This window comes from Ranitomeya variabilis, chromosome 3, assembly GCF_051348905.1.
Source record: "Ranitomeya variabilis isolate aRanVar5 chromosome 3, aRanVar5.hap1, whole genome shotgun sequence".
NCBI lineage: Eukaryota > Metazoa > Chordata > Amphibia > Anura > Dendrobatidae > Ranitomeya > Ranitomeya variabilis.
This window is the reverse complement of record NC_135234.1, coordinates 444,191,724-444,480,081: the sequence shown is the minus strand read 5'-3', so window position 1 is coordinate 444,480,081 and position 288,358 is coordinate 444,191,724. Positions and strand designations below refer to the sequence as shown.

The following is a 288,358-nucleotide window of genomic DNA, read 5'->3' as shown; positions in this document are numbered from 1 at the left end:
GTTCTCACAACACATCTAGATAAGTTCCTTGGGGGGTCTAGTTTCCAATTTGGCATCACTTGTGGGGGGTTTCTACTGTTTAGGTACATTAGGGGCTCTGGAAACGCAATGTGACCTCTGCAGACCAATCCATCTAAGTCTGCATTCCAAATGACGCTCCTTCCGTTCCCAGCTCTGCCATGCGCTCAAACCGTGGTTTCCCCCACATATGGGGTATCAGCGTACTCAGGACAAATTGGACAACAACTTTTGGGGCCTAATTTCAACTGTTACCCTTGAAAAAATACAAAACTGGGGGCTAAAAAAGAATTTTTGTGGAAAAAAAAATAATTTTTATTTTTACGGCTCTGCATTATAAACTTCTGTGAATCATTTAATGGGTCAAAGTGCTCACCACACATCTAGATAAGTTCCTTAGGGGGTCTTGTTTCCAAAATTGTGTCACTCGTAGGGGGTTTCAATGTTTAGGCACATCAGTGGCTCTCCAAGCGCAACATGGTGTCCCATCTCAATTCCTGTCAATTTTGCATTGAAAAGTCAAATGGCGCTCCTTCGCTTCCGAGCTCTGCCATGCGCCCAAACAGTGGTTTACCCCCACATATGGGGTATCGGCGTACTCAGGACAAATTGTACAACAACTATTAGGGTCCATTTTCTCCTGTTACCCTTGGTAAAATAAAACAAATTGGAGCTGAAGTAAATTTTTTGTGAAAAAAAGTTAAATGTTCATTTTTATTTAAACAATCCAAAAATTCCTGTGAAACACCTGAAGGGTTAATAAACTTTTTGAATGTGGTTTTGAGCACCTTGAGGGGGGCAGTTTTTAGAATGGTGTCACACTTGGTTATTTTCTATCATATAGACCCCTCAAAATGACTTCAAATGAGATGTGGTCCATAAAAAAAAATGGTGTTGTAAAAATGAGAAATTGCTGGTCAACTTTTAACCCTTATAACTCCCTAACAAAAAAAATTTTGGTTTCAAAATTGTGCTGATGTAAATTAGACATGTGGTAAATGTTACTTATTAAGTATTTTGTTTGAAATATCTCTGTGATTTAATTGCATAAAAATTCAAAGTTGGAAAATTGCAAAATTTTCAAAATTTTCGCCAAATTTCTGTTTTTTCACAAATAAACGCAGGTAATATCAAAGAAATTTTACCACTATCATGAAGTACAATATGTCACAAGAAAACAGTGTCAGAGTCACTGGGATCCGTTGAAGCGTTCCAGAGTTATAACCTCATAAAGGGACAGTGGTCAGAATTGTAAAAATTGGCCTGGTCATTAACGTGCAAACCACCCTTGGGGGTAAAGGGGTTAAGAAATAAAGTTTTTCATGTTTACCTCACATACGATTCCCTGTAGGCGCAGCTTCACTTTTGGTGTCATGGAGAGTGGTGTGTATATGCCGGCACTTATGTGAGGCGGAGTGACTCCTTTGGAGCTACATTGCTGTTCCGTGCAGCCCAGGAAGCTTACTCGCGCTGAGGTGTGCGGAGCACGCGCACACATTACTTTATTATACCAGGGACATAGGGAGCGAAGGCACTGGGTTTGCCCCCCTCCTCTATATATATATATATATATATATATATATATATATATATATATATATATATATATATATATATATATATACTGTGTATATATATATGTATATATATATATATATATATATATATATATATATATATGTATACATTTATCAAAAAGTAGGGAAGTAGACAGACTTCCCATAGGTGTGTGAAAAAAGTGGAGTCAACACTACAAATATTGACTCTGTCTATAGTGAAATTCTCTAATTTGGAGAAAGATGTCTGTTTTTTCTTTGTTTGGTTGTGATGTTTGTAATTTTCACACCCTATGATTGTTATATTAACTTGACTACGGTAATATAAAGTTAATTACTTGGAATGTCAAAGGCTACAGTCACCCTATAAGAGAATGATGGTGGGAAGACTGTCATGGTTCTCAATGGCAAGAGACCGTAGTAAAGCATACAAAGGACTAGCTCTTGGAAGATGGGAACTCGAGCTGACTGTGAGCTAAACCTACCGCACAACTAACAGTGGCCGGGTAGCGTGCCTACGTTTTATCCCTAGACGCCCAGCGCCAGCCGGAGAACTGACTGACCCTAGCAGAGGAAAATACAGACCTGGCTTACCTCTAGAGAAATTTTCCCCAAAAGGCAGACAGTAGCCCCCACATATAATGTCGATGATTTTAGAGGAAATTGACATACGAAGTATGAAGATAGGTTTAGCAAATTGAGGTCCGCTTACTAGATAGTAGGAAGACAGAAAAGGGAACTACACAGTCAGCTGAAAACCCTTTCAAAACACCATCCTGAAATTACTTTAAGACTCTAATATCAACTCATGACACCAGAGTGGCAATTTCAGCTCACAAGAGCTTCCAGCCTCAGAAATATTCAAACACAGAGAACTGGAACAAAAATGCAAAACAAACTTAGGACTCAAAGTCCAACTTAGCTGATAGTAGTCTAGGAGCAGGAACATGCAACAGAAAGGCTTCTGGTAACATTGTTGGCCGGCATAGAAATGACTGAGGAGCAAGGCTAAATAGACAACTCCCACATCCTGATGGAAACAGGTGAACAGAGGAGATGAAGCACATAAGTGCAGTACCACCAGAAACCACCGGGGGAGCTCAGAAACCAAATTCACAACAGTACCCCCCCCTCAAGGAGGGGGCACCGAACCCTCACCAGAACCACCAGGGCGATCAGGATGAGCCCTATGAAAGGCACGGACCAAATCGGAGGCATGAACATCAGAGGCTGTCACCCAAGAGTTATCCTCCTGACCGTAGCCCTTCCACTTGACCAGATACTGAAGTCTCCGTCTGGAAACACGGGAGTCCAAGATCTTCTCGACAACGTACTCCAACTCACCCTCAACCAACACCGGAGCAGGAGGCTCAACGGAAGGCACAACCGGTACCTCATACCTGCGCAACAATGACCGATGGAAGACATTATGAATAGAAAAAGATGCAGGGAGGTCCAAACGAAAGGACACAGGGTTAAGAATCTCCAATATCTTGTACGGGCCGATGAACCGAGGCTTAAACTTAGGAGAAGAAACCTTCATAGGGACAAAACGAGAAGATAACCACACCAAGTCCCCAACACAAAGACGAGGACCAACACGACGACGGCGGTTGGCAAAATGCTGAGTCTTCTCCTGGGACAACTTCAAATTGTCCACCACATGCCCCCAAATCTGATGCAACCTCTCCACCACAGCATCCACTCCAGGACAATCCGAAGACTCCACCTGACCGGAAGAGAAACGAGGATGAAACCCCGAATTACAGAAGAAAGGAGAAACCAAGGTGGCAGAACTAGCCCGATTATTGAGGGCAAACTCCGCCAAGGGCAAAAAGGCAACCCAATCATCCTGATCCGCAGACACAAAACACCTCAAATAAGTCTCCAAGGTCTGATTAGTTCGCTCGGTCTGGCCATTAGTCTGAGGGTGGAAAGCAGACGAAAAAGACAAATCAATGCCCATCCTAGCACAGAACGCTCGCCAAAATCTAGACACGAATTGGGTTCCCCTGTCAGAAACGATATTCTCCGGAATACCATGCAAGCGCACCACATTTTGAAAAAAACAGAGGAACCAGCTCGGATGAGGAAGGCAATTTAGGCAAGGGAACCAAATGGACCATCTTAGAAAAACGGTCACACACCACCCAGATGACAGACATCTTCTGAGAAACAGGGAGATCAGAAATAAAATCCATGGAGATGTGAGTCCAAGGCCTCTTCGGAATAGGCAAGGATAACAACAATCCACTAGCCCGAGAACAACAAGGCTTGGCCCGAGCACAAACATCACAAGACTGCACAAAACCTCGCACATCTCACGACAGGGAAGGCCACCAGAAGGACCTAGCCACCAAATCCCTGGTACCAAAGATTCCAGGATGACCTGCTAACGCAGAAGAATGGACCTCCGAGATGACTCTACTGGTCCAATCATCAGGAACAAACAATCTACCAGGCGGGCAACGATCAGGTCTATCCGCCTGAAACTCCTGCAAGACCCGTCGCAAATCCGGGGAAACAGCAGATAATATCACTCCATCCTTAAGGATACCTGTAGGTTCAGAATTACCAGGGGAATCAGGCTCAAAACTCCTAGAAAGGGCATCCGCCTTCACATTTTTAGAACCCGGTAGGTAAGAAACCACAAAATTAAACCGAGAGAAAAATAACGACCAGCGCGCCTGTCTAGGATTCAGGCGCCTGGCGGACTCAAGATAAATCAAATTCTTGTGGTCGGTCAATACCACCACCTGATGTCTAGCCCCCTCAAGCCAATGACGCCACTCGCCAAAAGCCCACTTCATAGCCAAGAGCTCCCGATTACCAATATCATAATTTCGCTCAGCGGGCGAAAACTTACGAGAAAAGAACGCACAAGGCCTCATCACGGAGCAGTCGGAACTTTTCTGCGACAAAACCGCCCCAGCTCCGATTTCTGAAGTGTCGACCTCAACCTGAAAAGGAAGAGTAACATCAGGCTGACGCAATACAGGGGCGGAAGAAAAGCGGCGCTTAAGCTCCCGAAAGGCCTCCACAGCCGCAGGGGACCATTCAGCAACATCAGCACCCTTCTTAGTCAAATCAGTCAACGGTTTAGCGACATCAGAAAAACCAGTTATAAATCGACGATAAAAATTAGCAAAGCCCAAAAACTTCTGAAGGCTCTTAAGAGAAGAGGGTTGCGTCCAATCACAAATAGCCTGAACCTTGACAGGGTCCATCTCAATGGAAGAGGGGGAAAAAATGTACCCCAAAAACGAAATCTTTTGAACCCCAAAAACGCACTTAGAACCCTTTACACACAAGGAATTAGAGCGCAAAACCTGAAAAACCCTCCTGACCTGTTGGACATGAGAGTCCCAGTCATCCGAAAAAATCAAAATATCATCCAGATACACAATCAAAAATGTATCCAAATATTCACGGAAAATGTCATGCATAAAGGACTGAAAGACTGAAGGGGCATTTGAAAGACCAAAAGGCATTACTAAATACTCAAAATGGCCCTCAGGCGTATTAAATGCGGTTTTCCACTCATCCCCCTGCTTAATTCGCACTAAATTATACGCCCCACGAAGATCAATCTTAGAGAACCACTTGGCCCCCTTTATTCGAGCAAACAAATCAGTAAGCAGTGGCAAAGGATACTGATATTTAACCGTGATTTAATTCAAAAGCCGATAATCAATACACGGCCTCAAAGAGCCATCTTTTTTAGATACAAAGAAAAAACCGGCTCCTAAGGGAGATGACGAAGGACGAATATGTCCCTTTTCCAAGGACTCCTTAATATATTCCCGCATAGCAGCATGTTCAGGCACAGATAGATTAAATAAACGACCCTTTGGAAACTTACTGCCCGGAATCAGATCTATAGTACAATCGCACTCTCTGTGCGGAGGTAGTGAACCAATTTTAGGCTCCTCAAAAACGTCACGATAATCAGATAAAAATTCCGGAATCTCAGAGGGAATAGATGACGAAATGGAAACCAAAGGTACGTCCCCATGAGTCCCCTGACATCCCCAGCTTAACACAGACATTGCTTTCCAGTCGAGGACTGGGTTATGAGATTGCAGCCATGGCAATCCAAGCACCAACACATCATGTAGATTATACAACACAAGGAAGCGAATAATCTCCTGGTGATCCGGATTAATACGCATAGTTACTTGTGTCCAGTATTGTGGTTTATTACTAGCCAATGGCGTGGAGTCAATACCCTTCAGAGGTATAGAAACCTCCAGAGGCTCTAAATCAAACCCACAGCGTTTGGCAAAGGACCAATCCATAAGACTCAAAGCGGCGCCAGAGTCGACATAGGCGTCCGCGGTAATAGACGATAAAGAGCAAATCAGGGTCACAGATAGAATAAACTTAGACTGTAAAGTGCCAATTGAAACAGACTTATCAACCTTCTTAGTACGTTTAGAGCATGCTGATATAACATGAGTTGAATCACAATAGAAGCATAACCCATTTTTTCGCCTAAAATTCTGTCGTTCGCTTCTGGACAGAATTCTATCACATTGCATAATCTCTGGCGCCTTCTCAGTAGACACCGCCAAATGGTGCACAGGTTTGCGCTCCCGCAAACGCCGATCAATCTGAATAGCCATTGTCATGGACTCATTCAGACCTGTAGGCACAGGGAACCCCACCATAACATCCTTAATGGCATCAGAGAGACCCTCTCTGAAATTCGCCGCCAGGGCGCACTCATTCCACTGAGTAAGCACAGACCACTTACGAAATTTTTGGCAGTATATTTCAGCCTCATCTTGCCCTTGAGACAGGGCCATTAAGGCTTTTTCAGCCTGAATCTCTAAATGAGGTTCCTCATAAAGCAGCCCCAAAGCCAGGAAAAACGCATCCACATTGAGCAACGCAGGATCCCCTGGTGTCAAAGCAAATGCCCAGTCCTGAGGGTCGCCCCGGAGCAAGGAAATTACAATCCTGACCTGCTGTGCAGGATCTCCAGCGGAGCGAGATCTCAGAGACAAAAATAATTTACAATTATGTTTGAAATTCTGGAAGCGAGATCTATCCCCGGAGAAAAATTCAGGTAAAGGAATTCTAGGTTCAGATATAGGAGCATGAATAACAAAATCCTGTAAACTTTGAACCTTCCCAGCGAGATTATCCAAACCTGTAGCTAAACTCTGAGGATCCATATTAATCAGGTGAAATCAGAACCATTCAAGGATTAGAAGGAGAGAGAGACGAAGGCTGCAGTAAGCAGAGATGCTAGTGAATCAACTAATGAGCAAACTCAGGAAAAAAAAAAAAATTCTATGCAGACTTCTTTTCTCTCCTTTCTTCTGCCAATTATTTTAACCCTTGGCCGGCCAAACTGTCATGGTTCTCAATGGCAAGAGACCGTAGTAAAGCATACAAAGGACTAGCTCTTGGAAGATGGGAACTCGAGCTGACTGTGAGCTAAACCTACCGCACAACTAACAGTGGCCGGGTAGCGTGCCTACGTTTTATCCCTAGACGCCCAGCGCCAGCCGGAGAACTGACTGACCCTAGCAGAGGAAAATACACACCTGGCTTACCTCTAGAGAAATTTTCCCCAAAAGGCAGACAGTAGCCCCCACATATAATGTCGGTGATTTTAGAGGAAATTGACATACGAAGTATGAAGATAGGTTTAGCAAATTGAGGTCCGCTTACTAGATAGTAGGAAGACAGAAAAGGGAACTACACAGTCAGCTGAAAACCCTTTCAAAACACCATCCTGAAATTACTTTAAGACTCTAATATCAACTCATGACACCAGAGTGGCAATTTCAGCTCACAAGAGCTTCCAGCCTCAGAAATATTCAAACACAGAGAACTGGAACAAAAATGCAAAACAAACTTAGGACTCAAAGTCCAACTTAGCTGATAGTAGTCTAGGAGCAGGAACATGCAACAGAAAGGCTTCTGGTAACATTGTTGGCCGGCATAGAAATGACTGAGGAGCAAGGCTAAATAGACAACTCCCACATCCTGATGGAAACAGGTGAACAGAGGAGATGAAGCACATAAGTGCAGTACCACCAGAAACCACCGGGGGAGCCCAGAAACCAAATTCACAACAGAAGACATTTGAAAACACTCAAAGTAGATATAGCATTCCTACAGAAAACACAAGTCTTAAAGATGCCTGGTCCATCATTTACCACCTGGGCAGGGAATATACACATTTTTCCCATGTACATAATAATTGGTCTAGTATTGATTATTTTTTGAAAACACAAAAAAGCACAGTAAAACCAAAAACACTCTGTTGCAAAAAGATCACAGTGAACAGCAAGTGCTAGTAAAAAAGATGGAAAAAACAGGGTATTTGGTTGATACGCTTTTTGCAAAAAATGTATACTAAGCCGCTCTACCAAACGTCAAGGTATACCCGTATCAGAGCAGTCCTAACTGATGTATGTAATACCTATCTGATGTATTTAAAAACCTGGTCATCTGTACAATACCTGTATGAGCAGGGTTCAGAGAGGAAATGTCCAATGTGGACACGCTGGATAGAACAGCTCTTGTGCGCACGGCTCAAAAAAAGAGGGGTGGAGGCCTCCCCAGTCTTGTGGACACAAGAAAACAATTATGTAAAACAGGAACACATGAGCCATACGCAGAGTGAACAAGCCTGTAGAGACATGTTCCCACCACCAAGAAACTTGAAAACACAAAAAAGCACAATAAAACCAAAAACACTCTGTTGATTATTTTTTGGTTGCAGAAGATATTTTAAACAAAATCAGCCATGTTGCTATTAAAGATCTAGTTACAGTGCCTTGTGAAAGTATTCTACTCCCTGGAACTTTTCAAACTTTTCTCACATATCATACTTCAAACATAAAGATACTAAATGTAATTATTTGGTAAAGAATCAACAACAAGTGGAACACAATTGTGAAATTTATTGGTTATTTTACATTTTTGTGGAAATTCAAAAACTGAAAAGTGGGGCGTGCAATATTATTCAGCCCCTTTAACTTACTTTGTTGCTCCACCTTTTGCTGCGATTACAGCTGCAAGTCGCTTGTGGTATGTCTCTAACAGTTTTGTTCATCAAGAGACTGAAATTCTTGCCCATTCTTCCTTGGCAAACAGCTCGAGCTCAGTGTGGTCTGATGGAGATCGTTTGTGAACAGCAGTTTTCAGCTCTTTCCACAGATTCTCTATTGCATTGAGGTCTGGACTTTGACTTGGCCATTCTAACATCTGGATACGTTTATTTGTGAACCATTCCACTGTAGATTTTGCTTTATGTTTGGGATCATTGTCTTGTTTCAAGACAAATCTCCGTCCCAGTCTCAGGTCTTTTGCAGACTCCAACAGGTTTTCTTCAAGAATGGTCCTGTATTTGGCTCCATCCATCTTCCCATCAATTTTAACCATCTTCCCTGTCCCTGCTGAAGAAAACCAGGCCCAAACCATGATGCTGCCACCACCATGTTTGACAGTGGGGATGGTGTGTTCAGGGTGATGAACTGTGTTGCCTTTACGCCAAACATATCGTTTGACATTGTTTCCAAAAAGTTAAATTTTGGTTTCATCTGACCAGAGCACCTTCTTCCACATGTTTGGTGTGTCTCCCAGGTGGCTTGTTGCAAACTTTAAGCAACACTTTTTTTTGGATATCTTTGAGAAATGGCTTTCTTCTTGCCAGTCTTCCATAAAGCCCAGATTTGTGCAGAGTACGACTCATTGATGTCCTATGGACAGACTGTCCCACCTCAGCTGTAGATCTCTGCAGTTCATCCAGAGTGATCATGGGCCTCTTGGCTGCATCTCTGATCAGTCTTCTCCTTATTTGAGATGAAAGTTTGGAGGGACGGCCGGGTCTCCTGTGCTCCTTGAGATGTTTAAAGTTTTGGAAATCATTTTGTATCCAAATCCGGCTTTAAACTTTGCCACAACAGTATCACGGACCTGCCTATTGTGTTCCTTGGTCTTCATGATGCGCTCTGTGCTTCAAAAAGAACCCTGAGACTTTCACAGACCAGGTGCATTTATACGGAGACTTGATTACACATAGGTGGATTATATTTATCATCATTAGGCATTTAGGACAATATTGGATCATTCAGAGATCCACAATGAACTTCTGCACTGAGTTTGCTGCACTGAAAGTAAAGGGGCCGAATAATATTGCACGCCCCACTTTTCAGGTTTTTAATTTCCACAAAAATTTTAAATAACCAATAAATTTAATTCAACTTCACAGTTGTGTTCCACTTGTTGTTGATTCTTCACCAAAAATTTACATTTGGTATCTTTATGTTTGAAGCATGATATGTGGGAAAAGGTTGAAAAGTTCCAAGGAGCCGAATACTTTCGCAAGGCACTGTATCTCAGAACATGCTCTGGAGAAGATAACTTAAACTGATGTTTTTCCAAAAGAATCAGATATTATTTTGAAATTCCCCAGTTTTCTGACCCAAGATGAAAACATTCAAACACTACTGAAGGAATGGTGGTAAAGGGCAAAGAGCTTTACTCCGACTCAGACGCCAGCAAGGTGGAGGTGGGGTACTGTTATGGGCTGGTATCATCAAAGATGAACTTGTGGGACCTTTTCGGGTTGAGGATGGAGTGAAGCTCAACTCCCAGACCTACTGCCAGTTTCTAGAAGACAACTTCTTCAAGCAGTGGTACAGGAAGAAGTCAGTATTGTTCAAGAAAAACATGATTTTCATGCAGGACAATGCTCCATCACATGCCTCCAGCTACTCCACAGCGTGGCTGGCCAGTAAAGGTCACCTGATCTGAACCCCATAGAGGACCTGTGGTCCCTCATAAAATGTGAGATCTACAGGGAGGGAAAACAGTACAGCTCTCGGAACAGTGTCTGGGAGGCTGTGGTTGCTGCTTGTTACCTCGGCTCCCATTGCTCCGCCTCCTGCCGCCGGGTCACTTGCTCTCCCCGCTGCGTCCTCTTCCCTCCGGGGCTCGGTGCTCGCATCCCGGCGTGCGTCCTCTCGTCCCTCGGGCGCGCACTCCTGTGGGTTGCGCAGGCGCAGTAGGTTCTGACCGCGCGTACTCTCTTCCTCTCTTCTCTCCCGGCGTGACCTGACCCAGCAGTTCTTCCTGGCCTATCGGTGTCCGGCATCAGGTATTTCAGGCCCTCCTTCCTTAGTGGAGGTGCCTGATTATCGAGTTTCTTTGCCATAGTTAGGTCGCAGTGTTTTCCTGTGCTTCTCCAGTCTTTTGCCGTTTAACCCCTTGTTCTTCCTTTGTCTTTCCTCAGTGCCTGCTCCCGTGTTCCACTGTTCCAGTGTCCTTCGTTCCTCAGTCCAGTTTTCATCTACCCTTCTGTTTCCTTCCTCAGTTCCTGTTCCCGTGTTCCTCCATTCCTCAAGTCCGGTTTTCATTTCCTCTTGTCATTTCCCCTCGGTTCTCCCTTTTCCTGTTCTTTGAGCCGATCCCTGGTCCTGGCCTCCATGGTTCTTGAGGTCCCTGTGCTTGCCTCCTAACAATCCCTGTATAGGGGTTGGTCCCACTCTGGAGTGCTCGCTCGGGGGCAGTTCGGTTCCACGGTCCAGTGGGTCCACTCCTTGTACCCATTTCCTACGGCATAACAGCATAATCAGGCCATGGACCCCACCGGGGCCTCCACCCAAAAAGAGTTGGTTTTCTTACGAGAAAACCAGACTCGAATCATGTCTTTCATGAAGACGATGGATTCCCGGCTGTCTGCTTTACAAACCGCGGATCCCGGGAATGCTGCTCAGTTGGCCAGTCTCCAGCAAGAGCTGGTTCAGCAGCGTGATACCCAGGCACACATCTTGTCTTATATGGCTTCCATAGATGGTCACTTGCTTTCCTTGCAGTCGGTTTCTTCGCAAGGTTCTTCCCGGTCTCCAGATTCTTCCTCAGCGCCATCTCCTCGTTTGGGTAAACCGCCTCGCTATAGCGGCGATCCTAAACTATGTCGGGGTTTCCTCAACCAGTGTCATTTACACTTTGGGTTGCTGCCCCAGCAGTACCCTACCGACCGGGCTAAAGTTGCTTTTATTGTATCTCATTTAGAGGGAGAGGCTCTTTCTCTGGGAACGGGACGACCCTATAGTGACCAGTATTGCCACCTTTTTGGACACTTTCAGGAGGGTTTTTGATGAGCCCGGAAGGCTCACTTCCACGACTGAGGCTCTTTTTAACTTTCATCAGGGTTCCCTCTCTGTGGGGCAATATGCCATACGCTTTCGTACCGTGTCGTCTGAACTTGGGTGGAATAACGAGGCGTTGGTAGGTACTTTTTGGCGTGGTTTGTCGAGTAAGATTAAAGATGAACTCACAGGTAGGGATCCTCCTACTACCTTGGAGGAGCTTATTTCACTTGCTACATGCATCGATTTGCGCTTTCAAGAGCGTTCTAGAGAGGCTGCTAGGGAGAGGAGGCCTATGCGTCCTTCCTCTTCTTCTGTTCAGTGTCCTCTTACTCTTCGGTCTTCGGTTTCCGGTACTGCAGCACCTGAACCCATGCAGGTGGATCGGGTCAAGATGGCGGACCAACGCAGAAGAGAGAGGCTGGCACAAGGTCTCTGCTTGTACTGTGGAAGCTCATCTCATTTCCTGCGCTCATGTCCAGAGAGGCCGGGAAACGCCTCCACTTAGGACTGGTAAGAGAGGCCTTCCTAAGTGTGTGTGACCCCTCTCCACCTCTTACTCTTTCTGTTCTTATAGTTCAGGGTCAGAAACGTGGCTCGGAACTAGCATATTTGGATTCGGGTGCGGCAGGTAACTTTATTCGGCTTAAGGAGGTGAAGAAATACCAGATTCCAGTGGTCGCCCTGAAATGTCAACGAATGATTGCTTCTGTAGATGGCAAGCTTCTTCAGGAGTCCGTCTCTATGGTCACCGAGGAGGTGACTCTTCAAGTGGGAGCTCTGCACCAAGAGAAGATTGTTCTCTATGTTTTGCCCAACTTGTCTCATACTCTTCTGCTCGGCCTTCCTTGGGTTTGTACTCACGAACCTGTCCTGGATTGGCATTCTGGAGAGATTCTTCGGTGGGGACATCCATGCCAAGAGAGGTGCTTAGCTTCAGTCTGCCCGGTTTCGGTTTCTCTACCCTCCTCCGAGCCTGAGGGCTTGCCTTCTGCCTATTGGTCTTACTCTGACGTTTTCGACAAGAAAGAAGCTGAGACTCTTCCTCCTCATCGGCCCTATGTCTGCCCTGTCGAATTACGTCCTGGGACCACGCCACCAGAGGTCGGATCTATCCCTTATCTCCCGCTGAGACGTCTGCCATGTCCGAGTACATCCAAGAAAACCTCGCTAAGGGTTTTATTAGAAAATCCTCCTCGCCTGCTGGTGCCAGTTTTTTCTTTGTAAAAAAGAAAGACGGCTCTTTACGTCCTTGCATCGACTACCGGGGCCTGAATGACATTACGGTAAAAAATAAATACCCGTTGCCTTTAATCCCGGAGCTCTTTGATCGCTTGAGAGGGGCGTGGGTTTTCTCGAAGTTGGGTCTACGTGGAGCCTACAATCTTGTGCGTATTTGCTCAGGGGATGAGTGGAAGACTGCTTTTAACACCCGGGATGGACATTACGAGTATCTCGTCATGCCCTTTGGGCTGTGTAACGCTCCCGCAGTTTTTCAAGAGTTTGTCAAAGACATCTTTCGGGATATGCTTTACTCCTGTGTGGTGGTCTACCTTGGCGATATCCTCGTTTTCTCACCGGATCTGTCTTCTCACAGAAGGAGCATCCGTCTCGTCTTGCAGCGACTTTGGGAGAATCACATTTATGCGAAGATGGAGAAGTGTCTCTTTGAGCAATCATCTTTGCCTTTTTTAGGATATATTGTCTCTGAGAATGGGCTGGAGATGGATCCAGAGAAGTTATCTGCTATTCTCCAATGGCCTCGTCCGGCAGGGGTGAAAGCTATCCAACGCTTCCTTGGTTTTGCTAATTACTACCGACAGTTTATTTCGCATTTTTCGTCCATCATCAAACCTATATCCAATCTCAGTCGGAAGGGATCCAGTCCTATTGTATGGTCTCCTGAGGCCGAAGAGGCTTTTTCAAGTCTAAAACAGGGTTTTTCTTCCGCACCTGTATTGCATCGGCCTGAGGCTAACAAGCCGTTCATCCTGGAAGTGGACGCTTCTTCCACCGGAGCTGGCGCAGTGTTATCTCAAAGGTCCTCTTCAGGTCATTTGGTTTCCTGCGGGTTCTTTTCTAAAGCCTTCTCTCCTGTGGAGTGCAACTATTCTATTGGGGATAGAGAGTTGCTAGCCATCAAGATGGCCTTAGAGGAATGGCGCCATTTGCTGGAGGGAGCTGTTCATCCATTTATTATTTTCACTGACCACAAGAATCTGGCCTACATCCAGTCAGCCCAGAGGCTCAATCCTTGACAGGCCAGGTGGTCTCTATTCTTCGCTCACTTTGATTTCGAGTTACATTTTCGTCCTGGTCTGAAGAACGTCAAGGCGGACGCCTTATCTCGATCACTTCAACCTCAAAATTCTGAGGAGGATCTCTCTCACATCATTGATCCAGTCAAGGTCATTTCTGTGGCTCCCGTGAGGTTGATTTCTCCACCGCCAGGCAAGACCTTTGTTCCTGAGACCAAAAGGACTCTAGTGTTGCGCTGGGGTCATTCCTCCAAAATCTCTGGTCATGTCGGGGTTAAGAAGACTTTTGAACTCATTTCTCGGTTTTACTGGTGGCCCTCTCTCCGCCAAGATGTGGCTGACTTCTCGGCTTCCTGTCCCTCTTGCGCCAAGGTCAAGATTCCCAGATGATTGCCTTCTGGACTTCTGCTTCCTTTACCTGTTCCTTCTGCTCCTTGGCAACACATCGCCTTGGATTTCATCACGGATTTGCCTTGTTCTTCCGGATTCACTACCATCCTGGTAGTGGTAGACTGCTTCTCCAAGATGGCACACTTTGTTCCGTTACAACAACTACCTTCTGCTCAAGAATTGGCTAAAGTCTTTGTCCAGCATGTTTTCCGACTTCATGGATTCCCCTCTCACATGGTGTCGGATCGAGGAGTTCAGTTTACTTCTCGCTTCTGGAGGGCTCTGTGTGGTCTTCTGGAGGTCAAATTGGATTTTTCCTCCGCATATCACCCTCAAACCAACGGTCAAGTGGAACGTGTCAATCAGGGGTTGGCATCCTATCTTTGCCATTTCTCTAATGCACATCACGATAATTGGTCAAGTCTCCTTCCGGTATTCCTGTAGCAGACTCAGAGACTACGGAATTCTCCAAGATCTGGCTAGAGACCAAGGAGTCCTTGGTGAGGACGGGTGAACGCATGAAGAGACATGCTGACAAGAAGCGCTTGGATGCTCCATCTTTTCTTCCTGGCGAAAAGGTTTGGCTGCCTTCTAAATACATTAGATTGAAGATTCCTTCTTACAAGCTTGGACCTCGTTATATCGGTCCTTTTGAAGTCCTCCGGCGCATCAACAATGCTGCCTACAAGCTCAGGTTGCCTGTCTCGCTCCGTATTCCTAATGCCTTCCACGTCTCTCTCCTGAAGCCGGTCATTCTTAATCGTTTTCATTCTGTTCCTTGCTCTTCTCCTCCTCCAGTTTCTGCAGATAACGTTTTTGAAGTGGAGGATATTTTAGCATCCAAAAGAGTCAGGGGCAAGACTTTCTTTTTGGTTGATTGGAGGGGCTTCAGTCCTGAGGAGAGGTCTTGGGAACCCAGAGAGAACATTAATGCTCCTCGCATTCTTAAGAAGTTTTTATCTAAAAACAGAGGGAGGGGGTGTAAGAGAGGGGGTACTGTTACCTCGGCTCCCGTTGCTCTGCCTCCTGCCGCCAGGTCGCTTGCTCTACCCGCTGTGTCCTCTTCCCTCCGGGGCTCGGTGCTGGCATCCCGGCGTGCGTCCTCTCGTCCCTCGGGTGCGCGCTCCTGTGGGTTGCGCAGGCGCAGTAGGGTCTGACCACGCGCACTCTCTTCCTCTCTTCTCTCCCGGCGTGACCTGACCCGGCAGTTCTTCCTGGCCTATCGGTGTCCGGCATCAGGTATTTCAGGCCCTCCTTCCTTAGTGGAGGTGCCTGATTATCGAGTTTCTTTGCCATAGTTAGGTCGCAGTGTTTTCCTGTGCTTCTCCAGTCTTTTGCCATTTAATCCCTTGTTCTTCCTTTGTCTTTCCTCAGTGCCTGCTCCCGTGTTCCGCTGTTCCAGTGTCCTTCGTTCCTCAGTCAAGTTTTCATCTCCTCTTCTGTTTCCTTCCTCAGTTCCTGTTCCCGTGTTCCTCCATTCCTCAAGTCCGGTTTTCATTTCCTCTTGTCATTTCCCCTCGGTTCCCCCTTTTCCTGTTCTTTGAGCCGATCCCTGGTCCTGGCGTCCGTGGTTCTTGAGGTCCCTGTGCTTGCCTCCTAACAATCCCTGTATAGGGGTTGGTCCCACTCTGGAGTGCTTACTCGGGGGCAGTTCGGTTCCACGGTCCAGTGGGTCCACTCCTTGTACCCATTTCCTACGGCGTAACACTGCTGCACGCAATGTTGATCGAAAACAGATCAAGCAACTGACAGAATCTATTGATGGAAGGCTGTCGAGTGTCTAATTTTTTGGGGTTTTGTTTTTGCATGTCAGAAATGTTTATTACTAAATTTTGTGCAGTTATAATGATTTACCTGGTGAAAATAAACAAGTGAGATGGGAATTTATTTTGTGTTTATTAAGTTGCCTAATAATTCTGCACAGTAATAGTTACCTGCACAAACAGATATCCTCCTAAGATAGCCAAATCTAAAAAAAAAACCACTCCAACTTCCAAAAATATTAAGCTTTGATATTTATGAGTCTTTTGGGTTTGATTGAGAACATAGTTGTTGATCAATAATAAAAATAATCCTCTAAAATACAACTTGCCTAATAATTCTGCACACAGTGTAGATGATTCTCATCGCTTTTGGGATATAGCAAAAGCAGTGATTAGAGGACATATCATTGGATACATACAATTTCTCAAATCTAAGACTAACACTAGCATATAATGAGGCAAATAAAAATCTAAGCGTTATAAGAGTCTATATACAAAATACTTGAAGGCCTCAAACCCGATTAACCGGAAAAAACAAATTAAAGCTAAAGCAAAATTTGACTTATTGTTAGAAAGATTAGAAAGATTGAAAGGAAATCAAAATAATTAGAATTTTTTAAATATGGCAATAAGGCCGGATCATTGCTAGCACGACTGGAAAAAGGTCAGACACCTACAACATTTATCGGCAGCTTACAAAGAGATCCAAAAATGATAAACAATATTCTACTCCAATACCACAATGCATTGTATAGACAAGAACCTATGGCAGAGAAGAAAGCCTGGATACATTATCCCTTCCATCAATTTCAGATAGTGAGAAAGTTTGAATGCCCTAATAAGTAATGAAGAAAAAAAAAATAAAAAAAAATAATAAGTAATGAAATCCTTGAAAATAAACATGGCCCTGGGCCCAGACGGGCTGCCGGGAGAGTTCTACAAAATTTTGGTTGGGGAAATGACAACCCCATTAAGAGAAGTTTTTAATCGTATATTAAGAGAGAAGGTATATTCGCAGTTGGGTAACACAGCATACATTAAAGTTCTGTATAAACAAGTTAGGGACCCAACTAATCCTGGATGATATATATTTTTAATTAACCAAGATGTTAAAATTAATGTCTAAGATTATAGATGACCACTTATCATTCCTTTTACCTAATTTAGTAGGACCTTACTAGGTGGATTTGAAAAATAGTGCTGAACGTCCATACAGTTCTGGCAGTAAAGATGGAGTAAAACTAGAAGAAAAAACTCAGGGAACCCGGCCTTACTTGCTTTAGATGCTGAAAAGGCTTTTTATAATGTTACCGTATATACTTGAGTATAAGCTGAGATTTTCAGCCCATTGTTTTAGGCTGAAAGTGCCCCTGTCGGCTTATACTCGAGTCATTGTCCCAGGGGAGTCGGCAGGGGAGGGGGAGTGGCGCCTGTGACATAGTCACCTGCTCCTGGCGAGGTCTGTTGTGAATTCTGCTCTTGGGTTCCCTCCGGTGGTTGTTGGTAGTAATGCAGTTGTCCCTGGGTTGCAATCCTGGGCAGGTGTCCCTGCTGATTGCAGCTCTGACTGGGATATTTAGGTGTGCAGGATTCATTAGCCCTTGCCAGTTGTCCATTGTTTGGAGGTTTTGCATCTCTGTCTGATTCCTCCTGCCCTGCTGCCAAACCAGCAAAGATAAGTGTCTGGTTTTGTTTCTGCAGCACACATGCTGTGTGCTTTACAATTCAGTACTATTCAATGTTTTTTCTTGTCCAGCTTAGACTGTGTTTGGATATTTCAGTCAAGTTGGATTCTCAGGAGATGCAGATATACATTCCATGTCTTTAGTTAGATAGTGGAATTTTTGTATGATCTGCTGTGGATATTTTTAGGGTTTTAATACTGACTGCTTAGTATTCTGTCCTATCCTTTCCTATTTAGCTAGCGTGGCCTCTTTTGCTAAATCCTGATTTCTGCCTGCGTGTGTCTTTCCTCTAATACTCACAGTCAATATTTGTGGGGGGCTGCCTATCCTTTGGGGTTCAGCTCTGAGGCAAGATAGAATTCCCATTTCCATCTATAGGGGTATTTAGTCCTCTGGCTGTGTCGAGGTGTCTAGGATGTGTTAGGTACACCCCACGGCTACTTCTAGTTGCGGTGACAGTTTAGGGTTTGCGGTCAGTACAGGTTCCACCTACTCCTGAGAAAGTCTCATGCGGCTCCAAGGTCACCGGATCATAACAGTACAACTGGCCAACAATGAGTTAAATGCATCTCAGAAGAAGGGAAGAAAGAGACATTTTTTTTCTGTAGCCTGCTTTGTCTTTTCTTCCCTCTTTTTCTCTGGGTGGCTGAGGAGTCTTGTGCTAGCATGGATGTTCAGGGATTAGCTTCTCGTGTAGACCAGCTTGCTGCTAGGGTACAGGGTATTTCTGATTATATTGTTCAGATTCCAGTTTTAGAGCCTAAGATTCCTACTCCTGATTTGTTTTTTGGGGACAGGTTGAAATTTTTGAGTTTTAAAAACAACTGTAAACTGTTTTTTGCTCTGAAACCTCGATCCTCTGGTGATTCCATTCAGTAGGTTAAAATTGTCATCTCCCTGCTGCGTGGTGATCCTCAGGATTGGGCATTTTCCCTGGAATCTGGGAATCCGGCCTTGCTTAATGTAGACGCCTTTTTTCAGGCTTCAGGATTATTATATGATGAACCAAATTCTGTGGATCAAGCGGAGAAGACCTTGTTGGTCCTGTCTCAGGGTCAAGAAGCGGCAGAATTGTATTGTCAGAAATTTAGAAAATGGTCTGTGTTGACTAAATGGAATGATGATGCTTTGGCGGCAACTTTCAGAAAGGGTCTTTCTGAATCCGTTAAAGATGTTATGGTGGGTTTTCCCACGCCTTTCGGTCTGAGTGATTCTATGTCTCTGGCCATTCAGATTGATCGACGTTTGCGGGAGCGCAGAACTGTGCGCGCTGTGGCGTTGTCCTCAGAGCAGATGCCTGAGTCAATGCAGTGTGATAGGATTCTGTCTAGAACGGAACAACAGGGATTCAGACATCAGAATAGGTTGTGTTTTTATTGTGGCGATGCTTCTCATTTCATTTCAGTCTGCCCTAAGCGTACAAAGAGGATCGCTAGTTCATTTACCATCAGTACTGTACAACCTAAATTTTTATTATCTGTGTCCTTGATCTGCTCATTGTCATCATTTTCTGTCATGGCGTTTGTGGATTCAGGCGCCGCCTTGAACTTAATGGACTTTGAGTTTGCCAGGCGTTGTGGTTTTCCCTTGCAGTCTTTGCAGAACCCTATTCCTTTAAGGGGCATTGATGCTACACCTTTGGCTAAAAATAAGCCCCAGTTCTGGACACAGGTGACCATGTGCATGGCGCCAGCCCATCAGGAAGATTGTCGATTTCTGGTGTTGCATAATTTACATGATGCTATCGTGCTGGGTTTTCCGTGGTTGCAGGCACATAATCCTGTGTTGGATTGGAAGTCTATGTCTGTGACTAGTTGGGGATGTCAGGGGGTTCATAATGACGTTCCTTTGATGTCAATCTCCTCTTCTTCCACTTCTGAAATTCCAGAGTTTTTGTCTGATTTTCAGGATGTATTCGATGAGCCCAAGTCCAGTTCCCTTCCACCGCATAGGGACTGTGATTGTGCGATTGACTTGATTCCAGGCTGTAAGTTTCCTAAGGGCCGACTTTTCAACCTGTCTGTGCCTGAACATACCGCCATGCGGAGTTATGTTAAGGAGTCTTTGGAGAAAGGACATATTCGGCCATCTTCTTCACCATTGGGAGAGGGATTTTTTTTTGTTGCTAAGAAGGATGGCTCCTTGAGACCCTGTATTGATTATCGCCTCTTGAATAAGATCACGGTCAAGTTTCAATACCCTTTACCTCTGCTTTCCGATTTGTTTGCTAGGATTAAGGGGGCTAGTTGGTTTACGAAGATTGACCATCGGGGGGCATATAATCTTGTTCGTATTAAGCAGGGTGATGAATGGAAAACTGCGTTTAATACGCCCGAAGGCCATTTTGAATACCTTGTGATGCCATTCGGGCTCTCTAATGCTCTATCTGTTTTTCAGTCCTTCATGCACGATATCTTCCGGACTTATCTTGATAAATTCATGATTGTATATTTGGATGACATTTAAATTTTTTCCGATGATTGGGAGTCTCATGTGAAACAGGTCAGGATGGTATTTCAGATCCTTCGTGATAATGCTTTGTTTGTGAAGGGGTCTAAGTGTCTCTTTGGAGTGCAGAAGGTTTCTTTTTTGGGCTTCATTTTTTCTCCCTCATCTATAGAGATGGATCCGGTTAAGGTTCAGGCCATTCATGATTGGATTCAACCCACATCTGTGAAGAGCCTACAGAAATTTTTGGGCATTGCTAATTTTTATCGCCGTTTCATTGCTAACTTCTCCAGTGTGGTTAAACCCCCTGACCGATTTGACGAAGAAAGGCGCTGATGTGACGAATTGGTCCTCTGCGGCTGTCTCTGCCTTTCAGGAGCTTAAACGCTGATTTACTTCTGCCCCGGTGTTGCATCAACCGGATGTTTCTCTTCCGTTTCAGGTTGAGGTTGACGCTTCTGAGATTGGGGCAGGGGCCGTTTTGCCTCAGAGGGATCCTGTTGGTTCCTTGATGAAACCGTGTGCCTTCTTTTCCCGTAAGTTTTCGCCCGCTGAACGCAATTATGATGTCGGCTATCGGGAGTTGTTGGCTATGAAGTGGGCGTTTGAGGAGTGGCGACATTGGCTCGAGGGAGCTAAGCACCGTATTGTGGTCTTGACCGATCATAAAAATCTTATTTACCTCGAGTCTGCCAGGCGGCTGAATCCTAGACAGGCTCGATGGTCCTTGTTTTTTTCCCGTTTTGATTTCGTGGTCTCGTATCTTCCGGGTTCTAAGAATATTAAGGCTGATGCCCTCTCTAGGAGTTTTTTGCCTGATTCTCCTGAGGTCCTTGAACCGGTCGGCATTCTGAAAGAAGGGGTGGTCCTTTCTGCCATCTCCCCTGATTTACGACGGGTTCTTCAGGAATTTCAGGCTGACAAACCTGACCGCTGTCCAGTGGGGAAACTGTTTGTTCCTGATAGATGGACTAGTAGAGTGATTTCTGAGGTTCATTGTTCTGTGTTGGCTGGCCATCCTGGTATTTTTGGTACCAGAGATTTGGTTGGCAGGTCCTTTTGGTGGCCTTCTTTGTCACGTGATGTGCGTTCTTTTGTGCAGTCCTGTGGGACTTGTGCGCGGGCCAAGCCTTGTTGTTCCCGTGCTAGTGGGTTGCTTTTGCCTTTGCCGGTCCCTGAGAGGCCCTGGACGCATATTTCTATGGATTTTATTTCTGATCTTCCGGTTTCCCAGAAGATGTCTGTCATCTGGGTTGTTTGTGACCGGTTCTCTAAGATGGTCCATTTGGTGCCTTTGCCTAAATTGCCTTCCTCTTCTGATTTGGTTCCGTTGTTTTTTCAGCATGTGGTTTGTTTGCATGGTATTCCGGAGAATATTGTGTCCGACAGAGGTTCCCAGTTTGTTTCTCGGTTTTGGCGGGCCTTTTGTGCTAAGCTGGGCATTGATTTGTCTTTTTCTTCCGCATTTCATCCTCAGACAAATGGCCAGACCGAGCGAACTAATCAGACTTTAGAAACTTATCTGAGATGCTTTGTGTCTGCTGATCAGGATGATTGGGTGGCTTTCTTGCCATTGGCCGAGTTTGCCCTTAATAATTGGGCTAGTTCGGCTACCTTGGTTTCGCCCTTCTTTTGTAATTTTGGTTTTCACCCTCGTTTTTCTTCGGGGCAGGTTGAGCCTTCTGACTGTCCTGGTGTGGATTCTGTGGTTGACAGGTAGCAGCAGATTTGGGCTCATGTGGTGGACAATTTGGTGTTGTCTCAGGAGGAGGCTCAACGTTTTGCTAACCGTCGTCGGTGTGTTGGTTCCCGGCTTCGTGTTGGGGATCTGGTCTGGTTGTCTTCCCGTCATGTTCCTATGAAGGTTTCTTCCCCTAAGTTTAGGCCTCGCTTTATTGGTCCCTATAGGATTTCTGAGATTATTAATCTGGTGTCTTTTCGATTGGCCCTTCCGGCTTCTTTTGATATCCATAATGTCTTCCATAGATCTTTATTGCGGAAATATGTGGTGCCCGTTGTTCCCTCTGTTGATCCTCCGGCCCCTGTGTTGGTTGATGGGGAGTTGGAGTATGTGGTTGAGAAGATTTTGTATTCTCGCTTTTCGAGGCGGAGGCTTCAGTACCTTGTCAAATGGAAGGGTTATGGCCAGGAGGATAATTCCTGGGTTTTTGCCTCTGATGTCCATGCTGCTGATTTGGTCCGTGCCTTTCATCTGGCTCATCCTGATCGGCCTGGGGGCTCTGGTGAGGGTTCGGTGACCCCTCCTCAAGGGGGGAGGTACTGTTGTGAATTCTGCTCTTGGGTTCCCTCCGGTGGTTGTTGGTAGTAATGCAGTTGTCCCTGGGTTGCAATCCTGGGCAGGTGTCCCTGCTGATTGCAGCTCTGACTGGGATATTTAGGTGTGCAGGATTCATTAGCCCTTGCCAGCTGTCCATTGTTCTTGGAGGTTTTGCATCTCTGTCTGGTTCCTCCTGCCCTGCTGCCAAACCAGCAAAGATAAGTGTCTGGTTTTGTTTCTGCAGCACACATGCTGTGTGCTTTACAATTCAGTACTATTCAATGTTTTTTTCTTGTCCAGCTTAGACTGTGTTTGGATATTTCAGTCAAGTTGGATTCTCAGGAGATGCAGATATACATTCCATGTCTTTAGTTAGATGGTGGAATTTTTGTATTATCTGCTGTGGATATTTTTAGGGTTTTAATACTGACCGCTTAGTATTCTGTCCTATCCTTTCCTATTTAGCTAGCGTGGCCTCTTTTGCTAAATCCTGATTTCTGCCTGCGTGTCTTTCCTCTAATACTCACAGTCAATATTTGTGGGGGGCTGCCTATCCTTTGAGGTTCTGTTCTGAGGCAAGATATAATTCCCATTTCCATCTATAGGGGTATTTAGTCCTCCGGCTGTGTCGAGGTGTCTAGGATGTGTTAGGTACACCCCACGGCTACTTCTAGTTGCGGTGACAGTTTAGGATTTGCGGTCAGTACAGGTTCCACCTACTCCTGAGAAAGTCTCATGCGGCTCCAAGGTCACCGGATCATAACAGAGGTCCCTGCATCTCCGGTCGCTGACAGCTTCTTCCAGCGTTGAGCGGTCACATGGTACCTCCCATTACAGTAATGAATATTGACCCGACTCCACTCCCATAGGGGTGGAGCCACACATTCATTACTGTAATGAGCGGTAACGGTGACCACTCAACGCTGGAAGAAGCTGTCAGCGCCTGGAGACCGTAGATGCAGAGACCACGCCAGGAGCAAGTGAGTATAATGGGGAGGGGGAGCACTGTGCGATATTCACCTTTCCTCGGTCCGGGCGCCGCTCCGTCTTCCGCATCCTCTGCAGTGATGCTCAGGTCAGAGGGCATGATGACGTGGTTAGTCCGCGCCCTCTGCCTGAACATTAACGCAGAGGACGCGGAAGACACAGCGGGACCGGAATGAGGACCGGAGAGAATTGCCGGGGGCCTGTGCGACGAGAGGTGAGTATGTCACTTTTTTTTTTTATCGCAGCAACAGCATATGGGGCAAATATCTCTATGGAGCATCTTATGGGGCCATATTCAACATTTGTGCACCAATATATGGGGCAAATATCTCTATGGAGCATCTTATGGGGCCATATTCAATGTTTGTGCAGTGCTATATTGTGCAAATATCTTTATGGCGCATCTTATGGTGCCGTATTCAACGTTTGTGCAGCACTATATGGGGCAAATATCTCTATGGAGCATCTTATGGGGCCATTATTAACATTTGTGCAGCATTAAAGTGGGCAAATATCTATATGGAGCATCTTATGGGGCCATATTCAACGTTTGTGCAGCACTATATGGGGCAAATATCTATATGGAGCATCTTATGGGGCCATAATCAACATTTGTGCAGCACTATATGGGGCAAATATCTATATGGAGCATCTTTTGGGGCCATAATCAACGTTTGTGCAGCACTATATGGGGCAAATATCTCTATGGAGCATCTTTTGGGTCCGTAATCAACGATTGTGCAGCACTATATGGGGCAAATATCTCTATGGAGCATCTTATGGGGCCATAATCAACGTTTGTGCAGCACTATATGGGGCAAATATCTCTATGGAGCATCTTTTGTGGCCATAATCAACATTTGTACAGCATTATATGGGGCAAATGTCTCTATAGAGCATCTTATGGGGCCCTTATTAACATTTATGCAGTACTGTATGGGGCAAATGTGTCTATGGAGCATTTTATGGGGCCATTATTAACCTTTGTGCAGCATTATATGGGGCATATTTTAATATGGAGTATCTTATGGGGCCCATCATGAACTGTATGGAGCATCTTATGGGCCCATCGTGAACAGTATGGAGCATTATATGGGGCTCCTGATTCAATATGGATATTAACCCCTTCCCGACCCATGACGCCACGTAGGCGTCATGAAAACCCGTGCCAATCCGACCCATGACGCCTATGTGGCGTCATGGAATGATCGCGTCGCTGCAGAGCGGGTGAAAGGGTTAACTCCGATTTCACCCGTTCTGCAGGGACAGGGGGAGTGGTACTTCACCCCCCCCCCCGTGGCTACGATCGCTCTGATTGGCTGTTGAAAGTGAAACTGCCAATCAGAGCGATTTGTAATATTTCACCTAAAAAACTGGTGAAATATTACAATCCAGCCATGGCCGATGCTGCAATATCATCGGCCATGGCTGGAAAACCTGAAGTGACCCCCCCCACCCCACCGATCGCCCCCCCAGTGCTCCGTTATGGGGTCCGGTCCCCTCCGTCCTGTGCTCCGCTCCCCCGTCCTCCTGCCCGCTCCCCCCCTGCTCCTATGTCACCCCCCCCGTGCTCCGACGCCCCCCCCGTGCCCCGATCTCCCCCCCCTTATACTTACCAAGGCTCCCGGTGCCCATCCGCCTCCATCATGGGCGCCGCCATCTTCCAAAATGGCGGGCGCATGCTCAGTGTGCCCGCCGAATCTGCCGGCCGGCAGATTCATTACAAAGTACATTTTGATCGCTGTGGTAGGTTCTATCACAGCGATCAAAATAAAAAAAATAATAAATAAACCCCCCCTTTATCACCCCCATAGGTAGGGACAATAATAAAATAAAGAAAATATTTTTTTTTCTTTTTCCACTAGGGTTAGGGTTACAACAAGGGTTAGAACTAGAACTAGGGGTAGGGTTAGGGTTAGGGGTAGGGTTAGGGTTACGGGTAGGGTTAGGGTTAGGGGTAGAGTTAGGGTTATGGCATGTGCACACAGTGCGGATTTGGCTGCGGATCCGCAGCGGATTGGCCGCGGATCCGCAGCGGATTGGCCGCGGATCTACAGCGGATTGGCCGCGGATCCGCAGCGGATTGGCCGCGGATCCGCAGCGGATTGGCCGCTGCGAATTCGTAGCAGTTTTCCATCAGGTTTACAGTACCATGTACACCTATGGAAAACCAAATCCGCTGTGCCCATGGTGCGGAAAATTCCGTGCAGAAACGCTGCGTTGTATTTTCCGCAGCATGTCAATTCTTTGTGCGGATTCCGCAGCGTTTTACACCTGTTCCTCAATAGGAATCCGCAGGTGAAATCCGCACAAAAAAACACTGGAAATCTGCTGTAAATCCGCAGGTAAAACGCAGTGCCTTTTACCTGCAGATTTTTCAAAAATCGTGCGGAAAAATCTCACACGAATCCGCAACGTGGGCACATAGCCTTAGGGTTAGGGTTGGAATTAGAGTTAGGGTTGGAATTAGGGCTAGGGTTGGAAATAGGGTTAAGATTAGGCTTGTGGTTAGGGTTACGGATAGGGTTAGGGGTGCGTTGGGGTTACAGTTGTGGTTAGGGTTGGGATTAGGGTTAGGGTTGGGATTAGGGTTAGGATTAGGGTTGGAATTAGGGTTACGGGTGTGTTGCAGTTAGGGTTGTGGTTAGGGGTGTGTTGGGGTTAGGGTTGTGATTAGGGTTATGGCTACAGTTGGGATTAGGATTAGGGGTTTGTTGGGGTTAGTGTTGAAGTTAGAATTGAGGGGTTTCCACTGTTTAGGCACATCAGGGGTCTCCAAACGCAACATAGCGCCACCATTGATTCCAGCCAATCTTGCGTTCAAAAAGTCAAATGGTGCTCCCTCCCTTCCAAGCCCCGACGTGCGCCCAAACAGTGGTTTACCCCCACATTTGGGGTACCAGCGTACTCAGGACAAACTGGGCAACAACTCTTGGGGTCCAATTTCTCCTGTTACCCTTGCAAAAATAAAAAATTACTTGCTAAAACATAATTTTTGAGGAAAGAACAATTATTTTTTATTTTCACGGCTCTGCGTTATAAACTTCTGTGAAGCACTTGGGGGTTGAAAGTGGTCACCACACATCTAGATAAGTTCCTTCGGGGGTCTAGTTTCCAAAATGGGGTTACTTGTGGGGTGTTTCTACTGTTTAGGCACATCAGGGGCTCTGCAAATGCAACGTGATGCCCGCAGACCATTTCATCAAAGTCTGCATTTCAAATGTCACTACTTCCAAACGCGACATGGTGTCCGCTAATGATTGGAGCTAATTTTCCATTCAAAAAGCCAAATGGCGTGCCTTCCCTTCCGAGCCCTGCCGTGCGCCCAAACAGTGGTTTACCCCCGCATATGGGGTATCATCGTACTCAGGACAAACTGGACAACAACATTTGGGGTCCAATTTCTCCTATTACCCTTGGGAAAATAAAAAATTCTGGGCTAAAAATCATTTTTGAGGAAAAGAAAAATTATTTTTTATTTTCACGGCTCTGCGTTATAAACTTCTGTGAAGCACCTGGGGGTTATAAGTGCTCACTATGCATCTAGATAAGTTCCTTGGGGGGTCTAGTTTCCAAAATGGGGTCACTTGTAGGGGATCTCCAATGTTTAGGCACACAGGGGCTCTCCAAACGCGACATGGTGTCCGCTAACGATTGGAGCTAATTTTCCATTCAAAAAGTCAAATGGCACGCCTCCCCTTCCGAGCCTTGCCGTGCACCCAAACAGTGGTTTACCCCCACATATGAGGTATCGGCGTACTCAAGAGAAATTGCCCAACAAATTTTAGGATCCATTTTATCCTGTTGCCCATGTGAAAATGAAAGAATTGAGGCTAAAAGAAATTTTGTGTGAAGAAAAAGTACTTTTTCATTTTTGCGGATCAATTTGTGAAGCACCTGGGGGTTTAAAGTGCTCACTATGCCTCTAGATAAGTTCCTTGTGGGGTCTAGTTTCCAAAATGGGGTCACTTGTGGAGGAGCTCCAATGTTTAGGCACACAGGGGCATTCCAAAAGCGACATGGTGTCCGCTAACGATGGAGATAATTTTTTCATTCAAAAAGTCAAATGGCGCTCCTTCCCTTCCGAGCCTTACCATGTGCCCAAACAGTGGTTTACCCCCACATGTGAGGTATCGGTGTACTCAGGAGAAATTGCCCAACAAAATTTAGGATCCATTTTATCCTGTTGCCCATGTGAAAATGAAAACATTGAGGCTAAAATCATTTTTTGGGGAAAAAAAAGTACTTTTTCATTTTTACGGATCAATTTGTGAAGCATCTGGGGGTTTAAAGTGCTCACTATGCTTCCAGATAAGTTCCTTGGGGGGTCTAGTTTCCAAAATGGGGTCACTTGTGGGGGAGCTCCAATGTTTAGGCACACGGGGGCTCTCCAAACGCGACATGGTGTCCGCTAAAGATTGGAGCCAATTTTTCATTCAAAAAGTCAAATGGCGCTCCTTCCCTTCCGAGCCCTGCCGTGCGCCCAAACAGTGGTTTACCCCCACATATGAGGTATCAGCGTACTCAGGACAAATTGGACAACAACGTCCGTGGTCCAGTTTCTCCTTTTACCCTTGGGAAAATAAAAAAATTGTTGCTAAAAATCATTTTTGTGACTAAAAAGTTAAATGTTCATTTTTTACTTCCATGTTGCTTCTGCTGCTGTGAAACACCTGAAGGGTTAATAAACTTCTTGAATGTGGTTTTGAGCACCTTGAGGGGTGCAGTTTTTAGAATGGTGTCACTTTTGGGTATTTTCAGCCATATAGAACCCTCAAAATGACTTCAAATGTGAGGTGGTCCCTAAAGAAAATGGTTTTGTAAATTTTGTTGTAAAAATGAGAAATCACTGGTCGAATTTTAACCCTTATAACTTCCTAGCAAAAAAAAAATTTGTTTCCAAAATTGTGCTGATGTAAAGTAGACATGTGGGAAACGTTATTTATTAACTATTTTGTGTCACATAACTCTCTGGTTTAACAGAATAAAAATTAAAAATGTGAAAATTGCGAAATTTTCAAAATTTTCGCCAAATTTCCGTTTTTTTTCACAAATAAACTCAGAAATTATCGACCTAAATTTACCACTAACATGAAGCCCAATATGTCACGAAAAAACAATCTCAGAATCGCTAGGATCCGTTGAAGCGTTCCTGAGTTATTACCTCATAAAGGGACACTGGTCAGAATTGCAAAAAACGGCAAGGTCATTAAGGCCAAAATAGGCTGGGTCATGAAGGGGTTAAAAAACACTTAACCTATTGATATCTCAATTAATTTTACTTTTATTAGTGCCTATTTTTATATTTGAATTTTACTGGTAGCTGCTGCATTTCCCACCCTAGGCTTATACTCGAGTCATTAAGTTTTCCCAGTTTTTTGTGGCAAAATTAGGGAAGTCGGCTTATACTCGAGTATATACCGTAATCAGAAATGGATGGATGTGGTTCTGGATAAATTTGGTATCACAGGTATATTTAGGAAAAATCAAATAGCTCTATATAAAAATCCTCAAGCCACAATGTATACTCCAGGATTTATACCTCAACCATTCTCTTTAGAGAAGGGTACCAGACAAGGTTGCCCCCTCTCACCCTTGTTATTTGACCCTCCGGTAGAACCTTTGTCTCGACATCTTATTGCCTCTAACGTGTTCAAAGGTATCAAAATTGTAGATGAAGAGGTTAAGTTAACATCCTTTGCGGATAACATGCTGCTCTTTCTTTCCGAATCAGAAAAGCAACTAGATACTGCAATACTTTGGCTCCTTTTCGGGATACAGGGTAAATATAGACAAATGTCAGCTATTGTTCTTGAGGCAGTCGGCTGTTAAAGTCATCTTGAGTATCAGAGTCAATGTGGCTGCCAAGATGGTGACCTATTTGGGCAGTGGCGTAACTACAAAGTTATGGGCCCCGATGCGAACTTTCAAATGGGGCCCCCCCACCATGCCAAAATATTTTCCAAACAAATTCACATTTTTCCTATTCATTTCGCACACTATAGCTTTATTGCAAATTGTATAGTGTGGCGTAACTATCCGGTGCCCCATCCTGGTATATATTTGTCCCCCGTACTGCCAATTGTTAAGTAATGTATACAAGAAAATAAATCATTATACTCATCAGGGGCTTACATGGAAGTCATGGGGATCCATATAAGAAGTATAATGCACCCCGATAGTCCTCTATATAATATACTGCACAATTCATAGTCATCCATATAGTATAATACACTGCCAATAGTTCTCCATATAGTATAATACACTCCCCATAGTTCTTCATATATGGAGCTGCCTTATAAGGCTCCCTGATAGCTGCATTGCTGTTTGCACGCTGCTGTGCAAACCAACTGCTTTTTTAAAAGCAAAAATCCTGTTGCTCCTTTCTGCACAGTTATCTTGTTTATTTGTCCACACTTTTGTGTGCAGCAGTCCTTTGTATTGCTGCCATACTTGTCCTGAGATCATTGTAGGGAGATTGAAATTGTACTACAGTCCTTGTATTTTTTCATATATCTTCCAGCCACGTTCTGCCACTTACATTGTGTTGTGTTATACACTGGGCCTGAGTTTTGGTGCATTCTCCCCCCCAAAAAAGGGAGATTCAAATTGTCACAAATTGGATATACGTCAGTTCTGTTAGTTTGTCGTATATCAGCCAGCCACGTTCTGCCACTTACATTGTGTTGTGTTATACACTGGGCCTGAGTTTTGGTGCAGTCTCCCCCCCAAGAAAGGGAGATTCAAATTGTCACAAAGTGGATATACGTCAGTTCTGTTAGTTTGTCGTATATCAGCTAGCCACGTTCTGCCACTTACATTGTGTTGTGTTATACACTGACCTGAGTTTTGGTGCAGTCTCCCCCCAAAAAAGGGAGATTCAAATTGTCACAAAGTGGATATACGTCAGTTCTGTTAGTTTGTCATATATCAGCCAGCCACGTTCTGCCACTTACATTGTGTTGTGTTATACACTGGGCCTGAGTTTTGGTGCAGTCTCCCCCCAAAAAAAGGGAGATTCAAATTGTCACAAAGTGGATATACGTCAGTTCTGTTAGTTTGTCGTATATCAGCCAGCCACGTTCTGCCACTTACTTTGTGTTGTGTTATACACTGGGCCTGAGTTTTGATGCAGTCTCCCCCCCAAAAAAGGGAGATTCAAATTGTCACAAAGTGGATATACGTCAGTTCTGTTAGTTTGTCGTATATCAGCCAGCCACGTTCTGCCACTTACATTGTGTTGTGTTATACACTGGGCCTGAGTTTTGGTGCAGTCTCCCCCCTAAAAAAGGGAGATTCAAATTGTCACAAAGTGGATATACGTCAGTTCTGTTAGTTTGTCGTATATCAGCTAGCCACGTTCTGCCACTTACATTGTGTTGTGTTATACACTGGGCCTGAGTTTTGGTGCAGTCTCCCCCCCAAAAAAGGGAGATTCAAATTGTCACAAAGTGGATATACGTCAGTTCTGTTAGTTTGTCGTATATCAGCCAGCCACGTTCTGCCACTTACATTGTATTGTGTTATACACTGGGCCTGAGTTTTGGTGCAGTCTCCCCCCAAAAAAAGGGAGATTCAAATTGTCACAAAGTGGATATACGTCAGTTCTGTTAGTTTGTCGTATATCAGCTAGCCACGTTCTGCCACTTACATTGTGTTGTGTTATACACTGGGCCTGAGTTTTGGTGCAGTCTCCCCCCAAAAAAAGGGAGATTCAAATTGTCACAAAGTGGATATACGTCAGTTCTGCTAGTTTGTCGTATATCAGCCAGCCACGTTCTGCCACTTACATTGTATTGTGTTATACACTGGGCCTGAGTTTTGGTGCAGTCTCCCCCCCAAAAAAGGGAGATTCAAATTGTCACAAAGTGGATATACGTCAGTTCTGTTAGTTTGTCGCATATCAGCCAGCCACGTTCTGCCACTTACATTGTGTTGTGTTATACACTGGGCCTGAGATTTGGTGCAGTCTCCCCCCCAAGAAAGGGAGATTCAAATTGTCACAAAGTGGATATACGTCAGTTCTGTTAGTTTGTCGTATATCAGCTAGCCACGTTCTGCCACTTACATTGTGTTGTGTTATACACTGGGCCTGAGTTTTGGTGCAGTCTCCCCCCAAAAAAAGGGAGATTCAAATTGTCACAAAGTGGATATACATCAGTTCTGTTAGTTTGTCGCATATCAGCCAGCCACGTTCTGCCACTTACATTGTGTTGTGTTATACACTGGGCCTGAGTTTTGGTGCAGTCTCCCCCCAAAAAAGGGAGATTCAAATTGTCACAAAGTGGATATACGTCAGTTCTGTTAGTTTGTCATATATCAGCCAGCCACGTTCTGCCACTTACATTGTGTTGTGTTATACACTGGGCCTGAGTTTTGGTGCAGTCTCCCCCCAAAAAAAGGAAGATTCAAATTGTCACAAAGTGGATATACGTCAGTTCTGTTAGTTTGTCGTATATCAGCCAGCCACGTTCTGCCACTTACTTTGTGTTGTGTTATACACTGGGCCTGAGTTTTGATGCAGTCTCCCCCCCAAAAAAGGGAGATTCAAATTGTCACAAAGTGGATATACGTCAGTTCTGTTAGTTTGTCGTATATCAGCCAGCCACGTTCTGCCACTTACATTGTGTTGTGTTATACACTGGGCCTGAGTTTTGGTGCAGTCTCCCCCCTAAAAAAGGGAGATTCAAATTGTCACAAAGTGGATATACGTCAGTTCTGTTTGTTTGTCGTATATCAGCTAGCCACGTTCTGCCACTTACATTGTGTTGTGTTATACACTGGGCCTGAGTTTTGGTGCAGTCTCCCCCCAAAAAAAGGGAGATTCAAATTGTCACAAAGTGGATATACGTCAGTACTGTTAGTTTGTCGTATATCAGCCAGCCACGTTCTGCCACTTACATTGTATTGTGTTATACACTGGGCCTGAGTTTTGGTGCAGTCTCCCCCCAAAAAAGGGAGATTCAAATTGTCACAAAGTGGATATATATCAGTTCTGTTAGTTTGTCGTATATCAACCAGCCACGTTCTGCCACTTACATTGTGTTGTGTTATAAACTGGGCCTGAGTTTTGGTGCAGTCTCCCCCTCAAGAAAGGGAGATTCAAATTGTCACAAAGTGGATATACGTCAGTTCTGCTAGTTTGTCGTATATCAGCCAGCCACGTTCTGCCACTTACATTGTGTTGTGTTATACACTGGGCCTGAGTATTGGTGCAGTCTCCCCCCAAAAAAAGGGAGATTCAAATTGTCACAAAGTGGATATACGTCAGTTCTGTTAGTTTGTCGTATATCAGCCAGCCACGTTCTGCCACTTACTTTGTGTTGTGTTATACACTGGGCCTGAGATTTGGTGCAGTCTCCCCCCCAAGAAAGGGAGATTCAAATTGTCACAAAGTGGATATACGTCAGTTCTGTTAGTTTGTCGTATATCAGCCAGCCACGTTCTGCCACTTACATTGTGTTGTGTTATACACTGGGCCTGAGTTTTGGTGCAGTCTCCCCCCAAAAAAAGGGAGATTCAAATTGTCACAAAGTGGATATACGTCAGTTCTGTTAGTTTGGTGTATATCAGCTAGCCACGTTCTGCCACTTACATTGTGCTGTGTTATACACTGGGCCTGAGTTTTGGTGCAGTCTCCCCCCCAAAAAAGGGAGATTCAAATTGTCACAAAGTGGATATACGTCAGTTCTGTTAGTTTGTCGCATATCAGCCAGCCACGTTCTGCCACTTACATTGTGTTGTGTTATACACTGGGCCTGAGTTTTTGTGCAGTCTCCCCCCAAAAAAGGGAGATTCAAATTGTCACAAAGTGGATATACGTCAGTTCTGTTAGTTTGTCGTATATCAGCCAGCCACGTTCTGCCACTTATATTGTGTTGTGTTATACACAGGGCCTGAGTTTTGGGGCAGTCTCCCCCCAAAAAAAGGGAGATTGAAATTGTCAACAAGTTTATATACACCTTCTACCTTGTTTTACAGTACCTTATAACGGTTGTTATTTTGGTTAGATTTTCCCAAATATGAGGAAGTCTGGTGGAAGCGGCCGTGGGCAGTAGTTGAAAGCTGGTACTGTTGGTGGTGGTGGTGGTGGAGCATCTGGTGGTAGTGGGAAAAGCAAAATAGCACCTAAGGCTGGAGGTGTTGAGCCAGCGTCATCGTCTGGCTACACAAGGCCTCGAAGGCTCCCTTATCTTGGAGTAGGAAAACCGCTTTTAAAGCCGGAGCAGCAGGAAAAAGTTTTGGCTTTCCTTGCTGACTCAGCCTCTAGCTCTTTCGCCTCCTCTTCAGAAAGTTCAAAATATAAAAGCAGCGAGTCGTCAGTGGATGCTCCCGGTCAGGAACAAGACGTTTCCTTGTGTCCTTCACCCAAACCAAAAGTGAAGGATGTGTCAGGCGACACTACATGTTACTCCATGGAGCTCTTTACACATACCGTGCCTGGGTTAGAAAGGGAAATTGTTAACTGCCCATTACAAGATGAATCGGACATGGAGTGCACTGATGCACAGCCACAGCTAGATTATTATGCTGTTCCATAGACTCAGATCACTACATTGCCCTCACAGTGTACTCAGCCAGAATCTGACCCTGATGAGACTATGGTGCCCTGTCCCGTACGCTATAGCACCTTACATGGTGACACAGAGGAAGATGCGCATGACATTGAAGAGGAGGTGATAGATGACCCAGTTGTTGACCCAGATTGGCAGCCATTGGGGGAAGAGGGTGCCGCTGCCAGTAGCTCAGAAGCGGAGGAGGATGATCCGCAGCAGCCATCTTCATCGCAACAGCTGTCATCTGGCAGGCCCGTATCAATCCAAAAACGTGTGTCAAAAACAAAAACAGTTTTAGGACAGCGTGGCCATCCGGTGAAAGTAGCACAGCGTGCAATGCCTGAAAAGGTATTCGATAGTAAGAAGAGTGCAGTGTGGCAATTTTTTAACCAAGATCCGAATGATCAGTCAAAAGTTATCTGTAAGAAACGCTCAAAGACCTTTAGCAGAGGGAAGAATCTTCAAAATTTAAATACAACGTGCATGCGTAGACATTTAACCAGCATGCACTTGCAAGCCTGGACTAACTACCAAATGTCCCGTAACGTTGGTGCACCTGCTCAGAATGAAGGTAGTCAGCAACGCTACATTGCTTCCCTCACTGTAAGCCCACCGGTTAGGACACCACCAGCAGCAAATGTGGAGGTATCGTCGCAAGGCCAAAGCAGTCAGGGAATCACAAGGTTTTTGGTAGGAAACACTGTATGTAGGCCAACATCAAGAATGCCATCACCAACCCTCTCTCAATCCGCCATGTCCACCACCACCACCCCCGCTAGTTCCACCATATGCAGCTCTCCAGTCCAGCTCACCCTACAAGAGACTCTCGATAGGAAAAGAAAGTACTCATCCTCTCATCCGCGTACACAGGGTTTGAACGCCCACATTGCTATACTAATCTCGTTAGAGATGATGCCCTACCGGTTGGTTGAAAGCGAAGCTTTCAAAGACCTGATGGCCTATGCAGTACCACGCTATGACCTACCCAGTCAGCACTTCTTTGCGAGAAAAGCCATCCCAGCCCTCCACCAGCATGTCAAAGACCGCATTGTCCATGCACTGAGGCAATCAGTCAGTGGAAAGTTGCACCTCACAACAGATGCATGGACCAGTAAGCATGGCCAGGGACGTTACGTGTCCATCACGGCGCACTGGGTTAATGCGGTGGATGCAGGATCCACAGGGGACAGCCACAGTGGGGCAGTTCTGCCTAGCCCACGGTCTAGGAAACAGTTGGCTGTAGGCGTTCGCCACCCCTCCTCCTCCTCCAGAAGCGAAAGCTCGTCCACAGAGCGCAGTCGCACGACCACTCCATCCGCAGCTGCCAGTGTTGCACACGAAGTGTCCCATTATCGAACAGCTAGTGGTAAGCGTCAGCAGGCTGTGTTACAAATGAAGTGTTTGGGCGACAACAGACACACCGCGGAAGTACTGGCCGAGTACTTGCAGCAAGAAACTTAGTCATGGCTGGGGAGTGTACATCTTGAGGCAGGCAAGGTAGTCAGTGATAACGGGAGGAATTTTATGGCTGCCATAGCCCTTTCAGAACTGAAACACATACCTTGCCTGGCTCACACCTTGAACCTGGTGGTGCAGTGCTTCCTGAAAAATTATTCGGGGTTACCAGCCCTGCTCCTGAAGGTGCGAAGACTTTGCTCGCCCGTACACTCCAGCCGTATGCTCAACTATCAGCGATCGCTGAATCTTCCCAAGCACCGCCTAATAATCGACGTTGCAACAAGGTGGAACTCCACACTGCACATGGTTCAGAGGCTGTGCGAACAGAGGCGTGCTGTAATTAATTTGTGGGAGGATACACATACACGGGCAGGCACTTGGATGGCAGACATGGAGCTGTCTGGTGTGCAGTGGTCGAAGCTACAAGACCTCTGTCAAGTCCTTCAGTGTTTTGAGGAATACACATGGATGGTAAGTGCAGACGACGCCACCATAAGCATGAGCATCCCACTAATGCATCTGCTGGTGCAAAGTTTGATGCACATTAAGGAGCAGGTGTCTGCAGCCGAGGAGGAGTGAAGCCTTGATGACAGTCAGCCATTGTCTGCTCAGGGAACTCTCCTGGACGAGGTGGCGGACGAAGAGGAGGAGGAGGAGGATGATGGGGATGAATATTTATGGGAGGAGGATGCTTCTCAGGGGGCAATAGAAACTGGTGGCGTTGCAACGTCAGGTACAGGGTTTTTGCGGGACACAAGTGATGTTGATTTGCAAGAAAGTGCTCCTCAACCCAGCACAAGCAGTGAATTGAAACCTGGAACATTGGCCCACATGGCTGAGTATGCCTTGCGTATCCTAAAAAGGGACCCCCGCATTATCAAAATGATGACCGATGATGATTACTGGTAGGCCTGCCTCCTGGATCCATGATATAAAGGAAAATTACAAAATATCATGTCACTTGAGAACCTTGAGCAAATATTGGCTACCAAACAAGCAACTTTTGTAGACCATTTGGTTCAGGCATTCCCAGCACACAGCGGCGGTGATGGTTCTCACACGAGCCGTAGGGGGCAACATGGCAGAGGTGTTAGAGGTGCACAAATCCAAAGTGGCGTTGGACAGAGGGGTTTTATGACCAGGTTGTGGAGTGATTTCGCAATGAACGCTGACACTACAGGTACTGCTGCATCGATTCAAAGTGACAGGAGACGGCATTTGTCCAGTATGGTTACAAACTACTTTTCCTCCCTTAACGATGTTCTCCCTCACAGGTCATTCCCCTTTGATTACTGGGCATCTAAAATAGACACCTGGCCTGAATTGGCAGAATATGCATTACAGGAGCTCGCTTGCCCTGCTGCTAGTGTGCTATCTGAAAGAGTCTTCAGTGCTGCTGGTTCAATACTGACCGAAAAAAGGACACGTCTGGCTACCCGAAATGTCGATGATCTAACCTTCATTAAAATGAACCAATCATGGATTTCAAATTATTTGGCCCCACCTTCCACTGCTGACACGTAGCTTGCCTGAAAAATGTCTTGCTTTTGGCCTCCTCTTATTGACCTCTCCAATTCCTCCATTTGCAGCTGCTGAATGTCTACCATAGGCCATTTTTATACCTCCCAAAATGGGCTGACTCCCCCCACAGGGCCGTGGTCACCACCTGGCGCAAGAACCCGTGCGAGTGCCGTTTGCCTGGACAGGTGGGTGTGCACACTCTTGAGCGAAGGCACTGGCACAGGGTCCCTCATAGTACAATGAAGTGTCTCTGACAGTGGTGGTGCACAACCAATGTCAGACACACCGTCGTAATATGAGAGGCTCTGTGCCAGTACCGCCACCCACGAGAGAGTGGTCCCCCCAGCTCGAACAGTGCTCTACCACTTGCAATACTTACCTCTCCCTGCTCCACCACTGTTTAGTCTGTGCTGTTAAATCCTTCAATGGCACTGCCAATACAAATTTGTTGAAATGATAGATGATAGTTAAAATATACAAGGGCCCTGGCCTCCATTTAGACCAGTTAATACTTTGCGCCTACTACCACTGTCTGCTACTCAGCAGAGGAGCCCACCCCTGTACCTAGCTATGCCACCTGTTTATTTATGATCAATTTTTTGGCAGACATTTAGCCTGTTTAGTCCTGTTACCACTTTTGAACTGCATTTAGCCCACTTTAGTATTTGGGCCTACTAACTGTGTCTGCTGCTCATTACAGTTGTCCTCCACTGAACAAAGCAATGCCGCCTGTTTAGTCCTGTTACCAATTTTCAACTGCATTTAGCCCACTTTATTATTTGGGCCTACTAACTGTGTCTGCCCCTCATTACAGTTGTCCTCCACTGAGAAAAGCAATGCCGCCTGTTTAGTCCTGTTACCAATTTTGAACTGCATTTAGGCTACATTATTATTTGAGCCTACTAACTGTGTCTGCCGCTCATTACAGTTGTCCTCCACTGAACAAAGCAATGCCGCCTGTTTAGTCCTGTTACCAATTTTGAACTGCATTTAGGCTACATTATTACTTGGGCCTACTAACTGTGTCTGCCGCTCATTACAGTTGTCCTCCACTGAACAAAGCAATGGCGCCTGTTTAGTCCTGTTACCACTTTTGAACTGCATTTAGCCCACTTTATTATTTGGGCCTACTAACTGTGTCTGCCACTCATTACAGTTGTCCTCCACTGAACAAAGCAATGCCGCCTGTTTAGTCCTGTTACCAATTTTGAACTGCATTTAGGCTACATAATTACTTGGGCCTACTAACTGTGTCTGCCGCTCATTACAGTTGTCCTCCACTGAACAAAGCAATGCCGCCTGTTTAGTCCTGTTACCACTTTTGAACTGCATTTAGCCCACTTTATTATTTGGGCCTACTAACTGTGTCTGCCCCTCATTACAGTTGTCCTCCACTGAACAAAGCAATGCTGCCTGTTTAGTCCTGTTATCAATTTTGAACTGCATTTAGCCTACTTTATTATTTGGGCCTACTAACTGTGTCTGCCCCTCATTACAGTTGTCCTCCACTGAACAAAGCAATGCCGCCTGTTTAGTCCTGTTACCAATTTTAAACTGCATTTAGCCTACTTTATTATTTGTGCCTGCTAACTGTGTCTGCCACTCATTACAGTTGTCCTCCACTGAACAAAGCAATGCCGCCTGTTTAGTCCTGTTACTAGTGTTGAGCGATACCTTTCGATATGCAAAGGTATCGGTATTGGATTGGATCGGCCGATATCCAAAAAATATCGGATATCGCCGATACCGATACCCGATACCAATGCATATCAATGGGACACAAAATATCGGAACGGTTCCCAGGGTCTTAAGGAGAGGAAACTCTCCTTCAGGCCCTGGGATCCATATTCATGTATAAAATAAAGAATAAAAATAAAAAATATTGATATACTCAGCCCTCCGACGGCCCCGGTTCTCACCGGTCCAAGCGTCTGCCTCCGTTCCTAAGAATGCAGAGTGAAGAACCTTCGATGATGTCGCGGCTTGTGATTGGTCGCGTGACCGCTCATGTGACCGCTCACGCGACCAATCACAAGCCGCGACGTCATCGAAGGTCCTTCACTCCCTGCATTCTTAGGAACGTAGGCACCGCTAAGAGGCAGGGTCCGCCGGAGGGGTGAGTATATCAATATTTTTTATTTTTATTATTTATTTTTTACATGAATATGGATCCCAGGGCCTGAAGGAGAGTCTCCTCTCCTCCAGACCCTGGGAACCATACGCACTGCACACTTCTGATTCCGATTTCCGATATCGCAAAAATATCGGAACTCGGTATCAGAATTCTGATACAGCAAATATCGGCCGATACCTGATATTTGCAGTATCGGAATGCTCAACACTACCTGTTACCAATTTTGAACTGCATTTAGCCCACTTTATTATTTGGGCCTACTAACTGTGTCTGCCCCTCCCTCATTACAGCTGTCCTCCACTGAACAAAGCAATGCTGCCTGTTTAGTCCTGTTACCAATTTTGAACTGCATTTGGGCTACATTATTATTTGGGCCTACTAACTGTGTCTGCCGCTCATTACAGTTGTCCTCCACTGAACAAAGCAATGCCGCCTGTTTAGTCCTGTTACCAATTTTGAACTGCATTGAGGCTACATTATTATTTGGGCCTACTAACTGTGTCTGCCACTCATTACAGTTGTCCTCCACTGAACAAAGCAATGCCGCCTGTTTAGTCCTGTTACCAATTTTTAACTGCATTTAGCCCACTTTATTATTTGGGCCTACTAACTGTGTCTGCCCCTCATTACAGTTGTCCTCCACTGAACAAAGCAATGCCGCCTGTTTAGTCCTGTTACCAATTTTGAACTGCATTTAGGCTACATTATTATTTGGGCCTACTAACTGTGTCTGCCGCTCATTACAGTTGTCCTCCACTGAACAAAGCAATGCCGCCTGTTTAGTCCTGTTACCACTTTTGAACTGCATTTAGCACACTTTATTATTTGGGCATACTAACTGTGTCTGCCCCTCATTACAGTTGTCCTCCACTGAACAAAGCAATGCCGCCTGTTTAGTCCTGTTACCAATTTTGAACTGCATTTAGCCCACTTTATTATTTGGGCCTACTAACTGTGTTTGCCACTCCTTACAGTTGTCCTCCACTAAACAAAGCAATGCCGCCTGTTTAGTCCTGTTACCAATTTTGAACTGCATTTAGCCTACTTTATCATTTGGGCCTATATCTGTGTTTCCTCCTCATCCTGCCCATTGCCCAGCCACTGCTAGATGAGTCTGCTGGTACATTGACCCAGACCACTACATTCCCCTTGCACTCTACACAGCCAGAATCTGACCCTGCTGAAAGTCAGGTTCCCCTTCCCGCATACTATATCACCTTACACGGGGACAAAGAGGAAGGTGCAGATGAAAGTGCAGGTTCCTTCATCAGGTGGGGGGGGCATACTCATTGGCGACGTCACTGGCACAGGGCCCCTCATAGAATGCAAAAGTGTCTCTGCCGGTGGGAGGCGCCACCCACCGTCAAACACACCGCCGTATTATGAGGGGTCCTGTGCCAATGCCAACGAGTGGGCCCCCCCTGCTTGCTCAGGATCACAGCACTTGCAAAGTTGAAATACTTACCTCTCCCTGCTCCACCGCTGTGACGTATTCCGCGTTTTCTGTTCCCACGAAAATCTTGAGCCAGCCCTACCCCCCCACAACTTTAGCCAAATGACCCCCAGTTTTCAATGCCTAACTATTACTATAAAGTAAATTAAGATTGACAAGCTTCAGTAATAAGAATTTATGTTTTTGGCATTAAAATGGGCACTGTAGGTGTTTTCCTGTCCTCCACTCACTGCCGACTTTGATTCCTCATTGACTTGCATTGGGTTTCGTGTTTCAGTCGGCCCCCGACTTTACGCAATAATCGGCCGATTTCACCCGACCCGACTTTTGACAAAGTCAGGTTTCGCGAAACCCGACTCGATCCGAAAAAAGTAAAAGTCGCTCAACTCTAGTCTACAGTAACGTTTTTTGTCTCCGGCGAAAAAGCCGGAAGTGCCGGATCCGACGCTTCCGGCTTTTTGCTGCAATGCAAGTCTATGGGCGGAAAAAGACGGATTCCGTTTTTTTAATCTGAGCATGCTCAGAACCAATTGGCCGGCCTCCAGGACACATATATAAACAATGCCAGTGAAGTTCTCCCTCACCCATTTACCAGCCAGCAAGACAGCCAGCAACAAAGCCTGCCAGCCACAGAGCCTGCCAGCCACAGACTCTGCCAGCCACAGACTCTGCCAGCCACAGAGCCTGCCAGCCACAAAGCCTAATAGCCATCAGCCATGTCTTCTTCTGGGAGCCCTCCCCCATGTCGGCAGCGCATTGAGGTAAATAACTGTTTTTTGTAATGATTTTTTTTGCCATTCTATCTATCTATCTATCTATCTATCTATCTATCTATCTATCTATCTATCTATCTATCTATCTATCTATCTATCTATCTATCTATCTATCTACCATTAGAAAAAATAGGCAGCACTCCTCCATTCAGTGAAATTTTGTGTTTTTTTATTTAGACCCACATGGCAGGCGACGTTTCGGCTCCTACGGAGCCTTTCTCAAGCAGTGAATCATTGACAATGGTGTGTTTAAATACAGGTGCAAATTACGTTTTTTTGACAATAATTTATCTAGAATTAATATCTCACTTTTTATATACTAGATGTTTCCAGCCAGCTAACGCTCGGCACGCTCATTGCTATCTAATTAAGGCCGGCGTCACACTGGGCGTAAGACAATACGCCACGTATTATACGTCCGTACTACGGCCGTAATACGGAGAAATGTTCCCAAAATATTGATCCGTAGGCAGGGTGTGTCAGCGTATTTTGCGCATGGCATCCTCCGTATGTAATCCGTATGGCATCCGTACTGCGAGATTTTCGCGCAGGCTTGCAAAACCGACATCTAATGGATTTATGTGCTCAAATGTTCGGGAAAACATATATACAGTATATATATATATATATATATATATATATATATATATATGTCATTGAGACACATATATATATATTCTGTATTTAGATTTCATTCAGCGCGATATCTGTGAAAAGCCGGTAATTCAATTGCCGGCTTTTCATTTCTCCTGCACAAACCTGACATGATATGAGACATGGTTTACATACAGTAAACCATCTCATATCCCCTTTTTTTATGCATATTCCACACTACTAATGTTAGTAGTGTGTATGTGCAAAATTTCAGCGCTGTAGCTGCTAAAATAAAGGGTTAAATGGTGGAAAAAATTGGCGTGGGCTCCCGCGCAATTTTCTCCGCCAGAATGGTAAAGCCAGTGACTGAGGGCAGATATTAATAGCCAGGAGAGGGTCCATGGTTATTGGCCCCCCCGTGGCTAAAAACATCTGCCCCCAGCCACCCCAGAAAAGGCACATCTGGAAGATGCGCCTATTCTGGCACTTGGCCACTCTCTTCCCACTCCCTGTAGCGGTGGGATATGGGGTAATGAAGGGTTAATGCCACCTTGCTATTGTAAGGTGACATTAAGCCAGATTAATAATGGAGAGGCGTCAATTATGACACCTATCCATTATTAATCCAATTGTTTGAAAGGGTTAAAAAACACACACACACACACACACACACACACACACATGATTTAAAAGTATTTTAATGAAATAAACACAGCGGTTGTTTTAATATTTTATTGCTCTCTCAATCCACCTAAGACCCTCGCTTGGCAAAATAATAAACGCACAAGATACATACCCTCAGCTGAACCGTCACGTCCCACGAGGTAATCCATCTGAAGGGGTTAATTATTTTACAGGCAGGAGCCCTGCTAATGCAGCTGTGTGCTCGTGCTTGTAATTCCCCGGCGAATGAAGGAAATGTAGGTCATTGACCTACATTTCCTTCAGTCGCGGTGATGCGCCCCCTGGTGGATGTCCTCATATGACCTGGAGCGTGGGAAAAAGTTCCCAGGCTGCAGTTCATGAGAACATCCAGCAGGGGCGCATCACCCCGACTCAATGTAAGTACAGATCCAGCCTTCCTTTCAGCACCCGGGGGATTACAGGCACGAGCGAGTGGTTTATCGCAGCTCGTGCCTGTAATATTAGTTAACCCCTTCAGATGGATTACCTCGTGGGACGTGATAGGTCATCTGAAGGTATGTATCTTGTGCGTTTATTATTTTGCCAAGCGAGGGCCTGCAAATGGATTGAGAGAGCAATAAATTATTAAAACAACCGCTGTGTTTATTTCATTAAAATACTTTTAAATCATGTGTGTGTGTGTTTTTTAACCCTTTCAAACAATTGGATTAATAATGGATAGGTGTCATAATTGACGCCTCTCCATTATTAATCTGGCTTAATGTCACCTTACAATAGCAAGGTGGCATTAACCCTTCATTACCCCATATCCCACCGCTACAGGGAGTGGGAAGAGAGTGGCCAAGTGCCAGAATAGGCGCATCTTCCAGATGTGCCTTTTCTGGGGTGGCTGGGGGCAGATGTTTTTAGCCACGGGGGGGGGGGCCAATAACCATGGACCCTCTCCTGGCTATTAATATCTGCCCTCAGTCACTGGCTTTACCATTCTGGCGGAGAAAATTGCGCGGGAGCCCACGCCAATTTTTTCCGCCATTTAACCCTTTATTTTAGCAGCTACAGCGCTGAAATTTTGCACATACACACTACTAACATTAGTAGTGTGGAATATGCAAAAAAATGGGGATATGAGATGGTTTACTGTATGTAAACCATGTCTCATATCCTGTCGGGTTTGTGCAGGAGAAATGAAAAGCCGGCAATTGAATTACCGACTTTTCACTAACACCGCTGCGTATTTCTCGCAAGTCACACTGCTGGTCCGTGTGGAATCCGTATTTTTCTCGCCCCCATAGACTTTCATTGGCGATTTTTTTGCACAATACGCTGACAAACGCAGCATGCTGCGATTTTGTACGGCCGTAGAAAGCCGTATATTACGGATCCGTAATATACGGCTGATACGAGCAGCCCCATTGAGAATAATTGTGCCGTATGTTATGCGAGTTTTACGGACGTAGTTTCTGCGCTCTTACGTCTGTAAAACTCGCATGTGTGACGGCGGCCTAACGCTGCTGGTGTTTAAACTAAAGTAAATAATGACAACATTCAATAGCGCTTACGCAGGTGGTAAATTAACTTAAAATGGAGTTAATAACAATAGTGTGGTGATGTGTTGGGGGCGGGATTATGTGTGGTGATGTGGTGGGGGCGAGATTATGTGTGGTAATGGGGTGGGGGGGCGGGATTATGTGTGGTAATGGGGTGGGGGGGCGGGATTATGTGTGGTAATGGGGTGGGGGGGCGGGATTATGTGTGGTAATGGGGTGGGGGGGCCGGATTATGTGTGGTGATGGAGTGGTGGCGGGATTATGTGTGGTGATGGGGTGGGGGGCGGGATTATGTGTGGTGGTAATGTGGGGGGGCGGGATTATGTGTGGTAATGTGGTGGGGGGTGGGATTATGTCTGGTAATATGGTGGGGGCGGGATTATGTGTGGTGATGTGGTGGGGGCGGGATTGTGTGTGGTGATGTGGTGGGTGCAGGATATTGTGTGGTAATGGGGTGGGGTGGCGGGATTATGTGTGGTGATGTGTTGGGGAGGCGGGATTGTGTGGTGATGTGTTGGGGGGCGGGATTATGTGTGTTGAAGGGGCGGGATTATGTGTGGTGATGTGGTGGGGGCGGGATTATGTGTCGTGATGTGGTGGAGGACGGGATTTTGTGTGGTAATGGGGTGCGGTGGCGGGATTATGTGTGGTGATGTGTTGGGGAGGCGGGATTGTGTGGTGATGTGTTGGGGGGCGGGATTATGTGTGTTGAAGGGGCGGGATTATGTGTGGTGATGTGGTGGGGAGGCGGGATAGTGTGGCGATGTGGTGGGGGCAGGATTATGTGTGGTGATGTGGTGGGGGGACGGGATTTTGTGTGGTGATGGGGTGGGGGGGCGGGATTATGTGTGGTGATGTGTTGGGGAGGCGGGATTGTATGGTGATGTGGTGGGGGCGGGATTATGTGTGGTGATGTGGTGGGGGGCGGGATTTGTGGGGGGGTGGGATTGTGTGTGGTGATGTGGTGCGGATTGTGTGTGGTAATGTGGTGGGGGCGGGATTGTGTGTGGTAATGGGGTGGGGGGCAGGATTATGTGTCGTGATGTGGTGGGGGGTGGAGCTACTGTGCAGGGGGCGGGATTAGCGAGTAATCACGATGCCTCTTATATATATAGATAATACTCCAGTGCAGTGTCTCATGTCATTCTTAGGGTTGTGACGTTCCATATAAAGTGCTTTTTTATATATAAAGTGCATCATAACGTGCCTTATGTTGTACAGACCAATATAATTCATTAAAGTGCAGCTGTGTTCTTGTAACATATTTAAATATGATTAAAAACAGACTCACCCTGACGGGATCACAAAAGACACATGGAGGGTGCTATTTCCCTTAGTTCGGCGTACCTTAATCCCTACTGCGCATGCGATAATGTTTCATTACGTCTATGGACGTTTCTAACCAATGTTGTTAGATGTGTGTCAAAAAGCTTTTCGCGCATGCGCATTAAGTCCTTTCCGACGTTTAGGTGCCGTCTTAAGAGAGGAATGGTATGAAATCTTACTTTCGTTAATATTGTAATCCTTTTTTTTAGAAAAAACTATCAGTAACCTTTCAATCATGCATTCCGATTTCCTGCTATATTAAACCAGCTATTTTTAAGAGTTAAAAGTGAGTTAGCTTACGGACTTTATTGTATATACAGAACACCCTGGTATACCCGACGGTGCCCTCTTCAGGTCACCTCCTGCAGCCAATGGTGTACTTGGAAGATACTTGACCCCATTATGGCCAAGATATCCCTACCAAGGTCCATAAAGGTGTATTTTTTAGATATATGTCCAGCTCACATAACTGTATTTCAAGAAATCTCCTTTGAAGGTATATATATATTTTATATTATATAGATCGATCTATCTATCTATCTATCTATCTATCTATCTATCTATCTATCTATCTATCTATCTATCTATCTATCTATCTAGTCCAAAAAGTCAGAGGCAGCACACCATTGCAAATGAGTTCAAAAAGTGTTCAAGTTTAATAGCCCATCATGGCGACGTTTCAGCTTATGGAGAGCCTTTCTCTTGAAGTGCCTTAAAAGGCACATTGACACAGTACTCATACAGAGGAGGGGGGGAAATAAGGAAAAGCTCCTGAAACAAAAAGAATTTTCGTGATCTATTTATTACAATGTCCATGTAATTTATGGTACATCGGGGAAACGACATGCGATTTTAAAACACGCATAAATCATCATCGGTATACAATTAGAAAAGGATGGACCTCCCAGTTCCAAAACACTTTGTTGAACTTGGACATACAGAAAAGGACTAAAGATTCAGACTGATTGACACAGTACCCATACAGAGGAGGGGAGGAGATAGGGAAAAAGCTCCTGAAACAAAAAGAATTAAAATGGATCTCGGAACTAAACACTTTAAAACCAACGGGGTTAAATGTGGACTTTAAATTACATACTGTGTTTTAGAAAAATGTTTAGAATTGAGAGTCTCAATTCTAAACATTTTTCTAAACATTTTTCTACTACTGGCTAACACGGTACCAAGATATATATCTTTCCTGTATCATACTGTGTTTTCATTTCCTTCAATGTATTGTGGGTAGCAGTAATTCTTTGGCTCCACAATATAGCAAGATATAAGTGCCTTAAAAGGGTAATTTAATTATTATTTGTTTTTAAATAATATCTATATAATGACACTAAAAATTAGTTTATATTTTTCTCTTTCAGAAAAATAATTCACTTTGCACAGGAAGTCACCAATATAAACTAAGGCTAGGTTCACAATTGCGTTAATGGGTTAACGCTAACGGACTGCGTTGCACGGCGAAATTGTCGCAATTAACGCCGTGCAACGGGTCCGTAGCGCACCCATTGACAGCAATGTGATTTTTCCCTGTAGCGCATCGCTAGCGCATGCCATTTTCGGCACGCGCTAGCGATGTGCCGTTCTTTTGTGACGGACCTCGGACGCTGCTTGCAGGTGCGCCCAAGGTCCGTTCCTCACTAGCGCAGATCAGGGATCTGCGCTAGCAGGGACGGCGAACGCTGACCCTAGAGAAACATTGCGTTAGCGCAATCCGCTCGTGCTAGGCGCTTAACGGATTGCCCTAACGCAATGTGAACCTAGCCTAACCCAGGGGGACACACCAGCATGTGGAGGATACGTTTTTTGGATTTATGCCTTTAATATAAACTTTTTTTTTTTTAATTCTTTTTCTTTAGGGGTCAATTCCCATTATTACGAAAGGGGGATAAAAAAAGGAATGAAATACATGAAAAATAAGGGTCAGTGGTAAACAGAGCTGGACATAACAATAACACCTATATGGACTTTGGTGGAGACACTGTGACCCTAACTGGTTAAATGTCTCCCGAGGATACCATTGGTTGCAGGAGGTGGCCTGTATAAGGCACCGTCAGGTATACCAGGGTGCTTTACATAGTCCGTATGCTCATATGTTTATAGCAAACCAACAACCGAAACAACAAACCTACCCCTTAAAAACATCAATCTTTATTAATACTCTAGTATAATACACATAGACATAAAAAATCTAGATAAAAAACATCCCTGTTAGGGGACCAAATTCCTGGGATTAGGGAAACCGCTTATATATATCTCATTTATGTACCAAGAAATAACACAATAGAAAAAATCAACAAAATGTGAAAAATAACACTAAAAAACCAAACAACATGAAAAAAACATAAAAAATGAAAATGTTGAATATAATATGCCTATGCTGACCCTAATAGGCCCTAAGGTCTGATAACCTTCCTTGCAGCGGAGGTTGGCACCCTAAATTTTCGATATGGCGCCCCCGCTCACCGGCGGCTGTACCTTATATCCCTAGGTGACCCCTACAAATCTAATACCCACAGACAAAAACCACACATATATGGATAAAATTAGATCCATAGCACCATACCAAGCACTAATATATACGCTATGTGCTGCACCTGATGCTATTGACTAAGAACTAATTATAAAGTGCATATAAAATTATCACAAATCTATGATCATGATCAATAGAGACCTAGAACTGCACCTCAGTTGTTTTATGTATATTATCAACAAGTATATCTAACCAGCATGCCTACAATATGCAAGCTAGTCCTAAATCAAGACATAAACTTTAATGAATACTCAAATGAGTTTAGAAAAAAGGGAAAATATTCATGTATCCATGGCTTAACATAAAGGGGATATACCCACACAACTATTGTTGCTTGTAGCTAGTGCCTTAGTCAAAAACACAGTGCTGAATAGACTACTCATAAACCATATATTGTCTTGTTTATAGGCAGTTCAGATACACACTCCCAGTTCCCTAATTTACAGATACCGGGGATATAAAAATGTTATATGTATCGCTAATTTGAATAAATCAAGTGTTTAATATGCCATAAATTGCACCATAACACTGCAACCAATGCAAGTTATCCACTTAGCTCCTTGCTCCTCAGATGTTCCCTCATAGCCGCCATGTGAATCCATCAGCTCATGTACACGCTGTCCCAACAGTTTAGACAGTTGTACTGTTCATATGTTTATACCCTATACCCATATAATATTTCCACATTATAAGTGGCGCTAACATGCTTTAAGTGATAGAATATACAAGTGCTGTAAGATAACAGAGATTTATTGCGGAATAGTCATTAGGCCAGCGTCACACTCGGCGTAAGACAATACGGTCCGTTTTTTACGTCCGTACTACGGCCGTAATACGGAGAAATGTTCCCAAAATAGTGATCCGTAGTCAGGGTGTGTCAGCGTATTTTGCGCATGGCATCCTCCATATGTAATCCGTATGGCATCCGTACTGCGAGATTTTCGCGCAGGCTTGCAAAACCGACATCTAATGGATTTATGTGCTCAAATGTTCGGGAAAACATATATACAGTATATATATATATATTTATATATATATATATGTCATTGAGACACATATATATATATTCTGTATTTAGATTTCATTCAGCGCGATATCTGTGAAAAGTCGGTAATTCAATTGCCGGCTTTTCATTTCTCCTGCACAAACCCGACAGGATATGAGACATGGTTTAGGCTAGGTTCACATTGCGTCAAGTACATGGCGTTAAACGGATGCGTTAAACGCATGTACAGAAAAGGAGCAAAAAATATGTGAAATTCGTCGTCACAGTAACGCTAGCGTTAACGCATGTGATTGCGTTTTTCATTTTGATGTCCGTATCCGTTTGTCTGCGTTTGCCACTGTCAATAAAGTTGTTCTTTTTTTTTTTTTTTTTTTTTTTCCCTTTTGTCATTGTCGGGTGTGGGCACAGACTCATTCTCCATTTTGAAAGCATTGAGTGAACTTCTGCTAGCAAGATGTTTGTGTCTGAGCTCGTCAGATTTCGCTTGATGCGGTTGCGACTTCGTCAGAGAAAGCGCAGTTCGCAAAGGAGATATTGGATCCACGAAGTGAATTTCTTGCGGAGTACATATGGTGCCTTTCACACCCTGTATGTGCAGCTTCGGGATCACCCCTCCAAATTCCAACGCTATCTACGGATGTCCATTGAGACCTTTGATGTTCTGCTCTCGCATGTGACGGATGAGATACATCATCATCGCAGCACTTTTCGTGAAAGCATCAGTGCGGAGCAACGTCTAGTAGTGACTGTGAGGTAATTATACATTTTTTTTAGCATTCTATTGACAAACACTAGATGTAGGTATCGTGGGGCATAATGTTCATTTTGCAATTGTATATTCTATTGTAACTAGGCTTTAGATGATCACTAACAATCCTAATTTTTTTTTTTTTATTTAAATGTCGACAGATATCTGGCTACCGGAGAAACTTTTGCATCACTGCATTATCAGTTTAGACTTGGGAAGTCAACAATTTGCCAACTGGTTCGGGAAACTTGTGATGCCATTTGGAATAACTTGCAACCACTTGTGCTACCAACCCCGACATCAGAAATGTGGCTAGCGATTTCCCAACAGTTTGAGGATGTGGCTAATTTCCCCAATTGTATTGGTGCCGTGGACGGCAAGCACATACGGATTCAGAAACCTGCGCATAGTGGTTCCCTGTACTATAACTATAAGAAATACTTTTCTATAGTATTGATGGCTATTGCGGATGCCAGGTACCGTTTTGTTGCTGTGGATATTGGTGCTTATGGCCGGACTAACGATTCCAGAGTATTCAGAGACTCCAACATGGGCCGATGTTTGTACAGCCAAAGTTTCAACATACCCTCATCAAGACCTCTTCCGGGGACCGAAGGCCCAAGTTTGCCCTATGTTTTAGTTGGTGACGAGGCCTTCCAACTAGGACAAAATCTCCTCAAGCCCTACTCAAGCCGTAGTCTAGACTCCAGCAGGCGCATTTTTAATTATCGCTTGAGCCGGGCTAGACGTTATGTGGAGTGTGCCTTTGGGATTTTGACATTGAAATGGCGGATTTTACTAACCTGCATGCAACTGCAACCAGAAAATGTGGACCGTGTTGTGAAGGCGTGCATCTGTCTGCATAATTTTGTGGCGAGACATGAAACCCAGGTGGTAGACCCTGATGATTGTGAGTCGAACCTCATGAGCATTGAATCTACTGCTGTTCGGTCAACAGCACAAATAATGAGGATTCGTGATCAGTTTGCACACTACTTCACACATGAAGGCCATGTTCCATGGCAAGACAGATACGTGTGAAAATATTGTAAAGTCTTCCTGATGTTGTGTAAAAAGTTACCTTATGGCGTGTAAAAAGTTTTTTAACCAGATGTCGTGTTAAAAATTACCTTATGTCGTGTATAAAGTTGTGTTGTGTTAAAAGTTAAAGTCATCCAAGATTATTAAATTTGAAACAGTTTACAACATGTTTATGGGTTTTTCCAACAAACTTTTGGTACACAGGTTTAACATATGATATCCCATAGGGAAGAAAAAAAAGGAAAATAGAAATTCACAACAAAAAACATAACAAAAAAAAAAAAATAGAAAACTTGCAACGTGGTTATTGCACCTGGCTGGGGACATTGAACTGTACTAAAGACTTTGGTACTGCACGGGCGTATTGTCTGCCCAACTATATGATGGACTGCTACTATGTCTATGAGGTTCCACGCTCGTTTCACCCCGGCCTCTATATTGAGGGTTGTAGGCCGGCAAGTCCATTCTTCTAGTTCCCGATGGAGCGGGTTCTTGTGGTCCCACAAATTCCTCTACAAGCTCGTTCAGTCTTTGTCTAAACATAAAGTTTCTATGTGCCGGGATATTTTGGGCAACAGGCACATAGGATAAGAAAAGTAGCTTCCACTCATTAGCAGAGTAGACAGACTCGCGTGCTTGCAGCTCGGTAATTTTGCGCCTCACGTCTTTCAGCTCACTGCGACACATGTCCTCTACCCGTTGGAGTCCATCCACGATAATTGCATCAGCTTCATCTTTTTGGGTTGCTCGCTTGCGTCCACGCTGTGATTGCAACCGGGCACTCACACCTGCAGCAACAGTGCTTCTGTCCGCAGATCGTGGCTCGCTGATGCCAGACACATCTTCAGGTTGTGTTGGTTCCACTGGAGAAGGTTCCAGTTCCTCTGTCGGTCTCGGAGCAGCGGTACTGCATATCGTGCTGTAACTCCCCAAAAAAATTAATATAAATAAAGTAAATTAGTTACCTTTATTAAACAATTTTGTCTCGCACACAGACGTTTTTGTACTTACGAGCGCTGAGACAATGTTTTTTGAAGAAAGAGCAGTTGGTCGTAATGCACATACGGGGTCACCCGTTTACCACTGGATCCACTTGCTGCATTTTGATTGTTCCGGTAGTCACGGACAAAGCGATCGCGGATGGACTTCCAACGGGTATGGACAGCATCGGCTTTAAATTTAAAAAAAAAAAAAAAAATAGTAGACAGATAGTTTGAAGATATAGGAAACATTTTTCATAGTTTGCTAGGATAGTTGAGATATAAATAGTAGATAGATAGTTAAGAAATAGTTTTTAGAAATAGTGTATAGATAGATAGTGTACAGATAGTTCATAATTGAGAGATAGACAACAAGTGGATAGGTTGATAGGATAGAAATTTTTTTTGGGTTTACATTTTCCGATGTTACGTCACCAATATTTACCAATTTTTTTCTTTGAAGTTGTAGACTTCTCCATGTATCGGGGATCAAAGTGACAGATTATTTGATCCCACAACTTCCGGTTTTTCACGATGTCATGGTGGGAGCTGTCGCTCTGGTCCCATATGGAGGGGTTGGCTTCAACAAGGTTGATCAGTGTCTCGTTGTGGATAGTCAATGGCTCTTCGTCAACGACAATCGTTTTTTTTTTGGCCGCTGACTTGGACTAGGTAAACCCAAAAAATTTAGGTTGATAGTTTCAATTTCACTGGATGGCCATATTCATATATACAGAGATAGATAGATACATAGATATAGCAATAGATAGATACATATATATAGATAGATATAGATAGATATAGATAGATATATAGATACATAGATATAGATAGATAGATACATAGATATAGCAATAGATACATAGATATAGATAGATATAGATAGATATATAGATACATAGATATAGATAGATAGATAGATACATAGATATAGATAGATAGATACATAGATAGATACATATTTATAGATAGATACATAGATATTGATAGATAGATAAATAGATAGATACATGGATATAGATATATACATAGATATAGATTGACAAAAATAGATGGAGCGATAGATAGTTGATATTTTACAGGTATAGTAGATAGAAATTGAATAGATAGATTGTTGATAAATATTGGATAGAATATTTCTAATTTGATATTTACCACTGGCAGTTGTGGCGACGACAGACGGCTAGGGACCTTCTTTCTTTTTTGTCCTCCGTGTTGCACCACCTATTGTGTATGTAAAATGTAAAAAAAAAACATTTTAACATTAAATTATGTTAACATTCATTGGATCAATAAATTTATGCCTGAAAAATTCAACATGTGTGCTATGTACCTTTGTTTTTTTAGCATGTTTTTTGGGGGGTGGTCTAGCAGCCTCGGGCTCAGAAGACTCCTATTCACAATAAAACAATAAACAGGATTGTTATGCCTAGCTCAATACAATGGAGTTTCACACAACATTATAGTGTTTTTTTAAAGTGCAAGCCTACCGACTGTGACGAAAAAATCGCAGACACACTGCTGCTGCTGCTGCTGCTGACATCTGTGTCCGACATCTGTGTGCAACAAAGCAACATGTTTAGTACACACACATCCGACGGACATTTTACAGACTCCCATGATGTATACTGAGATATATATATAGAAATGTACTTACATTTCAGGAGAGGTATTGCAACACTCTGTCACGTGCAGTAGTCCTATTGTGGGTGGTATATTCCTCTTAATGGCCGAAATCACATTTCCTGTCACATGACACATGTGACCACCCTCAAACGCTATTAAAACGTGTGGTCCTATTTGGAAATTTTTCATGATTTGCGTCTGACTGCGTTTGCCATAGCCTTCTATGGCAGAATGAACGCTTCCGTTAGTAGTGCGTTAGCTTGACCGGACCCGAGAACGCTGCAAGCCGCGTTGAAGGTCCGTCAGAAAAAAAACGTTATGTGACAAACGCATACCAATTTAGGGATGCGTCACGATGCGTTTTACAATGCAAGTCTATGGGCGCGTTAGTAAGTGCGTTACATTGCGTTTTTACTACTTAAAAACGAGTCCGTTAGACGGACACACCTAGCGCAATGTGAACCCAGCCTAACATACAGTAAACCATCTCATATCCCCCTTTTTTTTGCATATTCCACACTACTAATGTTAGTAGTGTGTATGTGCAAAATTTCAGCGCTGTAGCTGCTGAAATAAAGGGTTAAATTGCGGAAAAAATTGGCGTGGGCTCCCGCGCAATTTTCTCCGCCAGAATGGTAAAGCCAGTGACTGAGGGCAGATATTAATAGCCAGGAGAGGGTCCATGGTTATTGGCCCCCCCGTGGCTAAAAACATCTGCCCCCAGCCACCCCAGAAAAGGCACATCTGGAAGATGCGCCTATTCTGGCACTTGGCCACTCTCTTCCCACTCCCTGTAGCGGTGGGATATGGGGTAATGAAGGGTTAATGCCACCTTGCTATTGTAAGGTGACATTAAGCCAGATTAATAATGGAGAGGCGTCAATGATGACACCTATCCATTATTAATCCAATTGTTGGAAAGGGTTAAAAAACACACACACACATGATTTAAAAGTAGTTTAATGCAATAAACACAGCGGTTGTTGTAATAATTTATTGTTCTCTCAATCCATCAGGAACACCATCGCTTGGAAAAATAATAAACGCACAAGATACATACCCTCCGGTGAACCGTCTCGTCCCACGAAGTAATCCATCTGAAGGGGTTAACTAATATTACAGGCACGAGCTGCGATAAACCACTCGCTCGTGCCTGTAATCCCCGGGTGCTGAAAGGAAAGCAGTGATCTGTACTTACATTCAGTCGCGGTGATGCGCCCTCTGGTGGATGTTCTCATGAACTGCAGCCTGGGAACTTTTTCCCACGCTCCAGGTCATATGAGGACATCCACCAGGGGGCGCATCACCGCGACTGAAGGAAATGTAGGTCAATGACCTACATTTCATTCATTCGCCGGGGATTACAGGCACGGAGCACCGCTGCATTTAGCAGGGCTCGTGCCTGTAATATTAGTTAACCCCTTCAGATGGATTACTTCGTGGGACGAGACGGTTCACCAGAAGGTATGTATCTTGTGCGTTTATTATTTTTCCAAGCGATGGTGTTCCTGATGGATTGCGAGAACAATAAATTATTACAACAACCGCTGTGTTTATTTCATTAAACTACTTTTAAATCATGTGTGTGTGTTTTTTAACCCTTTCCAACAATTGGATTAATAATGGATAGGTGTCATCATTGACGCCTCTCCATTATTAATCTGGCTTAATGTCACCTTACAATAGCAAGGTGGCATTAACCCTTCATTACCCCATATCCCACCGCTACAGGGAGTGGGAAGAGAGTGGCCAAGTGCCAGAATAGGTGCATCTTCCAGATGTGCCTTTTCTGGGGTGGATGGGGGCAGATGTTTTTAGCCACGGGGGGGGGGGCAATAACCATGGACCCTCTCTAGGCTATTAATATCTGCCCTCAGTCACTGGCTTTACCATTCTGGCGGAGAAAATTGCGCGGGAGCCCACGCCAATTTTTTCCGCAATTTAACCCTTTATTTCAGCAGCTACAGCGCTGAAATTTTGCTCATACACACTACTAACATTAGTAGTGTGGAATATGCAAAAAAAAGGGGGATATGAGATGGTTTACTGTATGTAAACCACGTCTCATATCCTGTCGGGTTTGTGCAGGAGAAATGAAAAGCCGGCAATTGAATTACCGACTTTTCACTAACAGCGCTGTGTATTTCTCGCAAGTCACACTGCAGGTCTGTGTGGAATCCGTATTTTTCTCGCCCCCATAGACTTTCATTAGCGATTTTTTTGCGCAATACGCTGACAAACGCAGCATGCTGTGATTTTGTACGGCCGTAGAAAGCCGTATAATACTGAACCGTAATATACGGCTAATAGGAGCAGCCCCATTGAGAATAATTGTGCCGTATGTAATGCGAGTTTTACGGACGTAGTTTCTGCGCTCTTACGTCCGTAAAACTCGCCAGTGTGACGCCGGCCTTAGAATGCATTCCTTCCCCATCTAAGATGGCACCTAGACGTCTGGAATGACGCAGTGTGCAAGCGCCAAATGGGAATGTGACACACATAGAATTACATTGGTTGAAAGCGTCTAGTGACGTAATGAAACACAACCGCATGCGCAATAGAGATTTGAGCACGCCGATCTTAGGAAAGAGGAGTCCTCCATGAGTTTTGTTTTAAACACATCTAAGCACAGCTGCACTTTATTAATAACATTTATTGGATGATAGTCCTGTTTACATTGTGTAATGCATTTTTGCACAAATGGCACTTTATGAAATCGTCACGGTTTAGGAACAGTCACACAATGTTACACATCGCTTCTATGAATATAACACGATATTGTATATTTGTTAAAAATCATTTTTATGTACTTTTTGTAAAGATTATGAGCAATTACTGCATGTATTTAAACTCACTGCTACATATGATTCACTGCTTGAGAAAGGCTCGACAGGAGCCGAAACATCGCCTGCTTGTGGGTCTGAATTAAACCACAAATATTCACTATAAGCAAGGAGTGCTGCCTTTTTTTCTGAATATTATCTACTCTATCTATCTATCTATCTATCTATCTATCTATCTATCTATCTATCTATCTATCTATCTATCTATCTATCATCTATCTCATATCTATCTATTGTAGCATGGCTAAAGGGTGTCTAATCGATGGGAGATGTGTGTCGCATAGATGGCTTGCCGCTGTGATGTAGCCATAGCTACCTATATGTCTGTCAGGACCTGTGGTGATGTCACAACCACATGCCTGATCATGTGATGGGTTCTGGGTGTGGATAGACCTATTAAAGAAAGCCTAATGCTTAACACAGTGGATATGTGGAGGTGCTAGCCTCCAGAGTGAGTGTGGGAATCTGTCATGGTGGACAGAGATCCCTGTGTCCAGGCGGGACACTACAGACAGGAGTCTCTGTGTGTGGAGGAGAAAGCCTCCACAGGACTGAGCCTGAAGGACTGGACATTTGCATTTTCCTTTCCTGAGCTAAAGGCTATTTCTTTTCTGTTTTGCTGTATGGTTTATGGTGCAAATAAACCTGTGAACTTTTAAAGAGAACGTGCCTCCTGTTTCCTCCAACGCACCTGAGCGAGTGAATCCTTACAATTGGTGTTTCAGATGCGGGCAAAGATCCAGGAGCACGTCTTGCAGCACTGGCTGGGCTGAGCCAAGAAGAGTGAACGGTCTTGACAACCGTGAGTAATACAGTACTGATCGGGGTCAGTGAGAACTGCAGTCTGTGGATTAGTGTTGAGCGATACCGTCCGATACTTGAAAGTATCGGTATCGGAAAGTATCGGCCGATACCGGCAAAGTATCGGATCCAATCCGATACCGATACCCGATACCAATACAAGTCAATGGGACTCATGTATCGGACGGTATCCCTGATGGTTCCCAGAGTCTGAAGGAGAGGAAACTCTCCTTCAGGCCCTGGGAACCATATAAATGTGTAAAAGAAAGAATTAAAATAAAAAATATCGCTATACTCACCTGTCCGACGCAGCCGGGACTTCAGCGAGGGAACCGGCAGCGTTGTTTGTTTAAAATTCGCGCTATTACTTGGTTACGTGAATTCCCGGCTTGTGATTGGTCAGGTCGGCCATGTTGCCGGGACGCGGACCAATCACAGCAAGCCGTGACGAAATTACGTCACGGCTTGCTGTGATTGGTCCGCGTCCCGGCAATATGGCCGCCCTGACCAATCACAAGCCGTGACGTCACGGGAGGCTGGACACGCGCTCATTTTAAAATGGGCGCGTGTCCAGCCTCCCGTGACGTCACGGCTTGTGATTGGTTGCGCCGCGGTCAACCAATCACAAGCCGGGAGGCTGGACGCGCTCATTTTAAAATGGGCGCGTGTCCAGCCTCCCGTGACGTCACGGCTTGTGATTGGTTGCGCCGCGGTCAACCAATCACAAGCCGGGAGGCTGGACGCGCTCATTTTAAAATGGGCGCGTGTCCAGCCTCCCGTGACGTCACGGCTTGTGATTGGTCAGGGCGGCCATATTGCCGGGACGCGGACCAATCACAGCAAGCCGTGACGTAATTTCGTCACGGCTTGCTGTGATTGGTCCGCGTCCCGGCAACGTGGCCGACCTGACCAATCACAAGCCGGGAATTCACGTAACCAAGTAATAGCGCGAATTTTAAACAAACAACGCTGCCGGTTCCCTCGCTGAAGTCCCGGCTGCGTCGGACAGGTGAGTATAGCAATATTTTTTATTTTAATTCTCTCTTTTACACATTTTAACATTAATGTTGTTGCGATACCCGATACCCGATACCACAAGAGTATCGGAATCCCGGTATCGGAATTCCGATACAGCAAGTATCGGCCGATACCCGATACTTGCAGCATCGGAATGCTCAACACTACTGTGGATGCCTCTGAGGAGAAGAGGGATCTGGGAACCTGTGTGGCCGCCACCAACAGGTAACGGTCTGGAAGCCGTGTGATACTGACCAGCGTCAGTGGAAAAACTGTTTTTGGGCATTGGTAAAGCCGGGTGTGAAACAGACCGAAGTCTGTGTGCTGTACTGACTGGGGTCAGTGAAAGACTGTTTTTTTTTTTTCTATAAAGCACGTGTGCAGGTGCTTGCTGTGGACCGGCGAGTCCAGGTATTTCTCTTTTTTTTCCCTTCTGTGGTCAGCTTGCTGTGGCTCGGTGGGGTCACGAAATTTGCTGTGGCTCGGTGGGGTCACGAAATTTGCTGTGGCTCGGTGGGGTCATGAAATTTGCTGTGGCTCGGTGGGGTCACGAAGGTGACAAGCGGCTTGCTGTGGATCGGCGGGTCCACGAAGGGGACAAGCGGCTTGCTGTGGATCGGCGGGTCCACGAAGTCTGCGGTAGAGCCTTGTGGAGTGTGGCCGCGGTTGCAGTGGGAGGTTCCGCAGCGGCTGGAGCTGCAGTGGCAGCAGCGGCGGCTTGTGGTCGGCAGCCAGAGGTGCCAGTTGTGTGTGACTGCAGCGGGAGCTGTGGCGGTACCAGCAGGAGCTGGTGAAGTGACATTAAAAAAAAAAAAAAAAGGCATTGCTGGTTTAACCCCTTCCCGACATCGGACGTAATATACCGTCCGATGTCGGGTTCCCTGCTTTGATGTGCGCTCCGGCGGTGAGCGCACATCAAAGTCGCGACATGTCAGCTGTTTTTTACAGCTGACATGTGCGCGCAGTAGCGGCGGGTGAAATCGCGATCACCCGCCGCTATTAACTAGTTAAATGCCGCTGTCAAACGCAGACAGCGGCATTTAACTACCGCATCCGGCCGGGCGGCTGGAAATGAGCGCATCGCCGACCCCCGTCACATGATCGGGGGTCGGCGATGAGTCAGGAAGGTAACCATAGAGGTCCTTGAGACCTCTATGGTTACTGATCGCCGGTGGCTGTGAGCGCCCCCCTGTGGTCGGCGCTCACAGCACACCTGCAATTCTGCTATATAGCAGCGATCTGATGATCGCTGTTATGTAGCAGAGCCGATCGGGCTGTGCCTGCTTCTAGCCTCCCATGGAGGCTATAGAAGCATGGCAAAAGTAAAAAAAAAAAAAAGTAAAAAAAAATGTGAAAAAAATTAAAAAAATATAAAAGTTTAAATCACCCCCCTTTCGCCCCAATCAAAATAAATCAATAAAAAAATATCAAATCTACACATATTTGGTATCGCCGCGTTCAGAATCGCCCGATCTATCAATAAAAAAAAGCATTAACCTGATCGCAAAACGGCGTAACGAGAAAAAAAATCGAAACGCCAGAATTACGTTTTTTTGGTCGCCGCGACATTGCATTAAAATGCAATAACGGGCGATCAAAAGAACGTATCTGCACCGAAATGCTATTATTAAAAACGCCAGCTCGGCACGCAAAAAATAAGCCCTCACCCGACCCCAGATCACGAAAAATGGAGACGCTACGGGTATCGGAAAATGGCGCAATTTTATTTATTTTTTTTTTTTTGCAAAGTTTGGAATTTTTTTTCACCACTTAGGTAAAACATAACCTAGACATGTGAGGTGTCTATGAACTCGTACTGACCTGGAGAATCATAATGGCAGGTCAGTTTTATCATTTAGTGAACCTAGCAAAAAAAACAAACAAAAAACAAGTGTGGGATTGCACTTTTTTTGCAATTTCACCGCACTTGGAATTTTTTTCCCGTTTTCTAGTACACGCCATGTTAAAACCAATGGTGTCATTCAAAAGTACAACTCGTCCCGCAAAAAATAAGCCCTCATATGGCCAAATTGACGGAAAAATAAAAAAGTTATGGCTCTGGGAAGGAGGGGAGTGAAAAACGAAAATGGAAAAACGAAAAATCCCACGGTCATGAAGGGGTTAATGTGTGCAGACTCTTAAAGGGCCAGAGACACATTGGTGTGCTGGGCGAACTGGGGCCTGAGAGTACTGTGGGAAGTCCACGGGGTGTACCCCAGAGTGGGGTGGTGTCACTAAAAGTGGGGTGGAGTCCCAAAACGGAGCGGTGACCCCAAATAATTATGGTTGGCCAAAAAGGGGCTGCATCTCAAAAGGGGGTAGTTGCCCTAAAGGGGGTGGAGGTCCTAAAGGAGAAAATAGCCCACAAGGGGGTGGTGGCCCTAAAAGGGGCAGAGTCCGAAAAGGGGAAAGTGACCCAAAAAGGGGTGGAGCTTTCAAAAGGGGCGGCATTGGTTACCTCAGTAGACATGTCTGGGGAACAGCAATGTTTGTGTTTTGCATATTCTGAGTGCGGCATAGACTTCCCATTTGATGACAGCCCACAGGTGTGTACTGTTGTTACACTGTGAAGGAGTATCTGGACTGCTGGACTCAAAGAGTCAGGTGACTCTGACAGGAACTCCTCTCGTTCTCTGTCTAACCGAGAAAAAGGTCAATGTTCGCTGCATTCATGGGGTCACTGTTAACTATACTGTGGACAGAGTGTTCATTGATATGTCCAAAAATGTAAAGTGCCAAGATGGCGGTATAACACCAGACTTGTTCTACCCTTTTGAGAGGAACCGGGACTTTGTGATCTTTGAAGACATATGGGAAGTTGACGCAGTGTGGGGTTGTTCAGAGGAGAGACGCAATGGTCATATTGAAGCCCCACTACAGCAGCAGGCTGTGGGGATTCCTGGTAATGGGATGTGTAAAGAGGAAGTAGCGCCACCTAATGTCAATAGTCCAGAGTTACGGGTGACTGGAAGAAAGTGTGGGTCTGACACCTGTTTAAATGGGATATTGCTGTTCCAGGATGACAGAGTGAGAGGGGGTGACTCCTGTTCAGACTGTGACTCAAGCGCAAAGGGAAAAGAGTGCAGTAAGGAGGAGCCGAGTAAAAATCACAAATCTTCATCTCGTCGTCGGGGCCGCAGAAAGGCGGGACTGGTTACACCCTCTGAGAAGAGAGGTGATGAGGAAGAGACAGGGTCAGGTACAGATCAGGTTACTGTCCTTGATGAGGAGGTCAATTTATCTCTGACAAACCCTAGCACTGAGATAGTTAGTGACGGGCTGGGGTTAGAACAGACCTGTAGTAGACCCACATCTGCAATGCCTGGTAAAAGTGAAGTGGCTCAGTATGATGAAGTACCTGATGCGGAAGAAATGGAGAACTCGGAGGTTGCCAAGAGTCCAGAGGTACCAAAGAGTAAACAGACAGAGAGCCCTGGAGAGACCATAGAGCTGGATGCAGAAACAGCTGGAACTCTGAAGAGGCAGAGTCTGGGTGGACAAGAGAGCCCTTCTGAAAATCTACATGTGCTGGCCAAAAAAGAGCAGGACCATAACATAGAGCTGCTTAGAGAAACAGTCGAACGAGAAAGGGTCCTGAGTAGTGTTGAGCATTCCGATACCGCAAGTATCGGGTATCGGCCGATACTTGCGGTATCGGAATTCCGATACCGAGATCCGATACTTTTGTGGTATCGGGAATCGGTATCGGGATTAATATCAATGTGTAAAATAAAGAATTAAAATAAAAAATAGGGATATACTCACCTCTCCGGCGGCCCCTGGACTTTACCGCCGTAACCGGGAGCCGCTTGAAGGGCCTTAGATGACGTCACTGCGCTCTGATTGGTCCGTAGCGGTCGCGTGACCGCTATGCGACCAATCACAAAGCCGTGACGTCACCTAAGGTATTTCAAGCGCTTGAAATACCTTAGAAGACGTCCGCAGCTTCTGATTGGTCGCGTAGCGGTCGCGTGACCGCTACGCGACCAATCACAAAGCCGTGACGTCACCTAAGGTATTTCAAGCGCTTGAAAGACCTTAGGTGACGTCACGGCTTTGTGATTGGTCGCGCAGCGGTCACGCGACCGCTACGGACCAATCAGAGCGCAGTGACGTCATCTAAGGCCCTTCAACCGCACATTCTTAGGTACAACGGCTCCCGGTTACGGCGGTAAAGTCCAGGGGCCGCCGGAGAGGTGAGTATATCCCTATTTTTTTATTTTAATTCTTTATTTTACACATTGATATGGATCCCAGGGCCTGAAGGAGAGTTTCCTCTCCTTCAGACCCTGGGAACCATACAGGATACCGTCCGATACTTGAGTCCCATTGACTTGTATTGGTATCGGGTATCGGTATCGGATTAGATCCGATACTTTGCCGGTATCGGCCGATACTTTCCGATACCGATACTTTCAAGTATCGGACGGTATCGCTCAACACTAGTCCTGAGGCAAGCAAGTGATCACAAAGTGGGTAACCTAGAGAAGGAGGTCGTTGAACTCAGAGGTCACCTATCAGCGTGTCAGGCCATGAATAGGGCCATATTGAAAGATATGGATGTGCTCAGAATGGCTCAAGAAAAGCATCAGCAGGAGCTTCTCCAGAGAGAGGAGGAACGTCGCTGCCTGGCAGAGGAGTTGCCAATGCCCATCTTGGCGAAGGCTCAAGCGGAAGAAAAGACTGAGGAAGAGTTCGTGCTAAAACCGGAACAAGAGTCACCCGGTCGTGACAGACGTTTTGGTGGAAAGATCAGAGGCAAAAAGGGAGCCATCTGTCTATGAAGAGAGTGAGACCCCGCTCTTCAAGACCATGATTGATGTACCTGAAGAGGTGCAAGAAGCCTGTACCGGAGAAGGTGTGCATGAGGCCTTCAGAAAAGCAGTGGAAGCATGTAGTGTGCACTGGGCACCAGAGACTAAACAGTTGGTGATACTGTCGACTATGGAAGTCACAGTGAAGCGGGTGGCTATCCTGAGGGATATGCACCTACACTGCCTCCGTACAAAGCAGAAGATCATTTTGAAGAATGATGAAGCCATTCGACGTTTGGAGCGTGAAAGGAAAGCTCTTAGTCGGCTGGGCTTATTGGAAGACACAGTCCAAGTACCCAAAGTTCTTGTGGAGAAAGTCATTGGGGAAACTTGGGAGAGTGATGCAGGAGATGGTGGATAAATCCGGTCTGAAGAGACTAAGGATACCGGCTGATGAAGAGGTCCAGGTCATGGATGAAGATGGGATGGTTCCGTTCCTGGTTGTCGGATCCAGAGAGAGTATTAGGAATATCCGCATGCTCCTGGAATATCGCATGGCATACCTAAGGGAGGTAGAGCAGCTGAGACTTGAGAGACTGCAAGTTAATAAACAGCTGCCAGAGAGGCGAAGAACTTTGCGTAAGACCGGAAGTCCTCAAGCTGAAGCTAACAGAGGACATAGAGAAAAGTGGATGGATTCCTCTCCAGGCAATAAAGACCATTGGAGAAGGTGGCCTGATGAAACAGGTAGAAGCAGTGGTGCCTCAGTCAGCTCAGGGTTAAGTGACCTAAGCAGGAGATTCTGTAGCAGACGAGAGGACAAGGGTTCAATAACAGGCTCTGACTTAGACAGACGGTTTGACTGTCAGGGACGACTGAGAGGGGTCTCTAGTCGGTTAAGGACAAGTGCCAAGCCCCACGGCTTTAGGCAGAGGGGGGAGGTATGTAGCATGGCTAAAGGGTGTCTAATCGACGGGAGATATGTGTCACATAGATGGCTTGCCGCTGTGATGTAACCATAGCTACCTATATGTGTCAGGACCTGTGGTGAGGTCACAACCACATGTCTGATCATGTGATGGGTTCTGGGTGTGGTTAGACCTATTAAAGAAAGCCTAATGCTTAACACAGTGGATATGTGTGGAGGTGCTAGCCTCCAGAGTGAGTGTGGGAATCTGTCATGGTGGACAGAGATCCCTGTGTCCAGGCGGGACACTACAGACAGGAGTCTGTGTGTGGAGGAGAAAGCCTCCACAGGACTGAGCCTGAAGGACTGGACATTTGCATTTTCCTTTCCTGAGCTAAAGGCTATTTCTTTTCTGTTTTGCTTTATGGTGCAAATAAACCTGTGAACTTTTAAAGAGAACGTGCCTCCTGTTTCCTCCAACGCACCTGAGCGAGTGAATCCTTACACTATCTATCTCATATCTATCTATCTCATATCTATCTATCTATCTATCTATCTATCTATCTATCTATCCCATATCTATCTATCTATGTATCCCATATCTATCTATCCCATGTCTATCTCTATCTATCTATCTATCTATCTATCTATCTATCTATCTATCTATCTATCTATCCCACATCTATCTATTTATAAATATATATATTATGAATTTATGTATTTATCAGACATCACACTACACACACCACATACAAACTGATCATTATAGACATCACACAACATACAACACATACAAACTGATCATTATAGACATCACACAACATACAACACATACAAACTGATCATTACAGACATCACACAACATACAACACATACAAACTGATCATTATAGACATCACAGTGCACGCAACACATAAGCCAACATAAAAGCACATAATTTTTTTTTTTCTTATAGTCTTCTGATTCTGATGCTCGATCCAGAGGTCCTCAGAGCGGCTCCCAGGGTCGTTGGCGTGCGAGTCAGGCTGGCGGTCATCGGGTAGGCATTTTTTTTTTTTTTTTTTTTTTTTTTAATAAAACTTTATGTTGTTTTGAGTCTAATGTCTTTGTTTTTTGTCTTTTTTAACAGGCTTCACAGCATGCTCCTGACTCGGACGGTGAGGAGGCCAGGCTATCGACCTCCTCATCAATCTGATCCGAGAGAGGGAGCCGCTGTGGAACATGGGTGACAGCCGCCACGCTGATGTAATTGTGACCCTGTCGGCTCTGGGAGCAAGTCTGCCAACAGCTTGTAGACAACTGGGAGGACCTCGATGTTCGGGCCCAGAATCAAACACGTAAGTATACACAGTTCAGTTATGTTGCTGGATGTAAAGTGTTGTATAGTGACCAATTTGTGCTTTCACTTTTCAGGCGAGAGAATTGTCAAGCGGTGGCGGTCAGTCAGGGATCGCTTCAAGAAGGAGTTCAACAAAGAGATGCGGGCCCCGAGTAGATCTGGTGGACGCAGGAGCAAGTATAAATATGCAAGGGCCCTGTCGTTCCTCAGGTCAACGATGGTGAGCCGAAGGTAAATATTACCCACCCCATTTAATAACAAATGTTTACATGTCTAACCCTTTTTTTTTGTTTCAGCCAGGGCCATGCAATATCAATATATTAATTATATATTTTTTTTCTCTTTGTTCCACAGCACCGTTGGCAGCACTCGGGAGCCTGCAGAGTTGAACTCTTCTGGGGCGATCCCTCAGGAGTCCGCCACCGAGGGACACTTCGACAGTCCTGGCCCCTCACATCCTTCCCTCACATCTGATCTAGTACACCTGTGGGTTCTGGGCGGCAGCGCCAGAGGGGTCAGGTACAGAGCTATGCTATGCGCCCGAGTTCTTGCATCTGAATGCATCCTTCCAGAACTGTCTGAAACTTTTGTCGGAGCAAATGGCCCCAGGTTTTAATTTGATAAACAAAAGTCTTCTTGAGTTGCAGTCACGTCTGGAAGGATGCATTCAGATGCAAGTCAATCACTGAACCACACATTTTTCCAGTCGGTACTCGAGCGTATGGATAACCTATCTCCTGATCAGCAGATGCAAGTAATACGATCGTGCCAGTCTGCTCTAGCGCTTGCTACCTCCCAAGCCACCACATCTGCCCCCCCTCCCGCACCTGCCCCCCCTGCAGCCACTGTCTCCCCCTCCAGCCAGTACCAGCATCCTGCCCTATACCAACATCCCGCCCCATACCAGTTCCCACCAACATCATCCATGCCTCCTCTCCCTTCCCACTACCACCAGTCTCCTTCACCCATCATGCCACTACAACCCTCTTCTCCACCCATCACCTCTTCTGCCTCCCAATCCACCCACTCCACCCCTCCAACCTTCCAAATTCCCAATACTACTCCCGGTTTCATGTCCACCCATTCTATTTCTTTCTCCACCCCCAAACCTGTTTTACCTACTGATCCTTCACCATCACATTCCTCTCTCCACACTCTCACTGTCGAAGTGTCCCAATCTGACAGCTCCTCCAGCAATATCACCACCCCAAACTTTTTAAATTTATAATTTTTTATTTTTTTAAAAATGTGGTTAATAAAACAGTTTATTGTTTAAAAATGTTGTCATTTATTTATAAGGTTTATAAGGTTAAATACGTTGGGTAAAACAAGGTTTAATAATGTGGTTAAAGGTTAAATACTTTGGGTACAACCCAAACAGGGACACAACTTGGGTAAAAGAAGGTGAAATACTTTGGGTACAACCCAAACAGGTACACAACTTGGGTAAAAGAAGGTGAAATACTTTGGGTACAACCCAAACAGGTACACAACTTGGGTAAAAGAAGGTTAAAAACTTTGGGTACAACCAAAACAGGTACACAACTTGGGTAAAAGAAGGTTAAATACTTTGGGTACAACCCAAACGGGTACACAACTTTGGGTAAAATAAGGTAAAATAATTTTGGTTGCAAGGTCCAAGACACATTGTTCAAACTCTCTCATCTTGCCAGTCTACTCTTCCTTCAGGTGAAATAAAGTATTCTGCAAATTTGTCCCTCATTTGGGAAACTGACACAGAAGTTCGAAACGTAATGTTGTGATAATCAGCCAAGGTGGTTTCTTCAGAGTGGTCTTCAATGGAAATATGTTCCTTGTATATCACAAAATTGTGCAGGACAACACACGCTTTCACCACCTCATCAACAGTGTCAGTCTTCAAGTTTATAGCTGTCAATAGAACTCGCCATTTGGCGGTCAGAATCCCAAAAGCACACTCCACCATTCTCTGTGCTCGTGTGAGGCTGTAATTAATAATTCTTTTAGTTTGCGTTAATCTGCTACTAGAGTAGGGTTTCAGGGGTGTTCCTGCAGTTGAAAGGCTTCATCCCAAACACAAACAAATGGCATTGGTGGCCCAGAAGTTTGAGGCAGTGGTATTGGGGGGGGGGGGTGGAATTGGAAGGTGTTTCCATAGAGATGACGGCCCATATCAGACAATTTGAAAACTTGGGAATCATTGGAGCCGCCATACGCCCCAATATCCACCACTATAAATTTGTATTTCGCGTCTGCGATGGCCATCAGCACAATGGAGAAGTATTTTTTATAGTTAAAATATTCCTAGTCAGATCCAGCCGGTTTCACGATGCGGATATGTTTCCCGTCCACAGCACGAAAGCAATTGGGAAACTGATAAAGTTGCTGGAATTTATCAGCTATGTCCAACCAACTGTCCATTGTTGGATGTGGTATAAATTCGCCGTGCAAAGAGTTCCACAATGCACGGCAGGTGTGCTTGACAATTCCCGATATGGTGGAAATTCCCATCCGAAATTGAAAATGTAGTGACGAAAAGGATTTTCCAGTTACAAGGAATCTGAATAAAAGCAAGACAAAAATTATTACAAAATACCAGCAATAACATTACGGCTATAATGCAACTTTAACTGTATGAAATACACTAAAAATTATTCTAAAAAATACCAGCAACAACATTAAAGTTAAGTGTGCTTTACAGGGGGAGATACAATAAAAATGGCTTACCGAAGTCATCTATACAGTATAATACACCCCATAGTCCTCTGTATAGTATAATGCATCCCATAGTCTATACAGCATATTGCACTCCATAGTCATCTATACAGTATAATGCACTCCATAGTCCATACAACATAATAATATATTGTGCATACAGCATAATGCACCCCATAGTTTATACAGTACAATGCACCCATAGTCCTCTGTATAGTATAATGCACCCCATAGTCTATACAGCATAATACACCCAATATGTTATACAGTATAATGCACCCCATAGTCATCCACATAGTATAAAGCATCCCATAGTCCATACAGTATAGTGCACCCCATAGTCCATACAATATAATTCAACCTATAGTCCTAAAAGCAATGTCAGAATTCCTTTTTTTTATTTTTACAATTTCTCCTCACTTGGAATTGTTTTAAGTTTTCCTGTACACTATGTGGTGAAATGAATGGTGTCATTCAAAAGTGCAACTTGTCCTCCACAACACAAGCCCTCATATGGCTATGTGGACAGAAAAATAAAAAAGTCCTGAGTTTGGGAAAAATGGAGAAAGAACAAAGAGGCAAAAATGAAAATTGACCTTGCCGCTAAGGGGGTTCAATAATGACTTTACAGGGAGCAAGAAAGCAGATGACAATTATTCTCTTACTCCATACACAATGGACGATCTAGTGAACATGTTACACATCACACTTCTCTCATCACGACTTTAGTGTCATCATTATTACATGCGGCTTTCACTGCTGCCATTTCCCAATCATCAGTTAATAAATGGAATAACATGACAACTTCCTCAAATAACACTAATTGGAATAAAGAGGAAAACTGCAAATATAGATATAAAAGTAATACACTGTATCTCCTTATTCATTATTAGAATGCGCTTTCCCTTTAAATTTTGCGCCGCGTGCCTCAACCGTCAACCAATAGCATCGCAGGATTTGAACTCAAAGAAAGAAAAAAACCGTCAGTTGGTGCCAGTCTGCGATAGCTCTATTAGAGATAAGACAGGCTCCTTATTGATTCCCAGAAGCGACACTTTTTGGATTTATACCCGGATCATTACCTGCTGATTGGGAGACAACCGCCACCGGCCGCTCTACAGAGGTGAGAATCATTGTGTGATGAATAAACTGCCGCTTTATGTCATTCCAGATACTAACAGTTGGGATCTATACTGAAAGCAATCACATATACAAAAGCAAATGATTTCACCATAAATCCCAGATATAGATAACGGGGTGATTATGGATAAATGGGATAACATTTGGTGACTTTGAATAAATATTTAAAATGTGGATAATGATGTGTAAATATTAATCTGAAAAACACGGGGCCACATATTTCTCCTATGACAGATTATATATTTTTGCTTTTTTAAAGCACCACTACAGCGGGTTTTTACTGCACCGCGGGAGTGGTGCTTTTTATGTAATTCTCCTGGCCCTTGTCTCATACTCACCTGTCGCCCCTTCATCCTTTTCCAGTGTTGCTCCTATCAGTCTCCGGTGAATTGTGACCGGCCATCAGCTCCAGTGATTCATGGAGCGGCGCAGACGTCACTTTTCAATACCTCTCTATAAGAGCCTCGTTCTAGCTCTCATAGATTTGCATTAAACTCTTGTTACGTAACTTCTCACTTGCGGCTAGTCAGAAGTTACGGGCACAAGATGGCACCAAGTATAAGAATGTGGGCAGGGGGCTTACATTAAAAGTGCCACTCCAGCAGTACAAACAAAACAAAATGCTGGAGTGGTGCTTTAAGTAGAAAATAGGGTTTGTTTTCTTAGCTACAGCGCCACTTCTGTCAATGGGTCATGTTGGGTATTACAACTCAGCACCAATCAAGTCAATAAAGCTGCAATACTGCAACCCATGTAATGCAGGCTGTGGTAGCTTGGTTTTGGGTTACACATTCGGTTGGTAGTATTACTCTACTAGAGATCCTATAGACAGAGCCATGCTCTGCATATTCAGGTTTTTCCTTTTTCTGTATGTTTCCAGGAAGAAGAGTAGAGATGGCCATGAGGAAGCGGAAGAGAGAACTGATCGCCCAGTATGAAGAGGAGTGGTAAGTAGATGAGGTTACATCACTGCAGTCATCACAATCCATACACTTACAGCGGCAAATCCATAGTGACCATTACACATCACCACTACACATATTTATACCATTTACAGCACAAAACTAATGTCAGATCCCCATGAGGAGAACACCCATCAGGATGTAAGTGAATTATGTGTAGCCATAGTGCGACCATGTGCATGAGGCCTAATACTATATTATCTACCTCTTCTACCATAGTGCACTGTCTGCCACCCAGGAAGAAGCCAAGAGGAGGAAGACAGAAGATGACATCCCCCAGCCAGAAGAGCGGGCAGCTTTCGCCGCACTCCTTGGTAAGACTCATTGCACATTACAAGGTTTCCAGATATAAAGTATTAGATTATATGGCATGTATTTTTATATTAATCTATTTTATGTGTATAATGGTAGAGAAACATGTAGGGAAGTGTTCTCCCTCAGCCTCCTATAATTATACCTAGTATGATGCAGCAGACAGGAGCGGTCACTATGTGGTGAGCAGTGTTGTGGTTTTGGTTTCACCTCAATAGTGATGGCATATCTTTAGGACAATTCTTCAGTATCTGATCAGTGGGTGTCGGGCGCCAAATCTCCACCAATCTGATATTCATGAGTTATTGTAAGGATAATCCATCATTAATGAAGAGCTCTACAACCCCAATAATTTAACATTAATAGCAATAAAAAGGTTTTCATTACAAAGTTCATAGTGAAATATTTCTATTTTCTCATTTTTGTAGAAGAAGAATACATCAGACGTTTTCTAGCCAGGGACAGCTGTCTTAAGATTTCGGACAAGGTATTATTGTAGTGAAGGATAAGAAATCACCCAGATTTGAGAAGATCCATCATAGGGAAATAAAGGGCTTATTCTTATGTAATAGTGGCCAGATATTACCAAACATAGGAATATACAGCTATATATGTTCTGTATTATATATACCCTCTACCTCTGCTTCTCATCCCTCTAGTATCTCCTCGCTATGGTCGTCACTTACTTCAGGAGAGCAGGACTACGATCTTCAGAATATGGAATCTTCTTCTTTCCAGCTCTGTGAGTCTCTTTTATTATTACACATTTATGTCTATAAATAACTTTATTTTATTGTAAAACCAAAATATCTTTTCTACCACTCATATAAATACACGATAATTGTATTTGTTGCTATATTTCTGTATTTTCTTCTGAAGTGGATTCTAATTTATTTGGATTCATTTTTCGTCCATCCAGGTTTTTAGCCAACCAGTTTGAAGAGGATGTGCCATATCAACGGAAGATCTACCGCTGGGCCCTCGGATGGACATGGAGCATGAAGAAGGACCGACTTCTACAGTTCCGCAATGTTCTTCTCACCAGGATGGAATTTCGGGCTTGGGTGGATCGGGCCACCTGTGATCTGGTTAGCAATATAAACAATAATAATATAAAGCTGATCTGTAAATAGATATCACAATATAAACAGTATACATAAATAAATCCCTTAGACCTGATGGGGTGGTTGTACTTACTTTGAAAAGCCATGTCAAAATGGTCTTGTAATCCTTATGTTAGGTAGAGCATTTTATGAATGCAGCCATAGCTGGACTCATGAAATGCTTGTTTTAATGTCAAGGAAGAAAACTTTAATAAGTAATTATGCAGTCATTCTGCCATGGCTTTTCAGTCATCACATCAATATCATCAGGTCTAAAATATATGTAAATTGAATTATGATTAATGGTGATATATTCCCTTTAAACTCTGATTCTAATCATGTATTTCATTCTAGATCATGGCACAAGACCCTGACCACTGGGCATGGAAGAGAGACAGGAATATCCATCACAGCTGGGCAATTCGTTGGTTCAGGAGGAATAATGCCCTACCCTGCTCTCTCTGTAACATCGTTCCATGCAAGAAGGAGGAAGATGCGAATATCTAATGCCTGGAAGAGGAGCTGCTGGACCCACAAGGAGATGAACATGGCTGGAAGAGGAACATAGCTGCTGGACCTGGAAGGAGAAGAACATAGCTGGAAGAGGAACATAGCTGCTGGACCTGGAAGGAGAAGAACATAGCTGGAAGGGAATCTTAGCTGCTGGTCCTATAAGAAGAACAGCTAGAAGACGTGACAGATGAAGAAGTGGAGACAGGAGAGAAGTATTCTTAAAGGGAAGTTGTCACCCCCAAGGCATTTTTAACTAAAAGAGCCACCTTGTGCAGCACTAATGCTGCATTCTGTCAAGGTGGCTCTTTTAGTTGGGGTTCCTTTCAATGCTGTAATATCCGTTTTTATAATTTGTCCCTCATACCTGTAGTTCGTCCGGGGGAATGTCTTTTTCCCCCTGGACACAAACGCCTCCCAGCCATCACTCAATAATCCGTGCGCCGGGGCCGCCTCCACTTCCTTCATTAACGTCCCTGGCGCCTGCGCTGTAAGTTCCCATCGTGTGATGGGAGTCGAAGGGCAGCGCAAACTGCGCATGCCCGAAAAAAGTCTTACAGCTCAGGTGCCAGGGACATTAATGGAGGAACTATATGTATGAGGGACAAATTATAAAAACAGATATTGAAGCCTTGAAAGGGACCCCAATTAAAAGAGCCACCTTGACAGAATGCAGCATTAGTGCTGCACAAGTTGGCTGTTTTAGTCAACGCCTGGAGGGGTGACAGGCTCCCTTTAATAGTCACACAGAACATGCACATCCCACTGTACACAGACAACATACATACATACACACACAGACACCCTTCTTGCAAAGTATAATGTTACAGGTTATATATATTAGATTCCTTGATAGGGCGTTGATCCAGGGAACTAGTCTGATTGCTGTATGTGGAGTCGGGAAGGAATTTTTTTCCCCATGATGGAGCTTACTCTTACCACATGGGTTTTTTTTTGCCTTCCTCTGGATCAACATGTTAGGGCATGTTAGGTTAGGCTATGGGTTGAACTAGATGGACTTAAAGTCTTCCTTCAACCTTAATAACTGTTACTATGTATTCTTAATAGTCACACACAGAACATGCACATCCCACTATACACAGACAACATACACCCCATATGCTGTACACATAGACACACTGTATACTTTAGACATAATTGTTATTTTTTCACAGTTGTTATATTTTATAGTGGTAACCTCCCTTAGTATGCCCGGAGGAAGGGCAGTACAGCAGCCATGGTTTCCCTACAGGTTTCCACCTCTGGGGTTTTTTCCTGTCCTGAGCGTTGCTGTACGCTCTTTGTGAGTGATGGGAGGTAACCAGCGCATATAATAAACTTCACACTATTTAAACTTTCAATGATGTGTCTGAGTCTTTATTTTATACTTTCATGTGTGGAAAGGACCACCATCAGATCATTACTGCTCCTACTGTTTTATGGGACCTGGTGTTTTCTGTTTTTTTTCTTTGCGAAGATCTTTTATGTCTTTAAGAAAGTCTGATGCTTATTCTGGTGCTGAAAATGTTTGTATTCTTCCTCCAGGTGAAAACACTTTAAGATTCGCTGGGAATTGTAATGAGAAGCGGATTTTTTTTCTTTACTAGATCAGTGCATATTCCACTAAAGGCGCGTCTTTTCTTTGTTACTTCCACCGAGTAGTCACTGAAAATTAACACTCTATGTCCATTTGGCACTGGGGTGGAGAGGATTTTCTGTACTTTTGTAAGATGTCTGCTTTGTCTGCATAGTTCAGGTATTTCACAATACCAGGCCTGGGCTTATTAGCAGAAGAGGTGGTGGTGGTGAGCTACTCTGTCAGCGTGTTTCACTTTCAATGGTGTATTAATGCCCAGAGCTTTTGGTAGGTCTAGTGTGCATATAATTGTAAGCTGGCTACGGGTAATAGATTCTGGTAAACCAATAATCCTAAGATTGATTCTCCGGGATCTATTCTCCAGATCATCAAATGCAGTAAGATCACATCTTTAATATGCATTTAATTACTTTATTTGCTGATATAAAATTTATTCAGATAAAAATACAATTCTCTCTCAAAATTGCATCAGCCCGCCTGTGCAGTAGCATCTATTGAATCGCTGGTAGATGCTACTGCGCTGGCGCCATCTTGGTGGAGACAAAAAAAATTTTTTCTAGGAAACCGCCGGCGCCTGCCTGATGAATGTGAATTTTTTTTTTCAAAGCATATTATAGTCGTTGTGTAAAATAGGGGGTGACCTGACATAAGCCATCAGTATGAATAGCTAAGAAGAGCACCACATAAAGACCTCCACCACAGACCACCCTGGAGCATGAGAATCTCATTAACTGAAAATAAAGATTAAACAACAACCACAAGACGGATTTCATCAACCTAGTTATCATTCGGATCAATAGTATGATGCCAACCTGACACTGTCTGTAGGCTCCTCAGCACAATCCTGCTGACAGGTTCCCTTTAAACATTTATTGAAATATCCAAGACTCTTTCTAAATATATTTTCATTTATTTTTCTTGAAGGGAATGTGTGACATACATTATTTTAAATGACCAATAATACCACATAGAAGGGACAAATACCATCAAGCCATGGCAGGACCACATATTACCACCGCATAGTGACCAAATAATACCATATACAGGGACAAATACCATCACATCATGAACATACCAAATATTACCACCACATAATAACCGAATACTACAATACTAATCATTAATAATAAAAAAAATTACTGATATTACTGTAAGTGTCATTATACACAGGAGCTGTGCATATAGTGTCAGTGGGCAGGTAATACAGTGATCACTAGTGACATTATGCACAGTAGCTCTATATATAGTGTCATTGTACAGGTTATACGATGATCACCGATGACATTATATACAGGTGCTCTTTACATAGTATACAGTGTATAGTGTAAGTGTACAGGTATTACACTGACTCAACGGTGATGTCTCTAGTTGTCTCTAGTTGAAGTCCTTCATCTTCGCTTTTCTACTTCATTCTGCATAGACCGTCATCACTTCTTCCAGCCAGGACTTATCTTTGCAGAAAGTAACACACAGTTATCTAGAGCACCGCTTCCAGAGCACACTCCCCATCTTCAATACCTCACAGTTGAATACAGATGTGCACACACCATTAATATAAAATTAGTTATTATGCAACCCACCATCCAAATATAAATTGTAATCCACCAATGTACCTCCACTATCTATAAATAGCCACTTTCCCATCCAATAAATATATAAATTAATTAGCAACTGATCTCTTTCCCCAATTCAATGCCAGTCACATGCCTGCATCATCAATTCATCATTATTTGCGTTCCCTCATCTAAATATATCATGATTCATGGTTCCCCTTTCCCCACCCTCAATTCATCATCATTTGCTCCCCTTCAAGCCCATTTACTTAATTTTATTTTAAAAAATAAAGTTTTTCATGCTTACCTCATATACGATTCCCTGTAGGCGCAGCTTCACTTTTGGTGACATGGAGAGTGGCGTGTACATGCCGGTGTAACAGGCCAGATTAACCCCCCGCCCAGAATATACCCGGGGTTAAAGTGGCCTAGGCCAGATTATATCCCGGGTATATTCTGGCCTAGCCCAAACTATACCCCGGGGTATAAATTGGACTAGGTTATACCCCTCCAGGTCAAAATATACCCCAGCTACTGTAGATCAGATTTTTCAGGCTTTTGAGAACCATTGAGTGGCATTCTTAACGGAACCCCAGGCAGCACCCAGGGGCCCCAGGCAGCGCACAGGGGCCCCAGGCAGCGCACAGGGGCCCCAGGCAGCGCACAGGGTCCCAGGCAGCACACAGGGACCCATGCAGCACACAGGGGCCCCAGGCAGCACACAGGGGCCCCAGGCAGCACACAGGGGCCCCAGGCATAGCACATGGGCTCCAGGCATCACACGGGGCAGAGACAGCGAATGGGCCCCAGGCAGCACATAGGGCACCAGGCAGCACACGGGGCCCCAGGCAGCGCACAGGGGCCCAGGCAGCACACGGGACCCCAGGCAGAGCACAGGGCCCTAGGCAGCACATGGGCTTCAGGGAGCGCACAGGGGCCCCAGGCAGCATATGGGCTCCAGGGAGCGCACAGGGGCCCCAGGCAGCACAGGAGTGGCAGAGACAGTGCACAAGGGAGGGGGAAGAGACAGCATGCAAGGGGAGGAAGAGAGTGAACGGGAACCCAGGCAGCACACAGGGCCCCAGGCAGCGCACGGGGGCAGAGACAGTGCACAAAGCAGGGGGAAGTGACAGTGTGCAAGGGGGGGAAGAGACAGCGTGCAGAGCCCCTGTGCGCTGTCTGGGATCCCATGTGCGCTGTTTGGGACCCAGTGTGATGTCTGTGGCCCCATTCTTGAGTATATTAAAGATTAAAGCATATTAACCCCTTAGTGACAGAGCCAATTTGGTACTTAATGACCAAGCCAATTTTTACAATTCTGACCACTGTCACTTTATGAGGTTATAACTCTTTAACCGATCCTGCTGATTCTGAGATTATTTTTTCATGATATATTGTACTTCATATTAGTGGCAACATTTCTTTGATATTACTTGCGATTATTTATGAAAAAAACGTAAATATGGCGAAAGTTTTTAAAATTTTGCAATTTTCAAACTTTGTATTTTTATGCCCTTAAATCATAGAGATATGTCACAAAAAATAGTTAATAAATAACATTTCCCACATATCTACTTTACATCAGCACAATTTTGGAAACAAAATTTTATTTTGTTAGGGAGTTAAGGGTTAAAAGTTGACCAGCAATTTCTCATTTTTACAACACCATTTTTTTTTTTTTAGGGACCACATCACATTTGAAGTCATTTTGAGGGGTCTATATGATAAAAAATAACCAAGTGTGACACCATTCTAAAAACTGCACCCCTCAAGGTGCTCAAAACCATATTCAAGAAGTTTATTAACCCTTTACGTGCTTCACAGGAACTGAAATAATGTGGAAGGAAAAAATGAACATTTAACTTTGTTTTTGCAAACATTTTAATTCAGAACCATTTTTTTTTATTTTCACAAGTGTAAAAACAGAAATTTAACCATAAATTTTGTTGTGCAATTTTTCCTGAATATGCCGATACCCCATATGTGGGGGTAAACCACTGTTTGGGCGCACCGCAGAGCTTGGAAGAGAAGCAGCACCGTTTTACTTTTTCAATGCAGAATTGGCTGGAATTGAGATCGGACGCCATGTCACGTTTAGAGAGCCCCTGATGTGCCTAAACAGTGGAAACACTCCACAAGTGACACCATTTTGGAAACTAGACCCCTTAAGGAACTTAACTAGATATGTGGTGAGCACTTTGAGCCCCCAAGTGCTTCACAGAAGTTTATAAAGTAGAGCCGTGAAAATAAAAATCTCATTTGTTTACACAAAAATTATCTTTTCGCCCACAAATTCTTATTTTCACAAGGGTAACAGGATAAATTAGACCACAAAAGTTGTTGTGCAATTTCTCCTGAGTACGTCGATACCCCATATGTGGGGGTAAACCACTGTTAGTACGCACTGCAGAGCTTGGAAGAGAAGGAGTGCCGTTTTACTTTTTCAATGTAGAATTGGCTGGAATTGAGGTCGGACACCATGTCGCGTTTGGAGAGCCCCTGATGTGCCTAAACAGTGGAAACCCCCACAAGTGACACCATTTTGGAAACTAGACCCCTTAAGGAACTTATCTAGATGTGTGGTGAGCACTTTAAACCCCCAGGTGCTTCACGGAAGTTTATAACGTAGAGCAGTAAAAATAAAAAAATCGCATTTTTTCTACAAAAATGATCTTTTTGCCCCCCCAATTTTTTATTTTTTTTTATTCATTTATTAGCAACAAAATAAGTGATGTTACATACATTTTGCATCCAGGATTGTTAAACATAATATGTGATACACATAAATCATGCATTGGTAAGCAGACAATAAAACACAACTTTCACCTATATCCAGCATTATCTTGTGATTATTAGAATTATTGAGTCAATTGTAACATATGAATTATGTAAATAGGAAAACTCATAAAACCAGAACTCCTGAAATAAAACTGTACCCTACTAACTCGCCGCAATGCCTCGTGCCTGCCCCTCCACGTGAAATCCCCAACCCACAATAAATCTACAGGGTAAGATGGGAAGAATTCCACCTACCTCAGATCTTTTCAAATTTTCCCGGACATCCTCTATTTTGAAATAACGTGCGTTCATATGGAATGATCGAATTAACCAGATCAATCCAAGCTCTTGTAGATGGATTTGAGCTCCCCATCCACCGCAAAGCCAATACCTTCCGTGCCATAAAGAGCGTCTCGCGTAGGAAAATATCAATGTAATGATCCCAAGTCTCCTCCTCCCATACCCCAAATATACAAACTAGTGGGTCAAGGGGAACTGGAATTGATAGCAATGATGCAAGTAGTGATGTCACCTCCCTTCAATATTGAAGAACAACAGGACACCTCCATATCATGTGGATGAAGTCTGCATCTAAAGCACGGCATCGCACACACTCAGATGTTTGAAACCGACCCATCTTAAAGAGCCTTATCGGAGTTAAGTACGATTGGTGTAGTATGTATAACTGGGTCATCCTATTGTTAACTGATGGGGATACTTTAATTGGAGATTCAAGAATGTCGTCCCATTCCTCCTCTTGCATACTAGAAAGAAGTCCCCCCCACTTCCCTTTAATAAAATTGACAGTAGACATAGCTCCCGAAGATAGCAAATAGGTATATAAGGAGGAGATAAGACCTTGGGGGCCCTGCGATTTAAGAATTCCTATCAAGGGTAAAGAGGATATAGCATGACCTACACCTGCCTGTCTCATGTATGATTGTACGGCTGACCGTAGCTGTAGATATCGGAAAAATTGGGATCTCGGTATATCATACTTGGTTTGCAATTGCTCAAAAGACACAAACACCCCACCATCATACAAATCACCTATTGAAGAGACACCGTGCCCAATCCAAAAGTTGGTTGACGGGTGATTCAATAAAGTTGAGAAATAACCATTCTTCCACAGGGGCATCTCTGCCACAATATCTATGAATCCTACAGTTTTTTTTATTTGCCTCCAAACTGACCGCGCCAAGCGAAGCAAGGGTAGCATACGAGGGATATTAATTTTCTCCAACTCTTTTTCTTTTTCAAATAATCTTTATTGGAAATTTTAACTTTTAACAAGGAAGGATAAGTTAGGAAGGGATGGAAAGGAAGGGTGGGATATGAGGGTAGGGAAAAAATAAACCCCTATAGCAGTAGGGGAGACAGGCAATCAATCAAGTAGTCGATTAGTGTAGCATATTAGGTTAAAATGAAGTAGCATAGCATAGTGATCTATGAAAATAGAATGAAGTTGCGTGGCGGACGATGAGATAAGGACACCTGCCCTGTATGGGGTCATTTCATATGACCCAAAACATTAAACAACTTAAAACATAAAACTATGTACATTAAAAGGAATATATATCCGTAGTACCTTAACATGATAGACAAGAAAGTGGTAAATTTTTGAGTGGGGCCGGATTTTTAAGGGAAGAGCTCATTCCAGCGCGACCATTTCATATCGTATCTCCTCAGATTGCCGTCAACATTTGCGAACTTGGCTTCGTAAGTCTTGTGGAGCATGAGAGAGTCAATGATGTCTTGTAAAGACGGAACTTCCTCTGACTTCCACTTGGAAGCTATCAGATTTTTAGTAGTGAGGAAAAGATGAATGACTATCGGTCTGAGATTGGCTTGGATTTTGGTGATCTATAATGAAAGAAGGGCTAGTTGGGGAGTGAGTTTGAGTTCTTTTCCAATTTTCTCCAACTCTAGAAAGTTCAGTGGTCAGTTAGTTTGAGCCGCATGAAGTAGATGACTTTCAGAGTTAGGAAGACAATTATTGGGCATCCATTTATTGAGCGCTTTAACCTGACCAGCCAAGTAATATAAATAAAAATCTGGCAACGCAGCCCCACCCCCCTGCTTTGGTCTCTGCAGCATAGACAGTTTAAGTTTGGGCCTGGATTTCCCCCATATGAAAGATGTGATTTGAGAATTCAGACTTGTAAAGAAGAATTTAGGGATTAGCACCGCGATGTGTTGAAGACAGTAACAGAGCTTAGGGAGCAGTATCATTTTGATTAAGTTGACACAGCCGGCTACAGACAGCGGAAGTTTGCTCCAAGCTGCAAATTTAGATTTAACTAATTCTAACAACGGGAATATATTAAGTTGTAGATCATATCTACTACATTGAGAGATATGTATACCCACGTATTTAAAGCTAGGTACAATAGGGAGGGAGGAAAGGGTCCCAAGGCCGGGTGTCGGAATATGGGAGAGAGACATCAATGCTGATTTGTCCCAATTTATGTATAGGCCTGAGTGTCTACTGAATTTGTCTACAGTAGCGATTACCTGCGGTAGTGTTACCTCCGCCTTATCCATAAATATCACCATGTCGTCAGCGTATAGACCAATGGTGTCCACACGACCAGCTATATTTATGCCTTTAATGTCGGCAGAGGACCTTACACGTATCGCCAGGGCCTCTATTGCGAGGGCAAAGAGGGCCGGGGAGAGGAGACACCCCTGGTGGGTCCCTCTTTACAATGAAAAAGATTTAGAGATGGAGCCGTTAACAATTATACGGGCCTTGGGTTTCATATACAATAAACCTACCCACTTCAAGAATTTATCCCCAAAACCGTATTTTTTTAAACATGCTGATAGGAAGGGCCAATCAAGAGAGTCAAAGGCTTTGGCCGCATCCAATGATGCCAGTGCCCAGGAGTTATCTGGTTCCAATGAGCTATATTGGACTACTGATTGGACCCATCTGATGTTAATCGAAGTATTTTTGCCCGGCATAAAACCCGTTTGGTCTGGATGTATAAGGTCTAATATTATCGAATTTAGTCTTGTAGCTAGGATTTTAGTAAAGATTTTATAGTCTACATTTACTAGTGAGATAGGCCTATAAGATCCACACTCCAATGGGTCCTTCCCTTCCTTTTTAAGTACAATGTTTGCTTCGTAGAACGTCCCGGAACACCCTCAACAAAAGTGGTGCCAGTATATCATGATATTTCCTGTATAATTCAATGGGAAACCCGTCTGGGCCAGGGGCCTTCCCAGAGGCCATATCCATCAAAGCATGTTCAACCTCCTCCAGGGTAAACTCCGCGTCCATAAAGGCTCGCTCAGCTGGGGTCAGTAGGGGAAATGTTACATCTGATAAATAATCCAGGTTTCCCTGAATATCAAAGTCACACTTAGATGTATATAGCGACTTATAATAATCGTGAAAGCAGTGAAGTATCTCCTCAGTCGAGGATACCAATGATCCGTCTGGTGTTCGAATCTGTAGTATAGTATTGGAGACATTATGTTGGCGTACCAGAAAAGCCAAAAATTTGCTAGCTTGGTTTCCCAATTCAAAAACGGATTGACGGGTAAAAAATAATTTACGCTTAGATTTAGTGTCTGTATGCGGAAAATATAACCTCTGGGAAGTTAACCACTCAAGTCTATTACCATTAGTTGGATCAGATATATATGCAGACTCCGAATCTTTTAGTCATTGTTCCATCTCGTCATCCTCCCTCGAAGTCACCCTTTTTATGTAAGATATCGTAGAAGATAGACACCCCCTTAGATATGCCTTAAGGGTATCCCAGAATTGATTAGTGTTTTGGGGTTCCGGGTGGGATAAAATAAAGCCATTCAACTGGTCCACAGTTCTATCATCTATTAACTTAAGCCAAAACGGATTCAATTTCCACACTATGCCGCTATTTGAGTGCCCAAATTTAAGTTTAAGAATAACCGGGCTGTGGTCAGAAATTCCCCTATTGCCATGTTCAACACTATCCACCCATGTTGCCAACCCTTCGGATCCAAATATATAATCCAGGCGAGAGAGGGAACGTCTGGTAGATGAGTGACAGGTATAACCTTTTACTCCCGGATGGCGCGTTCTCCACAAATACAACCAACCACTACCCTCCATAAATAAAGCCAATGGGGATGGAGTCTGAGAGGAGAGTTCCCCCGCTATATCGTCACCCAGTCTCAGCCTATCCAAGTGGGCGTCCATGACCAGATTGAAATCTCCCATGCATATGACATTTGCATCCGGATAGCTTAGGGCGAAGCTCATTGCCATCCGGAGTATTGATAGATTAGCTGGAGGAGGGTTGTAAACACATAATATGACGTATTCACGAGAGTTAATTAATGCGTGTACAAAGACGAATCGACCTTCAGAATCCCTCTTAGCCTCCCTCATCTCCCATCTAACATCCCTGTGAATTAACAGAGAAACCCCTCTTGAATAACTAGTGTGGAACGCGTGTATGGACCATTGCACCCACGGTTTTTGTACACACCGGGCCGTGTCCCTAGTCAAATGTATCTCAACCAACGCTACGATGTGTGGGTGATAGCGCTTGATCTGTGAAAATACCTTAATCTTTTTCCGGGAGTTTTAATACCCCGCACGTTCCAGGTCATGTATATTATTTCAGACCCCATGCTCACTCATCAAAATATAATAAACAATGTTGTCCGGGAAGGACCTAAGGATAACAAATAGAGGTCGAGAGATCCATTGGCGGCGATTTCTACCTACATAACAGATAAAACAAACATAGAAAGAAAAACAAACCAAAAACCAAACGATGTAGGATTGTCATCCCATGCTCCTATTATCAAGTGAAAACGGGGATACCCTCGCTATATTAAGCGTCAAAATTTTTATTTTGACAAGGGTAACAGGAGAAATTAGACCACAAAAGTTGTTGTGCAATTTCTCCTGAGTACGTCGATACCCTATATGTGGGGGTAAACCACTGTTTGGCTGTACCGCAGAGCTTGGAAGAGAAGGAGTGCCGTTTTACTTTTTCAATATAGAATTGGCTGGAATTGAGATCGGACACCATGTCGCGTTTGGAGAGCCCCTGATGTGCCTAAACAGTAGAAGTAGCCGTGAAAATAAAAAATCTTTTTTTTTTCCTCAAAAATGATTTTTTAGTCTCAAGGGTAACAGGAGACATTGGACCCCAAAATCTGTTGACCAGTTTGTCCTGAGTATGCTGATACCCCATATACGGGGGAGGGGGGGGGTCACTGTTTGGGCACCCATCAGGGCTCAGAAGGGAAGGAGCGCCGCTTGGAATTCAGACTCTGATGGGATGGTCTGCGGGCGTCATGTTGCATTTGCAGAGCTCCTGATGTACCTAAACAGTTGAAACCCCCCACAAGTGACTCCATTTTGGAAACAAGACCCCCCAAAGAGCTTATCTAGATGTGTGGTGAACGCTATGAACCCCAAACTGCTTCACAGAAGGAACTTATCTAGATATGTGGTGAGAACTTTGAATGCCCAAGTGCTTCACAGAAGTTTATAATGCAGAGTCGTGAAAATAAAAAAATTTTTTTTTTTCCACAAAAAAGATTTTTTTAGCCCCCCATGTTTTTATTTTCACAAGGGTAACAGGAGAAATTGGACCCTAAAAGTTGTTGTCCAATTTATCCCGAGTACCCTGATGCCCCATATGTGGGGGTAAACCACTGTTTGGGCGCACGGCAGAGCTCAGATGGGAGGGAGCACCATTTGACTTTTTGAGCGCAAAATTGGCTGTGGCGTTTAGAGGCCCCATGATGTACCTAAACAGTGGAAACCCCCCAATTCTAACTCCAACCCTAACCCCAACACACCCCTAACCCTAATCCCAATCCATAATCCTAATCACAACCCTAACGATAATCACAACCCTAACCCCAAAACAACTAAAACCCTAATCAGAACCCTAAATCCAACACACCCCTAATCCTAATCTCAACCCTAACCTCTAACCTAACCCTAATCCCAATCCCAATACACCCCTAACCCTAATCCCAACCCTAAACTTAACCCTAATCCCAAACGTAACCCTAATCCAAACCTTAACCCTAATCCCAACTCTAACCCTAACGTTAGCCCCAACCCTAGCCCTAACTTTAGCCCCAGCCCTAACCCTAACTTTAGCCCCAGCCCTAACCCTAACTTTAGCCCCAACCCTAACCCTAAATTTAGCCCCAACCCTAACCCTAAATTTAGCCCCAACTCCCCTAGCTGCCGGCTGGCAGATCATGGCGGGTGCACTGCGCATGCGCCCGCCATTTTCTTACCGGACGAAGAAGCCGGCGGCCAAGAGGGGACACAGGAGGACCCAGGGACACCGGTAAGTATAACAGGGTCCCCGAATCCCCCTATTTCTCGGTCCTCTGGTCCTCTAATGTGCGATCACATCAGAGGACAGAGAATTACACATCGCTTTTATTTTTGCGGTCGCCGGTTAACAGTTATCATGTTCTTTGGGGTCTCGGCTACCCCCCGCAGCCGAGACCTCAAAGATCTTCCGGGTGCTGGCCGGCGGGCGCACTGCGCATGTGCCCGCCATTTTTTGGCCAGAACAAGATGGCGGAGCGCATCGGGAGCCACGAGGAGCACCTGGGGAGACAGGTGAGTATCGGGGGGCTATCGGGGACCCCATTTCTCTGTCCTCTGATGTGCGATCACATCGGTGGACAGAGAAATTAAATGGGAAATAGCGGGGTTTTTTTGCGACCGCCGGTAAATGGTTAACCCGGGGGTCAGTAAAAAAAAACCCGAATCATGTTCTCTGGGGTCTCGGCTACCCCCGGTAACCAAGACCCCAGAGAAAATCCGACTCTGGGGGGCGCTGTTCACTTTTTCCACAGCGACATTAATTAACGGCGCTGTGGTTTAAGTACCTTTAACTGCCGCCGTTAAAAGGCGTATCGGCGGTCGTTAAGGGGTTAAAGATCAAATTTTTCCCATTTAGGAGCACCATTGGGTGATACACTCAAGAATTACATAATTTTTAAACATTTTAGTGTTTAAAACTCTAAACAGACTTTTTTTTTTTTTACTTCAACCTGAAAACCTTGACTGTTCATAAAAAAACTGTTCAGGATATAATAAAAGTTATAACATTCTGAAACTTCAACTTATAAAGGTACTTTTACATGGGGCGATTATTGGTTCCAGAGAGGCTTTCGGCTGATAATCGCACACATGGCTGGTGACAGGACCCTACAAGATAAATGTTCAAAGGTAATCACTGATAACATTAAAATGATTAGTAAACACTAATAACAACATTAAAATGATCATGATTGTTTTCAAGATAAAGTGCATGTTCTGTTGACTGCAGATTGAAGCTTGCGGGATAGGTCAACCATACCTCCCAACCATCCGAGATCCAGCGGGACTGTCCCGATTTTGACAGTCAGCCTCGCGATCCAAGGGCGGGACATTAGTTGTCCCGCAGTGGTTGGGAGGTGTGCGTGCAATATCAGCCGGTCAGCCTCATCCCTGCACCCGCAGAGCTGCCTGAGCACAGCACACAACATATTGGCTGCTCCCTGCTCACAGGAGAGGAGGACCTGTGATGAGGTCACAGAGGGGAGGAGTCAGGGGGTCACATGATCGGGACCTCCGTGGATTGCAGGACGGCTGTGCTGGTTGCCAACTTGCGATGGTGCTGCTGGATGAGGTAAGCTGCCGTGTGTGGGGTCAGGAGGTGTACAGTGTGGATGTAGCTGAGCCGTGTGTATGAGGTGTATGGAGTGAAGCCGTGTGTGTACGAGGTGTACGGAGCGGAGCCGTGTGTATACGAGGTGTATGGAGCGAAGCCGTGTGTGTACGAGGTGTACGGAGCGAAGCCGTGTGTGTACGAGGTGTACGGAGCGAAGCCGTGTGTACGAGGTGTACAGAGCGGAGCCGTGTGTGTACGAGGTGTATGGAGGGGAGCCGTGTGTGTACGAGTTGTACGAAGCGGAGCCGTGTGTGTACGAGGTGGAGCCGTGTGTGTACGAGGTGTACGGAGTGGAGCCGTGTGTGTACGAGGTGTACGGAGCGGAGCCGTGTGTTTATGAGGTGTATGAAGCGGAGCTGTGTGTGTACGAGGTGTACGGAGCGGAGCTGTGTGTGTACAAGGTGTATGGAGCGGAGCCGTGTGTGTACAAGGTGTACGGAGCGGAGCCGCGTGTACGAGGTGTATGGAGCCGAGCGCGTGTGTACGGACCGCAGCCGCGTGTGTAGGAGTAGCTATGTGTGGCCATTATGCGGTACGAAGTATCATGTGCGGCCAATATACAGTATGGAGCATCACGTGTGGTCATTATACAGTATGGAGCATCATGTTGGGTCATTATACAGTATGGAGCATCATGTGGGGTCATTATATAGTATGGAGCATCATGTGCGGTCATTATACAGTATGGAGCATCATGTGGGGCCAATATACAGTATGGAGCATCATGTGTGGTCACTATACAGTATGGAGCATCATGTTGGGTCATTATACAGTATGGAGCATCATGTGGGGTCATTATATAGTATGGAGCATCATGTGCGGTCATTATACAGTATGGAGCATCATGTGGGGCCATTATACAGTATGGAGCATCATGTGCGGTCATTATACAGTATGGAGCATCATGTGGGGTCATTATACAGTATGGAGCATCATGTTCAGCCAATATACAGTATGGAGCATCATGTGCAGCCATTATACAATATGGAGCATCATGTGCAGCCATTATACAGTATGGAGCATCATGTGCAGTCATTATACAGTATGGAGCATCATGTGTGGTCATTATACAGTATGGAGCATCATGTGTGGCCATTATACAGTATGGAGCATCATGTGCGGTCATTATACAGTATGGAGCATCATGTGGGATCATTATACAGTATGGAGCACTGTGTGGCCATTATACAGTATGGAGCATCATGTGTGGTCATTATACAGTATGGAGCATCATGTGGGGCCATTATACAGTATGGAGCATCATGTGCGGTCATTATACAGTATGGAGCACTGTGTGACCATATTTTTTTGTTTATAATTATTGCATATGAAACAGTGTGATCAGCAGGCTAAATGCGTGTGGTTGGAACGTGGATATGGGTGTGACTAATTATGAATGGGTGTGGCCTAAGATTTGCCATGGCGCGCATTGCGCGCCGCTAACTTTGTCCCTCTTTCCCATCTTCAAAAGTTGGGAGGTATGGGTCAACCAATCCATGGTGTCACCAACCTTGGTGTGGATGACGATGTCACAACTCAACAGATTTGCTGTGGCCATGATTTCAGCATTAGTTGCCCAGACTCCATCATGAGATATGCCAGAGGTGTTCACATATTCATTCACATCTTGATTACAGTAGCCCTGCAGTTTTTTGGACAAGTCAGTTTTCATGTGGTGGATGACTTTAGCTCTGAGAAGGGAGTAGTTGTCCTGTGTTCCTGTCAGGAAATACCTGATGGCCCAAAAATAGCAGTTCCCATCACCTTTAGTTTTATATGTATGCCGTGGTTGTCCAAGATCTCTTGTGCCTCCTAAGTACACAACCCTATTAAACGTAAGGTCAAGTGGTGGTAAGATACTTCCTTCCTGAACTTGGTAGTGGGTTGAAAGTCTTTGTTTGCTGGTGTTTCTGTGTGGCAGAGTCACTGGGACAGTCATCAGGGGACTGGGGTGGTTCATCCTGGTAAATCTTAAGGTTGTTGGCATGGTAGGTGTTGCTTAGTATCTTGCCAGTCTTATTGTTCTTAAGTTTTACTCGTCCCTTGGTTAAGGATTCCAAAACTAAGTAGGGTCCAACCCAGTGTGGTGCCATCTTTGAACCCATGCGATGAATACTACATGGATTCTTGATATAAACAATGGTGCCAGCAGTGATTTCTTTGCTGCTCGTGTCGGCGATCAAAGGCACACTTTTGGTGTTCCCGAGCAGAATGGATGTTGGTACTTACAGTTTAGAGGATCCTGTTATGAATGGCTGTGAGTGTATTTAGCACATCAGGGTTGGCATCATCTGAAAGAGACATGACATCCACAGTGTCATTTGCTGGTGGATTGAGGTCAATAGGAAGCTTAGCCTTTCGTCCATACATGACCTCAAATGGAGTGCACTTGGTTGAGGCATGCACAGATATGTGATAGGCAAACCGATATGTGATAGGCAAACATATGTGATAGGCAAACAAAACACCAGGGATGAACTGGTCCCAGTTGGTTCCTTGGTCATTGACAAGCTTGCAAAGAGATTCTTTGAGTGTTCGATTGTCACGTTCCCGCCGGCCATTTGTGGGTGGTAGGCAGATGAAATGCGGTGACCTGTTTTAAAATGATCCATCAGGCTGTCGATGATCAAGTTCACAAACTCTCTTCCCTGGTCGCTAATCAGTGTCCATACAGCCTAAGCGGCAAATAATGTTGTACAAAAATTTTGCTACTGACATGGCACTCTTGTCTGAAACAGCTGTTGCTTCAGTCCACTTCGAGAAATGATCAGTGACAGCAACTATATATTTGTTGCTGTTTAATGTTTCCTGAAGAGGACCGATCATATCAATCCCAACTAAGCTCCATACTTTTGCAGGCACTGGTATACTGTTGAGTGGTGGAGCTTCTTTGCTGATTTTGGGACATGTGACAAAACATTTTTGACAGGCTTTGACATGTTGGTAAACCTCATTCTTCATTCCCTTCCAGTAATATCGGTCAGAAATTTTGGCAAATGTTTTATCTCTGCCAAAATGGGCACCAGAAGTTGGGTTGTCGTGACAGGCCTACAGGATATTTGGCAAGTCGGCTTTTAGTGAGAACCTCCTTTTTTCCCATAGTAAATTATCCCTTTCTCTGCTCGATATGGCTTAGATGTTTGTCTAAACTGGGACTTGACATTTGAATGTTTCTCTGGAGGTAGATCGTAGAACCACTGGGAGTACTTTTGTTCTGTTGCAGTGTAGAATCTCAAAAGTTGATCATATAGTTGGTCTTCCATTGTTGTCAAAATTGGAAAACTTTTTTTTTTTGTTGGAGGTGTTCCAAGTTCACTTTATATACCTTATCAGTATAGAATAGGAACTCACACTGGAGAACTTAAGGTGCATATCATAGAGAGCAGGGAGAAACATACGTAAGTTACAACACATAACATTAACTATGCACTGATGGAACTACACTATCTATTGTCAGTTCAATGTAATGCCTCCAACACATGCTATAAGTCTAGTCCACCCGTTCCCTTGCACTAGATTTGCTGCTGATTTTCAACAGGGAAAAAAATCAGCAGTCAATCTGCATCAAAATCGGCATCCCAACGATGTGGATTTTTTTGTGCAGAAGCACAGCAGATTTCTCCGTGTCACGTGGAAGAGGGAAATCTGCTGCAGACTGCATGAAAATCTGACAAAAGCCGCATGAAATGGTATATGGTTTGTGTATGTGCATCTATATATACTGTAGCACTACAGCAGCAAAAACATACTAATATTCTGCCCTAGAGGAGCATAGACCATGGGTATATTATACCTAGGCCAGATTATACTCCTCCAGGCCAGAATATACCCCTGCTGCTGTAGATGAGATTTTTCACGCTTATGAGAACCATTGAGTGACGTACTCAAGAACAGGGCCCCAGACATCGCACAGGGGCCCTAGACATCTTAGGCTAGTTTAAAATTTGCGCATGGCTGTGTACACTCTTAGTGAAGCCCCGCCCACTGCAGAGCCTGCCAGTTAAGCTCCGCCTAGGTACGCATGCGGCCTGCGTACCCTATCTTTATCATTGGGTACGCATACATTGTTTCGACAATTCGGTGAACGCAAGAAAATCCAACTTGTTGCCTTCGCCGCGAGTTGCAGCACCGTCAAAAGAACATGGGTGGAGCTTAACTGGCGGGGCGCAGCAGTGGTCAAGGCTTCACTGAGAGCGTACGCATGCGCACGGCTGTACGCAAATGTGAAACTAGCCTTACAGGATTGAGTGATATACTCAAGAGCAGGGCCCCAGACATCGCAAAGGGGGTCCCAGACAGCATACAGTGGGTCCCAGATAGACAGCGCATGTCCCCTGTGCGCTATTCCCCCCTTGCTGTCTCTGCCCCCCCTGTGCGCTATCTGGGATCCCGTGGGCTGCCTGGGGTCCCTGTGGGCTGCCTGGGGCCCCTGTGCACTGCCTGGAGCTCGTGTGCTACCTGAGGCCCTGTGCACTGCCTGGGGTCATGTGGGCTGCCTGGGGCTCTGTACGCTGTTTGGGGCCCCGCGCACTTCCTGTGGCCCCTTTGCTCTTCCTGGGGCCCCCTCTGTGCTGCCTGGGGCCCCGTGCACTTCCTGGGGCCCCTCTGTGCTGCCTGGGGCACCGTGTGCTGCCTGAGGCCCCGTGCACTTCCTGTGGCCCCTGTGCTGCCTGTTGCCCTGTGCGCTGCCTGGGGACCCGTGCACTTCCTGTGGCCCCTGTGCTCTTCCTGGGGCCCCCCCTCTGTGCTGCCTGTTGCCCCTCTGTGCTTCCTGTTGCCCTGTGCGCTGCCTGGGACCCCTGTGCTCTTCCTGGGGCCCCTCTGCTGCCTGGGGCTGCTGTGGGCCGCCCTTTAGCCGTGAGCTGCCTGGGGCACCGTGTGCTGTTTGGGGCTCCGTGCGCTGCCTGGGGCCCCGTCGGCTGCCTAAGGCCCCTGAGCGCTGCCTGGGGCCCCGTGGGCTGCCTAGGGCCCTGTGCACTGCCTGTGGCCCTATGCGCTGCCTGTGGCCCTATGCGCTCCCTGGGGCCCCTGTGTGCTGCCTGGGGCCCCTGTGTGCTGCCTGGGGCTCCGTTATTGATTAGATCACTCAAAAGGCTGAAAAATCTGATCTACAGCAGCTGGGGTATATTCTGACCTGGAGGGGTATAATCTGGACTGGTCCAATTTGTACCCCGGGGTATAGTTCGGGCTAGGCCAGAATATACCCAAGGTATAATCTGGCCTAGGCCACTTTAACCCCGGGTATACAGGGCGGGGGGTTAATGTGGCCTGTTACACCAGGACCCACAGCATACCCAGGAAGCAACAGGAGTCATACGTCACAGGGGAGTGAACTTTTTTTTTCACCTATTGTCAGTGGCAGAGCGTGTACCCGTAGTTCTGTGCCCCCTAATGATATTAATGAGAAAAGTGAATGCGAATAAAGCAATCGTTAAGCTACTATGAACAACAAGATGCAAAACATTCATACCTGCTGGATTTCTTTAGTTTTCCATATCACATTAACTTAAGAGGCTACACTTTCCTTATGTAGCAGCACCATTCGGCTGTTGTCGGTTAAGTAATGTAGCCCTGGCCCTACGGCAATGGTCTAGTGGCCATGTTTATACCCTAAACACAAGCTTTCATGGATCTGTAATGTCAGCTATGCTATCCCATTTGTACCTGCTATCAATGCTTAGAAAGAGAGCCAGTGAACCTTTAAAGGGAATCTGTCACCCCGAGACGTATATGACCTATTAATATGGGCATACAGGTAATAGAAATGTTACACTAGTCCTACCTGTATGCCTTATTTTAGCGGCAGTCTTGCTGTTGAGAAATGTTATATTCTTTCTGTATGCTAATGTCCCCCCTGTCCTCATTACAATACTACACCCCTCCCACGCAAATCAGTTAAGGCCCCAGAATCCTCCGCCCTGCAGTACCTCAAAAATACATACCTCTCTTCTGCGCAGACGAGTCACTGTAACCTCCAAAGTGCACGCCGATAATATGCTCTCCCCACTTCCTCCCTGCACAGTCACCACTAGGAACCCTGTGTACATAGCAATGACTATGGAGGGAGGAAGTGGGGAGAGCATCTTATCGTCAAGCACACCGTAGGTCACTGGAGTGGAAGTCACTGGCGCCTGCACAAAAGACCCCTGAATGCAGTGCCCAGAGAAGGGACGAAGAGGTATGGATATTTGAGGGCGTGCAGGCACAGGTTTCCAGGGTTGCAACTGATGTGCATGGGAGGTGGGGTGGGTAGTATTACAATGAAGATGCCCATATTAATAGGTCACATACGTCAGGGGAAGAGGGGCAACAGATTCCCTTTAATGCTCATGTAAATGTATAAAGTTATTTTCTGAATGTTAGGTCCAGTAAATTGGTAAATGGGAACAGAAGGTGTTGAAGCAGATTGGATCATGCTTTGTGGTTGAGCATGTGCACCTTCCTTATATCATTTCCCACCTTACCAGTAGCTTTATATAATTGTACCCAAAGGCTCAGTCTCCTTAGTTTGTGGATCAAGCAGTTTAAAAACATCACATTTGCAGTTGTGCAAAAATGTTGGTGTTTTCACACCAGGTCTGACAGCCTTTTTAAAAGTGGGCAGAAATTATTGGGAGAGGACACAGCCAGACTGCCTACAGTTGCCACTAGAAAGGAAATGTATTCAGGTGCCATTAAATATAATAATAGATCTCCAATTAGTGCCCCTACACATGATACAGAAGCAGGTTCCTTAAAAAAATAAATTAATAAAACCATTACGCAGAAACACTTGACAAAAAATCTTTTGTACCATAATCAGCTTTGGAAGCATAGACTTGAGTCTACATCTGCTCCCCCAGGTTGTGGGCTGTAACTGAGCATGATGTTAAAACTTTTTCCCCTTATGGAACAGTACAGAGCATGTACAGTCTGTACAGCCCTGCCATGATCGGCTTGGAGCTCCTGCACATGCATAGTGGGTTTAGTTGCTATACAAAACTGACAGCTGTGGTTCAAGTGTTTGTAATAGGAAGAAGTAGAACTGGTTTCTGAGCATGTGCAGAACTGCACATTCCTGTTGATAGCATATTTTGGATTAGACAAAGTGACAGCCTACTGACAGTTCAAAATGGGACTGACATCTCGAACCAGGATCATAAGTGTACAAGACATCAAGGCTCCTGCACCTTATGGCCATGGTCTTTTACTATATAAAAAAAACAAACAAAACAAAACTAGAAATGGAACAATTATAAAGCTACTTGAACATCTAGTAGAAAATCTAGTTCAGACAAAAAATGGAGCCATAGATAACCATTTCCTTATTTTTGCTACACAAAGACCATGTTACGTCACAAATATTTTTTAGTGTTTCTACATATGAGAAAAATACAGTCCTAATTCCTAAGCTCTATGACCATGTGGGTATTTATAACCGATGAAAAGACAGAAAAAAAATCACATGATATGAAGCTGAAGAACGGCAAAAGACCAAATTGTGAATGAGATTAATGACAACTCCCAAGGCTTTCTGGCATGCCCAAGGAGACACAGTTAATACTTATTCTCCCCGGATATCCCCTTTAACCACTCCATGACCGGAGGTATTTTTGGTTTTGTGTTTTCGTTTTTTGCTCCCCTTCTTCCCAGAGCCATAACTTTTTTTATTTTTCCATCAATATGGCCATGTGAGAGCTTGCTTTTAGTGGGACGAGTTGTACTTTTGAACGACACCATTGGTTTCAGCATATCGTGTCCTGAAAAACGGGAAAAAAATTCCAAGTGTGGTGAATTTGCAAAAAAAAGTGCAATTCCAGAGATTTTGTTTTGCTTTTTTACTAGGTTCACTAAATACGAAAACTGACCTGCCACTATGATTCTCCTGGTCACTACGAGTTCATATACACCAAACACGTCTTTTTTATCCAAGTGGTGAAAAAAATTTCAAAACTGTTTAAAAAAAAAAACAAAAAAACACAAATTGCGCCATATTCTGATACCTGTAGCGTCTCCATTTTTTGTGATCACGGGTCGACTGAGGGCTTATTTTTGTGCGCCAAGCTGACGTTTTTAATGATACCATTTTGGCGCAGATACGTTCTTTTGATCGCCCACGGCGACCAATAAAACTTAATTCTGCCGTTCTGACTTTTTTTCTCGCTATGCCGTTTAGCGATCAGGTTAATCCTTTTTTTATTGATCGATCGGGCGATTCTGAACCCGGCGATACCAAATGTGCATATTTGATTTTTTATTATTGTTTTATTTTGAATGGGACAAAAGGGGGGTGATTTTAACTTTTATATTTTTTATGTTTTTAAAAACTTTTTTTTTTCCACTTTTAGCGTGCTTTAGTAGTCTCCATGGGAGACTAAAAGCTGCCATACCCCAAATGGCTCTGCTACATGCAGGCGATGATCAGATTGCCTGTGTGTAGCAGAATACCTCACTTGCTATGATCGCCGACCATCGGGTGGCAATCATAGCAATCAATCAGGACAACCGTAGAAGTCTCCAGGAGATCTCTGGTTGCCATGATGACGCATCGGTGACGTGACGGAGGGCACCGATGGGCGAATTTCCGGCGCGATTGTCGGATATGCATGTTAAATGCCGCTGTCAGGGTTAACAGCCGTGGGTAGATCAAAACAGCTGACGTGCCGGGAAAGATGTGGGCTCACCGCCGGAGCCCACATCAAAGGGAGGGAGTCAGACGTGGGCGTACTGTTGCACCCAACGTTGGAAAGGGGTTACCTAGTGTATATATCGTACTGTAGAAAATTGGAGGCACAATCTCTACTTAACACTGACACTAAACAAAAGACAAAAATTGGACACATCTATAGTTAAGAAACCTTTATGGTGAAATGTCTGAATTTAAACATAACATATAAAAGTAATAACATTCATTCAATGTAAAAATACAGTTTGAATCTTGTATGGTATGTTACTTCTGATGAGGCTCAGATTATTAACATACTGGAAGCCGGCTCACAGCCTTCAGCGTCACCCATTCCCAGAATTTTTGGTAACTATGGGCATCTTTTGGATGCACAGCTGCCAAATACTGGACAAACTCTCTCCTTGTTCAATCTTTGTTTTTTATAAGTCAGTGTTTTAAAAACAAACACATAATATTGTACAAGATCTGCATAAACGTCTGCTCATCGAGTGCACGCAATGCAGGGTGATGGACCTTAGCTTTGTACTACGCCCTTTCCCTTCTTTTTCTTCTTGATTTTCTCTTGTCTTGTAGGTTTATTAGTCTCATTCTTGCCTTCTGCATTAGGTTTGTTTTTCTTATTTGTTGGTGCCCCTGCTAAGGTCTCCTGAGCTTTACCTCCCTGTTGTCCGAGCTTCTTTTTCTTCTTAGCTTTTGCCAGTGTTGCAGGTTCCTCATTCTTGCCTTTGCCTTCTGAATTAAGCTTGGCTTTTTTACCTGTTGGAGCCTCTTTAGAGTTCTCCTGGACTACACCTTTCTTTTGTTTTAATTTTTTCTTCTTCTTAGTCTTCTCTAGTGCTGCAGGTTCCCCGCTTTTGCCCTTGCATTCAGAGCCAAGTTTGGCCTTCTTACTTGTTGGAGCCTCTGCAGAGTTCTCTCGAGTTCCACCTTCCTGTTCTAATTTCCGTTTCTTCTTGTTCTTCTTTTTCTTAGATTTACTACTTCCTTGCTGTGCCGAGACCTCCATTTTGTCTTCTCCACAACTCACCTTCTGCTCTTCAGCAGGTGTGGCCTTCTTTCTATTCTTCCGTTTTTTGGTTTCTGGTAAGAATCCTTTTTTTTTCGAAGTATTATTTTGCATTTCTGGAGCAACTTCAGGGACAACTTTTGTTTTTTCTTTTTTTGGACGTCTAGAATCAAGTAAAAAAATACAAACAAAACACATATTAATTTTTAACTACCAAACCGGATTCAACTGTCTTCACATTATCTTTTTCTTTTCATTTACTAATATGTTTAGAAAAGGTAATATTTTTTACCCTGTGGTGGGCAGTCCACTACCAGTAAAAAAAAAAAAAAGTAATAACTAACTGCAAGGTCACGCTATACTGGGCTTATTTGTAATTATAGGACTTTAGGGGAGCGGTTTACAAAAAACCCACTAGGATATTTTAATTTACCAAGACAAGTTTGCTTCATTTTTTTGAATATTAGATGAAGAACAATTAAAAATGTAGGTGGTGTTTAACAGAGCTCCTTACAACACAAGCCATACTTGGAAACACAAAAATTTTTTTTTTAAAGAGAATCAGTCAGCAGTTTTATTTGCTATATAAATTGAAAACAGCACAGCATAATATAGAACAACAAAGCCTGAATCCAGCGATGTGTAAATACAGCATTTTTCAGACTATAAAAGATGCAGTTTTTCCTCCAAAAATGTGGAGGAAAATGGGGGGTGCGTGTTATAATCCGGATGTACCTGCTGTGGATGGGGAGCGGCAGCGGTGGAGCAGCGGGTCACAGGAGCTCTCTGTGGCTAACTTCTGTGCCCGCTGCTAAAGAGAAATTAATATTCATTGCTCTCCATGCCCATGGGCATGGAGAGCAGCGGATATTCATTTCTCTTTAATAGCAGACACGCTGTTAGCCGCAGCTGACTGCTTTATTCAGCTGCTGGGCATTCAAGTGTGCCCATTACTTAAGGGAATGAATATTCACTGCTCTCCACTCTCATAGGTGTGGAGAGCAGTGAATATTAATTGATCTTTAATTGGCGTGCACAGAAGTAACAGCCTCTGGCTTCCAGCAGCTGCTGGGCGATCACGTGTGCCTGCTACTAAAGGGAATGAATATTCACTGCTCTCCACTCCCATGCGCATGGAGAGCAGTGAATATTCATTCCCTTTAGTAGCGGGCACACATGAACGCCCGACAGCTGCTGTAAGCCGGTGGCTGCGGCTAACACTGTGCCAGCTATTAACCCCTTCACGACATGTGCCGTACTAGTACTGCGCATGTCATGTCCCTACCCCTTCGATGTGGGCTCTGGCGCTGAGCCCACATCTTTCACGCCACAAGTCAGCTGTTATGTACAGCTGACATGTGCACGGAACAGCCGCGAGTGGAATCGCGATCCACCTGCGGCTATTAACCCATTAAATGCCACTGTCAACCGCTGACAGCAGCATTTAACGCACGCTTCCCATAGTCCCAATGTGGGGAGAAGCGAGTATTCTGACAGCTGTCCTCAGCTTTTAAGCAGTACATGATTTTACTGCCATGCGCTGCTTACAAACATAAATCAGATGCTGGTATCGAAACAGGATGCTGCGAGAGAGCACAGGGACGGTAAGTATAATGGCTTATGCTTTTTTTCTAATGTTTTTTTGTGATGGGGCCATGCATATCAGGATACTAAGATGGAGATGGGGGCCATCGATAACAGGAAAGGGGACGAGGGGGGACCATGTATGCCTGGATTGGGGAGATACATATACCAGGATACGGGATATTAGTACAGAATTGACCACATTTTTTGCCACACCTTTTTTTTTTTTTTTTTCCAATTTCCTCCTCTAAAACCTAGGTGTGTCTTACAGTCCGAAAAATACGGTACATGTGTGGTCAATACAAGGGACTGGCACATGACTTAATTCTTCCAAAGACCTTACAAAGAACCACAGGGATGGAAGAAAGGTGATTCCAGCAGGTAAATCGGAAAGGATTCTTTACAGTTAGACCTGTCAGACTGTGGAATGCCGTACCACAAAAAGCAGTAATGGCAGACACTATAACAGCTTTAAATAATGGTCACTGTGGAATATAGATAATTTAGTGACACAAAATGTATAACTAGTGGAGAAATGTTGAGCTTGATGGACCAAAGACTTTTTTCAACCTATGTAACTATAACTTACTGGGCTGCTTGGTGCAGTTTTGATAACATGCCTGTTTTTGTCTGAAGATGTAGGAGAGCTAAATCATCTGCTGTGTATAATCTGCTCCAACACCCCTGATTACCAGCTTCATGAGTTCACTGTGCATTGTAAGTAAGATGATAATCAGTGGTGGGGGTGGGGTTACCCCGATCTGCCTGGTACAAGAGATGTAGTCATGTAGTGTTAATCTCCTGATGATAATATACTGATTGTATTGAAACTACAGCAAGCTGCTGAGCAATTGACACATCCTTGTAATCAGATGCTCAGTGACTACATTATGTTGTTCTCAGACAAAACAGCAAAAGCTTGCTAACAGATTCCCTTTAATACAGATAAGGAAAAAAAACCCCAAAAACTACATACGTAAATCCTAGTAACTTCATGATATTCCAGTACATATCCTCTAGACGCACAGATTTCCCAAATCCCTCTTTCTGGCTTAATGTCTGGAGGACTGTGGGGAGCTCTTTGAGACCGATATCCATTTTCTGCAATGAGATTGTAGTGTGTGTCAGATACAAGAGAAAAGATTTATCACATATAATAAATACTACATCCATTTGACTACATTTTTCAATACATCAAACGATTTACTCCAAGCTGCACTTCATTAGTCTTCCCAGAAACTCTGCTCAAACCTTGTGGATAATGTGAATGACCTCATTACTTATATGCACACAAAAAGTATCAATATATTGCAGACTTTAATGTAGCCCATATAGTAGAAAAGAAACACAAATTTAGATAACTTAAAGGGGTATTCCCATCTCAAAGATCCTATCCCAATATGTAGTAGGTGTAATAATAATAGTAGCAAATACGTCCAATTAGAAATGTAGCATAGTATTTCTGATTCGCTAGGTCACTTTCCTCGCGTGCAGGCACTGCAGGACCTTCGGTATCCATGGTTACGACCACTAGTAACTAGCTAACTGTCCCTATGTCAGTGGTTGTACCTGGTTGATCGAATAGCTTAGGATAAGTGCTTATCCCAATAGCTATTACGCTTACCGAATAGCTGGCAACAAACAGGCTCTCCACACATGTGTTGTGCCCATCACACAGCTGCGACACATGCGCCAATTATCGGGAGCCCTCCAGGTCCTCATGCAGCTATTTGGATAAGCACTTATCCGAAGCTATTCGATCAACCCTAGTCGTAACCATGGATAACTAAGGTCTTGCAATACCTGCACATGAGGAAAGAGACATAGTGAATCAGAAGAACTATACTACATTTCTAATTTGAGGTATTTGCTAATATTATTACATCCATTACACATTGGGATATGATCTTGGCGATGGGAATACCCCTTTCATGATCTGTATGGGTTGTCTATATAGAGAAAATGTTTTTTACCTTTTTGACCAATTCAACATTTTAGAATCTGACATGTGTCACATGTGGTAATAACCGTAGAATGCTTCTACGTGTCACAGCGATATTGAGATGATTGTTCTTTAATGTAGCATAGTACTTTGTTAGTGGTACATTTAGGATATGATTTTTGCATTTATTTATATCTAACATTTCACAACGTATTAGAAAAAAAGTTTTGAAATAACTAATATTTACCACATCTACTTTACTTTTTCACACAACTTTTCTTTTGTAAGACGTTTTAAAAGTAAAACAAGTTCTTTTTATTTTTCAATGAAAATTTCCAAATCTGCTTTTTAGGGACCACTTCACTTTTGAAGTGACTTTAAGGGAGGCTATATTATCTAAAATGTTGATTTGGCCCCTAATTTTTAATTTTCACAGGGGTAAAAGGCAAAATGGACCACGCAATTTTTGTGCAATTTCTCCTGAGCACGCCAATACCCAACATATGGTTGGAAACGGTTTGGCGTACTGTAGAGCTTGAAAAGGAAGGAAAGCCATTTGATTTTTGGAGTGTAAATTTGGCTGGAATAGATTGCAGGCACGATGTCACATTCGCAGAGTTCATGAAGTGACCAAACAGCAGAAATCCCTATAACCCCTTACTGACAGAGCCAAATTATAATTATAATTGGGAATTATAGTGCTTCAAGAATGCATGCGGACTGGACGACCTCGCAAGCTTGCAGGCGTGCTGTGCCAATGCCTGGTGCCTAGAATCCAAGAAACCTCGATAGACAGGGAGATAAGCTGACATCTAACACGGAAGGACTCCTGGATGGTGTAACAAGCTAACATGGCCGATGAAACGGTTAAACCCTTCCTGTAACCGTCAGGAAGCCATCCTCTTACAGTGAGGTAGCCCAAATCAAATGTCCAACATTCGGAAGGACGCCATCCTCGAGACGTACTTACTCAGAGCACTCCCCACGTTCAGAATATGGAGAACCCATTCAGTTATGTGGACTGGTGCCGAAAGAGATGAGGGAAGAACGATGCCCTCATAACTGTGGGAATACAATACCACCTTGGTAACAAGGGACAGGGATGGCCTGAGGGCAACCTTGCCTTGATGGTAATAAGGGAAAAAGGGCTGAAATAACAGAGCGGCTAGCTCCGAAGACACGTCAGGATGAGGAGATCACAGAGAAAAAAGGGGCGACCTTCCCTGATAGTAAAGTCTGTTCTGATCAAAATGAGTGTACTGTAAGACTCCCAGGATCATTAAGGTCCCAAAGATCTAACGGTATGTGATAGGGAAGAACCACATGTGAAGACTCCCTGCGAGGAAGTCCATATTTGCAGTTTTGTTGCTATAAGACGGAAAAATACTAGTTCCGAAAGCGAGAAAAACCTGACATGGTCAGTGCGGATCTACCAGGATCACTGGGGCCCTTCCTGCTTCCGAAAAGATCTCGGAAGTGGTGGAAGAGGGGTGAAGGAAACTGGTACCATGGAAGGACAAGAGCATGCACTGCGATGGCTTTTGGACTTGGAGGCCAAACCATGAACTTAGAGTACATTGGCGTTCAGTCTGGATGCCATCCGACCTACATCTGGAGTGCTCCAGAGAAGACAGATCTGAAGGAAGGCTTCCGGGTGAATTACCACACACATGAGGCGTACGCCGCCCAGAGTTCTACTCCTGAGATGTGTAGTGCCGAGATCACCAAATGATAGATCGTAGCCCAACAGAGAATGTGAGGTACCTCGGCCATGACGCCTGACTGTGGGTACCTGCTAGATGACTGACGTATGGGACAGACGTGGGGTTGTCCGATTGAAACGGATGAGGTGACCGGCCAGAAGGCAGTGGACCTGCCGTAGAACTAGCCGTACCGTTCGGATCCCCAGAACAATGATCAGGAGAAGAGGACTGGCATCGGTAGTCACTAATAACCATTGAACGGGGAGAAAGGATCTCCCCTGGATGAGGAAGGAGTTCAGAGACTACCCTCTGAAAGCCTGATTGACCTTCAGAAAACGAGAGGAGCGAAGGAAAACGCTTCCATTGTCATCACCATTTTTCCTCAGAACCCTCCTAGCAAATCGAATGGAATGAGGGGATGAGTGAACAAGTGCGCAAGCTCCCTGTTGAAGGGCCACGGCCTTGTCTCAAGGGAGTATCAATAACCTTCTGGAAGATTCCAGAAGGATCATCCTCAAAAAAGGATATCTGCTGGGCTGGAAATGAGGAAAAAAACTTGTCTAAGTTTAGCTGCCAGCCCAGGAGAGAGGGTATAGCAAGAGATATAGACGACTAAGCCCAGGGTTGGAAGAGCGGCTAGAAAGTCGACCAGATAGGGCAGGACGACCACGCCTCTAGGGTGCAAGAGGAACGTGACAGCTGCCATAACCCCTGCGAACACTGGGTGCGGTAGCAAGGCCGAAGGACAAGGTCATGATTTGAAAATGTTGTTCGCGAAAGGGAAAGCGAAGGAATTTTTGAAGAGGGGGAAGGTAAGCATCCCGAATGTCGGTGGATGACAGAAACTCCACCTTTTTCCGTTGAAGTAATGGCTGAGCAGAGGAACTCCATCCGAAGAAGGGGGACCTTGTCAAGCTTGGTAGAAGTTTGAGGTTCAGAGTCGGTCTTACTTTTCTGTCTCCTTTTTGGAACCTAGATCTAGACAGTCCTGGACAACTGATCCACTGCTGGTTGAGTCTATAGGAAATCAAAATAGTTAAGGTTTCTGACCAAGAGACCATTGCTCTAGCAACACATGCGGCGGCTAAGGAAGGGTAGAGTGCTGAACTGGAGGCCGCAAGATGGAACGAACTAGATTTGCTATCTGTCAGTCCGTTGTATTTTTTAATCGATGACCCATCGGGTAGTGATACTGGTAGGTGATACTGGTAGGTATACCACAGGAGATTCTACCCGGTTAATATGCCAAGTGGCAGAATGGGCGGCTGCATGTAGAAGGTTAGGAAAAACCGTCTCTTACTATCGCCGCTCTCTTTTGACGGTAGGAAGATAAAATGATGAACCCTCGATCCACCATCCTCTTAACAGGTTAGTGGAGAGGGATCGTCCGCCTTCTTGCATCATCTGCTAAATAGTGGAGATGCAGAGGGTGTGTTTGGATGCCAAAAAGGGAGCCTCTGCATATCCACAGAGTTAAGGTCCCTGGGTGAACAGGGCTGGTTGTCCGGCGTTAGGCCTGGCTGTAGAAGAGGATACATGGAGCCGACACTCCATGTGCTCGTCTATTGGTGGTGTGGGGAGATCGGTGTCCTTTAAAAGGACCCGTCGCCCTTAAGAATCAGACCAAGCATGGCATCTCATGTCTTAGGTGGGTATACGTGGAGTGGACACCCCGCGTTTGCATATTGGCTGAAAAAAGAATACCGCGCTTGCAGAGGTTTCTGTCCAGTGGATCAATTATCCAGACGTTCCCTGTCCGGGTGAATGGCAAATGCTCTGCTGGGAGTTTAGTCCTCTCATGAGGGACGCTGCGTGACCTAGAGAAGAACCGAAGTCCTCGTCAATCTACAGAGATTGGTTGATGATATAAATAGGCGAATCCATCCTTTTCTGAAGTTCTGGTGAGTCCAGAACCAAGGCAATATCTGATCCATATTCAGAGACTTGTTCTCAGCAAATCATTGGTGAGGGATCACGAAATGAAACTTCCGTTTTCTAGGCGTGTGTATGTTTCTAGACGCCTGTACATTTCTAGAAAACGTGCGGCTCCTGCCAGCAGACACAGCACGGCTATGCAGACACAGCACGCCATTTGGCCGAGCACGTTAGGAGAAGGCACGGAGCAGGTAATATGTGTGGGGGACGGGGCGCATCGCTTTTAATACTATCGTATGTTGCGTAGATTGAAAGCACATGATGTACGGCGGTGAATTGCAGCCGATCCCTTAGGAGCCCCTGGTGTAGTGTGTCAGGATTGCTGACAAGTCACAAAGCCCCATATTGATTTAATCCAATTGGGAATTCACGTAATACTATGGAATAGTTGCATTTATGATTTCATATGCATGACTTAATATAGGTGGTATCTGCCATGCTTCCAGTATGCTCTTTATGCTCTAATTAAAAAAGTGTTTTATTCATGCTGACCGCAATTTTGGTTGTTTGATGAGGCACCTTCGTGTTTATATATGTATGTTTGTATTTTAAAATTTGTAAATAAAAAGTAGTTTGTTTTAATATACCTCAGTGGCACTTCTTGGATCACAGCTTTAATTATCTGGGGTCTTGATATGTTATAATGGTTATATGAAGTGTTGCCCACTCCCCTTTGGGGTTATGGGTTTGGGCGTTGTGCTTACAACCTGAAATACATATGTATAGGAGGCCTATTAGACTCTTCTTATAGCAGGACCTAAAAGGCCACCATACCTTATCATTGCCATGTAAACCACAGCACCCCACGATCATGTTGGGTGGGGGTTGGGTGAAGGGCGATAGGATGAGAAATGCCCAATGCTGTGAAGTGGTTTTAAATGGTTAAGAGGTTGTCTGGTGAAAGCAAGTTATCACCTATCAACAGGACACGTGTTAACTTGTTGATTGGTCAGGGTCCGACTGCCAAGACCCGCAATGATTAGCAAAGCGGAGAACTTTCATCCCAGTTAGAATGATGCGTCGTTGTGCATGTTTGACTGCTGGTCCATTTGTTCCCTATAGATTGCTTAGCGCTGCGTTTGGATAATTCCAGCAACCCCATAAAGAACAAGTAGAGCAGCAGTCAGGTCTCTCACTTACAGCTCCATTTTGTAATAATAATTTAAAAAAATTCCGAAGGGGATGCAAATTCCCCATTCTGCCCATCAGTGCGGATTCCAGCCGTTGGACACTAATCGATCGGCAATTTATTTCCTATCCTGCAGATTGGTCACAACTTAAAACATTACCCCATAAAACAGAAAATAAACCCAACAAAGAAACGGAAGTAAAGAGTGAACACATGCAATAAAAAATATATATATTTTATTGAAAGAATTACAAAAAAATTGTTGAAAAATGAGAACAGTCATGAAGTGTAACATGACCAGGAACACACAGGGTCTTACAGGTATAATACATATTAAACAAGTGTCCAAGAAGGGAAACTGATGCACTCAAGAAAAAACGGAGGATAATGTATTGCAAGCGATATGGTATAGTACAAGAGTAAAATAGTCAAGCAGTTAGGAGACAAGTAAGGGTTTGCTGCACCTCGTTTCCAGCAATGATGCACTTTGCCTTTATATGCTTATGGCTCTTCTAACAGTGTACATTACAACTGAAATCTGGTGGGCAGGTTAGGTTTCTACTACAGTGCCTTTACTCTGTTTAGGATTGTCTCCTGTGTCCTGTGATGTTTAGCATTCTCCATGTAGCCCTTTATGGATACCACCATTATTGGTCTCCTAACTGCTTGATTATTTTCCTCTTGCACTATACCATATCGCTTGCAATACATTGTTATCCTCTGTTTTTTCATGAATGCCAACAGTTTTCCCTTCTTGGACACTTGTTTAATATGTATTATGCCTGTAGACACTGTGTTCCTGGTCATGTGACACTCCATAACTCCTCATTTTTAAACTATTTTTGTAATTTATTCTTTCTATAGAATATATATTTTTTATTGCATGTGTTAGTTCGCTCTTTACTTCCGTTTCTTTGTTGGGTTTATTGTCTGATACGAAGTGCAATTTATTTATGAGACTTTTTCTTTGGTTAACCATAAAACAGAAGTAGAGATTCCAAAAATCAAATTCTATTCATACAATCCAGTTAGAAAATTCAGTACCAGCCACAGACTTCTCAAAGGCCTGCCAAGGATAAGCAGAAGGAACTACCCAAGCAGAGCGCAGGCAGAGCTCATCAAACCAGGACAGCCACACTCCTGGGAAACCCATTTCTGCTTAGAGATGCCTAAAATTTTAGCATTGACAACAAAAAGGAAAAGATAGAGAGAGAAACCGCACAAAATACTCATGATAAGTGTTTTTAGTATCTCGGCTACATACGGGCGGGGAGGTTCACTACCACCAGGAAACAGTTTCTTTTAACTTATAGCGGACAGTTCTCATGGGAATCAAGACTTCTAAACAGCACAGTGCAACTTTAACCACTTGAAGACACAGCTAGCCTTGTGTTAGTATTCAGAAAGTTTGTGTTTCTAATTTACATTCATAAATAAGAGGTGTGTGTGTTATTTGTGCAAGAAATAGAGGGAAAGCAGTTGTCTTCCATTCATACATACCTGTTGGGTTATGATTTTAATAAGAAAATTCAGCAACTCAAAGCATTTTATGAGCTTCTCTTGGTCAACTTTCACTTTAATCTCCTCAATGGTCTGTAGTGTCTGCAGAAAAAGGACATCATTATAATAAAATGTGAAGATCATAGCATCCAATAACATTAAATATTTAACGTCATAAAAAGAATTTGTCTGCTATGGTGGAATTTACAAACTGTCCCCTATGGTGGTACTATATGCAACCAGCTATAATCTGTGGGGAAACCTTGTAGTCTGTATTCAATTTTAATTCAGTGCCACCATAGGTGAAATTAGGCATCACACTGTCCCCACTTATATACAGAGGCATGTAAAAATCTCATACCTACTTAAAAATGGTACCAATAAAAACGTCAACATGCCAAAAAAACAGGTGCATAAAAGAAAACATTGTGGGTCTCGGACAAAAGAATTACATTTTTTTTGTTTTGTTTTCTTACACGTTTTTCAAATTTGGTATTGCCGTAGTCTCACTGACCTACAAACGCACGATGCCAGGTAATTTTTGTCGGCAAACAAACAACAAAAACAAAACCCAAAAGGCAGAAATGCATTTTTGTCACCGTTTCAGAGCACTGATCACTAGACGCACAAAAATCAAGCACTCATATGGCTCTTAGTAGAGGAAAAGGGAAAAAGTGCAAAATCGCCCAGTCACAAAGGAGTTAAAACTGAATAAATCGACAGATCTAAGAAAACGATGAAAGATTCAAGTTATGGCCCACAAGTGATTCTATACAGGTTTCCCTATAAGCAGGACTGTTGAGTCGGTAAGCCAAAATGAACGACTGACTCTTCAATGTCCCTGACTCCGGCTCCCCAGCACTGGTCACTACTGAGCATGTACATAAAGTGCAGCACAGATTCATCTCAGCTAAACCTCCGACCCCACAGCACTGTCTCACTACTGAGTATGTACATAAAGTGCAGCACAGATTCATCTCACCTAAACCTCTGACTCCCCAGCACTGGTCACTACTGAGCATGTACATAAAGTGCAGCACAGATTCATCTCAGCTAAACCTCCGACCCCACAGCACTGTCTCACTACTGAGTATGTACATAAAGTGCAGCACAGATTCATCTCACCTAAACCTCCGACTCCCCAGCACTGTCACTACTGAGCATGTACATAAAGTGCAGCACAGACTCATCTCACCTAAACCTCCGACTCCCCAGCACTGGTCACTACTGAGCATGTACATAAAGTGCAGCACAGATTCATGTCACCTAAACCTCCGACTCCCCAGCACTGTCACTACTGAGCATGTACATAAAGTGCAGCACAGACTCATCTCACCTAAACCTCCGACTCCCCAGCACTGGTCACTACTGAGCATGTACATAAAGTGCAGCACAGATTCATGTCACCTAAACCTCCGACTCCCCAGCACTGGTCACTACTGAGCATGTACATAAAGTGCAGCACAGATTCATCTCACCTAAACCTCCGACTCCCCAGCACTGTCTCACTACTGAGAATGTACATAAAGTGCAGCACAGATTCATCTCAGCTAAACCTCCGACCCCACAACACTGTCTCACTACTGGGCATGTACATAAAGGGCAGCACACATTCATCTCCCCTAAAAGCCGAGATACATTTATGGGATATTTCATAACTTCCCAAAATTCTTATGAAAACATTTACAGCACATCTTAGACTACATTACTGTACCCAATGTATTATATACGGTATTTTAGGAGTGGGCGTCGGTCCATTTTATATCGACGCCACCAAAATGGACCAGACTCCACAGCCCTGCCAATAAGGGCATGTGCATACCGAGTCTTTCGAATGGAATCTCAAAGTCTTTAAGGAGTTGTTTTTTAGGAGCAGGATTGGTAGTTTCCGCTAGGTTGCTGCTCCCCATTAAAAAAAAAAAAAAAAATCAGTGTGAACACACTCTTATGCAGATGTGTACAAATTTCATGCTGATTTTCGTCTGCAGGAGTTTCGCAATAAAATCTACAAGTACTATATTGGATTTTATTGAGAACTTTAGAGTATGCATTGCAAAGAGTCTACAATGAATTCCACAATTTTTTTTTTAACTGGTTTATGATTCTGATTTTGTCGACACAAAAATTGTGAAAATGTGGAATGAGAGCTATTGTGCAAAGTGGTTGTAGGATAGGGCAAACTACACATCCATGTTCAGCCTATGGAGCCTGTCATTATTACAAGGGGCCAGGAAAAGTGTTCTCAGCGTTCTCGTTATCCACTTTCAATTAGTGTTCAGCTCACTTTAGTATGTCACCACCACCCAGCGAAGATTGCGTTCTGAATCAGTGAAGGAAATCCTCTGCATTCCAGCCAGACACTTGTGAGCTGAGCAGACAACACTTCTTGCAGTGGGCACATAAGCAGCACAATGAAAGGGAAGAGCTTGCCTTAGAAATTAAAAGAATACTATGCTGGGCAGGAATCTCAAATCTGATGTTATCAGAGCTGACACAAAGAAAGGCTAGGCAACTTACAAACACACGTATGTGCAGATAGGCGAGCAAAAAATAAATGCACAACTTGAAGAAAAATATGGCACCATTTAACTTTCCTTAAAAGGGGTATTTTCCCAGCTTCAAGATCATATTGCAATATTTAAAATTTGAGAGGATAGCGGCACACCACTGATGAAAAAATGGAAAAAAGCCTAGGCTTTTCATGTTTTTAATATGGCTTGCTATGCCTGAATAAAGTTTTTTCCATTTTTTCATCAGTGGTGTGCCGCTATCCTTTCAATTTTTCCTGTTTGGCTGTGCTCACTAGACTTGCGAGCACCCACCTGCCTTCTGACTTGGCTCTACCCATTTGGTAGAGCAAAACAATTAAAACATTCCCATCCTGAGGTATAATGCACAGCAATTTATAGGGATTGAAGGTGACGTGTTTTTTTTTTTTCTACATCAATTGAGTGCCAAGGTCTTTATAGATATTACACTACAGATTGGGCTCTTACTTGTGCACCTCCTGCCAGGTGTACCGTGCTCTACTGCTACACATTCACCTTCTGACTTGACTGATCCATCTGAATCAGAAAGCAACATTCTGGTTTTCTTCTTCCTTTTTCTTTATGGATTATGATCTTAGGGAAGTCTTTAACTTCAGCCCTAATAGCCAATTTTAAATCCATGGTGAAATTCGGAGATTGCTCACAAATAGTTTTCTAGATACATTCTGAGCAGAGTTTCTACTGCCATGAGAGGAGTAACGTTTCCCTGGTAAGTGAACATTATTTACTTTTAAGCTTTGTGCTACATATCTTACGCCTTTCCTAGTTAAAAAAAAAAAAAAAAAGGAAAAAAAAGTAACCAATTACCATGGTGAACTTTGATGATGACTCACCACTCAGTCGTTAAGTATGAGTTTCGGATTTTGAGGCTGGATCAAATTACACGACTGTTCTCCACTTGAGGCAGTGGATCTATGATCCACTCTGCTCCTCTGGCTGGCCTTACTGTCACTTCTTCTGTTACTCGTACAACTGCCACTGCTGCACTTACTACGGCACTGCCGCTATGGCGGCTACTCCACAACCCCAGGGAAATGTAGAGCTGGAGCAAACTCTTTGATGTTCAAATCCCACTTTCCAATGAGGGACTGGACAACAGCATCTCCACTCATGTGGATGCTTCCTCCGGACCCTGCGGAAGTGAGGTTACCACTTTCTGGTCAGAAGTCACCGGCGCGCAGGTGCTACGTACGGAAAGTCTATGCTGCTCGATTCAGCATGGACCTGCGGCGGCGCTTCCAAGACTTGACATCAGCACTACAAGCGAGGAGCTGTTTTTCCTGGCGGCTGGGCCAGGACTAGATAAGTGTTCTTCCGTTCCTTTCCACAACTGATTCTTCAGATATAGGTTCCCTCAGGGACAGGAAACCAACCGATACCAGGGAGATGCTCTGCCCTTTAATAAAGAAGGTTCATGTCCTTGATGGGCAGATCCCCTCTTTTGTGTGGTGCAGACATGGGGAAAAAAATAATAATTCCATGACTATGTTAGAACAGATGTGTATACAGCAAAGAGTACCTTAAAACATAACCTTTAATTAAATCAAATAAAACCCCCAATTAGGTATTAGATCAGTTAAAAGCAGGCAATACATATAACATAAAAAATTTATATAAATTCGCGCACAACGATATCAAAGATAAAGTGGATGTAAGTTTAATAGACCAATAAATACATAAACCTGTACACAGACAATGTACAGATATAAGCTTGCACTATTCTCAGAATAAATTCCAACTATAGTAAAGACTTCTAAGCAAAAAATCAAGTTTGTATGGTAATTATACAACACCGTAAGTTAAACCAAATTGATGTTAATGTCATCAGCAGCCCCTTATTTGTATATAAAAGGACTATAGTAACGCTGTATCTGTCTGTAGCAGTGTGTAACAGCTAGAAATAGGACAAAGATACTGAATGCCACGCACTTATTTAAAAATAATAGCACAAAAGGAGTATTTCTATGAACTTTGTTTAGCTGAAAACAAATCCCCCACTGTGGGAATGCAACAATAAGGAGTTAAAAAAAAACAACAACAATGTCCTTTAAAACTTTTGCATGCAAAAAAAAAAAAAAAAATTTTAAAAAGGAAAAACTGGTGATAACAGTCATGATGCAAGAAGCGGCCCCGGCCGGTGGCAAAGCTTCACTAAAAAGGAGGGTAATGAGGCGTACTGCAATCGGATTAAACCGGGTCGGAAATCCGATGCATGTACGCCACTGGTTACCTTAAGCAGAACGCTGATAGTGGATAGACGAGAGGTGCTCCTTCCACGTTGTTCTTGCTGATGTAGATGTCCAGTGTCCTGTGTTGTCTGGAGAGTCCCGGCTGCCCGTAGTAGTGGCTGCACGCAGTGATATCTGCACGTTCACTCTATTGGAACTTCTTTCACTGCATCACGTGACTGGTGATGTCACGGCAGGTCCTGCTCTGTGATCACACACTGTGAGGAGATTGCTATCACTGCGTGCAGCCATTACTACGGGCAGCTGGGACTCTCCAGACAACACAGGACGCTGGACATCTACATCAGCAAGAGCAACGTGGAAGGAGCACCTCTCGTCTATCCACTATCAGCGTTCTGCTTAAGGTAACCAGTGGCGTACATGCATCGGATTTCCAACCCGGTTTAATCCGATTGCAGTACGCCTCATTACCCTCCTTTATAGTGAAGCTTTGCCACCGGCCGGGGCCGCTTCTTGCATCATGACTGTTATCACCAGTTTTTCCTTTTTATAATATATATATTTTTTTGCATGCAAAAGTTTTAAAGGACATTGTTGTTGTTTTTTGTTTTTTTTATTCCTTATTGTTGCATTCCCACAGTGGGGGATTAGTTTTCAGCTAAACAAAGTTCATAGAAATACTCCTTTTGTGCTATTATTTTTAAATAAGTGCGTGGCATTCAGTATCTTTGACCTCTTTCTAGCTGTTACACATTGCTACAGACAGATACAGCGTTACTATAGTCCTTTTATATACAAATAAGGGGCTGCTGGTGACATTAACATCAATTCGGTTTAACTTACGGTGTTGTATAATTACCATACAAACTGTTGATTTTTTGCTTAGGAGTCTTTACTATAGTTGGAATTTATTCTGGGAATAGTGCAAGCTTATATCTGTAGATTGTGTACAGGTTTATGTATTTATTGTTCTATTAAACTTACGTCCACTTTATCTTTGATATCGTTGTGCGCGAATTTATATAAAATTTATATATTACATTTTTTGACAAATGTGGTTGTTGTCTAAATTCGCAGCAATACGAGACCTGTATACTCAGCGCCGCAGTAATTTTTTATAATACATATAACATACATGGTTTCAGATACGACGTAACCAGTGCAAGTAAAAAATGGAGGGAGCTCTTGTCCTGTGTTTGACTGAGGAGATATATATATATATATATATTTATTTAGCATAGTGTCACTGCATGGCCACTTATGTATCTTGCTACCAGTCTTATACTTACCCCAAACGATTGGTATTCCCGAAGAAGCCACTGAAATAGGGCCAAAACGTGTAGGGGAAATGGCTCCGGGTGGGTGACAAAATTAGGCACCACTTAGATACTGCCCTTGTTAAAGCATGAGCTTTCATATGGGGCATGACACGGGAGTTACACATCTCCCCTGTTTTTTTTCTAGTGCAGTGCCTCCATGAACGGGACTCAAGGGCGAGATCGTTTCATTTTTTACTTGCATTGGTTGCGTCTTGGGCACTTTACATGTTACATCTGTGTGAAACCATGTAGGTTAAATGTACTGTCTGCTTTTACCTAATCTAATACCCGATTGGAGTTTTATTTGGTTTAATTAAAGGTCATGTTTTAAGATCATCTTCGCTGTATACACATTAACCCCTTCCAGACCTGTGACGCCACATAGGCGTCATGAAAGTCGGTGCCAATCCGACTTGTGACGCCATGGCAGGATCCCGTTCCTGCCGATCGGGTGAAAGGGTTAACTAAAATTTCACCAGACCTGCAAGGATTGGAGGAGTGGTACTTCAGCCCGGGGGGGGGGGGGGGTGGCATTGCCCCCACGTGGCTACGATTGCTGATTGGCTGATGAAAGTGAAACAGCCAATCAGAGCAATTTGCAATATTTCACCTATGAAACTTGGTGAAATATTATAATCCAGCCATGGCCGATGATGCAATATCATCGGCCATGGCTTGAGACCGTGATATTCCCCTGCCACCGACTGACAAGCGGTTATTGCCGCCGCTGTCAGTCTTTCCTCCCTTCCGTCCTATCCTCCGCTGCTCTCCTACCCCCTCCGCCTGCCCCAGGCCTCCACTCCGCCCCCAACCCCCCATACTTACCGAGTCCCGGTGTCTGTGTCTTCAGCGATGGGCTCCGCCATCTCCCAAAATGGTGGGCACATGCGCAGTGCGCCCACCGAATCTGCCGGCCGGCAGATTCATTCCAGCCACATTTTGATCATTGTGATAGAACCTATCACAGTGATCAAAATAAAAAAAATGGTAAATAAAGCACCCCCCCCCCCCCTTATCACCCCCATAGGTAGGGAAGATAATGAAATAAAGAAAATATATTTATTTTTATTTTTCCACTAGGGTTAGAATTAGGGTTGCAATTAGGCTTAGAATTAGGCTTAGAATTAGGCTTAGAATTAGGCTTAGAATTAGGCTTAGAATTAGGCTTAGAATTAGGCTTAGAATTAGGCTTAGAATTAGGCTTAGAATTAGGCTTAGAATTAGGCTTAGAATTAGGCTTAGAATTAGGCTTAGAATTAGGCTTAGAATTAGGCTTAGAATTAGGCTTAGAATTAGGCTTAGAATTAGGCTTAGAATTAGGCTTAGAATTAGGCTTAGAATTAGGCTTAGAATTAGGCTTAGAATTAGGCTTAGAATTAGGCTTAGAATTAGGCTTAGAATTAGGCTTAGAATTAGGCTTAGAATTAGGCTTAGAATTAGGCTTAGAATTAGGCTTAGAATTAGGCTTAGAATTAGGCTTAGAATTAGGCTTAGAATTAGGCTTAGAATTAGGCTTAGAATTAGGCTTAGAATTAGGCTTAGAATTAGGCTTAGAATTAGGCTTAGAATTAGGCTTAGAATTAGGCTTAGAATTAGGCTTAGAATTAGGCTTAGAATTAGGCTTAGAATTAGGCTTAGAATTAGGCTTAGAATTAGGCTTAGAATTAGGCTTAGAATTAGGCTTAGAATTAGGCTTAGAATTAGGCTTAGAATTAGGCTTAGAATTAGGCTTAGAATTAGGCTTAGAATTAGGCTTAGAATTAGGCTTAGAATTAGGCTATGTGCACACGGTGCGGGGATTGGCCGCTGCGGATTTGTGGCAGTTTTCCATCACGTTTACAGTACCATGTAAACCTATGGAAAATCAAATCCGATGTGCCCATGGTGCGGAAAATACAGTGCAGAAACGCTGCATTGTATTTTCCGCAGCATGTCAATTTTTTGTGCGGATTCTGCAGCGTTTTACACCTGTTCCTCAATAGGAATCCGCAGGTGAAATCCGCACAAAAAACACTGGAAATCCGTGGTAAATCTGCAAGTAAAACACAGTTTTACCTGAGGATTTTTCAAAAATGGCGCGGAAAAATCCACACATGAATCCGCAACGTGGGCACATAGCCTTAGGGTTGGAACTAGGGTTAAGATTAGGGTTAGGGGTGTGTTGAGGTTAGGGTTAGGCTTGTGGTTAGGGTTATGGTTAGGGTTGTGTTTAGGGGTTGTTCGGGTTAGGGTTGTGATTACAGTTATGGTTAGATTAGGATTAGGGTTAGGTGTGTGTTAGGGTTAGTGTTGGAGTTAGAATTGAGGGGTTTCCACTGTTTAGGCACATCAGGAGGTCTCAAATCTCGACATGGCGCCACCATTGATTCCAGCCAATCTTGCATTCAAAAAGTCAAATGGTGCTTCCTCCCTTCCGAGCCCCAACGTGTGCCCAAACAGTGGTTTACCCAAACATATGGGGCATAAGCGTACTCAGGAAAAAGTGCACAACAACTTTGGGGGTCTAATTTCTTCTATTACCCTTGGAAAAATACAAAAATTGGGCTAAAAAATTATTTTTGTGGGATAAAAAAATGATTTTTTATTTTCACGGCTCTGCGTTATAAAATTCTGTGAAGCACTTAGGGCTTCAAAGTGCTCACCACACATCTAATTACGTTCCTTGGAGTCTCGAGTTTCCAAAATGGGGTCACTTGTGGTGGGTTTCTACTGTTTAGGTATATCAGGGGCTCTGCAAACACAACGTGATGTCGGCAGACCATTCCATCAAAGTCTGCATTTCAAAACGTCACTACTTCCCTTCCGAGCCCCGACGTGTGCCCAAACAGTGGTTTACCCCCACATATGAGGTATCAGCGTACTCAGGACAAACTGGACAACAACTTTTGGGGTCCAATTATTCCTGTTACCCTTGTGAAAATAAAAAATTGCGGGCTAAAAAATCATTTTGAGATAAAAAATGACGCCCGCAGACCATTCCATCAAAGTCTGCATTCCAAAACATCACTACTTTCCAAGCGTTGCCATGCGCCCAAACGGTGGTTTACTCCCACATATGGGGTATCAGCATACTCAGGACAAAATGGACAACAACTTTTGGGGACCAATTTCTCCTGTTACCTTTGTGAAAATAAAAAATTGCGGGCTAAAAAATAATTTTTGAGGGAAGAAAAATGATTTTTTTAATTTCATGGCTCTGCGTTATAAACTTCTGTGAAGCACTTGTGGGTTCAAAGTGCTCACTATGCATCTAGATAAGCTCCTTGGGGGGAAGTCTAGTTTCCAAAATAGGGAGCTCCAATGTTTAGGCACACAGGGGCTCTCCAAACGCGACATGGTGTCCGCTAACGATTGAAGCTAATTTTTCATTCAAAAAAGTCAAATGGCGCTCCTTCCCTTCCGAGCCTTGCCGTGTGCCCAAACAGTGGTTTACCCCAACATGTGAGGTATCGGTGTACTCAGGAGAAATTGCCCAACAAACTTTAAGATCCATTTTATCCTGTTACCCATGTGAAAACAAAAAAAATTGAGGCTAAAAAATTGTGTGTGTAAAAAAAAAAAAAAAGTACTTTTTAATTTTTACGGATCAATTTGTGAAGCACCTGGGGGTTGACAGTGCTCACTATGCATCTAGTAGATAAGTTCCTTGGGGGTATGAACCTATAAAACAACACGTGGCTATGGAGTAGTAGCAAATATCCAAAGGATGAATTATGACCAAAAAACAGAGGTATCAAGAAAAAATCAGTACAATTTATTAGAATATTAAATACATATCAAAAATACTACATATACAAAATGTATAGACGCATAATGGTGAGTGGGGAAAAAACAACCGAAAGACATCCAGCATATACAGGTGGTGAAAATAATACTGGAGCAGGACACAAACAAATCCGAAAAAGAACCCTGCTGAAACAGCACGCCGGCAGATGCTATATGGCCACAATGAGATTGATCATAGAAATCACATAAATAGAAAGTGCATGGCAGGGTACATAATCAATCCATACGAGTTTGGTCAGTAAATGGGAAATAATCTCTAAGTCTTAGCCAAAAAGACCAAAAGCACATAGTAAACCCAGGTGGTTATAGTATGTATGTACGCCAATCATAATGGTCCAGGATTACCTTGGGACATGTTGTCAAGAAATGACGGCGTGCTGGCAGCAGGGAAAGGCCTCAACGCGCGTTTCACCGTCGTGGCTTCGTCAGGAGGCGTGACTGGTAAGAAGGGGGCTGGGATATATGTAGGAAAGAGTAAGCACTCACAGACGAATCAGCGCACATACCCGTCATGATGTAAAAGTCCGAAGCGGCAGAGGCAGCCGCGCGTCATGGAGTATGGGCGGGAGGACGTACGTCATCACCGCCCATCCCCACGGCAACGCAGCCGACTCACAAAGCCGCCAGGGGCAGTACAGCGCATGTGCGGGTTGCGCACATATCTGGAGGCTCAAAGGAGGAGACGATCATTGCGCTTATAAAGACGTGAACAGGTGAGATCATATACCTGTAATTTATATGCAGGGCATAGGCTCTAAATAAGAGATAGGTCTATCCGGCTATGTTAATGCAGCTTTAAATTCGGTGATATAGCACATATGTCCCACAACAATCCTGACTTGTAACATACAAAGTTTCTAAGATAATAAGGGTTATTCACAATGGTGTATAATATGAACACCATTCATACATATTATTCATATTATACACCATTGTGAATAACCCTTATTATCTTAGAAACTTTGTATGTTACAAGTCAGGATTGTTGTGGGACATATGTGCTATATCACCGAATTTAAAGCTGCATTAACATAGCCGGATAGACCTATCTCTTATTTAGAGCCTATGCCCTGCATATAAATTACAGGTATATGATCTCACCTGTTCACGTCTTAATAAGCGCAATGATCGTCTCCTCCTTTGAGCCTCCAGTTATGTGCGCACCCCGCACATGCGCTGTACTGCCCCTGGCAGCTTTGTGAGTCGGCCGCGTTGCCGTGGGGATGGGCGGTGATGACGTACGTCCTCCCGATCATACTCCATGACGCGCCGCTGCCTCTGCCGCTTCGGACTTTTACATCATGACGGGTATGTGCGCTGATTCGTCTGTGAGTGCTTACTCTTTCCTACATATATCCCAGCCCACTTCTTACCAGTCACGCCTCCTGACGAAGCCACGACGGTGAAACGCACGTCGAGGCCTTTCCCTGATGCCAGCACGCCGTCATTTCCTGCCAACATGTCCCAAGGTAATCCTGGACCATTATGATTGGCGTACATACATACTATAACCACCTGGGTTTACTATGTGCTTTTGGTCTTTTTGGCTAAGACTTAGAGATTATTTCCCATTTACTGACCAAACTCGTATGGATTGATTATGTACCCTGCCATGCACTTTCTATTTATGTGATTTCTAAGATCAATCCCATTGTGGCCATATAGCATCTGCCGGCGTGCTGTTTCAGCAGGGTTCTTTTTCGGATTTGTTTGTGTCCTGCTTCAGTATTACTTTCACCACCTGTATATGCTGGATGTCTTTCGGTTGTTTTTTCCCCACTCACCATTATGCGTCTATACATTTTGTATATGTAGTATTTTTGATATGTATTTGATATTCTAATAAATTGTACTGATTTTTTCTTGATACCTCTATTTGTTGGCGTTGGTTTTTTGGTCATAATTCATCCTTTGGATATTCGCTACTACTCCATAGCCACGAGTTGTTTTATAGGTTCATATGCTTAGGCCTAGAGGTATGCCCTCTGGTGGCCAAGAGGGTACTTTTTGCATAGGTGTTGTAGCTTGACACCCCCCTACACGTTACATGGACTATAAGAAACGAGACAAAACCTGGGTAACACAACTCGGGACGGTGTTTGGTGAGAAACAATTGAGTGATAAGGATACACATGATATAAAAGACTTGAAGCTGAAAATCAGGGATCTTCTCAAAAAAAGAACAAAAATCTGGTGGAACAAGGCTGCCTTAGAGAATTATCTACAAAAATACATTATTCCTAGAGGCTTACGTGTTCAACTTTTTCCCACGTTGGATGTGGAGGATTCTTCCTTCACGTCCAAGTGGGAGGAAACCCTGACTAAATGTTCAAGGACCCAGTTGGAACTACTTGTGGGAGTTGATAAAAGATCTCTTGAGACCCTTGAAAGGGAGATTGAGACCATACGCGAACAGATTCAAAGTGCCGTCTCTGGTGACGAGTGTAAAAAATTTTATTTATCTTTGGAAGAAGAACTCTCTAAATGGGAGTTGGATATACAAAGTAATAAAACCAAAAAATATCTACATGACAGAGGATAATCAACTCAACCGAGTGTATCGGTGGCATCAGAAACAGCCTAGAAAACATTTCAGGTCACAGTCAATTTCTAGTCTTTCCACCACCTCAGAGGGAATTATGTGGAGATCATTTTTTAGACAAAGGACCAGCCTCCACCAGTGGCGGTCTGGTAAAGGGTCCTCATCTTCAACATTCTCTCACACCAGCAATCAAAAAGAAAAAACATTCATACAATATGAGAGACAAGAAAGCCAAGAGATTTTAAAGGTAATCAATTTATCAAAACACTCATTGAGTAAAGGTACCTTCACACTAAGCGACTTTGCAGCGAGAACGACGACAATCCGTGACGTTGCAGCGTCCTGGTTAGCGATCTCGTTGTGTTTGACACGCAGCAGCGATCTGGATCCCGCTGTGATATCGCTGGTCGGAGCTAGAAGTCCAGAACTTTATTTCGTCGCTGATCACCCTCTGTCCATCGCTGGATCGGTGTGTGTGACGCCGACCCAGCGATGTGTTCACTTGTAACCAGGGTAAACATCGGGTTACTAAGTGCAGGGCCGCGCTTAGTAACCCGATATTTTCCCTGGTTACCATTGTAAAAGTTAAAAAAAAAAAAAACCAGTACATACTCACCTTCTGATGTCTGTCACGTCCCCCGGCGTCCACAGGGTTACGCGATGCTGAGAGCTTCCTGCACTGAATGTGTCAGTGCCGGCAGTAACAGCGGTGACGTCACCGCTGTGCTCTACTTTACTGACAGCACTGACACATTCAGTGCAGGAAGCTCTGAGCAGCAGCGTGTAACCCTGTGGACGCCGGGGGATGTGACAGACATCAGAAGGTGAGTATGTAGTGGTTTTTTTTTACTTTTACAATGGTAACCAGGGTAAATATCAGGTTACTAAGCGCGGCCCTGCACTTAGTAACCCAATGTTTACCCTGGTTACCCGGGTGCTGAAGACAGTTTCAACGATGCCGAAGTCGTTCCCCTGATCGTTGGTCGCTGGAGAGAGCTGTCTGTGTGACAGCTCCCCAGCGACCTAAACAGTGACGCTGCAGAGATCGGCTCGTTGTCTATATCGCTGCAGCGTCGCTGAGTGTGACGGTACCTTAAGTCACAACTGGAGGTACTTTCTAAAGGCCTCTCTTTCACCGGTGGAGGGTTCAGATAGTTTTACTCTGATTAAGGATTTGGAATTGTTTCCTAGAAAATTAATTTTTAAAAGAACATTTTGCTCCGAAATCTGACCCCTCCATGTCGCCGACTGAATTACAGGTTCTAAATGATTTGGAATCGTTGGAAGCAGAAAATGTGCAGGCCGAGGCCTCTTCGGCCCCAGTACACCTACATCGGCGATCCGTATCTTTCCACCCTTGCGGGCTGTTTAATTGTTTCTTAACATGACCAACTTGGAATCTGAACTCATTAAATTCATCATGGATTTATTGCAATTCATACTCACCCAAAATTTCTTTGTGTTCAAGGATCGCCCCTTCCTACAGCTCCAGGGCACTGCAATGGGGGCGTCTTGTGCGCCCTCATATGCTAATTTGTTCCTGGGGCTGTGGGAGAGGGATGTGGTCCTTGACACACCCGGTCACAGTTCCATCATCTCGTGGTTATGCTATATCGATGATATTTTCTTCATATGGCAGAGCTCCACGTCGCATTTGGATACTTTTTTTTAACCACCTTAATACCAAAATGCTGAATATTAAACTTACTTGGAAATATAGCCAAAGGTCCATCGATTTCCTGGACTTGGCTATCTCTAAATCGTCAGACGGTATTATTAATACCGATATTTTTCGCAAGAGTACGGCCACCAATGCACTCTTACATTTCACGTCGTCCAACCCTCCTCCAAAGCTTAAAAGCTCTATCCCGGTGGGACAGTTCTTGCGGGCATGTCGTATTTGTTCTGACGATGGTAGCTTTCACAAACAGGCGAAAGATCTTACACGCAGTTTTAGAGATAGGGGCTATAAATATGCAGATATCTATAAGGGTTATTCACGGGCACTGCATTCAGACAGGCCATCTTTGCTGGCGGGACCACCTAAAAGGTCCTTTAAAAAAATGGATCAAGCACCACGATTCATTACTCAGTTTAACTCTAACTGGTCTGAGATTAATAAAATCTTCAGGAAGCACTAGTCGATTCTGCTGACCGATAAAGATCTGTGTGGTCAACTAACCCCCTATCCTCTCATCACCTGGCGTAAATCCCGCACATTAGGTGATATGCTGTGTAGCAGTCACTATGTCCCCTGTTATGACCCCAATGGCGAGGGTCTCAGAGATATCAGCAAGTCTGCGAAGTACACAAATCCAGCTCATAGGGCAGTGGTAACTGGGTTGACCATATATCTACTCCTAACGCCAACACTAGAAGTAGTCGGGGAACATGCCTACGTTGGTCGCTAGATGTCTCGCGCCAGCTGGAGGACTAACTACCCCTAGAAGAGGAAAACAAAGACCTCTCTTGCCTCCAGAGAATAGACCCCAAAAGTTGGATACAAGCCCCCCACAAATAATAACGGTGAGGTAAGAGGAAATGACAAACACAGAGATGAACTAGGTTTAGCAAAGAGAGGCCCACTCACTAATAGCAGAATGTAGTAAGATAACTTATATGGTCAACAAAAACCCTACAAAAATCCACACTGGAGATTCAAGAACCCCCGAACCGTCTAACGGCCCGGGGGGAGAACTCCAGCCTCCCTAGAGCTTCCAGCAAGGATAGGATACAGATTATGTACAAGCTGGACAAAAATGCAAACAAAAACAATAGCAAAAAGCAAGAAAGCAGACTTAGCTTAATCAAGCAGGAACCAGGATCAGTAGACAAGAGCACTACAGATTAGCTCTGATATCAACGTTGCCAGGCATTGAACTGAAGGTCCAGGGAGCTAATATAGCAACACCCCTGACCTAACGACCCAGGTGAGCATACAAGGGATGATAGACATACCCAGAGTAAAAATGTCAAGGTGAAAATGTATTTTCTTATATACCTTTTATACTTTTATAAATCTTTATACACTTTTTGTACTGTTATACTTTTATACTGTGAAACAATAAGTTTTTCCTATCTGCTAGCTAATGCAAATGTAATTGTATCTAAAGATGGCTGCCAGTGTTCATTGTTTATTTCAGTTTAGAATGTGAAGAGTTAAGTTTATTTCTCTTGAAAAAGATAACTCAGGAATGTGAAGAAAAGGAGGATCCACCAGAAGATGTCAGAACAAATCAGAAAGACTGGATGCTAGTTTAAACCCCGCCTAATGCACGCCTTCCCCTAACACTCAATATAGTGTTTTGTATTTTAGAATAAAGCCAGTTGGTGCCATCGCTGCAGACATGTGTGAATGCACGGGGCATTAACTAAGTTTGAACCAGCTACCTGTCTGATTTATTCTTATCCGGTACCAGATGCCCTGCACACATATTAATTTGGAATGACTGGTGAATGAGGATTAATTGTCGTTATTACGGCCCCGACAATTTTGGCGCGACCAACGGGGGGCGTGGCCAGCGATCCGAGGCCCCCTGGACCCATGCCTGGATGTCTGTGGATGATACCCGTAGTGGCTGACCTCGAGGACTGATCACCCTCTGCACGCGGTAAGTGGCGATCATATACACTGTATATGTCACACTTGCTAGTGTCTCAGCCGTTATTGGTTTGTCTGTAGTCTCCTTGGGTCCGGGAGGTGAATGATCGAGTGGTGAGATCAAACGTGATCCTGTGCCACGCTCTGAACCAACTGAGAGACGTCGCATCCTGTGCGACCTCTGTACACCACACCTCCCTCACCGGTCATTGTACTCCGTTCAACCATCCTACCCGTGACTATTGTCCAGTAGTGAAGTGGAGTGAAAGATTGAGCCACTTGTAGAGTGTGGGGCAGCTTAGAGAAAGGGATAGGAGACGCAGCCTCTGTGATATTGTGCTGACAGGTAAATAAGGCGTTCCGTGAGGGGACCACCTGTTTATTAGGTAACTTAAGACGTTCCGTGAGGGGACCACCTATATTTTTGTGGAGGGGTCTCATTAGGAGGCTGCCTCCCGACTGTTTGGGATATCGTGGCAGGATAGTCTGTAATCACTGTGTTCAGGTTAGGGACAGGAAATATTGAGCGCGAGGCTCTTTTCCTAGTACGTCGAACGTGAGGCTCCGTACTGTGGAACTCAGCGTTGACGATCGCTGCCAGTGGTTTACTGCAGAAAACCATAGTATCCTGGGAGCCAAGCTGCGTATCTTAAAGTAGAAGTCTGTGCCCCACAAGTTAGATGAGGATGTCGTGGAAGTCAAGACAATGGTCACGGGAGGGCAAGAGACAGTCAAGAAGCTTATCTGCGAGTTGCGCGAAGCTTAAAGAACAAAGGATGAAAATAGGTTGAGAGGGAGGATCAGATAATGTAGAGCCCGTGTTTGGTTATAAAATGCCTGTGAACTGTGATTTTACAGATTGTAAAATGGCCGCCGTGCCACTGATGATGAAAATGTAGTTTCAGCCACCGCCCTGTAATGGCGGCGGAAAGAGATCTCCAGAAGCGTAGGTGTGTCCTGTTTGTGTTGTGCAGAATCCAACCTGGGTGGAGACCTGCCTTGTGTGTGTGTACGGACCGTCCTTGGGGCTCCGCCCAGACCACGGAGGATTATAGGAAAGTTTTGTTGAAATTAAGTCTGAAAACTGCTGCCGTTTGTGACTGTAGAAGATACGGAGCTGTGTGTCAGTGTTGTGTAGTATGGGGGAGGGGCAGCAGCAGACCGCTGCGAGATTTCTTTGTCAGTTTTCCTCTCTTTTCTACTTATCTACGCTACAAGCCGGAGAGAGGGGGGCAAGGTGCTGGGTTTCGTTTCTCCCTCTTGCGCTGTGGATTGCAGTGAAGGTTCTTATCTCCCTGTGTACTAGATGGGAGGGGCTGAGTGAATCCCTGCGCAACTTGCTTGCAATTTTTCCCCTCGGCGCTGCGGGCTACAGAAAGGGGGGCTATGTATTGCATTCCAAAGTTTTCTCTGTCCTTGGTTTAGTAAAGACAAGGGGTTAAATCACTAGCCCCCACCTTTGCAGCTGCGAGATCAGTGTTTCTTGTCTCCATGGGCAAACACCACTGCCCCCTCCTATTGTACATGCAAGTCCAGCTTCACATTCCAATACGCCTTTAACCCCGTATGGGAATTTCATTATCTCCCCAGCCCCGACATGCCAATTCTCAGATCAAGAGCTTGTTTTAATTAGAGTAGATGACAGACCCAATGAATATACTCTTATAAAACCTATCCCTGTGGGACCTTTCCCTGAAGTTACTGCTCAGTTCGTAATCTCTTCTATATGTTCGGTAAATTTACTGGGGGCAGATTTATTATCACAGTTCCGCTCCAGGATATAATTCCAAGATGATGGTCAGATGGTCCTTGCGTTATATAACTCCTATGCAGATGAATATAATGAGATGTGTATCCTACTTGCCCTTCCTACGGTTATGATGGTCCTGATAGACCCAGATTCTCCCCCAATAATGCCTGTAGAACCAGTAAAAGTGTTTCTCAAACCTGGTGCCCCTTTTTCTAAAGTCCATCAATATCCTTGGAAATATGATCAGGAGCAGTGTCTCAAGGGGCAAATACAAATGTTATTCGATAATGGTGCCCTGATACCCTGTGTTTCCCCATGTAACACACCCGTGTTTCCCATTAAGAAACGAAAGGGGGGGCCAGTTATAGCCCAAGAGTGCCAGGCCTGCCTTGCCGCTCATGGCCCCTTGCATCCAGGAGATGCTAAGACTACCCAGGGAGGGAATCTGCCCTGTGATATAGTGTTACACATTGCAGGCCCCGTATATGATTACAAGACACCCGAGCACTGCCGTACAGTATTGCAGACTGCCTTGCAGACAGAGCTCACCTATGCAGGACATGTTACAGGTTTGCTGATTCAGCTTCATGGAGACAAATAGAGATCTGTTGCTTATTACAGCGGCCGCCTGGATAGGGTGGCAAGAGGAAGTCCCTCCTGTATTTGGACCGTGTTGTCTGTCCAGCTGTTGCTACACAAGTCTTCAGAGATTGTTTTGGATCACCCACTGATGGTCCACACCCCACACGATGTACATAGTATCCTTAACCAAGTACAACCTAGCCACATGTCCATGGCTGGACAGCTGCGTTTTCAGTGTGTTATTCTCATGCCTACTAATGTGACTTTGAAAAGGTGCACTGTCCTGAACCCCGCTACTCTTCTCCTAGTTCCCCTGGATCCAAAGGGGGGAGGAGTAGGTGACATGAAGGTGACATGAGCAGGGACACTCTTTTTCTTTCTAGAATGGATCCAGAGGAACAAGATTAGGTTTCCAAACCACATGATTGTCTAGAATTGATGTCTCAGGAAACGGCTGGTTTCTAGTGTGCCTATTCTAATGCTGATTTTGAGCTTTTTGTAGATGGATCCCGTCACCAAGATGACTAAGGACGCTTCTGTACCAGATATGCTGTGGTCTCAGAACATGAGGTAATCAAGGCAGAGTTAATGCCAGCTCATATGTCTGCACAAGAAGCGTGCAAACTAGCAGAAGGTAAGACTGTAAATATCTACACTGATTCCAGGTATGCTTTTGGCATTACACACGATTATGGGCCTATCTGGAGAGCCAGGGCTTTCCTGACAGCAAATGGCCACCCCTCTAAACGTGCTGAGGCAGTCCAGCAACTTATGAATGCACTACAGTTTCCCACCCAATCAGGCATCATAAAGGTAAAGGCACATACCAAAGGCACTGATGGACGGACAAAGGGTAAGCACTGGCAGACCAGGCTGCCAAGAAAGCAGCAAGCACTCCTGTAGCCTCTCAAGTACATCACCTAGACACCCCACCATCTCCACTTGTGTTGAAAGACATCTTAGCCCGGTTACAAGAACAGGCAAGTAAGGAGGAGAAAAATAGGTGGCAAAGGATAGGGGCTTGCTCTGATACCGTTACCGGACTATGGGGGAGGGGTGAAAAGGTCTGCCTACCACAGGTACTGTACCCAATGATGGCACAGGTTCTGCACGGGAATGTGCACCACTCGAAGACGGCCATGTGTGACACCCTACAGAAACAATGGATTACCCCCGGGTTTTCCACCTGCGCAGAAAGGCAGGTACAGAGCTGCATGATATGTGCCACACATAATCAGAGTAGGACAGTGAAAACCCCATCCAAACACACTCCCCGGCCCCTTTAACCAATTCCAGAGACTGCAGAATGATTAAATTCAGTTACCCAGGGTAGGGACGTATGAGTATGTGTTGGTCTGCATTGATTTATTTTCAGGTTGGCCAGAAGCCTACCCAGTTGCCAAAGCTACGGCTAAGACAACGGCGAAGAAACTGATGGCTGAGATCATAAGCAGGTATGGAGTTCCTGAAGTCATTGAAAGCGATCGGAGTTCCCATTTTACTGGAGAGATCATGTCAGAGGTAATGGCAGCACTGGGGGTAAGTCAAGCATTGCATACTCCATACCATCCGCAGAGCAGTGGAAGAGTGGAGAGACTAAATGGAATTTTTAAGCTTAAAATCCAAAAGGCAATGGCAGAGACTGGTAAACTACGGACAGAATGCCTTCCTCTAGCTTTGTTTTCAGTAAGACATACCCCAAACAGGAAGACAGGGCTGTCACCGTATGAGGTTCTGTTTGGCAGGAGCCCCAATCTTGAATGTTTCTTTCCACAACAGTTGCAGCTCAAGTACCAGGACTTGACTAGCTATGTGCAGGCCTCACATGGACACCTTGCCAAAGTGCATTTAACTGTCTTCAGTTCTCTTCCAGACCCAGACAAGGTTCCTGGACACCATCCCTTTGTGCCAGGAGACCTGGTGTATGTGAAAAAGTTTGTGCGCAGAGATTGTCTCCAGCCGAGATTTGAAGGACTTCACACGGTGATCCTGGTCACCCCCACTGCAGTAAAACTTGAAGGAAAGAGCACCTGTATTCACGCTTCACACTGTAAAAGAGACCGAACCAGTGTTTAGTCACGGAAGTGACTGAAGGGAAATGTTGCTGTTTTTGACCTTGGGACTGGGGGCCATCCTCGCCCCTACCTCTTTGGTCCCTATTGTAAATAAGAATTCTGGCCCCACTATTCTCTGGGTAAACCTGACAGCCCCGGTGAATATCTGGCGATTTGATTTCTGTGATGTAGTCAAGTGTCCCGAGACTGAACGGGTGGTAGAGGGAATCATCCAGTTTTATATGTGTTACCAGAAATGACAACAATAATTGTTATTATTAGACAGATGCTGCTCGGAATACGGGAGACGATTGGGGATATAAACCTAGCGAAGCCATGTTCCCAAGGATGGGACGGGTAGGAGTCTTCGTGAGAGAATGCATCTAACAGCCCTTCTGCAACCACTTAGGGGCTGTAAATGGGGTAAAAGTTGTCACCCCCTCCTCCTAAATCTTGAAAGCCCCCAATCTGCTGACCTGCAGACATTCATATTGGGAAGGAATTATAATTATGTATTTAGTAGTGGATACCATGGGAATTTAGGCCCAGGTGAGCGTTTGCAAAATGTAGTTAATGAAGTGATCCCCATTCCAGGTCTCAGTTGGCAAGAGGTTTTCTCCATAGAAACACAAACAGCCCCAAGGAAAAACCTATGGTTAGAATGGGTGAGATACAATGTAAGAGTCCAGAATATCTCTGTAGGATGTATTGCTTGTTCTGCTGCGAATACACACCTATACACACATGCATTGCTTTTTCCTGATGACAACACTACTGCCTGTGTCATGAATCTGTTGAAAGGTTTGAAGTCCACTGATTGTCCAGATTACGTCCCACTGATTCATAAGAAACCCAAACTAAAGGTCCCAGGAGAAGTAATCGTATTAGCTGACAATTACACCTGCTATAATTCCCACGACACCACAGGTACACCAGTAGGGATCTTCGAGACAGGTTTCTGCAAAGGGAGCAGTTCTCTAGATACTGATTTGTTAACCAAACATACAGAATATATGTACGACATTTATTGGTTATGTGGGGATGGTAAGCACCGTCCTAGGTTGCCTAATGCCTGGATAGGCCAATGCACCCCTGTTAAACTAGCCATGCAGTTCAAGATTTTACTTTGAGATCCAAAGATACCTGATGAACCTACCAGAAAGAGGAGAAGCCTTGATCAGCTCCACATGAGTTATGAAGAAGATCCAATAACATATATATTGATGCTATTGGGGTGCCAAGGGGGGTGCCTGACCAGTTTGAAGCCCAGAACCAGATTTATGCCGGCATTGCTTCTATAATCCCACAGGTGCAGATTAATAAAAATGTTGAATGGATCAATTACATATATATTACAGTGAACAAAGATTTGTCAATTTTAGCCAAGATGCCTTTCAGGGTATAGTTGAGGATTTGGGCCCTAGCACTTGTATGACCCGTGCTGCAACCCGACCTAAGAGAATTACACTGAATCCTGTCCAGACAAGATCACATGCAGTGATATAAGAAGCTGACACAGGATTGTGGTTGGCGGATAGTGGGGACATTAACTTTTGGGAGTAGGCTGACAGTAATCCTTTGGGAAGGAGCTGTAGACCAGCATGTCATGTCACCCCCACCACCAGAGAACCGACCACATCAGGTAGGGTAAGACAGATACAGGAGTATTATCCCTGGAGGCCCTCTGACTAGCTAGCTACGCAAAAAACATTTGGCTGACCCTGGGAACCAACCTTTCTCATTCTACAGACAAATAATGACCATATGATGGACGTATTAAGTGCACCTAGGCAGGCCTAGGTAGTTAGTGAGCACAAAAACAGGTGACGTGCTAGGACACAAATTAAGATCTTTTTGCAGATGTGACAAAAGGAGAGAATGTAGAGCTATACTTTGGACGGTTACAGCTGAAATGGGAAGACATGGAATACAGTCCCATAAACCCACTTGATGTCAGAGTATTGGTAAATACATTCATTGACGGTATGACCAAAGACATGCGAGACGAAATATACACAGCCAGACCTGAATGGCGAAATGTAGATCCAAAAGACCTGAAGGTTTCTAAAGAAGTTGAACAAATTAGGACAATAAGACGACGTGTCATGTATGCTGGAATAGACACATCTTTCTTCTCCAGTTGGTTAGGTGGGATCAAGGGATTCCTTCAATAAGTTTGTTTGGTACTAATTGCCCTCCTTATAGTTGAATCGATAATTTTCTGTTGTGTTATTCCCTTGTATAAAAAGATTATTGCCAAAGTAACTCCGACTGGCACCGTCCTCAATCAAGAAGTAGATCCACCAGAGTACAATGGTACTGATCCAGGGGAGATCCCTAAGTACATTCCCCTCAAGAGAGTAGACAAAACCCCCCATTCTCAGATGATGCCAAGAGATTTAGTTTAGGGACAGTGGGAGAACTCCATGTGAGGTTAGTGAAGGGTTCAGCTGCCTGGAGGCCTCTCGCTAGGGGAGAGTTTCTGAGGTGTCTGGATGAAGAAATCCACCTCCCCTTTTCCCATCACATGGACAGTCTCGAAGGATCTTTCTTTAAGGAAAAAACTTAGTGTTTAGGGGGGATTGTCAAGGTGAAAATGTATTTTCTTATATACCTTTTATACTTTTATAAATCTTTATACACTTTTTGTACTGTTATACTTTTATACTGTGAAACAATAAGTTTTTCCTATCTGCTAGCTAATGCAAATGTAATTGTATCTAAAGATGGCTGCCAGTGTTCATTGTTTATTTCAGTTTAGAATGTGAAGAGTTAAGTTTATTTCTCTTGAAAAAGATAACTCAGGAATGTGAAGAAAAGGAGGATCCACCAGAAGATGTCAGAACAAATCAGAAAGACTGGATGCTAGTTTAAACCCCGCCTAATGCACGCCTTCCCCTAACACTCAATATAGTGTTTTGTATTTTAGAATAAAGCCAGTTGGTGCCATCGCTGCAGACATGTGTGAATGCACGGGGCATTAACTAAGTTTGAACCAGCTACCTGTCTGATTTATTCTTATCCGGTACCAGATGCCCTGCACACATATTAATTTGGAATGACTGGTGAATGAGGATTAATTGTCGTTATTACGGCCCCGACAAAAACACTAGTAGCCACTAGACGGAGCCAAAAGGTAAATTCACAACAGTACCCCCCCCTTAGTGAGGGGTCACCGAACCCTCACCAAGACCACCAGGGCGATCAGGATGAGCGGCGTGAAAGGCGCGAACTAAATCGGCCGCATGCACATCAGAGGCGACCACCCAGGAATTATCCTCCTGACCATAGCCCTTCCACTTGACCAGGTACTGAAGCCTCCGCCTGGAGAGACGAGAATCTAAGATCTTCTCCACCACGTACTCCAACTCGCCCTCAACCAACACCGGAGCAGGAGGCTCAGCAGAAGGAACCACAGGCACAACGTACCGCCGCAACAAGGACCTATGAAATACGTTGTGAATGGCAAACGACACCGGAAGATCCAGGCGAAAGGATACAGGATTAAGGATCTCCAATATCCTGTAAGGACCAATGAATCGAGGCTTAAATTTGGGAGAGGAGACCTTCATAGGAACAAATCGAGAAGACAGCCATACCAAATCCCCAACACGAAGTCGGGGACCCACACCGCGGCGGCGATTGGCAAAACGCTGAGCCTTCTCCTGTGACAACTTCAAGTTGTCCACCACATGATTCCAGATCCGCTGCAACCTATCCACCACAGAATCCACTCCAGGACAGTCAGAAGGCTCCACATGTCCCGAGGAAAAACGAGGATGGAAACCGGAGTTGCAGAAAAATGGCGAAACCAAGGTGGCAGAACTAGCCCGATTATTAAGGGCAAATTCAGCCAACGGCAAGAAGGTCACCCAATCATCCTGATCAGAAGAGACAAAACACCTCAAATACGCCTCCAGAGTCTGATTAGTTCGTTCCGTTTGTCCGTTAGTCTGTGGATGAAAAGCGGACGAAAACGACAAATCAATGCCCATCCTACCACAAAAGGATCGCCAGAACCTGGAAACAAACTGGGATCCTCTGTCCGACACAATATTCTCAGGAATGCCGTGCAAACGAACCACGTTCTGGAAGAACACAGGAACCAGATCAGCAGAGGAAGGCAGCTTAGGCAAAGGAACCAGATGGACCATCTTGGGGAAACGATCACATATCACCCAGATGACAGACATGCCTTTAGACACCGGGAGATCCGAAATGAAATCCATAGAGATGTGTGTCCAAGGTCTCTTCGGGACAGGCAAGGGCAAGAGCAACCCGCTGGCACGAGAACAGCAAGGCTTAGCTCGAGCACAAGTACCGCAGGACTGCACAAATGACCGCACATCCCTTGACAAGGAAGGCCACCAAAAGGACCTGGCCACCAGATCTCTGGTGCCAAAAATTCCCGGGTGCCCTGCCAACACTGAGGAATGAACCTCGGAAATGACTCTGCTGGTCCATTTAGCAGGCACAAACAATCTGTCAGGTGGACAAGAGTCAGGCCTACCAGCCTGAAATCTCTGCAACACACGTCGCAGATCTGGAGAAATCACTGACAAGATAACTCCTTCCTTAAGAATACCCTCAGGTTCAGCGACTCCAGGAGCATCAGGCACAAAGCTCCTAGACAGAGCATCGGCCTTCACATTCTTAGAACCTGGTAAATACGAGACCACAAAGTCAAAACGGGAGAAAAACAATGACCAGCGGGCCTGTCTAGGATTCAGGCGTTTAGCAGACTCGAGATACATCAAATTTTTGTGATCAGTCAAAACCACCACCCGATGCTTAGCACCCTCGAGCCAATGACGCCACTCCTCAAATGCCCACTTCATGGCCAATAACTCCCGATTGCCCACATCATAATTTCGCTCTGCCGGCGAAAACTTCCTAGAGAAAAAGGCACAAGGTCTCATAGTAGAGCAACCAGGGCCTCTCTGCGACAAAACGGCCCCTGCCCCAATCTCCGAAGCATCCACCTCAACCTGAAAGGGAAGTGAGACATCAGGCTGGCACAAAACAGGCGCCGAAGTAAACCGGCGTTTCAACTCCTGGAAAGCCTCCATGGCAGCAGGAGCCCAGTTAGCTACATCAGAGCCTTTCTTGGTCATATCCGTCAGCGGTTTAACAACGCTAGAGAAATTTGCGATAAAACGACGGTAGAAGTTAGCAAAACCCAAGAACTTCTGAAGACTCTTAACTGACGAGGGTTGAGTCCAATCATGAATAGCTCGGACCTTGACTGGATCCATCTCCACAGCAGAAGGGGAAAAAATGAACCCCAAAAAGGGAACCTTCTGTACACCAAAGAGACACTTTGAGCCTTTTACAAACAAAGAATTTTCACGCAAAATCTCAAAAACCATCCTGACCTGCTCCACATGCGAGTCCCAATCATCAGAAAAAAACAGAATATCATCCAGATAAACAATCAAAAATTTATCCAGATACTTCCGGAAAATGTCATGCATGAAGGACTGAAAAACTGAAGGTGCATTAGAGAGCCCAAATGGCATCACCAAGTACTCAAAATGACCTTCGGGCGTATTGAATGCGGTTTTCCATTCATCGCCCTGCCTAATGCGCACAAGGTTGTACGCACCACGAAGGTCTATCTTGGTGAACCACTTGGCACCTTTAATCCGGGCAAACAAATCTGACAACAACGGCAAAGGATACTGAAATTTGACAGTGATCTTATTTAAAAGCCGATAGTCAATACAAGGCCTCAAAGATCCGTCCTTTTTGGCCACAAAAAAGAATCCCGCACCAAGAGGGGAAGAAGGACGGATATGCCCCTTCTCAAGAGACTCCTTGATATATGAACGCATCGCGGTATGTTCAGGTACCGACAGATTAAACAGTCTCCCCTTAGGAAACTTACTGCCAGGGATCAAATCTATTGCACAGTCACATTCCCTATGAGGAGGCAGTGCACTGGACTTAGACTCGCTGAAGACATCCTGATAATCAGACAAATACGCCGGAACTTCCGAAGGCGTAGAAGAAGCAATAGACAAGGGCAGGGAATCTCCATGAATTCCATGGCAGCCCCAACTTGACACTGACATAGCCTTCCAGTCCAAGACTGGATTATGGGTCTGTAACCATGGCAAACCCAAAACAACCAAATCATGCATTTTATGCAGAACAAGAAAACGTATTACCTCCCGATGTTCGGGAGTCATGCACATGGTAACCGGTGTCCAAAACTGCGGTTTATTTTTTGCCAATGGCGTAGAATCAATACCCCTAAGAGGGATAGGATTTTCCAATGGCTCAAGAACAAATCCGCAGCGCTTGGCAAATGACAGATCCATAAGGCTCAGGGCCGCACCTGAGTCCACAAACGCCATGACAGGATACGATGACAGTGAGCAAATCAAAGTTACAGATAGAATAAATTTAGGTTGCAAATTACCAATGACGACCGGACTAACAACCTTAGTAAGACGTTTAGAGCATGCTGAGATAACATGTGTAGAATCACCACAGTAGTAACACAAGCCATTCTGGCGTCTATGAATTTTCCGCTCATTTCTAGTCCGGATTCTATCACATTGCATTAATTCAGGTGCCTGTTCAGACAACACCATGAGGGAATTTGCGGTTTTGCGCTCCCGCAACCGCCGGTCGATTTGAATAGCCAGGGCCATAGAATCATTCAGACCTGTGGGAATGGGAAAACCCACCATCACATTCTTAATGGCTTCAGAAAGACCATTTCTAAAATTTGCAGCCAATGCACACTCGTTCCACTGGGTCAGCACGGACCATTTCCGAAATCTTTGGCAATACACTTCAACCTCGTCCTGGCCCTGAGACATAGCCAGCAAGGCTTTTTCTGCCTGAATCTCAAGATTGGGTTCCTCATAAAGCAAACCGAGCGCCAGAAAAAACGCATCAATATCAGCCAATGCCGGATCTCCTGGCGCCAGCGAGAAAGCCCAATCCTGAGGGTCGCCCCGTAAAAAAGAAATAACAATTTTCACTTGCTGAGCGGAGTCTCCAGAGGAACAGGGTCTCAGGGACAAAAACAATTTACAATTATTCCTGAAATTTCTAAACTTAAATCGGTCTCCGGAAAACAGTTCAGGAATCGGTATCTTAGGTTCTGACATAGGATTTCTGGTAACATAATCTTGTATGCCCTGCACACGAGCAGCAAGCTGGTCCACACTTGTAATCAAGGTCTGGACATTCATGTCTGCAGCAATCACAAGCCACTCAGAGGTAAAGGGGAAAAGAAAAAAAAAAAAATGAGAGAGAGAAAAAAAAACTCAGAACTTTCTTTCTTATAATCCCGCTTCTGCAATGCATTTAACATTTAATACTGGCCTGGCAAACTGTTATGACCCCAATGGCGAGGGTCTCAGAGATATCAGCAAGTCTGCGAAGTACAAAAATCCAGCTCATAGGGCAGTGGTAACTGGGTTGACCATATATCTACTCCTAACGCCAACACTAGAAGTAGCCGGGGAACATGCCTACGTTGGTCGCTAGATGTCTCGCGCCAGCCGGAGGACTAACTACCCCTAGAAGAGGAAAACAAAGACCTCTCTTGCCTCCAGAGAATAGACCCCAAAAGTTGGATACAAACCCCCCACAAATAACGGTGAGGTAAGAGGAAATGACAAACACAGAGATGAACTAGGTTTAGCAAAGAGAGGCCCACTCACTAATAGCAGAATGTAGTAAGATAACTTATATGGTCAACAAAAACCCTACAAAAATCCACACTGGAGATTCAAGAACCCCCGAACCGTCTAACGGCCCGGGGGTAGAACTCCAGCCTCCCTAGAGCTTCCAGCAAGGATAGGATACAGATTATGTACAAGCTGGACAAAAATGCAAGCAAAAACAATAGCAAAAAGCAAGAAAGCAGACTTAGCTTAATCAAGCAGGAACCAGGATCAGTAGACAAGAGCACTACAGATTAGCTCTGATATCAACGTTGCCAGGCATTGAACTGAAGGTCCAGGGAGCTAATATAGCAACACCCCTGACCTAACGACCCAGGTGAGCATACAAGGGATGATAGACATACCCAGAGTAAAAACACTAGTAGCCACTAGAGGGAGCCAAAAGGTAAATTCACAACAGTCCCCCCCAGAAGTAATCCCTTCGGCACGAAGTTAAAGGGACCACCTTGGGGCTGTTTTCCCTGCGGAAATTGCTCAGCCTGCAAATACATCCCTAGGACTAAAGAGTTTACAAATTCCGCTATGGATAAAAGTTATAAAATTGTACACCACATTACTTGTAATACGGAGGCAGTTGTGTATTATGCCCGGTGTCCCTGTAACCGTATTTACATTGGCATGACTACTAGACCTTTTAAAATTCGCGTACAGGAACACATCAGGGACATAAATAATTCAGCAAATTGCCTCGAACTGTCCTTGCTTAAATCTATCCCCAAACATTTCTTTGAGGCCCATCAGAGCAATCCCAAAGGCCTCAGTTTTTGTGGGATAGATCATATATACATGGGGATTCGAGGTGGGGACATTAAACAAAAACCACTTCAAAAGGAAACACGTTGGATGGTTACTCTGAACACACTCACCAGTGGGTCTCAACGAGGCCATCAGCTTCAAGTCTTTTTTTATAAAATCCATACTTATTTTAATAGGTTGGACTGGGGTTTTTTAGTTTTAGTTGTATTGTTTTTTCACTTGTTTTTCTTGATGTTTTTACTCATATGTGTTTTTTCAATTTAGATCTTGCGCTGTTCTTACAATTATCCTTATCTCAGTGGCAATTCATGGAGGACCTTCCATATCTAAAGACGTCAGCATTCACAAGAATCACAGCATTCCTGATGATTTCTATGTTGTTATGGTTCTTTATACCATATATCTATATTGTTGCTGCCATTATTGTATTGCTTTTTCAATATATGATTATATACTATATATTTTGGTTGTTTACCATCCTTCTGATATATGGGATCATTTTGACCAATTCTATGTTCATCTATTATGATTGTACATTACCCTATGTCCACCCAGGGGTACCCTACTTATCAGGTTGGGGTATGTTTCCCCTTGGCTATATATTGGCTAGGATGACGTTTTATGCTATGGTGGATTACTCCCCGGACCTTACAGTCCATGCATACTCATCAGCGGTTGGTGTCTTTATAATGTTAAACACATCCATCTGTGGTTAAACCACGATGGGTTCTTCTGATATTTATTACTTTTTCACATTTAGTTTATACATTTTGTATATGATGCCAGCTGTATTGAATCTGTGACTACTTACTTTTTGATTTGTTTCTTATTTAACCAGGTTCATATTATACACCATTGTGAATAACCCTTATTATCTTAGAAACTTTGTATGTTACAAGTCAGGATTGTTGTGGGACATATGTGCTATATCACCGAATTTAAAGCTGCATTAACATAGCCGGATAGACCTATCTCTTATTTAGATCCTATGCCCTGCATGTAAATTACAGGTATATGAGCTCACCTGTTCACGTCTTTATAAGCGCAATGATAGTCTCCTCCTTTGAGCCTCCAGATATGTGCGCACCCCGCACATGCGCTGTACTGCCCCTGGCGGCTTTGTGAGTCGGCCGCGTTGCCGTGGGGATGGGCGGTGATGACGTACGTCCTCCCGCCCATACTCCATGACGCGCGGCTGCCTCTGCCGCTTCGGACTTTTACATCATGACGGGTATGTGCGCTGATTCGTCTGCGTGCTTACTCTTTCCTACATATACCCCAGCCCCCTTCTTACCAGTCACGCCTCCTGACGAAGCCACGACAGTGAAACGCGCGTTGAGGCCTTTCCCTGCTGCCAGCACGCCGTCATTTCCTGACATGTCCCAAGGTAATCCTGGACCATTATGATTGGCGTACATACATACTATAACCACCTAGGGTTTACTATGTGCTTGTGGTCTTTTTGGCTAAGACTTAGAGATTATTTCCCATTTACAGACCAAACTTGTATGGATTGATTATGTACCCTGCCATGCACTTTCTATTTATGTGATTTCTATAATCAATCCCATTGTGGCCATATAGCATCTGCCGACATGCTGTTTCAGCAGGGTTCTTTTTCGGATTTGTTTGTGTCCTGCTCCAGTATTACTTTCACCACCTGTATATGCTGGATGTCTTTCGGTTGTTTTTTCCCCACTCACCATTATGCGTCTATACATTTTGCATATGTAGTATTTTTGATATGTATTTGATATTCTAATAAATTGTACTGATTTTTTCTTGACACCTCTATTTGTTGGCGTTGGTTTTTTGGTCATAATTAATCCTTTGGATATTCGCTACTACTCCATAGCCACGTGTTGTTTTATAGGTTCATATGCTTAGGCCTAGAGGTATGCCCTCTGGTGGCCAAGAGGGTACTTTTTGCATAGGTGTTGAAGATCCTTGGGGGGGGCTAGTTTCCAAATTGGGTTCACTTGTCAGGGAGCTCCAATCTTTAGGCACACATGGGCTCTCCAAAGTCGACATGGTGTCCGCTAAAGATTGGAGCCAATTTTTCATTCAAAAAGTCAAATGGCGCTCCTTCCCTTCCGAGCCCTGTCATGACCCCAAACAGTGATCCCCCAAACATATCGGCGTAATGGCGTACTCAGGACAAATTTTACAACAACTTTGGGGGTCCAGTTTCTCCTTTTACCCTTGGGAAAATAAAACAAAATTGTTGCTAAAAGTTCATTTTTGTGACTAAAAAGGAGATTTTTGAGTACTCACCGTAAAATCTCTTTCTCTTAGCCTCTAATTGGGGGACACAGGACCATGGGTGTTATGCTGCTGTCCACTAGGAGGCGACACTATGCATAATCTGAAAAAGAATAACTGTGGCTCCTCCTCTGCAGTATACAACCCTGGACGGCGTCAGCCTTCTCCAGTTTTGTGCAAAAGAAGTAGGAGGAACGTAACATGAATAACATAGACATGCCTATAAGAAGGCCACTATGTACGAGCTCAAAGAACAATATGAGAACTCAACAGTAACAACAGCCCAAAAAGGGCAACAGGGTGGGAGCGGTGTCCCCCAATTAGACGCTAAGAGAAAGAGATTTTACGGTGAGTACACAAATCTCCTTTACTCTGTCGCCTCATTGGGGGACACAGGACCATGGGACGTCCTAAAGCAGTCCCTGGGTGGGAAGCAATGGACGAATATTGTGCAGACAGGCCCCTATACTTAGGGCACCGCCGCCTGCAGGACACATCTACCCAGGCTCGCGTCCGCTGAGGACTGGGTATGAACCCTGTAGTGTTTAGTAAACGTGTGTAGGCTAGTCCAAGTGGCCGCCTTATACACTTGTTGTGCCGAAGCCTGGTGCCGAATGGCCCGTGTAGAGTGTGCCGTAATATCGGCTGGAAGAGGAGAATTCTTAAGGCGGTAGGCCTCTTGTATGGTGGATTTGATCCACCTGGCAAGGGTAGCTTTGGAAGCTGGCAGACCCTTGTGGCCACATTCCGGAAGGAGGAAAAGAGAATCAGACCTCCAGAAGGACGCAGTCCTAGACACGTATATACGCAATGCCCTGACGAGGTCAAGCGTATGCAGAGCCTTCTCCACTCTATGAACCGGACAAAGGGATGGTAGTGAAATCTCCTCATTGAGGTGGAAGTTGGACACAACCTTCGGAAGGAAGGATGGTACCGTACGAAGAACTACCTTGTCCTGGTGAAAAGCCAGGAAAGGCCGTCTGCAGGAGAGTGCTGTCAGTTCAGACACCCTGCGTAGGGAGGTGAATGCCACCAGGAAATCCACCTTCTGGAAGAGAAGGCGGAGCGGGACCTCCTTAAGGGGTTCGAAGGGTGGTTCCTGCAATGCTGTCAGGACCAGGTTGAGGTCCCACGTTTCTAGTGGTCGTCTGTAGGGGGGAACCAATCGGGAAACCCCCTGAAGGAAAGTCCTTACTTGCGGCTTGGTAGCAATGCGCCTTTGAAAAAGCACTGAGAGGGATGACACCTGGCTGTTAAGCGAGCTCAATGACAGCCTGGCCTCCAGACCGGATTGGAGAAAACCAAGTACTTTGGGTAGGGAATAAGGGAGTGGGATCTGGCCACGAGATTCGCACCAGGTAAAGAAAGCTTTCCAGGTACGGTAATAAATCTTGGCAGAGGCTGGCTTCCGTGCCCTGATCATGGTTCCAATGACGTCCGGCGAGAGCCCTGCCTGGGTTAGAACCCAGGTGTCAAGGGCCACGCCGTCAAATTGAGAGCCCCTGAGTTGTGGTGGTAGAACGGGCCTTGTGATAGAAGATCGTGGCGGTCGGGGAGACGCCAGGGAGCGTCTGCTGTAAGTTGTACGATGTCGGCGTACCATGTACGTCTGGGCCAGTCCGGTGCAATTAGGAAGGTTGGAACTCCCTCTTGTTTTATCTTCCTCACCACTCTGGATATCAGGGGGAGAGGTGGAAAAATATACAGAAGCTGGAACTGAGTCCAGTCCTGAACCAGAGCGTCTGCTCCAAGCGACCGCGGATCGTGTGTTCTGACCATGAAGTTGGAGACCTTGGCATTGAAGTGGGATGCCATTAGGTCCACATCCGGGGCCCCCCAGTGATGGCAGATCTGGCGAAAAATTTCGGGATGGAGAGACCACTCTCCCGAGTCTATTCCTTGTCGGCTGAGGAAGTCTGCTTCCCAGTTGTCCACACCCGGAATGTGGACCGCCGAAAGAACCGACCCTGTGTCCTCCGCCCAGCGGAGGATGTGTGACACTTCTCGCATCGCCTGGGTACTGCGGGTCCCCCCTTGGTGATTCACATATGCCACGGCCGTGGCATTGTCCGACTGTATTCTGATGTGAGAGGCTGCCAGTAAGTGATGGAAGGCCCTCAATGCCAGGAGGATGGCACGAATTTCCAGGATGTTGATGGGCATGGTCGCTTCCATTGGGGACCACCTGCCCTGTGGTGTAGGTGCACCGCACCCCAACCCGTCAGGCTCGCGTCGGTGGTCAGAACCTTCCATTGACCTGTGAGAAGGGATTACCCCTTTGCTAGCGAGGTTGGATTGAGCTACCAGTGCAGTGGACCTCCTGGTTGACGACGTTAGCTGGAACTCCCTGTCGAGAGAAAAAGGATTCCTGTTCCAGGACTTGAGAATGGCTAGTTGGAGAGGCCTGAGGTGAAACTGGGCAAATGGGACCGCTTCTATTGCTGTCCCCATCTTGCCGAGGACTTTCATGGCAAACCGGAGAGATCGAGGGGGTTTGCGGAGGAGGGTGCGAACTCCTAGGCGGAGAGCCAGTGCCTTGTCCTTGGGAAGGAGCACTAGACCCCTGGAGGTGTTGAATAGCATTCCCAGGAAGGTCAGGGACTGACTCGGGGTTGGTGATGACTATTGTAGGTTGATTAACCAGCCCATGCGACATAGTATCGGTTGTGATTGAGACGCTGAGCTCGCAGTCCTTGAAGGTGGGAGCCTTGATGAGTAGACCGTCCAGGTATGGAACGACTACTATGCCTCTGGAGTGCAGGACGTCCATGGTGGCTGCCATGACTTTGGTGAACACTCTGGGAGCCGTGGCGAGTCTGAAAGGGAGAGCCACGAATTGGTAGTGGTCCTGGCCTATTGCGAACCTGAGAAACCTCTGATGGGCAGGTGCAATGGGTATATGCAGTGGGTATATGCAGGTATGCGTCTTGTCTGTCTATGGAGGCAAGATATTCTCCCTTCTCCATGGACGCAATGATGGACCGAAGGGACTCCATGCGGAAGTGACGGACCCGTACATATTTGTTGAGCTGTTTTAGGTCTAGTATGGGCCATACGCTGCCTCCTTTCTTGGGAACTACGAACAGATTGGAGTAGAACCCTCGGAAGCAGTCGGTCGTGGGGACCGGTACTATGACTCCTGCTTGAAAAAGCGAGGAGACCGCTTGGTGGTAGGCACGAGCCTTGGCTGGTGGTTTTGGGGGGGGACAGAGAGGAAGAATCGGTCCGGTGGGTTGGAGGTGAAGTCTATTTTGTATCCGGAAGACACTAGTTCCCTGACCCACCTGTCTTCTGTAAGAGGCAGCCAGACTTGATGAACGAGCAATAGTCGGCCGCCTACTGGTGTGGTGTCTTCCGGAACCCGTGAGTCATGATGAGGAGAAAGTCTGAGATTTTCCTCCTCTGGGCTTAGGCTGGCCTGCTTTTGACTGCCAGGTCTTGTCCGACCTTTGCGTCAATCGTGAGTTGTCCCTGCGTGGGGAACAGTACGATTTTGTGCTGGACGCGAGACGGACCAGCCCGAGGAATTCCGAAAGGATCGGAATCGAGTTTGGTTACACTTCTTGTAAGTGCATTTAGGTCTGAGTTGGGGAAGAGAAGTACTCTTACCCCCGGTAGCGTTGGATATCATAGTGTCCAACTGTTCACCGAAAAGTCTCCCACTGAGGTAGGGGAGGTGCGTGAGGGACTTCTTTGAGGCTGCGTCCGCTTTCCATTCCCGCAGCCAGAGGATACGCCGAATTGTGATGGCGTTTGATGCTATCCCCGCTACTCCCCTTGCTGAATCCAGAGCTGCATGAAGCATGTAGTCTGCTACAACTGCTATTTGAACCGCTTGGTCAGACAGCTCAGGAGCGGATGCTTGGAGAGCTTGTAAATTTTTTGCCCAGGCCAGAATGGCCTTGGCAGCCCAAACTGAGGCGAACGCGGGAGCCAGGGATGCCCCTGCTGCCTCGAAAATTGAATGAGCCATGCATTCTACCTGCCGGTCTGCTGCGTCCCTGAGGGTTGAGCTATCTGGCAGTGAAAGGAGGGTCTGTGCTGCTAGCCTAGAGACTGGGGGGGTCCACTTCGGGTGGATCTGTCCATTCCTTGGTGTCCTTCTGTTGGAAGGGGTACCTCGCCTCCAAATATTTGCGATTAGCGAATCTTTTCTCAGGCTGTGAGAGCTGCTTTTTAAGGATCGCCTTAAACTCTGGGTGGTTAGAGAAAACCTTAGGCGGCTTCAGGAAATCTTATGTTCTGGGGCCTCTGGTGGCGGATCAGAAATGTCCAGCACCCGATGGATGGAAGAGATTATGTCTTCAACTAGCGCTGTATTGCTAGGAGGGATTGGGATCAGGGACCCCTCCGTTTCCCTGTCTGAGTCAGAGTCGCAGATGCCTTCCGAATCCTGTGTATCACGGAGGCGTCCCCTGCTGAGTGAGCCGGGGAGGAGGCCTTCTCTGGTCGGGGATTGCGGAGATCTGCATTGTCTGTCCCTGGAATGGGACGGTCTAGATGACCTGGAGCTACGGTGTCTCTCCCTAGAGGGGGATGACCGTGTGCTATGGGATGACGCAGATGGACTTGATCTATGGGTCCGCTTGTGTCCTGACCTAGACTTGGATGTGCCAGTGTCATCTTGTTCCTGAGTCAAGCTCTCCCTTTGCTGGGTAACGGTCATAGCCGAGGCATGACCCTGCAGAGCCTGAAGCAATATGGAGGTTAGGTTATCTATAGACTGCGTCATAGATTGCGATATCTGAGTAGCCCATTCCGGCGTGGCATTAGACACTGAGGCATTGGCAGGGGCTTCTTGGGGCTCTGACACATTAGTTTGTATACAGTTCTGGCAATGCGGGTACGTGCTGCCACTGGGGAGAGCGGTCCCTCAGGCTGTGCAGAATGCATAATAGCAGTTCTGCCTGGTTCTCTTGGACCTTGAGCCCGGCATAGTGCACAGAGTGCAGAAGGGCTGCCGGCAGAGGACCTTACAGGGGTAGAGAAACCTATAGGGGAGCTTTATAGGGAATATGGATTCACAGCTGAGTAAAAAACCCAGCTGTGATCTTACCCCACCAGTGTGCCCCTAGGTCCAGCGCCGAAGATCCACAGTCCTGTGCCCCCCGGAGACTGGCTGCCTGGTCCTGCAAACCGGGAGATGCAGGGTTAATCTGCAGCAGAAAATGGCTGCTGAGAAGGAGAGGAAGGGGGAGAAGGGGGAGAAGGGGGCGGAGAGCTGGAAAAAGGCGGCAAGGTTGTGTAAAAACACGCCCTTTCTGTCTCGATTCACCCCCTTTATGACACTGTAGAGTGTCATATTTGTCATCCGGGGGGCGGGCCGGGTGGCGGAGAGGAGGCGGCGGCGGTTTCAGCTAGGCCGAAGCCGGGGCCTAAATTAGATGCCTGAGGCCCAGAAGGGCTCCAGGCCGGCGCAAAAGTCCGGGAGGGGGTCGGATCTGAACCGGACCCCCACGGATTTAAAGGCAGGATGGCGGTGGGGCTATGAGCGGAAGGGGGAGCCCGGTTGGGGTCTCCCTGAGGCAGTATAGAGCTGGTGCTGCCGCAGAGACAGAGGCGCAGGGAGCCCTGTGTCTGTATGTGCCATGCCTGCCTCCACTCCCCCCGGCCCCGACAGGAGCCCGCAGCTGGGCTGGGGTCCCTGGATGCAGGCGCAGTGTGCTGGCCCATTGCTGGGAGCTGTAGAATGCTGCCTGTACAGGCCCTACCTGAGGCGTCTCAACCTAATACCCCCAGAGGGGGATTAGGGAGGGTGCTGTTGTCACACCTTCAGGGGCCTTTATCCTCGCCTCGACCTCAACCCAGAAACCAAAAGGAATTGGGGAAGGAGGAGGGGTCTCGACTTTGAACCAGCACCCGAGGGACTGGGGAAGGAGCGACATGGGGAATAGCCATCTCTACTTCAACTGGGCACCACGGAAGAAGCCATGCCGGGAGTCTCAAAGGAGACCCTCTTTTCTTCATCTGTAATCCCGTCGGAAAAAACGGAGTAAAAATCTTTTAGGTGTGCCTCCTATGAGACATTAAGCAAAAACTGGAGAAGGCTGGCGCCGTCCAGGGGTGTATACTGCAGAGGAGGAGCCACAGTTAATCTTTTTCAGATTATGCATAGTGTCGCCTCCTAGTGGACAGCAGCATAACACCCATGGTCCTGTGTCCCCCAATGAGGCGACAGAGTAAAGTTAAATGTTCATTTTTTCCTTCCATGTTGCTTCTGCTGCTGTGAAACACCTGAAGGATTAATAAACTTTTTGAATGTGGTTTTGAGCACCTTGAGGGGTGCAGTTTTTAGAATGGTGTCACTTTTGGGTATTTTCAGCCATATAGACCCCTCAAACTGACTTCAAATGTGAGGTGGTCCCTAAAAAAAATGGTTATGTAAATTTTGTTGTAAAAATGAGAAATCGCTGGTCAAATTTTAACCCTTATAAACGTCCTAGCAAAAAAAAATTTTGTTTCCAAAATTGTGCTGATGTCCAGTAGACATGTGGGTAATGTTATTTATTAACTATTTTGTGTCACATAACTCTCTGGTTTAACAGAATAAAATTTAAAAATTGCGAAACTTTTAACATTTTCGCCAGATTATTGTTTTTTTCACAAATAAGCGCAAAAATTATCGACCTAAATTTATTACTAACATGAAGCCCAATGTGTCACGGAAAAAAAAACAATCTCAGAATCGCTAGCATCCGTCAAAGCGTTCTTGAGTTATTACCTCATAAAGGGACACTGGTCAGAATTGCAAAAAATGGCCAGGTCATTAAGGCCAAAATAGGCTGGGTCATGAAGGGGTTAAATTACCAAGAGAATTTTGGGTGACTTTTTACCTTTTGTATGCCCTTGCTGTTATTATATTCAAACAGATACCCAATCATCCTCTAAATAGATTAAAAAAGCTAATTCATCGTGAATACTATTAGATTTTTTAATTGTTCACCCTGGCACCTGAGGTGTTAAAGGGAACCTAGCAGGTGGTACATGCTGCCCAAACTGTGGGCAGAATGTATCAACCCCTGGCTGTACGATCACGTGCATTTGACTGAAACGCTGTGGCGTTCCAGAGATAAACATACTTTTAATATCTGCTGGGGAAAGAGCCGTGACATGGTCATATAGGCGGGTTCCCGGCGGCTTCTCCCCACCCGATGACAGTGACTGACAAGTCTCTCTCTGTACACGTGCACATTTACAAGTGAACACACACTGTTACAGAATACATAAAAGACAGCCTTGTATTTAAAAATACCTTACCTCTGTAACTTGAGTCAGCCCCTCTTTGATGAGATCTTGCCTCTCTGAAGGCGATAGGGTCTGCTTCAGACTGGGGTTCTGCAGAGCTTTTAGAAGAAGGCTGCATGCTTGTGCCTACGGTTAAAAGGTATCGGTTTAAGGTCGGACATTTACCCCAAGCAAAATGAAAAAGCAGTTACTTATTATTAGGCATTGAATGAGAACACAAGATTGCCCTATTTGCATAGAGAGAACACACTGGCAGAGCAGCGCGGATACCGCTGCATAACACACAGGAAGCCATCTATGGAAATTTTACGGGAAGGAATGTAGTGCGGCTGCAGCCTATACAAAGTCTCAGGAATAACTTCCACCTGTGGTCTACAAATTACACCTACCGCAAACAGCACAGCCAGCTTGTATAAGATGGATATATCCATCTATACATCAAAAATGGACAGAAGAAGTTTAGCCTAGTAGGAAATATGTAAATCACATACATGCAATCACATGACCGCCCAACCACATGGGAAATACATGGGAGCCATGACAGGGTGACAACTGCAGACCGCGACTACAGACTTTTCTTCATTTCATATAGTAAACCTGCACAATTATTGTTGTGTGCAGCAGCTTCTCTCTGCACCCCAGGGTCAGATCAGAGAGAGAAGCTGTACAAATCTACCAACAGACTACTAAGGCCGGTTTCACATTTGCGGTTGTGTTCGCAGCGTTTCTTCTGCAATTATCCGCATGCGTTGTGTTTTCCTATATTTAACATTAGGGACGCATGAGTCTGCGATCGGTTGCGTTTTGCCGTGTTTGACGACGCATGCGTCGTTTCGTCTGCGGTTTGGCGCGGTAAACGCAACATGTAGTAATTTTAGAGGCGTCAATTTGCCGCCTAGAAACGTATGTGGTTGTTAGCGCAAGGAATGCGGCAAAAAAATGCATTACTATCTATGGGAACGCATGCGTACACATGTCTTTGCGTACGCATGCGTTTGATGCGCTTGCGTACTTCGGACTGCGCATGCCCATTAAAGACACACCCTCCTGGAAATATCAAACGCATGCGCATAAAAAGCACAAACACATGTAAAAACGCATGCAAACGCTGCATTTATTTTACCATCATGCGTAAGCTGATGCGGATAAAAAACGCTGCGTTATCAGGCGTTTGCATGCGTTGAAGCATGCGTTTGCGGTTGTGGATGATACGCTGCGGATTCTAACGTAAATGTGAAAGTAGCCTTAGTATCAGCTATTAAATTACAACACCTACCAATATTATGCTTCGATGCCTCATATTTCTATTTAAGTTTGTGTGCATATCCAAATTACCATTTACTTCAACGCGTGTTAAGACAGTATACACGTTAATGCCAATATTTACCGTAATTTAAAAAGGGTATTCCCATCTCCAAGATCCTATCCCAAGATATAGTAGGTGGGATGATAATAGCAGCTAATACCTCCAATTAGAAATGTAGTATCGTTTTTTCGGATTCTCTAGGTCTCTTTCCTCATGTGCAGGACCTTAGGTATTCATGGTTATGGCCGCTAGCATTTAGCTGTCAGTTCATCAGTGGTCGTAACCATGGATACTCAAGGTCATATGCACATGAGGAAAGAGACATAGAGAATAAAGAAAAAAAATATTCATCATTTCTAATTGGAGATATTCACTAATTTTATTTGTATTACACCTACTACATTTGGAATAGGATCTTGGAGATGGGAATACCCCTTTAAGGCTAACCTGCAGCTATTGATGTAATTAGTCATTTCCATAACATCCCTAAGACAACACTGATCTTGCCAGCCATCGAAACCGGAATTGTTATTATGGGTCACAGCACAGCAGCTTTGCTCCTGTAACTTCTAACACTAAAACCTCAGCAGAGTAATAACTAAGAGTTATAACAAATGAAACTGGGAATTTTGCATAATTCCTCTTATGTGTCACTATAAAACAGGGTCGGATATCTTCACTTTGCAGTCTCGTTGTAAAAACCTGTGCAGAAAACACTGTTAGGCCACTAAAGTGTCCTACATGACAGGGCATATTGTCAATTTAAAAGCAAAATTGGTCTCCAAAAATATGCTTACCTGCTGATGCTGCCGGGCGCCATCTTTAACGGACTTCATTATGATGCCCAAGAGTGGCTTGCAAATAAACTAACAGGAAAAACAAATATATCATTAAGAAAAAAAAAAAGCTTTCCGGTATTAATAGCAAACAACTGAAAATATGTTTAAAAACCACCCTCTATACACCAGGGTAGTGAGCTGATGACCATGAATGGTTCCATCTCTGGAGGACCAGGCAGAAGATGGCCAAGACAGATTGACATGGCAAGATGAGCATGATGAATGCAGCAGAACCCATCAAAGACTACAGGAATGATCATTATCTTATAATTCTAATATAGTACATGTACTGTATAAGACTGACACAAGAAATCATATTAATAAACTGTAATTCTATCCGGAATCTGCAAGTACTCACGGGAAAGCGACTGAACAGATCTACAAACATGGCAGAGGTCAGAGGGCTATTTCTCTTGGTCATGAACCCCTGCAAAGCTTCTTTATAGAGGGAAGTGACTCTTTCAAGATCCAGGTAGCCCAGACAGACAGCCTGGGGAAGAGAAGAGCAATGAGAATATTAGAGTATGTGAGGCAATGCCCGGGAGTGCTTCAGTCACATTTCATTAGGCTGAGAAGGCCGAGCTTTTATGGTGAATAAACATCCTTCTTATTAAGGCAGACTAGAATACTGCAGTGTCATTGATGAGCCCCTGAATTACTCCCCTATTCCACACATTCATTAATAAGGCATTATTAAAGGTTTAAAGAGATGTCATCCTCTAAACAAGGAAAATATGCACCCTTCACAACAAAATAAATAGACAGTGAAATAAAGAGGGACACTATACCTAGTGGCAAGGTTACCCAAAACTGCTGTGAAGCTGCATACAACCTAGTATGCAACTCTCCCAAACCTGAAAAGACCGCTTATAGCAAACAAATGCCTGCCACAGGTTACTCCTCCTACTGTTCCCCGAATGCAGAAAATAATAAATTAGCAAGTCATTCCCTCCTTATTAAAGGGGGTTTGGCTCCAGCTTTCCATCAAAGTTAGAAGCGATCATCAGGAGAGTTACCCCCTCTACTCTTCAGGATTTCTACAGGACTGACCGGTTTAGAATCATGTAAAAAAAAAAAAAAAAAACTGATAGCATCTATATTCCTTGTGAAGTTTGCACATTCATTTCTAGGTTTAGTGCTCCTTTTACATTTTATCTCACATCCCAGTGAACATTTAAATAAATTACAGGCTGTGGACTTGATATTTACTATACCTTTAGTAAACTGGCACACTACTTTCCCAAGATGCCCAGCTTAGGGGCTAAGGCACTGGTGCAGCTTCCTTTGGTCAATATCAACAGCTCTATCAAGTTCCCAAACACACTTTTTAGATATCTGCAACTAAAGGTACCGTCACACTAAACGATATCGCTAGCGATCCGTGACATTGCAGCATCCTGGCTAGCGATATCGTTTAGTTTGACACGCAGCAGCGATCAGGATCCTGCTGTGATATCGCTGGTCGTTGAACAAAGTTCAGAACTTTATTTGGTCGTCAGACCGGCGTGTATCGTCGTGTTTGACACCAAAATCAACGATACCAGCGATGTTTTACACTGGTAACCAGGGTAAACATCGGGTTACTAAGCGCAGGGCTGCACTTAGTAACCCGATGTTTACCCTGGTTACCAGTGTAAAATGTAAAAAAAACAAACTACATACTCACCTTCGCGTCCCCCGGCGTCCGCTTCCCACACTGACTGAGCGCCGTAAAGTGAAAGTACAGCACAGCGGTGACGTCACCGCTCTGCTGTTAGGGCCGGCGCTCAGTCAGTGCAGGAAGCGGACGCCGGGGGACGCGAATTTAAGTATGTACTGTTTGGTTTTTTTACATTTTACGCTGGTAACCAGGGTAAACATCGGGTTACTAAGCGCGGCCCTGCGTTTAGTAACCCGATGTTTACCCTGGTTACCCGGGGACCTCGGCATCGTTGGTCGCTGGAGAGCGGTCTGTGTGACAGCTCTCCAGCGATCAAACAGCGACGCTGCAGCGATCGGCATCGTTGTCGCTATCGCTGCAGCGTCGCTTAATGTGAAGGTACCTTAAGGCATGCCCTATATACCCAGTTCCCAGACAATGGAAATTCTCTCATATCCTAACACCCCCTGATAGGGATTCCAAGGAGCCAAGAACCCAAGGCGGGTTATCTCCTTTTTATACACCCAATTACTAAGCAGTAGATGATCCACATCACCATTGTTAGCTGAGGCCAAATGGAGGATAGCAATACCCTCCCTATCAGAGGAAGGCAGGAGAACAATCTTGACCTCCCCACAATGTTTCACCAGAAATTAACAACAAGTTAGTCCAAAAGTATATAGTCCATCAGTGCTACCTGCCACCTAGCAGGTTCTATAAAATGGGAAGATCTACCACTGCAGATTGCCATAGGTGTGAGGAAAAGGACGCAGATTTTATACACCTGATGTGGTACCACCTCCTATTGCAGACTGTTGGAAAGAGGTCACATCTATCCTCATCGCCATCACACACTCTGCCCTAAGGTGTATGTATTACTCTGCCCTAAGGTGTATGTATTACTCTGCCCTAAGGTGTATGTATTACTCTGCCCTAAGGTGTATGTATTGCTCTATATTACTCTGCCCTAAGGTGTATGTATTACTCTATATTACTCTGCCCTAAGGTGTATGTATTACTCTATATTACTCTGCCCTAAGGTGTATGTATTGCTCTATATTACTCTGCCCTAAGGTGTATGTATTACTCTATATTACTCTGCCCTAAGGTGTATGTATTACTCTGCCCTAAGGTGTATGTATTACTCTGCCCTAAGGTGTATGTATTGCTCTATATTACTCTGCCCTAAGGTGTATGTATTGCTCTATATTACTCTGCCCTAAGGTGTATGTATTACTCTATATTACTCTGCCCTAAGGTGTATGTATTACTCTATATTACTCTGCCCTAAGGTGTATGTATTACTCTGCCCTAAGGTGTATGTATTGCTCTATATTACTCTGCCCTAAGGTGTATGTATTGCTCTATATTACTCTGCCCTAGGGTGTATGTATTGCTCTATATTACTCTGCCCTAAGGTGTATGTATTACTCTATATTACTCTGCCCTAAGGTGTATGTATTGCTCTATATTACTCTGCCCTAAGGTGTATGTATTGCTCTATATTACTCTGCCCTAAGGTGTATGTATTACTCTATATTACTCTGCCCTAAGGTGTATGTATTACTCTATATTACTCTGCCCTAAGGTGTATGTATTGCTCTATATTACTCTGCCCTAAGGTGTATGTATTGCTCTATATTACTCTGCCCTAAGGTGTATGTATTACTCTGCCCTAAGGTGTATGTATTGCTCTATATTACTCTGCCCTAAGGTGTATGTATTGCTCTATATTACTCTGCCCTAGGGTGTATGTATTGCTCTATATTACTCTGCCCTAAGGTGTATGTATTGCTCTATATTACTCTGCCCTAGGGTGTATGTATTGCTCTATATTACTCTGCCCTAAGGTGTATGTATTACTCTATATTACTCTGCCCTAAGGTGTATGTATTGCTCTATATTACTCTGCCCTAAGGTGTATGTATTACTCTATATTACTCTGCCCTAAGGTGTATGTATTGCTCTATATTACTCTGCCCTAAGGTGTATGTATTACTCTGCCCTAAGGTGTATGTATTACTCTATATTACTCTGCCCTAAGGTGTATGTATTACTCTGCCCTAAGGTGTATGTATTGCTCTATATTACTCTGCCCTAAGGTGTATGTATTGCTCTATATTACTCTGCCCTAAGGTGTATGTATTGCTCTATATTACTCTGCCCTAAGGTGTATGTATTACTCTATATTACTCTGCCCTAAGGTGTATGTATTGCTCTATATTACTCTGCCCTAAGGTGCGTACATTAGGAATCCCAGAGGAGGAGACCCGGCCTCACTAACCTCGCACTCTTCTCAGGAAAACTTAACTTTTAGCTCGCAAGGCTATAGTCATGAGATTGATGACTACAAGACCCCACAGATTTCATACTGGGTCAATATGGTAAATACTGCAGCTTCCTATGAGAGGGAGGTATAGAAAAATATAGACACTGTCCTAAAACTGTGATAATGTATGGGAGCATGGTTGTATTCCCCTTAGCCCCTTAGTGCCCAGGCGATGAGGAGTATACTCTCGTGATAAAAGATTTGATATTTGGTGCCTGACATGTGTGTCTCATGGTTTTGGTTAAGATATTAGACCCATGGTATGTTAAGGACAAGGTTAACTTCGTCAGACAGTATTAATGAGCAATATGAAATACTGTTTGTTCCTTTGTTCTATGATGTAGCCTTCTTATACAGTAAAATCTTCAATAAAACAAGTTATAAAAAGAAACAGGCGCAGTGACTCTTGCCATTGATTACACCCAGTTTTGAGTGAGGACACTAGTACCTGAGCACATGGCTCTGTCTTCTTGCCCTTCTTCTTTTCCACCTCTGGTTGCTCGGTACTGGCCCCTTTCAATACCTTGAATAGGTACAGTGATGCGCTGTTAAGGAAGCAAACGATCCATTAAAATTGAATCTAATGTACTGCCTACTATACAATCACAAGCCACACTCCGTCGTTCCATCATCCAGAGCACTCAATAGGTAGCGCACTCCGTTCCATCACTATCAATCTGTCTGCCGGCAGCAGCAACAGAGTCCAGGCAAATTGTGTTCTCATATCTTACCTGAAACAATACAAGGCTACGGAAGAGTCGCTTTGTTTGCTGGCCCTTTGCAGCAGTCGCTCCATCATATCATGCAAGTCATCCTTGAGCTCGGATACATCTTTGCAGTACCGCTTGTTCTTGCACAAACCATTCCTGTGTAAGTAGAAAAGACAGGTAAATGATCACATTGTAATAGAGCACATATTAGTTTGTGCAGAAGGGGAGACAGTAACCTGTAGTACTCCAAAAGCTGTAAAACTATAACCCCCAGCATGCCTTGACACCTGCAGACCAACTAGTTTCAGAAGGAGCCTCTGCTGGAGGGACAATAATTTTACTACACCGTAAATCTACAGCAAACTGGGCAATGCACATCCAGAGCCTCACGGGTCCATGCTTTACCCCAGATCAATGCCTCAGCCATTCCAAGCCGATACAAAACCCAATTGCCTGAACCTGCAGATATCCATTACCTTATGCTAATGACATCATTTGTGAATGCATGGTGTCAGGCATAGAAAGGATTAGTTGTGATCTATATAATATTATAATAAGAATCTAAGGCACGGCAGTCATTTTAATGAAGAAAATGACACATAAAAACAATATTACTGTCTATATACAGGCAAATGGGCAATAAAGAGATAACTCGGTCAGATTTGCATACACGGCACTAACAAAATGTAGCCTCTAATAAGGAAAGCCTGCCCTACAGAAATGCCCTTCACGGAACGGTTCGTTATCATTCCTAGCACTAATGACCTTATAGCAATTTAATTACCACTGTAGTGAAGACGTGCAAACTCGGCAGAAGATATTACCATGCTTGTAACGTAATGCAATCAATAAGAAATGATGCTCACTACATTGCCCATGGACTGTTGCAAACAGAAAAATGTAGAGTCACATTTCAGTATGCATGTTACCTGTCCTGACAAATTAAGAAATCGATAATGACTTGCTAAAGAGGATTCTACATTAGCCAGCTTCCACACATCGGGGTCTTGAAATCTGCATGCACAGACAACCTGTGCGTTTCCTGACCTGAACGCTACATCCCTATAAGAATACATTAGCCTGTCGAGTTATTGTCTGGAATTAAACTGGTTTTATCAGCAATGTTTCAGTCGGACTCCATGAATTTCCCACAGGTAGCGATCGTGGTTGTCCTGAAGAAGAACTATGTATGCTTCGAAACGCGTTGACAAGTTTACCACCCACACTCTGATTAGCATGCTTCGTCTTTTCCACATGGCAGCGCACATCCACATGTAAACTATAATAGCATCCAGTTAACAGATACTTTTATTTCCCGCCTACCCTATTGTGTCTATACATTAGTGTGGTCCACAGACTCATTTCTTCTCATCTCCTTAGGGTACCGTCACACAGTGCAATTTTGATCGCTACGACGGCACGATTCGTGACGTCGCAGCGTCGTATGATTATCGCTCCAGCGTCGTAGACTGCGGTCACACTTTGCAATCACGGCGCTGGAGCGATGCCGAAGTCCCCGGGTAACCAGGGTAAACATCGGGTTACTAAGCGCAGGGCCGCGCTTAGTAACCCGATGTTTACCCTGGTTACCAGCGTAAACGTAAAAAAAACAAACAGTACATACTTACATTCCGGTGTCTGTCCCCGGCGTTCTGCTTCTCTCCACTGTGTAAGCGCCATAGCCGGAAAGCACAGCGGTGACGTCACCGCGTCACCGCTGTGCTCGCTTTCCGGCTGGCAGGCGCTCACAGTGCAGAGAAGCTGAGACGCCGGAGGACAGACACCGGATTGTGAGTATGTACGGTTTGTTTTTTTTACGTTTACGCTGGTAACCAGGGTAAACATCGGGTTACTAAGCGCGGCCCTGCGCTTAGTTACCCGATGTTTACCCTGGTTACAAGCGAACACATCGCTGGATCGCTGTCACACACAACGATCCAGCGATGTCAGCGGGTGATCAAGCGACGAAAGAAAGTTCCATACGATCTGCTACGACGTACGATTCTCAGCAGGGTCCCTGATCGCTGCTGCATGTCAGACACAGCGATATCGTATGGATATCGCTAGAACGTCACGAATCGTACCGTCGCAGCGATGAAAATGGCACTGTGTGACAGTACCCTTAGGGTTAAGGTAACTCTAAAGACCTGTTTAGCTCGGATGTCAAGAACTTTCCTGGTGTAAATGATAAGAGTGATTTGAAGGGGACCCTATAATAGTGACATGACCGATCAGGTCTTTTGACTGAAGATCTAGAGATTCTCTAACATTGTCCCTCACACTTATCTGTAATCGCCAAGACTCAGCGATGCTACACTACTTACTTTCACTCATTTGACCAGGGACAACAACATTTTAAAGCAGCACTTCAGTGGGATTTGTATTTTAGCGCTGTAGTGATGCCACCAATGTACGTTCCCTACAGGGTGGATAAAAATCAATGTTTTTTTTAAAAAAATCAAAAAAATCGGATCGAATAAAGGCTGTATATGTGTAACATTCACAATGCCATGCTCTTCCAGAGGTTTCTGTAGGATGCTGACTATCCAACAAGTTTGGGCATGTCAACTGAATGGAAAAAGAAACTAAACCAAAAGTGAAACCAAGCTAGAAGTGTGGAATTAAAGGGGCAGTATGAACAAAATGTGGAGGCTATTAATAGTTTATACAATTAAGACATGCTGCTTTTAAACACCTACCTATTGCCATATAGTAAAACAAAAAAGATTTTTACTTACTTTGGGGTCCCCCCCTCACCCTGGCGTTAGATCGTTGCCCCTAGTTTCGTCCGTGTAACTATGGGCGCACATGCGCACTGCTCTCACTTCTCATTTTAATCGTGATTTATATTAAAAAAAAACTTTTGATTTAAATCAGTGATTTAAATCATGATTAAAATCATGATTTAAATCGATCCGATTTAAATAGAAAAAAATCTTTTGATTTAAATCGTGATTTAAATCATGATTTAAATCGGCGTGATTTAAATCAATCCACCCTGGTTCCCTAGGGGGATTATACGTACCAGCCGCCGTCTACAACTGTGTCCGGCATCAATCCTATCCGCCATCTTGTGACCACAACTTCTGACTGACTGAAAGTCAGAGGTAACAGTCACAAGTGCTCAAAGTAAGTCTACAAGAGCATCGTTCTGGCTCTCAGACTTATACTGATCAGTGACCTGTGGCTCGCCCAGCAAATACTGGAGCAATCTGGCAGGTCACAAACTGCTGGAGACGGTGATTCCAGACATCCCAGGACGTATTTATTTTTCCTTTTGAACCATCTTTGACTTTTGAGTAAGCGACAGTTGTTCTGGTTTACCCTTACCTTTGTTAAATTTGTAACCAATAAAAATTTGTTGGAAAAACAAACTGCTGGAGACCGATCAGTGACACCGATAACAGAAAAAGATGACGACTGGTAAGCAGGAGACCGGAGGCAGGGAAGTTAAATTAGTAGCACCACTCCAGCACTGATAAAAAGAAAATCACACAGCTGGAGTGGCGCTTTAAGAATCTAGTGATAAAATATCCTGATGTAATTCTTTGGGCCAATAGTGCACTCTAACCACAAAATGAGATTTCTACAGAATATCGTTTGTCACTGCAATTTTTAAACAAGTATACACTTACATGAAAATGTCAGCGGTTTTCCGGAGGAAATCTTGCTCCTGCTGGCTGGACTCAGAGTTCATACTCTGTTCTATTACAGAAATCATAGGCTCAATGATACTGAATACCATCGGACTATCAGGCTGCTTGGTCACAAAGACTTCAATCAAGTCCAGAACCTGGAGATAAGAAAAAAACACAACAAAATAATTATGTAATATAACCATGGTCTAAGGCAGCCCATATTTATAGTTGACACCATGGGACAAGAGATCTTACAGCCACAGAAGAAGTAACAGTAATTAAAGGCTTCCAGAATAGAGAAACCCAGTGCTGATCACTAAGAGTCCAGGAGTAAATTAAGTAACACCTTATTTAATGCTCAGAAAATAAGTGAAAATTAAAGGTGGATAAAATCATACTATTAAAATCCTATCTGGGCAGTAACACACTAGTGACGCTTTCACTTACAAGAAAAAATACATGTTACTTAGTCAGGTCAACCTGAAAAGCTGTATCTTGCTGCCACCTACTGGACATCCATTGGAGTGCAGATGAAGACCTTGTACCAAATTTCTCATTTTAAACTAAACACACAAAGTAATAGTGGCTGTCTCTCCGTTGCAGAGATAATAGCAATCAAATATTTGGCACCTAACGAGTTAACTTTTGTCATGTCCCAGTGGGAGTTATAAGAGCAACTCATACATGTACACTTGCAGTGAAAAGTACCTAATAACACCCACTTGGACTTAACCCCTTCACACCTTGGCCATTTTCAGGTTTTTTTTTTCGGTTTAATTTTTCCTTCCCTCCTTCCCAGAGCCATAACTTTATTTTTTCCGCCAATATGGCCATATGAGGGCTTGGAGTTCTACTTTTTTTTTTTTTTTTAAACTGTAAATTTGTATTACAGTTTTAGAAAAATGTTTAGAATTGGAGATCTGGAGGTGCTAAGGGGAGCTGCACGGAAATTACAACCTTTACTACAAAAAGATGCCCGCTTACAATCCATTTTCCCAGACCCCCCACTACTGTGTTTTAGACAGCCCCCAAATCTAAGAAGCATCATTGTCAAGAGCTTCCTGTCCTCTCCAACAGCTGCAGGTACCTTTCCCTGCAATCAGAAAAAATGTAAAACCTGTCCATTTATAATGACCACGGACAAGATAAAGATCCCCAATTCACATCAGGACTACAAGATACCAGGTACATTCAGCTGCATCACATCTAATGTGGTGTACTTAATTATTTGTACTAAATGTCCAACTGGGGGTCTGTATGTGGGGGAGACAGGGCAAAAACTGAGAACAAGAATGAATTCTCACCGCCATACAATAAGAGAAAAAAGAATGGATCTACCTGTGGCAATACATTTTTGTCTCCCAAATCATAGCATTATGGACATGAAATTACTTGTGTTAAAAGGAAACTTCAAAACTCAGAGAGACAGAAGAGACTGGGAGTATAAGCTGATGATGACCTTTGACTGTCTTAGTGGTGGAATGAATGTGTCGCATGGATTTATGTCTTTTTACATCAACTAAGGAACTTGTCCCTCAGACTATGAGGGGTCATCACAACAGAGACCCCAATCAGAGGACAATAAAACATTCCTTATCTAAGAACTGGCCCAACATTTATGGACATAACTGTTTATCACTCATGGTAATTCTGCTTCATGCCACCTGTCTTATCCATGTTTTTTTTTTTTTTTTCTGTGCTATGTTGTGCTTAAATATGTGATTCTTCAGAATTTGTTTTAGTCTTTGCCTGATGAAGAGACGTATGTAGTCTCGAAAGCTTGCTAATTGTTACCATCTTTTCAGTTAGCCATTAAAAGGTATCGACCACTGAGGACTCTCAATTCTAAACATTTTTCTATCTACTGGCTAACACGGTACCAAGATAAATATCCATCCTGTATTACAGTTTTAACAATTTTGACAAATGAGTCAGGTCAAGCTTTTACAGGACTAAGAGAAAATAAGGAGAATGTCACTGACTCTCCAACCACATTACAAAATAAAACAAATAATAAAGCGTGAAACCCTAATTTAAATGGAAAAGAAGAACTTTGGAGCTCAATGTACCCACCTCCCTCCAAAAATTCCCAATCCTGGGACACAACCAGAAGATATGATATAACATGCCAACATCGGAGCAGCAATACGAACACACATCTGGTTATTGAGGGGTTCAGGAGTGTGATAACAGAACATAAGTATTTTATACTGATTTTCCTTGTAAAGGGTGCAGATAGATGACTTGGCCTCCTTTATCCCGATCATATGCCAGTTTTGGGGCAAGAGTTCTCTACCCAGAATAGATTCCCATTTGCACATGTAAGAGTGTTTAGGTTGATGACCGTCTTGAGGAGAACTCAAAATTATATATATTTCTGAGATTTTTTAGTTGTACTTTTGAATGACTCCATTGATTTTATCATATAGTGTATTAGAAAACGAGATTAAAAATTCCAAGTGGGGTGAAATTGCAAAGAAAGCGCAATTCCACAATTGTTTCTTTATTTACCATGCTCAGTATACTGTATGTTAAAACGGACCTGGCAATATGATTCCCCAGTTAATTACGAGTACACAGATAAATAAAAAATAAACTATACTTTGTTAAGTGATGAAAAAAAATGCTTCAAATACTTGTATGAGAAAGTTTTGTGTTTGTCACCATTTTTAAAATCCCATAAAATTTCCATTTTTCAGGATCTGGGGCTGGGTGAGGACTTATTTTTGTACCCCGAGATGATATTTTTAATAAATTATTTTGAGGTAAATAAGAGGTTTTGATCGCCTCTTGCATTTTATTTCAATGTTGTGGCAGCCAAAAAAAAAAGACAAACGTAATTCTGGCATTTCCAAATTGGTTCTATTTTGATAGATCAGACATTTCTGAAAAGAGCGCTACCAAGTGGTGTTTTTTTATTGATTTATTTTCAATGGGACAAAATGGGGGGGGATGATTTGAATTTTATTTATTTTTTCTTATTTTTAAAAACTTTTTCATTGTCTTCAAGTCTCCTAGACTTGAAGCTGCAATCATCCAATTGCCTGTACTACGAAGAATAGCTATGTATTGCAGAAATCAGGATCAATGAACGTCGGCCACAAGCTGGCGTTCACAGGAGTGTCATAATGACAGGAATGGGGGTCTTGTGCAGATCCCCGGCTGCCACGACAACCCATTGGAACCCCACAATCACATGAAAGATGCACAAATGAGTGGGAATTGCCACGCGTTTCCAGCTGGCACATGTTAAATTCCATTGTCCAAGAATGACAACAGAATTTGCTTTTCACTGGCTTCCTATCGTCCAGAGACTCCAGTTCAAACCCTTAGGGTATGTGCACACGTTGCGGATTCCATTGAAGATTTTTCCGAGTGGATTCTGCAGATTTTGTGCGGATTTCACCTGCGTTTTTACACCTGCGGATTCCTATAAAGGAATAGGTGGAAAATGCGGCGGAATCCGCACAAAGAATTGACATGCTGCGGAAAATAAACCGCTGGGTTTCTGCGCAGAATTTTCCACAGCATGTGCACTGCGGATTTGGTTTTCCATAGGTTTACATGGTACTGTACACCGCATGGAAAACTAATGTGGATCCGCAGCAAAATCCGCTGAGAATCCACAGCCAAATCCGCAACGTGTGCACACACCCTTACTATGACATACATAGCCATCCACAACCTGTCTCCTCAATACATCTGTGACCTCGTCTCCCGGTACTTTCCTGCACACAACCTCCGATCCTCTCTACTCCCCTCTTATCTCTTCTTCCCACAACCGCATACAAGACTTCTCCTGCGCTTCCCCCATACTCTGGAACTCTACCCCAACACATCAGACTCTCACCTACCACGGACACCTTCAAAAAGAACTTGAAGACTCATCTCTTCCGACAAGCCTACAAGCCTGCAGGGATCCTCAACCTACTGAATCACCGCACAACCATAAATGACGCATTGCGACGCATTACAAACGACGCTAGTGTGAAAGTAGCCTAAGAGAGAAATGGGTCTGGGATCAGATCTGGGTCTGCTTCCTACTGACACTAAGCTACCGTATTTTTCAGACTACAAGATGCACTTTTTCCCCCCCAAAAAAGGGGGTTAAATAGGGGGTGCGTCTAATAGTCGTAATGCAGGCTTACCTGCAGTGGTGTGGTGGCGGCGGCAGAGATGCGGCGGCAGAGGTGCGGGGATGAGGATGCGCAGTGAGCGGGGTCCCTTTAACCGGTGAGATGATGCAGCAGCCCGGTAAGCAGCAGAGCCGGGTGAATCATGTTGTTATCGGTGGTGGCGGCGGCCATCTTCATGAGGCCGCGCGTGCGCAGATGGAGTGCTCTGCTTCCCGGGGCTTCAGGAAAATGGCCGCGGGAGGCCGCGCGTGCGCAGATGGAGATCGCGGTGGCCATTTTCCTGAAGCCGAGTTTGCAGATTTAGATCTTGGCTTCAGGAAAATGGCCGCCGCGATCTCCGTCTGCGCACGCGCGGCCATTTTCTTGAAGCCCCGGGAAGCAAAGCACTCCATCTGCACACGCGCGGCCTCAGGAAGATGGCCGCCACCACTGGTAACAACATGATTCACCCGGCTCTGCTGCTTACCGGGCTGCTGCATCATCTCACCGGTGAAAGGGACCCCGCTCAGGTGCACGCCGTACCGCATCACCCCACCTCTGCCGACACCATGCCTCCTGTGACCCTGCTCTGCCACCGCCAGCCCTCAAGATACTGTAAATTCGGACAATAAGACGGACCCCCATCTTATAAAAAAATCTTTTTTTCTGCAATTTTCACCCCAAATTTGGAGTGCGTCTTATGGTCCGGTGCGTCTTATAGTCCGAAAAATACGGTAAATCCTCTGAGATTTGTGCTACTCAGTGGGTGTACCCTGCTGAGGAGGAGCTAACTTTTTTGCCTAATGTCAGCCTCCTAGCAACAGTAGCATACACTCATGGTTACCATAATTTTTTTTTTTACGAAAACCTGACAGTTTAAGAAGAGTTTGTAGACTTTTTATATGTACTGCAGTACTCGGTATGCTGCCTAATGTACCATAAAGCCTCAATCTAATCTAAATAGAATTTTGCTTTAATATGGCAGAGGATTGCCTCCTTTTCATTTTGAAGATCGGACATACAGCTGGGGGATTAGGACTCGTTCTTCGCTCTCCTCGAATGGATTATAAACAGGGAGACATACCAGGAGATTTGGTATGATCAGACCATGTCCCTGCACAGACACGGAAATTACACAGCAGGTGCACATTCCTAAGATTATCTCAGCACAGGAACATTTTATTTAATCACATCAAATTGTGGAAATTATTAAGGTACCTTCACACTAAGCGACTTTGCAGCGAGAACGACGACGATCCGTGACGTTGCAGCGTCCTGGATAGCGATCTCGTTGTGTTTGACACGCAGCAGCGATCTGGATCCCGCTGGTCGGAGCTAGAAGTCCAGAACTTTATTTCGTCGCTGATCACCCGCTGTCCATCGTTGGATCGGCGTGTGTGACGCCGATCCAACGATGTGTTCACTTGTAACCAGGGTAAACATCGGGTTACTAAGCGCAGGGCCGCGCTTAGTAACCCCATATTTACCCTGGTTACCATTGTAAAAGTTAAAAAAAAAAAAACACTACATACTCACATTCTGATGTCTGTCACGTCCCCCGGCGTCCACAGGGTTACGCGCTGCTGCCGAGAGCTTCCTGCACTGACTGTGTCAAAGCAGAGCACAGCGGTGACGTCACCGCTGTGCTCTGCTTTACTGCCGGCGCTGACACATTCAGTGCAGGAAGCTCCGAGCAGCAGCGCATAACCCTGTGGACGTCGGGGGACGTGACAGACATCAGAAGGTGAGTATGTAGTGTTTTTTTTTTTTTTTACTTTTACAATAGTAACCAGGCTAAATATCGGGTTACTAAGCGCGGCCCTGCACTTAGTAACCCGATGTTTACCCTGGTTACCCGGGTGCTGCAGGGGGACTTCGGCATCGTTGAAGACAGTTTCAACGATGCCGAAGTCGTTCCCCTGATCGTTGGTCGCTGGAGAGAGCTGTCTGTGTGACAGCTCCCCAGCGACCTAAACAGCGACGCTGCAGCGATCGGCTCGTTGTCTATATCGCTGCAGCGTTGCGGAGTGTGACGGTACCTTTATTCCACTTTAGATTAAAATCAACTTTGCTCGTGAGAAAATCCCTTTACGTAGGAGGCACTAACAGGGTTTTTGCCTAGTTTCTACCTCTCAGTGGCAAGGTTATCATCCGTGTCCTCCAATAACAAAGACAAGAACTAAGGGCTGAATCAAAGGATTCCTTCAGGTACCTCACAATGCATTAACCTGTTGAAAGCATGCAACAATTACTATAACATTAGCGATTTCTTTAAAAGTAATTTCATTATACAGTAGGTAAACTGCCTTAATGGGAAAATTTATATATATTTTTTTTACTTACCTTAATCTTAAAGTCCTTCCGCAAGATCTTCTCTTCACGAATTTTGGCTTTCTCATCCTTCTTTGCCTGGATACGCTTTTGCTGTTCTGCAAATAATGCCGCCAGATTGTTATCCAGGGCCATCATGGTCTCATCGTCCACATCATCACTATCTTCTCCATCCTGGCAAGAAAATAACAAATCTAGTTATTCACAGCACACTATAATTGCCTTGGTCTACAACCTCCAAATCTTGGGTACACTAGAGATGAATCCAAGAAAATGGATCATTTACCGCAGCTTTGCCACCTTGTAGGACTAACACCAGCTGCTTGCGGAACAGCTCATTTACATCTTCATCCACTGACTCATCATCATCACTCTCTTTTGCTTCATCTTCATCGCCATCTTCCTCGTCTGTACTGTCCTCAGACATGCTCTCTTCTTCCTTATAAGATATATAAAAACATTATAGTTAAGAAGCATACTTCATTGTTGAGCAATGCCATTTTCTATCCCAATAAAGTTATATATTAGTTTGTAGAGCAAATGCCTCAATATCACCTGTTTTAACTTAACAGAGTTATCCACAGAAGTAAGTAAAGATTTAGCACAGCTACATAGACGACACTGATGTTTTAAAGAGGTAGATTAAAGAAAACAACCTGATCTTCAAGAGCTTTCTTCTGCTCCTTATCGTCTGTTATCACAATTGCACTTTCATCACTCTGCTCTTCTTCTGGATCAAAAACCTGAAAATAATATGACAATGGAGAAATTACCGTTAGATGACACTGCACGACTGGAAAATCAACATGATAATACACGCATGTTATCGCATATACTTCTGCTCCTTTTCATAGATCCCACAGGAGGTCTCTTCACTTATAATGCCTCTAAAATTAAAGTGACTACTGCAATCAGTTGATACATTAAAAGGGCAGTCACTCGGACCAACAGTTGTCCTTGTAAAACATTGATGGCGGACTATGACAGTAGTTCTCCACCGAGAGGTCTCATGGTAGGGAAGCTACATTTGCAACTAACTAGTAGTAACTGCCCACTTTATTTTTTGTTTAACTAATGTATTGGATGTGATTTTGTGGCACTTACTAAAATAAAACTATTACAGGTTCTCCTCCTACAGTTTAGTCCAGCCTTCCTCACTGGTTGCGCACAGCTTGATGTCCACAAAATGGCTGCTAGTGGAGGGTTAAGTAACCAGACCTGTCCTTCAGCATCGTTCAATAAAAAAACTATTCACATATGAAAGTGGTTTTACAATTGGAGGTTGATGGGCAGATTTGGTCAAATGATCCTCCATCAGCAGCCCTTTTAATGAAGGGAATAGTTGTGTGGTCTGTGAGGGAGGTTTCACTGGGAGCAGACTGAAGAGAACCTGAAATACTATATATTAGAATGTGCCATGAAATCAAGGTAATCTAAAGATAAGGTGGGCAACCCCCCTAATTTCCAAAGTAGTCCACGCAAACAATACATACATTTAGGATCAGTTGCAGAGCATCCTTGGTCAAGTGTGGGCAAATCTTCTTAAAGACGTTCCTAGAGACCACTCGAAAAAGTCTGCTTGGTTGAGAGAAGAGCGACAGAAGGATTTCAACCATCACCTCCACCCACACTGGTTCATCTGAAGCTGACAAAAGGTACGGATAAACAGTTTTAGGCTTCGGCAAGCGTAAAGCTTTTGAAATCGTATTACATTATGGCAGCATTATAAAACATTCACAAATAGACATACTGATTTGTTATAAGGTGGTATAAAGTCCACATCCATGGCAATGAACTATAGTGTCACTCGGCATAACTAGCAAGAGACTACCAAATGAGCTCAATTTAACCTAGTTTTAATAAAATAGGTTTTGTTTCAAATGATGAGTAAAGAACCTGTCAGATTCACGAATCATATTCTGTTCTTGTAATTGCAGCCACTTGCGTGTTTTGGCAGACTAGTTGTCCAATTTGGTTCCTGGGAGTAGTCTCCCCATCCGGATCGAGTTGGCTGTCCGGTACCTTCCTATGTTTATTAAATTACGGTTGCCACTCCAAGCTAAAGATAGACACGTGCAAGAGAGGAAGAATTCCCAAAATATGACCTTTTTGACCTATTTTTTTCCTCTTTTCTTTTGTAACTTATGTTTTATTGTTTTGTTATCTTCTCGCCTTATATTCAAGAACTTTACACATTAAAACCAGAGTCCATATTAGCCCACCCAGCAAACGTTACATTAAGTGTATGTGCAGATGATTACCCTGGTTATTAACCATATACAGTGGGCATGAAAAGTCAACAAACCCGTTAAAAAGGTAGATTTTAGACAAAAAAAAACACACACTAAGAATTACTTCAGATTTTTTCCACCTTTAATGTCAACATAAATAGTACAATTCAATTAATGGGGGGGAAAAAAATGAAATCTTTTCGGGTGGGAAAGTCAAAGCCTAAAATGTGGTTGCCTAAATATGAACACCCTTAAACTAAAACTTTGATAAAGTATCCTTAGAATTTATGACAGCATTTAGTCACTTTGGGTAGGAGTCTATCAGAATGGCACATTTAGAATTGTTAATCTTTGCTTAATCTTCCTTGCAGTAATGCTCCAAATCTGTCAGATTGCAAGGGCATCTCCTGTGTACAGCCAACTTCAGATCAACCTACAGATTTTCAGTTAGATTCAGGTCTAGGCTCTGGCTGAGCCATTCCAAGACTCTGATCATTTTCTAGCAAAGCCACTTTTTTGTTGATTTGGAGGTATGCTATGGTCGTACTTAAAAGTGAAATTTGTCTTCATTTTCAAATTTTTAATAGAGGCCTGAAATGGACTGATATTTGGAACTGTTCGTAATTCTCTCCAACTTGACTGAACCCCCCACATTTCTAGATACTGAAAAACAGCCCCAATGCATAATGCTGCCTCCAGCATGCTCCACTACAGGTGTGGGGTTCTTTTGATGATGTGCAGTGTTGGCTCTGAGCCAAAAATACCTTTTGGAATTATGGCCAAAAAGTTCAACCTTGGTCTGTCTCATCAGACCAGAACATGTTTTCTCACATACTTTTGGCAGACTTGATGTAGGATTTGGATGTTTTCCTTACACAAAAAAAAAATGGCTTCAGTCTTGTCACCGTGCACCACAGGCCAGACACGAAAAATATGGAAGATTCTTGGCACAAGCAGTACAGAACTAGTACCTGACAGAAATTCTTGCAGCTCCTTTAACGCTGCTGTAAGCTTTTTGGCAGCCTCCCAAGCGGATTTTCTTCTGGTATTTTTATCTATTTTTAAGGGACATCTAGTTCTAGTAACATCACTGCTGTGCCAAATTTAAGCCACTTTCTGATAACCATTTTCAACAGTGCTACACGTTACAGTTGTGCTCAAAAGTTTACATACCCCGGCAGAATGTTTGCTTTCCTGGCCTTTTATCAGAGAATATGAGTGATAACACCAAAACTTTTTCTCCACTCATGGTTAGTGGTTTTGTGAAGCCATTTATTGCCAAACTACTGTGTTTTCGCTTTTTAAATCATAATGACAACCCAAAACATTCAAATGACCATGATCAAAAGTTCACATACCCTGGTGATCTTGGCCTGATAACATGCACAGAAGTTGACACAAATGGGTTTGAATGGCTACTAAAGGTAACAATCTCACCTGTGACCTGTTAGCTTTTATGCACACACACACTTATTACAAGCAGAGTGAGTTTCTGGGATCCAGACAGACTCTTGCATCTTTCATCTAGCAACTGACGTTTCTGGATTGCGAGTCATGGAGAAAGCAAAAGAATTGTCAACGGATCTTTGGGAAAAGGTAGTTAAACTGTATAAAACAATGAAAGGGATACAAAAAGATATCCAAGGAATTGATAATGCCAGTCAGCAGCGTTTAAACTGTGATTAAGGCTATGTGCACACGTTCACGATTTCTTGCAGAAATTTCCTGAGCAAAACTGGACATTTTCCTCAAGAAATCCGCATGAGTTTTTCTCGCGTTTTTGGTGCTCTGTTGGTGCATTTTTTTGCGGATTTTTCCAGAGGTTCCCAATGCAATAATATAGTGGGAAATCCGCAAAATTAATGAACATGCTGCATTTTTTACCGCGATGCGTTTTTTTTGCAGAAAAAAAAAACGCATCATGTGCACAAAAATTGTGGAATGCATTCTAAATGATGGGATGCATAATATATGCTTTTTTTCACAGCGTTTTTATAGCGAAAAAACAAAAAAAATGCAAAAAATCTGCAACGTGTGCACACAGCCTAACAAATGGAAAATCAGGGGCTCTAAAAACAAAACCACGGTCAGGTAGACCAACAAAAATGTTGTCCACAACTGCCAGGAAAATTGTCCAGGATGCAAAGAAAAACCCACAAATAACATCAGCTGAAATACAGGACTCTCTGTAAACTAGCTGTGTGGCTGTTTCAAGATGCAAAATAAGGAGGCACGTGAAGAAAAAATGGGCTGCATGGTCAAGTTGCCAGAAGAAAGCCATTACTGCGCAAATGCCACAAAGTATCTCGCCTACAATACACAAAACAGCACAGAGACGAGCCTCAAAACTTCTGGAACAAGGTAATTTGGAGTGATGAGACCAAAACTGAACTTATTGACCACAATCATTAACGTTACATTTGGAGAGAGGTCAACAAGGCCTATGATGAAAGGAACACTACTCCTACTGTAAAGCACGGAGGTGGATCGCTGATGTATTGGGTATGTGTGAGCTACAAAGGCACAGGAAACATTGTCAAAGTTGAAGGAAAGATGAATGCAGCACCTTATCTGCAAATGCTGGAGGTAAATTTGCACTCATCAGCTGCGAATGGGACGTACTTGGAAGTTCCAACATGACAACGATCTAAAACACAAGGCCAAATCGACCTGTCATTGGCTAGAGCAGAACAAAGTAAAGGTTTTGGAGTGGCCATCCTAGTCTCCTGACCTCAAATTCTGCCGGGGTGCATGTAAACTTTTGAGCACAACTGTACATCTAATGCGTTGGAAAAAAATAGTTAGTCTTCTCCTGACTGATAACTTACAACCTGATGTTTAACAGTGTAGTGGTGTATAGACTTTTTATATTCATTACAGCAACCGGTATGCTGCATAATCTACCATAGATTCTCTATATGATTTAACTTGAACTTCCCTTTTCTGCTTTAATGTGACTGATGATTTTTATATACATTTTATGTGCTTGCTTTTATTTTTTGAGCAAAGGCAAACAGCAGTGGATTTAGGAATCACTCTGCCCCCTTCAACTGGGTTATAAAAGGGAGAAATAATCATAGCCTCAGCAGGAGGAGTATTAGGCTATGTGCACACATTGCGTTTTTTACCACGGAACCACATCGATTTTGATGCTGCGGGTCCGCAGCAGTTTCCATTGCGTTTACAGTAAACATGTAAACCAATGGGAAACCGCTGTGCACATGCTGCGGGAAAAACCGCGCAGAAACGCAGCGGTTTACAACCCGCAGAATATCACTTCTTTGTGCAGAATCGCAGCGATTCTACACACATAGAAATGCATTGAACCACTTACTTCCCGCATGGGGCTGTGCCCACGATGCGGGAAGTAAGTGGATAATGTGCGGTTGCTACCCGGGGTGGAGGAGAGGATACTCTCCTCCAGGCCCTGGTAACCATATTTGTGGTTAAAAAAAAAAGAATTAAAATAAAAAATAATGCTATACTCACCTCTCAGAGCTGCACGCGGCCGTCCGGTCTCAGGTTTGCTGTGCGAGCAGGGCCTGCGGTGACGTCGCGGTCACATGACCGTGACGTCACGAAGGTCCTTCTCGCACAGCATCTTTGGAAACGGACCGCCGCGTGCAGCCCCGAGGAGATCGGGACGTCAGAGGGTGAGTATAACCATTTTTTTTTTATTTTTAACATTACTATTGATGATGCATATGCAGCATCAATAGTAAAACCAAAACCCGCAGTGGAAACCGCAAGACAAAACGTGATAAATCTGCAGGGATAACCGCAGCGGTTTTGCCCTGCAGATTTATCAAATCCGCTGCGGGAGAACCCGCAGGGACCCGAACCTACGTGTGCACATGGCCTAAGCATGTGGAGCTAACAGTGCTTTTCCTAGTTTCTACCTCCCAGTGGCAAGGTCATCATTTGTGTCCTCCAATAACACGGACAAGATATAAGAGCCAAATCAAAGGTTTTGCCTTTGTGTTGTTGATTAATATGACTGAGAACTTTTATATATGTGTTTTATGTTATATCTCTCCATATGTTTACTGGCAACAGTTCCTCATATATGATTTTTGCCTTATTTCATTCAAGACATGTTTTCAGTTCCATATTGATTGGTGTATGCTACATCTTGCTTCCTGTATTGATACATTTTTGTCTTTGTAGAAAACCACAGCGTAATCAAGGTACGGGAGAAATGAAACGTTGGTGGTTTATTAAAGTATTCTGTCACTGTATATCTGTAATAATATTTTGGATTCATAAAAACACAATGTATTACTGGATTAGTCAATAATTTATTAATGAAAGCCATCTGATCAGCATCATAAGTGGCTAGGTTTATGCCAAAAAGTCTCTATGTGCACACAAAGGGAGAAAAAGGATTCATGGCAGAGGGAAGCCGCCCAAGCACATCAACCTAGTCTGCCAAAACACATACCTGGCTGTAATGGTAGAGCAAGAGCCAGATTCACACTGACTGCTTGGGCAGCATTTTTCTGATGACAGGACCCCTTTAATAATAGCTTATAGGTATATATTACATAGTAAATGACAGCAGAATTGCTCTGTCCTTGCATATTATAATAATTATAATTTTGTTAGACAGTTCTTAATTTACATGCAGACATATGTTAATGCTTAACAAACCTTTTTTCTTTGATTTTTTGCTCAGCGCTTTTTCCAGACAGTTGTGGATATCATTTAACAATTCCACACTCTCATCAGCAGTCTAAATAAATAATCAGAAAATCAATTTATAAAAGAAGAGGAAGATTAAAATATTGTCAGATATGTTTCTATCAAACATAACTAGATCAATAAGAAATTTCTCACGGTGCTAGCGGTGATTGCACCGAGGGATATTGGTTTTGTCTTTTTTTACAGGAGACCAGGGCTTAAATAACATGGGCCTTAGGAGTGTATTTGTGTTATTTTATGCTTTTTTTTTTTTTTTCCTTGTTTAGCTACCGGAGCCCTCCTGCCGACTGACCTGCAGTGCCCAGGAGATAAATCGCAGAGACCATCTCCATATGGAACGCTTTGCAAAGAGGTTAGGTGCTACTGCATGGATGGTGTAGGAACCCTCCATCCCTTTGTTAGGGAGGTGGAGAGGGACCGTCCGCCTCCTTCCATCACCGCTGTTTGTTAGTGCTGATGCAATGGGGGCCGCACGGATGCCATAGATGCCCCTGTACATCCTAGGGGTTAACTTCCCCAGGATTGAACAGGGCTGTCGGTCCAGCTGTACTACGCCTGGTTGCAGGAGGGGGTACGTGGAGGCAACACTCCACGTTCCCGCCTGTTCTTGGTTTGGGGAGATCGGAACCCTGAAGGGATCCGTCACCCCCTATAATCCTCGAAAAAAAAAAATTAATAACAAAGTAAAAAGTGAAAAAAATGAAAGGTAGATTGTGGTCTGAATATCAGACCCAAGTGCCTCCTACAGACACTAAGCATGAACTGGTTCGGCTGGAGCCAGTGGGCAGTGTATACTGCAGAGGAGGATCTAATCTATATGTATCACTTAGTGTCAGCCTCCTAGTGGCAGCAGCATACACCCACGGTCTGTGTCCACCAATGAGGCGAAGGAGAAAAAATGATTACTACACTAAAGGTTAAGTCCCCAATGTGACCATATTCTTAGTTTAATATGTGTTTTGGAGGCGACAGCCACCTTTAATTGAGGCCAAACCACACAACAAAAATATAAACTAGGTATTTGATTGGGGTATTCTAATTATTTAAAATTATGGCATCAATGAATCTGCCCCCTAACTGATCACGATAAGCGAAGTGCCACAGACTCATGGGTCAGCCTGACGCTTACCAAGTGGAGCCATAAAAGTGTAGAGTTCTCAACACAGCAGGTGTAGAAAGTTGTGTCTGGACTCACAACAGTCATACATTTATCATCCATCTCTGAAATATGCCACAAATGACTATGTAGGAGTTAAAACCTTTACATTTGTAACTGGGCCTAAATTGTAACTCGTGACCTACAGTAAATTGCATATTTATGGGGACACACGAATTAAGGACCCCAATTACAAAGGATGAATTAACCCAATATCCTAACATCCAAGGAAGCTACATGATGCATTCAGTAAATTGGTGTACAATATATATAGTACGTTTAAAAAGTTTACCTTCAAAAGATGAATTCCAACAAGTAATAGCAGCTGCTGATAGGACGATAACTCCATACTATTTGACTTCTTGGCTTTCTTCTGAAGAGCTTCCACTTGTTGTATCATTCTTAAAGAAATACATTCTTACAATTAATCCTTTTGTAGAAAACAGCGCAACCAGTAAAATCTTATACAGTACAGAAGCAAAAAAAAGATTGATCGATTTATTGTAACCACTGTGGTAAGGGATATATAAGTCTTCACATTGTGAAAGACAGCTGTGAGCAGAATGCTGCAGACTTTTTGGAGAGACTATTGCAGTCCAGAGGAATACATTCAGTTGCATGGAATGAGAGGGGTCACACAACAATAGGACTGTGGCCCCAGGCTTCAAAAGAACCGGTTATGATCTGTAAGGTCAATTAAATTAAAAAATAACAAAAAACTACTTTCTGACTTGATCCAATACTGAATGGTCAAAAGGCACCATGTGATCACATTACATGGACACTGATCATTCACCCAATTTATACTTCGGATACTGTAAATGTTTGAGTACAGGGGGTCTGGTTGCTGGGACCTAAAGTCCCTTGTGTGAATCTAGTGATATAAAGAATGTGTGACTACCATTTCTATAGATCGGAGTTAACATGTGTGACAACTGCTCAATTTACTATTTCTTTCTCACCGAACACTTTAGGACTAGTGATGAGCAAATATACTCATTACTCGAGATTTCTCGAGCATGCTAGGGGGTCCTCCGAGTATTTTCTAGTGCTCGGAGATTTAGTTTTTCTTGCCGGAATCCCCACATGTACTTATTATTATTTATTATTATAGCAGCGCCATTTATTCAATGGCGCTTTACATGTGATGAGGGGTATGCATAATAAAAACAGGTACAATAATCTTGAACAATACAAGTCACAACTGGTACAGGAGGAGAGAGGACCCTGCCCGCGAGGGCTCACAATCTACAAGGGATGGGTGAGAATACAGTAGGTGAGGATAGAGCTGGTTGTGCAGTGGTTTGGTCGATCGGTGGTTACTGCAGGTTGTAGGCTTGCCAGAAGAGGTAGGTCTTCAGGTTCTTTTTGAAGGTTTCGATGGTAGGTGAGAGTCTGATATGTTGTGGTAGAGAGTTCCAGAGTAGGGGTGATGCGTGAGAGAAATCTTGTATGCGATTGTGGGAAGAGGAGATAACGAGGGGAGTAGAGAAGGAGATCTTGTGAGGATCGGAGGTTGCATGCAGTAAAGTACCGGGAGACGAAGTCACAGATGTATGGAGGAGACAGGTTGTGGATGGCTTTGTATGTCATGGTTAGGGTTTTGTACTGGAGTCTCTGGGTAATGGGGAGCCAGTGAGGGGATTGACAGAGGGGAAAGGACGGGGAATAGCGGGGGACAGGTGGATTAGTCAGGCAGCAGAGTTTAGAATAGATTGGAGGGGTGCGAGAGTGTTAGAGGGGAGGCCACAGAGCAGGAGGTTACAGTAGTCGAGGCGGGAGATGAGGAAATGGACTAGGGTTTTTGCAGATTCTTGGTTTAGGAATGTATGGATCCGTAAAATATTTTTGAGTTGAAGGCAGCAGGAAGTGGAAAGGGCTTGGATATGCGGTTTGAAGGAGAGATCAGTGTCAAAGATTACAACGAGACAGCAAGCTTGTGGGACTGGGGAGAGTGGGCAGCCGTTTACTGTAATGGATAGGTTCGTTGGGGGGGGGGGTAGCGTGAGATGGGGGAAAGACAATGAATTCTGTTTTCTCCATGTTAAGTTTTAGAAATCTAGCGGAGAAGAAGGATGAAATAGCGGATAGACATTGAGGGATTCTGGTTAGTAGGGTGGTGATATCTGGTCCAGAGATGTAGATCTGTGTGTCATCAGCATAGAGAAGATACTGAAAACCGTGAGGTTCTATGAGCTGTCCCAGGCCAAAAGTGTAAATGGAGAAGAGCAGGGGCCCTAGAACTGAACCTTGCGGGACTCCGACAGCTAGGGGGCGAGGTGAGGAGGTGGTGTGTGAATGGGAGACGCTGAATGTTCGGTCAGTTAGGTATGACGAGATCCAGGATAGGGCCAAGTATGTGATGCCAAGGGAAGAGAAGGGTCTGTAGTAATAGGGAATGGTCCACTGTGTCAAAGGCAGAGGACAGGTCCAGGAGGAGGAGGATAGAGAAGCGTCGCTTGCTCTTGGCGGTTAATAGATCATTGGTGACCTTAGAGCAGTTTCAGTGGAGTGGTGTGACAGGAAGCCTGATTGTAAGCGGTCGAAAAGGGAGCAGGAAGATAGATGGGAGGACAGTTCAAGATGGACGTGTTGTTCCAGTAGTTTTGAGGCATAAGGGAGAAGTGATATAGGGCGATAGCTAGATACAGAGGATGGGTCGAGAGGGCTTTTTGAGGATAGGTGTGATTGAGGCATGTTTAAAGCTTGAGGGGAAAACACCAGTTGTTAGTGATAGGTTGAAGAGATGGGTTAGGGGTGGGATGAAGACTGTGGAGAGGTTTGGGATGAAAACTGTGGAGAGGTTTGGGATGAAGTGGGAAGGGATCGGGTCAAGTGCACAGGTGGTGAGATGCGATCTTGAGAGTGGAGAGTCGATCTTCTGTAATAGTGGAGAACTTGGGTTTTCGAGGTGGAGGGCTGAGTAGTTGGGAGGAAGGGCTCTGGGGGTTGTCAACTAAAACTGTCTCTGATGTTCTCAATCTTCTGCTTGAAAAATGAGGCAAAGTCTTCAGCTGAGATGAGTGGGGAGGGAGGAGGGGCTGGGGGACGGAGGAGAGAGTTGAAGGTGTTGAGTAACTGTTTAGGGTTGTGAGACAGGGAGGATATGAGAGACGAGAAGTAGGTTTGTTTAGCTGTGGCGAGTGTGGTCTTGAAAGTAGTGAGGGACTGTTTGAATGCGATAAAGTGCTTGTTGGAGTGGGATCTTTTCCATCTCCGCTCTGCAGCCCTGGAAGCTCGCCTCAGTTCTTTGGTCAGGCTGGTGTGCCAGGGCTGTCTGTTGATTTTGCGAGCTTTGGTATGTGTGAGAGGGGCAAGAGATTCCAAAGCTGCAGCTATTGTGGTGTTATATAGAGTGGCAGCGTCATCCGCATTGTGTAGGGAACACATGTCTGTGAGAGGGAGGAGGGATTCAGAGAGTGAATGTAGATCAAGGTGTTTAAGATTTCTGCGAGGGTGTGCAAGTTTGTGGGGTGGGGATTGTAGACAAGGAGTGGAGAGCGAAGAGAATGTGAGTAGATTGTGGTGAGAAAGAGGAAGAGGTGAGTTAGAGAGGTTAGATAGGGAGCAGAGGTGGGTGAAGATGAGGTCCAATGTGTGACCACCTTTGTGAGTGGCTGCAAAAGACCATTGAGTGAGGCCGAAGGAGGAAGTGAGAGATAGAAGTTTAGTGGCAGCTGAGAGGGAAGTGTCAATGGGGATGTTGAAGTCGCCCATGATGATAGTGGGGATGTCCGCAGAAAGGAAATGAAGTAGCCAGGTGGTGAAGTGGTCAAAGAAGGTGGTGGCTGGCCCTGGGGGGCGGTAAATGACAGCCAGTTGGAGGTTGGTGGGGGCATAGATGCGCACAGAGTGCACCTCAAAGGAAGGGAGGGTAACAGAGGGTGGCAGTGGGATTGGGGTGAAGGAGCAGTTATCTGACAGGAGAAAACCAACTCCTCCGCCATGCTTGCTGCTGGGGCGGGGTGTGTGAGAAAGGTGGAAGCCACCATAGGAAAGCGCAGCAGGAGAGGCTGTGTCAGAAGGGGTGAGCCAGGTTTCAGTGATGGCGAGGAAGGAAAGTTTGTGAGTAACAAAAACATCGTGGATGTAGGAAAGCTTGTTGCAGACAGAGCGAGCGTTACTTATGCTGGCTAACAGATGCAAATCATTCAGCTGCAGCAAGAAAAACAATCTCCGAGCACTAAAAAATACTCGGAGGACCTTCGAGCATGCTCGAGAAATCTTGAGTAACGAGTATATTCGCTCATCACTATTTAGGACCCCTTTTCTTTGTGACTGATGAAGGACACAAAAGATTGGTTAACAGCAGCAATCGTATATTTATTACATATCCTATGTTTTTTGTCGGACAATGCCCTCAAATGAAGAAAATTACCCTTGCAAAAAGGAGATTTTTGTGTACTCACCGTAAAATCTCTTTCTCTTAGCCTCTAATTGGGGGACACAGGACCATGGGTGTTATGCTGCTGTCCACTAGGAGGCGACACTATGCATAATCTGAAAAAGATTAACTGTGGCTCCTCCTCTGCAGTATACACCCCTGGACGGCATCAGCCTTCTCCAGTTTTGTGCCAAAGCAGTAGGAGGAACGTAACATGAATAACATAATTATGCCTGTAAGAAGGCAACTATGTACGAGCTCAAGAAACAATATGAGAACTCAACAGTTACAACAGCCCGGAAAGGGCAACAGGGTGGGAGCTGTGTCCCCCAATTAGAGGCCAAGAGAAAGAGATTTTACGGTGAGTACACAAAAATCTCCTTTACTCTGTCGCCTCATTGGGGGACACAGGACCATGGGACGTCCTAAAGCAGTCCCTGGGTGGGAAGCAATGGACGAATATTGTGCAGACAGGCCCGTACACTTAGGGCACCGCCGCCTGCAGGACACATCTACCCAGGCTCGCGTCCGCTGAAGACTGGGTATGAACCCTGTAGTGTTTAGTAAACGTATGTAGGCTAGTCCAAGTGGCCGCCTTACACACTTGTTGTGCCGAAGCCTGGTGCCGAATGGCCCAGGAGGCCCCTACCGCCCGTGTAGAGTGTGCCGTAATACCGGCTGGAAGAGGAGGATTCTTAAGGCGGTACGCCTTTTGTATGGTGGATTTGATCCACCTGGCAAGAGTAGCTTTTGGAAGCTGGCCTACCCTTGTGGCCGCCTTCCGGAAGGAGGAAAGGAGAATCAGACCTCCGGAAGGACGCAGTCCTAGACACGTATATACGCAAAGGCCTGACAAGGTCAAGCGTATGCAGAGCCTTCTCCACTATGAACCGGAACCGGACAAAGGGATGGTAGTGAAATTTCCTCATGGAGGTGGAAGTCTGACACAACCTTCGGAAGGAAGGATGGGACCGTACGAAGAACTACCTTGGCCTGGTGAAAAACCAGGAAAGGCCGTCTGCATGAGAGTGATGTCGGTTCAGACACCTTGCATAGCGAGGTGAGTGCCATCAGGAAAAAAACCACCTTCTGGGAAAGAAGGCGGAGCGGGACCTCCTTAAGGGGTTCGAAGGGTGATTCCTGCAATGCTGTCAGGACCAGGTTGAGGTCCCACGTTTCTAGTGGTCGTCTGTAGGGGGGAACCAATCGGGAAACCCCCTGAAGGAAAGGCCTTACTTGCGGCTTGGTAGCAATGCGCTTTTGGAAAAAGCACTGAGAGGGCTGACACCTGGCTTTTAGGCGAGCCCAATGACAGACTGGCCTCCAAACCCGCTTGGAGAAAACCAAGAACTTTGGGTAGGGAATAAGGGAGTGGAACCTGGCCACGAGATTCGCACCAGGTAAAGAAAACTTTCCAGGTACGGTAATAAATCTTGGCAGAGGCTGATTTCCGTGCTCTGATCATGTTTGCATTGACCTCTGTCGAGAGCCCTGCCTGGGTTAGAACCCAGGTCTCAAGGGCCACGCCATCAAGTTGAGAGCCCTTGAGTTCTGGTGGTAGAACGGCCCTTGTGATAGAAGATCGTGGCGGTCGGGGAGACGCCAGGGGGCGTCTGCTGTGAGTTGTACGATGTCGGCGTACCATGTGCGTCTGGGCCAGTCCGGTGCAATGAGGATGGTTGAAACTCCCTCTTGTTTGATCTTCCTCACCCTCTGAATATCAGGGGGAGAGGTAGAAAAATATACAGAAGCTGGAACTGAGTCCAGTCCTGAACCAGAGCGTCTGCTCCGAGCGACCGCGGATCATGTGTTCTGGCAATGAAGTTGGAGACCTTGGCATTGAAATGGGATGCCATTAGGTCCACATCCGGGGTCCCCCAGCGGAGACAGATCTGTTGAAGAATTTCGGGATGGAGAGACCACTCTCCCGAGTCTATTCCTTGTCGGCTGAGGAAGTCTGCTTCCCAGTTGTCCACACCCGAACGTGGACCGCCGAAAGGACCGACCCTGTGTCCTCCGCCCAGCGGAGGATATGTGACACTTCCCGCATCGCTTGGGTACTGCGGGTCCCCCCTTGATGAGTCACATATGCCACAGTCGTGGCATTGTCCGACTGTATCCTGATGTAAGAGGCTGCCAGTAAGTGATGGAAAGCCCTCAATGCCAGAAGGATGGCACGAATTTCCAGGATGTTGATGGGCATGGACGCTTCCGCTGAGGACCACTTGCCCAACAGGAGCCCACAGCTGGGCTGGGGTCCCTGGATGCAGGCGCAGTATGCTGGCCCATTGCTTGGAGGTGTAGGATGCTGCCTGTACAGGCCCTACCTGAGGTGTCTCAACCTAATACCCCCAGAGGGGGATAGGGAAGGTGCTATTGTCACCTTCAGGGGCCTTTATCCTCGCCTCGACCTCAACCCAGAAACCAAAAGGAATTGGGGAAGGGGGGGGGGATCTCGACTTCGAACCAGCACCCGAGGGACTGGGGAAGGAGCAGCATGGGGAATAGCCATCTCAACTTCAACTGGGCACCCCATAATAGGGGGCCGAGGAAGGAGCCATGCCGGGAGTCTCACAAGAGACCCTCTTTTCTTCATCTGCTAGTCGGAGGGCCAGTGCCTTGTCCTTGGGAAGGAGCACTAGACCCCTGGAAGTGTTGAATAACATTCCCAGGAAGGTCAGGGACTGACTCGGAGTTGGTGATGACTTTGTAGGTTGATTAACCAGCCCATGCGACTGAGAGTATCGGTTGTGATTGAGACGCTGAGCTCGCAAACCTTGAAGGTGGGAGCCTTGATGAGTAGATCGTCCAGGTATGGAACGACTACTATGCCTCTGGAATGCAGGACGTCCATGGTTGCTGCCATGACCTTGGTGACACTCTGGGAGCCGTGGCGAGTCCAAAGGGGAGAGCCACGAATTGGTAGTGGTCCTGGCCTATTGTGAACCTGAGAAAAAACCTCTGATGGGCAGGTGCAATAGGTATATGCAGGTGTGCGTCTTGTATGTCTATGGAGGCGAGATATTCTCCCTTCTCCATGGACGCAGTGATGGACCGAAGGGACTCCATGCGGAAGTGACGGACCCGTACATATTTGTTGTAGCTGTTTTAGGTCTAGTATGGGCCGTCCGCTGCCTCCTTTCTTGGGAACTACGAACAGATTGGAGTAGAACCCTCGGAAGCGGTCGGTAGTGGGTACCGGTACTATGACTCCTGATTGACAAAGCGAGGAGACCGCTTGGTGGTAGGCTCGAGCCTTGGCTGGCGGTTTTGCAAAAGTCGGCCGCCTACTGGTGTGGTGTTTTCCGGAGTCCGTGCGTCATGAGGAGGAGAAAGTCTGGGATTTTCCTCCTCTGGGCTTAGACTGGCCTGCTTTTGACTGCCAGTCTTGTCCGACCTTTGCGTCGATCATGAGTTGTCCCTGCGTGGGGAACGGTTACGATTTGTACTGGACGTGAGACGGACCAGCCGGAGGAATTCCGAATGGATCGGAATCGAGGTTGGTTACGCTTCTTGTAAGTGCGTTTAGGTTTCAGTTGGGAAAGAGAAGTACTCTTACCCCCTGTGGTGTTGGATATCATAGTGTCCAACTGTTCACCGAAAAGTCTCCCACTGAGGGAGGGGGGGGGGGGGTGCGTGAGGGACTCCTTTGAGGCTGCGTCCGCTTTCCATTCCTGCAGCCAGAGGATACGCCGAATCGTGATGGCGTTTGATGCTATCCCCGCTACTCCCCTTGCTGAAACCAGAGCTGCATGGAGCATGTAATCTGCTACAACTGCAATTTGAACCGCTTGGTCTGACAGTTCAGGAGCGGATACTTGGAAGGCTTGTAAATTCTTTGCCCAGGCCAGGATGGCCTTGGCAGCCCAAGCTGAGGGGAACGCAGGAGCCATGGATGCCCTTGCTGCCTCGAAAATTGAACGAGCCATGCGTTCTACCTGCCGGTCTGCTGCGTCCCTGAGGGTTGAGCTATCTGGCAGTGAAAGGAGGGTCTGCACTGCTAGCCTGGAGACTTGGGGATCCACTTCAGGTGGATCTGTCCATTCCTTGGTGTCCTTCTGTGGGAAGGGGTACCTCGCCTCCAGATATTTGCGATTAGCGAATTTTTCTTCAGGCTGTGAGAGCTGTTTTTTAAGGATCGCCTTAAACTCTGGGTGGTTAGAGAAAACCTTAGGCGGCTTCAGAGGTCCTTCAAAGGAAATCTTATGTTCTGGGGCCTCTGGTGGCGGATCAGAAATGACCAGCACCCGATGGATGGACGATATTATGTCTTCAACTAGCGCTGTATTGCTAGGAGGGATTGGGATCAGGGACCCCTCCGTTTCTCTGTCCGAGTCAGAGTCGCAGATGCCTTCCGAATCCTGTGTATCACTGAGGCGTCCCCTGCTGGGTGGGCTGGGGAGGAGGCCCTCACTGTTTGGGGATTGCGGAGATCTGCATTGTCTGTCCCTGGAATGGGACGGTCTAGATGACCTGGAGCTACGGTGTCTCTCCCTAGAGGGGGATGACCGTGTGCTATGGGATGACGCAGATGGACTTGATCTATGGATCCGCTTGCGTCTAGACGTGATGTGCCAGGGTCATCTTGTCCCTGAGGCAAGTTTTCCCTTTGCTGGGTAACGGTCATAGCCGGGGCATGACCCTGCAGAGTCTGAAGCAATGTGGAAGTTAGGTTATCTATAGACTGCGTCATAGATTGCGACATCTGAGTAGCCCATTCCGGCGTGGCATTAGGGTATGTGCACACGTTGCGGATTTCTTGCAGAAATTTCCTGAAGAAAACCGGAAATTTTCTGCAAGAAATCCGCGTTTTTTTTCCGTTTTTTTGCGTTTTTTTAGCATTCTGCAAGCGTAATTAGCTTGCAGAATGCTAAAGTTTTCCAAGCGATCTGTAGCATCGCTTGGAAAACTGACTGACAGGTTGGTCACACTTGTCAAACATAGCGTTTGACAAGTGTGACCAACTTTTTACTATAGATGCAGCTTATGCAGCATCTATAGTAAAAGATAGAGTGTTTAAAAATAATAAAAAAAATAAAAAAATGCTTATACTCACCCAGACATCTCCTCACCGGCGTCCGTTCCTCTTCCTATAGCTGGTCTGTGCGCACAGGACCTTCCGTGACGTCACGGTCACGTGAGCGGTCACATGACCGGTCACGTGAGCGGTCACATGACCGCTCACGACCAATCACAGGACAGTGACGTCATCGGCAGGTCTTTCAACGCACACCAGCTACAGGAACCGAAGCGACAGCGTGCAGTGGAGGCGGGAGACATCGAGGGTGAGTATAGGACTGTTTTTTATTTTAATTCTTATTTTTTGACCACTTATATGGTGCCCAGTGCGTGGAGGAGAGTCTCCTCTCCTCCACCCTGGGTACCAACCGCACATAATCTGCTTACTTCCCGCATCGTGGGCACAGCCCCGTGCGGGAAGTAAGCAGATCAATGGACCCCTAGGTTTGCGGAATCCCCTGCAATTCCGCATTTTAATGAACATGTTGCTTTTTTTTCCGCGATGCGATTTTTTCGCGGAAAAAAAGGCTACATTTGCACAAAAAATGCGGAATACACTTAAAATAGGAGGCATATGTAAGCGTTTTTTTCGCGTTTTTATCACGTTTTTATAGCGAAAAAACGCGAAAAAAACGCGAAAAATACTTAACGTGTGCACATGGCCTTAGACACCGAGGCATTGTGACACATTAGTTTGTATACAGTTCTGACAATGCGGGTACGTGCTACTACTGGGGAGAGCGGTCCCGCAGGCTGTGCAGAATGCATAATAGCAGTTCTGCCTGGTTCTCTTGGACCTTGAGCCCTGCATAATGCACAAAGTGCAGAGGTGCTGCCAGCAGATGGACCTTACAGGGGTAGAGAACCTACAGGGGAGCCTTATAGGTAATATGGATTCACAGCTGAGTAAAGGAACCCAGCTGTGATCTTACCCCACCAGTGTGCCCCGAGGTCCAGCGCCGAAGATCCACAGTCCTGTGCCCCCCGGAGACTGGCTGCCTGGTCCTGCAGACCGGGAGATGTAGGGTTAATCTGCAGCCGAAAATGGCTGCAGAGACAGAGAAGAGAGGAGGAGAAGGGGGCGGAGAGCTGGAAAAAGGCGGCAAGGCTGTAAAAAACCCGCCCTTTCTGTCTCGATCCGCCCCCTGTATGACACTGTAGGCGCGAAAGTCCGGGAGAGGGTCGGATCTGAACCGGACCCCTCCGTATTTAAAGGCAGGATGGCGGTGGGGCTGTAAGCGAGAGGGGGGCCCTGTGAGGGGTCCCCCTGAGGCAGTATAGAGCTGGTGCTGCCGCAGACAGGGACACAAGGAGCCCCGTGTCTGCATGTGCCATGCCTGCCTGCACTCCCCCCGGCCCCAACAGGAGCCCGCAGCTGGGCTGGGGTCCCTGGATGCAGGCGCAGTGTGCTGGCCCATTGCTGGGAGCTGTAGGATGCTGCCTGTACAGGCCCTACCTGAGGTGTCTCAACCTAATACCCCCAGAGGGGGATAGGGAGGGTGCTGTTGTCACACCTTCAGGGGCCTTTATCCTCGCCTCGACCTCAACCCAGAAACCAAAAGGAATTGGGGAAGGAGGGGGGTCTCGACTTCGAACCAGCACCCGAGGGGCTGGGGAAGGAGCAGCATGGGGAATAGCCATCTCAACTTCAACTGGGCACCCCATAATAGGGGGCCGAGGAAGGAGCCATGCCGGGAGTCTCACAGGAGACCCTCTTTTCTTCATCTGTAATCCCGTCGGATAAAACGGAGTAAAAATCTTTAGGTGTGCCTCCTTTGCGACACTAAGCAAAAACTGGAGAAGGCTGATGCCGTCCAGGGGTGTATACTGCACAGGAGGAGCCACAGTTAATCTTTTTCAGATTATGCATAGTGTCGCCTCCTAGTGGACAGCAGCATAACACCCATGGTCCTGTGTCCCCCAATGAGGTGACAGAGTAATTACATTTTGTCAACAGATTATATTTTTTATGTTAAAGGGAATCGGATACCAGTTTTTGCCACCTAATCTGAGAGCATAATAGAGACAAAGACTCCAGAGATGTGTTACTTACTGAGCTGCTTGCTGTAGCAAGCTTTAGCAGCTTTATCTGTAGGTGATCATCATTAGAGCACTAGTAAACATGCTGCCATGTCGTCCTCCATATTAATGAGCTCTGCATAACCCCAGCCCCCAACACTGATTGGCAGTTTTTCGTCTATGCACAGTGTACACAGAAATCTGCGAAAGTGGTGTGGGCGGGTTATACAGAGCTCTGCATTCAGAGAACTAGTAGATCTGCAGCAGACAAAACAGAGTTTTAATCAAAGTTACATCAATCATCCCAGGACGTAAGAATGTTGGAAACAAGGTCTGTGCCCCTACATCATGCTGCTCTCAAATGGGGTAGCAAAGACCTGGTAACAGATTCCATTTAAAGGGAATGTATCAGACAATTCACGCTGTCAAAACTATGGGCAACATGAATTGCAGGCCAGTATACTGTTAGGTTAAACATTACAGAGTTTAAAGGTCAAGCCAGGGCCCATAGCTGGAGACAAGACTAGTCCCTCTCAGCCTCTGGCCGACTGTTCCCATTTCAGTTGCAGGAAACTGATCAGTATCTCCTTATAATAATAATAATCTTTATTTATATAGGGCCAACATATTCCGCAGCGCTTTACAGTTTAACAGTTTCAAACACAACAGTCATAGGTAACAATGTTAACAATACAGTAATAAAGCAAAAATAAGACAAAATAAGACGACCCTGCTCGTGAGAGCTTACAATCTACAATGAGGTGGGGAGATACAAAGTACAGGTGTGTATTTACAATGATGTATTTACAATGATGGTCCAGCCATCTTCAGGGAGTGGGGGGTAGATGGAGATAGTGAATGGGCTACACAAACACAAACCTAAAATGACTGATTAGGGAACGTGATAGGCCGCTCTGAACAAATGAGTTTTGAGCGAGCGCCTAAAACTATGCAAGTTGTGGATGGTCCTAATATCTTGGGGTAGAGCATTCCAGAGGATTGGCGCAGCACGGGAGAAGTCTTGGAGTCGGGAGTGGGAGGTACGGATTAGTGCAGAGGTTAGTCGAAAGTCGTTTGCAGAGCGCAGCGGTCGGCTAGGCCGATAGACAGAAATGAGGGAGGAGATGTAAGGGGGTGCCGCACTGTGGAGAGCTTTGTGGTGTGAAGGGTTAAACTAAGATCAAAACTAAAGGCTTCATTTTTTTTGCTTGTACCTCTGTCCTGTTTCTCACGAAGATAACATTTTGTTACTTAATTAGGCTATGGTTTATAGTTGGTGTAAAGACCTTGAGTATTCTAAGGGTACCGTCACACAGTCACACTTTAATCGCTACGACCGTACGATCCGTGACGTTCCAGCGATATCCATACGATATCGCTGTGTCTGACACGCAGCAGCGATCAGGGACCCCGCTGAGAATCGTACGTCGTAGCAGATCGTATGGAACTTTCTTTCGTCGCTTGATCACCCGCTGTCATCGCTGGATCGTTGTGTGTGACAGCGATCCAGCGATGCGTTCGCTGGTAACCAGGGTAAACATCGGGTAACTAAGCGCAGGGCCGCGCTTAGTAACCCGATGTTTTCCGTGGTTACCAGCGTAAAAGTAAAAAAAAACAAACCGTACATGCTCACCATCTGATGTCCGTCAGGTCCCTTGCCGTCTGCTTTCCGCTCTGACTGTCTACCGGCCGGAAAGTGAGAGCAGATCACAGCAGTGACGTCGCCGCTGTGATCTGCTCTCACTGTACGGCGGCACTCAGTCAGAGCGGAAAGCAGACGGCAAGGGACCTGACGGACATCAGATGGTGAGCATGTACGGTTTGTTTTTTTTTACTTTTACGCTGGTAACCACGGTAAACATCGGGTTACTAAGCGCGGCCCTGCGCTTAGTTACCCGATGTTTACCCTGGTTACCCAGGGACTTCGGCATCGCTCCAGCGCCGTGATTGCAACGTGTGACCGCAGTCTACGACGCTGGAGCGATAATGTACGACGCTGCAACGTCACGAATCGTGCCGTCGTAGCGATGTAAATGGTACTGTGTGACGGTACCCTAACTCGAGCCAGGGAAGGGACTCGGGGGTGTATCACTAGATAAGACTTTGAGGCTTTGAGGCACCTGTTAATATGTTGTTTGTGCCAAAAAGACACGACCATATATGTAGTTTCCATTTTTTCTGTATTCTCATAGGTTAAGTTTTTCCTGCATTTTTATAGGTTAAGTGCTGAAAGTGTGTTTTTATACTATTGGTTGAAGTAGAATTTGCTAACATGATAAAAGTACAACACAATAAACGGGGGCTAGGAATCTCCTTTGATTCTCCCAAACAGAGCTACGTCTCCGTCTGGTCATTCTCAGTTGCCGGCAACACCCTGTTAATTAATTTGAAAATCACTAAGGTCAACCGTGAAGGGTCACTTTAGATCCTCCCTCAACAGTGGGTGAGAACAAGTAGTTTGAATTGTATCCTGTAATGAATGGGCAGCCAGTGTAACGACTGGCGAAGAGCGGACACGTCCGAGTAACGATTAGCCAGATGGACGACCCTAGCTGCTGCATTAAGGATAGACTGGAGAGGGGAAAGTCGCGTGAGGGGGAGGCCAATTAATAGAGAGTTGCAGTAGTCCAGACTGGAATGGATTAGGGCGACAGTGAGAGTTTTTGTTGTCTCCATGGTGAGAAAAGGGCGGATTCTAGAGATGTTCTTTAGGTGTAAGCGGCACGAGCGGGCAAGAGATTGTATGTGGGAGGTGAAGGAGAGATCGGAGTCAAACATAACACCCAGACAGCGTGCCTGCTGCCTAGGTGTTATTATGGTGCCACCCACAGAGAGGGAGATGTCAGATTTAGGGAGGCTAGTAGAAGGCGGGAGCAGAAGAAGTTCAGTTTTGGAGAGGTTGAGTTTCAGATAGAGAGCGGACATGATGTTAGAGACTGCAGACAGACAGTCAGTGGCGTTCTGTAGTACAGCGGGGGTAAGGTCATGGGCTGACGAGTATAGTTGTGTGTCATCAGCATAAAGATGGTACTGAAAGCCAAATCTGCTGATGGTCTGTCCAATTGGGGCCGTGTAGAGGGAGAAGAGAAGGGGGCCAAGGACTGAGCCCTGAGGTACCCCGACAGTGAGAGGAAGGGGAGATGAAGGGGAGCCGGAGAACAGAACACTGAAGGAGCGTTCAGAAAGATAGGAGGAGAACCAGGAGAGAGCAGTGTCCTTAATGCCTAGTGACTGGAGCCTAGAGAGTAGGAGAGGGTGGTCAACAGTGTCGAAAGCTGCAGAAAGATCGAGAAGAATGAGCAGAGAGTGGTCACCGTTACATTTTGCTGTCAGAAGGTCATTGGTCACCTTGATGAGTGCAGTTTCTGTTGAATGTAGGGGGTGGAAACGGACTGTGAAGGGTCTAGGAGAGAATGAGTGGAGAGGTAACGGGTAAGGCGGGAGTAGACTAGGCGCTCCAGGAGTTTTGAGATGAATTACTCCTTATGTACATTGACTTTTAAATTGTATCTTCTCTGATACAATGCAAACCATCCAGGCTGGGAGTTATGCTGATCGAAGTTTGGGCAACATGAATCATCTGACAGTTCCCTTGAAGGCCAAATTTAGAAGAGGCGGATTTGAAACAAACAAGTACTAATGGGGATGTATGGTTTTTAGGTTTATTTGACAGTTCGTTCTATCATTCTCCAATATAAATGCATGACGAGTAAAGGTATCATCATGGACCCCTGCCCCCAAACAACAATTATCACCTATTCCCAGGAAAGATATAAGTATGATCACTGCTCTCTGCTGTATTTAGCCATCATTCTCAGACAATGTATGCATGGAAGTGCACGTGACCACAGTTCTATTTGAGGAACACAAGACCCAGTTCTCCTAATCACATCAACCAGCAATTTCTTCCCATATAAACACCTGTGAGGACATGGCACAAGGCACTCCCCTTTTGAGACAGCATCTAACCGAAACGCGCGTCAAGGGGTGTCAGCAAGGAGACGCAAGGACTGTGCCAGTCACTATGGGTGAGCAGGATTAATGGAATAATTATATGTATACATTTGGGGTGACCCATTGATTGTTGATACTATGGTTTCCATATATGAGATTTGATTTGCTCTACACTGGATACCCTCGAGTCCTTTTCTATCTCCTTTGCTGTACCAGTGTGTCTCCACACCTATTCCCCTCCCTGTTGCCAATATGTATGTATGGCCATTATTGTTTGTACTAACTTAATAAACTGGATTTTTATTTACGTTGTGGTGGTTCATGCACTCCAATTTCTCTGGTGTTCCTCTCCTAACTGGTGGGTATGACAGAGATAATACATTCCCTTTTAAATGGCTAGGTGATAAATGTTGTTTGTAGGCCAAAGCATTTAACTAAAGGTACCTTCACACTGACCAACTTTCCAACGATAACGATAGCGATCCGTGACGTTGCAGCGTCCTGGATAGCGATATCGTTGTGTTTGACATGCAGCAGCGATCTGGATCCTGCTGTGATATCGTTGGTCGGAGCTAGAAGGCCAGAACTTTATTTGGTCGTCAGATTGGCGTGTATCGTTGTGTTTGACAGCAAAAGCAACGATGCCAGCAATGTTTTACAATGGTAACCAGGGTAAATATCGGGTTACTAAGTGCAGGGCCGCGCTTAGTAACCCGATATTTACCCTGGTTACCATTGTAAAAGTAAAAAAAAAAAACACTACATACTCACCTTCTGATGTCTGTCATGTCCCCCGGCGTCCGCGCTACTGCTCAGAGCTTCCTGCACTGAATGTGTCAGTGCTGGCCGTAAAGCAAAGCACAGCGGTGACGTCACCGCTGTGCTTTAGGGCCGGCGCTTACACAGTGCAGGGAAGCGGACGCCGGGGGACGCGACAGGCACCGGAATGTAAGTATGTACTGTTTGTTTTTTTACATTTACACTGGTAACCAGGGTAAACATCGGGTTACTAAGCGCGGCCCTGCACTTAGTGACCCGATGTTTACCCTGGTTACCCGGGGACTTCGGCATCGTTGGTCGCTGGAGAGCTGTCTGTGTGACAGCTCTCCAGCGACCACACAACGATGAAACAGCGACGCTGCAGCGATCGGCATCGTTGTCTATATCGCTGCAGCGTCGCTTAATGTGACGGTCCCTTAACTGCAGTCTCCTTACCGGGTCCAGGCGTCTTTTTGTTCTTCACTGAGTGGTTTAACAGGTTTGACTACCTTTCCCTCCGAAAGTAACATATCTGCGTAGCGGACCATGCAATGAATCCACAAGCTGCCATCGGCAGTAACACCAACCACGTGCTTCTCCTTTAACGCATCAACGTGAGGACCTTCTCCTAACACAGGCATGCCGTTCAGATTCAACAACAAGCTGGAAAAGAATGGGAACATTAACTGCAATTTTCAGGGCATACAGCTTCAAATTATTGTACTTTCACGCAAAAGTCGGATAACCCGCTGAATTACTGAAAGATACAAATATTTAATAATTACTGACAGAAATTCCCAATAATTCTAAAAAAAATATTCAGTCCAGATGGCAAATGAAAAAAAGTATGCGGTATGGGGCATCACTCTCTTGTGGACTGCAAAGATGGGAATTGGGGGGGTGATGTCTTGTTTTTTCAGATGGTCTCATAGCTACAGGTAAAGCAGGCTAAACCAGTTCCATGTTCTAAGATTCCATACATATGTTCTGCTGCTAAATGGGCGTGGGATTTGGGATTTTGGAGGGGGGAAATACAGAAATGTCACCCAGGCAACTGACTCCCAATCAAAGCATGTAACCAATGCGTTCCTACCCTGGAGACATTGTAGTGGATGGTCTAAGACAGTGCTCCCCAACTCCGGTCCTCAAGAGCCACCAACAGGTCATGTATTCAGGATTTCCTTAGTATTGCCCAGGTGATGGAATTCTTGCCTTTCCTTTCCAGGTAATGCAATGATCACCTGGACAATACTAAGGAAATCCTGAAAACATGACCTGTTGGTGGCTCTTGAGGATCGGAGTTGGGGAACACTGCTCTAAGACCACATACGCTGACATTTTCTGTGTGTAGCTGGCACACATGTATATAAATATTTTGTGACAAAAAGGTTGGTAATGTGCAAGAACAATAAAATAAAATCACTCACCTAAAAAAGGCATCAGCTACAATGGACCGTGTTTTGTCATCCAAAGGCAAAGACAGACGAGCTTCGGTTTCTGGAATTTTGGAGACTGATTTTTTGGCATAAAAAAATGCATGGAATAATATAAACCTGCAGAAAATAAAATATGAATCAGTAAGACATGTTCTCATCCACAACAACACAGGTACTACACCAGTGTAATCAACTTACCGTGCAATGTACATCACTAGGTGCTCATCTGTCTTCACCTGGGGATTGTCAATTATGCTGACAAGTCGAGGGATAATCCACTTCCTCAGTCTAAACACAAAATGGTCATTTCTGGGGAAGGAAGGGATGAAAACAGATCAATCAATACTGGAAGAAATTAAAGTAAAACAAAAAAATCTAATAAAGTAAACGGGCTCAATTGGCATCCGTTAAGTGACTGATCTGGTTTTGCTGCTATTTTTTAATTTACGGTTTCCAGAAATATGAACACAAATGTAGCATTACCAAACAATCATAGAATACCTGTTTTGCACATCTTTGTGCCACAATTTGAGCATGGATGGTTATGCATAGGCTGGCCATGGGTCTCGTGTCCCAAACTGCATCGCCTCATATGCCAGTGAGGCTGCTGAATTCAAGTTAGGAGACCTGAGACCAGCCGCACATCATGGATGTGTCATCTAATGTTACAATAATCACTATGTCAAATACTTCCACAACATCCGAATCTTTCACTTCATGTATGTGTTATGATGGGCCAACGTACTTGATACCCCTAAACTTTTTTGGATCAGAAAAGCCTAAATATCTCACTAAGAAAAACAAAACATCACTCACTTGTTTGGATGCTCTTGGTTTTCCCTCTGTCTCTTGGTCGTGAAATTCAGACAGGAATCAATGTCTGGCACAAGAAACATGCTCTTCAGCCAGTCTATATATTTCTGCAGAGCAGCTGGTTGTACATGTCTCATCACCTTCCATGTGCTGGGCACCACTGGGCACCCTTGGTTCGTTAGTGAGGAGAAGCCAATAAGAACTGTCAATTGCCTTTCAGCATCATCACAGCTTTCCAAAAAAGCGTCAACATAAGTTTCCATTTCTGGTGCAAACTTAAAGCGATCTGCAGGCTACATATATGGGGGGGGGAAAAAAAACACAAGGTACACTAAATTAAACACATTTAACTGGACGACAGTCAACTGGGACATCTTATTTTGTAACCACATTGCACTGTGTTTTGCATTACACTGTGGTTTCACCTAACCTCATCAAAATTTGTAACGGCAGTTTGCATGCCAATATCCAGAGACCACAAACAGTTCAATACTTAGGAGGGGCACAGGAGGCCTTTACATTCACGCTCGTAAGCCACTTTAGACCTCTAGCCCATGAGAGAGCCGATGTATGGCATTATCACGCAAGCTGCAGACTAGAAGACCATCTTTGTTACCTGCACTGCTGTATTCAATATAGGAACAAGAGTTAGGCAAGTAAGGAGATTTTTCTCCACTCTAAAAAATGTACTTATTTGTATCATTACTATTGAGGGAATTGCATTACTGAATTATTATTGAGGGCGCTGTGAGGGGGCACTTTTCTTAATGATGGCACCTTGGAAGAGAATAAGTACTATTGGGGATACTTTGAGGGACACTTACTAATGGGGGCACATTGTGGAAGCATTATTGCTATTGGGGCACTATGAGGGAGTACTATTACCAATTGGAAACATTTTAGCATATACCGATACTTTTGGGGGCATTCTGCAGGAACCATAGGCACAAACCTTTTAACTGTTTATTAGTATTTTTAAGAGGACGGATGCCCAGGTTTCTATACACCAAAGGAAGCCATAGTAAATAAATGTATAGAATGTGGATTCCAACACAGTTTAAAAATAATGGAATGTAGATTCTCATCAGCCAAAAGGGAGGAAGAACGGACACTTGATATCCATCAGGTGATTAGGGGAATATGCCAAAACCCACTCTATTAAGCTCTTCTCAGCATAAACTGCATGATCGCAGTGCACACTCTGGTTTACAGCACCAGGATGGAGAGGATGATCAAAGAGTAAGGAGTAAAACATCTTTGCCCAGAAACTATGGTAATCTAGACGAGATGGAGATGAGGAAAGAAGATAACGACAATCAGAAAAGACGTCACCTGTGATGCACTGAATATAATTTATGAATGTTAATTGTGAATGCATCTGACCCATACAAGAATAGTGCAAAAAAAAATAAAAATAAAAATAAAACCATAGATATCTAAATTAAGTTACCGTATATACTCAAGTATAAGCCAACCCGAGTATAAGCCGAACCCCCTAATTTTGCCACAAAAAAAACTGGGAAAACTTAATGACTCGAGTATAAGCCTAGGGTGGAAAATGCAGCAGCTACTGGAAAGGTTGTGTGCACACGTTGCGTTTTTTTCGCTATAAAAATGCATAAAAAACGCATACATTATGCATCCCATCATTTAGAATGCATTCCGCAATTTTTGTGCACGATGCGTTTATTTCCGTGAAAAAAACGCATCGCGGTGAAAAACGCAGCATGTTCAATAATTTTGCGGATTTTTTGTGATTTCCCCGCTATTTAAAGGGAACCTGTCACCTGAATTTGGCGGGACCAGTTTTGGGACATATGGGCGGGGTTTTCGGGTGTTTGATTCACCCTTTCCTTACCCGCTGGCTGCATGCTGGCTGCAATATTGGATTGAAGTTCATTCTCTGTCCTCCGGAGTACATGCCAGCGCAAGGCAATATTGACAACACTATAAGAAGCCCCCCCCCCCCAATTATCCTCCCAAATTTGGAGGGAAAAAAAAGTATGTCTTATAATCTGTAAAATACGGTACTTCACCAGCTGTATATGTTGAGGCTTGTGCACTTGTACACAGGAGTGACAACATTGTAATAGCTAGATGTATAAGCTGTGTTCACACAAACCTATTCTACATAAAGCACGCTTTTCTTACCTGGGTTGAGACCACATGTTCCCCATAACGTAACATGACATTTCCATGAAGTATCATTTGCAACTGATTTTTATCCAGTAAAGGCAAAGCCGCACCAAGAAGCCTATAACAAAGGTAACTAAAAGAAACAACCCAAATTACTCAGCTGTATCAGTGGCATATGCAAGACAAGCAGCAATGATTTTATAAATCATACATCTTATTTTTTTAACAACTTATTACAGTGTTAAGAGGTTGTCTCTTTTCTTTAAAATAGAAAGATGCAGAATCAGATTCTAAGTATCCAGCTGTTATGTTTGGGTAAATTTGCTTTCTGAAAGTGGCTAATTGAGAAAATATTGAATTAGATGCCAGCCACAAGATATGGGGCAATATATAACACAAACACGAGGAGCCCATGAGAACTGCATTGTCTAAGAAGCTCTCAATTTAGGAGAATTAAGAGAGGCCTTAATCAAGGTGTCCCCTGGTCTGATGTCCAAATACATTAATAGGGCATGAGAAAGGATTGTATTTTGTATTTGTCACCAGATGAAGTCTTATATTTTTATATAAATTAAATGACACAAGGGCACCTTCTTGGCAGCTATGGCCATCTAAGAAGTTGAGGGCTGGGCAGTGGATGCATCATTTCAAAGCTGGTTAAATATAACAAGTGGCAACAAAGAGCACTGAAAACATACATGCATGGCGCATTATCTTCCTCCATCAAACCAAGCTCCACGACTTCATTCCAAAATAATTCAAAAGCCTTTTCCTTCACAGCAATTCTCAGAACATCAAGAGCTACTCCTGGCAGGCACTTATCTTTCTTTACAGACTTAGCAGCCATTTTTAGCAAATCAACCAATCTGGAATCAGATATAAAAGGACACTTTATTTAATCATGCAAATCATTTATCCATTGTAAAATTTTGAGGACAGCCTTAAAGGGGCTGTCTAATATTTAGATGTTGTCCCCTATCCTTGGGATATGGGATTTGTCCACAATCACTGGTACCCCCATTGGCCCTAATAATTTGGACTCCAAAGTACCCCATGTCAATGAATGGAGCGGTGGTCGATAAAGCATACAGCTGGTCAGTTCATTCTTAATGGACCTGTGAGAGGTGGCAAAGCGATGTGGTAGGCTGGCATTTGGGCAGCCCATAAAAGTCAATGAAGCAGCAATGTATATTATAGACTTTTACTCCATAGACCCATTTTTTAGGGATTGGTAGGGATCCAAGCAGTCAGACCGTCAGAGACCAGGATTCAGGAAGTGATCACCAAACCATTCAGAAGGGATAACAACAAAACTTAAGAATACGCTTTTAAGGTGAGTTTATATGCCCAGACTTGCAATATTAACCCCTAAGTGACCAAGCCAATTTTTACAAGCCAATTTTTACAATTCTGACCACTGACACTTTATGAGATTATAGCTCTGGAACACTTCAACGGATCCCACTGATTCTGAGAAAGTTTTTCCGTGACATTGTAAGACATTGTAACATGAAGTTAGTGGTAAAATTTCTTCGATATTCATTATTTATGAAAAAAATGCAAGTTTGGCAAAAACGTTGAAAATTTAGCAAATTTCAAACATTTAATTTTTGTGCCCTTAAATCAGTCGTGACACACAAAATAGTTAACAAAAGGAGATTTTTGTGTACTCACCGTAAAATCTTTTTCTCCGAGCCAATCATTGGGGGACACAGGACCATGGGTGTTATGCTGCTTGCCACTAGGAGGACACTAAGTAAAAACAAAGAATTAACTCCTCGTCTGCAGTATACACCCCTTGACTGGCCAGTAACGACTCAGTTCGGTAGTAAAGCAGTAGGAGTAAAACCAGGACAAGTAAACTATGTCCAAAACTAAGTAACAAAATACCAACAACAACCAGCAAAACTAAGTAACAAAATACCAACAACAACCAGCCAATAGGCTAACAGGGTGGGTGCTGTGTCCCCCAATGATTGGCTCGGAGAAAAAGATTTTATGATGAGAACACAAAAATCTCCTTTTCTCCTACGCCTCATTGGGGGACACAAGACCATGGGACGTCCTAAAGCAGTCCCTGGGTGGGGAGCAATTGCACTGCTAAAACCCCATGTACCACTGGCTTACTGAGGTACCGCTGTCTGCAGAATGCGCCTGCCAAGGGCAGCGTCTGCCGAAGCCTGGGTATGGATGTGATAGTGCTTCGTGAAAGTATGCAGACTGGACCAAGTCGCAGCTTTACAAAGCTGTTGTGCTGAAGCCTGGTGCCGAATGGCCCAAGAAGCACCGACCGACCGAGTCGAATGCGCCTTAATCCCTGCTGGGACAGGGGTGTTCCTGACGCGGTAGGATTCCTGAATAGTGGAGTGAATCCACTTGGCTAGAGTGGCCTTTGAGGCAGGTAGACCTTTCCTATGTCCCTCCGGAAGCACGAACAGGACATCCAACTTACGGAAGGGAGCCGTGCGAGATATGTACCGCCGAAGAGCTCTAACCACATCCAGAGTATGGAGAGCTTTCTCGATACGATGGGTTGGTGCCGGACAGAATGACGGCAAGACAATGTCCTCATTTAGATGAAAGGAGGAAACGACTTTAGGTAGGAAAGAGGGAGAGGTTCTCAAGACTACCTTGTCTGAGTGAAAAATCAGGAAGGGGGGGTCGGCAAGAGAGCCGCCAACTCAAACTCTCCAGATTGATGTAATCGCCACAAGAAAGACCACCTTTCAAGAGAGGAAGGTGAGATGTCCTGCAATGGTTCGAAAAGGGCCTCCTGAAGAACTCCGAGAACCAAGTTAAGATCCCATGACGCCAGAGGCATTCTATAGGGAGGGACCACCCGAGACACTCCTTGGATGAACGTCTTAACTGGCAGTCTGGAAGCGATCTTTCATTGGAATAGGACAGACAATGCTGACACTTGTCCCTTGAGCGAGCTTAGGGCAAAGCCTGACTCTAAACCCGATTGGAGAAACTCCAGAATAGACGGAATGGAAAAGACCAAAGGAGAACGTCCATGGGTATTGCACCATGAAAAGAACATGCGCCAGGTGCGATGATAAATACGCATGGATACGGGTTTCCTAGCGCAAATCCTGGTAGAAGAAACCCCTGGAGAGAATCCGGCTTGGGCTAAAATCCAGGATTCAACGGCCACGCCATCAAAGACAGAACCCCGGAGTTCTGGTGGCAAATCGGGCCCTGTGAGAAGATCCGTGCGATCTGGAAGCCGCCAGGGGACGTCGGCAACCATTTGGACGAGTTTCGCGTACCATGCTCGGCGCGGCCAGTCGGGCGCGACGAGAATCACCGGTCTCCCCTCTGCTCTGATCTTCTTGATGACTCTCGGGAGCAGAGGAAGAGGCGGAAATATGTATGGCAGCTGGAACCGATGCCACGACAGGACCAGAGCATCTGCCCCGATGGAGCAAGGATCGCGGGAACGAGCAATGAACTGGGGAACCTGGTTGTTGAACCTCGAGGCCATGAGATCCACATCCGGCGTCCCCCAGCGAAGGCAAATCTGCTGGAAGACTTCCGGATGGAGGGACGACTTGCCCGAGGCAAGACCTTGGCGACTGAGGAAGTCCGCTTCTTAATTCTCCACGACCGGTATGTGGATGGCCGATATGAGCGAGTGATTGGTCTCGGCCCAGCGCAGGATGTTGGAGACTTCGAGCATGGCTGCCCTGCTGCGGGTTCCCCCTTGTCGGTTGATGTATGCCACAGCTGTGGCATTGTCGGATTGAATTCTGATGGGATGGCCTGCGAGAAGGTGGTGAAAGTTGCGTAAGGCAAGAGTAATCGCTCGGATCTCCAGGATATTGATTGGGAGACGTGACTCTCTTGTGGACCAAAAACCCTGTGCCGTGTGGTGACTGAAAACTGCGCCCCAGCCCAACAGGCTGGCATCGGTGGTCACCACTAACCAGCTGACTGGGAGAAAGGACTTCCCTTGGTTCAGGGAGGACTGTAGCGTCCACCATCTGAGGGATTGCCTGACCTGTGAGGGCAGGCGAAAACGACGGTCGAGGGAAAACGGGCTCCTGTCCCAGGCTAACAGTAGCGCCTGTTGCAGGGGACGGAGTATGCGCATAGCAAAGCGAATGGAGTGAGGGACTGGACGGGAGAGCTTGCGCGCTCCCTGTTGTAAGGGCAAGACCTTCTCTGGAATGACTAACCCGAGGGAAGAGTCCAAAATCATGCCCAGGAAGCAGATTTGCTGAGCCGGCACTGGAGATGATTTCTCGAAGTTGATTTTGCAACCCAGGCAAGAAAGAGAATCCACGGTGGTACTTACAGACTCTTCGCAGGCAGACTGGGACGGACCCTTGATTAAAAGGTCGTCCAGATACGGAAGGACTACCACCCCCCGAGCGTGAAGAATGGCCATGACAGCCGCCATAACCTTCGTGAAGACTCTGGGGGCAGTGGTGAGTCCGAAGGGCAAGGCCACAAACTGGAAGTGTTCTTCTTGGACTGCGAAGCGCAGGAACTGCTGACGAGAGGGGAAAATTGGAATATGTAGATAAGCATCCTTGATGTCTATGGACGCGAGGAACTCTCCTTTTTCCAGGGACGCGACCACAGAACGGAGCGAGTCCATCCTGAAGTGTCGGACCCGTACAAACTTGTTTAGCAGTGTGAGGTCCAATATGGGCCGTAAGGTCCCGTCCTTCTTTGGGACCGCGAAAAGGTTGGAGTAAAACCCCTTGAACCTTTGGTCGCGAGGGACCGGAGCGATGACACCGTCCCTTTGAAGGGCCTGTATGGCTTGAAGATGAGACGCCCTTGCTTTGGGGGGGAGAAGACTGGAAGAAGCGCGAAGGGTGGATGGAAGAAAACTGGATTTTGTATCCGGAAGACACGAGCTCTGATCCACTCGTCGTGAACGACCGAGAGCCAATTTTGACGGAACGAAAGAAGGCGTCCGCCTACTTTGTTGGCGTCCGCCGGACACGACGACGAGTCATTGTGTAGAAGGTTTAAGGGATGCAGATGGCTTAGGGCCCGAAGGTCTCGGTCTGGGTTTCCAGGAACGGTTTGGTCTGTATGAGACCTGAGGATTTCTGTTTTCCCGCCGTCCCGAACCAGGGGAAGAGGAGGACCAAGTTGAGTTGTTCCGAAAGGACCGGAATCGAAATTGCTGTTGATTCCAAAAAGGCCGGGCAGGTTTCTGCTGGGGAAGAAATTTACTCTTCCCACCGGTAGAGTCAGAAATGATTTGGTCTAGTTTCTCCCCAAATAAACGACCCGCTTGGTAAGGTAAAGAAGTCAGGGACTTTTTAGAAGCAGAATCTGCTCGCCAATCACTGAGCCATAAGGCCCTCCTGATGGAGATTGCGTTTGCAGCCGCTTGCGCTGCGCAATTAGCCGCATCTATGGAAGCGTTCACTACGAAATCTCCGGCCTGAGCTATCTGATTAGCTAGTCTAGCCGCCTCAGGGGGAAGAATACTGCCACGGACGGTAGAGGTTAACACCTCTGCCCAGGCAACCATTGCCTTAGCCACCCAGGTAGCGGCAAAAGATGGAAGGAGAGCTGCTCCTGAGGCCTCAAAGACTGAGCGAGCCAGGTAGTCAATTTGATGGTCAGAAGGATTTTTGACTGATTAACTGTCGGACAGAGATAAGACAGTTTTGGATGCGAGTCGCGACACAGCAGGATCCACAGAGGGAGAGAGAAGCAACTCCATCACTTAATTGGAGAAAGGATATTTAGCTTCCGTGGCTTTTTGAGCCGTAAATCGCTTCTCCGGGTGTTCCCTGTGCTTTTGGACAATGTCGTGAAACTCAGGGTGATTAGCAAATGTCCTTTGAACGCGTTTAGTCTTTTTAAAAGACACGACGTGTTCCTGAGTGGATACGGATTCCTCGTCCACCATTAGTGTTTTGTTGACTGCCTCAATAAGGGAGTCAAGAGTCTCCTGACCAATAGAGGAGTCTTGGGTTAAGGCTTCCTCTGACTCGTATTCTGAGTCATGTACGCTGCGACCCCCAAGGGAAGGGGAGCGAGAAGATGAGCTGACAGATACTGAAGCTCGAGCCTGGACGGGAGATGAGGGAAGGGTCCTTTTTCGGGCACCCCGAGATTCCCGTAGTATGGTACGCCCCCTGTGGTCGGACGGCCCCGCGCCGGCGTCAGATTCCGTCGCAGCCGACGGAGGTGAGTTCTGGCTTAAGGAGGACCCTCGGAAAGAGTCCAATGCCTTGACCAAGGAATCCATAGAGAGTGACAAGGACGCGGCCCACTCAGGAGGGTTAGGCTCGGCGGGGTCGGTGGAGACATTGGAGGTGGCGGCAGAAGGCGGCTGCGCACAGACCGGGTCACAGTTCTGGCACAAGGGGGTATTGTGGACACGTGGCAACGCAGAATTGCAAGTGGCACAAGAAGTAAAAAACACAGTGTGCTTTTTATTGCCCCGTTTTGTCTCCTTAGATTGAGACATAGTGAATGTCTATCTCCGATAAACTGCAATAGCGGAGCTATGTGTGCAGAGAAGGGGATAAGCTTTTTCCTATGCAGTGGAGCAGCTTACCCACGGTCCTGAACTGGTGTCCCCAGGGAGGAAGAGAGGGAGGTAGCATTTTCGGCTGTATTTCCCTGCAGCAGTGGAGTCCCAAGATGGCGCCCGAGATTTGCAGGGCTCTTCTGGTTCAGAGCGAGAAGCGCCTGAGCAGTGGGCGGGGCTCCGGCAGTGGGTGGGATTTTTCAACTGCGGCCTAGTCCGGCTGGAGAAGCCGGGGACTAAATTAGTGGAGCCGGCCGGCGGAGCGCTTCGGCGGCCGCGACGCCGCGCCTAACGATCGCCGCTGGCATCTAGCCAGCGGTACCTCTCTCTAGGGTCCCGGACCGCATCTTCCCACGCCGGCAGCGTGAGGAAGAATAGTACTCACCGAGGAGGAACCACCTCCAGCTCAATCGATCCTCCCTGTATCGGGGGACGGAGAGCATCCTGAAGTGTGCTTGCCTTCTTAGGGGACTTACAGCTGTGCCTGCCGCAGGGGACTTATGGATGCGCCTGCCACAGGGGGCTTACGGCTACTGTGGGGACTACGAGACGCCAAGGTGGGGCTTGAGTGCGGTGGAGCCCGGGAGATGCACATAACAGGTATACCCTAAGTACTCGCCATCTTACACAGGGGAGATCGGGAATGTATAGGAACCGTCGCCCTAGCGTAGATTAGGCGTGCCCCAAACGTCGCAGGAGAGGTACGGGGAGGTATACTCGCCGTGCTCGCCTGTTGATGGTTCGGGGGAGAGCGGACCCTGAAAGGATCCGTCGCCCCCTTCACTCCGTTAATTAAAAAATAAAAAATTTACAGAAAATTAAAAATAAAATAAAAAACGTTGGGGTCTGAGAACAGAATCAAGTGCCTCCTACAGACACTAAGCAAGAACTGAGTCGTTACTGGCCAGTCAAGGGGTGTATACTGCAGAGAAGGAGTTAACTCTTTGTGTTTACTTAGTGTCCTCCTAGTGGCAAGCAGCATAACACCCATGGTCCTGTGTCCCCCAATGAGGCGTAGGAGAAATAACATTTCCCGCATGTCAACTTTACATCAGCACAATCTTCGAAACATTTTTTTGTTAGGAAGTTATAAGGGTTAAGAGTTAACCAGCAATTTCTCATTTATCCAACAAAATTGACAAAACCATTTCATTTTATTTTTTTAGGGACCACCTCACATTTGAAGCGACTTTGGGGGGTCTATGACAGAAAATGCCCAAAAGTGACACTATTTTGAAAACAGCACCCTTCAATGTGCACAAAGCCATATTCAAGAAGTTTATTAACCCGTCAGGTGCTTCACGAGAACTAAAGCAATATGGAAGGAAAAAAAGATAACATTTAACTTTTTTCACAAAAAATTTACTTTAGATCCAAACTTTTTTATTTTCACAAGGGTATCAGGAGAAAATGGACCACAAAATATGTTGTGAAATTGCTTCTGAGGACGCCGATACCCCGTACTTGGAGAAAATCCACTGGGCGCACGGCAGGGCTCAGAAGAGAGGGAGCACCGTTTGACTTTTTGAACGCAAAATTGGCTGTAATCGATGGAGGGCACCATGCCGCGTTTGGAGATCCCCTGATGTACCTAAACCCCCCAATTTTAACGCCAACCCTAACACACCTTTAACCCCAACCCTAACTGCAAAGAATGGAAAAAATACATTTTTTTAATTTTATTATTTTTACCTAACTAAAGGGGTGACAAAGGGGGGTTTGATTTACTTTTTTTTTTTGATCGCTGCAATTAGATCTATCACAGTGATCAAAATGAACCAATAGGAAAAATCTATTGTTGCCGGGTACCGGCCGGCAGAACTCAGCGAGCGCACTGCGCATGTGCCCTCCATTTTCTTCCAGGAAGTTGACGCGGAGGGCCAGGGGACAGAGCAAAAGGGTCTGGGGGCCTCATTTCTCTTTTCCCATTTCTGCAACAACAAAAAAAATCTGATTAATTTCTCTCTCCTCTGATATGATCTAGCATACCAGAAGAGAGAAATAAATTGAAAATCAGATTTTTTTTTTTGCGATCACCGTTATTCGGTGAATAACGGCGATTACAAGACTGGGGACGGTAAAAACCCACCCGAATCATGTTCTCAGCTACCCCAGAGAGCCGAGACCCTGGAGATTTTCCGATGCTGGGGGAAAATAATTATTTCTCAGCGCCGTTAACCCCCGGAGCTATTTTCAGTTTTGTGTTTTCGTTTTTCAATCCCCTCCTTCCCAGAGCCATAACTTTTATTTTTCTGTCAATATGGCCATGTGAGGGCTTACTTTTTGCAGGATGAGTTGTACTTTTGAATGCCACCATTGGTTTTACCATGTCATGTACTAGAAAACGGGAAAAAAAATTCCAAGTGCCGTGAAACTGCAAAAAAAAAAGTGCAATCCCACACTTGTTTTTTGTTTGGCTTTTTTGCTAGGTTCCCTAAATGCTAAAATTGACCTGCCTTTATGATTCTCCAGGTCATTACGAGTTCATAGACGCTAAACAAGTCTAGGTTATTTTTTATGCCAAGTGGTGAAAAAAAATTCCAAACTTTGCTATAGAAAAAAAAATAAATAAAAATTTAAAATGCGTGATTTTCCGAGACCCATAGTGTCTCCATTTTTCGGGATGTTGGGTGAGAGCTTATTTTTTGCGCGCTGAGCTGACGTTTTTAATGATACCATTTTGGTGCAGATACATTCTTCTTTTTTATCGCCAGTAAAAACCGTAATTCTGGTGTTTATAATTTTTTCTCTCGCTACGCCATTTAGCGATCAGGTTAATCCTTTTTTTAATTGATAGATCGGGAGATTCTAAATGCGGCCATACCAAATATGTGTATGTTTGATTTTTTTTATTGTTTTATTTTAAATGGGGCGAAAGGGGGGCGATCTGAACTTTTATATTATTTTTTTCATATTTTTTAAACTTTTTTTTTTTACTTTTGTCATGCTTCAATAGCCTCCATGGGAGGCTAGAAACTGGCATAGCCTGATCGGCTCAGCTACATAGGAGCGATGCTCAGATCGCTCCTATGTAGCAGATTAACTGCATTGCTATAAGCGCCGACCACAGGGTGGCGCTCACAGCAATCTGGCATAAATAACCATAGAGGTCTTCAGGAGACCTCTGGTTGTTATGCCAACGCACCGATGACCCCCCTATCAGCATTTAACTAGTTAATGGCGCCGGGTGGATCGCAATTCCACCAAGGCATATTGGCGGTCGTTAAGGGGTTAAATGACCGCAATCTGGTAAATATTGACTGATTGGCGTTGTGTTTTTTTCAACATTTCACTGATTATCCTAGGAATGCTTGTTCACGACAATCTTGCAGTGTAAAAGGACCCTTAGAGAAAATATTACTACACCATAAAAGGTCTGAAAATTCAAGTAGTAGTCAGGTTCTGTTTTCAACTTACAGAAACAGAACTACAAAAATCCCAATGGGTTAGTTGTAAGCAGCAAAGAAACAAACAAAACAGTTGAAAACAACTGGATTTGGAGCCTATCAATTAAGTATAAGTATCTCTATGCAGCCAGCACGTTTCCTCTTACTTTGGTATGTTCTCTTGGGCAACAATTGAAGAAGAACCGATCAACTGCTTTAATTTCTTAGGCTTGAGAGCGCCTGGAAATTTCTGTAGTCCAACAAGAAGTAAATGCAACTGTTCTGGGGTGCTGAATGCCGACTTTAGATCTGACTTCAGAACCCCAAAGAGTACTTCTTCAAAGCTGGATTCCGGAATCTGAAGATGTGAAAAGCATTTATTGTTTTAAGATATACAATTTGGTGAACCTCCAACAGGACTATTATTTTCCATTTAAAATTAAAGGGGTTGTTACACAAATACAATACATTTTAATTAATGGATATTGGAATGATAAGTTCCAGTACAAAACTACTACCCTCATCCACAAAGCACTCCATGGCTCAGCACCACCCTACATCTCCTCTCTGGTCTCAGTCTACCACCCTACCCGTGCCCTCCGCTCCGCTAATGACCTCAGGTTAGCATCCTCAATAATCAGCACCTCCCACTCCCGTCTCCAAGACTTTACACGTGCTGCGCCGATTCTTTGGAATGCACTACCTAGGTTAATACGATTAATCCCCAATCCCCACAGTTTTAAGCGTGCCCTAAAAACGCATTTGTTCAGACTGGCCTACCGCCTCAACGCATTAACCTAACTATCCCTGTGTGGCCTATTAAAAATAGGAAAAAAACAAAACACATAATCAGGTTCCTTGCATCGTGTTCTCATACACTTTATGCAGTTAATAGACCTCTGTGTCTGTACTGCTACATACTTAGGCAGTTAACTGGTTCATGCAGCTTTACATGAACACCCGAGCCTTACACTATGGCCGGTCCAAATAACTAAAGCAATTGTTACCATCCACCTCTCGTGTCTCCCCTTTTCCTCATAGTTTGTAAGCTTGCGAGCAGGGCCCTCATTCCTCCTGGTATCTATTTTGAACTGTGATTTCTGTTATGCTGTAATGTCTATTGTCTGTACAAGTCCCCTCTATAAGTTGTAAAGCGCTGCGGAATATGTTGGCGCTATATAAATAAAAATTATTATTATTATTATTATTATGTTTGCAAAACTGATTAAAAAAAATGTTCATGTACTGAAATAATCTTATAAAATGTGCCTGTTATGTACTACGGTCGTATTTGCGGTGTTCAACAATGCTCTAGGTCATGGTAGACACATACTACAGTTCCTGACCAGCAGAGGAAGCATACACAGTATACAGACTAGGCAGCAGGGGCTTGCAGCTGCTTCTTTCTGCGAGGCAACACATTTCCCTGCCTGTTATCACAGGAGCATGTGGAGCAGCAGCGGTAGAGGAGCAGGTCACAGGAGGCAGGAGCCAGCTGCTGCAGCTAACACGTGTGCCTGCTGTTAAAGAAAAAGAATCATCACTGCTCTCCACGCCCTTAGTCCCTCCCACCTCTCATCACTGAAGCCGGCGCTGAGGTGGGAGGGAATATGTGAGTGGAGAGCAGTGAATATTCATCTTTTTTTAAAAGCCGGTAAATTTCCTCACTACTCTATAGTGTAAAACGATATCATACAGTGAGGAATGTGAGAAGAACATAGAAACCAACCTCTGACAGAATGTCCACCAAAGTCTTACGTGGTAAATCCTTCAGGTGTTCCCGGTAGTAGGACAAACTCTGCAGCAACTGGACACACTGCAGCAGTACTTCTGAATCCTGACAAAAAAAATGTTTTTTACTTAAAATAATTGAAAAAACAAGATTTAATTCTAGGATAGTACGTACGAGTAACTTTACGTATCTATAAACCTGCAACATACAAGTTCAAAGGAGCAATAAACAATTAAGTCACAAAGACGCAAGTCCTGGAAATTAGTGAAAAGCATCTACAGATGAAAGTATTTTAAAAAAGCTTTCTGTACACGGAATATTACTTATTTGAAGTTTTACCTTAGCAAGACGACCCGACTGGAACAGGGCCAGAACTCCAAAAAAATTACCAAAGGCGGCATTCCTCACCAATTTCTGAAGAAAGGAATAGCGATAATGAAAAGGCTTTCTTTCATATACAATAATTTATACTGGAACTGTAAACTTTAGATCACCCTACTGACAATTCACACTTTAGCTACAATTACCGTATATACTCGAGTATAAGCCGACCCCCCTAATTTTGCCACAAAAAAATGGGAAAACTTATTGACTCGAGTATAAGCCTAGGGTGGAAAATGCAGCAGCTACCGGTAAATGTCAAAAATAAAAATAAATACCAATAAAAGTAAAATTAATTTAGACATCAGTAGGTTAAGTGTTTTTGAATATCCATATTGGATCAGGAGCCCCATATAATGCTCCACACAGTTCATGATGGTCCCATAAGATGCTCCATACAGTTCATGATGGGCCCCATAAGATGCTCCATATTAAAGTATGCCCCATATAATGCTGCACAAAGGTTAATAATGGCCCCATAATATGCTCCATAGAAACATTTGCCCCATACAATGCTGCATAAAGGTTGATGGCCCCATAAGATGCTCCACACATTATGGCCCCATAAGATGCTCCACACATTATGGCCCCATGAGATGTTCCACACATTATGGCCCCATGAGATGCTCCATACATTGTGGCCCCATACGAGGCTCCATACATTGTGGCCCCATACATTGTGGCCCCATGAGATGCTCCATACATTGTGGCCCCATACGATGCTCCATACATTGTGTCCCCGTGAGATGCTCCATACATTGTGGCCCCGTGAGATGCTCCATACATTGTGGCCCCGTGAGATGCTCCATACATTGTGGCCCCATAAGATGCTCCATACATTGTGGCCCCATAAGATGCTCCACATATTTGCCCCATATGCTGTTGCTGCGATTAAAATAAAAAAAAAAAAATCACATACTCGCCTCTCTTCGCTCAGGCCCCCCGGCACTTGCGATAGTCACCTTCCTCGTTCCACGCGCCGTTCTGTCTTCCATCCTCTGCACTGACTGTTCAGGCAGAGGGCGGCGCGCCCTCTGACCTGAACAGTAAGTGCACAGGATGGAAGACAGAGCAGCGCGCAGCGGTGGAACGAAGAAAGTGACTATCGCGCACTGCTCACCTCCCCCGATATACTCACCTGCTCCCGGCGTGGTCCCCGGCAGCGTCTCACTGTCAGATGGTGTCCGGGAGCCAGCGGCACCTTCCTGTGTTCAGCGGTCACGTATCGCTCATTACAGTAATGAATATGCGTCCATATTCATTACTTTAATGAGCGGTACCACGTGACTGCTGAACACAGGAAGAGCTGCCCGGAGACCATGGGACATGCAGGGACAGCGCCAGGAGCAGGTGAGTATGTCACTGCGCCGCTCCCCCGTCGACCCCCCCCCCGCTGACAATGACTCGAGTATAAGCCGAGAGGGTCACTTTCAGCCCCAAAAAGTGGGTTGAAAATCTCGGCTTATACTCGAGTATATACGGTAATTTATTTTAGTTATTTATTTGCAGAATGACTACGAAAGGGCATGAGTTCAATGTGAATATATTTCCACTATTAAACCACAGCACTTGTGACGCATAAAGCTTCTATTATCCACATCTGAATGTACGTTTAGTACGGATGACAACTTGTAGAAGATGTACTGTAATTTACGGGCTTTAAGACGCATTTTTTTTTTTTAACAAGAAAAACTCATGTTAAAAAAGTGATTGCGTCTTAAAGTCCAGAGGCAGCTTCCAGTGATGGAGGAGAACGCTGACACCGTGTCCTCGCAGATCACAGAGCGCTGCGATTTCTCCTCCTGCCTGACACTCATCTATGTGATCGTAGCAGAGCAAGAGAGGAAGCTGCCTGAACTGAGGCTGCAGGAGCTGAGCAGCGGCAGGACCTTCTGTACGAGTAATGCCAGGACCTTTCAGGTCATGTAACTGATCACATGACTTGAAAGGTGCTTGAGTTAGTCAAGTAGAAGGTCCTGCAAATGCTCTCCTGCTGCAGCCACCGTATAGGTCTTGATAAGGAACTGCAGGATGTGGTAATGTACAGTGTATGTGAGCGAGTGTTCGAGTGTGTCCATATGTGCATGCAGCAGAGCTGTGTCTATGTATACGCAGCAAAGGTGTGGGGGGTGTGTGTTAAAGGGAACCTGTCACCTCCAAAATCAAAGGTGAGCTAAACCCCCCAGCATCAGGGGCTTATCTACAGCATTCTGGAATGCTGTAGATAAGTCCTGATGTATCCTGAAAGATGAGAAAAAGAGGTTAGATTATACTTACCCAGGGGCGGTCCGGCTGCGGTTCGGGTCCGATGGGTGTCGCAGTCCGATCCGGGGCCTCCCATCTTCTTACGATGACATCCTCTTCTTGCATTCACGCCGAAGTCAGAAAGGCCCGGCGCCTGCGCACTGCAGTACTTTGCTCTGCCCTCAACTGGGCAGACAAAGTACGCCTGCGCAGGAGCCACGGCGTCAATGCAAGAAGAGGACGTCATCGAAAGAAGATGGGAGGCCCCGGACCGGCCCGCAACGACCATCAGACCAGAACCGGGACCGCCCCTGGGTGAGTATAATCTAACCTCTTTTTCTCATCTTTCAGGATACATCAGGGGCTTATCTACAGCATTCCAGAATGCTGTAGATAAGCCCCTGATGGCAGTGGGCTTACCTCATCTTCGATTTTGGGGGTGACAGGTTCCCTTTAAACAGTGCAGAGAAACACTAACAAAAGGTTTATTACCTCGCTAGTCTAAAATTTATAATTAGTGATAATGACTCCTACTTAACACCGCCAGGGAAGTTTTAATTAATAGGAAAAAATAGTTTTTCCCATTTTCTGCTGTCTATACCTGGGTAGTGTCTTATTGTAAGGTGTGTTTTATAGTCCGAAAAATATAGTAGTTGGCCTTAATTCAAGGGAATTAAACTAAAGAATGTAAAATATATACTAGAGACACTTACATTTCCTTGTAATTCTGCTCATACAATAAAGGTGGGTTCATATATACCAGTCGTAGTTTGGTCAACAGACTGTTTTCACATTGGCCAACCCCTCTTCAGATGCACATTGTTCAGCGCGCATAGGCTGGCACTGTACTCGGCAGCGCGGGTCCTGTATACACAGGACAATGCGCTGCCAAGAACGATGATCTTTCCAGCATCCTTTCACCTGAAGAACAAGTGTTCTGCTCGGTTACTGGGTGATCAGCTGCCTGTTTACACTGCACAATTACCTGGAAATGAGTGTTCCTAGAAACGCTTGCTCACAATAACCTTGCAGTGTAAATGGATGCAAACGTAAGGGATTGGATAGCACCTTTATGTATTCAGTGTGGCTGCACAAATAGTTACTCCACAATTACACCAACATGTCGTTGTCTTTCAAGTATTCTATTACACATTCTTTTGCTTTAATTTATTTATTTAACAACTACATCCTTTATAAATTGTGTCAGAAATACATGAACGTGTGAATAAAACATTTATGCATCACAACTGCTTTACAAATACATATTTGGGTTTATCATTTACCAATGTGCCCTAGATTTATCTAGTGCCAAACATACTTTTTCTGTTTACTCTAAATGTATTGTCATGCTACATAAGGTCTTATTTTTTAGTTCGTTATTATGCTTGCTGATATAGCACTAACACATTACACAGTACTTTACACACATTAACATCACGGTCCCTTATAGGGGAAAGTAGGAGAAATCCAGAGTACCCGGAGCAAATTTGAAAAAAATATAGTTCTTACCGATAACGGTATTTCTCTGAGCCCATGACGGCACCACGGAGAGAGGGGATCCGCCCACCAAGGACAGGAAACCTACAGATAAAAAGGGCGGTACCACTCTCCCGCATCAGTTGTTTACTAGAGAACGATGGGAGACTATGGAACAGCTTATTAGTTTCAATATTACTTTGTACGGGTGCCGTCATGGGCTCAGAGAAATACCGTTATCGGTAAGAACTATATTTTTCTCTGTCGCCCATGACGGCACCACGGAGAGATTTCATAGATTTGTACATTCAGGGAGGGACCACCGCTTCCAGAACCCTTTACCGAAAGTAAGGTCCGAAGAGGAGATAAGGTCCAATCTATAGTGCCTATAGAATGTGGAAGGTGATGACCAAGTAGCAGCTCTACATATCTGGTCAATCGAAGCTCCGGCCTTCTCGCCCAAGAAGCTGCCACTGCTCTCGTTGAGTGAGCCTTGACCTCCCCGGAAATAGACATTCCACTTGATGAGTATGATAGGCTGATAGCATCTGTGATCCATCTCGCCAGAGTAGCTTTGGAGGCTTTTTTCCCCTTCCAGGGATCCTGAAAGCACACAAAAAGAGGCATCCTCCCTATTCTCTCTGGTGGCTTCTAAGTACTACGTGAAGCATCTCCTGACATCTAGTGTATGCAATGATCCCTCCTCCCTATTTTTAGGGTTAAGACAAAAGGAGGGAAGAGATATCTCTTGAGTTCTGTGGAACCGGGATGCCACCTTCGGGAGGTATGCAGGATCTATTTTGAGAGTAACCCTATTCTCTAAAAACCGTGTATGAGGAGGGTTAGAAGATAGTGCCTGTATGTCGCTTATTCTACGAGCAGATGAGAGGGCGACGAGCAGGGATGTTTTGAGGGATAGGAGTTTTAATGGGATATCCTCTAAGGGTTTGAAGGGTGGTTTAGACAGGGTTTTAAGGACCAAAAATAAATCCCATTGAAGGGAACTTTTACTGGAAGTGGCCTCGAACGACCTGCTGCCCTGATAAACCTGGGAACCCACCGATTTATAAAGTGATGTTTTAAGGGACAGATTCCCAGAGAAACCTCTGACCGGGGTTCAAAAGGAGGTTTGGATAGGGATATAAGATCCAAGTTTAAATTCCAAGGAGGAGTAAACCGAGAGGGAATGGGTCTAGACCTGGCCAACGCTTTGATGAACCTGGATATCCCTGATACCCAGCCGGGTCGGAATTGTACAGGGCCCTTAAAGCCAAGACTTGAACTTTTAAAGTATTTGTGCCTAGCCCCTGTTCCAATTCCTTGCAGAAACTCTTAGCTGTTATTGGAAACTCCCTCTTCTAACTTGGAACCTGAAAGGTGGTTCCTATATGGTCTACTCCACTCCTGGAAACATTCACAATGAATATTATGGCTAATATTCTGAGGAGATGCCCAGAGAAGTCTGGGTGACCAGCCTTTTGACCATTTCCACATATTAGGCCTCAGAGTACCGGCCCCCGACCACCTGCTCTATATTTCCACGAGGAGGGGACTTGGAGAAGCAACATGTGCCTGTTCAGACTGGATTACCCAGTCATGCACCGCGGCGTCTGCTTGCGTCATAAGGGCGCGCTCTCACCCCGCACGTGCCACTAGCCTCCGGTCCTGGACTGCGGGAAGATCAAACCAATAACAGTTAGTACATGGATAATGGCAGAGCATTAGGATGTACACACATTACTCATCAAGGAGATCACGTCTATTCCGAATCCTTAGGTGTCTAAACCCCAAACAAGGGTTGGATATTATTGCAACTAAGGAATACACAATCCGGCAGGTAATATTTCCTAACATTACCAGAGTTGGCCTCTCATTAGAAACGCTGAAAGGGAAACGTGGATCATCGCTCCTATCTTACAGACATTACACACATATACATATCCTAAAAGGCAAGCTTGTCAGTGTTATCAGCCATGGAGGGAGTAGCCATACTCTATGGCTAGAGAAAAACAGGATTCTTCCCACCAGAGAGGTGCTGATTCGCCACAAGGTGCCAAAGGCAGACATGCCGTCCCTGGTAACCATAGTACAATAGACTTATGGGACGAGAATCTGTCTACTGGATGTTAATCAAGGAAACCAGCCTGATTGTCACATGTGGAATTGGTAAGGATTTTTTCCTTCCACCTCTTGGTATTTTCTGCTCCCAGGACAGTAGTATGTCCCTTTATAGGTTGAGAAAAACTGTTCCATACGGAAGAACTGCTAATTTACTCAGCCAATTCAAGCAAAGCTCAGCTAAGCCCTGTTGTAAAGAATGAATCAGAAGTTGGAACTGGGTACAAAACCACTAGGACTCAATGAGTCCGAGTTGGGGCCCAAGACAAAAATGTGAAATGGTAGATCCACGATATACCTTGTGCGTGGCTGCATAACCTAAATCAGAAGGTCTAACCCAGAGCCAAAAAAGAAAATACCAAGCCCGAAGTACTAGGAAGCACAGAGGTACTATGATACTAATGATACCCCCTAAGGCACAGGGGCACTGAAGCAATAAGATGCCCGTAAGCACACATTTTGATGCATGGAGCGGCTATGCATCAATGTGCAATGTGAAGCAAAAAAGCACAATGAAGCACCACGATGCAATATAATGCAATACAATGCATAAAGGCAATATGAAGCACTAAGATGCGACATGATGCAACATGATGCACAGAGGCACTGTGAACTATGATGCACAGAGGCAATATGAAACACTATAATACAACATGAAGCACAGAGGCACTATGATGCAATATGATACACAGAGGCACTCGATATGATGCATAGAGGCACTAAGATGCAACATGATGCAGAGGCACTCAATATGATGCATAAAAGCACAATGATGCAATATGAAGCAGAGGTACTCAATATGATGCATAAAGGCACTACAATGCAACATGCTGCACAGCGGCACTCAATATGATGCATAAAAGCACAACGATGCAATATGAAGCAGAGGTACTCAATATGATGCATAAAGGCACTATAATGCAACATGCTGCACAGCGGCACTCAATATGATGCATAGAGGCACTGATGCAACATGAAGCACAGATGCACTCAATATGATGCATAAAGGCACTATGATGCAACATGATGAACAGAGGCTCTCAATATGATACGTAGAGGCACAATAATGCAATATGAAGCACAGAGGCACTCAGTATGATGCATTGATGCACTATGATACAATATGACACCCAGAGGCACTCAGTACGATGCATAGAGGCACCATGATGCAATACAACACGCAGAGGCACTCAATACGATGCCTAGAGGTACTATGATGCAAAATGATACATAGAGGCATGCAATATAATGCCTAGAAGCACTATGATGCGACATGATACAGGGACACACGACATAATGCATAGAAGCAATATGATACACAGACACGCAATATAATGCAAAGAGGCACAATGACATGCAGGGGCACTCGGTAAGATGCATAGAGGCTCTAAGATGCAATATGACACACAGAGGCACTCAATACGATGCATAGAGGAAACATGATGCAATGTGTTGCACTCAATATAATGCATAAAAGTATCATGATGCCGTATGATATGGGGCAGCACGGTGGCTTAGTGGCCAGCCCTGCAGCGCTGGAGTCCCGGGTTCAAATCCCACGCAGGACAACATCTGCAAAGAGCCCGCATGCTCTCTCCGTGTTTGCGTGGGTCTCCTCCGGGCACTCCGGCCTCCTCCCACACCCCAAAGACACACCGATAGGGAATTCAGACTGTGAGCCCCACCGGGGACAGCGATGACAAGGTCCGTAAAGCGCTGCGTAATATGTTAGCACTATACAAAAATAAAGACTATTATTATTATTATATGATGTTCAGCCACACACAATATAAAGCATAGAACTACAGTCATGCTTGAAAATTGGCACATAGTTACAAGCAAAAGAGCAATCTCTCAGAGATACGGATAAGCCTCCACTCTGAATAGTACATCTCATTTGTCAGACTGACCCCACCCGAAGGAGCTAACTAATGAGTCGCAGCTGAAGGGCAGTCTTCATGGAGGCAAAGTGCTCCATTAACACTATATGTCCTCCCAAGGCATAGAGTAGTTAAGGCTAGTTTCACACTAGCGTTAACTGCAATACGTCGCAAATGCGTCGTTTTTGGGAAACGCCGCATCCAGCAAAAGTTTTTGCTGGATACGTTGTTTCGTCATAGAGTAACATTAGCGACGCATTTGCGACGCATTTGCGACGCATTTCCAAACGGTGAATGCGTTTGGCGGCGTTTGGGCGTATGGTAGCGGTCCGTCGGGAGAAAAAAACGTTACATGTAACGTTTTTTGCTCCCGACGGTCCGCTTTTTCCGACCGCGCATGCGCAGTCGGAACTCCGCCCCCACCTCCCCGCACTTCCCCGCACATCACAATGGGGCAGCGGATGCGTGGGAAATATGCATCCGCTGCCCCCGTTGTGCGGCGGAGAACACACTAGCGTCGGGAACGTCGGCCCGACGCGCAGCGACGGGTTGTTCCCGACGCTAGTGTGAAAGTAGCCTAAGTTGCAAAGAAAAGTGAGACACCTGTTTATCAGACCCCCCCTCACAATAAAAAGTGAAAACCATGCTTCCAAAGGTCACTTTGAAGTCTAATCATAAGGCTCTGCGCAGACAAGACATGCAACTAACTTAAGGCAAATCATGAGATGTAGCCTGGACATATGGCCTTATTATAGCCTAGAGGTCCAAGGTCTGGCTGTGTATATGTGAAAACATACCTCACATGTGAAGCTCTAGCACAGCTTTGCACAAAGGCATGAGCTATCAACAGAACATTCCACCATGCACTTACCTGTGCTGGCTCCATACCTGCTAAAAAACAGGGGGAGCTGGTGACGCCGAGAGCCCATCATAAGGGGAAGCGGCGTCCCATCAGGAGTGCTGCATTGCTGTCAATGATTTTCTCTCCCCCATGAGGTCCAGGCCTGGCAACTGAAGTAGGCTGAGCTCAGGTGTTTCCCTGGAGAAGATTCTGGGAGAGGCAGCATGCGTTTTTTTTTTTTTTTTTTTTCCCCTTGCACACCGGGGGCCCCGGCTTTTGCAGATTGCAGGCTTATGCTTCAGGGGGGAGAGCGCCACTCTCCCCGTAACCACAGAGGGACCCCCCTGTATGTTTATCGCTGCTGTGGCATTTTATTGTTTTTTCTTTTTTGTGGCTAGTGCTGCGGTTTGCGCTGCGGCCTGTGCCGCGGCTCGTGCTGCGGTTCCTTTACCGACGGGTTACTGACGCAGCCTCTTTTTATGCAGCGGCGATTCCCACCACTTGATTCAATTATGCGCCTGCGCAGAAGCGCCTCTTCCAGCGCCTGCGGAGTGTGCCATTATCGCTCTTTCCAACGTGCAGTTTCAAGATGGTGCCGCACATGACCCGCTGCCCACCGAAGCTCCCGGTCTTTTTGCAGCCTGCCCTAACGCGCGGTCCCTGCACGCCGGTCGGCTATGCAGTGTGCAGGCTGACACTTCCAAAGGGAGAGCCGCGCCGCTCCTCCCGCAACCACAGAGGGACCCCCCTGGATGTTGCCGCTGCTGCATCTTACCTAGGGAGGTGACCGCGAACTCCATGTCACCTCCCCCGCACACCCTAGAGGCCCACTAGCCCCAGCGGTGGCGCTTCGGGTGACCACACCAGCCGAGGCAGAGGGACCCCAGCTGCCTGAGTCGGACTGATTGGCCCCGGAATCCACGACGATCTTCCTTCTGGTAAGTCTGTAGGTCTCCCATCAAGGACAGGAAACCAACTGATGCGGGAGAGTGGTACCGCCCTTTTTATCTGTAGGTTTCCTGTCCTTGGTGGGCGGATCCCCTCTCTCCGTGGTGCCGTCATGGGCGACAGAGAAATATCAGAGTGATTGGTGATACTTCGTTTGGGAACACACGGATTAACGTTTATTAGCTGGTTGCAAGAAGATATTGGATATTAGGATTCTGACATTCTTGCACAGTGAAAGGGTTTGAGATATGCACCTAAAACTTGAAACAATGAACTATAGCGTTTCTCATCACAGTAAGGGTACCGTCACACAGTACCATTTTCATCGCTACGACAGCACGATCTGTGACGTCGCAGCGTCGTATGATTATCGCTCCAGCGTCGTAGACTGCGGTCACACTTTGCAATCACGGCGCTGGAGCGATGCCGAAGTCCCCGGGTAACCAAGCGCAGGGCCGCGCTTAGTAACCCGATGTTTACCCTGGTTACCAGCGTAAACGTAAAAAAAACAAACAGTACATACTTACATTCCGGTGTCTGTCCCCCGGCGTTCTGCTTCTCTGCACTGTGTAAGCGCCATAGCCGGAAAGCAGAGCGGTGACGTCACCGCTGGGCTCGCTTTCCGGCTGGCCGGCGCTCACAGTGCAGAGAAGCTGAGACGCCGGAGGACAGACACCGGAATGTGAGTATGTACTGTTTGTTTTTTTTACGTTTACGCTGGTAACCACGGTAAACATCGGGTTACTAAGCGCGGCCCTGCGCTTAGTTACCCGATGTTTACCCTGGTTACAAGCGAACACATCGCTGGATCGCTGTTACACACAACGATCCAGCGATGTCAGCGGGTGATCAAGCGACGAAAGAAAGTTCCAAACGATCTGCTACGACGTACGATTCTCAGCAGGATCCCTGATCGCTGCTGCGTGTCAGACACTGCGATATCGTAACGATATCGCTAGAACGTCACGAATCGTACCGTCGTAGCGATGAAAATGGTACTGTGTGACGGTACCCTTAGTGATGGCACACAAAACCAACAGATTCTTTCAACTACACGTGAACTCTTCAGATGGGTAAGGGTGCCAGAGAATTGACACCACGGATCATAATATAATGCCAAGAGATGGAAATGCAGTCTGGTGTGTCAGGAATTCACTTCCCTTGAATGATAGGCTAGTGTAGTCAGATATGTTACTTGCCCTGGTAGAAATATAACCCCCTCACACCCCAAAAAAATTCAGAGACATTTGAGGCCATGACAAAAGCTCAGAGCTATATAATAAAAAAAATAAAAATAAAAAGTGGAGCCGTTATTCTAAAGTTAAAAATTTAACAATCTTTTTGAGCTTTCTGAACAAAGATTTTATTAGAACACAAACAAACCTCTTTAACAGTCTGCAAGTTATACTTCTCGTGGATATGTTCCAAAATTGTGGATAGTGGGACGTCTTCAAAGCATTGCAGAACCTTCAAGGTAATCAGATTGAAAAACATATAGCAAGTCATTAACAATGCTTAATCATCAAATAATGACATTTGTAAAGGGATGGTCTGAAGGTCAAAAATATTACTCTAAATCCCTACCAATTTAGTGCCGTAATGTAAACTAATTTTTAAGATGCGTGAAATTAAAAATTCACTTTTCATCCCCAACTACACTTTCTAAAAGCTATTGCATTTTTTTTTTCAATACGTCCTGTGTAACGACTCTTCCTTTGAGTACTCAGTGCATCCTGGGATACTCAAGTGAAGAGTCGTTTGGGAGAGAGGCGGCGGTCACTGCCGCAGCCCCTGCCCCTCCCTAAAACAAAGCATCATCAGAGACCTTATTTGACCTTCAACCACCCCTTTAAAAAACAGGTTGTCTAGAGACAAGCACTTTCAGAATGTACGTCTATAATCACAAATATCCCAAACTTCAGCCATTCCCTCTGACCTATGGTCGGCAGCTTAAAGGGAACCTGTCACCCCCTTAGGCGTTTGTTCTTTTAACAGATTGGTGTTTTTACGAGCCTGAAGCGAAGGACATTGAAAAGAATGAGCATAAGAACAGAATCTCTTTTTATATAGAAATGCATAGATTACATCTGACAATGGAGAGGAGAGCAGAGAGATTGTTCTGTTAGTTTAAGTGTTTTATCTCAACCCGGAGCTGGATTCACATCTACAATGCTGAGTACTGCTGCATAATGTCTTCCATGTAGTTGCTGCCAAACATAAGCGACAAGGACGGGAACAGGAATGCCTCCTGTGTGACTACTGTATATTGGAGACATTATAGTAGCTATCTGCTACCCTATAGCTCCGGGCAAAGGAAAATTAGTGATTGGACCTGAAAAAAAAAAAAGTGGAGAAAAATGCCAGATACAAGTCATATAATGACAAAAAATGGTAGTTGTATCTTATAAAGAGTTATATACAAATGCAACGCTAAACTACAAACCTGGGCTAAGGCCAAACTAAATCCCGGTCTTGCTGCTTCTCGACTGGCTGCCAATCCTTCCACTAACCTTTTTAAGGTGTACTTCAATTCATCCGGCTGTGGAAAAAAAAAAAAAGAATAAGAAAACATAAGCCGCTTTTAAAAAGTAACTAACATAGTGACATACCAAAAGTTTTGTTAGGTGGTGACAAAGCCCTGAGACCTCCAACAATTTTCATTTGCTCGACCAAGTCCAGTTCACATTAAGCTGCAACTGGTTCTGGTTCTCATAGATGTCAGCACAGAAGTGAAGAGAAAGACAAGCAAAGCAAGTCACAGCTCAGTGTTTCTGCTCCTCTATTTCGTGGATCAGCTAGGATATCAAACCTCAGAAGAAGCCCACGTGAAACGCGGGTTGGGGTTGGAGGCATACACTATCATTATGAGTAAGGAATTCCTGGCTATTTAATACTGTTATGATGATTCTCATACCTTGAGATTGGGTATTACATATGCATCTTTTTTTCCCTGTATACCATACTATGCTAGTGATTTTCATTTTACTATATATATATATATATATATATATATATATATATATATATATATATATATATATATATATATATATATATATTTTTATTTTTTTTTTTTATTTTTTTTTTGTTTAATAATTGGTGTATTCCTCCTATTTTGAGCCTTCAATGTGAGAGAGATATATCTTTTTCTCAAACCCAAATAATAAAGTATGGTCATAAAATGTAGACAGATGGACATGTAATGGATGCCCATTCTATCATCTGCAGATATTTAAAAATGATAGTTTTTTTTTCTTTACAAAGATGTAAGCATAACCCAAGTAAGGCTATGTTCGTATAGCGTTTTAGCACATGTTCAGTGGCTCCGTCGGGACTTACATCCGAATCCACTAAACAAGAATTCAGGCATATGCACTGACTGGGCCATTGACTATAATCATGCAGACTGCGCCTTGGTGCTCTCCTCCAGTAGGCATATACGGTCAAAAATTATGCCCAAAAGAGCACATTGCGACTCCGCCTGCATCATTATAATGGCCCCATCAGCACATATGGCCAAATCCTGTTTAATGGAGCCATTGAATGTATGTTAAAGAGAACCTGTCACCAGAAATAGCGCTGTTAATCTGCAGGTTAATGGCGTTATGATGCTGCCAGCATTGGGTATTCAGTCATGCGGGCGGCGCTGGTTTAGTTACCGCTCTGAGAATACTGAGCAGCCACTGTTACTGGTGGTGTCAATAAAGATCATGTTCTCCCCGCTCCGTGCAGGCGCCAGACAGCATCATAACATTGTTAACCTGCAAATTAGCTGCATATCTGCAGGTTAACAGCGTTATTTCTGGTGACAGGTTCCCTTTAAAAAGCTATGTGAACATAGCCCAAATCTACGTTCCCACGCTGAGTATTTCATGTTGCCGATTTTCTGCACCTATTAGGTAAATTAGGTTACTTGTGCTTTCCTCTTTGCATTTTTTTCTCCCATACGTTTTTAGCACTGTGTTTTGTCTCTTGTTGGTCATCTTTTAAAGGAAACCTTTCACCCCCAAAATCGAGGGTAAGCTAAGCCCACCAGCATCAGGGGCTTATCTACAGCATTCTGTAATGCTGTAGATAAGCCCCCGATGTAGCCTGAAAGATGAGAAAAAGAGGTTAGATTATATTCACCTGGGCGGGCAGTCCGGGGCCTCCCATCTTCATAGGATGACGTCCTCTTCTTGTCTTCACGCTGCGGCTCCGGCGTACTTTGTCTGCTCTGTTGAGGGCAGAGCAAAGTACTGCAGTGCGCAGGCGCCGGGAAAGGTCAGAGAGGCCCGGAACCTGCGCACTGCAGTACTTTGCTCTGCCCTCAACAAGGCAGACAAAGTACGTCTGCGCAGGAGCGTGAAGACAAGAAGAGGACGTCATCTGATGAAGATAGGAGGCACTGGACCGGACCAGGACGCCCATCGGACAGGACCAGGACCGCCCCTGGGTGAGTATAATCTAACCTCTTTTTCTCATCTTTTAGGATACATTGGGGGCTTATATACAGCATCACAGAATGCTGTAGATAAGCCCCTGATGCTGGTGGGCGTAGCTCACCCTCGATTTTGCAGGTGACAGGTTCCCTTTAAATAACGTTGCTTTGTTTTTGATACTTCCTGGTATTTGGCTCTGACAAAACTGTATTGATACAATCGTGTGCGGATTTTCCGCATCTAACACAATTCTATGGGGCAGATCCTCACATAACTCCCTGTACTCACAAGAGAAGTTGACATGTTGCAGATATGAAACGCGTGCTACAGGTCAGATTACACAGTACAAAGCAACCTGCTTTTCACAGCAAGGTACCCCAGAATTCTGGCACAACAGCCTCGATTGATCGGGGCCCAGACTTGTAGAAGTGATTTCCACCTGTGACCCTAAGGCCAGGACTTATTCCTTTATGTGGAGCACTTAGCTCCCAAAATACCATGATGATGTAGCACAACATGCTAGGGTGGACGTGTTCTATGCAGGAAAAGCACAGGACTCATTGGGGCCTCCGGCTATGTTCACACTTGTCACTGCTCCACATTCACCAGCACTGGCCTAACGGGGTAGGAGCCCCCTTCTATGGAACCTTCAGCACTGCACATATGCTCTCCACAGGAGCCAGGACTGACGTGCAGCACACAGACTGCCCAGTGCCGGGCAGCACACACTTACCTTATCGCTGGACTGCAGGTACTGGAGCAGGTTCTCAGTGGCCGCCAGTCTGACCTCCTGCTCGGGCTTCGCAATGTCCCAGAAGAAATCCAGGAACTGTCTGTTTTGCTGCAGCACACCACGCACAGCGGCGGCGCCATCTTTCCTCTTAGCTGTGGCTTCCCCGGTGTCCATGCCTGAGACACACTGCGCAGCCATGCTCCTGTGTACCGCACGTGTCTGCACAGGCACTTCCGGTGTCACCGCCGCACATGCGCGGCTGCTGCTGGGGTGCTAGTGTCGGGTCCTGGCGGCCATGTGTATAGGTTGTATAACATAGGCCGGCCGCATAACATGGCAGTGTGTGCAGGGCGAGTGTCATGCAGTAGGCCGAGGTTCTTCACCCACAGCCGTCCATATTGTAGCAGGAGGGGGTAGACTATGGCAGTTCTAGTGTCTAGTCATGTAACAGACTGGATACAAGCCATCCTCACCTGCACCATTCAGTGTGGGACAGAGCACAGCATAGGGCTCTCCGCTCCAGTCCCATAGAGATGTGGTGTGAGACCAGCATGTGCGCTGCTGCTTCAGTCAGCTGGCCTGGCAGTCAGTGGGGTCTCAGCAGTCACACCCCACCACAGGAAACGTTATCACCTAGCCCGAGGATGGCGGAAAACGTCTTGTTAAGGCCTCTTTCACACTTCAGTTGTTTGGCGTCAGTCTAAATCCGCCATTTTCCTCAAATAACGGATCCGTTTTTTTTGTGACGGATCCGTTATTTTCCCCATAGACTTGCATTAGCGATGGATTGTGACGGATGGTCGTCCGTTCCATCCGTCATGCGACGGATCCGTCAAAATTTGGCGGACGTCATCTAGACATTGACGGTCATTGCAATGTTTTTTGTCTGCGTTGAAATGGCGGATCGCGACGGATCCGTCGCGTCCGTCCTTTCATAGAATGGCCACCTATGGGCGAGGGATCCGTCGCGACCGTCATTTCGGCGGATCCGTCGCCCCAATCCGTTTTTTCAATTTTTTTCAATTGCGCATGCTCCAAAAAGTATATACAACCCCCGAGTAACGGATCCGTCAAAAAAAATGGATCCGTTACATCCGTTTTTTCAACTATTGTGACGGATCCGTCGATCCGTCATTATGTCGGAAGTGACTGACGCCAAAAAACTGAAGTGTGAAAGAAGCCTAAGGAGATAGCTCAGCAGTATAAAGCAGTCTCATGGGTCAGGCCACATTCACACGGTCAGTATTTTACCTCAGTATGTGTAAGCCAAAACCAGCAGTGGGTGATAAATACAGAAGTGGTGACGTGTTTCTATTATACTTTTCCTCTGACTGTTCCTCTCCTAGTTTTAGCTTACAAATACTGAGGTAAAATACTGACCAAATACTGAATGTGTGAACATGGCCTTACTGTGAATTACTGCCTATCCATAGTAAAGGTGATAACGTGCAGATTGCGGGGACTCGACGACTGGAGCAGCAGTTCAGCACACGCACCACCTCTCCAGTCACTGAGAGAGCTATTATTAGGCCGGAGTCACACTACCGTAGACTATGGGCGAGTGCTATGCACTAAAAAATCGCCTAGCACTCAGACCAGTATTATTGTATGGGGAACTCACATCACCGTTTTTTTTCTCTGGCGTATTCAGCATGCTGTGATTTTACGCATATATCAGCTGAGTCTCGCCAATGCAAGTCTATGGGTGCCAGAAAAAAAATCGGACCCCATATGGACCATCCGTGTGACTTGCAAGAAATACGCACACATTTTCCTCATTTCAGCCCACTGAGCCGTTAAATTCAATGAGGAAAAGCAGTGAGAAATGTAAAGCCATACAGATACATAGGTGGGAGAAAATCGCATCCTCACATTGAAAACGCATTACGGAGAACATTTGTGAGATTCTCCGCAGACAAAATCGGATCTTTTTTTATACGTTGTGTCTGATCTGTGATCTGTCACAGGGACAATGAATGGTGCACATGCTCACCCCTCCATTTATGTGGGCTCTGCTTGTTCTCGGGATTGATGGAGCCTAACAATGAGCGGTTATCACCTATCCTGCAGTAATAACGTTCTCATTTCATACAAACACCCATTAAATGGGTTGTCCACTACCTGAGGATCCTTTTTTACAATGAAGTAAGAACAAAAAAAAAAAAAACACGCATCCTCTCCTCACACACAGGCGCTGTGCAGGTGATGTTGGCACCATATCTCCTGTTCGTTGGAAACAAAATAATTATTAGCAGTCATTGGAAGCAAAATGTTCAACAATAAATGTCTTTCTGGAGTACGATTTGTGATGAGGCACACGCCTGGTTTATTAAGAGGAGCACACTTCTTAATGAATCGGGCATCTCGCACAGGTACCACTACAGCACGTTGGACCCCCGTAAAGTCAGTTTGGTCAGAAACATGCAAAAAGTAGCCCACCGTTAATAATTTTGTAGGGTTCTGGCAGTGCGCCTCCTCACTTAAAGGAGCAGGTTGATGTTTTTCTACAGCTCTCTCCTGGTGTCCTCATGTCCTGGTACACCGCGGTGGACACCGCGTCTGAGAGGACAACGCACGCGTTCAGGCGGCTCCACCCCAGCCCCTGCTAATACATAGTTCCAGGCGGCTTCCCTCCAGTACCTGTTTCAAAGCTGGCAACTTTTGAGGCTATTTCCTCTAGCCGTACATACAAACTATATAAGCTCTTACGCATTTTGCCTAATATATCAATTCACCCTCTCATCATAAAGCAGTCATCGACTGCATTATACACGGTCTGCATCCTAATTAAGGACACGATTGATACACACTATAAGGCCGGAGACACACTGGTGCGAGATATGGCCGAGTCTCGCTGGTTAAAAGCAAGCTGTGGCACCGGCACTCCGGAGCGGAGCGTGCAGCTGCATAGCAATGCATGGAGCCGCATGCTCCGCTCCGGAGTGCCGGTGCCACAGCTTGCTTTTAACCAGCGAGACTCGGCCGTATCTCGCACCAGTGTGTCTCCGGCCTAAGGCACAGCACGTGACTGATGAAAGCTCGATAAGGGCTGAAACGTTTCCAGTGCTACTTTAGTACCAATAAATCTATCAAAATAAGATTTAAGTTGAGTACGAGACTTTTGTACAATATGCAACCAGTAGGGTCAGGACACTATCCCACCTAGAGATTAGTCAGAAAGGATAAGGGGAGAGTAATTGCCATCACCCCCAAAACCATTCTGACCCCCAAAACCAAGTGGACTGATGGGGCATCTGTGACAAACTCCAGCAAAATTAGTAAAGGATGGAGCTCTATTCCCTGCCCAAAAGCAGAAGTTGGGACTAGGCAAGGAATAAAGCCAGGTAGGCAGATACTTGGGGAGTGCTTTCACATGCTCAGAGCACTTAAGCCTCACTTGCATATGAATTAAAATAATATTTTTTTAGTCAGGGAGCCATAAATATCATAAATCAAGCTAGTGGTGAAATTATCCTTCAGTGAGCGACATGGACATCTATGCAGTTTGGGGGGCAGACCATAATGACAGATTCCATTTAAGAACCACAGGCCTAAAAAAGAAAAAAAATACAGATATGTCTATCTTCTCTAGTGGACTGAAAAAAATAGTCTAGTTTTATTGACTGTACAGGAATTTATTGACAGTTGGCAACTTCGCCTTTAACCCCTTCATGACCTTGGGATTTTTCGTTTTTCTGTGTTCGTTTTTCACTCCCCTCCTTCCCAGAGCCATAACTTTTTTATTTTTCCGTCAATTTGGCCATGTCAGGGCTTATTTTTTGCGGGACGAGTTGTACTTTTGAACGACATCATTGGTTTTACCATGTCGTGTACTAGAAAACGGGAAGAAAATTCCAAGTGCGGTGAAATTGCAAAAAAAGTGCAGTCCCACGCTTGTTTTTTGCTTGGCTTTTTTGCTAGGTTCACTAAATGCTAAAACTGACCTGCCATTATGATTCTCCAGGTCACAACGAGTTCATAGACACCTAACATGACTAGGTCATTTTTTACCTAAGTGGTGAAAAAAAATTCCAAACTTTGCTAAAAAAAAATAAATAAAATTGCGCCTTTTTCCGATACTCGTAGCGTCTCCATTTTTCATGATCTGGGGTCGGTTGAGGGCTTATTTTTTGCGTGCCGAGCTGGCGTTTGTAATGATTCCAATTCGGTGCAGATATGTTCTTTTGATCGCCCGTTATTGCATTTTAATGCAATGTCGCGGCGACCAAAAAATGTAATTCTGGCGTTTCAATTTTTTTCTCGTTACGCCGTTTAGCGATCAGGTTAATGCTTTTTTTTTATTGATAGATCGGGTGATTCTGAACGTGGCGATACCAAATATGTGTAGGTTTGATTTTTTTTTAATTTATTTTGATTGGGGCGAAAGGGGGGTGATTTAAACTTTTATATTTTTTTATTTTTTTCACATTTTTTTTAACTTTTGACATGCTTCAATAGCCTCCATGGGAGGCTAGAAGCTGGCACAACTCGATCGCCTCTGCTACATAGCAGCGATCTGCTGTTCGCTGCTATGTAGTAGAAAATCAGGTGTGCTGTGAGCGCCGACCACAGGGTGGCGCTCACAGCTACCGGCGATCAGTAACCATAGAGGTCTCAAGGACCTCTATGGTTACAATGGAGAAGCATCGCCGACCTCCGATCATGTGACGGGGGTCGGCGATGCGCTCATTTCCGGCCGCCCGGCCAGATGCGGTAGTTAAATGCCGCTGTCTGCGTTTGACAGCGGCATTTAACTAGTTAATAGCGGCGGGTGAATCGCGATTTCACCCGCCGCTGTTGCGGGCACATGTCAGCTGTTCAAAACAGCTGACATGTCCCAGCTTTGATGCGGGCTCACCGCGGAGCCCTGCATCAAAGCAGGGGATCTGACCTCGGACGTACTATCCCGTCCGAGGTCAGTAAGGGGTTAAATGGGTTTTGCACATGTTCAAAATATCAAAAAAGAACCGATACTCACCCTTCCTGGGTCCAGCGCTGCCTATCGCCTCTGCCTTGGTGATTACTGGCCGCGGCAGTGATGCCATAACTACAATGCACATTACCACTGGGGCTTATCACTGAGCTCAGTGGATCGTATGGAATAATCCCCCATTCTCTGCATTATGACAGTCAAAGTTCCCCCCACCGTGATCACACCTAGAAAAGTGTATGGGGCGAGGACGCGCCCACAAGTCGGGTTCTGGCCAGTATACATATCGCATATGGAACGCCCGCAAGGCCGTGGGGTAGTCGGTACCAGGTCCGGTACTTAAAGGGATCTGTCACGGCGACAGCGGTGACCCGGTCCGTAGCGCTGGGCGCCCATGTTAAAGGAAATGTCTTAAAAGGGGTTTCTGAAATAATAAAAGTTTGTGACGCCACCTGTGGTATTTGGTCAGGAGTGACCGACGCTGCTTAAAGGGGTCCTCTGGGGTGATGTTATGGCTTCCCACAGGTGAAGCTGGGTCCCCAGGGCTCCCGATGTGGTTTGCAAGGACGGTGTAGTGCCAGAAAATAAACGGAGGACACAGGATTGCAGTCTTTTACCTGGTTTACTGATATAGACAGTCACAGTCCGAGGTACCAGCAACAGGTGTTGGTGTGGTCCGACCGGCCTGGAGGCAATGGTGGATCCCTCTCCGAGGTGAGATTTGTAAGCCTTCCTTCTCGCGCTCTTATGCGAAGTCCTTGCTGCCGGTGGCTCCCTTACAAGGTCCTCTCTATCCTGTCCTGGGACAGTACCCGTATGGTGGGCACTGCGAGCCTTTTTACAGGGTCCCTATCACGACTCGGGCTCTGTGTACTGCTGCTTCGGGTGTGGGTCCGGAGAGACTACATAAAGTCTTCTTGCCATCTGGTTCTGCTGTGGGACGTGGAGTACTACAGAGCCTTGGGCTCCTGGTGCTCGGTTCCTGCGCTTCAGCTCAGATGGTGCCAGTCACAGTTCCCCTCCGAACTCCTTTGTTCTCCTTTGCTTCTCCCCTCTCACACTTGCTATTGATGCAACCTGTCTGGCTCTCTTCTGTCCTGGAGCTGCAGCACCACACGTGTCTGCATGGCCCCACTCTCTGCTCACACCCCTCTCTCTTCTATTGTGTCTCAACTCCTCTCAACAACTCACTAACTCCTCCTCCAGACCAGAATACATATATCTGGGGGAAGCTCCCCTGAATCCGGGTTCAGAGCTCCCCCTTCTGGCCTGGATTCAGAATGTGTTGCATGTCGGTGTATTACCTGTTAAAGGGAAGCATGACATCACCCTCCCTGAAAGGAAGGCAACATCACTGTAACAACCGGTTACCTGGGTTGTTACACATACATCACCGTCGTGCCCGGCTCAGAAACCGGCTAATCCCTGCCTCGCACAGTGCGTCCACTGGGGGAATTCATAAGTCTGCAGTCACACAGAGTGATAATGTTGGACCAGACAACCCCTTAAAGGTCCACAATTGGATTGTCAATGGCAGACGTATGAAACCAGCCTAAAGATTCCCATTCCCCAAACAAGTTCAATGGATTTTCTGGTTTTGGAAAGCCCCTGTACCCAAACAAACTGTGCTGGATCACCCTCGCTGGGTCCAACGCTGAGTCTTTGTTGCCATTGTAGTGTCTAAAATTGTCTGCAGCGCTAAGATCACGTTGACAGCTCTGCAGACAATCACTGAACTCAGCAGCTCTGCCCGAATTAATAGCATAAGCCTCAAAAGGGGTAGTGTGTTCACCGATTGGCTGCAGCCTTATTAACATGATGTCAGTGCTGCTGACAATGAGAGATGCCAGGAGCAGTGGAGAAATATGGCAGCTCGTCCTGACATCAGGTGCTCGGACTCTATGATGGCATCGCAGGGTGCAGGAAGCGGCGGTACGTCCAGCACTTAGGTAGGGATAGAATATTTACAGGTTATTCTCCATGGTCTCCAACCAAAGCAATTGTTACCATCCACCTCTCGTGTCTCCCCTTTTCCTCATAGTTTGTAAGCTTGCGAGCAGGGCCCTCATTCCTCCTGGTATCTATTTTGAACTGTGATTTCCATTATGCTGTAATGTCTATTGTCTGTACAAGTCCCCTCTATAATTTGTAAAGCGCTGCGGAATATGTTGGCGCTATAGAAATAAAATTATTATTGTGAAAATTCCAAACAAACATGGATAAATGTTCCCCTGACGAGCTTCGAAGACTCAGTGTTCGAATTTGTAGGTCAAAAGAGGTCGAAGCGCGCCAGGGGAACTTTTATCCATGTTTGTTTGGAATTTTCACCATGGAGAATAACCTGTGAATATTCTAGCCCTACCCGAGTGCTGGCCATATTGCCGCTTCCTGCTTTTATTTATAAGGGTGTGTGAACAGTGGCGCTGACATGTGATTGGTTGCCATCACCAGACCTGCACATTTCTCTGCACTTTTTGAGTTTGTTGTTTTTAACAAAATAAAGAAGAGTGAGCTGAATTCTGTGATGTGTGCAGTGAGCGCCCCCTGAGGTGAACATTACCCATGGTGCAGTCTGCTGCAGGCATCTGCACGGACAGCCCTGCCTGCGCTATATTGTGGGGTCCTAGCAGCCTGGCCGCTTCGGCTGCGAAGAGGGAAGAGCAGCAATGGCGGATTACGATACCTACGACGATCGGGCCTACAGCAGCTTCGGCGGCAGCAGAGGGTGAGATGCGGGTTGTCCACAGATACTACACACAGCACATGGGATGGTCCGAGGCTGCCACTGGGAAGGCGGGTGATATGCGGGGAAACGGGATGAGGAGAGGCCGGGGAGCGGGAGACGGCGCCGCCATGCAGCATGAGTCCGGGCTGTCGTGTGTGGCACACGTGTGAACAGCGCAGCTCCCGGCTCCTTCTCAGAGAAGGCCTGATCACAGCTTCATGGAGGCCGGTGTGGACGGGAGAAATGCCCGCCAACCCTCTCCCTGCGGTATATGGCGTGTGTGGGCACCCCGCTCTTGCACCCTGCGGTGTGGGCACATGTGAGGGCACCCCTGCTGCGCGGACTCGTGTGGGCACCCCGCTCTTGCACCCTGCGGTGTGGGCACATGTGAGGGCACCCCTGCTGCGCGGACTCGTGTGGGCACCACGCTCTTACACCCTGCGGGGAGGGCACATGTGAGGGCACCTCTGCTGCGCGGACTCGTGTGGGCACCACGCTCTTACACCCTGTGGTGAGGGCAACCCTGCTGCACGGACTCGTGTGGGCACCACGCTCTTACACCCTGCGGTGAGGGCACATGTGAGGGCACCTCTGCTGCGCGGACTCGTGTGGGCACCACGCTCTTACACCCTGTGGTGAGGGCACCCCTGCTGCACGGACTCGTGTGGGCACCACGCTCTTACACCCTGCGGTGAGGGCACATGTGAGGGCACCTCTGCTGCGCGGACTCGTGTGGGCACCACGCTCTTGCACCCTGCGGTGTGGGCACATGTGAGGGCACCCCTGCTGCGCGGACTCGTGTGGGCACCACGCTCTTACACCCTGCGGGGAGGGCACATGTGAGGGCACCTCTGCTGCGCGGACTCGTGTGGGCACCACGCTCTTACACCCTGTGGTGAGGGCACCCCTGCTGCGCGGACTCATGTGGGCACCACGCTCTTACACCCTGCGGTGTGGGCACATGTGAGGGCACCTCTGCTGCGCGGACACGTGTGGGCAACACGCTCTTGCACCCTGCAGTCTGGGCACATGTGAGGGCACCCTGCGGTGTGGGTACATGTGAGGGCACCCTGCGGTGTGGGTACATGTGAGGGCACCCCGCTCTTGCACTCTGCTGCGTGGACACGTGTGGGCACCCCGCTCTTGCACCCTGCTGTGTGGGTACATGTGAGGGCATCCTGCAGTGCACACATGTGAGGGCACCCTGCTGCGCGGACACGTGGGCACCCCGCTCTTGCATCCTGCAGTGAGGGTACATGTGAGGGCATCCTGCAGTGTGGGCACATGTGAGGGCACCCTGCTCTTGCACCCTGCAGTGTGGGCACATGTGAAGGCACCCCGCTCTAGCACCCTGTGGTGTGGGTACATGTGAGGGCACCCCGCTCTTGCACCCTGCTGCGTGGGCACACTGCTCTCCCACCCTGCTGTGCGGACACGTGTGGGCACCCCGCTCTTGCACCCTGCTGCGTGGGCACCCCGCTCTTGCACCCTGCTGCGTGGGCACCCCGCTCTTGCACCCTGCTGCGTGGGCACCCCGCTCTTGCACCCTCATTATACCATTATACCCTGGTGGGGTATGAGACTGGCAGTGCCCCACAGTTATGTGATCAGTTTACACAAGTCCCTTTCATTTTGCTGGTGGTCACACTGACTCCCTGATTCCTGGAGCCGGTGGGTGACACCTGCCCTCCATCCATAGTCGGATGGTGCAGTTGCCTTTTACAATTTGTAATTCCTTTGGCACGCTGGTGATTATGGGGGGCAGTTTCTGGGACTCCCATCTAGGGCTGTTATGTATCATAAGCACAGTTTGGCTTGATGAGTGCATGGGTGTGAACACTGCTGTGCGCTTATATATAAGCCTAGTGAGTGATTGTGTCCTGTAAGGCCGGTTTCACGCGTCAGTGGCTCCGGTACGTGAGGTGACAGTTTCCTCACGTACCGGAGACACTGACACACGTAGACCCATAAAAATCAATGCATCTGTGCAGATGTCATTGATTTTTTGCGGACCGTGTCTCCGTGTGCCAAACACGGAGACATGTCAGTGTTCGTGGGAGCGCACGTTTTACACGGACCCAATAGAGTCAATGGGTCCGCGTAAAACACGGACCTCACACGGACATTCTCCGTCTGGGGTCCGTGTGCGTGCAGGAGACAGCGCTACAGTAAGCGCTGTCCCCCCCACATGGTGCTGAAGCCTGCTATCTTCCCTGTAGCAGCGTTTGCTATAGAGAAAATATGAAGAATAGTGTTAAAAATAAAGATTTAGGTGTCCGCCGCCCCCCCACCCCCTGTGCGCCCCCCCGCTGGTCAGAAAATACTTACCCGCTCCTGTGCTCCTTCCTGGTCTGGCCGCGCCTCCTACTGTATGCGGTCACGTGGGGCCGATCATTTACAATCATGAATAGTCGGCTCCGCCCCTATGGGAGGTGGAGCCACATATTCATGACTGTAAATGATCGGCCCCACGTGACCGCATGCAGGAGAAGCCGCGGCCAGACCAGGAAGCAGCGAGGGAGCGGGTAAGTATTTTCTGACCAGCGGGGGGGCGCACAGGGGGTGGGGGGGCGGCGGACACATAGATCTTTATTTTAAACACTATTCTTCATATTTTCTGTACAGCAAACAATGCTGCAGGGAAGATATGAATCGCAGCTTCAGCACCATGCAGAGTGGGTACCACACGCTCCGTGTGGTACCCACTCGCCATACGGGCGGCACACGTGTGCCGCACGTATGGCCTCCGTGAGTTCCCAGGCACACGGACACGGATAACTCCGGTACCGATTTATTCCGGTACCGATTTATTCCGGTACCGATTTATTCCGGTACCGGAATTATCTGGACGTGTGGGACAGCCCTAAGTTGTAGGACCCGGGACCTTCTCCACCCCCTCCCCTGGCTTGTCTTATCAGCAAAAATCAGAGGGACTGCAACATCACAATTTGTCAATTTAGTTACCCTACAAAGTAGTTACCCTATTCAATTCACTCCAGTGGTCCATGATGGTAGTTTTCCTCCATGATGTAATGTCCCACGTATACCGCTCTGGCAAAATTAAGAGACCACCACACCAAAACCCTGTCATGGGCAGCCCAATCTCCAGACCTGAACCCCATTGAAAACCTCTGGAATGTAATCAAGAGGATGATGAATAGTCACATGCCATCAAACCAAAAAGATGTGCTTAAATTTGTGCGCCAGAAGCCGTGTGAAAGACTGGTGGAAAGCATGCCAAGACGCATGAAAGCTGTGATTAAAAATGGTTATTCTGCAAAATATTAATTTCTGAACTCTTCCTGAGTTAAAACATTAGTATTGTTGTTTCTAAATGATTATGAACTTGTTTTCTCTGCATTATTTGAGGTCTGAAAGTACTGTTTTGTTTTGTTTTATTTTTACCATTTTTTTTTTTCCCCCAAAAAAAATACCAATTTTATTGCTTGGAACTTCGGAGACGTGTTGTCAGAAGTTTATAGAATAAAAGAACAATTTACATTTTACTCAAAAATATACCTATGAAGAGAAAAATAAGACAAACTGAACATTTTGCAGTGGTCTCTTAATTTTTGCCAGAGCTGTATATGATAGTGCAGCAGCCAATCGCTGGCCTCAATGTTGGCTTATACGGTACAAAAGTGATTGGCTAAAGCAGTCACATGGTTGTACAGGACTGTATCCTATGTACTAGTGTACTATGGTGTCTTATCCCTTATACTATGTACTAGTAAATGAAAGTAACTTGGTTAAACATAAAAAAAATCCAAAAGACAGTGATAGAACTGCAGTTTTTTCCCCATTTCACCTCCCTTCAATTCCTTCTCCGTGTTCCAAATTACTGTATTTTGCGGATTATAAAATGCATCGGAGTATAAGACGCACCCCAAATTCTGAGCACAAAAATAGGAAAAAAACCTGTTTTTTTAATAAAATGGTGGTGCTTCTTATAATCCATGCGTCTTATTATTTACCGGGGGTGGTGGCTGCAGTGAAGCGGGGTCCCTGTTGGCGGAGGCAAGAGTGGAGCGTAGCTGCAGGCTGGGATGAGGGGGCTCTGGGCTTTCACAAGATGTCGGCAAAGCCCCCACAGCACTGAACACCCACAGCGGTACCACACATCCGATCACCCCCTCTTCCCAGCCTGCAGCAACGCTCCACTCTTGCCTCCTCCACTACAGCAGCGACCCTGGGACCCTGCTCCACCGCGGCCGGTAAGGTATATCCCCATTATAAGATGCACCCCCATTTTCCCCCAAAATTTGGCGGAAACAAAGTGCGTCTTATCTGAAAAATACGGTACTCTCTTCCCGTGCTGGTGCTTTTCCAGTGATGTCGGCACTCGCATTCCCAGCCCTGATTGGGCACAGGGCTCTCGTGACGCAACAACGTAAAGTGAGTCCCGGGAATGCGAGTGCGGGCACCGCTGGAACTGCATTAGCGCAGGATTCAAGTTTAGGTGTGTTTATTTTAATGGGGGCAAACATTCAGCGTAAAAGGAGTTTCAGCCACATATGTTTCTCGGAAGTGCTGCGGCATCTCAGAGGAAAAAAATAAGTTTAGTATCAGCTGAGAACCGAACATAGCACAGCACAGGGCTCTTCTCTCCAGTCCCAGAGTGGAGTGTGGGTCCAGCATGTGCACTGCTGCTTCAGTCAGCTGTTCTGGCCGTCACACCCCACCACAGTAAGGGTATGTGCACACGTGCAGGATTTCTTGCAGAAATTTCCTGACAAAAACCGGACATTTCTGCCAGAAATCCGCATGCGTTTTTTACGCTTTTTTTTTTTTTTGCATTTTTTCCCAATGCATTAAATAGCAGGAAAAACATGAAAAATCCGCAAAATTAATGAACATGCTGCTTTTTTACTGCGATGCTTTTTTTTCGCGGGAAAAAAAAAACGCATCATGTGCACAAAAATTGCAGAATACATTCTAAATGATAGGATGCATATGTATGCGTTTTTATCGCGAAAAAACTCGGGGGAAAAAAATGCGAAAAATCCTGAATGTGTGCACATACCCTAAAAGTCAACTATCCTGAGGATGGCGGAAAACATCTTGTTAAAGGAACCACCCTTTAAGTCAGCTAAGCAGTATAAAGCAGTCTCATGGGTTAGTGTCAGGCCACATTCACACGGTCAGTATTTGAATGTATTTCCCCGCCCGCTAACGTACTGGGAAATACTTGTCGTTTCAGCGTTAAACATATATTGCTTAAATCATACAGCCAGTGTCTGATGCCTGTGGATTGGGCAGTGTCTATCAGCTGTCGCTTTCCCTTTAAGGGAATCTGACAACAGATTTTAGCATCCCAAACTAATATAACCTGTTTTGTTGTAACGCCTGAATAAATCAATACCTTCAATTTAGCAATCAATGTTCTCGTTTCCGAGAAATTGTCCAATTTTTATGCTAATGAGCCTTAAGTGCAGGTGGCTAGACACTGCCCTTAACAGCTCTCCAGCCTCTTTCACCATCCTTCTCCCATCACTGCCTGGCAGGTCAGTTTTCTCTATGACCTGTTCTGCAGCCTGAGATCTTCTGCAAGCTCTGAGACATTGCGAGGGCCAGTCTATCAGTCTGATCATGCGGAGCCCCCTGGAATGACTGCGCACGCTTTAGATTCCAGGTAGGGGCAGGTCACTGAGAGAAGTGTGACGGGAGGCTGCCGAGGAAAGATGGATAGCTGTATGTACAGCTTTAAAGATGCCTAACCTATGCCAAATCCATGTCTTGGGTAATTGGGAGGCCTATGGTTGAGCGTATATGCAGTGAGCTTTCCCTGCTCATTCTCTGTAGGTGAGGCTAGAAAGTGACGTGGAAATGGCAACTATTTATATTGGCTACTGCTTCTGGGTCTGGCAGCTGGTGATCTACTCTTCCACCACTAGTTCCTTATTTACTGTCTTTGTAAAGGACTGTGTAAAATTATTATTTATTATTATAGCGCCATTTACTCCATGGCGCTTTACATGTGAGGAGGGGTATACATAATCAAAAGTACAATAATCTTAATCAATACAAGTCACGACTGGTGCAGTAGGAGAGAGCACCCTGCCCGCTAGAGCTCACAGTCTACAAGGGATGGGTGAGAATACAGTAGGTGAGGGTAGAGCTGGTCGTGCTGCGGTTTGGTCAATCGGTGGTTATTGCAGGTTGTAGGCTTGTCGGAAGAGGTAGGTCTTCAGGTTCTTTTTGAAAGTTTCCACGGTAGGCAAGAGTCTGTTTTAGGTAGAGCGTTCCAGAGTATGGGGGATGCGCGGGAGAAATCTTGTATGCGATTGTGGGAAGAAGAGATGAGGGGAGTAGAGAAGGAGATCTTGTGAGGATCGGAGGTTGCGTGCAGGTAAGTACCGGGAGACGAGGTCACAGATGCATGGAGGAGACAGGTTGTGGATGGCTTTGTATGTCATGGTTAGGGTTTTGAACTGGAGTCGTTGGGTAATGGGGAGCCAGTGAAGGGATTGACAGAGGGGAGAGGCCGGGGAATAGCGGTGGGACAGGTGGATTAGTTGGGCAGCAGAGTGTAGAATAGATTGGAAGGGTGCGAGAGTGTTAGAGGGGAGGCCACAGAGCAGGAGGTTGCAGTATTGATAGTATTATTGATATTATGAATCCATTATTGGCCTCTTACTGGAATTGTCTGGTAGAAACAAGTGATCAGTGGGGGTCTTACCTTTGGGATCTGCATCAACACTTTTATCCCCTTTAGGATGAAGTGCCCATGGCAGTGCGCATGTGCAACCGCTACTCCATTCATTTTCCATTGAGTTCTCGAGAGCTGCGCTTTGCTTTTCTTTGGCAGACTCATAGAAAATGAATAGAGCACCAATGGAGCCCATGTTCTGGAACTAGCAGCGCTTTGGCCGCAGCACATGTTCACTGTGTCCAAAGCGCTGCTGTCTATTGGAGGCAGGGGAATCCGCATGTGTTCACTGAACGTGCGGATTCACCGCGTCCAATACATTGTATAGGTGAAATTTGACATGCTGCTGTCTGGAAAGACGTGCCGCATGTCAGTCTCTGCCTGTGTCTGTGTACACATAGTGAACATGGGATTTTTTTTGAATTTCCATCCACTATGCTGTAACATCTGGACTCTGCGGGTTTGACTCTGCATAAGTACGCTGCTTCAAACCTGCAGCAACTCCGGATCGTGAGCATGTACAGTAAAAGTTGTCCTTTCTGTTGATCTGTATGGAATCCAGCAGTGGGCCACCCACCAAATCGATAAGTTATCACGTATCCCATGCATAGGTGATAATTTTTCACTGGATAATCTCTTTGTGTTAATAAGCAATACGTTGCTGCTGCAGTACAGTTGTTTCCAATGTCTGTAAGCAAGTTTGTTCTGTACGGGCTTCACTCCAGGTAGTGCAGTGTAGTCAGCGTTTGCCTTATTACATGTGATGTTTCATGTTAAAGCAACAGTATGAATAGAACACACGGTTCTAGTAGACAAGCAAATACGCCTTCAGATAAAGATGTTGTGTAATAACTCTTTATTTGGAATAGTGAAGGTTATTGGGGCGTTTATGTTCTTGGAGCCATTTGCCTCCTATATTTAATAGTACTGTAAACTGCTAATGGAACTGAGTGTAGGTATAAGGGTTTGCTCACGTGTGTATGTAAAGTAGCTGAGATTCTCAGCCAGAAAAGTTGGAGACTATCGTGGTTTTTTTTTTTTCTTCTTCTTCTTCTCACCTAGCATTCATGTCACGCATATGCAATGCATTTTTAATATCCTCTTTTACATACAGTAATTCTCATTTCAATCTAGTTTAAGTAATAAAACAATCATATATAGATAGAAATCTATCAGGGAGCTATGCCTTGCGTGTGTGGTTTTCTGTACTTCAACTAATGAAAGAAAAAAATGGCCATTATACAGTATTGAGCATCATGTGTGGCCATTATACAGTATTGAGCATCATGTGTGGCCATTATACAGTATGGAGAACTGTGTATGGCCATTATACAGTATGGAGCATCATGAGTGGTGGCCGTTATACAGTATTGAGCATCATGTGTGGCCATTATACAGTATGGAGCAGTGTGTGGCCATATTTTTTTTTTTTGTTTATAATTATTGTATATAAAAGTGTGATCAGCAGTGCTAAATGGCTGTGGTTGGGACGTGGATATGGGTGTGACTAGTTGTGAAATGGGTGTGGTCAGAGGCATGGCCTAAAATTTGCCGCAGCGCACTGCATGCGCCACAAACTTTATACCTCCTTCCCTTCTTTAAAAGTTGGGAGGTATGGTACCACATTTGCCAGATCACGGCAAAGTGCCGCAAATCCCATAGGGAATGAATGAGGCCGAACGCAGTGTTGCTGTAAGTGATCCGTTACGCGGCAGATGCAGAAAAACTGCCGGATCTGCTGCAAAAGGCGACTTTCACATCAGTGATTCTTGCCAAAGTCACTGCCGATAGTGTCATGCTCACCAAAGGGGGAGGCCGCACTAAAAGTGCCTAGGGAAGCAGAAACTCTAAAAACGGCCCTGCCCGTAGTCAAGAAATAAAAATGCAGAGAAGTCATTTTAATTGTAAAAAAAAAAAAAAAAAACTCCCCAACATTCTTATACCCATTTATTACCATTTAAAAATTAAATATTTAAAAGTGGCTCTCAAAAAAATCCTTCCACTCTGATCCCCAACTCTTCTACATCCGGATGCTGTGTTGAGCAGTGATATGAGCAATGTGACCGCTTGGCACATCAGCTGAAACACACTAAGGCCTTGTTCACACGATCCTTTTTTCGCTGCGGATTTTTCAGGTCCTGATTTGTGAAAACCGCAGTGCAAAACCTGCGGTGGTTTTCAATGCGGTTTTCAGTCCTTTTTCTACTGCGGATTCCACTGCGGGTTTCCAGCTGCTTTTTCCTATTGGTGCAGGTGGAAAACAGCAGCGGAATCCGCAGAAAGAATTGACATGGTACTTCTTTTTTTTCCGCAGAAAATCAGCGCGGATTTTCCTGCTGAAAAAAGGAACGTGGGAACAGCGGATTTCGTTTTCCATAGGGTAACATTGTACTGTACCCTGCATGGAAAACGTCTGCGGATCCGCAGCTGCAAATCCGCTGCGGATCCGCAGCGAAAACCGCATCGTGTGAACATAGCCTCAGAGTAGAACGTTCTCATGGTGAGAGCGGTGACGTCAGTAAGGGTATGTGCACACGATGCGGAAAACGCTGCGGGTCCGCAGCAGTTTCCCATGAGTTTACATTACAATGTAAACCTATGGGTAACAAAAAACGCTGTGCCCATGCTGCGGAAAAAAACGTGCAGAAACGCAGCGGTTTACATTCCGCAGCATGTCACTTTCTGCGGATTCCGCTGCAGTTTTACAGCTGCTCCTATAGAAAACCGCAGTTGTAAAACCGCAGAAAAACTGCGGTAAATCCGCGATAAATCTGCAGCAAAAAACGCTGCGTTTTTGCCCTGCAGATTTATCAAATCCACTGCAGAAAAATCCGCAGTGGACCATTATACGTGTGCACCTAGCCTTAGGCTTCTGCAGTTCATCTATGAACTGCGATAACCTTAGTGACGTCCGCGCTCGTCACAGCAGCCGGATTCACACGCTACTGCAATGCGTCTTTTTTTTTTTTTTTTTTTTTTTTTTCAACCTTGCACTCGTCGATTTTTATATGCAGATGTGAGCATACCCTAAGAAGTTTCTATATATGAGATTTCCGACAAACCTGTACTGTGATGGTTAGTGTTCAAGCTTTGTATTATTCCTCTCAGGCCCAGACGAGGTGATTCAGGCCCTGGTCCACGCAAACAAAAAGAGCTTCCCACAGACCCACCATTCACAGCATATGTGGGTAATCTTCCATTCAATACTGTACAAGGAGACATAGATTCCATCTTTAAAGAATTGAACGTGAGGAGTGTGCGGTTAGTCAGAGACAAGGAGACGGACAAATTTAAAGGTAAGAAGACCATTGCTTCCTCATTCCTATATTTCAACATGGGAAGGCTCTGTTAACATCTGCTTTTTAATTTCTGTTCTTCTGCTCAAACTTAAAAGCAGAGCAACAAAAATGGCAGTAGTACCAGATCTGTCTCATGATGGCTGCGAGTGGCCCCTGACAATATTTGTATACGACTTTCTAGTATTGTGCAACTAGAAAACTGTGTGTATAGGATTCATTGGGCTTTCCAACATTTTCAGGTTTCTGCTATGTAGAATTTGATGATCTGGAGTCTCTTAAGGAAGCTTTGACATATGATGGTGCAGTAAGTTTACATTACCTTTTTTTTTATTTATTTTGTAAGTTAATGGGGTTGTCTTGGAATTAGAAAAAAAAAAGATAATGACATATAAATATTTACACACACGATACTTTGGAAGAATTGCTGCCAAGTAAGAGAGCCTCCAAAAATGTGTTTTGTTTTTTTTTTGTTTTTTTTATAAATTAACAGAATGCAAAGTGAATGCACTAAAGAGAAATTTAAATCAAATGAATATATGGTGTGACCACCATTTCGCTTCAAAACAGCATCCATTCTTCTAGGTATACTTGCACAAAGTCAGGGATTTTGTAATGCTATTCTTTCCCCCATCTCACTCGCGCCCCCCCCCCCCCAACGAACCTATCCATTACAGGAAATGGCTGCCCACTCTCCCCAGTCCCACAAGCTCGCTGCCTCGGGGTAATCCTTTGCGCTGATCTCTCCTTCAAACCACATATCCAAGCCCTTTCCACTTCCTGACGACTTCAACTCAAAAATATTTCACGAATCCGTACATTACTCAACCAGGAATCTGCAAAAACCCTAGTCCATGCCCTCATCATCTCTCGCCTTGACTACTGCAACCTCCTGCTCTGTGGCCTCCCCTCTAACACTCTCGCACCCCTCCAATCTATTCTAAACTCTGCTGCCCGACTAATCCACCTGTCCCCCCGCTATTCCCCGGCCTCTCCCCTCTGTCAATCCCTTCACTGGCTCCCCATTGCCCAGAGACTCCAGTACAAAACCCTAACCATGACATACAAAGCCATCCACAACCTGTCTCCTCCATACATCTGTGACCTCGTCTCCCAGTACTTACCTACACGCAACCTCCGATCCTCACAAGATCTCCTTCTCTACTCCCCTCTTATCTCCTCTTCCCACAATCGTATACAAGATTTCTCTCGCGTATCACCCCTACTCTGGAACCCTCTACCACAACACATCAGACTCTCGCCTACCATCGAAACCTTCAAAAAGAGCCTGAAGACCCACCTCTTCCAACAAGCCTATAACCTGCAGTAACCACCGATCAACCAAACCGCTGCATGACCAGCTCTATCCTCGCCTACTGTATTCTCACCCATCCCTTGTAGATTGTGAGCCTTCGCGGGCAGGGTCCTCTCTCCTCCTGTACCAGTTATGACTTGTACTGTTTAAGATTATTGTACTTGTTTTTATTATGTATACTCCTCCTCACATGTAAAGCGCCATGGAATAAATGGCGTTATAACAATAAATAATAATACTATAGTCAGGTGTATGAGTAATTCTACCAAACCAATGATGATAATTCAAGTTAAAATACAGCAGTTAACTGAAACTGCTGTGTAGGAGGCTTAGAATCTGGTGAGGAACAGCCAAACTCTGCTACAAAAGTGAGGTTGTGAAGGACCATGTCATGTCGGTCACAATGGCAAGACCGAGCACAGAAGCGAGACACAATGTAGTGATACTGCATCAGCATTGTCTGAGGCAAAAAAAAAATCACACTAGACTGGAGTTTCAAGCTGTCCTGTTCAAACGTTTTTGAAGATGGTCCAAAAAATGGGCAATGTTAAGGGCTAGATGTAGTTTTCAGCCAAGGATACTTGGTGCAGCAGATGACACATGATACTTCCCTTTGAAACGAAAAATGTTCAGCAGTTCCATCAGCACAGAATTGGAAGCAACCAGTGGGATTCAGCTACTTCCATCTAGTGTTCGGAGGCTAACCAGAAGAGGTCTTCATAGACTAGTTGCGGCCAGAAAAACAGCGCCAACAATTCAATTTTGTGCAAGACTGGGTTGCAGAAAGATGGCAGCAGCTGCTCTGGACTAATAAGTGAAAATGTGAACTATTTGGCTGCAACAGAAGAAAATATGTTCACCAAAGGGCTGGAGAAGCGGTACAGTAATATGGGCAGGCAACAGTGATGCATGATGGAGGTTTCATGCAAGTTTGAAGCCGTGTTTTAGCAAATGGAAGTTGGCGATTTTGGTCAGGATTAACTGTGTCCTCAATTGTGAGAAATACAGGCAGATAATTACACATCATATGCAATTCTATCAGGGTCTCCTCTGGTTCCAAACTTATTCTGCGGCAAGACAATGACCCCAAACATGTGGCCTGTCACCTAGAACCATCATCGGAGTAAAGAAGGACGAGGAGTCCTTTAAGATTTGGGAGGCCAATCTAGTTTTTGTGGGATTACATCAAGAGACAGAAAGATTTGCACAGGTCCACGTCCACAGAAGATCTGCGGTTAGTTCTCCAAGATGTTTGGAACAATCTCCCTCAGGAGTTCCTTCAATAATTGTGTGCAAGTGTGCCAAGAAGAGTTAATGCTGTTTTTAAAGGATAAGGGTGGTCACACCAAAGATTTCTTTTTATTTATATTTTTGTTCTTTCACTTTGCTTTTAGTTAAGTTTTTTTTAATCAATTACCACTTCTATTTTTGAAAGCACTGTTACTTTGCAGCCTATCTTTGCACAGTGCTTAGTATGTATACAGTGGATATAAAAATTCTACACACCTCTGTTAAAATATCAGTTTTAGAATATCATGTAAAGAATCATTTCAGAACCTATCTTTCCACCTTGTTAATTTATCCCATTATTTATACAAATACATTAAGAAACAAACAGAAATCAATTTGAGGGTAAAACTTACAAAACTAAACTAGTATGTCTGCGTAAGTGTGCGCACGCTTATAATTGTGGATGTGGTTGTGTTCACATTTAGCCATTCACATTTAACCTTGTGTTAAATAGTAGTCGGCACACAACTGCCATCATGTAAAGTGATTCAAATTTAACTCCAGATAAAGTGTAGCTGTTTTGTTAGCTTTTTCCTGACATTTTCTTAATTGCATGTTACATCACAAGCCATGGTCAATAAACAACTTGCAACACCGCAAAGGGATCTTTTATTGTTGAAAGTTATCAATCTGGAGAAAGGCACCGAAAATCTCATTGCATTAAATATACTACGGAACGTTGAAGACTGTCTTCAAGAAGTGGTTTAACTCCTTCACGACATTTGACGTAAGTTTACGTTATGGTCGAAAAGGGGTTCCTTCAAAATGACAAACTTGCATCATAGTGAGCATGCGGACACAGGAGCAGTGCCCGCACGATTGCCTGGTGCTCAGCTTAGCATGTATAACATGGCCCAACCTAACCTGTTGGTGCTCAAGTAGGGTCCCAGACCTTTTATACACTAACTGGATTAAACTTGGCACACAAATGGATGAAATTTAAAGTAATTTTAATTTGGTCCAAAGAGTGCTACATCTCCCCACACCTCGGTACAAATGATGTAGATGTTTCCTTCGTACAACAGCAACTTTCATCAGCGTACCAACTGCTTTAGTGTTCATATGTGTCTGATATAAGAAAATGTAGGCCCATTGGCGTCCTGGAGCTAGTAATTCTAGGAGTCGGTGATGCTTATCAAATAAGCCATTATGATAAGTCGGCATGTGGTGAAGAATCTTACAGGTCATGGTATCCACCATTTGTCAGCTTAGGCTACTTTCACACTTGCGTCGGTACGGGTCCGTCGCTAAGCGTCGGGCCGCCGTACCGACGCACGTTGTAAAATTTGTGCACGATGTGGGCAGCGGCCCATTCTGAAGTCCAGGGAGGAGGGGGCGGAGTTCTGGCCGCTCATGCGCGGTAGAAAATGGTGAACGCGACGTACGAAAAAACGTTCCCTTGAACGTTTTTTTCATGACGACGGTCCGCCAAAAAGACGGATCCGTTGCACGACGGACGCGGCGTGTGGCCATCCGTCGCTAATACAAGTGTATGGGCATCCTGCGGGCACATTTGCAGGATCCGGTTTTTGCCCAAAACGACGGATTGCAACGGATTACAAAAAAACGCTAGTGTGAAAGTAGCCTTAAGTGAAAGTCGAGCCCCAGGTGTCACGGCCAGGAGTGGTGCCCGCACCGTCCTGGGTCATTTATTCCCCTAAATGCTGCGATCAATAGCAATCGTAGCTTTTAGAAAGTTTGGAGTGGGAGGGGTCTCCCTTTTCCTTCTGATCGGCGGCCCCTCGATGTCCTCACTAGGGTCGATCGTTGCTATGGCATGACAAGCTCTGGGTCTGCCAGCTACGGTGGCCTGTTGAGACCATGTTAGCAGCATGGCCTAAGAGGTTTCTCTCAGAATAGCACTGACCGCAGGTATAATTCTATAATTCATTGCTTTACACTGCTGGTGCATTGCAATACATTATACCAGTGATCAGAGTAATAAGTTTTTTGTTTTTTTTTTTAAAGGTGAAAGTAATTTTTTAAAAATATCACAAAATAAATACAAAAAAATAAAGAAAACAATTATTACACCAATAAATGGGTATATTTATGTAAAAGTTAATAAACAAAGTACATTTTGTATTACCGCTGTCTGATCTGTAAGACTCGCATTTAACCCTTTTCAGTGAACCCCGTTGAAAAATAAACATAGTAAAAAACTGCTTTACTCTGTCGCCTCATTGGGGGACACAGGACCATGGGTGTTATGCTGCTGTCCACTAGGAGGCGACACTATGCTTTTTCATCATACCACCAAAAAGTGGATTGAAACACATCAAAACATCAAATGTAAATGAAAATGGTATAACTGAAAACATCATTGTCCCCCCAAAAAACAATTCCTAAATTTTTTTTTTTTTATTTTGCCTCCCAAAAATCAAAATAGAAAGCGATCAAAAAATTTCATGTGCCCGAAAATGGTACCAATAAAAGGTCAACTTGTCCCTCAAAAAAAAACAAGCTGTCACGTGACTGTCAGCAGAACTATAGAAAGTATAGCTCTCAAAATATGGCGATGCAAAAACTAGTTTTTGCAACAACAAAAATCTGTGTGACAGTAGCCAAACATAATAAATCGGTATCTATATAATCACACAAACCCGAAGAATAAAGTTGTCTAATTACTTTTACCGCACAAGGAACGGTGTAAGAAATAAAACCAGTTCTTGACCTGCTGATTTGTTCATTCGGACTCCTGAAAATCATAGTAAGGCTTGGCTCATGTTTATTTAGCGCTGAGTGCTTACACTGGGATTTGTGTAAATCTCTGAAATACATGATTTAGCACCAAAATGCATGAGGCTTGTTTAGATGTTCTTTCTTATACTTATGACGCTGAATTTTATGGTGCGGAAGCAGGAGGGAGAGGTTTTCGTCTGATGATTGTTCCATGAAGGCCATATTTGTGCTGGTGTCTCTGAAGTGTAGAACAATGGACTATGTACCACAACTGTAGAGTCTTCTAAAGATTTCTGAAGGTCTTTTGCAGTCAAGCGGGAGTTCTGATTTGCCTCTCTAGCAATACTACGAGCAGCTTTCACTGAAATTTTTCTAGGTCTTCCAGACCTTATCTTGATCTCCTGTTCCTGTTAACTGCCATTTCTTAATTACCGTATTTTTCAGACTATAAGACGCACCGGACCATAAGACGCACCTAGGCTTTAGAGGAGGATATTTGGAGAAAAAAAATTGAAGCAAAAAATGTGGTCAATTCTGTACTTAATATCCCCTATCTTGGTTTGCATGGCCCCTCATTCCTATCCTGGTATGCATGGCCCTCTCATCCCTATCCTGGTATGCATGCCCCTCTCATCCCTATCCTGGTATGCATGCCCCTCTCATCCCTAACCTGGTATGCTTGACCCCCCTCATCCCTATCCTTGCATGCATGACCCCCCCCCCCCCCCCCCCCAACCCCTATCCTTGTGTACATGGCCCCCTCATCCTTGCGTGCTTGGCCCCCTCATCCCTAGCCTGGCGTGCTTGGCCCCCTCATCCCTAGCCTGGCGTGCTTGGCCCCCTCATCCCTAGCCTGGCGTGCTTGGCCCCCTCATCTCTAGCCTGGTAGGAATGGTCCCCTCATCTCTAGCCTGGTAGGAATTGTCCCCTTTATCCCCATCCTGTTTTGCAGGGGCCCCATCTTGTCCTAGTATGCATGGCTACATCCTTATCTTGGCATGCATGGCCCCATCATAAACATTTAAAAAAAAAACATTACACTTACCTTCCCGGCGCTCCCTCGCAGCATCTTGTTCCAATGCCAGCAGCTGCTTTATGCCTGTAATCGGCGCATGACAGATACCTCATGCGCTACTTGCAAGCCGAAGGGCCGCTGCCAAAATACTCACTGCTGTGCACGTCGGGACTGTGTGCATGGAGAGCAATGAGCATTCATTGCTCTTCGTTAGCGCGCACAGTGTCAGCCGCCAGCTTCCTGCAGCTGCCAGTGGGCGGTCACGTGTGCCGCTACTTAAGGGAAATGAATATTCACCGCATTCCACTCTCAAGGGCATGGAATGTGGTGAATATTCATTTCTTTTAGTAGCGGCTCACGTGGCAGCTGCAGGAAGGCTACGGCTGACACTGTGCGCGCTATTGAAGAGTATTGAATACTCACTGTTCTCTACGCACACAGTCCCGGCATGCGTAGCAGTGAGTATTCCAGCAGCCGCTCTTCGACTTTGAAGCAGCGCATGACGTCCTTGCCATGTGCTGCTTACAAGTATAAAGCAGCTGCTGGCAACGGAGCAGGACTCGGGGAGCGCCGGAAAGGTAAGTGTAATGATTTTTTTTTTTGTTTTGTATTTGTTTTTCTGATGGGGCCATGCATACCAGGATGGGGCTGGGGGCCATGCATACCAGGATGCGAAAGAGAAATGAATATTCATTGCACTCCACACCCATGGGCGTGGAATGCAGTGAATATTCATTTCTCTTTAGCAGCGAGCACAGGAGATAGCCGCAACAGCGGGCTCCGGCCCCGTGACCCGCTGCTTCTCGTGCTCCCCCACCACAGCCACAGCTGGTACATCCAGACTATAAGACGCGTCCAACATTTTCCTCCACATTTTTGAAGGAAAAAAGTGTCTTATAGTCTGAAAAATACAGTCCATTTTGAACTGAGGAAAGAGCAAAGCGTTTTCAAGTTGGTCTACGTTCAGCTTTCTTCAGCTTTCTCCTGCTTTGTTGGTCTCTACCATTTTCAGAGTGTTAGGCTCACAGGAGATGTCCTCACAATCTGACATCTGGAGAGCTACTCCAACGAGATATGGGCTAAGATTCCCATTTCTAGATGTGCCATGCTGATGGACTATTACCCAAAAAGATTGACATTGACGGTAGAAAAGTTTTGAAATGTACACTTTTTTTTTTTTTTTTTTTTTTTTTACATGACAAGAACCTGGCATTTTAACAGGGGTATTTATATTTTTTATATGCGCTGTTTGTATGTGTGTGTATATAGAATCTATTTCTCATTAGCTCCACTGCCAATTTGGCAGCAAGCCTCTGGTGGCCATTATTCACTTCCCTGCTCATCACTGGACTGCTGTTGCCAATCGCTGATCTCAGCAGTTTCATGCCTTATTTTCTAACAGTTGTGCTATGGGGAAGACTTGTTAGGAAATTGGTATTGTTGCTGCACAGGATTCAACAGGTATTAGTTTCTATTTGTTTTTGCGCAATAATATATTCTCAGCTATTACAATTGTTTTATTCTTTTTAAATCCCAGAACACACATTTCAAGGTTCATATGATTCTAACATTTGTCACTTTTCGCTCCTTTTCTATTAGCTTTTAGGGGAACGTTCTTTGCGAGTGGATATAGCAGAAGGCAGAAAACAAGACAAAGGTGGCTTTGGGTTCAGGAAAGGTGGATCTGATGACAGAGGAGGTAATTTTAGCAAATGTCTTTTTGCTTATGGCCAATATGTTCTCTGTGTTCTCAGGAACTGCTGCTTTAGTACTTAGTGTTTTAAAGGGGTTGTCCAGCCTTATAATATTGATGACCTATCATTACAATAGGCCAGAATATGTGATCGTTGAGAATCTGACATCTCACTTTCCCCACCACAGATCAGCTTCTTTCATCTACTGCTAGATGTAAACTATGATTGGAGCCAGAGCAGCTCTGCTCTGTTGGCCGTGTAGAGGCCGTTGAAGAGAAATCCTATTCGATTAAATAGAACCTGAGCTGCATTTCTCTGCAATGGCCTCTACAGTGTGAATGTAGCTGTGCTTTCTACTCTATTCCCTGTTTACATTAGACTGAGGCTGAAAATTGGTAATCGAGTGCCTGACACCCCAATCTTGATTTTAACTACTTGCAGACTTCCCTTGGACTTTAAATATCTGGAGGTCCACATCCTACATTATAAATTTTGCTACATATGATTGTGCAGAAGCAGGGAGTCCGCTGTCTAAGGTAGCAAACCTCCTCTTAGAAAAAGAAGGGACTGTTTGTTACAGTCTTTATGTTCTTGATCGCTGTGTACCCAACTCTGAACAAGTAATGGGAAGCACTTCCTTCTTTCTCTTCCTTCCTTTCTCTTCCTTCCTTTCTCTTCCTTCCTTTCTCTTCCTTCCTTTCTCTTCCTTCCTTCCTTCCTTTCTCTTCCTTCCTTCCTTCCTTTCTCTTCCTTCCTTCCTTCCTTTCTCTTCCTTCCTTCCTTCCTTTCTCTTCCTTCCTTCCTTCCTTTCTCTTCCTTCCTTCCTTCCTTCCTTTCTCTTCCTTCCTTCCTTCCTTCCTTTCTCTTCCTTCCTTCCTTCCTTTCTTTTCCTTCCTTCCTTCCTTTCTCTTCCTTTCTCTTCCTTCCTTCCTTCCTTTCTCTTCCTTCCTTCCTTTCTCTTCCTTCCTTTCTCTTCCTTCCTTCCTTTCTCTTCCTTCCTTCCTTTCTCTTCCTTCCTTCCTTTCTCTTCCTTCCTTCCTTTCTCTTCCTTCCTTCCTTTCTCTTCCTTCCTTCCTTTCTCTTCCTTCCTTCCTTTCTCTTCCTTCCTTCCTTTCTCTTCCTTCCTTCCTTTCTCTTCCTTCCTTCCTTTCTCTTCCTTCCTTTCTCTTCCTTCCTTTCTCTTCCTTCCTTCCTTTCTCTTCCTTCCTTCCTTCCTTCCTTCCTTTCTCTTCCTTCCTTCCTTCCTTCCTTCCTTCCTTTCTCTTCCTTCCTTTCTCTTCCTTCCTTCCTTTCTCTTCCTTCCTTCCTTCCTTTCTCTTCCTTCCTTCCTTTCTCTTCCTTCCTTCCTTCCTTCCTTCCTTCCTTCCTTCCTTCCTTCCTTTCTCTTCCTTCCTTCCTTTCTCTTCCTTCCTTCCTTCCTTTCTCTTCCTTCCTTCCTTTCTCTTCCTTCCTTCCTTCCTTCCTTTCTCTTCCTTCCTTCCTTCCTTCCTTCCTTTCTCTTCCTTCCTTCCTTTCTCTTCCTTTCTCTTCCTTTCTCTTCCTTCCTTCCTTTCTCTTCCTTCCTTCCTTCCTTCCTTCCTTTCTCTTCCTTCCTTCCTTCCTTCCTTTCTCTTCCTTCCTTTCTCTTCCTTCCTTCCTTCCTTTCTCTTCCTTCCTTCCTTCCTTCCTTTCTCTTCCTTTCTCTTCCTTCCTTTCTCTTCCTTCCTTCCTTCCTTCCTTTCTCTTCCTTCCTTCCTTCCTTCCTTTCTCTTCCTTTCTCTTCCTTCCTTTCTCTTCCTTCCTTCCTTCCTTCCTTTCTCTTCCTTCCTTTCTCTTCCTTCCTTCCTTCCTTTCTCTTCCTTCCTTCCTTCCTTCCTTCCTTCCTTCCTTTCTCTTCCTTCCTTCCTTCCTTCCTTTCTCTTCCTTCCTTCCTTTCTCTTCCTTCCTTCCTTCCTTCCTTTCTCTTCCTTCCTTCCTTCCTTCCTTCCTTCCTTCCTTCCTTCCTTTCTCTTCCTTCCTTCCTTCCTTCCTTTCTCTTCCTTCCTTCCTTTCTCTTCCTTCCTTCCTTCCTTTCTCTTCCTTCCTTCCTTCCTTCCTTTCTCTTCCTTCCTTTCTCTTCCTTCCTTCCTTCCTTCCTTCCTTCCTTTCTCTTCCTTCCTTCCTTCTTTCTCTTCCTTCCTTCCTTCCTTTCTCTTCCTTCCTTCCTTTCTCTTCCTTTCTCTTCCTTCCTTTCTCTTCCTTCCTTCCTTCCTTCCTTCCTTCCTTTCTCTTCCTTCCTTCCTTTCTCTTCCTTCCTTCCTTCCTTCCTTTCTCTTCCTTTCTCTTCCTTCCTTCCTTCCTTCCTTCCTTTCTCTTCCTTCCTTTCTCTTCCTTCCTTCCTTTCTCTTCCTTCCTTCCTTTCTCTTCCTTCCTTCCTTCCTTTCTCTTCCTTCCTTCCTTTCTCTTCCTTCCTTCCTTTCTCTTCCTTCCTTCCTTCCTTTCTCTTCCTTCCTTCCTTTCTCTTCCTTCCTTCCTTCCTTCCTTCCTTCCTTTCTCTTCCTTCCTTCCTTCCTTCCTTCCTTTCTCTTCCTTCCTTCCTTTCTCTTCCTTCCTTCCTTTCTCTTCCTTCCTTCCTTTCTCTTCCTTCCTTCCTTTCTCTTCCTTTCTCTTCCTTTCTCTTCCTTCCTTCCTTTCTCTTCCTTCATCACTGGATGGAGGAAGGGAGCAGGAGATGCCGTGTCCTAGAAGACCCCCACCCCTACAGCTCTCCTATGCTGCCAGGAGACTGCATTTCCACCATGACTATGACTAATATACCAGTCCCAGGTTCAGGGGAAAATCAGAATTTTAATATGTTAAATAAATGAAAAGTAGGGAAAAAAACCACTGTCAATCCAAACTGCTGTTACTAGCCCTGTTAACCTCTTGGGAAAATAAAGATCCATGTCATATCCGTCTGTTTTCAGACTTGCGTACGGGAGTGCTGCGGATGGCAGCTTACTTCCTCTCTTCTTCCTCCCTGAAACCACGCCTACGCTCCGCCTACACGTCCTGCAGTGCCTGCATACCTATCTTTAACATTGGTGCGCTGCACCAGATGCAACATGCTGCATTTTGTTACGGTCGGCGCAGCGCCAAAACTGCGTATGCGGAGGCATCCGCATACAGCGTGCGTCCCTGCGTACCCAATGTTAAAGATAGGTATGCAGGACGCAAGGAGGCGTAGGCGTGGTGTCAGGGAGGAAGTACGCTACCATCCGCATCACTCCCATACGCAAGTCTGAAACCAGCCTAAAAAATCATTTTTTAAATTTGTTTTTAGACCTTCTTTATGGTCATAAAAATGTGAAGACTTTTTTTTTTTTTCCTCCACCGATATCCGTAAAAAATCACATTAAAACAAAAACAAAAGATATTTGAATATCCGAGCGAGAAAAAAGTTCTCTATAAACCGCATGTATGAATGACTGAAAATGGGCCTGGTCAGGAATGAGTGTAATTTGCCCGATCCTGAACTGGCTTGTGACCTATCCTAAGGAAAGGTCATCAATATCATACCATCAGACTTCCCCTTCAATGGTGATTAGTTTTTAATTCTAGTGTTATGATGATTTCTCACTGTAACATTACTACAGCGTATAAATGAATTTGTAGGCTGTAATGCAGAACTGTCTTTCAGCGCCCAGTCTATACATCCATACTGTGCCTCTGATCTCCTGCCAAGGTTTTTTCTTGACACAAAATCCATGAGAATAAAAATCCCAGTATATTTCATGGCGTGTAATGTCTGTATACTTCGCCTAAGGGGACACTACATTGCATACCCATTGCAGCTTTTTAGTGAAACCATTGACCATTTTTATTATTTTTTTTTGTTTGTTTATTTACTCAGTCATGTTTTCCAAATGGCAATATAATACACAATGCATTTTTATATATTTTTTATTTTTTGTCACTGGTGAATAGTTATCACATGCAATCACTAGTTGAATAGATGGAATGTTAAGAAATTAATTGGATTATTAATCCTGTTCTTACAATTCAATGTGGAAATGTGCACCTTGGGGAGGTATTTCTGTGATGTTGTGGTCTACCGGCAGAAGCATGTAGTGATTTTCTGTTCCCGTTAATGGAATAAAATGACTGCATTCATCACTGGTCGCTGCTGACGAAGAATAATTTGTAGGTGTTTGGGTGTAGGTGGCTCTTGACTACTCCTCTTAGTGGAGAATTGTATTTTTATGGAGGTTTTGTCGCTGTTGTGGATGGGTATCGGGTTTTCCACCTCATCCTGTAATGTTTGGTTTTCTCAGTTTTCGATTTCATGTTGCTGTTACCTTATTTTTCAGGAAACGATAGTTACGGCTCTAGAGGAGGTTCACGAGATGACTTCAATTCTGGTAAAGGTTATGTTTATTTTTCCTTAGGGCTTTCACTGGTTTTTCATGGTGCGGGGGGTCGTCCAGCTGTTATATATATATATATATATATATATATATATATATATATATATATATATATATATATATATATATATATATATATATATATATATTTTTTTTTTTTTTTTTTTTTTCTTCTTTCTTTTTACACTAACGCCAACTACTTTTGAAAAATTGACTTTCTTACCTGCTCGTTTTTTCATAAGTAATTGTTTTGTGCACACTTTTGTTGTCTCTTTTGTTCTCTGCTACTTAAAACGATTACTTTAGTCTCTGCTTTAATAAAAAGAAAAATATGAAAATGACGTGTACAGTGCCTTGAAAAAGTATTCCTACCCTGTGAAGTTTTCCACATTTTTTTTTTTTCAAGTGATACCACAAACAAAGGGAACCTGTCAGCATGATTGTGCACAGTAACCTACAGACAGTGTCAGGTCGGCGCCTTTATACTGATTAAAATGATACTTGGGATGATGAAATCTATCTTGTAATTGTTTGTTAATCTTTTTGTTCTGTTTTGTGTTAATGATATGCTCGTGGTTCAGAGCGACCTGTGGGGGTCTTCATGGGGTGCTCTGCTTATGTATTCATAATGTAGACAGCTGACAGGTGACTGATCCCTCACTGACCTGCCCCCTAGTTTACATAATGAATAAATGTACATATTAAAAAAAAAAACCTTCTGCCGGCCGGCTGTGCTGCAGCATAAGGGTAAGTTCACACAGGGCGTTTTGCTACGTTTTTTATGCTAATTTTCAGCTGCTTTTTACAATACCAGCAAAGCCTTTGAGATTTCAGAAATCTCATGCGCACACATTGGTTTTTTGTGTGATCAGTATTTTGTGCTTTGCTGCTTTTTTTGGACATAGAGCATGTCACTTCATTCAGTGTTTTTGCTGCGCTTTTTCAGCGTTTTTCACCCATTAACTTCAATGGGTGTTGAAAAAACGCAGGTATCATTATTTGATGTGTTTTTGCTGCTTAAAATTCAAGGACATTAGCATGGACAAAGAGAAAAAATGCACCTAAACTTGCTGTTTTTACGCATCTTTCCTGCCAAGAAGGTCAGGTTTTGCTGCAGAAAAAAAGCAGCAAAAACGCCTTTTGTGAACTTACCCTAATCGCATGTTGAGGGTAAGTTCACACAGGGCGTCAAAAACGCAGGTTTAGGTGCGGTTTTTTTGGTGCGTTTTTTTCCCCCTTTGTCCATGCTAATGTCCTTGAATTTTCAGCAGCAAAAAATACCTGCATTTTTGCAGCGTTTTTTCAACACCCATTCAAGTGAATGGGTGAGAAACGCTGAAAAGTGACATGAAGTGACATGCCCTATGTCCGAAAAAGGCAGCAAAGCACAAAATACTGATCACACAAAAAAGTGTATGCATGAGATTTCTGAAATCTCATAGGCTTTGCTGGTATTGTAAAAAGCATCTGAAAATAGCATAAAAAAGCAGCAAAAAAAGCGCCCTGTGTGAACTTACTCTTACTGTGTTACTAAAATTATTATTAAGTGTCCTTGAGGTTATCCTGAGTATTAAAAAAAAAAAAAAAAAAATCGAAAATGCGTCTGTGCAATAGCCGCTATCAGATCACCTGTATATACACTGATAGCTGCTACTGTACCGGCATGGTGGGCGCCATTTCAAATTTTTTTTATATGTCTGTATATATATAATTATATTATACTCAGGATAGCCTCAAGAACATTTTATTAACACCATAAACATGCAAATATGGCACGGCCGGCGCTTGCCTGCAGAAGGGTGTGTTTTTTTTGTTTTTGATTTTTTTCAGTATGTGCATTTATTCATAATGTAAACTAGGGGGCAGGTCAGTGAGGGGTCAGAGCACCACATGCAGAACCCCCCCACACACACACACAGGCCGTCCCGGAGCACCAGCTCAAAATGTTCTTCTTGGGTCTCATCTGACAGCGCAGACTTGCAGTTTGCATAAAGCAGTCTTAGGCCGGCGTCACACTGGCGAGTTTTACGGACGTATGAGCGCAGAAAATACACCCGTAAAATACGCATAACACACGGCCCAATGATTCTCTATGTCCCAGCTCCTATCAGCCGTATTTTACTGATCCGTTTTATACGGTCTTCTACGGCCGTACAAAATCGCAGCATACTGCGTTTGTCACCGTAATGCGCAAAAAAAATCGCCAATGAAAGTCTATGGGGCGAGAAAAATACGGATTACACACGGACCAGCAGTGTGACTTGCGAGAAATACGCAGCGTGTTCTATAGAAAAGCCGGTAATTCAATTGCCGGCTTTTCATTTCTCCTTCACAAACCCGACATATGAGACATGGTTTACATACAGTAAACCATCTCATATCCCTTTTTTTTTTTTTTTTTTTGCATATTCCACACTACTAATGTTAGTAGTGTGCATGTGCAAAATATGGGCACTGTAGCTTGTAAAATAAAGGGTTAAATCGCGGAAAATATTGGCGTGGGCTCACGCGCAATTTTCTCCGCCAGAGTGGTAAAGCCAGTGACTGAGGGCAGATATTAATAGCCTAGAGAGGGTCCATGGTTATTGAACAATGCTCAGTGAGATGTTCAGAGCTTGGGCTATTTTTTATAACCTAACCCTGCTTTACATTTCTTCACAACTTTATCCCAGACCTGTCTGGTGTGTTCCTTGGTTTCTATGATGCTGTAGTTATACTGAGAATATTACACACAGGTGGACTCAATTTACTTATGTGGCTTCTAAAGGCAATTGGTTACTCAGGGTTTTATGTAGGGGGCTCAGTACAAATATACATCACATTTTTCTGAAGATTTATATTTTAAAAATAAAAAAAACACGTTTCTAAATCTCTCCATTGGGGAACACAGGAAACCATGGGTATATGCTGCTTCAACTAGGAGGCTGACACTATGCACAAAAACGTCAGCTCCTGCTCAACAGTGAACACCCCACCTAGTGGCACCAAGTTAATAAGTTTACCTTTTTTCAAGTAGGAGGTGGACACGGGTCTTTCACAATACCCATATCTACCTCGTTTTTTAGCATTTTTCATGAGGGTTTCCTCTAGCCCTTGGAGGGATAGAGTATGAACAGTCGCACTGTAAGAAAAAAACAGAGTACGGCGTGGACTGATACACCATATCTTCATCTGTCTATCCAGCAGAATCCCAGCCCCTAGCACATCAAGAGTGTTCAGGTGATCTGAACACTGGTCCTGGCCCCCCACTCTCCCACCAGATCCGGTCTGCGTCAGGAGTTAGACATTCTACAATTCTGTTAGCTTTGGACGACTGTTATTGTAAGTGGTGCCTCTTTTTTTTTTTTTTTTTTTTCCCCACAGTTATCCAGTCTATACAGTGGAGTGTCTGGCCCACTCCCGTCCGGAGGCTATTTTATAGGAGCTCATAGCAAGGATCAGGGAGGAACTGCTGATGTATCACATAGACTGGGGTGGTTCTTTTGTGGTGGGGTTTGTTTTTATTAGGGTTTTTATGTGCATTCAGTGCTTGGGTTTTTTTTTTTTTTCTAACTGTTCATGGCCACTAAGGCCTCTTTTTGTCACCATGTTAAACTACTTTCACACTAGCGTCCTTTGCAATGTGTCGTTCAGGAGAAAAAACGCATCCTGCAAAGTTGTCTGCAGGATGCGTTTTTTTCCCCATAGATTTACATTACCGATGCATTGCGACGTATTGCCACACCGTTACATGTAACTTTTTTTTGCGCGTCGAGTCCGCCATTTTCGACCGTGCATGCGTGGCCGAAACTCCGCCCCCTCCTCCCCGGACCTTGCAATGGGGCAGCGGAAGCGTCATAAGACTGCTTCCGCTGCCCACGTCGGGCATTTATTTCACAGCATGCGTCTGTACGTCGGCTCGACGCACTGCGACAGGCCCGTACCGACGCTAGTGTGAAAGCAGCCTAAGGCCTCTGTGCCGCACTCCTCTCACTTGAGGCCCCAGCTTCAGTGCAACCTAACCATGTTTGGCCCCGCACCCTCTCTTCCTCCTGAACACACCCCTTCTCCTTCTGTGGCGCCAGTAGCCGCACCCTTTTCTCTCATTGAGCCTGCGTTGTCCTCCCACGCTCGTCATTTTCCGGCTCTGCAGCATAGTAGCCCCTCCAGCCAGTGATCGGCACAGGAACCTCTCCAGCCAGCGATTCTGACCCCTCATCTCTGCAGAACCCTGTGATCTGCTTGTGTGACCTCTGCTTTCCTGTGGGATAACTTCTGCTTTGCAAACTGACACTCGCCTCAACAGTCCTTTTTCTTCTGTCCCCTAACCTCTGACATTAGTTAGTGAGCCTGCCTCTCTTCAATCATGCCTAACCCAAAAAGAGTGTGTTCTTGTCCTGGAATCTTTTTCTCTCATGAAAAGCTGTGTTCTTCCTGTAAATGCAGACCCCGTTCTGGTCAGATTTTTTTCCCCTCTGTCAAGATTGCAGCAATATCAATTCTTCTGCTGTTACTGCCCAGGAGTCATCCATTGCTCACGGAGAGAGTGCCCCCCTGATCCCAGATTAAGCGTCTTCTTTCTCAATCCGTTGCGGATCTAACCAAGGTGTCCCAGACCCTTGTACTTGAAAAATTTCCCATCCCTCCCTCCCCCCTTTCTGGAGGATCCCATAGCCCTTCCCTACATGCTCTTAAGGATGCCAGCAATGGTTGTAAGAGGGCAAGGCAGGAGAGTCGATCCAGTTCCTCTTCTCGCTCCTCTCCATCCCACCCCCTCAGTCCCTCTGGGCGGGTAGCTTCTTCCTAGTCATCTTCTCCAGAGACGTCAGTGTTCCCGGAGTCTGACTCTTTCTGAATCTGAGTCGGACCTGGACCCTGACTAAGCTTCTTACATGAGACACAGTGGAGAGTGTTATAGTAATTGTCAATTAGACTCTTAGTGTTATGGGCACCTTTTCGGACAGGGCTTCTCTTAAAGAACCCAATGAGAGTCTCATGGAGTCATTTGCCAAATTAACCTTTTGAAGCTGCAGGTTCTTCCGTATTCTCTGTCTTTGACACCACATTCGTGTCAGTCTATTTCTGCAACTCCGTCAGGGCATCGTTGCAGGAGCTGCACCTGACGAGTTAGCCGACTTGGTGGACCAGATCTTGCAAACTGGAAAATATGTATTGGCCACCTCTCTGGAAGCTGCCGCCTGTGCAGGTCAAGCATCCAGGAACATAGTGGCCAACTGCAGAACCAGAAGAGTTCTAATCTCCCTCAAGCTAAATCTCTGTGCCCTCCCCACAAATGCAGATTTTGACCATTTCGTCTATGGAGGATTCCTCCCGTCCGGAGAGGCTGCAGGCACAGCAGAAAAGAAGGCCTTCCTTCAAGCTGACTCTTTCGTGGCGCCCCGCAAGGCGTAAGGCAGATTCTCTAGGAGTAGACCTAGCAGATTCAACTTTTTTTTTTTTTTTTCTGCCCAGGGAGTCCCTCGGTGGGCGGTCGTCTTTTGCAGTGACGCCTGGCTCACCTCTGACAAGGATGACTGGGTCAGGAGGATACAAGTTGGGCTACGTTCACATTTGCGTTGTTGGGCGCAGCGTCATCGACGCATACCGACGCATGCGTCATGCACCCCTATCTTTAACATGGGGGGCGCATGGACATGCGCCGGTATGCGTTGTACTGCGTTTTACGACGCATGCGTCATATAGACTCACAAGACAGGGCGCAGGGTACGCTACTTGTAGCGTTCTCCCTGCGCCGAAAGTCCCGATCTGTAGGATCTTATGACAACGCATGCGTCGCAAATCGCTGCGTTGTGTACATGCGTTGTTGGTTGCGTCGCCGACGCTGCACCCAACAACGCAAATGTGAAAGTAGCCATAGAGTTCACTTTACTGCCCAGAGACCCGTTTTTTCATATCCCGAAAAAAAACCTCACTCCCCAAAGGGACCCCTCCCTGGTTTTTGAGATCTATGCAGCCATATCCTTGTTCCTGTAATCAGGCACCTCAGGAACTTTTTTACAGGTTTCTATTCAAACCTCTTTGTAGTTCCAAAGTAGGAATGGATGGTTCGACCCATCGTGCATCTCCAAGCTACGGAGTGAAATGGTCCTTCTTCGCAATTTCAGAATGGAATCTCACGGTCCAGGGTAGCTGGTCGCCAGAGGAGTCTTCAATGCCAATCAACTTTCTTGAGATCGGAGCCATTCTATTGTCCCTTTTCCACTGGCAGGACCTTCTCAGGGGCCTAACAGTTTGCATCCAGACCGACGGTGCTACAGCAGTGAGGTATGTCAACCACCAGTCTTGTGGCCATGGCTGAAGTCTTCAAGATTCTTCACTGGGCAGAAAACAATGTATCGACATTATCGATAGTTCACGTCTCCGGCGTAGACAATTTGGCCGCCTTCTTTCTCAGTTGAGTAGGAGACATGTCGCTACATCAGGACATCTTCCAGCAGATTTGTCTCCTGTGGAGCACTCCGGACTTGGACCTTATGGCGTCCTGGATGAACATAATAGAGGTCCCACAGTTTGCCTTCAGATCCTGCGACTCTCTCGCGGAGGACATTGACGCTCTGGTGATACCCTGATCTTAGTTCGTGCTTCCTTATCTGTTACCGCCGCTTCTTGCCAGGCTATTGTAAACGCGTGGTGCGTTTGGATAAACGCACCACGCTCCTTTTATATAGAAAATCAAAGCAGTATGGGTGCTGGTTACCCTAAGAGCAACATATTGGTCCAAGAGGGCCTGGTATGCAGAGGTTGTCAATGTACTCGCAGACTCCCGGACAGACTAGATCTCCTTATTCAGGGTTTCATCTGCCACCAGAATTTTCGGTCGCTCGATTTGATCGCATGGCTGTTGAAAGTGTGGTTCTAAGACAGTCCGGATTCTTGAGCCATGTGATTCAGACGATGATCCAAGGTCTGAGGCCTACACCATCTCAAGTCTACGATCGGACATGGAAAGCATTCTTTTGTTGGTGTGTTGGACTGTGCCTATGGCCTTTTTTTTTTTTCCTTCTTTTCTGGCCTTACTTCATGCAGGATTAGATGCAGGACTTGCTCTCGACTCGCTGAAGGGCCAAGTTTCAGCGTTGTGTGCTCTTTTCCAAAAGTACTTGGCTTCAGGGAGTGGCTCATGCGACTCCCCCATATTGCCCTGGGACCTTAACCTGGTTCAGGATGCTCTCAAGTGTTCCCCCCATTTTGAACCGCTTAGAGAAGTCTCTGTTTTTCCTATCATGGATGGTGTTTTCTCTCGTGGCCATTACTTCCATCATGTGGGTGTCAGAGCTGACAGCACTCTCTTGTCTCTTTTCCTTCCTTATTCTACATCAGGATAATGTAGTTTTGCGGGCAGTGCTCTTTTTTCCTTCCCAAGGTAGTTTCCACCTTTTATTCTTAATGAGATCGTCCTCCTATCCTTCTCTAGTGAATTCCACGGATTGCTCTCTGACCAGATTGAACCTGTTCAGGGAGATTTGCATTTACCTTTGCTTGCTACTTTGTTGTGAAAAGTTCAAGTGGTATGAATACTTTTTCAAGGCACTGTTTCAATATGGTTCAAATACAATTTGAAAGAAAAGTGCATATTGAATTAAAAGACACTTTTCCACTTATGGAGCGCACAGTTCTTGTTTTGTACAGCTCGCTTCTTAGTTTTGCTGTGTGTACTACGACAGAATCTGTAGGAATATAGGCAAAGGAAGCAATCATCATAAAATGTCCTTTTGTTTAAGCCAGGCTTTCTTGTTTTATATAGTTTGAAAAAAACATGGCGCTGTTTGTAGACTCCAAAGCCCCAGTTTATCAAGACAGACTCTTATTGGAGTAAAATTTTTGGCAAAAATTAAGACTGATGTTTCATGCACCATTCTTAAAGGGAACCTGTCACCCAACCCCCCCCCCCCCCCCCCCCCATCCCAGGTGTTTTTAACTAAAAGAGCCACCTTGTGCAGCAGTAATGCTGCATTCTGACAAGGTGGCTCTTTTGGTTATTGGTGCTGTAACTGCAGAAATAATCCGTTTTGTAATTTGTCCCAACTACCTTCCTTCAGTCCTGGAGCAGCCCCCCTGCTGCAGACGCCACACAGCCGTCACTCAAATCCTCTTGGCGCCGCCTCCTCATCGCTGTTTTGAAATGAGCCGGTGCCTGCACTCTTTTCTCCTGCCTTGGGCAGGCGCAGTGAGCGCTGCCAGTCTGTCCTCATATGCAGTCTAGCTGACTGCGCCTGTGCGGCTGCCCTGCCTGTGAATCCCAGCCCTGCAGTGTCTTCTGATTTATTCTCACTGCGGGGCTGGGATTCACAGGCAGTGCGGCCGCACAGGTGCAGTCAGCTAGACTGCATATGAGCACAGAGGACGGGCAGCGCTCACTGCGCCTGCCCAAGGCTGGAGAAAAGAGCGCAGGCGCAGGCGCCGGCTCAAAACAGTGATGAGGAGGCGGCGCCCGGCGCCAAGAGGATTTGAGTGACGGCTGTGTGGCGTCTACAGCAGGGGGGGAAAGGCCTGCCTCCTTGACTGAAGAAAGGTATTTGGGACAAATTACAAAACGGATTATTTCTGCAGTTACAGCACCAATAACTAAAAGCCACCTTGTCAGAATGCAGCATTACTGCTGCACAAGGTGGCTCTTTTAGTTTCAAACGTCTGGAGGGGTGACGGGTTCCCTTTAATGAAGGGCGTGCAAAAATAAAATGCAACAAATTCATTATCTACTTCAATTATGTTCAGTTACGTCATATGTCGTGTCCATCTTTTCCTGCAGATGATGGTAATCAGCCATCATGTGCCTCTAACAGCCACTGGTGGAGTGAAGCTCCGCCAGAGTCTGTTAACCAGGTAAATGTTGCTGTCAATGTCTAACTGCTGCAATTAACATGCACCAGCAGACGGGTGCGTCATTCTTTGTGCCAGTGACGTTATTGCGGCACACAAATGAGTTGGCAAGACAGCCGGAGGTCAGCTGAAGACCCCTGTGCTTGTCATGACGATTCCCTTTGAAAGCCATCCTGTAGCTGCCATTCATAGGTGACCTTGATTTTCCTAGTAGTGCAGATGAGTTCAAATCACCCCACCCCACTTTTGCGCCGTTAAAAAGACTATTAAAAAACTACACATTTGGTATCGCTGCGTTCATAAATGTCCGATCTATCAAAGTATAAAATGATTTCATCCAATCTGTAAACAGCATAATGAGGAAAAAAAAAATCTAAATTCCATAATAAAAATTTTTTGGCCACCGCAACATTGCGATAAAATGTATTAAGAGGCAATCATAACATCAGCTCTACCCTATAATGGTATCAATAAAAACGTCTTCTCTGGGTGCAAAACGTAATCCCTCACACAGCCTCATATCCTGAAATGACACTGGTCTGGGAAAATGGCAACACAAGTAAAAAAAATATTTTTTTTCTTTGTTTACAGATTTCTGATAATTTTTTTTTTATTTATTTTACCACTTGGATACCAAACATGTAGATTTATTTATTTTTTTTGTGTACTCGCACTGACCTGGAGAATCATATACCATACAGGTCCTTCTCAAAAAAATTAGCATATAGTGTTAAATTTCATTATTTACCATAATGTAATGATTACAATTAAACTTTCATATACTATAGATTCATTATCCACCAACTGAAATTTGTCAGGTCTTTTATTGTTTTAATACTGATGATTTTGGCATACAACTCCTGATAACCCAAAAAACCTGTCTCAATAAATTAGCATATCAAGAAAAGGTTCTCTGAATGACCTATTACCCTAATCTTCTGAATCAACTAATTAACTCTAAACACATGCAAAAGATACCTGAGGCTTTTAAAAACTCCCTGCCTGGTTCATTACTCAAAACCCCCATCATGGGTAAGACTAGCGACCTGACAGATGTCAAGAAGGCCATCATTGACACCCTCAAGCAAGAGGGTAAGACCCAGAAAGAAATTTCTCAACAAATAGGCTGTTCCCAGAGTGCTGTATCAAGGCACCTCAATGGTAAGTCTGTTGGAAGGAAACAATGTGGCAGAAAACGCTGTACAACGAGAAGAGGTGACCGGAACCTGAGGAAGCAGTGGACTGAGTCTGGTGTGGAAACATCCAGAGCCACCGTGCACAGGCGTGTGCAGGAAATGGCCTACAGGTGCCGCATTCCCCAGGTAAAGCCACTTTTGAACCATAAACAGCGGCAGAAGCGCCTGACCTGGGCTACAGAGAAGCAGCACTGGACTGTTGCTAAGTGGTCCCAAGTACTTTTTTCTGATGAAAGCAAATTTTGCATGTCATTCGGAAATCAAGGTGCCAGAGTCTGGAGGAAGACTGGGGAGAAGGAAATGCCAAAATGCCTGAAGTCCAGTGTCAAGTACCCACAGTCAGTGATGGTGTGGGGTGCCATGTCAGCTGCTGGTGTTGGCCACTGTGTTTCATCAAGGGCAGGGTCAATGCAGCTAGCTATCAGGAGATTTTGGAGCACTTCATGCTTCCATCGGCTGAAATGCTTTATGGAGATGAAGATTTCATTTTTCAGCACGACCTGGCACCTGCTCACAGTGCCAAAACCACTGGTAAATGGTTTACTGACCATGGTATTACTGTGCTCAATTGGCCTGCCAACTCTCCTGACCTGAACCCCATAGAGAATCTGTGGGATATTGTGAAGAGAAAGTTGAGAGACGCAAGACCCAACACTCTGGATGAGCTTAAGGCCGCTATTGAAGCATCCTGGGCCTCCATAACATCTCAGCAGTGTCACAGGCTGATTGCCTCCATGCCATGCCGCATTGAAGCAGTCATTTCTGCCAAAGGATTCCCGACCAAGTATTGAGTGCATAACTGAACATTATTATTTGATGGTTTTTTTGTTTGGTATTAAAAAACACTTTTATTTGATTGGTCGGGTGAAATATGCTAATTTATTGAGACAGGTTTTTTGGGTTATCAGGAGTTGTATGCCAAAATCATCAGTATTAAAACAATAAAAGACCTGACAAATTTCAGTTGGTGGATAATGAATCTATAGTATATGAAAGTTTAATTGTAATCATTACATTATGGTAAATAATGAAATTTAACACTATATGCTAATTTTTTGAGAAGGACCTGTATAGTGAACATGATGAATAAAAAATAAAAAAAAAAACATTGTGGACTTGTACTTGACATTTTCAACGTGCTTGGAATTTTGTTCCCCGCTTTCCAGTGTATCACATGATAAAATGAATGGTGTCTTTGAAAAGTACATCTTGTCCCGCAAAAAACAAGCCCTTATACGGCTATGTGGATGGAAAAATAAGCACATCATGGCTCTTGGAAGAAGGGGAGGAAAAAAAATGGAAAATCACCAGGTGATGAAGGGGTGAAGAGGTGCATTCCACTTAATGAATTTTGCACATCTTATTAGTGCTATGCACCTGGGCAGAAATGTCAGTGTAGTGAGTGAGTTACTGGAGTTAATTTTCTGGTGTAAAAACAAACAAAGAAAAAAAAAAAAGCCACCACCTTTCATGAGTTTATTCAGTGTGCATGACCATGCCTGATCCTGCACCTGCTGGTCCACAGCTTTGGCAGAGCTACTTGAATCTGGCATGAAATGGCAAAAAATGCTTTAGAATAGTCACACTTGCATCCGAGGCTTCATCTCCATAAAGAAGCACTCTTGTATGTAATGTAGTGTCGGTGTATTTATACTTCCCTACCAGTCTCTTTCCAGCGTCAATCTCTACTTCGCTGTGATGTCACGGGCCTGCAGACTCCCTGGGGCACGCTGCGCTCTGTGTCCCCACAGTGGCTTTTACAGTGTTAGCCTATGGGGCATCAGATGGCTGCTCCGTAGGCTTACATTATAAGAGACTTCCGGTTCACACAGAGATCCTACATAGGAGGTGACAGCAGTGATATTGATCCTCTGTAGGGCTGTGGAGACAGTAAGGCTACTTTCACACTGGCGTTTTTTTCAGTACGTCGCAATGCGTCGTTTAGGGGAAAAAACGCATCCTGCAAAGTTGTCTGCAGGATGCGTTTTTGCCCCATAGACTAACATTAGTGTCGCTTTGCGACACATTGACACACGTTGCAACCATCGTGAGACGGTTGCGCCGTGTTGTGGCAGTCCGCCGGGAGCAAAAAAGGTTACATGTAACGTTTTTTGCTGCCGACGGTCCGCTTTTTCCGACCGCGCATGAGCGACCGGAACTCCGCCCCCACCTCCCCGCACCTCACAATGGGGCAGCGGATGTGCTGGAAAAATGCATCCGCTGCCCCCGTTGTGCTGCGCAGAGAACGCTAGCGTCGGTAACCTCGGCCCGACGCACTGCGATGGGCCGGGCCCGACGCTAGTGTGAAAGAAGCCTAAGCCAAACCACCGACTGACTCCTCAATTTCCCTGACCCCCGACTCTCCAGCACTGATCGCTACAGAGCATGTACATAAAGTGCAGTGCAGATTCATCTCAACTGAAAGCCGAGATCAGGAACAGAACAGACATTTATAGGACATTTCATAACTTTCCCAAATTCTTATGAAAACATGTACAGCACATCCTGCATTGTACGACTGAACCAATGTATTATATATTTTAGGAGTCAGTCCATTTTATACCAACTCGACCAAAATGGACTCTGACTCCACAGCCCAGTCCTCTCCTCTGGAAGTGCAGCATCAATCACATCCATAGTGCTAATAGGGTTGATACATGTCCCGTACATTACCCCCTGATAGACATGAATGTTGTGTAATGAAAATATAAATGGCGCCTAATTTGATTGCCTCTAGTAGAGATGTGTACTGTGTGAGTATATTGTGTGTAATAGTGTGTACATTTGTGTATCAAGTTTCTTTTTTAAGACCTGTAAATGCCGTACTTTTTGCACTATAACACAGTGCAAGTTTAAATAGAATACATACTAAATATAACCTCTCATGTTTTTAAAGAGGTGCAATTAATTCCACTAATGCTGATGAGTCCATAGCAAGGTCTACACTTGCGTGACTCTCTTAAAAGGGGTTTTCCCACGAACAAATCTTATTTTAATCAATAGATCTTGGAATAATAACTTCCACAATTGGATGTGTTTTAAATAAAATGTTCCTGTGCTGAGATAATCTTATAAATGTGCCCCTGCTGTGTACTGTGTAATGGTCACGTCTGACCGTACACGAACATGGTCTGATCATACCACAGCTGGGTGGAGGAGGACACGAGAGTATACAGACAGGACAGCATGGGCTACAGCTGATTTATTTATTTGAGAGAAAACCTATTTTAAAACCAGGCAGGAAATGCTTTACCTCACAAAAAGAATCCGCTGTGAACCCTGCTGTACTATCTGTATATTCTCTTTTGCTTCCTCTCCTGCCCAGGAGCTGTAGTATAATAAGACCATGTTCCTGCACGGTCAGACACGGCCATTACACAGTACACAGCAGGGGCACATATATAAGATTATCTCAGCACAGGAACATTTTATTAAAACACGTCTAATTGTGGAAATTATTACTCCAAGATGTATTGATTAAAATCCACTTTAAATTAACTGTGAGGAAAAACCCCTTTTAACCCTTACAGTACCATGACTTTCATTTATACGCTTTTTTTTTTTTTTTTTTTCCCCTTTATTCCAAGAGCCATAACTTTATTTTTATTTTTCTATTGATGTAGCTGTTTGAGGGCTTGTTATTTTGTGGGATGAGTTGTAATTTTGACACCATTTATTTTACTTTATCATGCAATGATAAGGAGGCAGGGAGGGATTCCAATTGGGATCAAATTGTGAAACATTTCAATTAGACCATTTATTTTTTGGATTTTGTTTGCTCTGAGCCCATTTTGCAGTAAAAACTAACTGAGATTATGATTACAGCGATGCCAAACATATTTATTATCTTTTAAGTACAGTTGTGAAAATAAAATGCAGACATTTGTAGTTGTTGAAAGAAAAAAAAATTGTCACCGTTTTGAGATCCATAGTTTATTTTTTATTTTATTTTTTAATCTATGGAGAGAACAGTATGACGGCTATTTTTTTTTTTTATACCATTTTGGGGTGCATAAAACATTGATGACATTGAGATTTAGACGAGTCCTAAGATGATGAGGAGCCTCTAGTAGGCCCCCACCTGCCATGGAAACAGGATTGCATTGTGGTGGGCATTAAGTAGGTGCTTCAATGATTGACAGCAGCATTTAAATAGTTAAATGAGTGGTCTCATAATAGCTGCTTTTATGGGCAGTTGCTGTCCATGTATGATGGCCGGCATCTGCCCCATTTGGACAAGGCACAGCTCTTGTGCCCCTAACGTACCCAGTAGAGTGCACGTGTTAGATATTTTCCTATTTAAAGGGAACCTGTCACCCCCAAAATCGAAGATGAGCTAAGGCCACCAGCATCAGGGGCTTATCTACAGCATTCTGGAATGCTGTAGATAAGCCCCCGATGTATCCTGAAAGATGAGAAAAAGAGGTGAGATTATACTCACCCAGGGGCGGTCCCGCTGCGATGGGCGTCGCGGTCCGGTCCGGGGCCTCCCATCTTCTTACGATGACGTCCTCTTCTTGTCTTCACGCCGCAGCTCTCTGACTTTTCCCGGCGCCTGCGCACTGCAGTACTTTGCTCTGCCCTCAACAGGCAGCGTGATCCGTCAGAATAGAATAGATTCCCCCTATAGACCCACCTTGTTGAATATTGTGCACTTTAATTGGGATACTAGTCAGGCATTTTAGTATATGCCCCATTTGGTTAATAGCAGTTTGAGCCTTCTTCCAATTTTATTTTATTTCATTTTATTTATTGTATACAACATCTATCTATCTATTTAATGTATCGTTTTTAATTAGGAATGCTGTTTTTTAGTAATCCCTAAAAATCCCTCTATTAGTATGTCTTTTTATTTAATAAAACTTATTTTTAACTGTGATCACCTAATAGTTATACAATTATATATACGTACATATATGTGTATGTGTGTGTGTATACATACATATACATACATACATACGCATACACACACACACATTCTTCTCACACCAATCATATAATATCATAAGATGCTCCATGCAGACACTTGCCCCATATAGTGCTGCACAAACGTTATGGCCCTATATGATGCTCCATACAGACACTTGCCCCATTTGCTGTTGCTGCGATGATTAAAAAAAAAAAAATCACATACTCACCTCTCCGTCGCTCAGGCCCCCGGAACTTTCAATATTCACCTGACTTCGTTCCGGCGCCGCTCCATCTTAAACGTCTTCTGCACTGACGTTCAGGCAGAGGGCGCACACTAACCACGTCACCACGCCCTCTGACCTTAGCGTCACTGCTGAAGACGGAGCGGCGCCGGAACGAGGAGCAGGTGAATATCGCGCAGCGCTCCCCCACCCCGCTATACTCACCTGCTCCTGGTGTGGTCCCTGCTTCCTGGCGCCGCAGCTTCTTCCTGTACTGAGCGGTCACCGTTACCGCTCGTTACAGTAATAAATATGGGGCTCCACCTCCCATAGGGGTGGAGCCGCATATTCATTACTATAATGAGCGGTAACGGTGACCGCTCAGCACAGCAAGAAGCTGCCGGCGCCAGGGACCTGCAGGCACCGCGCCAGGTGCAGGTGAGTATGATTAGACAGCCCCCGCTCCCCCTCCCCTGCCGACCCCTGTGTATGACTCAAGTATAAGCCGAGAGGGGGACTTTCAACCCAAAAAAAATGGGCTGAAAATCTCTGATTATACTCGAGTATATACGGTACTTAGAGATTTCTTGTATGTAAAAGCTGATTTTAAAAGCGCATTGCATACAGATACTAGGTGAGAAAAATCGCATTGTACTCGTCTGACACTCTTCTGACTTTTCAGGACCAATATTGAGCTCCTTTTATAAATGTAAATGAGTGTGATCCCTATTAGAGATTATGTAATGTCTGTCTCCCCGACACTCTTCAGTGGAGTCTTCTGCTTCCGTTTGCATCACTTGTGTAACAGATTAGTTTTGCATATCAATTCCATTTGTCTGTTACTATAAACAGAATTTGAACATGGCTTTACCGATTACCCAAAAATATGAATACGTTTTTTGGTTTTTTTTTAATTTTTACTTACATGTAATACAGTAGATTTTTCCTTTTTTCTTTAATATAAACAGTGAGATCTTTTAAACACGCTAAGACACTTTTGCACAAATGCACATACCTATACTGTACACAGGCGTACATTTACACTTAAAATACATATAGGGCTATTGCAGCTCCGGCATTGGAAAGGCTCAAGGGCCAAACATGAATGTGCTGGATATTTTCATAGACATGGCAGGCCATTGGACAGATGGGAGTGGGGCCTGCAGTTGTCAGGGAGCCAATAGATGGCCAAGTACTAGGCAGTGGACATCCTTATGCAGTCTAGCTTTGGATGTTCTGTGGCGCTTGCCACTGCGAACAGCGGGTTGGACAAGTTGGCGTAATCCAACTGTTTCATCATTTGCACAGCTTTGAAATACAGTCCTCAAGCATCCATCTCTTACACAGAAGTTACATAGCGACACAGAGAAGGGTCTGCCAAAGACTGGTCGTGATATTGCAAATCCCTTGAAAGCAAAACGCTAGTCTGCATGTTACCGAATCCTCTAAAATCAGGTCACTTGTCAATTCTACAGTGCAGTATTCGGACACTGAGTATATGGAAAAAATGTCGGTGTTCTGCAGCCTAGGTACACACGCTAATGGCCAGATGCATCATTTGAAATGGCTTGGGGGTTTGTGTTTTTTTTTTTTTTTTTTTTTTATAAAAAAAACCCCGTTTTTACTTGAGTTTTCACTGATGTATTTTGCATAAAAATGCAGTCATTCAAAAATCTTGCACAAAATACCATTTTTATTTATTTATTGCCTTTACCCATTTTAGTGACTCTTTAGGTCAAATTCTTGCAAAAAAACACGCAATGTTGTCTTGTATACATAAAATCACTCCTCCAATTTATTTAAAAGTTGCATTTGAAGAATCTGGCTGAAACCCGTGGAAAAGCCACATTTCCGTGAAAAGCCGAAAACAAACTAAACCTCAAAAGACAGCTTGAGAAAAATTACAAATTGTTTGAATTTGTCACGAATGAGTTTGTAAGGCTAGGGTCACACTACTGTGCTTTCTCTCCTATGAGGAAATTGGTGTAATTATGCTGATCACACTGATTAGAGTAAGATCTGAGTGTGATCCAAATTTTTCTGAGAAGACTATGGAAATAAAAAAAAAAAAAAATCTCCATCCTGTCAGTTTGTGAAAGTCATCCCACGTGGTCAAATGTTTTCCACAAACCTAGTGACGTGAATGGCCGAGTGTGATCTGAATCTGATGTAAATAGTGCATGGTGAGGCTTTTTTATTTTCTTAATTTTTATTATTTCCCCACCACCATCACCTCCTGATGGAATGTCTGAGGAATAAATCTGATATGTTCACTGACCTATAAGATTGGTCTGATTCAATGTTTTGTCGGATCCTACTCTGGCCAAAATTGCACTTGTTTGTATGAGCCCTATTTCTGAATTGCCACCAGAACATCTGGTAAAAATGTAATGAATTGGACCCTGAGGGTTTAGAAAGCCTAGACAACCTTTTTACCAGAAAAGTGTGGCTTGATGCAGTTTTTTTTTTTTTTTTTTGTCCCCCCCCATTCAAATGGAGAACCAAACAGACCCCATTATAGTCATTGATGTACATCATGCCCCAGTTTTTCAGGAGTGTAAAATTTGTATTTCACACTAAATTAGGGAGGTTTTTCTGTTCTACACTCTGAGGAAAAGTGTGTCAATGTCCATCTTCACTTTTCTGGCTTACAGGGGATATCCGGGTTTTTGGTTGTTCTTTTTGTTATGAGGCTAAAAACTTATCGGCTGGTCTGCCTGCTATCGATCTCTGCTGGTCCAGAGCAATTACGGACTGGTCCTGCCGGCCATTCTGCTTCAGGTGACATCACAATGACAGAGCAGCATCTTCTTCCGCTCTGCTCTTGTCGTTAGGACGTCACTGCCAAGATAATTATATCAGTTATTCTCCTGCTCACTTTAACCTCACTTCATGCAACTCTCTTCTGGTTTGCTGTCGACTGGGTGGCACTGCTGCTGTCGTGCTAATTCACCGCTGGCACCCAGCAGTTAGGAAGCATCGGGAACCAGAGAATCGCAGCACAGAGAAACAGGAAGCGGAGCAGGCAGATTGTTACTACCTGCTTTTAAATTCTTAGTCCCATACAAAAACGCCCCAACTGCCCAGATGACTCCTTTTATTGTTCCAGAGTTTGCCACACACCACAAATGGCATCCAAGTAATTTTTGGCGCATCTTGGTTCAGCGGTTTCTTTTGAATATGTAGATACTCAAGGACGACCGAATGAAGTGGGGGGGAAAAAAAAAATTCACAATCATTTACAATAAAATTTGAGATTTCATACAAACTTGTGTGGTGTTTTTGTGAACGATTATAGCTGACGTTTAAGGTTAATTATTGGTAATGATTTATATTAACACTTTACTTGTTTTTGTTTTATTTTTTTTCTTTTGGTTTCAGTCTTAAAAAAAAAAAAAAGTGTAGAAATGCACACCTTAAGTCCTATTATGACCTTATATGCGATACAGTATGTGAAATAATTGAAAACCATAAATATAAAGTAGAGAAAAAAATAATATAAAAAGCCTCTGCCCATCAAATAATTACTAGCCTCGCCATGGAAAGTGTCCGATTTATATAAAAATAGCAGAAACGGGAACGCTTTAAAATGTATTTCTCCTACACCTCATTGGGGGACACAGGACCATGGGTGTTATGCTGCTGCAACTAGGAGGACACTAAGTGAACACAAACGATTAACTCCTCCTCTGCAGTATACACCCTCTCTCTGGCTAAGATTGAACCAGTTCTTGCTTAGTGTCTGTAGGAGGCACGTGGGTCTGGTTTTCATCCCTTATGCACAAATTATGACCTGGCCTGTTTGCAGCCGCCAATGTTGCCATTGACTCTGCTGAGTGGGCCGCTTCCCTCTCACGATCTATGGCTTCCCTGGCCAAGGCAATAGATTCTCTCTGGGGACCCTCCCTAAGTCAGAACGTCCCTCTGCCGACCGCGGTGGACTCTGGCGACGGTACGGAACTGTCCACCTACAGGGGGCTTACTCAGTCATGGGGGGGCTCGGGGTTCCACAAAAACGACTCATGTTGCGTGTCCCGATCACGCTCGTGCTTCGGCATCTGCAAGATGTGAGACGTGATACAGCAGGATCCATTGAAGGAGAGTAGCAAATCTTTCATTAGATCCGGAGCAAAAGGATATTTGGACTCAATAGGCTTTTGACCCGTGAACCGTTTATCTGGGCAGTCCCTGCGTTTCTGGACAATGTCCTTAAACTCAGGATGATTAGCAAATATTTTTTGGATGCGTTTAGTCGTCTTCAAATACTCCCCTTCTCCTGAGGGTCACAGCGCACAAATCCATATCCACTCCGGAACACGTGGTGTCTCATACGGACCTAACCATACCTGGAAATCCAGACTGAGGTCATCTGGCTCTAAGGGATCCAGATCCCTTAGACCTTCTACACAATGACTCGTCGCAGCATCCGGCAGACACTGACAAAGTAGGCGGTCGCTTACTTCCGTTCTATCAAGCCTGGCTCTCGGTCGTTCACGACGAGTGGGTCAGAGAGCTGGTGTCCTCCGGATGCAAAATCGAGTTTTCTTCCCCTCCCCGACACGTTTTTTCCATTCTTCTCCTCCCAAAACAAGGACATCAGCTTTTCTTCAGGCCGTACAGGCGCTACGAAGTGACAGTCATTATTCCAGACGCACAGGTTCAGGGGGGTTTTACTCAAACATATTTGTGGTCCCAAAGAAGGACGGATCACTGCGACCCATACTAGACCTAAAGCTGTTAAACAACTTTGTCAAGCTTTTACGCTTCAGATTGGGCTCTCTCCGTTCTGTTGTCGCGTCCATGGAAAAAGGAGAGTTCCTAGCATCCATAGACATCAAGGATGCTTACCTAAACATCCCAATTTTTCCTACGTTTCGCATTCTGCGACGAACATTTCCAGTTTGTGGCCTTGCCCTTCGACCTTGCCACCGCCCCCAGAGTTTTCACCAAGGTTATGGCAACTGTCATGGCTATTCTTCACATTTAGGGGGTGGTGGTACTTCCGTATCTGGACGACCTACTGATCAAAGGTCCGTCTCATCCAGCTTGTGAGAAGTCCGTCGGTATCACGGTGGATACTCTCTCGCCTGGGCTGAAAAATAAACTTCGAAAAGTCATCTCCGGTACCGGCTCAGCGAATTTCCTTCTTGGGAATTATCCTGGACTCTTCCTGCTGGTTGGCCATTCTCCCTCCAGAAAAGGTCTTGGCCTCACAACAGGGAGCACACTGTCTTTCCCGCCCAGTCCCTCACTCCATTCGTTTCTGCATGCGCATCCTCAGGAAAATGGTAGCAGCAATGGTTCGCACAGTTCCATCTCTGTCCTTTGCAGCATGCATTGCTGTTGGCCTGGGATAGGAGAACGTTCTCTCTCAACCGTCGCTGCCGCCTGTCTCCGCAAGTCAGGCAGACCCTCAGGTGGTGGACGCTGAAGTTCTCTCTGAACCAAGGGAATTCTTTTCTACCGGTACGCTGGTTAGTGGTGACCACCGACGCCAGCCTTTTGGCACAGGGTTGTTGGTCCACTCGAGAGTCGCGTCTCCCAAGCAATATCTTGGAAATACGAGCTATCAGACTTGCCTTACTCAGTTTTCACCATCTCCTCGCATGTCACCCCAACAGGATCCAATCCGACAACGCCACAGCGGTGGTGTGTATCAACCGTCAAGGGGAAATCCGCAGGACGGCCATGCACGAAGTGAGTTACATCCTCTGTTGGGCCGAGAGAAACCATTTGCCCATCTCTGCAATCCACATCCCGGGTGTGGAGAATTGGGCGACAGACTCTCAGTCTCCAGGGCCTCGCCTCGGGAGAGTGGTCTAATCTTCCGGAAGTCTTTCAGCAAATTTGTCGTTGATGGGGGACTCCGAATCTGGACCTCATGTCCTCAAGGCTAAACAACAAGGTTCCCTAGTTCATTGCCCAATCACTCGATCCACGCGCAGTCGGAGCAGATGCTTTGGTTCTGCCGTGGCATCAGTTTCGGCTCCCGTACAGCTTTTCCCCCTTGCTCCCGAGGGTCATCAAGAAAATCAGAGCAGAGGGGGTACCAGTGATCTTAGTCACGCCGGACTGGCCGCGCGGGGCATGGTACTCGGAACTCGTCCAACTGGTTGCTGTTGTCCCCTGGCGGCTACCAGATCGCATGGATCTACTCTCACAGGGCCTGATTTACCACCAGAACTCCGGAGCCCTGTCTTTGACAGCGTGGCCGTAGAATCCTGGATTTTAGCCCAAGCTGGATTCTCTCCTGAGGTGTCCTCCACCATGATTAGTGCTAGGAAGCCCGTATCCATGCGCATTTATCATCGCACCTGGCAAATTTTCTTTTCATGGTGCAACGCCCATGGACGTTCTCCTCTGGTGTTCTCCATTCCTTCCATATTGGAATTCCTCCAATCAGGATTAGTTGGGTCTCGCACTAAGTTCGCTCAAAGGACAAGTGTCGGCATTGTCAGTTCTATTTCAATGCAACATTGCCACCAGACTACCAGTTAAGACGTTCATTCAGGGAGTTTACCATGTGGCGCCTCCCTATAAAATGCCGCTGGATTCATGGGATCTTAATTTGGTTCTCGGAGTTCAAGAGGCTCCTTTCGAACCACTGCAGGATGTCTTGCTAACCTTTCTTTCCTGGAAATTTTGTCTTTCTAGTGGCGATTACGTCAATCAGACAAGCCTTTGAGTTGGCAGCTGTATCCTGCCGACCCCAAATCTCCCCCCCCCCCCCCCCCCCCCCCGTTCCTGATCTTTCATCCAGATAAGGCAGTCTTGAGGACTTCCCTACCCCCCCCCCCCCCCCCCCCACCCCCTTTCTTTCCTACCCAAAGTTGTTTCCTCTTTTCACCTCACCTTCATTCTGTCTGGCACCAGTCCATCGTATCGAGAAAACTCTCCACACTCTTGATGTGGTTAGATCCTGCCGTACATCTCTCGGATGGTTCCCTTCCGCATGTCAGATGTCTTGTTTGTGCTTCCAGAGGGACATGGGAAGGGTCTAGCGGCTTCGAAGGCCACACTAGCCAAGTGGATTCGCTTGGCTATTCAGGAATCCTACCGTGTCAGGAACACCCCTGTCCCAGCAGGGATTAAGGCGCATTCAACTCGGTCAGTAAGTGCCTCCTGGGCCATCCGGCACCAGGCGTCAGCACAACAGGTCTGCAAAGCTGCGACTTGGTCCAGTTTGCATACTTTTACAAAACACTACCACATTCATTCTCAATCTTCAGCAGACGCTGCCCTTGGCAGGCACATTCTGACATCGGCAGTACCTCGGCTGTAAGCCAGTGGTACATCGGGTGTTAGCAGTTGCGTTACTCCCCACCCAGGGACTGCTTTAGGACGTCCCATGGTCCTGTGTCCCCCAATGAGACGTAGGAGAAATGGGTATTTTTGTGTACTCACCGTAAAATCCTTTTCTCCGAGCCAATCATTGGGGACACAGCACCCACCCTGTTAGCCTATTGGCTTGTTATGAGTTTTTCGGTTTTGACAAGTTTATTGTCTTTTGTTTAATACTCCTACTGCTTTGCTACTGAACTGGTTCAATCTTAGCCAGAGACTGAGCGAGCCAGGTAGTCAATTTGACGGTCAGTGGGGTTTTTGACTGAAGAACCGTCGGACAAAGATAGGAGTGTTTTGGATGCGAGACGTGATACAGCAGGATCCACTGAAGAAGAGTAGCAAATCTTTCATTAGATCCGGAGCAAAAGGATATTTGGACTCCATAGGCTTTTGACCCGTGAACCGTTTATCTGGGCAGTCCCTGCGTTTCTGGACAATGTCCTTAAACTCAGGATGATTAGCAAATATTTTTTGGACGCGTTAAGTCTTCTTCAAAGACACCACGTGTTCCGGAGTGGATATGGATTCCTCGTCCAACATCAGGGTCTTGTTGACCGCCTCAATAAGGGAATCAAGTGTCTCTTGACAGGTCGAGGAGTCCTGGATTAAAGACGCATCAGACTCTTATTCGGAGTCGTGTGCGCTGTGACCCTCAGGAGAAGGACAAGAAATTGAGCTTGCAGATGCCGAAGCACGAGTGTGATCTGGGGACGCGACATGAGTCGTTTTTGTGGAACCCTGAGCCCCCCGTGACTGAGTAAGCCCCCTGTAGGTGGACGGTTCCGTTCTGTCGCCAGAGTCACCGTGGTCGGCAGAGGGACTTTCTGACTTAGGGAGGGTCCCCGAAGAGAGTCTATTGCCTTGGCCAGGGAAGCCATAGATCGTGAGAGGGAAGCGGCCCACTCAGGAGGGCTAGGCTCAGCAGTCAATGGCAACATTGGCGGCTGCACACAGGCTGGGTCACAATTCGTGCATAAGGGAGTATTGTGGGCGTGTGGCCAAGTATCGCCGGTTGATAAGAGAGGGGCCGCGATGAATCACCGGTCGACCGCCGCTGGCACCAAGCCAGCGGCTCCTCTCCCAGGGACCAGGACCCGCACAATCCTTTGCAGGGAACTCATACTCACGGAGGCCACTGCCACTGATGTACGCCTTTGTAATCCTGAGGGTATGAGCTCAATCCATCCTCCCTATAGCGGGGGATGGAGAGGACCCTCAGTCCACCAGCGATCGTAGGACTGTTGTAACACTATAAGATGGGGGCCTCTGTGCATCCAGCTGTGTGGTTTCTCGGCCCCAAAGAGGAACATGAAGGGGGAAACCTACATGTGCTCGCCGTCTTTCAGGGGTGGCGAGATCGGGACCATGAAGGAAGTGTCGCCCCAAGGTAGTTTAGGCGTGCCCCGGTCGTCGCAGCAGAGGGTACGGAGAAGTATACACCGTGTTCTCACCTGTTGATGGTTCAGGGGAGAACGGATCCTTGAAAGGAATCAGTCGCCCCCTTCACTCCGTTAATTAAAAAATAAAAATTTACAGAAAAGTAAAAATAAAAAAACCATTGGGGTCTGAAAACCAGACCCAAGTGCCTCCTACAGAAACTAAGCAAGAACTGGTTCAATCTTAGCCAGAGAGAGGGTGTATACTGCAGAGGAGGAGTTAATCATTTCTGTGTTCACTTAGTGTCCTCCTAGTGGCAGCAGCATAACACCCATGGTCCTGTGTCCCCCAAAAATTGGCTCGGAGAAAAGGATTTTACGGTGAGTACACAAAAATCCCTATTTTAGTGGCCCTTTGTTTTTATGAAAAAAATGCGAAAAACACACACTTCCTTTATTTTTGTCACTGATATTAACAAAAAAGTAGTATGAAAATAATTCCCGCTTATCACAGGTAAAAAAAAAAAATGCAAAAAATTATTTGACTAGCTGAACAAAAAGTTTTGCAGCTCTTTAAACTATGTATATGGGGGCGGGGGGGCGGAAAACGCATAACACTGAATGTGCGTGATCAGAAATGCGGGTAAGTGGCCTGATTCTGAACTGGTTAATGACCTATCCTAAGGAAAAGGTCATCAATATCACTAGACCAGACATCCCCTTTAATGGTGGTAGTTTTTCAATTCTAGTTTAAATTCTAGTGTTATGATGGTTTCTCACTGTAACATCACTACAGCGTATAAATGAATCCTTAGGCTTTAATGCAGAAATGTCTTTCAGTGCCCACAGTCTATACATCCATACTGTGCCTCTGTATAATTCATGCCATGTTGTTCGGGTAATTTTCCCAGAGACATGTTTGAGTGCATACCCATTGCTGCATCCTGTGTAGTAAAACCATTTACTTTTTTAAAAAAAAAATAATTTTTATTTAAAGGAACCTTGACAGCTGATCCATGCTGCTTGATCCATGAGCAGCATATATCAGACACTGGCTGTTATTGTTAACCGTGAATGTTTGACTCTGACACAGAGTGGCATTTCAGTGAAACATATACTTTAAGAGCTGCTGGGGCAGAGTCGCACGGGAGACTAGTCGAAAAAGGATGGTCCCTGACAGCTTAGCGCTCCCTGAAATGACAGTTCTCTCCCAGATGTGTATATAGGGAGAGTCCTGTAAAATGTTGGCAGCAGGTGGGGAGAAGCCGCTGGGGACTGACCTTAATCCCTTAACGAACGAAGATCCGCCCTTTAACGGCGGCAGTTAAGGGTACTTAATTCCTCAGCGCCACTTTTAACGGCGCTGAGAAATAAGTGTATAGCGCCCCCCCTGTCTCGGCTACCCCGGAGAACATGATTCGGTTCGATTTTTACTGTCCCCACTGTTGCGATTGGTGAACAGCAACCGCAAAAAGTCAGATTTTCTATTTCTCTCGCCTCTGATATGATCTAGCACATCAGAGGAGAGAGAAATGGGGTCCCGCCAACAACACACCGCACCCCCTGGTTCCTCCGGCTCTGTCCCCCGGCCCTTGGCATCTTCTTCTAGAAAGAAAATGACGGGCGCATGCACAGTGCGCCCACAGAGATTTTTCCTATTGTTTCATTTTGATCACTGTGATAGACCCTGTCGCAGTGATCAAAATAAAAATAATGGTAAATCAAACCCTCCTTTAACACCCCCTTAGTTAGGCAAAAATATTTTTTTTGGGGGGGGGGGTGGTTAGGGTTATGGTGTTGGGTTTAGAGTTAAGGGTGTGTTAGGGTTGAAGTTAGAATTGGGGGATTTCCACTGTTTAGATACATCAGGGGATCTCCAAACGCGACATGGCACCTACCATTGATTCCAGCCAATTTTGCGTTCAATAAGTCAAATGGTGCTCCCTCCCTTCTGAGCCCAAATATTGGCTTTCCCCCATGTACGGGGTATCGACGTACTCTGGCAAAAGTGCACAAGAAATTTTGTGGTCCATTTTCTCCTGATACCCTTGTGAAAGTAAAAAAAAGAAAGTTTGGTTCCAAAGTTAATTTTTTGGTGAAAAAAGTAAAATGTTCATTTTTTCTTTTTTTTTCTTCTAGTTCTCATGACGCATCTGAAGGGTTAATAAACTTCTTGAAAGTGGTTTTAAACACCTTGAGGGGTGCAGTTTTTAGAATGGTGTCAATTTGGGTATTTTCTGTCATATTGACCCCCCAAATTTACTTCAAATGTGAGGTGTTCCCTAAAAAACAAAAAAATGGTTTTGTAAATTTTGTTGGAAAAATGAGAAATCAATGGTCAACTTTTAACTCTTATAATATCCTAACAAAAAAAAGTTTCCACATTTGTGCTGATGTAAAGTAGACATGTGGGAAATGTTATTTATTAACTCTTGTGTGACATAATTTTTCTGCCCTTAAATCAGAGATAAGTTTGAAAATTGCAAAATTTTTAACATTTTGCCAAATGTTCATTTTTTCATGAATAAACGCAAGTCTTATCGAAGAACTTTTACCACTAACATGACATACAATATGTCACAAAAAAAAAATCTCAATCGGTGGGATCCAGAGCTGTAACCTCATAAAGTGACCGTGATCAGAATTCTAAAAATTGGCTTCGTCATAAAGTACAAAATTGGCTCTGTCACTAAGGGGTTTAACTAGTCTTGGCTCGGTGCACAACAGCTTTTAAAGGGAATCTGTCAGCAGGTTTTTGCGGAGTAATCTAAGGACAGCATAAGGTAGGGGCTGAGACCCAGATTTCAGGGATGTCACTTATTAGCCTGTGGGCTGTTTTAAAGTGGTGATTGTTTTATTACCAGGAGATTATCACTGCCTGGACATGTATCAGGGAGCAAATATCTGCTGTCAGGTTCCCTTTTTAAATTTATTTACTTTTTATCTTGTTTACTCCATCTTGTGTTATGCAGTATAAATCACTGGCGATTGGACACTACATGCAATCACTGGCTGAATAGATGGAATATTAAGAAATTAATTGGATTATTAATCCTGTTCTTACAATTCAATGTGGAAATGTGCACCTTGGGGAGGTATTTCTGTGATGTTGTGGTCTACCGGCAGAAGCATGTAGTGATTTTCTGTTCCCGTTAATGGAATAAAATGACTGCATTCATCACTGGTCGCTGCTGACGAAGAATAATTTGTAGGTGTTTGGGTGTAGGTGGCTCTTGACTACTCCTCTTAGTGGAGAATTGTATTTTTATGGAGGTTTTGTCGCTGTTGTGGATGGGTATCGGGTTTCCCACCTCATCCTGTATTGTTTGGTTTTCTCATTTTTCGATTTCATGTTGCTGTTGCCTTATTTTTCAGGAAACGATAGTTACGGCTCTAGAGGAGGTTCACAAGATGACTTCAATTCTGGTAAAGGTTATGTTTTATTTTTTTTCTGAGGGCTTTCATTGGTTTTTCTTGGTGTGGGGGTTGTCCAGCTGTTACTTCTTTTACACTAACACCAATTACTTCTGAAGAATTTACTTTCTCCCCCCTTTTTTTTTTTTTTTTTATATATATACTTTAAGTAATCTTTTTGTGCACGCCTTTATGTTGTCTCTTCTGGTCTTTGCTGCTTAAAACTATTATCTATTCTTTTCTTTTTTTTTATTTTTCATAAAAGCAAAAAACTGAAAATAACACTGGTTTCAAATTTAGAATTCTCTTTTTGATTGTACTAAAATACACCATGTCCACTGATGGAGGTCAGGTTCTGTTTTGTGTAGCTCGCGTCTCAATTTTTCTCTGTAGACTAGGGCAGAATCTGTAGTAATTTCTTTAGGTTGGGGCTACATTGCAGCCTAATACAAGTGAATGGAGTCACAATGAGATCAAATTCATTTTTATTCTAGTGGACTTTGGCTGTATGCAATATTGCAATTTTCACACTGGCCCCTGGGGCTTTTTTAGACTCATACTTCATGTCCTCTCAGGAAGAGTTTTAAGCAAGTTGGTTATCATCAGAGGCAGGATTACAATGACTCATAACACCTGTATACATGGCTAATAACAAAGGATCCATCAATTACCATAAGTGATTTCACTCCTGAACATGCTTCCCATCTCTCCTCAATGAACTTTGCACAGTGGATGTCCGATGAGACAGTTTGTGTTGACAACATACAATGCTGAGTGGGGCCCCTTCACTGGAGCCATATTGCAGCGTGGAAGAGAGTCCTGGCAGTCTAATTCCATATTATGCCAAGAAAACGTGATGGCTAGTACAGCTGATGGAATTCAATCTTGTGCGGGAAGATGCACCCCTCGGTCGGAAGGAACTCAACAAGCTACTGGGAAAGAGCAGATTGTTGACAGGAGTGTGATCTGAGCTCATGACATGCCAGGATCAAAACCGCAATGTGTTCTTTGTGCTGTTATCACTTGGTCAAAAGGGAAGATCAAAAACTGCAGAAATATACTAAAGTTGAGAACTTGGAGCTTATGAACCAAGGCAAACTCCACATAGTCTAAGCCGAAATGGACAAAACAGGACTCGACTTATTCGGGATTAGCGAATTAAGATGGACTCAATCTGAACATTTTCAGTCAGTTCTTCTATTCTGGCAACGATAACTGAAGAAAACTGTCGATGTTGTTCTCAATTGAAGATTGGCCACCACTGTCCTAAAGTACAATGCAGTTAGTGATGGTCATCTTCGATATGCCTACAATTAGCGCAAATCAATGTCACTTACTCAAGTCTACTCGCCAACAGCAGATGCAGATGAGGAGGACATTGAACTATTGTACCATCAAGTTCAAGATAAAATCGACAAGATGCCAAAACAAGACTTACTCATTATCATTGGAGAAGACTTGAATGCTATAGTAGGTTGTGGCAAACATGGAACTGTTGCTGTAAACTTTGGAATTGGTGCACGAAATGAGACTTCCTCACACTAAGAAGGGATGTCTCACTTTCAATCATGATGATGCAAGGTGGTGGTGCACAGTTGTGATTTAAAGGGACTCTTATCAGTACATAATGACTGGTTCAAACCAACTGCAGGTTCTCAGTGCAAAAAGGCATGGCCAAACCTATAAATACACCTTCCCACCTGCTTGTTTTTTGTCAGTTCCCACCCCTCTTCATTAATAGCTCTGACTTCATAGAGCCAGAGAATTGGGAAACAGATGGAAATCGAGCAAGTGGGAAGGTGCAGTTAAATGTTTGGCTTCGTCATGATGCACCAAGCGCCTGTTCATGGTTTGAACACTCATTCTGTGCTGACAGTCCCTCTAATGGCTGCACCCCCACATGCTGTACACTTAGTATTACAACACCCTGTTTCCATCAGGAGCGGAGGGGGATGAGGGTGACAGTTGGCATAAATAAAAATAACTGTCACAACATTATATACATGAATGGTAACTATCGTGTCATTATTTTCCGCTGGTCTTTAGGCACAGAGCACTTGAGTGCCCCCCACCCCCCAAAAAAAAAACCCCTCCGCAATGGTTTTATGGGACTTTTTGGGATCTTTAAGACAGTGCTGACAGAATAAAATCAAGTGTATGCCACTTAAAGGGAATCTGTCACCTAATTTTGGCCCTATAAGCTGCGGCCACCGCCATCAGGAGCTTATCTACAGCATTCTGTAATGCTGTAGATAAGCCCCCGATGTAACCTGAAAGATAAGAAAAACTAGTTAGATTATATTCACCCAGGGGTGGTCCGGTGCGATGGGCGTCGCAGGTCCGGGTACGCGCCTCTCATCCTCATACGATGTCATCATCCTCCTTTCTTCTATTGCGGCTCCGGCGCAGGTGTACTGATTTGCTCTGTTGAGGGCAGCGTAAAGTACTACAGTGCGCAGGCGACGGGCCTCTCTGACCTTTCCCGGCACCTGCGCACTGCAGTACTTTGTTCTGCCCTCAACAGGGCAAATCTGCGCCGGAGCCGCAATAGAAGAAAGGAGGATGATGACATCGTATGAAGATGAGAGGCGTCTGACCTACGACATGCATCACACCGGACCGCCCCCTGGGTGAGTATAATCTAACTTGTTTTTCTCATCTTTCAGATTACATCGGGGGCTTATCTACAGCATTACAGAATGGTCGTGCCTATATTCCATCCTGCCCTGGCTCCGCCCATTTTGACGTAGCTGCTTAAAACTGGTGTGAAACTGTCAAAAGTAACACACCTTGCAAACTATTAAAATTGTTTATACTTTTTTCCTGCATGTTTTTGGTGCACCATATCTGCACAAAAGGCTCATTGTCACATCCAGTGTCCGCTGACAGGATTGTGGTCTCGGTGTAGATCCTTTATACAACCCATTACTATTTCTTGCCCCAGTGTTATACTGGAAAGTAGTTTTTTCTATGCCGCAGCATACACTGTGCATCAAGATGTATGGAAACAGAATATATGCACTTTGAACTGCATTACTGCTTTATATACTATAATTGTAGAAATCAGGTACGTAGCATACAGATTGGCCACTGCAGCCACAATGTGTACCTTTTATGTGTACCTATGTCCGACGTGCCTTTCATGGCCCAAAGCCTACACATCTAAAAGGCAAGTGGGCTCTCGCTCTAATTAAAAACTGCCTTGGGTCTCCTTAACACATCTATGCTTCCACTACATGTGGTATCCGATTTTTCCACACGTATCAATTATACCCTATGATGCCATGTGTGGTTTCCCCCCCCCCCCCCCAAGTAGCATGTATGGGAAGGGCCAATGCAAGTCTATGGGTCCATGAGAAAACCAATACAGCACACAGATGGCATCCACTACAGGTTTTACACGTACATGTTTTATACAGGCGTGTGAAGGCGCCCCTGAACTGCTGTCCGTATGCAAAAGGGGTAGTGTACAGTCAACACCAGGGCCAATGCAAGTCAGCCGGCTAGTTCACATGATCGTTTTTATCCATGGGCCAATAGTCTGCCTGTAAGAAATTGGAGCATGCACTATATTAATCCTTATTCTGGATAAGACTCGCGCATTATAAGTGAAAGGGTGCTCGAGAAACGGATCACAAGTTAACATCCATATGTCGTGTGTTTTTCACCGATCCATTACAATTTAAGATGGGAAACTGTATTTGATATATCGTTTAATGTCAACACTGTATACCATCTACAAATGGGTAATATGCTGCAATATGGATATGAAAAACTGACATACGGGACAGAATATGGAATCAAAAAAGTTTTTTTTCTTACTGGGGGATAGTTTTTAGTTTGTTTTTCTTTTCAGCATCCGCTTGCATGCTAAAAAGGCCCTAAGGGTCTCCACATGGAGTCTCTAAGATTTTGAAGCAGAAACTCTTGAGATTTTTGGATTTAAAATGATCCCAATCCATGCCATACGCTTAAAGGGAACCTGTCACCTGAATTTGGCGGGACCAGTTTTGGGTCATATGGGTGGGGTTTTCGGGTGTTTGATTCACCCTTTCCTTACCCGCTGGCTGCAATATTGGATTGAAGTTCATTCTCTGTCCTCCGGAGTACACGCCAGCGCAAGGCAATATTGCCTTGCGCAGGCGTGTACTCCGGAGGACAGAGAATGAACTTCAATCCAATATTGCGGCCAGCATGCAGCCAGCGGGTAAGGAAAGGGTGAATCAAACACCCGAAAACCCCGCCCATATGACCCAAAACTGGTACCGCCAAATTCAGGTGACAGGTTCCCTTTAAACTGATGTGAGGAGTGCTCGGCCAAAGTACGGAGGCAGTCCTCCCCTCCAAATGTACAGGGTGGGCCATTTATATGGATACACATAAAATGGGAATGGTTAGTGAGATCAACTTCCTGTTTGTGACACATTAGTATATGGGATGGGGAAAACTTTTCAAGATGGGTGGTGACCATGGCGGCCATTTTGAAGTCAGCCATCTTGGATCCAACTTTATTTTTTCCAATGGGTAGAGGGTCATGTGACACATCAAACTTCTTGAGAATTTCACAAGAAATATAATGGTTTTAACGTAACTTTATTCTTTCATGAGTTATTTACAAGTTTATGACCACTTATAAAATGTGTTCAAAGTGCTGCCCATTGTGTTGGATTGTCAGTGCAACCCTCTTCTCCCACTCTTGACACAGATAGCAAATCCGCAGAAAAAATGCTAGCAGAGGCTTCCAGTATCCATTGTTTCAAATGCTGCACATCTCGTATCTTCACAGCATAGACAATTGCCTTCAGGTGACCTCAGCATCTGAAACAACAGATACTTGAAGCCTGATGTAGATATGTGTGTCGTCGGCATAGAGATGATACTGAAAGCCCATGGGACTCTGAGCTGTCTGAGGCCAAAGGTACAGATGGAGAAGAGCAGAGGCCCTAGGACTGAGCCTTGGGGGGGACGAGGTGAGGAGGTGGTGTGTGAGACACTGAATGTCCGGTCTGCTAGGTATGCCGAAATCCAAGATGGGGCCAAGTCAGTGATGCCAAGAGATGAGAGGGTCTGTAATAGTAGGGAATGGTCCACTGTGTCAAAGGCAGAGGACAGGTCGAGGAGGAGGAGGAAATAGTAGTGTCCCTTGGCTTTGCCATTTTGGACTTCTTGTACAGACAGGTGTCTCACTACTAATATTGTATACTTATCGTAAGTAACTTTTCACATTGACTTACTTGAGTCTCATTATATTGTTACGAGGTATATCTTAAAAATTGCTTTTATATGTCCATACTATATACAGTTGTGCTCAAAAGTTTACCTACCCTGGCAGAATTTTTGCTTTCTTGGCCTTTTTTCAGAGAATATGAATGAACACCAAAACTTTTTCTCCACTCATGATTAGTGGTTGGGTGAAGCCATTCATTGTCAAACTACTGTGTTTTCCCTTTTTAAATCCTAATGACAAACCAAAACATCCAAATGACCTTTGATCAAAAGTTCACATACCCTGGTAATTTTGGCCTGATAACATGCACAGAAGTTGACACAAATGGGTTTGAATGGCTACTAAAGGTAGCATCCTCACCTGTGGCCTGTTGGCTTGTAATCAGTGTGTGTGCATAAAAGCTGAGCGAGTTTCTGGGATCCAGACAGACTCTTGCATCTTTCATCCAGCCACTGATGGTTCTGGGTTATGAATCATGGGGCAAGCAAAAGAATTGTCAACGGATCTATGGGAAAAGGTAGTTGAACTGTATAAACCAGGAAAGGGATGCAAAAAGATATCCAAGGAATTGATGATGCCAGTCAGCAGTGCTCAAACTGTGATTAACAAATGGAAAATTAGGGGCTCTGTAAAATCAAAACCATGGTCAGGTAGACCAACAAAAATGTCGTCCACAACTGCCAGGAAAATTGTTTGGGATGCAAAGAAAAACCACAAATAACATCAGCTGAAATACATGTCTCTCGTATCTCGCCTACAATACGCAAAACAGCACAGAGACAAGCCTCAAAACTTCTGGAACAAGGTAATTTGGAGTTATGAGACCTAAAATTGAACTTTCTGGCCACAACCATAAACGTTGCATTTGAAAAGAGGTCAACAAGACCTATGATGAAAGGAACCTCATTCCTACTGTAAACAGGGAGGTGGATCGCTGATGTTGTGGGGGTGTGTGAGCTACAAAGGCACAGGAAACTTGGTGAAAGTTGAAGGAAAGATGAATGCAGCACGTTATCAGCAAATACTGGAGGCAAATTTGCACTCATCAGCCCGGAAGCTGCACATGGGATGTATTTGGACGTTGCAGCATGACAAAAATCCAAAACACAAGGCCAAGTCACCGGTCATTGGCTACAACAGAACAAAGTGAAGGTTCTGGAGTGGCCATCTCAGTCTCCTGACCTCCATATCATTGAGCCACTCTGGGGAGATCTCAAGTGCGCAGTTCATGCTAGACAGCCGAGGAATTTACAAGAACTGGAGGCTTTTTGCCAAGAAGAGTGGGCAGCTTTATCATCTGCGAAAATACAGAACCTCACCCACAACTACCACAAAAGACTTCAAGCTGTCATGGATGTTAGAGGGGGCAATACACTGTATTAAGAAATGGGGTATGTGAACTTTTAATTAGGGTCATTTGGAAGTTTTGGGTTGTCATAATTTTAAAAAGATTTGAAGACACAGTAGTTTAACAATAAATGGCTTCACCCAACCACTAACCATGAGTGGAGAAAAAGTTTTGGTATTACCATTCGTATTCTCTGAAAAAAGGCAAGAAAGCAAAAATTCTGCCGGGGTATGTAAACTTTTGAGCACAACTGTATACATAGTCATACTTCACATTTTAACTGCAAAAAGAAATATTATACTTTTTTGCCTTTGAAGGAGATGAAAATATATATACAGTGGGTACGGAAAGAATTCAGACCCCTTTAAATTTTTAACTTCGTTTCATTGCAGCCATTTGGTAAATTCAAAAAAGCTTTTTTTTTTCTCTAATGTACGTACACTTTTTTTCTATTCAATTTGCAAAAATGTCTTCTCTTTTTTTCAGTCAAGATGGGGTGCAGTGTACATTAATGAGGAAAAATGAACTTTTTTGAGTTTACCAAATGGCTGCAAGGAAAGAGTGAAAAATTTAAAGGGGTCTGAATACTTTCTGTACCCACTGTATATTATTTTGCCTAAAATACAAAGGAAATGTCATCTTTAACTTTAGCCATTTTAGAGATCATTTTATCTTCAACTTTCTTAACAGTTAATAACAGTAATTTTGACCAGGGCTGCCCAAACCTTTGCATGCCACTGTGTCTGAAGGCTTATTTTTTTGCTGGGTGTGTTTAAGGTTTTGAATGACCCTAATCATTTTGCCACTCTTAAGTACTGGAAAATGGGGACAAAAATCCAAATGCTGTTAATTTGCCGAGAAAGGGAAAAAAAAAGGAATTCCACAACTGTTCATTGTGTGGTAAGAATGACCTGTCATCCTGATTCTCGGGGCCAGAAATTGGCAAAATCAAGCTTGTCAAGATTTTTTGTTTTTCTTTTTTATTTTAGTGGTGAAAATATTGAGGGGGGAGATTTGTAAAAATTAAAAGAATAAACCAATGATGATGGAACGTGACTTCATATTATCCTTCAGCCTGTACAAATTGAATACATATTTTAAACAAGCCAGGTGGTGAATATAATTGTATCCAATCTGTACCAATGTCTGTGGGCTAAATGCAGCAGATTTGTCCATGTGCGGTATCTGTCTGGAGTCTGGGCTGTTAAGCTCACAGATGATTGTCCTGGGTACTTGGGTGCTGTAAAGAATAACCTGTAATGTTAAGGCACTGTAACAGTGTATTAGACAGTGGTAGAACTTCTCATCATTGCAGTGATTACAGGGGTTGTACAGTGAAAACAAGTTCTCTACCCACTGGTTATTATGCAATAACTTTGTTTGATGGGTGTCCCCATTTTTGGGAATTTTTATCCCTGTTACAAAATGGAGTTCTCTGTTCTGCTAATTGGTGCGGGTCCCAGCAGTCCGACTCCCTCCAATCAACAAGTTATCGCCTTTCCAATGGACTGGTGATGACCCATTTTCACTGGGCAACCCCTTAAAAGGAACCGGTCATGACAAAAATCGCAATTAACATGCAGATATGGGGTTAATGTGCAGGTTAATAGAGTTCTGAAGTTGTGTGGCCACTGCACCGAGACCCCTGCTGGTGGGAAGAAATTAACGTTCTTCCTCTCGGCAACCTCTGACTTTGTCGTGCAGGCGCTGCTTCAGTCATGGCTCCGTACACGGTGAGCTGCTGCTTGAACCACGCCCCTGGCACTGACTGACAGCCAGCTCAGCAGTGCATCAGTGCCTAGCCGACTGTCGGTCAGTTCCACGGGTGTGGTTACAGGCAGCTGCCGCTCATTGTACTGAGCCGTGACGGGAGCTGTGCTGTTATGACTGAAGGCCAAGTCTGTGAGGAGGAATAAAGTTAATTTCCTCCCAGCAGCGGGGCGCTCAGTGCAGCTGTCGCATGGCTTCAGATTAATCTGCAGGTTAACCCCTTATCTGCAAGCTAATAGCGTTTTTTTACTTGATAGGTTCCCTTTAAGTACAATGATAGAGTAATGTTTTCATGTTAAATATTGATTTAATTATTTTTTTAATTTAGGATTTAGAGATGACGACTTTTTAGGAGGCAGAGGAGGTAGGGGAGGTCGCGGTGGACCTAGTGATCGACGAGGACCGCCAGCTTCCGGTCCTGGACGCTTTAGAGAAGGACCACGTGGAGGTTCTATGGACTTCAGAGAACCTTCAGAAGGTTGGGAAGATATTTGATAGGATTAGTATAAATTTGTGTTGGGGAAAGAAAAAAAAATCACTTTAGTTTTTGTAGATTTTAATAAGTGGCCAGATTGAGGCATTGGACATGCTCTGTTACCTTGTTGGGTCACTGATCGCCTGTGCCATTGGGTTCATACATGTACATAAACTTTATAGCCTGCCACTTACATTTTTTCATTGACCAGTATAATACAAAGTGGTACAAAGTTATTGCAGTGCATGTTAAGAATATTGGATGATTGCATGTGTCCACCATCTGGTGCGAACCCCCTGATCGTATGCACCTTGCCTAAATTTACCAGAAATCTGGCTTGTATGACCTGCGCCACATTAATCAATTATATTTATTTTAGACACGTGCCTAGCGTGACCTATATGCAGCACATGTTTATGCAAATTTATCTCTGAAAGTAGATAAGTTTACATTTACGTATCATCAATCAATAGTACACATGGAAGTAAGCAATTTTGTAATATATCCTGTCCAAGAAATCCATGGACTGCTTTCATTTACAAAATTCTCACTTCCAGAGTAAAATCTGTAGTCAGAGAAGACAGATTTTGCCATTACTGAGAAGATGAAGGCTGCTAATTATGATTCTTTCAGTTTGGAACGGGGAGGTGCTTTGACTAGCGCCGCCTTCTTCAACTACTCCCTTCTACATATGATGATATGAGCAGCAACAGCAATCTCTCGGTAAGGTAATAATCTGTCTTCACGGAATACAGACTTTACCTGTGAATTGAGAATTTTGAGCATGGATGATCAGTCCAGAAGGAGAGAAGCATACTTCTGTCATAAGATATTTTACACAGTTGCTTATTTTCATGTGTACTATTGATTTATGCAATAAAAACTACCTGTTTTTAGTTTGTGTGGAAAGATGAGCCTAGTTTATCATTCAGCAAAAAAATAAAAACTAGCCACAAAACCTGCCACCTTCTTGAAAAAATGTAGTAAAATCAATCTGTAGAACCTAGAACATCACTATGTGGAAAATATCTGCTGTGTGTATACTGTCTTAATCTTCTGTATAGCAGGAAATATACTTACGCTTTTAACCTTTTTTTTTTTTTCCCCTCCCATTTCTCTCTGCTACAGAGGAAAGAGCACAGAGACCACGACTTCAGCTTAAACCCCGGACAGTTGGAACCCCTCTCAATCAAGTAGCCAATCCTCATTCTGCTATCTTTGGCGGGGCCAAACCCAGAGAGGAAAGTGGCGGAACAAAAGAGAAGGAATGAGCTGATCATTGGGAGGGATGGAGGAGAGTTAAGCTGGTCACTCCGGAACATCAACCTTGCAGTTTCCATTCCTGCCTCTTGGCATTCATCTCCCTCCTGTCTGAAACTGAACACTGAGCTTGTGAATGCATGTCAGCTGTTAACAAGTGGTTTTTAGTACGTTCTCTGCTTTTCTGTATCTTGTACCTGCATTGTGCTGTTTCCACCTCTATCTCTCCTGCCTAGCTGCAGGGCAATGTCCTGCACAGAAAGCCCCTTCTAAAAATGGAGTTCATTTTGGACATGGGAGAAGAATTGCATTTTTGTCCATAGTTTTTTTGTTTTTTGTTTTTTTGAATTTAAGGTCAATTGTGTTAATACTCTGTTGACACTTAGTTGCCCTTGGGTTATTTAGTGCTTTGCCTCACCTCTTCCCTTGCATGTTTTGTTCTGTATTGCCAAGACTCTGAGATGGTAGTACCTGGCTTATGTGTGTTCCGTGCCACGGATTAAAGTGACAGGCAAGCGCTAACCTGTAAACTTGACCAGGTTTTTTGGCTTTAGGCCTGTTCCACAAACTCCTCCCTGTATTTGTACAGAATGCTCAATATACTTCTCAACTCTGCAAAGATTTAACTAAATAACTTGTTAAATTTTTGTTTACCTTGGCTTATATATATATCGATATGACTTACCCTATCACGTGTCTAGTTTACTCTATAATGTGCTTCACAACGGGTTAGACGCGCTCTACTGTGCAATTAATGTACAATATGGAGACACCAAGTCATGAAATGGTAGCAGTTCCTCCAAAAGGAAAGATGTGCGAAGTAGAATTTTCTTAGTACAGTTTTGTTGCCTAATTATTTTTTAACATAAATATAATAAAATACTATTTTTTGTTTGTTTTAAAGCTCTTCAATCTGGAAAACTGAGCCTTAAATATACTACGATGTCTACAGACAGAGCATTGACCTTGCGCAAAATGAATTTTGTGGTTTGTGGGGTTTTTTTTATCTCCCCCCCCCCCCCTCTCCTTCTTTTTTGTTATTGGTGCTGGCTCCACTTGTATATCTCTCAGCAGAGGGGATTCATTAGTCTTATTGTTAAATCCGTTAAGTGGTCTACGACAAATCTACTCCTAAAATTAGGAAATTTAATATTTGAAATGTTGCAATTAATTAAGCTGTGTTAATGAATAAATAGCTGTTTTCCTGTCACTGATGGCTGTAACATTGTTGCAGGCGGCTATGGCTCAAGGATCTAAAACCAGTATTATAACAGATGAGGGCAGAGATTTTTACCTCCGGTGTCTCAGCATATCAATTACTTTCACTCTCCTTTCTCTACATGCATTCTCTGCATTAAGAACCATTTGTCTAACACTAGCATCTAAAACAAGACATGCTTTGTGGTAATATACAAGAAGAAACATCATACCTTCAGATTTACTCTAGATTTATCTACATCTGCAGTTTGGGGTAAGCTTAAAGACAGAACAATGAGCTTCACGGCTGCTCTATACCTTTGACTTTAAAGTGGGAACTCCAAATACTCAACACGTTCTGCTTCACGACAGTAAATATATGGACATGGTATTTTGTGGAAGATCTTTTAAATAAAAGAAAAATGTAATGAAGTGGCTTCTCGTTTGTGGTTTCATTGTTTTTCTTAACCTTAACTGATCCTACTGTCATTCGTTCAGCCTATGCAAGGGAAAGAAAATGATATGGCGTGTTTGATTTCTTTTCCTCAAGCAGAGGTGACAACTCATTTTTTTTTTTTTTACATTTTTTGGGGGACTACCTATTCAAAAATGTCAAGCATTCTACTTTTTTAGGACAAATGATAAAAATTGAGTGAGTTGGAAGACTTGGCATTCAACAAAAACGGACGTATAATTCTATTTTCTTAACGTACACAAAATTAGGTTCACAGATGTACAGTGCTTTCTTATTTATCCATGTTTCCACCAAAAGTCCAACCGACCTCCATTGAAGCGATTCACTATTGAGGCCAGCTGTCACTTTGGACACTGGCAACATTCATCTTTTTCTGTTGTGCACAAAAGAGTGATCTGTCAGATGACCTGAAAACACGAACTCTGTTAGAACACAGGTGAGACTGTCTAAAGTGACTGTCAGCCTCTTAATATTGAATGGGTTAAGATTCTGCGGAATCTGAGGAAGGAGCCGTTTGGTGCTCCGAAACGCGCGTCGGGGTGGGCTCTGGGTCCCCCACCGCTGCACATACCAGGTATTATATGCTGTTTTAAAATGTTTTTGGCTTGGTATATTAGGTCCTAGTGTCCATATTTATTACTGCATACTTATTTGTCCATACTTATGGGTTGATATTTTAGTATATTGGTCTATGGTATGTGTAGGCTGTGGGTGGTACCTTGTTGCCCTTTGCTTGGTTTATTGTACTGTCATTTAGTGCTCCACCGTTCTTAACTTTTTTCCTTTGTACCTGTTTCTATGTATTGGTTTTATTTTGTAATAAATAAAGGTGTTATTTTATGGGATTTATCTGCGGTTTGTGGTGATTAGAAACTGACAGTGTATGAGTGTAGGTAGCTGTAACATTTTTTAATGAATGGGTTCATGATGTGGACTGTTGCCAATTTGCGACACCAACTTGGGGATTTAGCTTAAAGTTCAGGATACGAACTGTTACATTAGCAGAATGTTACCTGTAAATGGTACTTACAATCTCTAAGCTTCACCATCTCCATCAAAATAAGACCACAACATTTTGGTTTGGTTACCAACCCTGCACCAGAGGTATTAACAACTCGCACTACCTGTCGCAAGTTAAGCTATTAAATGTTGCCTTAAGGCTCTGCTCAGAGTGCCTTGTTACTATATCAGAAGTGTATTGTACCTCTAGGTGTCTCTTGTGGAGGAATGTGCTTTTTGGCAGGATAGGATTACATATATACAATTTTATATTTTTTTTAACCCTGAAAAGTGTAGTATGCATTTGTTTAGAGGCCCTAACAAGTATGTCCTAATGCTGGTGCAAACAAAGCGTGACCAACATTCATAGTATGGGGTGACACTCATTGATTCAGAATATAGTTGGTCAATGTCTATACTTTATTTTCTTATTAATCATTGCAGGACACAGGAACGTGGTTATTCACTCTGCCTCTTGCTGGCTTTACATTAGGGAATCGTTGGGTCTACTTGGTAGGCTATAACATCTTCAGGCACTAGGCTTCTCAGTTTTTGCCTAGTATCTATGCAGCAGACACAACCAGTTTCAGGTCTGCTTGATGTCCTTAGATTTTATTTTCAAGTTTTTCTTGATGCTACGAGTATCATCTGCCTCACTTTGTTAATCATTCCAAGGAGGGCACACTGCACTCTGTAGCAGTGTAGTTTCCTGTGGATGCTACCTCTTCACCACTTGTCCCCCACACCTGTTGCTGCATTGGAGTGTTGGTGTCCTTTTTTTTTTTTTTTTTTTTTTTTTTTGCACAAGGGCACCAAAGTGCCTGTCTGAATGTCAGATGAATATACTCTAGCCCATGGGTTCTGAATGGGGACGCTTATTTACCCTCTTGCAGTTCTGTAGTGTAGTTCTTTGTTTTTTTCCTTTCCTATCGTTAATGTGTGTTTGGCTGTTGGAGATGATCTTTTGAAGTCTGAGGTTTGCTGCCGTCCGTATTTCCGGTCTTTTAGAGAGCAGATAAATTGCCTCTTCACTTGTGGGCTGAGATTTAAGCGCATCATCAACATACAGTAGTGTTTAAAATAATAGTGGTCCAATATGACCTGATTAATCACTGTTATTGGTATAAATTATATGTCAATTTACCAGTTTGTGCGGTAGATTCCAAGAAAACCAACCGTCTCTGCATTCATGATCTGATGTTTTAAAACAATTAATTGAAAGGCCATTTGTTCAAAATAATTGCAGTGTGGAGTTCAGTTAGTGAGGTCAATCATTCTATGAAGAAACAGGTGTGAATCAGGTGGCCCTTACTTAAAGGTGAAGCCAGGACATGCTGAACATGCATTTCTCCTTGAAAGCCTGAGAAACATAGGTCGTTCGAGACATTGTTCAGAACAGCTTAGTTTGATTAAAAAGTTGATTGGAGGGGGTAAAACTTATAAAGAAGTGCAGACAGTGATGGGCTGTTCAGCTAAAATGATCGCCAATGCTTTAAAATGGAAAGCCAAACCAGAGAGATGTGGACTAAAACAAGACTACCATTTGAAAAGATGGAAGAATAGCCAGAATGGCAAAGGCCCAGCTAATGATCAGCTCCAGGATGATCACAGACAGTCTGAAGTTACCTATGAGAACTGTGACCGTTGGACGCTTATGTGAAGCTAATCTCTTAGCAAGAAGTCCCTGCAAATTCCCACTGTTAAAAAAACAAAAAAACAAAAACCTTTACTGAAGCAGATACAATTTTCCAAAGAACACATCAACTGGCCTAAAGAAAAATAGAGAAACATTTTGTGGACCGATGAAAGTAAAATTGTTCTTTTTGGATCCAAAGGCCGCCGCCGACAATTCATCGGGCGACTCCAAACTATGCATTCAAGCAACAGTACACTCTGAAGACCGTGAAGCATGGTGGTGCAAGCATCATGATATGGGCATGTTTCTCTTACTATGGTGCTTGACCTGTTTACTGCATACCAGAAATCATAATCCAGTTTGCATATACAACCCTTGGCAAAAAATTATGGAATCATCGGCCTTGGAGAATGTTCATTCAGTTGTTTAATTTTGTAGAAAAAAAGCAGATCACAGACATGGCACAAAACTAAAGTCATTTCAAATGGCAACTTTATGGCTTTAAGAAACTAAAAGAAATCAAGAACAAAAAATGTGGTAGTCAGTAATGGTTACTTTTTTTTAACCAGGCATAGGGGAAAAATTATGGAATCACTTCAATTCTGAGGAAAAAATTATGGAATCATGAAAAACAAACAAAAAAACACTCCAAAACATCACAAGTATTTTGTTGCACCACCTCTGACTTTTATAACAGCTTGCAGTCTCTGAGGCATGGACTTAATGAGTGTCAAACAGTACTCTTCATCAATCTGGCTCCACTTTCTTTGATTGCTATTGCCATATCAGCTTTGCAGGTTGGAGCCTTGTCGTGGACCATTTTCTAAAACTTCCACCAAAGATTTTCAATTGGATTGAGATCTGGACTACTTGCAGGCAATGACATTGACCTTATGTCTTTTTTTTTTTCATGGAATGTTTTCATAGTTTTTGCTCTATGGCAGGATACATTATCATCTTGATAAATGATTTCATCATCCCCAAACATCCTTTCAATTGATGGGATAAGAAAAGTGTCCAAAATATCAACATAAACTTGTGCATTTATTGAAGATGTAATGACGGCCATCTCCCCAGTGCCTTTACCTGACTTGCAGCCCCAATCATCAATGACTATGGAAATTTGCATGTTCTCTTCAGGCAGTCATCTTTATAAATCGAATTGGAACGGCACCAAACAAAAGTTCCAGCATCATCACCTTGCCCAATGCAGATTCGCAATTCATCACTGAATGACTTTCATCCAGTCATCCACAGTCCACGATTGCTTTTTCTTAGCC

The 288,358-nt window shown here is 44.8% G+C and overlaps 4 protein-coding genes and 1 long non-coding RNA gene across 9 annotated transcripts; 2 read left to right on the top strand and 3 right to left on the bottom strand.

Annotated features, from left to right (window-relative positions):
* Window positions 1–51,175: 51,175 nt before the first annotated feature.
* On the bottom strand, window positions 51,176–52,452 carry LOC143816285 (uncharacterized). The gene is made up of 3 exons (XM_077296483.1): window positions 52,265–52,452; window positions 51,851–52,010; window positions 51,176–51,758 (listed from the first exon to the last, which is right to left on the bottom strand). Exons 1-3 carry the CDS (start codon window positions 52,296–52,298, stop codon window positions 51,176–51,178), a joined length of 777 nt encoding a protein of 258 aa, XP_077152598.1. The 5' UTR covers window positions 52,299–52,452.
* A 427-nt stretch (window positions 52,453–52,879) lies between these two features.
* LOC143818295 (uncharacterized) lies at window positions 52,880–53,912 on the bottom strand. The gene is made up of 3 exons (XR_013224446.1): window positions 53,310–53,912; window positions 53,153–53,212; window positions 52,880–53,043 (listed from the first exon to the last, which is right to left on the bottom strand). It is a non-coding gene; the product is annotated as an uncharacterized LOC143818295 (long non-coding RNA).
* Window positions 53,913–69,823: 15,911 nt separating this feature from the next.
* Window positions 69,824–72,059, top strand: LOC143818294 (speedy protein 1-B-like). The gene is made up of 6 exons (XM_077299645.1): window positions 69,824–69,887; window positions 70,122–70,216; window positions 70,643–70,701; window positions 70,874–70,956; window positions 71,134–71,302; window positions 71,672–72,059. The coding sequence occupies exons 1-6, from the start codon at window positions 69,835–69,837 to the stop codon at window positions 71,822–71,824; spliced, it is 612 nt and encodes a 203-aa protein (XP_077155760.1). The 5' UTR covers window positions 69,824–69,834; the 3' UTR covers window positions 71,825–72,059.
* A 22,222-nt stretch (window positions 72,060–94,281) lies between these two features.
* Window positions 94,282–216,084, bottom strand: MYBBP1A (MYB binding protein 1a). 2 transcript variants are annotated; one of them, XM_077296482.1, is made up of 27 exons: window positions 215,923–216,084; window positions 212,739–212,834; window positions 211,679–211,762; window positions 200,747–200,821; window positions 200,405–200,512; window positions 198,843–199,033; window positions 189,477–189,644; window positions 188,794–188,911; window positions 186,646–186,935; window positions 186,028–186,138; window positions 185,821–185,946; window positions 184,850–185,056; window positions 168,551–168,659; window positions 167,052–167,133; window positions 161,664–161,815; window positions 160,827–160,913; window positions 160,457–160,609; window positions 160,183–160,344; window positions 153,722–153,879; window positions 150,108–150,242; window positions 149,825–149,921; window positions 145,767–145,898; window positions 145,367–145,435; window positions 143,276–143,389; window positions 104,923–105,024; window positions 97,690–97,814; window positions 94,282–95,292 (listed from the first exon to the last, which is right to left on the bottom strand). In XM_077296482.1, the coding sequence occupies exons 1-27, from the start codon at window positions 215,929–215,931 to the stop codon at window positions 94,638–94,640; spliced, it is 3,915 nt and encodes a 1,304-aa protein (XP_077152597.1). In that variant the 5' UTR covers window positions 215,932–216,084; the 3' UTR covers window positions 94,282–94,637. The 2 variants fall into 2 exon arrangements, with proteins under 2 accessions (XP_077152597.1, XP_077152596.1); XM_077296481.1 differs by having other exon boundaries at window positions 215,450–216,083.
* Window positions 216,085–222,881: 6,797 nt separating this feature from the next.
* On the top strand, window positions 222,882–284,400 carry EIF4H (eukaryotic translation initiation factor 4H). 4 transcript variants are annotated; one of them, XM_077296476.1, is made up of 8 exons: window positions 222,882–223,104; window positions 232,862–233,049; window positions 233,292–233,356; window positions 240,951–241,050; window positions 245,353–245,403; window positions 272,653–272,703; window positions 281,365–281,514; window positions 282,640–284,400. In XM_077296476.1, the coding sequence occupies exons 1-8, from the start codon at window positions 223,046–223,048 to the stop codon at window positions 282,780–282,782; spliced, it is 807 nt and encodes a 268-aa protein (XP_077152591.1). In that variant the 5' UTR covers window positions 222,882–223,045; the 3' UTR covers window positions 282,783–284,400. The 4 variants fall into 4 exon arrangements, with proteins under 4 accessions (XP_077152591.1, XP_077152593.1, XP_077152592.1 ...); XM_077296478.1 differs by lacking the exon at window positions 245,353–245,403 and having other exon boundaries at window positions 222,956–223,104; XM_077296477.1 differs by lacking the exon at window positions 272,653–272,703 and having other exon boundaries at window positions 222,956–223,104.
* Window positions 284,401–288,358: the final 3,958 nt, after the last annotated feature.

Excerpts from the sequence above, each read along its gene's own strand:
- EIF4H (XM_077296476.1), top strand. The coding sequence starts at position 223,046 with ATGGCGGATTACGATACCTACGACGATCGGGCCTACAGCAGCTTCGGC. Across the intron at positions 223,105-232,861 it reads AGCTTCGGCGGCAGCAGAGG|GCCCAGACGAGGTGATTCAG; the intron begins GTGAGATGCGGG and ends TATTCCTCTCAG. Across the intron at positions 241,051-245,352 it reads TGGATCTGATGACAGAGGAG|GAAACGATAGTTACGGCTCT; the intron begins GTAATTTTAGCA and ends CTTATTTTTCAG.
- LOC143816285 (XM_077296483.1), bottom strand. The coding sequence starts at position 52,298 with ATGGAGAAGTCTACAACTTCAAAGAAAAAAATTG. Across the intron at positions 52,011-52,264 it reads AACTTCAAAGAAAAAAATTG|CCGATGCTGTCCATACCCGT; the intron begins GTAAATATTGGT and ends TTAAATTTAAAG. Across the intron at positions 51,759-51,850 it reads AAAACATTGTCTCAGCGCTC|CACGATATGCAGTACCGCTG; the intron begins GTAAGTACAAAA and ends GGGGAGTTACAG.
- MYBBP1A (XM_077296481.1), bottom strand. The coding sequence starts at position 215,647 with ATGGCTGCGCAGTGTGTCTCAGGCATGGACACCGGGGAAGCCACAGCT. Across the intron at positions 185,057-185,820 it reads GTAGCTGATGCCTTTTTTAG|CTTGTTGTTGAATCTGAACG; the intron begins GTGAGTGATTTT and ends ATTCTTTTCCAG. Across the intron at positions 97,815-104,922 it reads TTAAAATCATAACCCAACAG|AAAATGGATATCGGTCTCAA; the intron begins GTATGTATGAAT and ends ATCTCATTGCAG.
- LOC143818294 (XM_077299645.1), top strand. The coding sequence starts at position 69,835 with ATGGCCATGAGGAAGCGGAAGAGAGAACTGATCGCCCAGTATGAAGAG. Across the intron at positions 69,888-70,121 it reads GCCCAGTATGAAGAGGAGTG|TGCACTGTCTGCCACCCAGG; the intron begins GTAAGTAGATGA and ends CTTCTACCATAG. Across the intron at positions 70,957-71,133 it reads ATCTTCTTCTTTCCAGCTCT|GTTTTTAGCCAACCAGTTTG; the intron begins GTGAGTCTCTTT and ends TCGTCCATCCAG.